Raw genomic sequence first — 275,568 nt, 5'->3', positions numbered from 1 at the left:
ATTCAATCAGCTCTGTGTATTTTTCTAACAGATCAAAAATATCCTCCCATAGAAGTTTGTAGAAGTTCAACTTGTTTGTCCTCCGATTTAAAATGTTCTCACCGAGTTCTCAAGACAACTGTGTAGTGATGGTAGGATACTGACTGCTCATATCTATTCCACAGAATCTCATTTTAAATCGTTTTCACCTGAATGAATCGGCGTCCAAACAGGCAACCGAATTTCTGAATTTCTTACTTTTAGAACAACAAACAGACTGAGAAACAGTTTCTTCCCCACAGCCGTCAGAGCCATTACTCCCTGCCGCCCCCTCCCACACATATCATAACCTCACATACCCCCCACCCCACACAGCCATTGCACTTGCACTGTCACATCATCTGCACTTTACCATAATTGGACCTGCTGCTTCTTCTTTGGTGTGTTGAGTGCCTTTAGTTAATTTTAGTTGTATATATTATTATTATTGTGTGTTTGTTTATTTAATATTGTATATTTTGACTTTTTGCACGGGAGTTGCAATAGAAATTTCGTTGAATCCTGTTCAATGACAATAAATGCTATTCTATTCAAATAATCTGAAATTGAATTAAAAAAAATCAGAGCACACACAACAGTCTGTTTTTATTTACATTTCTGGCAGCACACCTAATAATGCAATATTACACCCTCTAACCTCTACGTGTGTTTTTTTTTTTTTTTAGAAAGGAAAGTATTTGTCAGAGTGAGTGTGTATCAAGTGTAGCCTTTGAGCACGCCGAAGAATATACTAAAAGTAACATTATCCTGCGGCGATTTCCAACTCTGATGCTTTCATTTCACAACTGCTGCTGGAGGCTCTGAAAGCATGTTATGATCGCTTCCTCTCCGCTCCGGCTCGCCCAGGGAACAATTGAGCTCCTCTTGTTATTACCCGTTACATTATTGTTATTGCATTATTGTTAACATTGTTGCTCTATGCAATGGAGTCACATGGACACACGCCCACATTCCCCTGAGTGAAGACATCAAGAAACGAAGGCGGGCTTCCCCTTTAATGCAGCTCTGAAGTTTTCAGTGCAAAAACAAATAATGTGTGCAACTACCATCAGTGAAGGTAGTTTCAGAAAACTCCAATCCAAGGCTGTTACGTTTCTTTTCCCCGTGCTAGTCTCACAGTGGGAAGCTTTGCTTTGTTGCATTTCTATTTTTTTTTTTACTGTGTGTTCATTCTGCCTGGTTCAAATCGCCTATTTAAATTCAAATTCTGCTCCCACGAGAGCTCAGAGTAAGATTTAAATAGAGATCTGTTCTGCAGTGTTGTCAGGGAACAACGATGACTATCTCGGTCTCAAATAAAAGCACTTTTGGTTGTCTGCGCCTGATTGCTCCGTGTTATTGCACGGCAGCTGCTGCCGGTCATTCCAAGCTGGAGAGAAGAGACAGAAGAAAGAGAAGTAAGACCATAAAATGAACTGTTAGTCAAAGGATTTATAAAACCCCAACTTTTTTTTTTTTTTTACTTTTTGGTCATTTTACACATTTATATGAAATTCTAATAAAGGCTGGACGTGCTGAAGTTGTTTCATCCATCTTTACTGAAATGTATTTATTCAAACCAGGGAACTGTTGCCAGGGAATCTTTTTAAATGCAGTATAAGATTGATACTTTAAAGTTCTGAACAAATATTTGAACACGTGTATCCATGTATAGTATCTTGGTTGTTGGGCTTCACTTCTCTTGGTAATTTTTGATAAATCTTGGAGACAAGCAGTCATAAGGTTTATTAAATGCTCAAATCACACATATATTTTGAATTAATTGTGTTTTTTCTTATACAACACCATATTGTCATTGAATTATATCCTGATCCCAATTGGGCCGGGTGAGTAGTTTTGAACGTGACAAATTATGACCCTGATCAAACCCCCAAAAAGTCCTATTTACTGAATATTTTCTGGAGTCGCAACCTATTTCCCTAAAAAAAGAAAAGAAAAAAAAGCTATGCTTGGGGAAAAAAGAAGGAAAAAATAGTTATTTAAATCATTAGATGTTCTGATGTAAAAAAAAAAAACAAAAAAAAACGTTTGAAACCAATAGTAAGAGCACACACTTCACTTGTGTTATCGTTGTTCCCTGACAACACTTGTGTTGTGGAAATGTTTTAAATGCAATGCAATGGGTTTTTATCCTGGTGAAATAAAAGCTAAATAAAATCTAAAACACGTTTAAAGCCTGTGTCCGTGGATTGAGAAATGTTTTTACTGATCTGATGTAATATTCTAATCATAAATCATAAAATACAGAGTGTACAGGTCCAGATTCTGGGCTTCCATAGAAAAACATCTGAAATTAAAGCTTTATAGTCCATTAATAAAATAGCTTGTGTATTTATTTGCACTGGTCTGACATATGTTTTATTTGTCTGATGTTCACTCTGACGAGCTCATTAATCGTACATAAGAATCACTTCCAGTTTCTTCACACTTTTGCTACATATTTTGTCTGCTGTGATCAGGATACAAACTATAAGTGACTAAGTCCTGCTTTAGAAAATATAAAACCAAAAATAAACTTTGTTTTCATTTAAAATGTGATTCTTTTCTGTAATATTCATCTTTTAGCAAAACAAGAAAAAAAACAAAAATAGAAAGCAGAAAATCAAACCTGTACTAACTTGAATAAAGCAGAGATTGACCTCTGACTTCTTGATGAGCTCAATTAAACAGTCCGTTGCCTTTAAGGCAATCGATAAATCATCATGTTAATATATTAGTAAATTAAATCAAAGTTCTGACTACAAAGCCTGCGGATGTTTTGCTGGTGCTGAGTGCTGCTTCCAGGGTTTGTGTCTGTGTTTTTATGCGCTGACTTGTCTTGTTCTCTCTTACTTGTTCAAAGCTCGCTCTGGGTGAATATCTACAGCTGCTTGACGATATCACATTGTTTTGAGAAGAGACAGAGACTCGAGAAGGCGGAGGCATTATCAAATGAGACTCCTACAGCTCTGTAGCTCCCATTATGTCTGTCTCTGTGTGTCAGCACATCCTCACTCTTCTCTTAGAGTGAAGGACTCTTACTGAGAGAGCTCTTGGAAATCATGATAAAGGTCAGCGGATTGAATAGCTGCTTTTGTTCACCAAAAAATTATATGAACAATTATACAACGCAAAGAGGGTCACACTAAATGATATTGTCTAAAGGGGATGACGCACTGAGGAAGGAGGGATCTTTTTGTACTCTATAATAGACGGGATATTTTGTTTATCTTACAAGATGTTGCGTTTTGTTGTCTCTACATAGACCAAATCATTTTCCAATAATACTGGATTCAGCACTTTTTCACACTCAAATTAGTTTTTGTAATTTTTATTTATACTATCAATAAAGGCTTGTTATTAAGAATGGGACGAATACAGTGCTGTATTATCCCCTTACAGATTTCTTGTTTCAGATCATGAAATAAATTATAAGAGAGGATAATAATAACCTGAATAAATACAAAAGCGATTTTAAATGATGTTTCATTCACATAATAGAAAAAATAGCATCTAGACCAGCCTGAGCCTATGTGACAAAGTAATTGTCCCTCAACTTCACTACCTGTTTGTGTCGCCCTTGGAGGGAGAAGCTGCCATCAGTGATTGGTCTTCATCATCACTGAAGGATTTTTGGCCCTCTCTGTGTTGTGGAAATGTTTTAAATGCAATGCAATGGGTTTTTATCCTGGTGAAATAAAAGCTAAATAAAATCTAAAACACGTTTAAAGCCTGTGTCCGTGGATTGAGAAATGTTTTTACTGATCTGATGTAATATTCTAATCATAAATGTGTTTTCGAAAGGCGTAAACAGAACATCATAATTAACACCAACAAAAGACACCAGTGTACAGAATGTTTTTCACTTATTGAATTGAGCTGCTAAAATATAATGAATTTTATCAATAGTATTTGAATGAGCCTGTATGTCTTCAGATCTCTATTCACAATTGCAAATAAAATAAACAAATCTCAGTTTGCTTTGAGAATATGCAAAGATTTGTTTGACAAGCTGTGCATGTCACAATACAACGGTGAACAGAAAACTTTCAGAAACTGCTAGAAAACTTCCTACAAGTCAAACAATTTGGTTATATACTGACCACGCCTGCCATTTCAACGTGAAGACAACATTTCACACATTTAGAAACAGATTATGTCAAAAAACAAACATTTTATCAGTTCTTGGGTCTTTCTCTGTGGAGCATTTGTCCAGCTCTCATTTGTCCTGTCAGGTTCCCGATTCAAATGCTGTCTCTGACCACTTATCACAATGATAACACAACATAATGACACAAAGGTAAAACTGATTCGATCAGCTTTTTTTTTTTTTTTTTTTACTCTGGAGGCTCCAGAGGAGTAAAGATGCTTGGAAGCTCTTTAGTCGTTCATTCTTCCTGGCTTCTCCTCTGAGCGGTGGGATCAATGCCAATCATGGAGACGGAGTCCCTTCCGCTCAGTCCTGCTGCTGCTATCTTTCATGTCTTCTTGTCTGTCTGTGCAGACGAGTCAGATAAATGTCAAACATTCAATAGGAGCCAGTTCTTCTACCTGTTCGACTGAAGCAAAGTCTTTCAAAAACACACAAAGGAAGCAGGAGACTTAAGTCTTCCTGCAAGCTTGTGTTTACACTGACATTGCATTCCACCCTCCCTCCCTCCAAATCATATTGCTAAAATTTCACTGTCTTTATTATGTGAGGATTTAAGTCCCTGTGAGTAGGCAGCCAACTTCTCGTTGACGCGCCTGAAATGTCAAAACAAGACACATAGAAAAGAAGTAGAGAAAGTAACACCAAATGTACAGAGATAGACGTTCTCAAGGAAGAGGAGCTTTAGGGTAAGGTTAGGGTTGGTAAACTGATTTTATACAAAAACATGACATTATCCTGTATCTCTAAATAGTCACGCAGCTTCAAGGTTGAAGAAAGGAAGCGTTTCAAGGGAAGTGATCAGAGTGTTTGGAAAATCTCGTGTAATTACAAGGTACATGAATGCCTTGTGTGTGTTGTGGACGTATTCACCCAGGTGTTTAGAAGAAGGCGACATAAAACAGAACTTACACACATACAAAAGGCGCACTCTACTGAAGGTTAAATGAAACTTACACAAACTCTCCAGACGGCTATTACCAACATGCGAAGGCAGGCGGCTGAGTTCCAGCCACGCAGCTCAAGGCCAAACGCGTCATTATGAAGCTGAATGCGCCCGTGCTCCAGGATTTTTATGCCCGAGACTCGTTTCATTCAAGGGAATGAATTCCATCAGGTGAAAACTTAATTAATTTTTTGCACTGAAGTGCTGCCTTTATTTCAGGTGGATTATCCATTCACCGTGGCATCCAGCTCTGACAGGAAAGTGTCAAGGTTTCACTGTGTTTCTTTTTTCGTTTTTAATTGGTTTTTCTGTTTGTGTTAATGGCATACTTATGTTGTTAAAATACAACAATTTTCCACTTGCTTTTACCTGGATTTTGTCGCCATGAAAACCACAAAGGAAATGACGGCCAGTTTTTCTGTTACTGTCAAACAGAGTTGTGGAAACCTTTTCGTTTAGTAAAAAAAAAAAAAAAAAAAAAATTGATAAATAAAAAATCCGCTTTTGAAGTTGCAAAAGACACAAACAGAGAAAGGTTAGCACAAGACTTGTGCTGTTGAGGATGGTTTAAATTGTTTAATTAAGAAAAAAGTGGAGCTCAAAGGACAAAAGTGAGAAGAGCGGAATATTCTAGCAATCAAAATTAATGCTTAAACCGAGGAGGTGTGATTAGTAACCCGGAAACCAGGTGAGCAAAATTAAGGGAATGCCGAACAGTTGAGTGAGGGTGAAAATCAAGACAGGAAGCACAGAGGGAGCAGAACCAAAACACAAATATTTACAAACCAAAGAGGGAAAAAAACTGAAAGCCTGGTCATGTTCTGCACGAACATAGAATTGAGCTCTTTTACATGAGGCTGCAAAAAAAATAAGTTCTTGCTGGCAAAGGCTTCATACTTCACCACATCTTTCCTTCTGCAGCAACCAACTTCATATTTCTCAGATGCCTCACAAGAAAGAAGGTTTTCTCAGACTCGCACACTGATTTTGAGAACGAATTTTGCAGAGAATGTTATGGTCTAAACACAAAAATAAGAGTCAAGTTCAAAATACACAGAGAACAGAACATAAGAAATGATAAAGAACTGAATGAACATAAAGGAATGAATCCGTTCAACAAGCCAGACCCCGTTGTGATAAAAACTCAAGCACAAATGAACACCAAGAACCACAAACATTTATTGTGAAGGCAAGCCATCTGAATAGACTTGTCAGACTTAGACAATTTTTTAAAAAAAACACACATTTCCTGACTCAGAGACATATTTTTTTGTTGTTTTTGCTTAGTCCAAAACGTTTCAAAAGAGTTTAGAGTATGGTCATCCAAAAGCTGAATGTTGGCTTTACCCACTCTGTAGAAATGCTATGTTCAGGTTTTGACAACTTCTTTTGCTCCTCGTTGTTCTCCACCATGTCATCTTTATTCTGTAAGTGTGTTCTTCAAAACACATCCAGCTAAGCATGAACTTACCTGCATGCATTTGGGTCCAATGCACAACAAATCACACTATGTAATATGAGGAAGTCCTCCTCTATTCCGGCCCCTTTTGTGCAATTCAGAGATCTGAAGAAGTGGAGGCAAGCTCTGTGGAGCAACACAGAAACCAAGTGTGCATGAAAAGGGAATGGGTGGAACAATGCAGTGGCAACGGGGTGAAGACTAAAATGCTCACAGGATGGAGAGAACTGACCACCCCTGAAATAGTTTAATAGATAGTTTGGACACGTGCAGAGGAGGGATGATGGATACATTGACCAAAGGATGCTGAAAAGGAAGTTGCCAGGCAGGAAGGAAAGTAGAAGGTAGAGAAGGAGGATAAATACACAGGATTGGGGCAACAAAGTGAAGATGGAGGAGATTCTGGGAGATGGAGGCAGACAATCCATGAGTAGAAGACAACTTCATATATATGTCATACATATTATATATGTATTCGTTCTGAACTGATTTATGTGCATCACTGACAGGTTGAAAAACTCAGAGATGTCGTCATAATAATCTTTAAGGAAAAATGTGCTGCTTATCTAACCTAGATCTGTGTAAATCTGCTTTATTTTTATCCAGCAGGTCGGCGCTGGGTCTGCAAAGTCACACAGCTGTTGGCACTGTTGCTTTGCAACAAGAAGATCCTGGGTTCAAATCCTGACCTGGAGCCTTTCTGCATGGAGTTTGCATGTTCTGCCCATGTGTTGGATTTCTCTAGGTACTCTGGCTTCCTGCCACAGTCCAATAACATGACTGTTATGTCAATTTAAAAAAATATATATATCTTTGTTCTTGTGTACTTCATGCTTCTCTTTAGATCAATTCTTTTTTTGTTGTTGTTTTTAAGAGCTTATTTTTTGCTCTATTTGTTCTCTCGTTTCTAGTATTTTCATTGTTCCCCCCAGACTCCATGTGCTCTGTCTTTATTTATTATCCAACTGTCTGGAGTCTGCTTGGAAGCCAAACCTACTATTAATCCAAAAAATTTTAAAAAAAAAACTAAGACTGTTCAGAGTCACATATCTCTCAACAGTGAATTTATATCAAAGGGTTGTAAAAGTCTTCAAAGTGAGTGCAAAGTAATGCATATTCTGCATGAAGGCTTTCTTCTTTCTGAGAGCTCCTTTTCTGACCCAGAGAAGTCAGATATGTAATGACCAAAACTGTGGTCAAACTGTCATTAAATACAAAATCAGAACTTTTAAAAACATACTCTCATAGGGGGGAAAAAAAAAAGGTGAACACCGACTTTTTCCTTCTTGAGAATATTATCCTTAAATAAAGTTAGTCTCAGCGGTGCTTTTATAACAGAGGTAAAACAGCCGGAACATTTTAGTTGCACGTCATTCCAGATCCCACAAACAGAAACAAACACGACGGGCTTGCTGTTAGGAAATGACGAGGCTTGCTCAGGATTTGTCATCCTGGTAGTAAAATTCTTCTTCAACCACAGTGACGCTCTACTTACTGCACCAAGCAAAGCCAGTTGTTAAAATTGGGATTGTGACTCTCTGCTCACGCTAAAAGTTAAAACATTACAATAATATACATGTATACAGTGTCTATAATAATTATACTTAAGTCGTAAATATTTAATTTCCTGATTAAATACATACTCTGTATAGCTTTTGTTTGTTTGTTTTTTTTTAAATATAGTCTATATTGTTTGAAAAACACAAAGTGCTATCAATAAAGTTTCCAGGACATCTGCTGACAAATATTGACCAACCACTAGTGTTTTCAGTTTTGCTTTCATGAATAGAAAAATTGTTTTATATAGGTTTAGTGGCCCACAGGTATCTTCAACAGGTCAGTTGTGGACGGTTTTGTAAAAAGCTTGAACACCACTGAGTTATTGTGACCGGGCATCTCCCCCTTGTGTGCGCAACGTACACACAGGCCAAGCGTGACTAACAGTGAAGTTGGAAAGCTTTCTAAAGGACAAAGCAGACTTGTGGAGTGCAGCACCTATGGGAATTCTGACCGATTTCCTTGGCATTTTCCAGTAATGTCAAATGAAAAAGCAGACTGTTTGACGTTCTGCCTTGAAATACATCTAAAGCTGTGTCTCCATTTTTATCAAAGAAAAACACTGGAAGCTCAACTTCTGATGACTTTGTATCAGAAGCTCATCATCATCTGGGCCTTGTCAACTTGTTTAACGTGAGTAAATGTTTTGTTTTCGACTGCATCTAGATCCATTGATACCAAATTATTTTTTTTATCTTTCTTTATGTTTGGAATAAGTTACAGATTTTTTTTTCTTTTGTGGATCAGTGAACGTTGGGCAAAATAAATGCAAGAACCACCACTGTGCCCACCCAACCACAAGGTGGCTCCTGCATATATTTAGACTAAATCTTTATCCTAATCACCATCAGAAAAGAAAACAGCAGATAAAATCATAGGCTAAGGTTAAAAGGTTAACTTTCTAACTGGTTTCTTTCAACAAGTTCAGATCAGAGCACACAAACTAACCACTGATGGTTAAATCTCCAAAACTGAGAGTCAGATGGCTTTTCTTTTGCTTCGGTGTGCAAAGGATCTCCCAGGAAGAGAGTGTCAGATTCCTGGCATCCCTGGCGTTAATAAAACATCAGGAAACCAGGTGAGGTCAGAGCTGAGGTCAGACTGTTGACCTCAAGGTCACCGAGCTGAATGTTTCACTGGCAGGCGCCGTGTTTGCATTGCTCCAAGTCTGAGATTGAGAGCCGCTTCGCTCGGCCAACAATCACACAGTCCACTCGTGAATCAGCTGTTTGTATTCGTCTGGAAGAATTTCATCTTACTCATGCAAACACTGACACGCTGCCGCGTGGAATGCCTTTCCTGCCGTCAAGCCCGGCTCGGCGGCGGTGTCGGGTTGCAGTAGATGTTCCAGGGGATGCGACTCCGGCATATCTGTGTTTGTTTTAAGTCACAACCCCTCCCTCTAAGATGACAGTCCAGAACAGCCAGAGGGGGTGAAACCTGAGATAGGCAGAGCTTAGTAGTAAACAACAACTCCTTTATGAGGCAGAGGCGGCCGCCTGCTGCATTCAAAGATCTGAGGGAGAGGGACACAAAGCCGCCACCACCCACCCAAACACACACACACACACACACACACACACACACACACACACACACACACACACACACACACACACACACACACACACACACACACACACACACACACACCAGCCCTGGGGGGTGCATTCAGGGCAGTCTGTGGGTGTGGGGGAGCTGACGCTGTTAGTTTAATCTCACTGTTTGTTAAATTAAAGTCTGACTCCTCTGAGCAGACTTAAACCCTGGACTCGTTCTGTCTGAACTGAAAATAAACCAACTCGAAGGAATATCAACATTGTGTGAGGCTTTCATTTGTTAGTTTTGGGTTGGATCATAAATCTGACGCACCTCACTGAGTTTTGCCTAAAGTACAGCGCAAATGCAATCGGTCGTCCATCGTCTTTTTCCGTTTTACTTGCATCGAGTCAGATCAGCTGGTCTTAATCAGACGTTCTTCAGGCCTACTGTAGGTCTTTCGCTGTTTTAAAGGAAAGTTTTGTTTGTTAATTGACTCAATTTCTAATCTTTGAGAAATGCTGAAGGTAACACAGTTTCACAGCCAGAAACTATTAACTGGGAACTTGCTGTAAATGATCAACTGGTGGATGGTGAACGTCTCCGGTCCTGGGTTTGTTCTGTGTTGTTCTTCCTTTTCCTTCCTTAATTTCTTAAAGGCAAAGATTTCAGACACTTTACATTTTACACTTTAAAATGTGTGGTTTTGGTTAGACATGGGCAGAACTAAAAAAATGCTTAAAAATAAACAACTTATGAAATACTCTGCTTAGAGAAGTCATAGTTAGAAGGTTTTGTCCAAAGGATATAAATTCAAACTCTTTACCTCAAGTATAGCATGGCATAATGGTGACAGTATTGGGATGCCAATTTCTCTGTTGCATAGAAAATTGAAAAGAAATTTGTCAAAATTAGATTTTTTCCCCCCAGAATTAAACAAATGAAAGTGTTCAATATTTGCTTAAACGTAAGACAATTTTTAAGTCTAAGCGACATATAATTGTGAGTTAGCGAACAAATAGAATAATTTAATTTATTTCTGAAAACAAAACAAAAAATATATATAAATATATATATATATATATACATTTACAAAAAAGTTAATGTGTTTTAGAATTATTCCTAAATTTAGTCGTAAGGAGAACCTTTCAATGAAAATTGGTACGAGAACTAGTCAAAGTCCAAAGAATATTTTCGAAAGACACTAGGAAACTGAGAAACATTGATTGGTAATTTTATTGTGTTGCTCGTGTCTTTTTGCACTAATAAAACTTACTGAGTAGATGGCAGTGGCGGCGTCATGCTGAGGGATGTTTTTTTTTCTCTCTCTAGTAGTGTAAGAAACAAGAAACAAACACCTTCCTGCTGAAATTAACATTTTATTGGCCAAAATTAAAGGTCGATGTCCACAGAAACAGTTTTAACGTGACTTTCTGAAACCTTTAGGTCAAATGATCGAGACCATTCTATCAGATCACAGAAAACTTGTCAAGTTGAGGAACAAAGTAGTAATTCATTCAAGCACTGGCTATACTTTCTCCATACCTGAATCTAAACAGGCCTGACGCATGCAGTCTGTCTGCACAAATACACACAGTTTTGGACGTCGTGGTGTTATTGGTTAAAGTGCTTCTAAAAGTTTCCAAATTAACTCGTCCAAAGCTGCTGTCAGCAGCCTTCTTTGAGCTTCATCCTATCAGTTTGGTCGTCAGCCGAGCAGAACAGGCCCTGTTTTTATCTGCCTCCCTCCTCCTTTTCCTCCTCTTCCTCCTCCTCCTCCTCCAGCTCAGCTGAACAGAGTTTGGGCGCTGCACTCTTTTCTTTTGTTGTTGAACGCAGCCCTTACAGTCCGCTCCCTCCCTCCCTTCCTCTCTTTCCTTTATTTTTTTTCCACCCATCCTCCCTTCGCTCACTCACTCACTCACTCACTCCGTTTCATCCAGGGTGACGCCAGTCCCTCTCACCCCGCCCCGTTCAACTCAGTCCGCTGCGTTCATTTCATTCCTGCTCCCATTCCGCGCATATTTCGCATCCTTGGAGAGACGCTGCGCATTTTACGCACTCAGCGCGCCCCGATCCTCCGTCAAGGCGAAGCCGAGGGCGGACTCCGGAGTTGGCCGAGCGCTTCGCGGTTCCGCGGCGGCTCCGATCCGATGGGAAAGTGTGGGAATTAAAGGAGGAAAAAGCGGCGTTTGGATCGAGGTAAGTTCCCGAGGAGGAGTCCCCCCCTCCAACCCTTACCCCCCACTCCAGCTCCTCCACTTCATCCCCTCCGCCACCTCCTCCTCTTCAGCCTGCGCGTCTCAAATCCCCCGGACGTTTCGCGTGTTTCTTAAAAAAAAAAAAAAAATAAAATAAATAAATAAATAGTTTGAGCCAAATGGGAAGAAACATCTCAACATGTGGATGTTAAACAAGTCTATCCGGCTGATTATCCCTGAACCGCGTAGAGCTTCACAGCCGCTGTCGCTTCCACTCCAGTTTTATTTTCCTTTTCGATACCGAGACCCCCCCACCCCGAAAAAAACAAAAAACAAAAACCCAAAACACCTCGCTCTTTTAACACTTTCTTTTCCCCCTTTTCTCCCTCTTCTGGTGCGTTTCGCGCGGTAGAGCTGAGCCCACGGGTGTCCGTAAATGGAGCAGCGTGTTGGAGAAGAGAAGCTTTCCGCTCGCAGAGCTGGGAGGCAGCTTAACAAAGCTGGGAGTGAATGGGGGACTTGTTGCATCGGCGGGGTTTTCTCTCTCTCTCCACACAGCCAGGCAGCCAGGCAGGCAGGCAGGCAGGCAGGCAGGCCCCAGTCAGGGAACCAGGCCACAGGCTGATAACAGCTCGTGTTTACCCAGTGGACGCAGCACATCATCTGCTTCAGGAAAACACCAACATACAGGCTTTTGAAATCAGGGAGGGGAAGAAAGCCCCTCAGATTTTTTTGGACTGAAAACAGATTTCAGTTTTTTTTTTTTTTTTTTGTTCAAGCAGACACAGCTTCGCTCTGCTGTGTGACATCTGATCCGTGTTTGTGTCTTGTTTTCCTTTTCTGTCATTATCAGCGTTGGTGGAGACTTTTCTCAGGACATCCTTCTAACCCCCTTCACTCTTGTGTTTTAAATATTGATTAAAGGGCTGCTCTCAGCCCCTTTCATAGCCTGAGATCTGTGGCAGGGCAGGCCAAACCACAATGTAATTATTGGAGGAAAATTACAGCCCTTAAGGATGAAACAGGGCAGATGCACTTCTTCTGGAACAGTGAGCCGTTTGTCAGATATATATATATCTCTATATTTATATAGAAGATATATATATAGAGAAGAAGAGTTGGTGCCTGTTTGTTGATATTTTTGTTGTTGTTGTGGTGTTTAGATGAGCGTGAACTTAGTGGTAATGAGGAGGTGCAAGCTGAGAAAACAGACTGAATCCATGCATTTTGTCTGTTGGTTTTGAAATGCTGAAAAAAGTGCAGACTTATTGAACTGCAATATTTCAGTGGCAGAAATTAATCATGCAAGTTGTTTTTGTAAAAAAATAAAAAATAAAAAAATCATGATTTTCTGTCTGATACTGATTTAAAAAAATATTTGCAACGTGATCTGACAATTTTATGCTTGAAAAGTTCTGATATGCGATAGGAAAACATCAAATGGTGCACAGCACCAATCGACGCCGATTTCCAGACGTCTTTGAGGTCAGACCTGCCAATTTTGAACTGTTCCATTTTTTTCTCTTCTATGATTTAGAAAGGAGAAAAGAAAAAGTTTTCAAGCACCTCCGTAGAGATAGTAGTTTTCAACCCGACAATAATTAAGGGATCAGTGATACCAGGTCAAACACATGGAAAGTCACTTTATTTTATACTTTTGCCTTAAAATGCACAAAAGCGAAGAACTGCTGCCATTTTCTGGTCAGTAAAAGCATCATTCTGAAGCCCGGCCACTTCGTTTGAGTACAACAATAATCGGCTAAACTTCATTGACATTTGTTTTTGTTCGTGAATGAAGATAATCTTGATTCCTTCAGTTTCTGTGGGATTCAAAGCTTCTATCTTGATCAAAAAACTTGCAACATTTGATTTTTATTAAGTGAGCTGCTCCTGAAACTTTTAGAAGGAACTCTGGACCCTCAGAATGCGACCTATGTTGTAGCATGGTGGTGGTATGTCATGCTCCGTGATGCTTTCCCACCACAGCATGGAGGTTTAGAGGTAAATATTTTTGAGCTGAACTCAGAAATCCGATTGGTTTGTCAATAGAGTGTTTGTTTGCTTGATTTTAACTCTATTATGATGTGTGTATGGAAGAAAAGCCCAGGTGTAAGTTGAGAGAAGTGATTCATGTGGCAAGATATTTTTTTTATTTCAGTTAAAAATGTAGAATTGATCAGTTTTTAAACTGCAAATATTTTTGTTTTAGGAAGACAAAAATACAACTTGTTTGCAACAATAAATACTCAAATTATCCAGAGACGGACATATAACAATTTGTCTGTCAGATGCTAAATTGCAGTTTTCTGGAATCAGAGAGTTGCCTATTCTGAATCCAAATATAGTCCATTTAGGATTATTAACTAAGGATTATGAAGGAAAAAGCCTCCACTGGATTCTTTGACAGAAGTAGTATTTTTGAATCATACAGAATAGAAGTTAAAATATAATTCTGAATACAGATTTTTTTTTTTCTGTTTAAAATTAAAACTGAAATGCTTCGAGAGCGAGTATTGTGTGCATTTAGTTCAGAGACTTTTTTTCCACTTTTTTTTAATTTTATTTTTTTCAATTGAGATGCACCAATCCACCAGCCTGACATTGGAATTTGCCAGGTGATGGACAGGTCATATACAATACTTTAAAAAGAAAAAAAAAGTTTTTTTTTTGCTTGTAATTTACAAAATGCAACACCTGTAATCTCCCATAAATTCAGTTAACAAAAGCACCAACGAACAGCACGTGTCACATTTAAAAAACAAAACAAAAAAGCATCAGACAAGAGTCCAGAACATACGCTTTGATGAATAAGTAAATCATTATTATCTCCATCAAGAAACTTTTCACACATATTTCTAAATCTGTTCAAGTTCTTGACTCTTCACGGATGGTGGCATCTCTTGAAAGATCATACTCACAGGTTTAGTTTCTTTTCTTTATTTTTTTGTCAATAAATGAAAAGCTGTGACTATCCTGAAAGTGTAACAGAGAAAGCAGAGGGCGTTTGTGTGTCGGTCATTGTGTTTAAGCCTGCTTTGTCAGTCACTCTGGGCAAACAGTCTCCACTTTCCTCCCCCACAGTCCCTCTTCCCCCTCAGTGCCTCTCCTTCTCCTCTCCAGTTCGTTGACATCTGTTTTGAGAGCTCCATGCACCTGTAGAGATCGAGGAAGTGTGTGTGTGTGTGTGTGTGTTTGCGTGTGTGTGTGCGTGTGTGTGTGTGTGTGTGTGTTGAGAACAGAGACAGAGAGAGAGAGAGAGAGAGAGAGAGGGAGAGGGAGGGAGGAGCAAAATGCAAATCCGTGGATTTGTTCTGGGTCCGAGCAACGCAGACCGACTGACTAACGACCATTTGGTGTGTGTGGTGTGTGTGTGTGTGTGTGTGTGTGTGTGTGTTTGCCTCTTGCCATCCAGGCCCCTATTGTTGCAGCAACAGCAACAGGCGTCGCTGGCTGAGGACGCACCATATGTTCTCTGTGTGCTTTAGTCACCAACCGCTCACGTTTATGTGTGTGTTCATCTTTTCCACCAATGCTGCTGCAATATGGTGGAGTTTGGAGCCGACGGGCAGCTCGCAGCCTCCTTCCTCCTCCCTCCTCCTTGTTGTCTCATCTGTCGTCTCATTTCTCGGCACAAAATCCGGCACACAGATTTCATTTTTTTCTTTTGGGCCGGGATTAAGGAGGGAAATCTTCCCGGCACGAAATGAAGTCTTGTGACGTTGTGCTTTGTTTTAATTCTGATGATCTTTTAAATTTTTTAAGCAGAATGTTTTGAGGGCAGTGCGTCTAGTCAATGGGATGAATCAACAGGTGATACTCTAAATCCCGCCGGCAGCCAATTGGAGATTTTCCCTTCTTATCCTTGCTTTACCCTCTGCCCTTAAAGCGCTCCTCAGATTTTAACACCCGGCAGGACACACCAGGATAAATTTATTCGGGCGTAGCAAAAAAACTGAAAGCAGGGTGTTAAGGTGGGGCGAGAGACTGAGTTCCAGTGTAATGAAATTTAGGGAGCGGAGACGGTTTATTAGAGCAACAATGCTGAGTGTTTTTGTGTTTAGGGGTGAAGCAGTTAGGTGGGGTAAGGGAGGTTGAAGCAGGGGAGGGGGCAGGCTTTGTTCAGAGGACTGGGGGAACAATGGGCATCCTCCTGGGTGGGGTGTGGGAGTGTGTGGGGATGGGTGGAGACGGGGGTGCTGCTGGTTTCTGGCTGCAGGAAGCTAGTAGATCCAGTGCTGGCTTGTCTGACCAGCTGGATGCCCTCCTCACTTTCATTCTCATAGTAATCCTGAGCAGGTTCAGACACCGAGTTTTACAAAAGTTTTAAAGAGCTTGGGTTGAAAACTGTTCTCTCTGTTTGTTTAAGTCTTTTTAATAAACGAAGACAGAAAGTACCGGAGTGGTCACACTTTTCTGTGGTTGTATGTGTTGCCGTAGCATCTCCCCCACCTGTTGCTGCAGACTGCCAGCTGGCTGAAAGAAGGCTCCAACAAGTTTTTGAAGGGGCAATATTATGTACTGTTGTATATATCAAAAATGATTTTAAAAAAAAAGACTTTCTAGTTTGACGCCCTGAAATCTGGACTATGTGTCTTTAAGTGGCTTCTACTCTTTCAGACACCAACCTTTCAGCAAAACAATGCTTCTCTTTTTGCGTTCATTTCTGTAAACGGCAAAATTGGAGATTTTGACTGAGATGTAATTCGTAAGACAAGCTCAGCAGACTGGCAGTTCCACCAGATATCTGCTAAGTGCTGCTGACACTAGTCTGAAGGAGCTGAGTGTGTCTTCACTCGTACTGCTGATCAGTTTTCTGACATAGTTTCTCAGTCAGAAGAAGTAGTTGACTTTTTTCTAAAATTAGGTAGCTTTTGTCTTGTAACGGTTTTTAGTTGCATAGTTTTGAGAGATTAATCGTCTCTAGTGTGTTGTCCAGGGTGAGACAAAAAGGTTGCAGTGCATCAGAAAAGTGGGCTTCAATGTCTCACCTGTGGGTTGTAAATGTGGTCATTTGTCCTGGTCTGTGTGGGTCCTTAGGGTCCATGGAGAGGTCAGCTCTGTGCAAACATTTTAACAGGAGGAAAAAAAAAGGTGAACTACAGCTGTGATGAGAAGAAGGAAAACATACATAAAGCAGAATTGTGGGAGGAGATTTACTGTTAACCACAACTGACCTCTGAACCAACAAATTCCTCCAATTTTAAAGGATCCTTTTGATTAATTAACTTATTAGACATATTTACTGTCAGATTTTTATGTATCTTCAATGTTTTTATTTATTTATATGACTAATGTGATGGTAAAAATGATAAAAATCAAATGTTTTGCTAGTTTAACCCTTTTTTAAACATAACAATGACCAAAAAATAAATAAATAAATAAAGAGATGGAGGATGGGACAACATCCTATTCTTTCTGCCTTTCAGCTAAGCGAATGGATCCAACCCCCAACCTCACCACCACCGTACTCCATAGGAAGCCTGAATCAACCCTGGTGTTTCCTGAGCACAGCAGGAAGTGAACAGGAAGCCTTGATTCAGACTAATTCTTGTGTACTTTCCCGGTTGGAGGAATTGACATGATAAACACGGTGCCGAGAGGGACAACAGCCTCACTCCGCCCTCCGATGCTGTCACAGCAGACCAAGTCTGCCCTGCTGCCGCCCGCTCACCGCCTCGGCTTTTGTGCAGCCGGGCACCGATTGCTCTCTGTTGGTTAACTTGATGCACGATGGACATTTTTGGCATCTCTGTCTTTTCCTGGAATCGCTTCCTTGCAAACCGTCTTCTGTTGATGTCATTAGCGTTAGCAGCTGAGGATTGAGACAGGAAATGAAACAAAAAAGAAAAAAAAAGAAATGTGATCCTCCATTAGAGGCACCGGGACTGTTTAAGTTTTAAGAGGAAGTAACATGTTTAATCGGTCTTCATAAATAAAAAGGAGCTCTTAGCAATTGAATGTGCTTTTCCGGTCTTGCTGATGGAGTGAAAGCTTATCAGTTTCTAAACTGTAGCTCTGGTGATTTTTAAAATTTTTTTTATTTAAAAGCACAAACACACTACCGTTAAATGATTGTTTATGATTAAACATGGTCCTCGACGTCTTGGAACTAGTTTTAGAAATAAGTCCGGAATGGTAGCTTTCCTCCAGGATGGCAATAGAGCAGATGGATCTTGAGACATTTCTTTCTTTTTTAAATTGACATGGAACACAAGGAAGAATAAGAAAAGTTATTTTATGATTGGGCAATGAAATGTACGTAAAATGGAGAGGGGGAGCAACACAAAGAAATTAAACATAAATGATGAGGGAAGATGCAACAGATCAATTTTTAGCAGATTACGTGAGAATCAGACTATGATGCTGCTTTAAGTGAAACACAGTGAGTCAGGGGCTAAATCAGCTGTGGTGGGAAACTATTAAAGAATCCACTTCTCCTGCTAACAGATGCTATTCATCTTTTTCAGCAGAAAATATTTCAGTCCATCAAATTAGTGATGAGGATTCTGCCTGAGTTATGGAAGCTTATTATGAAATCCAGGATATTTGCTCTTGTATCTATAAGAAATCTTTTTTTTTTCCTTTTCTGTTTGGAGGGCTGAGATTAGTGAACTTAATGAGGTTCTGTTGCCCAGTCAGAAACATTTCAAGATCAAGTGGCCACTTTGACGGTCCATGTTTATTTTTAAAACTGACAATTAACACAACCAGATTAAATCAACTCATTTAGTTCGGCTTTCAGAAGGTATAAAACTCTTTCTTCTGCTTGTTGTTATTAAGCTTCATCAAGTTGCTTTTTGTTTGTTTCAGGTGTTCCCTTTTCACTGTGAAAGTCCTGGGCAGATAATTAATTCTAGTGATTGATTTTTGCTAGCATCAGCTAAATCAGATTCTTAAAAACGTATTTTATTTTATTAGATTTATTTCCGCTAAATTAAAGAAGCTATTGTGATATTTTTTGGCTCCATTATATTGTGTATCCTCGTATTTGTAGAAAGACAGTGCGCAGCAACAGGAGGAGCAGAGAAAACTTCAGTCACTCTGACACATTCTCAGATTTTTCATGGGTAAAATTAGTTTCCCGTTTTAACCCAAGTGCAAAGAGGAAACATCCCAGCTGTAGATGCACCAGTGGTGTCTCTGCTCGTCTCAGAATTATATCACTTAAATATATCTCATCTGAATGAAATGAAAAGACATCAGACATGTACCGCTGATTTCAAAAACATCATTTAACCATGACATCTGTCATTTGTATATAGACTGAAAGATCTTTTTGATATAGGCATGCTTTTTTGGCACAACAAAAATAATTTAGAATATAAAATAATCCGTGAACGTGTTTTCTTTTAATCTTTCAGATTTTTACTAAACTGTAATCAAAGTGGAGTGAAAAACATGATGTTTGTTCTTGTGTTTAAAAACATTTTGATGCATTTAATTTACAGAAAAAAAAACAAAACTTTTCAGTGTTTGATCCATCGATCCCCATTTAGAGCAGTTTGATGGATAACTGCTTAACTTGGATCGATTGGTTATGGAGGCATAATCTGCTTGGTTGTCTGTTCAGAGATGTGGTGGCGCGTGGAAAGGATGACGTTAATAAAAATTAGAACTAAAATTCGTTCAGTGCTGTTGTGCACTCCGGCGCTCTCCTGCATGTTTACAGGCTGAACAAGTCTCCGCACTCCCTGCCTCCTAACCTGCGTCCGTCTAAATAAAGCAACACCCAAGTTTTAATGGACCACAGATGGAAAATACAGTTCAGGGGGCTAATTCACTTTGCACTCGTGTTTGTGTGTTGTGAGGAGAGTAGGAGCGAGCGGAGCCCGCGCGAGCTGCAGAGGATGTAATTGTGATGAGAGATGGGGGAGATGGAGGTCACTGTACTCTTTTCAAGCTCGTGCAGCCGCACAATGCTTCTTTACAAGGTGTTGGATAAGACTCATCCATGGACGCACGCACATGCAGCACGTGTGTTCAGCCGTGGCACAATGCTCCCGTGTTCACACTTATTAAATGGTGTTGGTATTGCTGCAACCTCCCCAGACTTCTTTTTTTCTCTCTCTCTCTTACTCGTTTAGGATTTCATTTCGTGTGTGTGTGATGATGCACATGTGACAACAACCATCCCTTTCCACCAGGAAGAAACTGGATAATGGCTTAGCCTTACTCAGCAAAAAAAATAAAATCAAAAACTGTCTGCAGAAGAATGACAGACAGCGGATAGAGGAGCTGCAGACAAAAACCTTTTACCATCACTTTTCCACGAGAAAATAAGCACTTCACTGTATCAGTGTGCAATCTGCGACGAATTACTAAGTGTGTGCATAAATGGTAATGCCTCTGAGAAGAGATGGTAAAATAATGAGAGACACATGCTGTGAATTACAGCCTCTTCAGCACTCATAAAGCAACTCTCTCCATCTATCTCAAGTGTGTATTAGCGCCTAAAAAGAATAAAATGAAGCTTTACTGGTAACTTCGCTGCAAAGCTTTCACGGGAGCGCCATTGAATATCTTACCTTTATCTTCTTGTGTTTCTTTTTAATACACAGCGGTTCAAACTAATCACCTACAGACTCTAAAAGACTTCTTTTTCTCTCCGTATTGGCTGAGATGAATTGATTCGTGGTGAATTCAGTAAAACTAGGTCCATGTGACTATGGAATATGAATAGGGATGTGCGTCAATGCCGAAACAAAAAAAAAAAGTGCTGAGGTGAGTTGCGCCAATATTTAGACGCAGAGATCTAATACTTTTGCAGTGTTTCTGCCGGTAGTCAGAAAAAAGATATGAATTTTTAAAAGTAATTCATACCTTTCCTGTTTTAGGTCAGCTAGGGTTATCAAAAATGATTTCAATTTGCACATTACTCACAGAGAAATTAGGTAATCTCCAACCTGGACTAAAAGGCTAGTCAGTGAAGAAAAAGCCATTGCCCCAAAAGCAACATGAAAACACATTGCATTTAACAAATGCACACAAAAACAGTAGGAAGCTTGAAAGCCTGAGAATACCACCCCTACTGTTAAGTCTGAAGCAGCAGCATCATGTCATGTGTGTCTGGTGGAGGGACTGATGCACTGCCCAGAAAGTTAAAGTGGCAAACGGGTGTTCAAAACAGACAACGACCCTAAACATGCTGTCAGATTAGTTAAAAAGTGGCTCAGGGAAAGCAAAGCTCGTTACACCAGTTCTGGGACTGAAATCCACCAAGTTACTATGTAAAGATTTTGATGGCTTACCCAACAGTATTTGACTCAACCATGTTGTTTACAAGAAAATACATGTATACTTATGAACTATGAGACCTCACAAAAAGGCTTAAAAAACTCTACCGCTTCTTTTGACATTGAGCAAAGCAGAATCAACTTTGCTAATCCCTGTTGAACTAAAACAGGAAAAGTGAAGGAATAAAGGGATAGGAGTGTTTTAATGCAGTATATCTAAATATCTGATTTCAGTGGTTTATGTATTGAAAGGTAACTTTCCACCTTCAGAACCCAAAGGAAACACTATTGAATATTAGAGTGACGATAACTTGAAGATGTCCTTGAAACATTTCAGTCAGTTTGTACAGCGTTCTGAAAAGGAACATTTTTCTTTCCTGCTCCATGACCTCTGTTTGCATCAAATCCCTGCACGCATCTCCTACCCTGCGCTGTCATGGGCGAGTGGATCATAAGTGGATATCTAACAGAGGAGAGAATCTCGCTGAAAACTACTGACGGAGCTGCGCTCGAAGCACATGCAGGGGCAGGCATGGACACGTGTCCTCAGCAGAACTCGTGCAGTTGGCCCTTTGACCCCTGTGCAGAAAGGCATTGACTCTAATGGATGTGATGCACAGCAATACGAGGGAGGTTGCTGGCTGTTTTCCTCGGAGGCTCTAATGTCAGCTGATATTTGATGATAATCAGATCAAAGAAAATAAGTCATTTGAGATGCTGCGGGTCATCGGTGTTGGAAGCAAGGATTGCTCTACATGTTGGAAATGTAAAAGGACCTCTTAAAACTTAAAAGTTCCCCAGTTGTTCTTGAAAACGTAATCCATCATCTGCCATGCTTCTTTCCAATCTCTGGGATGTTATTCATTACTTACTTAAGCTTAAAATGTTATCGTGTTTGACAGTGTTTGTAGCTATGAAGATGAAAGTTACAATATATATTAATTAATCCCTCAGTAAAGTGTTTTTGGCAATGCAATTTATGACTGTGGACAATAAGAAGCAAATATGGCTCTTACACACTATCTCCAGGGACATGAAGTAGTGCCAGTAAACGGCTAAAGAGTGCACAGTAATTTCATCAATACATATTTTCAAATATTAGTGATTAATAATGCTTTTGTTGAACTAATACTTTAAAAACAGTTAAAATAGCAAATTTTACATTACTGTTACTGTTTACATTTGCAGTTTACTAACATGATTAGGAGTTTGTCCTAATCACTATAACATTACATTTTTTATTGCAGTAGTTAATCTTTGTTCTGACTATTGCAATAGATTATGCAACAATAACTTTTAAAGGAAGCTCCTCCAACACTTGAGGCACATGCATCTTCCAAATCCACCTGCTGGCCCACACATGCACTCAAACACAAACACTGCTGCAGTTATTTTATTAGGTTTTATTACTATTTTTTTTCTTTTTAAATTCTGTTCTTTCTTCCTTTGTTTTTGTTTTGTCACTGTTGGTAATTGTCATTTTCCTTTTTCCACCCACAACCTTTTTCTCCTTGTTACTGGGATGACATTTTCATTTTCATATTTGAGTGTGATTCAATTTGTCACACTAGTAAGTCAACAGAGTCAGTTGAGGAAAAGGAGGAATATCTCCCTTTTATAGTAAATTATAAGTGAGTTATTAGCATTTTTAGGATAATTAACTGCAAGAAAAAAAATAATTTTAAACTTTTAAATAGGAACAAAATGGTTTGTTTATGAGTTTCAAAGCAGAAGTAGGTTGGGATGAAATGATGTTTTAAATAGGGATTCAAAACTACCATTTTGAAAACATGGCGCGCTGTAAAGGTGTACGGATAATCATTTTCGAAAAGCTGCGCTCTGTATAGAAATCTACACAAGTCCTCCATAGGGTCCAGGTTGGTGTTCAAGGACACACAACATCAGTCGCAGCAGAAATCATAAGACTATAAATACATTCAGACGTTTTGAATAACATGAAGCGTTTTTGAAGGATCTCACCTTGTGGAAATCTGCAGTGGAGGCCGTTAGCATAGCAAGACAAATGAAGCACCCCCGAGTCTGTTCAGATATACTGAATGCTTTGGTCACATTTGCACCCATAATAAAAAGAAGTGAACATAGTGCCATACGGTCTGTCCTTGATGTAAAGTGAAAATTATTCCATGGAAAGTGGAAATGCAGTATGAACCGATTTTCTGAATAAATCCACACAGTCTTAAAATGTGGCATTCCACAGAAGATTGGATGATTGTTTGAAATGAGGATTATAAAGTAAACATGGGACATGAAGGAGCAATATTAGTTTAAACGTGAACACTTGTTGCTTCTGATGGAGGCTAAAGGGGAAAGTGGGGGGTGAGGGTGAGAGTCGAAGGCAGCTGTGGGATTGTGGCTGGATGCACTGACTCCCTGAAGCCTGCTGTCCTGACTGGAGAGGCCGAGGCTCGGGCTGCTGGGGACGCCGCCATGTCGTCTCATTCATTCCTTGTGTGGCAAACGTCTTTCTCCAGCTTCCGCCTGCTACCGATTCTCTCTTTCCACTGTATCTCTTCTTAGATTGTTGTTATTATTGTCTCAAGGGAAAGCTTTGAATTTTGCGAGTGGGAACCTGTGCAGCAATTACCAGAAATCAAGTTTCTCAGTGATCAGTGATCTCAGTTTGGAGAATGGTAGCTAGGCGCTCATCCAGGATATGTGTTTCAGAGGAAAGTGTGCGCTTGGTGCAATTTTCTACCATTTGTAACGACAATTAAAATGCTCCAAGCAGTTTATGTCGATGTTTAATGCTAAGCTAATGTTTTTACTTGGGGGGTAAAGACTTGTTTTAAATGTATGAAACAAAGCCAAAACAAATTATCAGGTTAAAACATGATTTTTATATGACAAGAAATCTTACCGATTTTATAAAAACCTTACTTATTTATTTAAAAATCTGTAGTAAAATTATTGAATTTTGAACTCTCCCATCATCAATGCAGGATTGTGGAATGAAAAAATATGCAGGGAATTGTATGTTTTTTTGGTAATGTAGTATAAATTAAAGCCAAGCGATGATAATCAGTTTATACCTGATATCCTGAAAGCAAGAGCAGTCAGTGTATAGTTAAATACATTTAAAAAGCTATAAAGAACCAATGTGAGTCATTTGTAAAAGAAAAATAGATGAACATTGCTTAGTTAATGTTGGTTAATGGGATAAAATGAATTCTAGGCTATGCTTATCCTTGCAGGGTTGCAAAGTGAGGTTTCGGGGGCTGCTGGTGTCTGTCTCCAGTGGTGACTAATGAAATCTAATCAAGTTAAGATATAAAGTGGTTAGTTTTTGCTTACATTGGACACAGACAGTGTGTGTGAAAGGGGAAGCTGTGAATTGTAGCTGCTATAACAACATTTTGCCCAGATGTTTTTTATTTGTTTATCTATTTGTTTCGAACATGACAGAAGTAAAAAAATCACACATGAACAACGAATGCAAAAGGCACATATTTTTTGTACCACAACAATCTTAACATGCTTGATAAGGAGTAGGAAGAAGTCAGAAACTTATGAACTCCGACCCCATAAACTCATGCAATATTTTCAGATAGACCCTTATTTCTTATTTATTTATTTTTTTAAATATATAAGTTAATTAGCATTAATGTTTATGGAGAAGAACCGACCAGATTAGGCTTTGGAGTTTTCACAGAATATAAAGGCTGTAGCTTTCTAGGCCTTTTACAGCAAGTTCAGGCTCATTGTTTATCTGTCTGGATCACAAGTTTTATGGTTTTGGTCCACTCCCACAGCTTTCAATGTGGTGTTTCTGGATGAAACATTTTTGTTTTTTTGGATTCCTCCACTCTCTAAACACGTTAACAGCTTGATTTTGGCTGTGGCGCACTGAGAATGTCTAAAATCCTGATTTTTTTTAAAAAAATGTTTGTTTTATTTGAATAAATTTCTAATTTTTCTCGAGTTTTAGTCTCAGCCATGTCTTGAAGTGAAATGTGCATTATTTTTTAAACATTTTTGACTGCTAGAGTGTAAATAGAAAGCGATTAAATATTTTAACTAAATACTCCAAAATGGTATGTAGGAGATTGTTTTTAAACAGTCTCGTCTATATTTTTGGATAATATTGTGGGTCTATTGAGGTCGAATCTGGGGTGTCGCCTTTTCGGTAAACGTGTAGAGGAACCCAAAACTTACTGGACAGCCCTGCTGCTCTGGGAATGAATGCCCTGTGGTTTCCCAGACTGAGCTGCAGAGCGTCCAGGGGACTGTGATGTCCGAGGGATTTCTGTGGCCCTGCAACCTGATTTTACATCAGCAGGGCTACAATATTGCTCAAGAATACAGACATGACAGTTTGAAAACTATCTCCTACTTACCATGAGGAGTAGAAGGAGATGTGTGGAGACGAAATGCTAGCTTGTGCACTGATAGCAAGTCTTAGTGTGCTGAAGTATTTTATTCCAGTGTTTACAGAACGATCTTGTCTTTCTCTCAAAGCATTTTCAAAATAAATATTTTGAAAGCGTTTGGTGGATTCCTCTGTGCTAATTTAGCCAAAATTATGTTGATACTAATCAAAAATACTTGCAAAAAACCCTCATAAAGGTCTTAGTTAGCATGTCTAATTGTAAAATAGCCGAAGCATCTCACCAGAGAGGCGTCCAGGAGGCATCCTGACCAGATGCCCGAGCCACCTCTACTGGCTCCTCTCTACTCTGATTCCCTCCTGGATATCTGAACTTCTCACCCTATCTCGGGAAAAGCTCATTTCGGCCGCTTGTTTCCATGACCTCGTTCTTTCGGTCGTGACCCAAAGCTCATGACCAGGAATGAGGGCAGGAACTTAGATTGACCGGTAATTCAAGAGCTTTTTTGACTCAGCTCTCTCACGAAACCAGTACATCGCTCACTTCACTGCAGACGCTGCGCCAATCTGCCTGTGGATCTCCTGCGATAGGCACAGGATATTCAGGGGTAACACTTTGGACTCAGTGTGTATGGTTCACATAAAAATGTGTTCCTGACAGTCACAGTTAGTTAAAAACAAAGATTCCCATTAAATTCCACAGGAAATAAATGCCGTGTCATTTTTGACCAACTTAGGAAGAATGGGGTAGTGGTATAAAACATAATATTTCTTAAAATTGGTAAAAGGTAAATAAAAATTTTGAATTGCATGATATCAATAACATGTTGTTTGAGGAATATCTGGAATATGATGAGATGAAAATGTTTCATTACAAAGATACTGCAAAAAGATGACCTCAACGGGTCCCAAAGGACCCACTTATGCATCAGGGGGTTAAGGATGAATCAAAACACTAATTCAACACATTTAAGACCGAATAACCCACTTTCAGCTTATTCAGTTTTCTTGCTTTTGATATTTTACACCCAGCTTTTGGTACACGTGTCCATTCAGTTTTATTCTTGTTTCTGAACCATCAGGAGTCGTTTGGTTTGTAGAATGACTTCCTCTCCTTCTTCACTCCACGAGGAAACGATTGTACCTAAACAAAATTATATTTTCACATTCCTTAACTTTCACCACCTGCTTCACTTTTGTGTCTCTTTTCCAGTGTTATTCAAGGTTTTGCTGAACATCTGCAACACATTATTTCTTTTAAAGAAGGCTTTTACCATCAAAACTTGTTTCCTTGTGTCCTGGAAAATGGATGTGAAAAATGGGCTTTCTCAGCTTTCTTTTACAATTTTCAACTGATCTAGGAAAAAAACTTCCCTTTAATCATGTCTTTCCTCAGCAAAGATGAAAATGCATTACTTTTATCTTCTAGGATGAACTTACCTTCAACTACCTTGTGATTTCAGTTTTGCTTGTATTCAAGAACATTACAGAGTATTGGTGCTAATAAATTTGTTTGGTCTTTCCCTTTATAAAATACACCGAATGCAAAGCACGTATGCATGTTAGCATGTAAAGATGTTATTTGCTCAGTATGTGATGTCCCAAGCAGGTCTGCATTTTCTGCAACAAATTGTCTTGAGGACTGGAGCATAGCATGATCTGGTTGACAGTTCATCCCATTTTCAACATTTCTTTGCTAATAAGCAGATTTTAAATGCCAGGTATAAAGACTTGAGTCGAGAGAAAGTTGAGTTGCAAAAACAAACACTTCGGCCTTGACTTCGACTTTTCCTCTCATGACTCTAGACTCGACTTAAATTCGCGATCTGGGACTTGATGCTCATGAAAAAAATTGCGTCGGAGAATAAGCTGCACGGCAAGAGTGGATCATTTCAGTCGATGATTAATATTGTCCCACCTAAGTTACTGTAGTGTAAACAAATGGCTGATTGTTATGGCAACACAAAACATAATGCCTGAGTTTACTTTTTGTTGTGCCAGGAGCAGGAGCTAACAGCCAACGATTTTAGTAATACACTCCAGCATTGTTCACGGTTCGGGAGCCACAGATGCACGTTTTCCTGTTCATGGATCCGTTGATTTGATTTATTTGCAAGAAATGCTCACAAATCTGGAGGTATTAATGATCCACAAAAATGTGTTCATGTCAGCTGTTCCCACATTGAAACGACCAGTTCAATTGGTTCAGTTCAGAAAAAAAAGTCTAATTTATGTCTGACATCAAAAAATGTTTTGGTTTATGAAAATGAAAGCACTTGTTGTTTGAATTATTTAAAAAACTATACTATTTATTTTTGTAAAAGTGAACAATTGAATGTTCTAAAAAAAGTTATAAGCTAAATTTGGTGTAAGGATAACATGACATGCTTGGAGTTTTCTGCAAGATACTGAGGTTAATTTCCTTCAGCACATATAATGAGCTTTTGTCATTATTAAATACAATTAATAATCCGGCACTAGTTAACAATTTATAACATAAGGCATCCGAGAAACACAAATGAAGTGAACTAAATCTAAACTTTGAATTGTCTGATTGTGAAACCCTTCAAAATATGTTTTAATTAGTTTTTACTGGAACATTTTTCAGATGTCAGACTCAGAATTGATCCCGTACAAAGAACACTTTTCGAAAGGGGAAAAAAAGAGAAACATTTTATCATTAGACCTGAATTGGATTGACTTTCAAAAGCGCTCAGGAAAAAAAAAAAAAAAGATACATATATAAAAAAAGGAATGTCTCTTGAGGACTGAGGCCGTGCCCTCTCACCAGCCTAAAAGCTTTAAAGACAATTTCACACTGGCAGATTTTTCAGCTTTTTGTGCTGCATTTTGATACAAATGCCAAAACTACTCAGAAAAAGTCGGGATCTCCTTCAAACGATGGACTATTGCAGCTCGTGAGGACAACTCATTTCAACGCACATACAAAAAAAACCTTGGTTTTCCCAAACACGTTTAAACTCTTTAGGAAGGAAACGTGGCTGTTGCACAGACATGTGTCCCGCTGGATGAATGAATCCTTGTGTGAATGGAAAACCGCTGCAGAGGCGCAGAGACTGTGTGAAGCTGGAGAGGAAACGGAAATGGGCTTGAACAGAATAAGCATGGAGAAAGGTCCGGAGGGCTGACTCTGGTAAACCGGCTGATCTCCTTCATTACTCATGCCTGTGAGTCTTCGCCAGCAGATGTTTTCTTCCCGATTTGTGGTGTTTTCCCTCTGGTGTTTGTGGGGAAAAAGAGAGAGAGAGAGTAAAAAAACAACCCCCCCAAAAAACCTGCATCTTACTGAGATCCAGTGTACACATGTAGATGAAGTGAGTCCAAACTGTTGCCTGCTGCTTCGCATGTTTCACTTGCAACCATGCGTTCTGTCAAGTGTAATTGTGTAAAAATTAGTCAGATCGAGGCGCACACGCATACACACGCTTCCTTCACACTCTCAGGCTCGTTCAGGCTGCGGCGAGGGACTGTGCATGGGAAGTGTGAACAGTAGAAGGCCAGACAAAGTGACATGTGTTCACCCGAGGGGCTGGCACTGTAATTGTGTGTGTTTCTACGTGCCCGCGCGCATATGTTTGTGTGAGAGCGCAGTGTTTAGCGCGTCAGCCCTGCTGTTTACTGTGGGGGATTTTAGAAGAATTGTGGGCAGCTGGCAAGTCCCTTCAGTTTCTCTTTCTCTGTTTTTTTTTTTTTGCCCCTTTCCTAAATCTGCCGGTAGCTGTGTGTAGTCGTTCTCTGCCCTTCAGGCGCTCGCTCCACTTATGTGGTTATGATGTTCCACAGCAATTTAACAAAATAGGCAATTTCCTTCATGAAAAGAAGCAGTAATTTGCATTTTAGAAGTTGGGATACGGGCTTATGACATGTCGCTCTAAAAGCTATAGAAATGAATTACAAGTCAACAAAAAAATAAACAAATTATTATAATTTTTTTTTAAATGAGTGGCTAAATATGGAAAGAGCAGTGAAGGAGTATTAGTTTTTTTTTTTTTTTGATGACTTGCACTCTTGCTGTAAAATCTTTTCTTCACACTCAAAAACAAACAACACAACAAGAGGATCTAAAATAGAAATCCAGCTGTTTCCTGAGCAGCTGGAAGAGGATGCTGGACGATGAGATATTCAGCACCTCAGGGATTCACACTGTTAAAAACTTCAGCTAAAAACAGGGTGAATGTGAAAAGGGGTAAAACAGAGAAATAAAAATGGCCATGGAACTTTTTCTTTTTTGTAGAATTTTATGTCTGCATGATTCACCTGCTAAACCAATGTTTTATCTTCCTTCTTTTGCAGGTTCTGATGCTGGGTTCTGCTTCTGCACCGACTGGCTGACTGTTTTTTCTCCCATTCCTGGCTGCCATTTAGAGATACAGAGACAATAAAAAGCCTTAAGCATAGCTTTTTTTTAAAATTTTCACCTTCACAAGTTAATTTCCACTATATATATAAACATATATATATTTTTAAATCAAAACACCACCGTCAGCTCAGCACCGTTAGCTGCCAGTATGGAGCGCAGCAGCTGGAGTGGCAGTGAGAGTCCTAGTGAGGACATGGACAGACTCAGTGATTCAGGAGGGGACAAGACAATGGACGGGGACCCTGAGGGGGTCTGGAGCCCAGACATTGAGCAGAGCTTCCAGGAGGCCCTTGCTATATATCCGCCCTGTGGGAGGAGGAAGATTATACTGTCAGATGAAGGGAAGATGTACGGTGAGTAGCTTAAGCTGGTCTGAGATGTCAGCACACCTTTTATAATTTCTTACAAAATGTCTCTATTTTACTAAACCTTAGATGCTTTAAATGTTGGAGTTTCAAATCTCTCAGGATGGCAACTTTATGCTTTTATTGTTTGGATATATTGTTTTCTTTATCTCAGTTTATAAGAGTCCTCTGTAATATATTACTACTGAAAAAAAAAATGTCATCCTAGGACAAGAAAAACAGACATCGATTGGCTGACTTGTTAAATTTTCTGGCGTGAGGCGGCGGTGACAATAACGACGTAGAAGGTGGAGATGGAAGATTGTCTCACGGCGCATCAAGTGTCAGAGAAACGGGAATGAAACATAAGCTGTAAAAGCGAGGAAATGGAGGCATGCTGTACTGCTTTGTGTGTGTGTGCGCGCGCCTGTGTGTGCATGTGTGTGTGTGTGTGTGTGCGCGCGCGCCTGTGTGTGCGTGTGTGTGTGTGTGTGCGCGCGCGCCTGTGTGTGTGTGTGTGTGTGTGTGTGTGTGTGTGTGTGTGTGTGTGTGTGTAAGTGTGTGTGAGTACGAGACCGTGACAGAAGTGGGAGAGTATTTGTGTGTTTGAACTAATAGACTGATGAACAGATGGTCCTCTGGCTACCACCAGCTGCGTCCCCCTTCGACTCCCTTTTACTGTTTTTTTTTCTTTTAACTCTCTCTATACGTAGAGCGCAGCCTCAAATCTCTTTATTACTCTTTTTTCCCCCTGTATTTTATGTAGATTTACAATTATTTAATTATTATCTTTATAACTGCAGCTATAAAGAGTTCGGACTCTGTTCATGTGTAGTTACAGTCCATCATTTATGTATTTGAGCTGGATAAAAAATTTCTTCCTTAAAGCATCACTGAATATATTATTTCTAGTGTGATATAAAAAAGCACCAGAATTTTCTAGCTTGACAGTGTCGGCACTGCAATATTTTCATCATGTTGGATGAAAATATTGATGAAACATATAAAGAATTCCTGCTGATCCGCCAACTTTTTTTCTTCTTCCAAAAATTGATCATTTTCTTCAAATTAGAATATTTTTTTTTGGCATAATGTTCTACCACATCCTGAACAACTGGACAGTACAACCACTTAACCGCTACCTAACCATGACATTTCTAACTGAGCACTCATAGCGCTTTGTACCGGAGCCGCATTCACTCAGTCTGACACACTCAAGCCCCTTCAAAGGGAATTGAACCAATTGCAAAATATTACTCCTCTCACTGACCCTCAGTCGTCTCAATGCATGTCATTTATAATTTAGACTGACTAGAATCTGCAGGAACTGTCTCTCACACCATTGCTCTGTTCCTGATCACACAACGTTTGTGTTTTCCCTCTCAATGGAAAGTGGCTAGAAGTAAGCCACTGTTGAAAGAAAGCCACAAGAACAGCCATTTGCATTTCACCACGAAACTCACAGAAGACACGGCAAACATATGGAAGTAGGTTCTCCGGTCAAATGATGCCACAATTCATTTTCTGGCCTACGTGCAAAATGCTTTAACATTGGACATTATCTTGAAGAGACTCTCCCCACAATAAAACATGGCGGCAGCAGAATTGCAACGTTTTTTTTTTTTCAGCTCGCGAAGGGAAACTATTCAGACAGTCCTGGAAACAAATGTGTTAATAGCTACAAAAGTTCACTTTCTCTCCGGTCAGAGACCCTAAACATAAACCCAGAGCTGCATTAGAATCAATTAGTCTAGACTTAAATCCAAACTTAACTTCAATTGAGAGATTGAGGCAAAATTGTCTTGCTGATACATAATATTATCTCCATGCGGCTGAATACAATTGTGTGACACCCATTTTATATATCTGTTAGAAAGAAAAATAAAAAACATATATATAGGTTTTTTATGTTAACAATGTGCACTATTTTGTGTTTATTTATTACATAAAATCCCAATGAAATACACTGTAGCTTTCAGCTGTTATTTGACAAAATGTGAAGAAGTTTGGATTATATGTGATTATATTTGGAAGCCACTCAGTGAACAAGAAAATAATCCTCAAGCATCATTTGTTTTATGTAAACATACAAGTTAATTCAGCATCATGGTACTTTATGGTTATTTCATGTGTGGACAAAAACAGCGTAGCGTACCTTTCATTTCTTTAAGCAGTGCAGGCAGCAACAGACCCGGCTCGGCTCGTCACAGACACTGAAATATAACCCTGTCAGGATTCATCATGGCTGACCTGCTCAGGTCCCACTGATACTGGAACTCCTTCTCCAGCCCCTTTGTGTTATTGATCAGTCATGGATCAATCAGTCCGTCTCTCTTTCCTGCACAGGTGGCATGTTCAACCCTGTTTGTTTACCTTGTTGACTCTGTGTCCAGGTTGTTGACACATCTTAGCCAGGTGACCTAATCAAATCAGACAGCATTTTTTAGAGGCAGGCCAGGAAAAGCATACAGGTAAAAAGGTGTGTGAAGTATTTGAGAGTGATGGGGCTTCAATCGTTACCAAGAAAATTTGTGCAAACTGCAGTCTGCTCACAGGTTCAATTCTGAGTGAATTCTCGTCTTTCTTACTTTTTTTTTTTTTTTTTTTTTGCATTGGTCTTTTACAATGACATATGGCAAAAAGGCACTGCCAGCATTTTTTTTGAAAGAAGCTTGTATTTTTTGGTTAAAACAAGAGTTTATCTTAGATGTTTAGTTGGACTGTCTTCTCTGGCAGGTTGCTTGCAGTCAGATGTTTAACCAATCAGGTTTCTTGTGACTTGCCTACTGTGGTTTCAAAGCAGCTTTACCTTCAAAATGGGTTTGTATGTCAGGAAATATGACGTTTAACAAAAAGGAAAAGAAAAAAAAACACTCCTTTGGCACTGCCTGAGTGACAGAGTATTTGCTATCCATGCTTGAAGTTGTAGAAATAATTACCAACCCTAAAACCAGAAGTCTGTATGGCTGCCTTCAAACTGTTCAGTAAAAATCGTTAAACTGGAGAATATGAATATTAAAATGTTTTCACACTATTTCTAAATAAACTTTAGATGACCAAAACAAATAAATAATAATAACAACTGAAATAAAAAATATCTGGATTATATTCTTGCAAAAGACGAAGGAAAAAATATTTAATTTTTAAAAAATATTCTTTAAAATTAAATCTTAATGTTGAAGGTGTCACTGCTACTTCGCTGCCTTGTTTTTATTTGTATTTAAATGCCAAGTTTTGCATTTTAAAACGTCGACGTCTTCAGAAAAGCCACAGTAAACACTGCTGATGTCACCTCGCCACCTGTTACACCGTGCCGGTTACATTACCTGGCAACAAATCACTCACAGGGATTTGTGAGTCTTTGTAGGAACTGTCAGATTGTTGGTAATAAATCAAAGATTAACTTCTAACCACAGCTGTTATGATTTTTGCAAACGCGTATGAAAAAAAAAAGAGGCTCAAACAAATGAGGTGAGATTGAAATGCTTAGTGCCTTCAACACTTTAAATGTTTCTGCTGATGTTGCAACAAGCACCAGCTCGGTGCAACTCGGTGGTATATTCAGGCTGTAAGCCAAAGTCTGGGCCCTGTGGCCCTCAGGGTCACCTCAGGGTACTCGGTACACTCAACTGCTGCCTTGTTGGCAAGTATACTGCGCCAGGAATTGACCTTATTCTGAAAGGGGTTTTCAAGCTATTCCATAAAGCAGCCGAAGCTCTTAATCACTCTGCAAACTGAGCGAGGAGATCAACAGTACACTACTACGGCTTTGCTTTAAAGACAGGAAGAGGGAAGATCCATTTCTAACTACATGAAACACAGGAAGCCGGGGATTTTCCTGAATTAATTACCCTTTCTCTCAGATTTCTGCTTGTTCTGAATGCAAATTAGCTGAACTTTTTCCAAAGTTTCTGCTGTTTTAGAGACTCTCATGCAGAACTTTAGCTGCAGGGCCGCTGCAAAGGTTTTGAGTTCATGTTTAAAAAAGGGGATGAAGATTGTGGAGTTTCATCCTTTTGTTTCACACTCAGGTTCCAACATCTCAAACAAAATGAGTCACAATCGCATGAAAACATTACTACAACTGCTTTTTCCCCCCCTATTTTTTGAGTGTGCGGCCTGCATGAATGTCAGCTTTCACGCCGAGTGGCCTCGGCCCAGAGGCAGAGGGGAGGGAGAGCAGGAGGTTGCTTCTGTTCGTCACGGTTAATGACCATCTGACTTTGGCCTTGAAGTCTTTCACTGTAGAGAGGGAGGAAGCGAGAGGCAGCAGAAGGGAAGCCCATTCACTACAAGGGGGAGCAGAGAAGTAGGGGGGAAAGGGAACAGCCACAAGAGAGAACGGACGGATGGATGGAAGAAAAGAGCGAGGGAGGGAGGGAGAAAAGAAGGGAGGGAAGTTTGTGCATGTGTGTGCTTGTGAGCTGGAGAGTTTTTCGAGAAAGAGGGAGGGCAAGAGTGAGGGATGTGTGCCGCAGGGTTAGTGAAGGATGATAATTCACCGTTAAGCCTCCTAGAAAGACCAGCTGGCCCCTCTGGAGTCAGATGTCAGCCTCCACAGCCAGGACTCTGTGTGGGTGCATGTGTGTGTGTGCTAGCACTCATGAATGTATATACATTGATGTTTGCGTGCATGCTGTCGTCAGTCACAGCTTTCGACTGCTAGAAGGAAAACACCTGCATGGGGAGCTGTAGATTTTATCAGTCTAAGCTCCCTATCTCAGTGACAGTAGAACTGGTCAGAAAACACACATACACACACGCACCCCCACACACACGCAGACACGCATGCATGCAAATGCACAAACACCATCTGCTTGCTAGTTAGGGCTATTGTTGTGAGCCATTTGGGTAGTGTGTAGAGGTTTGGCTTTGTGCAGATCTTGACCATCAGTTGGCCAGCTGGCCTGACTTTGCTTTTCCACTCGGTTGCAACAGAAAACAGGCCAAGAGAGGACCCAAATCAAACCAAACGGCTCCAAATCAGCTCGTTAGCACTCGCAGCATCTGCAAATCTGTCTCATTTCATAAATAAACTGCGACTTCAATTTTTAATCACTCTAAAGTTGTTGTGGGTCTGACTGCAGAGGCCCCTGTGAAAATTTTCTACCATGTTTCAGTGCACAAACACGCCTCTGTCTCTGGTTTCTTCTGGATTTGAAGCACTTTTTTTTTTTTTTCCTTTCTGTGCCCCCTTTTTCCTCACTAATCTATACTAGCCAGGTCATGCTGAGTTTGCTGTGCTCCCTTGTGAATGGGCTGAATTATTCAGTATTGTAAGTATGTGTGTATCTGCATCTGTGCGTGCACATATGTGCGCACACGTAAGCACAAGTACAGCCGGCCTGCTGGTTCCTTTAATCAGGGGACGGCCGGTCCGCATGAATGCCTGCACTGTTGGGTCATGTGTATTCAGGGCCATTGCGTGTGTGATTTGTGTGCGTGCGTGTGTGTGTGTTTGGTGAGTGTGTGGAGAACTCAACAGGGGTATCGGTGATTACAGCTTTTCCATGTGAAAGTGCACGTCACAGGATCAGTGGGTCAACAGCTCTTAATCAGCCACTAAGTTGTTTTTCAGGGTCATATGATTTCTGCTGGTTGTTTTTGAGAATAAGCAATGGATCAAATGTGTATATGTGAAGGTAAAAAAAAAGAAAAAAAAAAAGTGTTTTAGTAGTGCGTTTTCTGTCTCCTTCCTCCTCCAGGGCGAAACGAGCTGATAGCCAGATACATCAAACTCCGAACAGGCAAGACGCGGACAAGGAAACAGGTAACTATGGGAGTGTGTGTCCAGTCAAATCATTCTGTCTGCAGAGAGAGTGACAGGATATTGTAGAGTACGTGCACCATGTGATAATGATGCCAAACCAATTGAAACAAGGGCATAAAAAGCAGAATGGTCAAGGAAAGAGGAAAAATTGCAGAAAATTTAAAGCATCATTTTATATTTCTACAGTCTGACATGACCATGGCATGTCAGAATGTAGAAAATATATGAAAACACTTCCTAGATAAATAACTTTAATGGATACTTTATTGTGACCTCTTGTGAACTTAGATGTTGGTTTAATTCATGAAATTAATTTTCTGAGAACCCATAATTTCATAATTTAGCAGCTGCTGTCTTATAATTTTTTCAAATTTATGTTTTTTTTTTTTTTTTTTTTTTTTTTACCAAAGTATTAGTTTCATGTAGATCACAAGGTTGAATCTGGGCAGTGATAGTTGATTAAATCCACCAATCAACATGTTGATCAGGAGAGGATTTCACAAACAAATCAGGGCTAAAAACAATTCTTACTTTGTATGCTTAGATTTAAAATAAATGTTTCCAACCATATGATTTGTTTTGCATGTTATAACAAGATAAAATAATAAAATGATTTGTGTTCAATGAAAAAGAAAATGCACATCTCCAATGACTTTTCATTAAAAATGATGTCATATTAGCTACACCCTTGCCTGAGCTATCTGCGTTCAAGACAGAATAAACATGTTGCTAAGATTAAAAGATTACTTTACTTTGATAGCATGTAGGCTTATAAAGAATGACAAATGAGGAATTGTGCCCCATTCAATCTTCTCACCGATGCTGTTCAGCACAGCCTCCATAAGAAGAGTCTCTGCTCCAGAGCCTCTTTGTTTCTAAAAATGTGCCCGACTCAACACAAGTTATCAATTAACTTGTGTCTTCCTCTTTGCTTAGACACATTTTGCTTAACTGCTTGGCTAAAGTTAGCATGTTTCCTCTGTTTCACTTTCACTGTGAACGTTGTTGTTGGAAGAAATGCAAACATGGTTGCTGTTGTTTTTAACCCCAAATTCCTCCTATTAGAATGTCATCATGTAAAACCTCAGCAGCATATTATTTTTAATGTAGAACGTAGTTTGTTTGTTCATGCTCTACAGATAAATGAAGTTCACAGGTTTTGTGCTACTGAAGAAACAAGGCTAAAAATCAACAAAACATATTTTTTGTTAGTTATTCCTATACATCGGCCCCACTGCTTTTCACACAGAGCCCAGTTTGTTGGCAGATTTTTGGGCAGGACCTAACATGGCAGTACAGTCTAGATCTTGGCCCCTGTTCTCAGGTGTCTTTCTGTCCTCTCAAAAGATGTGCATAGATGGGTCTATTCACTCTTCTCAGGGGAGTGCATTGTGTGAAGTGTGTGTCTGTGTGTATACTTCTAGTATAGCAACAGTCCTTTCATAACCATGGCAACTCTCTGTTTGGTCTTTACTCCTCTTTTCCAACCCTCTACCCTCCCTTCCTCCTCTCCTCTCCTCTCATCTCCTCTCCTTCTCTCCTTGCCAGGTATCCAGTCACATCCAGGTCTTGGCCAGAAGAAAATCCAGGGAATTTCAGTCCAAACTAAAGGTATGAGGAGGCTGATGGAAATTTGAACCATTAACTTTGTTGACTGATCATTTATTACACGGTGAGTGTTGTTTTACCAGTCCTGCTTGTTTGGAAGAAAAACAGCTGATATGTAAAGATCAGTCCTGATGGTTGCATTGGAAGAACAGGATGGAAAGCCACCAAACCCACATAGCTTTCTTTTCCCTTCATAAGCAAGAACAATCTAAATTCAGTGTTTGTCCCTTACTGTGACTGGAAGGATGCCTGTCACAGTGACTCCAGTATCCTAGGTGTCTAATTACCCCCTGTTTGGGTTTTCTCCTCCTCCTCTTCCTGCCATTCTTCTCTTTCCTCACATTCATTCAGTTCTTCCTATTTTCTCTCCTCCCCTCTTCTTACCATCTCCACCTCTCAGTCTATTAATCTCTTACCCTGCTTGTCTTGTCTGTCTTTCCTTCTTGTCTTTGACTGTAATTAACTTTATTTAAAGCAACAAAGAAGAGCTTGTTTTCCGAGAAGTCTGGCCGGAAATTCTGAGCTGATGTTTGCTGTCATAAAATGAATGATGGTAGGCTTATTAAAAGCAGGAGTAAATGTTTCTTGACTTGACATTGGATTTTAAAAGTCTACACACTCACTCTACGCTCTAAAGCATTAGGTTCTGTAGTACAGCAAAGACCACCATCAATAAGCTCAGAAAGGGAGAATTATGCAACAATTGTGAAAAAAGAAAACATAAAGTGGTCGGGGAGGCAGCCAGTAGCTGTAGGGATTTGTGGTAGTTGCTTTATGTGACTTACAACAATCCATTATGTTCTCTGTACAGAAAACTGGCTTGTGAGGTTGAAGCTTTTAAAAAACAAAAAACAAACAAAAAAAAAAAAAACAAGACAAAACAATAACAAAAAAACCAAACATGCAGGCCAGACTGAAATCTTTAATGATTTTGTGGGAAAATGTTTTATGATCAAATTAAACCAAATAAACATTTGGGTCCAATTTGTACCTAATTTTAAAAGATGAGTTTGGAATGAAAAAAATGACCTGTAAAATTGCCAACCGTACACTACTATGCCCTCAGTGAAACATGGTAGTGGCAGCATCATGCCATAGGGTTACATTTTGCTTATGAAACTGTTTTTTGTTTTTTTTTTAGATGGATGAAGTTATGGCCCAGAACTATAAAAAAAGAACAAAAAAACACACATGCCAATTTAAAAGCTGATTTGTTTACCTTATTCCTTTTGCAAAAAACTGATTATTGTATCCATAGTGGAATCAGTTGTTATCTTTGTACACTAAAACTTGAAATAAAAAAAAAATATTTATTTTCACTTTTATATAAATTTGATCATCTTCTCTGTGACAAATTATTTGAGGGAAGTTTGGAATATTCACTGGTAAAGTTATTGAAAACCCATGTAAAATTGTTCATTATTGAGCTTCCTCGTCTCCAACAAAACAGGTAAAAACAAGTCCAACTTCAATTCAATTCATATTCCACTCATAAAAGAATTCATGAAGATTAAATAAATTGATAAAATATAGCAATTCATTTTTTTTTTCAGCTAAGGAAACGTATCTGTTGTGTTTGTCAAATTACTGTTTTATTTCCTTAAAATAATCTGCTTTTATCATCAAATGAGTGATGATTAGAAAACTCAGTCCTTACCACTTAACTGTAAGTTCTTTAAACTTTAATACTAAATGGGTTTTTTTTGTTTTTAACTATTTGGAACAAAAATAATAATTAAAAAATCAGCATCTGGATCTTGGTATTTAACATAAAAATCCAGCATGATTCCAATCTCAGTACCTTCTGTAATATTATTATCTCTCCCAGGAGAGAAGATTCCTCTCTGTGCCAATTAACTTGAGTGAAGCTGTCAATTAGTGATTCTCCAGCTATCACAGTGCCTCTAATTCTGTTTCATTCACCTGTTTTGTGTTCCTTAGCTAAAAACCTTGCCTTTAAGCTAAGGTTAAATATCCAAAATCCTTTTTGTTACTGTTTTGCTCCAACAGCTACTTTAAGGTGTCACATTAAGTGTCACTGCACAATTTATGTTCTTAATTTTTTGCTGAATATTTGTTTTCCCTCCCCACCCGTCGTCTTCTTGTGACACACTATGCAGCCATTCAGTCCAGAGCGCGACGCACGCCCACAATAATGTTTGTGTCAATGTCTGCGTTCGCGTGCAGGACCAGAATGCCAAGGAGAAAGCTCTGCAAAGCATCTCGTCCATGTCCTCGGCTCAGATCGTCTCAGCCACCGCCATACACAGCAAGCTGCTGCCTGGAATAGTGCGAGCCAGCTTCCCCGGCAACGCTCAGGTACAACACGCACACGCTTGCACAGGGACACGCTTGCATTTGTCCTCAACAAATAAATGCGGGGATAACAATGGAGCAGTTTATCTGAATAATCTATTAGCCACACATGCATAGATACAGGTGCTGGTACACAGAGGAACAAGCACATTGCTTTGCATTTGTAGTTTGCATTCACTGTGTGGTGTATTAATACGTGCATTTATTTTCAGCTGTGGCAAGGGATGATTCCAGGAGGGCAGTCCAGCTCCACCACAGAAGAGTGAGTCACATTTCTAATGCCTTCTTATCTGACTCGTTGCTGTAAATTCAGCTGCCCATTCGTCCTACCAGTGAAGCCTCATGTTTTCAGGTTCTTAAATTTCACTTGTTGCAAATTAATTGAAGAAAAATAAAATAAAATAAAATGAACATTTTGTTATCAAATTGTATATCTATTTTATTCCATCATGTAGTTTTATTTATTTATTTATTTTCTACAAAATCAGCTTGGCAGAATGTAACAAAGGCAAATAGAAACGAGGCACGTTCCCGAATGTTTTAGTTAAGTGGAAGGGACTAAAATCTGAACAAGAACTGTTCGCCTTCATTTTGTAAGACAGTGAAAGTGTCAGTGAATGCAACAGGTTTATCCACTGCATGTTGACCGAATTTTCCATAGACAAGAAATAAACAAACAACAACAAAAAAACAACAACTAAAAAACCAAGAGGTTTACTGTGACCTTTATGTATTTCAAGGTTAACTATACTTCAGGTTTGTAGGTAATTTTTCATTGTTGCATTGAGTTGTGCCATCGTACTCAAATGTGCTTAACCTTTAAAGAGATATTAACATTACTGTTTGGTGATGTCACTTTTTCAAAATCTAAACACCCAAATGTCAGCAGACTATATGTTCTCCCTCCAAGCTTCATATGTGTGGGAGATTTAAATTTTAACATTTTTATTCAATGAAGATGTTTTGGGGGTGTTTTCTGATTGGATGTCTGACAGGCATTTCTAAAAGTTCTAACCAAACAATGTATGTCAAGTTTGAAAAAAAAGAGAGATAATTTAGATTTTTTTCTCATAAACCGCTTTTTATTAGAGCCATTAAAGCCTAGTTTTAATCGCTGGCCAACTTTTTCATTTCGTACTGTAAGGATTCATCTTTGGTGATGAGCTCCACGTCTGCCTGGCTGGACTCTGAAATATTGATAGCATTTTCAGACAGAAAAGAAAAAATGGTGGCAGAATTTAAAAAGTTTCTTTAAATATAAAATCAACCAGAGGTAGAAATTATTTGGCCTTAGCTCCTCATCACTGACAACATATTTCAGCTTCTTTCTCTAATTTACTTTTTCTATTTCATCAATACAAAATAGCACTGTGAATTCTCTGAAGGCACAAATGTGATTTTGCTCTATGAAGATATGGAGAAGAGTGCCTCTTTTCTGCAGATGAAAAACATCAAAGACTTCAATTTAATTTATTATGCATCTGAATCTATAATCAGACTGTATCTGCATGATTGTCGCAGCTTATGTTCAGAAACAATTAACTTGATTAATTCACACGACTGATGCGTCGAATCTGTCTGCCTTCATATTGGCAAACACTGATTACCTAGTCAATGCCAACTTGAAGACCACCTGTTGAGTTTAAAATTAGGTGCAAATTTTAAACCCTGCCTCCTGCTGTTTCCTTCTCTTGCTTTAATGTCTGTTAATATAACTCATAGTATTTCCCTGCTTGTTGTACTATTGGATCTGATGATAATAGCAGCAATTGGGGCTGTACAGCCTTCATTGAACACAGAGCTGCTCTTGACCTCTTCACTCCTGCTTTGGTACATGCAAGACAGAGAACAGAAAACTTTTTTGTATCATGCAAGTACAAAAAGGCTGGTCCCACTGTGTCTCTTTTTCTTCCAGTCCTTTTTGTGTGTGTGCGTGTGTGTGTGTGTGTGTGTGTGTGTGTAATGTGTTCTTGTGTGTTTCTCTGAATCTCTCAGCATCAAGCCGTTCTCCCAGCAGGCCTACCCTGTGCAGACAGCAGGGACCACCACAATCGCAGGTGAGAGGGACCATGGGACAATTATCTTCTTTCTGTAAAGCAGACCGTCAGCTCTCTCTCCTGCCATTTATGATGTTTCCTCACCACAGGGTGGTCTTTGACTGCCAAGGCACATGGGTCCCTTGAACTACTGTCTTTGTCTCGCAAAGGAGGTCCAAAAAGAGGGAAAACGGTGTCAAACTGACTTTTCTCATAATTTATGAGCTCTACGCTCACTCATAGAAAATGTATTTAAAAGCAACACATTTGTTTTAAATTTATTTAAACATAATCTTGCCACCTAAACCAGAATTTCCAGATTCAAACATTTATTTGGACTATTACACATTTTTAAATGATTCATAAATCCTAACGTGCCGGTATTTTTAAATTAATTTCTCGTTTGTTTTCATGAACTGTTGACAAGAGAACACTCACATGAATTTATTTTAATAATTAAGTACTGTTTTTGATGTTTAAAACTTGTATTAGAAAGATTTCATTCACCATTATACATAAACCCAAATGTTTTCATGACATTAAATGCTAAGTGTGATTTGACAACTTCGGCAGTTCAGCCACTACATACAAACATTTAGACAGTCTCTTTTCTTTTTTGTAGTTAAGATCTACATATTAATAACATTAAAAGATCTTATCAACAACTCATGTAAATGAGAACATATTTTAAGAGAAGCAGCTTTCAAAGTTCCTATCTTAAATACAAGTCAATCATCGTGAGCTTCAGTTTCTATCTGGTGTGGAAAATAAAAAGCACAAAACTTCAATTGTGCGCTTTCTCATTAAATGCCTCCATCCAGTAAAAAAAAACAGTAGCTAAGCACAGCAGCGGAAAAAACAAAAAATTACTTTGAGAAATATTTTGTGACGGTGCGCCATGATAGTGTTGATTTGGGTTTGTAACTGTGTTTTTCGGTGTGTTTTGGTCAGCCTACGAGCCTGCTGCAGCAGCTCAAACACACAGAGAGCCAGCATGGCAGGGGCGATCCATCGGCACCACCAAACTACGACTGCTGGAGTTTTCATCTTTCTTAGAGACACAGAGGGATCAGGAAGCCGTGAGTGCACACACACACACACAAGCGCACACGCATGCACGCACACACACACAGACAGAGACAGCAGTCTACAATAAGCACTCCCTATTGTCCTATAAACAGAGATGACAGATAACCCTACAGCAGAGAACAGCATTAAAGCCCTTTGTGTGTCTCCTTGTATGAATAACCTTTGTAAAGCTCTATCTCTCCGTCTGCTCAGCCTATCTGTCATCTTGCCACATCGGGGACTCATTGTCATTTTTCTACCTTGGGCTCACGGACAGCTGGCATTCATCTTGTTGCTTTCTGTTTGGACAGTACATAAAAATGTTCTACAATGGCTTTGAAATGGATTCTATTGTGCAGCGGCGTCACCTTCCCTGCATGATTTATTCTACTGTAAATAGATGGAGCTAGAAGCGTCCTTAAAGGCAGACCACATCACAATGGAACTAAAATCCATGACTAACCTCTATTAGTTTGGCAAACATCTCGGATTTTCATTCAGAATTTAAACTCAAATCCGCTTGTCACGTCTTCAAATTTTACAAAACAGATCATTCTTGATCAGAATCAGAATGATCATTCTAATACAAAAACACAGCAGAGTACAATCATCAGAATACAGTTTTTTTTTTTTTTTTAACAGTATGCCTTTCATAAGAATGATAGGTGGCACTCCTTTTATTTTGCACATCATGGCTGTTGGTATTTTTTGCCACTGAAAATATTGCCAAACCAAATTTTCCTCTCTTTCTTAAAATAGAGGGAAATATAGATTAGTTTTCTTCTCAGTCAGCTGACTGACAGTGTGCAGCAACGTGCAGGGAAGGGGCAATTTATATATAATCCAAGGAACTTTTAATGGTCGATTTTTTTTTTCTGAAATTTCATGGGAAACAAATAAAAGAGTGAGAATAGTGAGATTTTGCTAACATTTGATTAGTCGGGAAACATTTGGAAAAAGGCTTGGAAGTGAAGCTTTAAATTTGGTTTGAGCAACTTCTATGCTGATGTGGCAAAAAAAAAATTGACTTGTCACTTGAGGTTGGATCAATTATATCAAGTTTTTTTCTAACAGGTCACCATCACCAGACTTTTTAATCTTTATCATCGAACATATGTGTAAAATTCACAACCTTGAAACATATTCATTGCTAAAATGTTAACATTCATACTGATGCGACTCACACCGATGTTACAGAGAAAGTTTAGAGAAAAAATGGATGTGAGGATGTTAAATTTACTTTTCCAACTCTTGATTTATCTATATCCTTTTTGCAGTACAACAAGCACCTGTTTGTGCACATCAGCCAGAGCAACCCGAGCTACAGCGACCCGCTGCTGGAGTGTGTGGACATCAGGCAAATCTACGACAAGTTCCCCGAGAAGAAGGGAGGTCTTAAGGAGCTTTTCAGCAAGGGCCCACAGAACGCATTCTACCTGATCAAGTTCTGGGTAAAGACATTCACTAACTTGCTTTTATGATCTGATTTTTCAAAATAAAATATTAATGTACTAAAAGTATTTTTTAAAAATTGCCCAAATGCAAATTACCTTTGTGAGTCCTCCGTACTTTTCCATGCATGTTTGTCTTTCTCTGCACTTCCAGGTGTGCGTGTGTGTGGTGGGGGGGGGGGGGGGGGTGGGTGTGTGTGTATGTGGGTGTGGGTGTGTATGTGTGTGTACTTGTGTGTGCTGTGTCTTTCCACCTGGGATACAGAGGTGGTGGGTTGATGAAAGCTCAGTCGCTTTGTTTGAACACCTGCTCACCTCCTGACTCAGAGGTTGCTCTGCCTCTACCCTACTGTGTGTGTGAGCGTGTGTGTTTAAAGTATGTTTCTCACTTCGCTGTTCTTTCTCCAGACGCTTCAGGCAAATTTATAAAACTTTCAAGAATTTTGCCCTCAAAATAACTCATCTATAACAGCTGTGACACGGCGGGTTGCCTTCTGCAAACCAGGTTTAACAAGTGAAAGAACTGACAGGCTTTATATTTCAGTTACGCCACCAGAAAAACTTATTGCCCCACATTAGCGTATACATAGCATTTCTTAACTTTGTAATAGTGATGGGGAGAACAGGTAGACGTTCAACGATGGGTAGAATATATTACTGCTCTTACTGTACAGAATATATTAGTGAAACAAATGAACTTCCAGAACCGTTTAGACAAGATAATGTCATTGTGTTTGATGCATAAAAAGTTATGCCTAGTTAAGAAAAGACTGAGCTACGTTTATTTCAGTTTATGTATTTAGTGCCAGTTTACAGCAAATGTCATCTAAAGGCACGTCACAAAAGTTAATCATAAAAAATCATGTAATCAATGAATCCAACAACATCTGAACATTTAGATAGTGAAATTCAGCTACATAGATTCCAGTTAGATAATGATTGCATCACAGTAATAATACATTCAGCCTATTTTCCCAATTAACAAAAATGTATCTAAGAAGGTCCAGTGGATTGCCAAGTCATTGACTTTGCTGCATTTATTGCTCCTGAGCAAGTATCTGGAGACAGTGGACAGGTGGCTGCATTAAGTTGTTGACTTAGCAAACAGTCTTCCTGAGCGAGCATGTATCTCAGCAAAACTGCTGTAATTTGATGGAATATTAACTTGCGTCTTCAGAACTTGATAAGCAAATGAGGTCATTTATCTCTATTGACATGATATATTGGAACATGCAGGACAGAGAACATTGAGGACCAGGGTCAGTGGCTTCATACTCACAAGTTATCATTCCAAGTTGGGTAAAATGGATGTGAATATGTACAATTTTATGGATAAGTGCAGCCACAAAGCTGAGGAAGGTTATGGTGATAGTTATATTAAACTATGCTGAACTTACACCAAGGGGCACAAAGTGTGCAAAGAAAATATCCTCATCTCTATCTCCAGCCCGAACCATTAATAAAAGGTAGATGGATCAATGTTGACATGGAAGCAAATGATTGTCGAGCTCATTAATGGCATTGTGATATCCAATGAGTGCAGTAAACAGATTAAGGTGTTAGATAGACTAAGCAGCCACCATGAGGTTGTCCCCTAGTGCTGCTTGCCACCAGAACACCAACTATAAGGAGTTCAGCTAATGAAACCATACTAGCTCATGGGAAAACATCTATTGATTCAGCATTTCATGAAAGAGAATGGGAGTCCATTGCAGCTAGCCCCTAGGGACCATCAGAGGTATTGCACTTTAAGTCACTGGACGACAACATAAATCTTTCACATACATTAGGATGGATTTACTGTATTCCACTTGTAATGTTATTTGTAGGGGCATCGATTTAACCATATGATGAATTTAGTGCTTTTGTTGTGTGATGTGAATAGCAGTGTCATTTTTTAGAAATGACATTAAATTGTTCTAGATCCTAACGAGTCGAATCGGGGTAGCGTGGGCTTTGTATTACTCTTAATTCACAAAATCAAACTTTAGACTTTATATTGGCTCGTGCTTCAAAGTCTCAATTCAACTCCAACACATTGTCTGAGACTGAAGTCTCAGGAACGATGTTTGTGTCATGTAATCGGGGGTGAGCTGGTGAGTGTAGGTCATTTGAATAAATCATTAGTTTTTGTCTGTTTTGCGTTACCACGGAGGTGCCCAAGTCCAGTTCTCCAGAGTTTCCATCATGCGTCCCTTCCTCAACACACCTGAGTCAAATGCCTGAATGTCTTCATCAGCACATCATTCAGCTCTACAGGCCTGGTAATGAGCCATTCATCTGATTCAGGTGTGTTTGTTGTTGTGTGTACAACTGAATAGCAGCGAGTCTGAGCCACAGTCTCCAGCTATGGCAGAAATTAGCTCCGCCTGTTGAAACGCATTTAATTTTTTACATTAAATAAAACCATTAAATTTTTTCGATGGTTTGTGAAAAAAACAAAAAACTAAAACCATTTATTTTGGCTTCATAATAATGGCCACACAGACAACTCTTAACCCGAACCGTTTGAACGAGTCGTTTCCTAACAAAAACTTTCCTTTAACTTTTCCCTTTCACACGTTCACTCTGACAGTGGTGAGCTACATTGTAGCCACAGCTGTCCAACCAGATTAGTTTTTTGACATTATGTTCTGTGTTTTGTTTTTTATTACAAAAAAATGTATCCCACTTCGGAACATTAAAATTCTACTAAAAAGATCACAATATGGCTGTTTAGATGTACAAGAAAACTGAAAAACATCACCATTCTGAATGTGGAAATTAGCCTGCTAACGTTCCCTACGTTGCCCTAAATCAATTAATTTTCCAAAAACTTCCTAAAGATAAATCAGAAAAGAAAGTCTAAAACTGCTCCTGTCCAGTTTGTGGCTGTAGATATAAAGAAAACATCCACCTGTTCCTATGGTAATCTATAGCGCTTGCTCTCCATGTTAAACAATTTCCACACGCCAATGAAATACCGCAGCAACATCATCAGTTCAAACCTCAGCAGACATCTGAGTTGCATGGAAAGCAAAACATTTAGAAAATTGACTTATCAACCGGGAGGACAATATTTAGAAATTATGACAGCCCTGTTTGCTTTTGGAAAATGTCATTTTGCTTTGACTTACAAAGGCAATAAATACCTTTCAATTAATTTATTTCAATATTCTCAGTTTTATTGCTTAGTTTTTTGGCAAAAAACTCAGCAACAGGCACAAAAACCGATTACCACTTCACTTATCGGAGACAAATTCAAAGCAAATAGCCTCCATCTTCCTCGCTGATGCTTGAAAACTTTGACAGGAGAATCCCCGCTGTGCACGGATGACAAAGCTGTTGGTCAGCAGAATTCATAGATAGGAGGGCAGAAACCTGCAGAGTAGTGAAGTGGGCTCGGAGCACAATGAGAGCAGAACTGATGAGATATACTCAAACAAAGAGCGAGTTTGTGCATTATGTCGAGAGCCTCCTCTCTGAATTTAATTAAAAAGCTCTCAGATCTACCACAATGGAACATGTTTCTGATAATCTGCTGCTTTAACAGAGCTCAGTTTGATCTTGGTGTGTGTGTGTGCATGTGCGTGGATGACTGCTGTACATGTTGGTGGTGCAGCATATGGTGTTTGTGCATTTGTGTGTGTTTGCTCACAGCTCGGAGACACTCAGTGCTCCTTAGAGAACTCATTACAAAAAGGGAGAAACCCTTCCCACGTCTCCTGACCTGTAATCCAGGTACAGCATGTTCTCGCTGCTCTGATTAAACATTTTTCTTCTTTAGTGACAGAACTATGAATACAGATATTGTGTTGATGCCAGCAACCACACCAGCACTTACATGACAGAACAAACAAATTAACTACGTTTCCGCGGGGTTTTAAAAAGTGTTGAGCTTCATCGTCTCAGTTGAAATATTTCCTCTTAAAGTTATAGTGCTTTAGTTTCTGTAAGGAACCTTTTGTTTTCCCTCTTGGAAGGTGTTGCTAAACATTTCAACATTTCTCAAAACCTGTAAAAAAAATAAATAAAAATAATTTAAAAAATTAACTCTTGAAACCTGAGCTATAAAATTTAAATTTTCTCCTCATTTCCATGACATAAAAAATGACTATATCGATTCATCCAAGTGTAACTTCTGTCAAATTTTATTAGTTATATGAATGACAGGACACAACACTGAATTACACCAGGGGGCACTGTTTTCTTACTCCTAGAAATGCAGCAGTGCTGATGTTGCATTTTTTCATCTTCTAGGAGTTTTTAGATGAACATCCTAATGTTTCACCTATTTTTTGGTGTGTGTGATGTCTTCAGGCGGATCTCAATTACAGCGTTCCGGAAGACTCCGTGGCTTTCTACGGTGTGACCAGCCAGTACGAGAGTTCAGAGAGCATATCCATCAGCTGCTCCACAAAGGTCTGCTCCTTCGGCAAGCAGGTGGTCGAGAAAGTGGAAGTGAGTAGGACTGCAACTTTTCTTTACATGCTGTTAATGTTTTCTTTTTTTTTTTTATTTATCAAACTTGATTAAAAATATAGAAAATAATTTAATTTAGGCAAGTTAGTTTATTGTACTATAGAGTTATTATTTGTAATTCTCCTTGTTCAAAGCATATTTTTTCTATTTTTACTGATAAGTGAACAAAACGGTCAAAGTGTTTTGGGATTTATACCAATTGTTTCATTTTAGCAGAGTGATAAGCTGTTGTATAATAAAAAAACAATAACATATTATTCACCCAGGTGATTTTGTTTTCAGATAAACTAAGAAACATTTCCTATATTTGCTGATGTAAGGTTTTTCCTATAATACGCACTCAGTCACGCATACCATCACCTGTGCTTTCATCCAGTTTTTATGTGAAAAATATCTAAACACAGCCTAGCACCTTCGATGAAAATGCTTTCTTTAATTAGCCAAACTCTATCGTTCACAATTGGAACTTTAGAAATGCAGCCGTTCAGATGATTTTCCCCAGATGATTTGGGACTGATGTGCACCATTCAAAAGAACATAGACGGAAGTGACAGGTGAAATTAACAAAGAGAAATCACCCTAACCCTGTCCCCTCCCCGCTGTCTGACAGACGGAGTATGCCACGTTTGAAAATGGACGGTTCGTCTACAGAATCAGTCGCTCTCCCATGTGTGAATACATGATCAACTTCATCCACAAGCTGAAGCACCTGCCAGAGAAATACATGATGAACAGCGTGCTAGAGAACTTCACAATTCTGCTGGTGAGAAGAACAATGGTTAAACATCTTTCTGTTTTAAAATAAAACCATTGGTTTCAGTTGTTTTATATACTTTAAATGTGGAATTTTTTATGTAATAATTTTTGGCATATGTCAGTGAGTGAATATCTAGCTTGCCCAATCACACTGTTCCCGTCAGAAGCCGGCGCACACTCGTCATTGGAATGAATTTCATATTAATTCCTTCCCGATGTAACATCTGCCATCAATTTATGGCAAATTTTTCTACTTTAAAATGAGCAAAACTGTATTTTAAGGCATTTTTAATCTGTTTTGACGTCCAGGTGGTGAGCAACAGAGAAACCCGGGAGACCTTGCTGTGCATGGCGTGTGTGTTTGAGGTGTCGAACAACGACCACGGAGCGCAGCACCATATCTATCGACTAGTCAAGGAATAACACCCTCCACCTCGTTAACACATGCACATCTATGGCCTTCGCTTGGTGATTATTCTCGGTGACACTCAAGGGAGAAATATAGATCCCTTAAAAAAAAAACTACCAAAATTTCAGTTCACCAAAAAAAGAGAGAAAAAAGTAATCAGTCAAGGATAAAAATGGCTACATTTTCACTGCCACTTTATAAACCACCAACGAAGGCAGTGACAGTGTAGCCATGACACCCTGTGAGAATCAACACGGTTGGTTTTTCCCAAGAACTCCCTGGGATGAGGAGCAGCCGTCATCTCTCCCACTAATTAAGTTTTCTGAGTACATCAGAACTTTACAGCTGTGAACATGAGAATATGAGTGGGATTCGTGTTAAGAGCCTTTGGGAAAAGCTAGAGAAAGAAAAAAAAAAAACAATTTTCGCCCCCTGGTGGAGAAAAATCCCTCCTCAGCCAAGACGTACCGAAGGTCAGACCCTGTGTATCATCAATAGCCTGTTGGAGAAAAGGACATATCTGCATTATGGTATAGTAGACTAGAGATCTGGATGTGTACAGATAGACTCTGTGGGTTGTTCCAGTGGAGCTCTTGCACAAATGAAGAGGTTTGTCCCAAAGAAAAAGAATGAAGTTTTTACCTTTTTGTATGTTTTCCTTAAAACACACACACACAAAATATTTTCAACTTTGGGATTTTGTTTATTGATTGTAGCATATAGATTATACTTCAATTCCCTGATTGTTATCTAAAATTTATAAAAGCATAACGGGGAGAAAACAAGAAGAAATTCAGGTACCTTTTTGTGCAGCAGGTGACTCTTTCTTCATCAAGCCCTTTAGATTTTAATCCAGGTCTAACTGAATCCAGCACAGAAAGTCCGAGACAAAGGATTATAAACGTGATCTAACTCACCAAGATCATAGTTTTAAACATATTGTTCAGATTTCTTGGAGAATCACTGTGATTGTTTTTTTGTCTTTTTACTACATACTTTGTCCAGCTGTTAGATAGGCTTTAGTTTAACTCTCATTTTAACATATGCTCCTTATTTTAGTATTTGTACCAGCAAAGTGGAGCCTTAATGTCCATACCGCCAAAACCTGAGATACTTCTCCACCCACATTACCAGTGAACTGACCGCCCTGACTCGAAGCCTTAGAACCTCCTACATCAGGATTATAGATCACACCCTTTCCTTCTTTTATGAATCCGAAACCAAAAAACGCTGATGATGGTGATGATGATGATGATGGAGTATACTGTAGCAGGTGTGGTCCGACGGCTCGTCTGCGTCATGCTCAGCAGCGTGAAGTGCCTTTGGCTGGAGACGGCAGTAGACTTTTCTGTTCTGATTCACTGATGGTTCCATGTTTTAGAGGAAGCTCTGTAGATGTAAATTAACTGTAAGTTTGGACCTTCGTTTTCCTGGCGGCCACACAGCCACCAGAAAAACGAATATCCAAAGTCCGATATTTAATGTATTTTTTTTTTCTTTTTTTTTAATGGCAGTCAGCACTGGATCCTGCTGGATGATCAGTGTAATTTCACAATACCAGTGGAATACGTTCTTATTCTTTTGGTATTTAATGGCAGTGTTTGCTTGTATTTGTTTTTGTGCTTCACATGTGACTGCTTCATGTGAGAAGAGTTTGCACACTCACTGTAGTCTGGTGCCTCATTCGAATGAAATTTCTTTTCAGGAGAAAAATAGTTAAACAGAGGCCAATTCGAACATGAATCTTTACTGTTGGATTTTTTTGTTCATTTATCTACAGTGGTCTATTCAAGCACTGGGCCAGTGTCATAACCTCTAGGAAAAATACCAGTTTCACTATATTAAATTTAAAATTATTTTTTTGTTTTATTCAAAACTAAAAGAGCAACAATTATTCCCTAAGCAGCTGGATTACAGTAACATCCAGTGGATCTCAAATGTGTACACATCCCTATTAAAAAAAAGAAACATATTTTTATAGCAATTTCTTAAGATAATTTGACAATTCAACTGAAAATATAACTGATCTGTTAGACAAAATATAAAAACACATTAACCCTGATGCATACGTTTGCACACCCTAAACTCCAACATTGTTAGGGTGAAATAAACTTCAGCATTTGGTTTTCTTTGAGTCCCACATAATAACTTCAGAATATCTGCCCACTCCTCTGTGCATAAGACTGATTTATCTTTTAACTCTAGCTGGCATTTTCAACACTTTTCTTATGGTGAAAAGTGACAGTCATTTTCATATAGCGAATGTTGAGCATAAACTGATGGGTTTGCAAAAATCCAAGTCCAATCTGAAGACAACCAATCCCTTAACATTTTATGGCCAATATCATGTTTCATTATAATTAATGTGTGATTTGGTAATTGTTATTTCTGTGATGCCTGTATTTGTTTGATCATTCTCCTTTTAACTGAACTTGGACTACTTTGGACTACAGATCTTCTGTCCAGTATCCTGCTTTGTAGTACAAACCTAATGTCCAATTCAGATGATCATTGATGTCTTGTAATGGTTTTGTTTTCCCATGTTATTGAATTGTATTGAAGGTATGAGTCATACCTTCATCCAATGACAGAAATGTGATCAATTGTAGCCTCTCCACAAACTATGGCTTTAGCTAAAAAATAGAGATGCCAGGAAATCCCAAAGTGAAGGGGGACTGAATACTGGAACTGAATCAAAAAGGTCACACAAGTCTGCAGAGCATAATTTTGTAACCATTTGTTTTTGCATTTTTTTCACATCTTTTTGGCGAGCTCTGTTTTTAATTTTATCTGCACAGAATAAATGCCAGATTAGATCAGGAAAAGGTTTTTGAAAGGATTTATCAATTCCTTTAACGTCTCAAAATGCCTTTAGTTGCATCTTTGAAAACCCTTTTGTTGTGCAGCAACAAGTTAATACTCACCGTTATGCTTCACTCAGCATCGGATCACCTTTGCTCTCTTTCTGGCATCTCATTAAAGATTTAAAATCTAAAAATTGTATGATGGAATATTTTTTGCGTTTTGTTTTAATGAACAATTTAAAATATTTGTTCGTTAAAACACAGCAAAACAACCCATACCTGCTCAGTTCAGGGCACTTTCAAAGATTTAACACGTCATAGTTGGGCACAAACACTAAGCTACAGCCATTCTGTGCATCATAAAAATGCCAGATCATGGCCAGATTATGGCCGGATTCTTTAAAATGTGCAAAAAATGTAGTTCAAATTAAAACACGAGGCTCTCAAAACTAAAGCTAAAAAGATAATGAAATAAATAAAACATCCAGTGGCAACAGAGTAAATTATGTCCCACCAAAAGGAACAACTGCTCAGAGAACCAAAACCTTTTTACACAGCAAAAAAGAAAACATTTTAAAAAATGCTAAATATAAAATAAAGATTTGATCAACCAAATTATTTTATAGGTTATGGTAAAATAAATAAATAAAAATGTTATAAAAATAAAAAAAGGGCATCAGGCAGAAACTTTGAGCCCAATCCCTTGATGAACCATTGCCAAATTTGTCCATAGCAATATAAGATGGAGTTTCTCTTTTCATGCTGCTTTGGGAAAAGAAAGTATGTTCAGAAGCGCAGGAAACGTAGGTTTTAATCTCCACCGTGCACTTATAACACACTTTAACTATAATTTAGCTAAATTTTCATTCACAAACATCCTGCAAGGGAATAATTCTATACACTTGATATATTATTTGCTTATTTTATAGGAACCAACTCCCATCATAGCTGCATATTAACTAATAGAGACATTCATCTGATACCATGAGTTATCTCACGACATGCAAGCGGTAACATTTTCCTGAGGTATCTGAATAGTTTCAGTGGAAGCTGCGTCAGTCACTCACGAGTATTAAAATTCCTCACAAACTTAGAATTTTATTTTTTTTTTACCAATTTGAAAACATTTCCACCAAGCAAATGCTGAACTACCAAAATTTGAAGACGACAATAGATGCAATGTAAAAATGGGTACCAGAAGAGTGTAAATGTTTTTTAAAAAAGAAAACCCTCCAGGAGTTATGTGGTTGTTTCCAGCTGTGGTGGTCAGAAGTGGCCAGGAGATGCAATGCTATGCAGCACAGACCTCAAAGCTGAAATAATTATTTGCAATGACATCTGAAAGACAGCCAGTCTGACCTTTCTTTCTTTATTGTTTTTAAATTTGTCTCTGTTAACCCTAAGACCTCTTTTTTTTCAACCCTCACTGAGTTTTGTCCCATGCTGCAGTAATTTGTTTGCAGACAGGCTAAAAGAGTCTTTCTATTCCGGAATCAACATGCAACACGTGAGTGTTAACCTAGCAGGCGGCCTCGAAGCCGCTGATGCTGTTTGGACATAGTCTACCACCTGCTTACCAAAGACGGTCGTGATGTGGGACAAAACACAGCAGACTAGTAAAGTCGCGGGAGCCGCATGAGGCTAGAAGCTGCTTATCTCAAAAGAAATGAACCTGGACTAGTCCTAACATCTCAGTTATGGAGGATGTGCAGGAAACAGGCCTCTCTAAACAGTGACTTCTTAAAAGAGGCCTGTTAGCAGTCACTCAGCTGTTCACTGTTGATTACCTACCAATCATAACGGCACCAGAGGCTGACTCGGTGTGTATACTCCATGCCAGAAGGTTTCAGTGGAGTTTCAAGTCATTGTTGTCCGTGTGCTTAATGTCGTCTCGTGTGTGTGTGTAAGTGGGGCATTTATCTCCTATCCTGAACCATGTGTGGCACAGAAATCCCTGTCTGTAAATCAGCTCCAAAATGGCCTTGAAACTTTTCTCTCTGGTGGCCGTGCAGCGCGGCTGTCCGTTCACCGAGGGTTTCCAGAAGGTGCTTTGTATGAAAGTGACAATAACCTTTATTACAGATGTTGTGTATATCTTTGATATTCCGATGTTTATCCTATTTTGTGAAGAAGAGAGAACATTTAGAAAAAAAAAATCCAGAAACTAGTTATATGTGTGTATGTATTGGTATTGCACAGGGTCTGATCTTTGCTTTGTAACTTTTATCCCCTTCATATGGCTAAAAGTATGTTAGATATTTTCTAGCTTTGTAGAGACTTTGTACGCATATGCTATTCAGTTTAAATAAATTGTCAGTTCTAAACTGTGACTTTGCTTTATTTATTCATTGCTTCTTCGCTTCAATACTTTCTGAAATGAAAAATGTTCTTCAAACTGAACTAGCTATTGTGTATCAGTTTGAAAAGATGGAGCAGAAAGAGCTCAGCAGTGACAATTAACAACATTGATATCTAGAAGGGAAACACTGTCGCTCAACTCTTGGGTTTCTACACTACATGACAAACACTGGTGTCTTACTGGATTTTAAGGTGAAAAGATTTAAATCTGATTCAGAACATTTCTTTAAGTTGAAGTCCACATATAGATTTCATAGAATAAGAAACAAGTGTTAATTCAACTGAGCTTTCTATGTTTCTTCACTCCATCGACAACTGAGACTTTGACTGAGGCTTTGCTAAAGATTTCTTTTCTAGCTAATGCGTTGTAGAGTAGCTGCTGTGCTTGACATTGCTGTTCTGTTAATGACCAGTTGGACCGGGCTCCGGCTCCTCTTTAGGTTACAGAGGAGTTAACAGTGAACTTAATGACTGCAAGGTGCCCAGGTCCTTTGGATGTCAACAAGCCCTGGTCATCAGCAACACTGATGACGTTGTGTTAGACTCGAATGAATTTAGATGCTCATCCTGCTGCAGAGTCTTGGATGCGTTGCATGGTCTGACATTGGGATGAATCTGAGGACACATCCACTCCTGGGAAGACTGGCAGCTGTCATAAATGTTTTCCACTTGTAGATCATCTCACAAGTGATTATCTACACTTGTGAGATAATGTGGTTCACTATTCCACGCAGAATGGTGGACCTGAAACAGCTTGAAATAGATATGACCTTATAACTCTTCCGAGATTAATGAGGATAATCAGATCTAATCCAGTGTGATTTATTTATTTATTTATTTTGTATACTTAAGGTCAGTTATACACAATTTAAAAATCTATTTTTAAACTTTATTTATTATTACTATTAGCATCAAATCCTATAATTTGGAGGTGATGTATTTATATGTGCTTTCTTCGTGGAAGGACAGCATATTTACAAAATTGTGTTTTAGGTTTACATTTGGAGGGGATTATGGAGGTCAATATTTTACTTCACCACATTTATTCACACCCGTTTATTTATTCACAATGTTTCTTTCGAGATACTCTGCATCTCTAACTGAACTGTACTGAGCTTTAACAAAACGGCTAATAAAAGTATAATCATCAGGAAAAATTAAATAGGCATTGGCTGCACTAAACTGACGTGCTTCAGGGTGTGTTCAAAAACACTGGATTTTGTGGGGTTCCATTTAGAGCAACAAAAGTTTAATTATACAATTAAAAACTAAGATTTAATGTTGACAAAAGCAGCCAATATGCAAAGTTTATACACGGAACCAGTGAAAAGTTTCAACACACCTTCTCATTCAATTCAATTGGAAATTGGGGCCAAAACTAGCACATGTTCATTATTTAGGGGGAAAAAAAAACATTTTAATGGTTCTCAAAAGCTTTAAATTAGCTTGTCCAAACCATAGTGACCAAATGACTCTCCAACATCTGGAGCCATGCAGCCTTAAATCTGCCAATCCTTCAAAAACCAGGCTGAGATAGAGAATAAATAGACATATTAGAAAAACACCAAAACAAACATTGGAGTTTGAGCCAGGCTGAAGACATATGCATTTGAAATAAAAGTGAAATGTTGGTTCATGAATAGTTCAGATGGGATAGATAGCATTTGTTAACAGACACTTGTTGCAAACTCTGATTTGGATTTGGGTTTTGGTGTCCAATTCTCACCTGTTAGCTCTGCAAACTAATATCAGAGTGGAAGGAAACGGCCGCGTGCAAAGAGTCGCTTTTCTGAAATGCAATGCCCTGTTTGGACAGCAGAGTGCGCTACAGTTTAAGAATTATAACTCCGTTTTTTTATGACATGAGAATCAAAACACCAGCTTCTAGCAGACTTTCACTGTAACAAGTCCAAGAAAATATCTGACAAAGATGTTACCCAACTAAGTGAATGTTTAGGTTTACATTTAAATTGGAACTTTTTTAATTAAGCATTTATAACAAAACAACAAATAACAACTTTAGAACATTTTCAACCCACTCAGCTTCAACAGCCTGATAGTACTCTTTATGAAGCCTGCTTCCTTGGTCTTGTTAATTCTGTTGACATTTCAGGATCCAAACCTGACAGCTAATAATAGATGCACAGGTCATACACGGTGTGACCTCACAGGAAATGAGATCAAACACAGGAAAAACGTTCTGCTCTCACTTACTCTCTCTCTCTCTCTCTCTCTCTCTCACATCCCAGACGCAGGAACGACAATCCTCTTAATCCAAATCTACTGTTTGTAATGCACGCCTGCTACACACACTGCTGCTCTGGGTAATACTGTCTGCCCGTGTCTGATACGTGAACGCCTCCTCCCGTCTCTGCATGTGTGTGTTCACATTCCCAGGTGGTTTTCTAAAGCACTTTATTTACCAACAAACCTAGCCTGAGTGGAGGCTGCAGAACGCAAACATTAATGCTGCGTGTCGGGGATAGATACACACACGCACACACATGCACACACCAGAGTCGGACCACTTAACGCAGAACATATTCTGCTCTTAAACAGGGGATTACTGCTTCAGATATTATGCGAGAACTCTGCAGGGAGTAAAAGATGGATTTCCTTTGGCTTCTCAGTCGACTCAGTTGAGCTGATCAACATTCAGAGATAAGATTATAAAGACGAAGCTGCGTAACAATGCGGACTGCAGAATTAAGGTTTTATCATCAATCCAATGTTTTTTTTTTTTTTTTTTTTTTTTTTTGCTTCTAACCCAGATTCATCAGGTTAGTCATTTAGGATAGGCTACTGCTAAAACCCTTAAAAATTATATATATATGTAGATATAAATATAAATATATAGGCTATATATTAAAAACCCCACTCCAAATCTTGTATTACTGACTAAATTAGGAACTAATTTCAATAAATCTACCAGTGAGAACATGAAGACATTAATGTAAATTTACATTTATGCTTAACTGTAAATTTGTCCAAAAAAGATTAAACAACCTCCGAAGTGTGCAAAAAAAAAAAAAAGTAGATATGGCTCCACAAATCGTCACTTGACTGTGACAACTTTACACTGGACACTTTGCGTCTTGATTTCTGCATCTCTGCTCTATTCCGTCAGACTCTGGGATCTTGATTTCCAAATAAAATGCAACATTTACTTTAAGCTGAAAATAAGGATTTGGAGCACTGAAGAACAGGCCAGAAGCCCTTATGCCAAATGACATCTCTCTGGCATTGCTTTGTGTTCATGAATGAATGAATGCAAGGAATGTGACAATTACAGCCCGTGCCCTTGATACATCTATATGCTGAGAATTAAGGCTTGAGAATCTCACCAAATTGTTCAATAGACCCTTCAAGACTGTGGTTCTCAACATTGGTTGCACGCCCTTTCTTTTCCAACCAAGTTTTTCTTTCCACCAAACTTTCTACTGACTGGTTAGCAGCTTTTACAATAGCCAAATTGTGAAGCTAAAACACATATCTCTGTGAAAATATTTTTTGCAGTCTTCTTGGATATTCAAGTTTGTTTTCGGTTTTTGTTAGTTGTGAGAAATAATCATCTGTGAAAAAGAAATGCCAGAAAACAGATCATTTTGTGAATAATAAACTTGTCTGAGATTAACATTTCATTTGCATCAAGGAAGTAAATATTTTTCTGTCAAGGTACAATTTATTCACTTAACTTTGACAGTTGTCACAGTTTATTTATTTATTTATTATCAGAGTGGCGGAGACGGGCTTCCGTATTTATTTACCGAGTTTGAACAAACTGAAACAAAAGGCACCTCTGATAATCAGAGTGCAGGTTTCTGAATGATGATCAGTGGGCAGAGAGAGAGAGAGAGAGGGGGGGGGGGGGGGGGGGGCGTGTCCCGGCAGCTCCCGCAGCCTCCTGCTTCTGCCCCGCACATCAGAGCCGCCTGTCCCGACGCAAGGACGCTGTTCTCCTCCTTTCCTCTCCTCTTCTCTCCTCTCCTCTCCGGAGCAACAGCAACCTGCCCCGGGGGAGAGGAACGAGGACCCGGTATGCAGCCTGCAGACACACCGGGACGGGATGTGAACTTTCTTTTGCTGAGAACTTTTAATGATTTCTTGAAGAAGATGCGGGTTTTCCCCTGCGTGATCGGTTAAAATCAGCAGAGGAAGCGCGTCAGCAGCACATCGATTGGAATCAGGAATATAAACATAGAAACTTCTGTAGCAGAGATTCACTGGGAAACTTTTTTTCTTTCTTCCTTTTTGGAGATGGAGCCCGAGGAGGGGAAAGTCTCGGTGTGGGTCTGCCGAGAGGAGAAGCTGGTCTCCGGACTGACTAAACGAACCACCTGTGCCGACGTTGTGAGGGTTCTGCTGGAGGACCAGAACCTGCAGCAGGGCGCCGCAGCCGCGATGCTGTCCGGCTCTCCGCAGTCCTACTGCGTGGTGGAGAAGTGGAGAGGCTTCGAGAGGATTTTGCCCAACAAGACCAAGATCCTGCGGCTGTGGAGCGCCTGGGGGGACGAGCAGGAGAACGTCCGGTTCGTCCTTGTGAAGAGCGAGGCGTCGCTGCCCAACAACGGGCCCCGCAGTGCCGAGGCGCGGGTCGTCCCGAGCCGGGACAGCGGCGGCCCGGGCGGGCTGCTCAAGGGCACCGCTAAGAGCTGCTGGGTCGCCGCCGCGGCTGCCGCCAACATGTCCCAAGAGAAGCAGAGGCGCATCGTCCGGAAGGCCTTCAGGAAGTTGGATAAAATGAACAGAAAGAAGGAGCAGACAGTGCCTAAGGATAAAAGCTCAGTGGAGAAGATGGAGACTTTGGTCCACCTGGTGATCTCGCAGGACCACACTATCCGGCAGCAGATCCAGAGAATCAAGGAGCTGGACCGGGAGATCGAGCGGTACGAGGCCAAAGTGCACTTCGACCGCATCAAGAGACACGGGGTGAACTACGTGCAGGACACGTACATGGTGGAGTCCTCCGCGGAGGGCCCGGCTCCATCTGCGGACGGGAAGCGCAAAGCGGAGCACCAGGACGTGCGCTGCACGGCGGAGGCGCTGGCGCAGTTCGAGGAGTACGCGCGCCGCTGCGAGGAGGTGGTGCGGCTGCAGGAGGAGGTGACGGAGCGGGAGGCGCTGGTGGAGAGCATCACCGGGGAGATCCAGGAGGAGCTGAACCGGCGCTGGATGAGTCGGCGGCGGGACGAGGGAGCATCGGAAGACGCACAGGACACCGACAGCACCGCGGAGGAGATGAGCCTCTGCGAGCCCTCGGATCCAGCTGTGGAGCCAGATGTGGAGAGCCTGTCAGAAAACGAGCTCCTGCTGGAGGAGGAGAGGATAAAAACCCAACTGGACACGAGTCTGTACATCGGCCTGAGACTCAAGACGGACCTGGACGCCATCAGAGGGGACTTGGACCTGGGTCTGGCACTCTGGGAAACCAAAGAGAGTGAACTGTTGGACCTGCTTGCCAAAGTTGAGACCATGGAGCTGGAGCAGGCAAACAAACAACTGACTGATGATGAAAAGGAAGGACTGCCTGTGAGCAGTGCAGAGGCTGACCGGGGGTCAGTGGAACAGAGCACGGGTTGGGTGGAGCAGGCTCGGGGTCTGTCAAAAGCCAGCAGCATCAATGACGAGGATTCAGACACGGGCTTGAGCTCGATGCACAGCCAGGACTCCGACAACCCTCCCGTGTGTGAATCACTGGTGTAATGCACCTTTGTGTCACGGCATCTTAGGTTTTTATGCAATTCAATGAGACAAACTCAGTGGCATTGAGAGAAATCAGTCTTGGCTTCCCAAAATATAAACACCACAACTCTGTGTGACACTGAAACTCTACAGCAATAATCTCTGCATAGTCACGGCACAATAAGCTTAGACAGGAAAGCATGTGTAGTAGAGGCTTGGTAAGATGTGCAGCTCCATAAGCTGATCTCTGACCTCTGTCATTGGTCAAACAACATAATTTATTAGAAGTAGCCTGGAGGAGTGTTATAACTATTAACTTATGATCCATTGTCCTGTAACAAATGCTGAGATAAACATGATCACAGTTCACAGTGTACTAAGTGCATCTACAATGGCGATAAACTACAGCTTCAATGTAAGAGTCAAAATAGGCTGTGATGTTTATTTCAAGATATATTGGCATGTCAGCAGCAGAGGTGATGAAAACAGAGAGAGCAGTCATTTCAAAATAAAAGTAAAAAAAATATATCACCACTTGCTGTTTCATATTCTGAATAGTCAAAACTTCGGAAAAACAAACTTGTAAGTTTCATAATTTGAATAAAAACATCAATGTTTACATATCCTGCTAAGCAAAACTGAAGGTTTACGTAAAGTTTGTTTTTGTCTATTTTCCTCTCAGTTACAGATTATTATGGGATAGATATGGGATTCTCTTACAATGCTCACCTGACTTAAATTATTTTACTTAAAGAAGAAAGTTTACCCTTCTGTTGTTCAAACAAGGCATTTAAGTACCTTAGTGCTACACATTTTGCCTCCAAAGCATAGATTTAGTAAAAACAGATAAATAAAACAACCTAATAACCACCTGTTGGACTTGAAGGTAGTTTTTGCAAGCAGAAATCCTATCAAACTACCAAAGTTTACATTCTTATTGGCATTGAGAAAGCTGAGAGCCTTTCTTTTAGCCAGCTCACTGGTTTTGGGCAGCAACAGGTGTTGGGGTTTTGATACCACTCCATGCTCCATACAGCCAGATAAAACTGCAGTGGTTCTGGCACTTTCTCTGGTCTCTCAATAAAAAGACTTTGAATCAGTTTTAATGCTCCAGAGGGTTTGAAACAACTTTTCACAACCTTGACAATGTCCCATGTCTAATCGTAAATTTTATTTATTTATTTTATTAATATGCCTCTTTTACTGGTCCACTGTCTAAAAATTAAACATTTATTTTTTGACACAGTATGCCAAAAAACCTTTCACTCTTAAAAATAAAAAGCAAGAATTGAATCCAGCATATTTTATAGCTAAATGTCTGTGTCTTAAATCATCTTAATCTGAAAACAAAGAAGGCGTCTCCTTGCTTTTATTTTCACCATTAAAGTTATACAGGAAACAAAAGGAACAGAATTTCATCAAAAGGTAAAAGAAAACTAGTGATGATCGATATTCAGAACAATTATTTCAATGATGTTATACAAAAGTGTTTAAAAACATTTATGTTCAGTTAGAGTTTGGAATTGGGACATTTTTCTTTATTTGGGACATTTTCAGCTCTGATTGGTGACTGGCGGGTCAATTAACAAGTCAGATTAATTTCCCTGGTCATTAAATGCATCCAAAACTATTTGGCTAATAAAAGCTAAACACTTATTAGATTAAGACATGAAACTAGACAGGTAAGGAGTACAAAAAGTGGGTTTGATTATATTCTAAAGCATAACTGAAGGATATGAGATAAAAGTAGAAAAACAGACAAAACAGCAAAAGCATGCAACAATCGTAACAATTGCTTACATTAGTTCATTATTACCATCACAGAATTAATATTTTTGTAATTCTTAACTTGTTTTCCCCACATTTCTCCCATCACTGCAGTCAATAATGGTCTCATAAATAGGTTCACCATGGTTAAGAGTTGATCTGGTCATTTTTATATTAATTGTAAAAGTTCAGTCCAGCTACATTGCAAATTGCCTCTAACCATTCATGACTAGCAAAAGAAAAGGTTTAAAATGAAACAGACTGCGAGTGATTGAAGCAGAGATCTCACATTTAGCCCCCGTTAAGATCCACAATCTGTGGATCCTACATTTCACTCTTCTGTTAGATAAGACCTTCGATCAGAAGCTCCTCTGCCTAACCTCTTAAATCCCACATGTCACAGTTTGTCGGATCGACTTTAGGTCCCTCCGATGACGTCATCAGGCCGCTCTAATGGAGTCAGGAAACATCGTACACCTATTTTTTGTTCCTGACTGGTATTAGCTCTCTGACGTTGAATCTGTTTTAAATCTCTGTTTGGATTATTGCTGTAACATCAGTTTGGTTGCTCTGAAGGGCTTTGTTTCCATGTAAAGCTTCTTACTCAACTATAATCAATGTGGGCCAAGAAGGAAAGGCTTGTTTTTATATCAAGGTTCAGGTCAAAGAATTGTTGCTCCTTTGTCATAGAAATGTTGTGCAATGCATAGTGAGACAGCATGTCTCCACGCTCGTTATCTAGTGTGTCGTAAACAGATCCATGTGAACATTTTGGGAAATCTTGCATTCATTTAGAGCAGACTGACACGACTAAAACTGTTACACTGACTTACAGGAGCAACGCTGTATCTGAATCTTTGCACCGCTGCACGTGCAAGACCTTCTGCGGGTACAAACACCTGTAACAGAATTGGACTTTGAGATGCTTTTTGGAACAGACCCATTTAGTCATCCTGCAGTCGCTGCATGTCTGAACGCTGTGACATTAAGGAGAACTATTTCCAGCCTCGGTTCCCTTTTTTCTTTTTCTTTCTTTTTACCCTGAAAATAGTTGCTGCAGAGAAGTGTTCGCTGTGCTTTCCAGCCGAGCTGGCTCCTCTGAGACCTGCACAGACAGCAAGCATCGCAGCAGAAGTGATTCATCACTTTAAGGTCTTCCTTCAGTAAAAAAAAAAAAAAAAAAAAAAATACATAATTTACTTTGTTTGTCGTCAGGATGTTGTGTTGTCAAGCTTACATGTCTGACTCTGTCCAAGTGTAAATGTGAGCAATATAATCTTTGTCACACTTAGATAAAAAAAAAGAAGATGATACTGTTCCTGTGGACTTACCAAAAATGAGCTAATTTATGTCTCTTGAGCAGGGACTCTGTAGGCCTCTCACTGACATTCAGACTTCTTTTTCTATATATTTGGCACCTAGTTTAGTAACTCTGGACTGAAAAAAACAAACAAATTCACTGTGGAGGAAAGATATCATCACTCAGCTGTTAGAGTTGAAATAAACGGCAACGTCTGAATCTTTGTCTTGTTTTATTCATTGTGACCTCAAGGCTCCGACGCGTTCATGTTAACACTCCCTTTTGCAAGAACCAACTCTCTGGAATTCCCAGGTTTTTGCGTTCACCTTAAAATGTAAAATGCTTCAGCTCACTGTAAGTTTATGGCAAATATTTATACAGCATGCAGGGTTTCCATATGTAATCTGCAAAAGGATAAATAAGTGAAAAGGAGGGAAAGCTGAAAGGAGGCAAGAAAGGAAGGAGAATGCTCAGAGGAAGGAAGGACATGAGAATAAATCAACGAAGGGCACCAGGGAAGAAGCAAAAAGAGACAAGGAAGGAACAAAGGTAAGTGAAGAAGGACGGACTCTACAAAGTAAGGGGTGATGATACAATGAGGGAAGGTTATGAGAAAGCAAGCAACCAAGGGCATAAGGAATAAAAGAAGGAAATGAAGCATAAGGTTAGAAAATTATATCAAGAAGAGAAGGAAGAACACAAGGAAATCAGCAATGACACAAAGAAGGAAGCATATAGTCTTTAGACAAATTCTGATAATGAACATTTTTTTCCATCCTCTTATTATTTAACTTTTTCTAAACTTTTCCAGAGCTGAAGAACAGCGAACTCAAATTCCATCCTCTTCCAGACTGCATCGGATCTCTGTGACTTAGTGCTTCACAGACGATCCCTTGAATATAGTGAATGGTGTGCTTGTGTGTGTTTTTAAATGGAAAAATGATTTGCATACCTCATGGCTGCAGGGGCTGGCGTTTAAAAGGTCTCTGGCTTGTGTATGGGACATATTGTGCCATTTCTTTCCCGCCATGTCGTCACGACTTCTTGTGTTGAATCGCTGCTTGGTGATCTTGCATTAATTATGAGAGGTTGAAACAGAGACGTAAATTTAAAGAGCTCAGCCGTACGGCTCATGTTACAACTTAGTAACACATCCCCTTCATCTGTTCCTCAGGGATCAGTGGTTCCACTTTAGGGGTATGCTCTCCAGTTGTCCAATTTGTTGCTATGGTGTCAGGTTTTCTTCATACATGCACTGGATCAATAGAGTTGAACTGAGCACATTTTTGCTAATTGCTGCACAATAGATGCTCGTCATTTTAATCATTCCCTACTTCATATTTGTGCAGTCGCTCCAAAATGAATCAATTATTCAATTTACTTAAATAAACCTACTGTTCACAAGATGCTTCTCAGTGACTATTGATCATTCATATACTCATCTGTGTCTCAGAGATGCTTTGGCAGTTTGTTAATAAATACTTTCAAATGGTTGTTTTGGTTAATCTTAAAATGTGACCATTTACTTCTTCACTTTCACCCACTTCCTAGAATAGATTTTAGGCAAAAATAACAAGAAATCGTCATTTTATTAGCAACTCTTTTGTGTGTTGTTCCTTTGCATCTAGTCTTAAAAAAGGCACACATTTCCATTCTTCTACAACTTTAAGAAATGTATATTCATTAGTCACACTTTTAAGTCCACCAGCAGCCTTAACTTTTAACAAATGCCAAGATATATTCATGTCATGCTGTTTAATCCAAACTCCAATTCTACCATCTAAATGTCACAGTTGAAGCCGAGACTCATCTTAAAGTTTCTTTGTTAATATCTCAATGTTCAGTCTTGGTGATTCAGTGTAAACTTATACCTCAGTTTTCCATTCTTTGCTGTGTGTTTTTCTGCTCATGTAGTCCATCTGGTCCAAGTTTCAGTGGTCAGTGTCCAGAGAGGTTGAATTTTTGTCTTCTCGACAATGTTAAGCCACAATATATTCATTTAAAACTCCTATCTGGTCAAGTCCTGGAAAACAAATGAAATTCCAGAAATTCTTGACTGAATAAAACCCTGTGCAGGCTTCACAGCTCTAATTTGAGACTGGAGGTGTTTTAGGTGGCTAAAACCCACTTTGGGTTTGACTAGCTGTTACTGGGTGGCCAGGTTTTGTTGGCAATTAACCAGAGGCTCATATTAAAAACCCTGAAATATCCCTTTAAGTGCTATTAAGAAGCTCAAAGATGTTAAAATGACAACTAAATTAAAAGCTCTGCAGGAGGATTTGGATTCCAGCATAAACTCTGAGCTGTTAGAGTCAGCGAAACCAGATGTTTAATTCCACCATAATGACTGAAAGGAGCTCGGATTTTTGAAGTATTTAAAGTGGATGAACTGCAAATACTGTAGCAATCTTGAAAGGGGCTGAAGTGTCATTCAGAAAAAGTGCTACTTAAACATCAACTTTTGATGAAAGGAAACCCGAACAAATGAATGATGAAAGAAGGTCAAACGTCAATTGTCAACTAAAAGACGCAAGCAGGTACATTTGTTTATCTAGTAGAAGCTGGGAATTACCTCAATGAGTGGAGATATTTCTGAAACTGTGTGGTTGAAGGGGGAACAGTTCAACATCTCACAAAAATGCACAAACTGAACATTTTAGATCTTCTAAATCCAAAAACAAAGACCTTCATAAACCCGCTGAAACGGAGTTTGACTCTTGTGATGAAGATGTCAAAATAAAACTCACCTTTGTCCCCCAAAAGGACAATATCTCAGAGTTCAGTCTACTGACATCCCACTGATCGCTCTTGTCTAATTGTCTAAATAATGCCAACCCGGTACACTTGCGGCTGTCCACTACTTATTATAACTCCATTATTAAACCCTTCCAGGTTCTCACTCTGGTATTAATCAGTTCTATTGATATGTTAGTCTCCCTGTTTCTGACTGAAAAGCATTCAGTACGATCCAAGCAGGGAACTGATAGCTACTTTCTCCTTCAACATCAGTGACAGATCCTGGTTCAGTTACACAGATGGGTTCATTTAATATGAGGTCATTCGTCTTCACTTTCTGATCTCACGACAGAACTTCTCTTCCCTTACAGTAACATTTTGCATACAAGCCAAAATGCTCAGTGTTGGTACGATCTGACCAGAGAACATTCTTTTACAGATTTGCTGTGTCAACTGCATGAGCTGTGCAACAAGAGGCAAACTGCAAATAGGATTTCTTAAGATGATGATCTTTTCAACTTTCAGATTAGCAGCTTTCATCCTGCCGATCTTCTAGAGAGGCTAGACAAAGGGAATGCACAACTCAAGTCGCTCTGTGGACAGAGACCTCTTCATTGCTTTTCTGATCAAAACTTTTCTTTGAATAGTTTCTCAGTTTCGGTGGACAGGTCTTGCTAGGTTTTTCACTTTGTGTTTGTTCCCTAATGTTCTCTAACATTAGCAAACTTCTGACAAAACTCCAATGAATTGACAGAACATCTGGTACTGAGATTGAGGTACACAGAGGTGCAATTGGCTAAGTTCTCTTTAAAAGCAAATGGTTGCTCTAGATTTTATTTAGGAGTATAAGGGTAAAGAAACTAAGTCCAAATTCACTCAACAGTTCTCAGATTTTTACGTGCAAGTTGTGGTTTTAAACTGTTCTGTTCCTTGTGTTGGTTATGTACAAATGCCTAAAGTTCATGAATCAATGGTGAGAGAAACTTTGTTTCTGCTCTACCACAGAATAAGTCACCCACCCCCGAAAGAGTTCAATGTTATTTTACACCGTGGCTAAAACACAAACAGTGTCCCTATCTGCAGCGACTCTTTCCAACCCATTCTCTAAACAAGCTATTGTGTTTCTAACCTCTTTGGTGCCATGCTTGGCACACACACTCTGCGAGACCATTCATTTCAGTCAAAACACTGGAAATGATGTAAGTTAACATTTAGACTGGAAGAAATCCTTTCTATGCATGTGTGAGCAAAATTAAAAGGAGCAAAGATAAAGAAAAAGCGATACAGATAGATTATGCAACCTTGTTTGATGATTTTATGTGTGTGTGAGAGTGTCAGACCCCCTGGTGTTTTGTTTGGCAGAAACAGTGATCGGTGGTGTGAGGCCAGTTAGCAGCAGCTGCTCATACCAAATAACACCACGGTTTATATAATCGGACTCGTAAACACAAGCTGCTGGGAAGTTAGGATCATTGTGTGTGTCTTGGTTCAGTCTCAGCCAACCGCTTATGATCTCATGGACCGTATACATGCACTGGATGGCCAAAAGGACTCCCTAAGCCAAATCATTGGATCCAGGTGTCCTAATTACTTCCAATGCCACAGGGCAGCTTGACATGCAGAGTGCTTCTACAAACATATTTGAAGCTATGGGCCGCCCTCAGGAGCTCAGTGAATTCCAGCGAGGTGCCATCATAGCAATAAGTTTGGTCAAAAAAATTCTCTCACTGGTTATTCCCAAATCAGCACTCAGAACTGCTAGAACCACAAAAGAAGCTACTGGGAATGAGTCAGCCACAAAGTGGTAGGCCATGTAAACTCACAGAGAAAGCCCAGAGTGCATGTACAGGTCATAAACTTTCTGCTGAGTCAAATGTTACAGATTTACAAACTTCATATGATCTTCAGAACTGGTTCATTAAAGGATTTTCATGATCGAGAAGCTATGTCTCTACATCCAGCGCAGTGCAAAGCGTCAAATGCTGAGTGCCATTGGACTCTCAAGGAGTGGAGACGTTTCCTCTGGAGTGACAAATCTCACCTTCTTCTCCGTCTGGGTTGGACAAGTCTGGGTTTGAAGGTTGACAGAAAAACAGTGCTTGCCGTATGCTTACACTGTGTCAACTGCGAAAGGTGATGAATACTTTTAGTGTAGTGGAGTTTTTCATGAGGGGGGCATAGGCTCCGAGTTGCAGTGAAAGAAACTGGAACTGAAAATATATTCAAATGTTTACCATAAAGCTGAATATATGAATAAATAAATGTGCACTAAGCAGACGGTACATTTATTTATTCACTGCATTGTTTCAGTGAAATCTAGTTAAGACTGCTTGGTCATCATTGCCCCATATCTGTTTAATTCATAGAGATTTTTTTTAACCTCACCCGGGTGTAGGCCGCTCCTGCCAGGCGTTATTCCTTGGTGACTTGTTTTGTTGAAGCATGTGGCGTTTGGAGGTGCGTTGTGAGTCAGGATTCTTGGCAACACTTTATTTGACGGGTTGTGAATTAGACTGTCATGACATCATCATAAACATTATATAACACCTATCATGAGCATGAAAGTCTTCATGAATATTTAGTGTCATTTGGTAAATCATGTCACTTTTAATACAAAGTTGACATTATTCAAAGTGTCTGTTATGACAACTTGTCATTAACCAAGAAATCATTCTCTGACATAAATTTGTTATAAAAGTATTACTGATTAAACTTTAAAAATGATGTAGCTTTATGTTATTAAAGCAAAAATTTACCAGAATACTATTTCATGCATATTTTAATCACGTATTTGTCGTCAGGCTTGTTCTTTTTTTTTTTTATTATAATATGCAGGAATGCTTATGAAAGCAAGAGAGCAGAGCTGTGATGCAACATTGTTATGTGGAGTGAACTGAAAATCTTGTCAGAAAAAAAAAAAAACTGTAACACAGAAAAACACGACACAACAAACAAAGGCTTTCAACTACACAGAAAACTAAATAAATGAGTTTCCCCTGGGCTGATGACATGAATACACAAACAGCTGTCCAGACTGGACAAAAGAGGATAGCGTTCTGAAGCGTGTGTGTGTGCGTGTGTGTGTGTGTGTGTGTGTGTGTGTGTGTGTGTGTGTGTGTGCACGTGAGATTTAGTTAATCCCCAATGACAGCTTGCAGACAGACAGGACTGCGTGTGTGTGTGCGTGTTTTGTGTTTGTTATCTAGCATTGGGCCACACCGAGCTTTGTCTGCCTTGTAAATCAAAGTCAAGTCATATTAAAACAGATCCAATGGGAGTTTTGAGAAAGAAGGAAACATAATCTAAATACTGACTGAACTTTCAGCCTCCAATTTGGAATCAAGAGCATAAATGTAGAAAAAGAAAATTGGGGAATTTCGCAACCAATCAGCATTTATTGACCCTCTGCGTGTGTGGGTGTGTGTGTGTGGGGGGGGGGGGGGTATGTGTGTGTGTGTTTGTGTGTGTCGGGGACACCATCGGTCACACAGCTGCTGACAGATGCAGCTTAATTTTTGTTGCTGGTTATTTAAAACACCTTGTCAGCAGCTTATCCCTGTTCAAATTAAATCCTGAATAAATCTCTAACAGAATTATTTTGGCAGTATCAGGCAGATGGGAAATTCTGATAGTCTGATATTATGTGTTTGACCTTACCAATATTTTGTGATGCTGTACTGTTATGCTAGTATGAGTCAGTTTCCACGATGAGTGATATGTCCACTATTCACTCCCCTGTTCTGGCATTGAGCAAACTTTAAGATGTTCAGTGAGGAAAAGCTGCTGCGGATCCAGAAAGATTTCACAGTGCTTCACTTTTTCCACATTTGATTATGTTACAGAATTATTCCAAACAACACTAAATCCACTGTTCCTCAATTTCTTGTTGTTTTACACAAATAAACCTATAAAGCAATGTGGAAAAAAGAAAAAGATACCTTGCAGCATCTTGTTCTCCAAGCAAATACAGGTCCTCTCTCAGCTTCAAACACAACTGTCAAGTTTATTGGCTTTTTAAAATAATTTAATAAGGGTATAAATCATTTGGTACACTATTTTTTAATTGAATCAATTCATAATAAATCATTTTAATTGGATACTCATTTTATGTAGCTTTATTACATTTTCTTTTGAGAAATCTCAAATCCAATCAGAAATAAACTTCTTGGTTGTATAAAAATATTTTTATAACCACGTCTGGGAAAAATATCAAAACATTAGAGCTTAACCAAGAAGTTCAACTTGTACGGTAACCTATATTTAATTCTGACCTAACGTAGATATTGATTAAAAATGGCCTGGGAATAGAGTCCTGTGCTTTTGCCATCTTTGTTCACTCAGATTTTTTGCCAAATGAAACAACTTAAAGAGTTCAGGAAAAAAAAAACATTACTGCAGTGCGTGCATGAGAAGCTGTGAAACCACTGATAAAAGCTGATTCTCTCTCCCTGAAGATCTGCACTGCAACACAAGTTGCAGACATCTGGGAGAAAATAAAGCTGCATGACTTGCTTAAAACCTTTCATCTTATAAACACCAAAAAGTAATTTGGTGAAATGTGTTTTTTATCCCCCATTTTGACAAACCAATCACGTGGATTTAAACTAAACATTTCATTTGAATCATTAATAGAAAACAAATCATTTTAGAAACATCAAAATATTTTCGTGAAAAACAGCAAAAACAAAATTTAGCTTTCACGGACGAGAACAGAGCAGCAACTCTCCCCCGACCCTCCTCCCTCATTAACCTTTCCTTGACGCTTATGCAGAGCTTTGACCCCTGAGTAACAAACCACTGAGCTCGTGATTTATTGTACTTGTCAGCAATATTATTTATTTAGACAGGTTCTAACACCAAAACTCAATGCATCTAAATCTACATCTACAATAAAGCCAACCTCTCACAAGCGAGTGTGCGACTATGATCATAAATAATGAGAGAGCAACAGCTTGTAGATGCCGGGCTGTTCAGCTGATGTCAGACTGCATTAACTCACAAACTGATGAGGCAAACATTAATTTGTTTTGAAGAGCAATATGCACTGGAAATATTGAGCAAGTCAACTTGTATTAGTGGAACTGGCAGGTTTTACAATTAAGAGTCCAGATACCTTTTGTTTTTTTGAACTAAAAAAAAAAAATGTATTAACGTATCTTACAGCTACTTATGTGTTTGCTTTCTGTTGTTTTCAACAACCTCTCTTTGTCGATTATAAGATATTGAGCATTATTGCTCAGAAACCTGTTTAACCTTTGCTACAGGGATAAGTGCAACAAGATTTGGATGATTTAATTTTTCTAAAAGTTTCCATGGTGCAGTGGGTGTTATTGCAGATGATGGATGCTCCGTCCTGTCTTGTAAAAACTTTGTGTTTACTTTAGGCACCTTTCCACTTGCAACGTAATGTTTGCTTTTACCCTAGTGGTGAGCGTCTGCACTACAGTTTGTTCCTCACTGTTGTGTGTTGGCCTTGAGTGTGCAGCAGCTGTGGTCAACGCTCAGCTTGTTTGCAGTGGCACTTCGCAATTCAGAACTTGGAGGTTGTGGTTCTGATTGATTCAAGCAAATCCAGATAAGTCATTTTATTTCAAAGAAATTAATTGGTGGCCCAAAGATGATAAAAACTCAGATCAGCTTTATTTGGATTTTAGTTCTTATCTTGTTTAAAAAAAACAACTGGTGCAGACTTGTTAAATTCAATCCATGCTGCCAACTTGTTTGATTTGTCTTATGATAGGAAAGGTACATTTAGAGCATTCTTGCACACTTTGCATTTTTAGCTTCATTTGTCATCACAGCACTTGTAAAAAGAGAAACACCTCAATTAGGAACCGGCTCTTTGGGTCATAAAAAGTGGGCGGATCACACAGAATTTTTCTTTCTGTGTGAGAAAGGAAAATTTCACAACTCATCAATATACTGTATGTTGTTTAGCAATTTTGTCTTTCTATTAGATATTTTGCAGCCATCTAAAAATAAATATTCTTTGTCAGGTATTCTATTTCTGGAGCATTTTAAAGAGAAATGAAGAAGAAGCCCCAAAACCCTTGAGTGCAACAACCACCATCATCAAGTCGATAATAGGCAGTGAGATTTTTCTGTCTCTGTGGCTAAATTTTAGTCTGGTTTACTTTAACGAATGCTGCCCTACTACATTAGCAAGGTCAAAAACTAACAATCAAAATTTCTCCTTCTACATTTTTGGTTTAGAGCAGAATTTATGAATTCCCATGATCGTCTTTCCAATGCTTGACCTAGTAACTCTGACTACAGCAAACGTTGGATGTGTGGTTGATGCCCTCTGAGTAATTTTGGTATGACTGCCACTCCTTGCGCCACTCCACAACTGTTTCATGTTTTATCCATTTTTATATAAATGCTCTCAAGAAAGTTGGCCAGAATCTCTAAGCCTTGGGGACTCTGGGTTACAGAACCCTCTTCAGACTGATTGACGTCAATGACTTGGTTTCTCACCAGCTTTTGCATGTCTTTTGATTGACATTCAATCTAAACAGAAATGTTGCTTTTTGATGTTTTAGTCTACTATATGCTGTAAGATCAGGCCTAAGTTTGGCTTGTGAAATTGCATAAAATCCTGTAGTTGGAGCTAAAACATCATCTGACAAAAATTGATATAGTAATTTCAAACAGACACGGGTTGGTTTGTATGACTTCTTTTCCCTTAATAAAATGATAATTTGTGTGTTGTATAATACATCTGTCAGTATAATGAGTCATATCTGAAATGTTCAAAGATAACAAAAATAAAAAAATGGAAGTAATGCTTTTGAGAAATGAACATTTCTCAAAAGCTGGTGAGAAATGTACATAACATTTGATGTACAAAACAGTGAACCCAAAATAAATGTGCATATTCAAGTTGATGCCCACAGGATCTCTTGTTTCACAAAAATACGTCAATAATGACAAGAAAATCCCAATTATCAGGATAAAGAAGCATGTACGAGTAATGGGACAAAAAGTTACGGCACACATTCTGTGTAATAAGCACCCAGCGCTAATAATCCTGTGAGGCATGACAAAGGAATCTGTAATTAATAAAGTGCAGTTGTGTTTTTTGTGCCCATTGAAGGTAGAATATAATAGAAGCAATATTTATTGTCCTACACATTCAGGAGATGCTAAAATGATGATGATGGAAAGTACACTTATTAATTTATCCGTCCCTTGTTGATCTTTTTTGATGCGGTATAATGACCATCTGTCGCTCAACTTAAAAGGGAGAATTAAGATTTTTGATGATAAAAAACCTACTCTGCTGTGACATGCCGTTAGCCAAACCCCTACAAAAACACTTCAGAAAATATTTCAGAAACCATCCAATTAATGCTCTCCAACCTAAGGGAACCGATGTCAAATTTATGTTTACTTTGGAAAACATTTTTATTTTTATTTTTGTGGCTTTCAGGATGCCGTGCGCCTGCCCGGCTTGCAGACATGGAGGTTCAGTGCAACAGTGACTTCATCGCGTCCTCTGGCTCTTAACATACAAGACAAAATGTGCATTTTCAAGTCTAACTTATTTTCAAAATTCAAGCAAATCAAAATTTTTTAAAGCACATTTTGCAGCAACAGCAATGCTGCATTTGTAACCCAGTTTTGAAGTGTAATACATCGACCTAAAAAGTGTTCTTAGTCACAAAAATGTCTCATTACTTACAAAGTAAAGAAAGTTTAAAAACAACAGAAGGAAAGGTAGAAGCACAGAGACTAGCGTGAGAGCAGATGACAAACACGCAGTATGAGGCACCGTGATTGATACAGGAATGGGGGAGGGAGCCAGGCCCTGACTTTTATGAACCTGACAAGCCGGTTCTGTTCTTTTCTGTTTTATTCTGTGACCTCAATCATCTCAGTGTCGGGGCCTCTGCACTCGCCTGCCTGTCAATTAAGGTAAACGCCAGCAGGGAGGGAGGAAGATGATCAATATTTCATGAAGGTGGCGGCTTCGTCACAGACAGACAGTCTGCAGCTGGTGACGTCAGGAAAACACCAACAGACGCCGAAATTCAACTCACAGCGCTTGTTACAAACAGGATTTCTTTTAATCTGTTCCAATGAAAACAAGAAACTTTGAGCTGAATAGTTGTAACTGGATAAGATGACATTTATTACTTCTTTCACATTATCTGGGGTTTTATTTTGCAAGCTGCCGACTTAGTTATGAGCCAACTGCTGTTACTGTGCAGCACCTGAAGAAGACTGAACTTGACTCTATTATCTCAATTAACATTTACCATTAAAACCATGAACAATCTAGTGAGAGTTCAGAACATCACAAACTGTATGACACACGGTTGCTTGTGCATCAGGTGTGAATGTGAGGCGAGGACTCGATGTTTCTGAACGACACGGTCTTTGGTGCGGGTCAGGTAGCAAAAACAGGCCAATGCAGTCTCAGTTCATCATCTGCTGAAAAAACAAAAGATAAAAGTACTTTGGAAAACTGGCATCAACTGGTTTTGTCCTCACATCATTCTAGGAGCACAGGAAGGACATCCGCCTATCTATTTTAGTAATTAGTTTTCCAGTTGGGCTGGGCAGCTCAAGCAGAGTGGAACAAAATGCATCACCTTCAAGCTGGTAAAAAATAAAAGTAAAAAAAAACTGTGTATACCTCTATATTTTTTCCAGAATCAGTATTAGTTATTCTATAATTATGTTTAATAATACGAGCGTTAACGTGGTAAATGTCTCTGTGTCGTAACGTATTGCAAGTAATTTTCTTCATGCAAATCTACAACAAAAAAAAAAAACACAATCCTAATTCATCCTTTGTTTTCTGATGTTCATCCATCTTCATGACAGTTGAAAACTGCAGTAATTTTCTGATAATATTGCTCCACTTATAAAGCCATCAATTACACCTTCAGGTGCCTGATCCCAATAAACTACCTTCTTGAAAATGTAATACTTTTTCTGCATGCATATCAAATTAATTCAAAATTCAATTTCAATATTAAAACTTTTTAGAATGAGTAACTAGAATCCCACATATTTTCCCCTGTCCATTGCAAGTTCTTCTGTCCACAGCCTTCTTCAAGTGAACACACAAATTTTCTTCAATTTATTTCTGGACTATTGCAATTTAGTTTTCAGTTATCATTATTTTGTTAAATTTGATCTTTTTTTTCTTCATATTCGAACAGACACTTGGACCTCAGGTAGGGAAGTCGCTGTCACAACAACAGCTACTGGGGATTATAATAAACAAAACTGATGTGTTGGGATCAAACCATGCGGTGCACCGACCCCATAAGAGTTGATGATTTCGTCTACTTTGAACAGTCTGGTTCCCTTTGAGTAATCCCAGATCCTGAAGATGCAACCACCATGTGGTAAACATATCTTTCACAATTGTGGCCATAAAAACATCAACTTTGGTTTCATCAAAGCAAAAAAAGACAAAAACAAAACAAAACAAAAAAACACAAAACAATATTGAGATGGTTTTAGTAAATTTTAACCAGGTCTGGATGTATTCTTTGACACGAAAGAATTTTCTCTCACACCACTTATCACATATAGAAATCCTTGCAGATTTCTTTTTTTTTTTTTTGTCAAATTTTTGTATAATTTGTCCCATATTTTCTACTGTCTATCTTCACTGTTTCAGTGCTGAACAGACTGTGGTACCTTGTCATGACATAGCTTAACATTTTCCTGCCTCAACGTCTCTGCAGATGAAGGTTTTAACTAAAGAAAGCAGAGTAAAAATGTCAGAAAAACATAAATTAGATTAATTTTATATACGGTTAAGTAGATTTTCAGCACTGAAACTGACCAAAAAGCCACAACAGCTTTTTAAATGTACATTTTAAATCTTTCACAGATTTGTGTTTCTGTTGAATTGTACAAGATTAAAAGTATGAAATTTTAACAAGGGTGTGCACACTTGTGTGATCCACAGTGTTAATATTAACACTTATATTATTTTTGACTTTTAAAGATTGTCCAAGGTTGATCGAGTCAAGAGAATCTGGACCGACTGCGCTCCACCCGAGACAACATGTAAACTCCGAGTTAAACAGCAACCAGGAGTCGGTACACAAATACACACACACTACCTAGTACTACCTTGACCTCACATTCCTCATTCCTGTCAAAGGCAAACAAACCTGCGTTTTCTGGAGTGGTACCAGATTAGATTGTTGGATCAATCCTTGTTTCTTTGCATGAAGGTCTTTGTCAGTGTGAGAATGATTGGAACGCTTTCTGGGAACATTTCACTGAATATTTCTCACCGGAACATTTAATGTTCCTAGAAGGAAGGAAGAAAATGGAAGAGTTGACAGGCTGCAGCATTGTGCAAATGTGTGTGAACTCTCAAATGTATTCCCAGAGGTGGGTGCTATTGGATACTTGTGCAGACAAGTTATCAATCATTCTCTACAAGAATTTGAAATGGGTGACAATATTCTAACATTTTCTCACACGGTGCAGCATTCGATCAGTCTTTCTGTTGGATGGTTATTTCATTGTTTCTCTGCAGTTACTATAGTTTTACTTTGTCATCTAAAAGTAAGACTCGCTTTAAACAATTGACTTGATATTAGCTCACTCTAGTCTATCCGCTCATAGGAAGACGTGCAAAAGAAAAACCTTGAAAAAGGAATAATGTTAGCTGTTGTTGGGTTATATTTGTTCTTAATGGACTCAAACAGCTTTGCTCTCTGTGTGTGAAGCTCACTGCACTGATTGCCTGGTTGAAGCTTTAAATATACATGATTTATATTTTTATTTTAAATAAAGTTGTTGAGCAGTCTTCTGCTTTCTGTTTTAAGTGATTGGCTGCTGTCACAATTTTATTTTCCTTTCTGGGATTAATGAAGTACACTAATACACAGCACCGTAAAGGTATTACTACAGCTTATGTGATTTTATTTTGTCCTAAAAGCAAGGTGAGTTTTTAGAATACGCCAGTAAACTTATAATACATTAATAATTTTGATAAAGAGGAGGTATTTAGGCTGATTGAGCAGCTTTAATAACTGTATGGGTGATGCCAATTAGAGCAACAGAAGGGCAGCACATCTGGCCAGAAATGCTGAGTGTATGAGAAAGAGTCACTGCACATGGCAGGATATCCAAACCTTATCGTTATCCTAACCAACAGATGAATAGAGGGAAACAGATGCAGACTTTCCTCCATCCTGTCTGCCACTTCCTACAATACACCTACAGTGTGTGCATATGCGAAAAGATAGCCGTTCTCTTTTTACTTTCACTATCACAGCCGAAAGTAGTGCTTTGTCCGTCTGTTAAACATGAACTAAAATGTCTTTCCTTTCGTAGAGTTTATCTTCTTCTATCTAGAATGAAAGAATGTGACTAGATTAGCTCGACAAGGCAGATGATGGGAACAGGTGGAAATCATTAACCTGCAGTTTCTGTCCGTCTGTTGATCTTAAACTTTCACTGAGTTTCTTGTCTATTGTGGTTCAAAACAATTGCATGCCTTGACAAGACATACATAAGCGTCTGTAATACTTACATTCTGTAACGTTTAGCAATTAGGAAACAGCTCAGGGGCATTTCAGTGAGTTAAATACAAAAATTTAACTCTTACTAAACTATTGTAGTTGTCCATGGGACATTTAAAAGATGTCAACTAGAGCAGCCCATTCAGCTGTCAAAGGTTTTTGCTACTTAAATTTTCTTAATGTGTGTCTGACTATTATTTGCAATTCCTGTAGTTTCTGAAATACTGCAGTTTAATCAGAGTTCAAAGACAAGTGAAAGTTAAAAAAAAATAAAGACTTCCTGTCCAAAGTGTTTGCTTCATTTCTGAAAACATTTTCAGAATTATTGAAACCACAAGCAAAACAAATCCAACAGCTTTTCCTCCCTTGTGGATGCAGTAATAACATGTTACCAGCCCTAAATCCTTCATCTCTCTGCTCATCCCAAACAGCAATTTTCAGGCAGTTCTTCATGTGAAACTTCACAGAGGCCTGACATTTCTCCCGACAACAAAGCTCCCTATAAAACAATGTGAAACAGTAGGAATGTGGCCATAGTAATTATGCCATGTTTTCAAATAAGCAAGTGTGCTGGATGTGTTTGTTTTGATTTTGGCATTTTAGAGGACTACCGGAAGATGTGAGCAAAGCCAAGCATTAATGTTCGCCTGAAGTCTTAACTGCTTTCCTATGTGTAAAAGTTGACATTAAAAATAGATTCTCTTTCCCGGAAACTCAGGTACAAAATCCCCAGTCATGAATTTGCATGTCTGAGTAGAAGTTTAACGTTTCTCCCAGACTGAAAACTGATTACACAATGGCACACTGAAACTTTACAGCCAAGGTGAGTGCAGGTATGCAGCCTCCGCGTCGTCCCCCGCCTTTCTGCAGATCGCCTATGATCCTGAACTACAGGGTCAAGCCATTACTGGGTCAGAGAACATTCCACAGCTTTTAATAGGTCACTGCTGAGATGTTTTACATTGCAAAATCCAGAATAGTATAACTATTTTGCTGAAAAAACAGGCAACATTATTAATTGGAGATTTTCTCAGATAACTGAAACCTGTCAAATACCCTCTGCTGTAAAAGCATCCGCACAAACAGTGCAATACTAACATATCTAGAAAGTATTTACAGTGGTTCAGTTTTTCCACTTTTTGTTATATCATAATTTTTTCGTTCTTCAAAATTCTACACACAAATACCACATGATGACACTGTGAATGGAAAGTTTGCAAATTTATGAGAAACAGAAAACCAATAAATCACATTTGCATAAGTATTCACAAGCTTTTGCAATGAAATTAAAAATAGAGGTGTTTCTACAACTTAAAGTCCAGCTGTAGCAAATTCTGTTGGTTGGACTTGATTTAAAAAGGCACAGATCTGTCTTTATAAAGTCTCTATTATTCTTGTTGAGGTTAAAACTTCAAACCTTGGATTTCAGCTCAACTGGAAAATGATTGATTGCTTCACTATCTTGTTACTTTTGAGCTTTGCTTGGGACAGGAGAGTCCGTTAGACATCCAAGACGCTCCAAGACAAGAAAAGCATTTGAAGACATCATAGCTCCCAGATATGATTTTACTAGCATTTTAAAAATCAAAGCGTGCATGACAGACTGTGACATCTGTCAACATACCATAGCAGCGATGGATTAAATTTAATTTCTATCCTGAGTGACGATAATTGCACTGTGCAGAAAAGCAGCACCATCACACGCTCACTTAAGACCAACCTATGAAAGAAAGGACCATTCAGACCATTGAAAATATGCTTTTTATTAATCCTTTTTGACACAATTAAAACCATTTAATTAAAGTGTGTGAAGTATCAGAAAAGACAAACATGAAACGATGAATGGTTATCAAAGTGACAAATTCCTGGAGAAGAAAGTTTTAAACAATCAACAGATTTACAGCTCAACAGTTCTATAAATCCTGGTTAGTACTTTCATGTTCTCCTGTTCTTGGTTTTAAATCAGCTTTGATTCTCTGGCGTTCAGGAAGGGCAAACCGGTCTGATGTCTGGACGACAATTCTCTGGAAAAAGAATCAGAACAGAGAATCATTTTAGCGTATTTCCCACACTGTGATTGGTATGTTAAGAAAAATGGTGTTTGCATTTGAGAAACGTGCAAAAATTGTATTCACAACATAAAGGCCCACTGCTACCTTCTCTGGACCAATGGTGAGAGAGAATTACTTTTGGGAATCAAACTCTTGACGCTCAACACTTTTAGTTTGACATAGAGCTAAATTTCTTTCTAAGGAAAGAAATTTAGTAAACTATCAGAAAAAATACTTACTGAAGCACTATGTTAATGAAATTGCACCAAGACCCATAGTCTCACTCAGCCTATGGCAATTTGCTCATCACTCAAACTACTCAAGTCCAAACAAACCACAAAGATTAATGTTTACCCCACAGCAGACATAATCCAGATTTGAATATTATTAAAAGTTATTTCAGTAACTCAGTCATTTTTTAAAATTCAAATGACTATATTCTTGAATGTAATCTTCCACACAGAGTAATATGATGACTTAGGAGTTTTGCAGTTTTCTGTACAGGAAGCGCTATTTGTTTTTATATACACCTAGATGTTTGATTTGACATAAAATCAGAAGTCGAATGGGGGCTGCACGGAGTGGTAACTTTCTTCTGTGCCATACACACTATGAGCTCAGAAATACTCGGATTAAAACATCAGTGTGTTTGAGAAGGAAGCTGTGGCGAAAGCATTTATTGTTTAAATGTGGGAAATGTTTTTTAGCCTGCATCTTTGAGCCAGTTCTTTCAGGCTCATTTGTCACAGAGCATAAAGAGTAATTAGTATGAGCAGGTTAGCCATGGTGGCTTTAGTCTACACGTGGTAACAGGCAGAACAAATCTGACACAAAACAGCCATTTAGTATGACCAGCAGTGTGGTTTTACTAAAGACCAACTCTATAGATTCATTCAGTCAAAGATAGCATCAGTGTAAAGGGGTCCCTGACACTGGCACCGCATTATAACTCATATAAGCAAGTCTTTGCAGACTTAAACGCCTCTTCTAAGCACCAATGAACTTGGCTTATTCATTTTACATGACAGGAGTACAAAATGAAAGAAAGAAAAGAGAGTACTGTCAGTGCATACAAATTCAACAGCAGCATAGAACGTGGTAGTCTCACAGCTCCATGCTTTTTAAACTCCATCCATCCATTTTCTAACTCCATTGACCCTATTGGGGTCGGGAGGCATTCGCTGGTCTGTCGCAGGGCAACACAGAGACAGGACAAACAACCATACACACGCTCGCATCAAGGGAGAATTAAGAAAAACCAATTAAAAACAGTCATTGGACTGTGGGAGGAAGCTGGAGTACCCGGAGAGAACTCACGCATGCGCAGGGAGAACATGCGAACTTCATGCTTTAGTCTGTTAAGATGTCTGTGACTTCTTCAAGTGACCAACTTCAGTCATCCGTTTTCGACAACACATCCTCTGCACTCAAGTTAAAAGTGTAAGAGTAAATAGTTCTTGTCTTGACTGACCAATAAAAGCACTCCTTACATTGAGGAACAGTCACGGTACGTACACGTTTAAGAAATAGAACTAAAATTTCAGGAAAACACAAATGTTTGACAAAAAGAAGCAGAATTCCTCAAAATGTAAAGCTTTAAGAAATATTTCTTGAAACAGCTGGTCCCAAATTTGGAAAATGAATAAGACGCTTTGATTTCAAAACTGATGGAAATCTTATATCACATCATTAGCTTATTTTGAAGTGCTTTTAAAGAGACAAAGCACCAGAGAAACTAGAGTTTTCTCTGTTTGGCAGGGTAAAGTCATGCATTCATGTTGCTTTCGTCAAAACTGTGAAAGACTTTGAAGTACTGTTTGCTCTCTTAACAGTTTGACCATTCTCTAGTGTCCTCTGACACCAACAGGAAATTTTCTTTTTTCAGACTATGAAAAAACCAGCTGATCAGTGATCAATCGGTCCATTAGACTGTCTAGCACCAACAGCTACAAACATTTGAAGACTCAAACGTTCTCCCGGTTTGAGCTGATGCTCATTTTGTGTAAATTCAAAATGAGCGTCAGCTCATTTTGAATTTACACAAATCCTCTAGACCCCTGCTAGAAGCTGAAAACACATGATTAATTGAGCCGCTATTTGTGCCAACAAGCAACTGCCTATGAGTTCTAAACACAAATCTGGATCACTAGATTAACTTTATGAATGATAGAGTAAGTTCACAACAGAGCATTCGTAAACACTGTTATCAAACATAAATGGTAATTGATTTTAAAATATAAGATGACAAAACTATTTCACAGCCAAACGAGTTCCAACAAACAGACCATTCTGTATAGGTTTGAAGACAATAACTTAAGGTAGGTGTGAAGCTCAAACAAGTGTGGTGGGAGGAAGATAAAGAAGAACACCCACCTTTAGCAATGGTTTGACTTAAAACTGCTGTTTGGTGATAAGACCAGCCGATAGCTTACTGTTGTATCTTTTGATGTCTGGTCAGTGCTGCCTTTCTTTGCATGGCTGATTTTTTTTTTTTTTTACCAACAAATGTCGTTTTGGCAATTTAGTGACGGGCTCCATCTTTCCAAAACAGGGACAATAGACTTCGTCATACATCGCCAACCTTTACAGCACCATCTCCCCCATCCTGTGCTCAGCAGGTGTTCGCAGAACAATATCAGATACAATCTAACATATGGGCAGAGGAAGTAGTGGGGAGTTGCTAAAGAACTCTAGCATGACTGTTCATTTAAAACACAAGGAGCAAAAGATCAGGGTAAGCATTCAGAGCTTCTCAAACACGTTTTCCTTTCTCACTGTTCAGAGAATGTGAAAATAGTACTAACCAGATGCAAGAAACCGCTTTCAGTCCACAGACATGACTGCAAATTTCTGCTGGAAGGTCACATACATCCCAGGAGTTTCAGACTTGTGCAGTTTTCAACATTCAATAAACTCATTTGAGAAAACTAATTTACATTTTATGATGGTTATTTTGGACCATCATAACAAATAATGCATTTGTTATTTGTCATATACAAAAGACAACCCTTCTTTTAAGATTATTGGGTTTTGCGATTTCAAATAAAAGTTAATATTTGTTTCTGTGTACTATGAATGCAATTATTTCCATTTCACCAATAAAATAAATAAAAAACAAAAACAATTTTGCAACAATATTATATATATATATATATCATATAATATATTTTGATACCTTAAGATGAACAATGGTCACACTGAAACATTCTAGAATGAGTTTATATTTTTGTAAATTGAATTAATGTACATTTATAAGCATCATATGTAGCAACACAAACTCTAAAAGACAACACATTAATACAGTTGTTGCTAGAAAAATACATTCTAGAGAAAAGACTAAATAAACGTAAATTAAAATTTGATATCTAAGCTAAATTACATTTAAAACTGAGCCAGTTTCAAATGGCTCAGCTACACATCCATGTTGGTGTAGAAAACTGTTTAAAAAAGGTCAAACATGTTGAGAAAAGAGAAAAAAAAAGATGACAAGAAATATGACCATGTAAAAATAAATACTGCTACACTCCCTGGGCACCAGAGGACTTACAGTTTCTATTGTTCTTTTTTTGCAAGGCTCCATTTCCTTTTATATTTCTAACCTCCAAGGTGCTAGCATTAGAGTCATTAACTGTGACCTTTTCCATTCACTGCACAGAGTTTCATTCAAACAAAACCTTTTCAGGATGATTGAAGATGGGCAATGTCTTATGACACGTTTCTAGGCAACATCTCACAAGCAATACTTTTTCTATTTTCCAATAAAGAATGACACATATCTTGTCACCTTGGGAGAACAAAATGATAACTGTTACTCAAAGTAATTTATGGCCAACAAATCCAATCTACCTTCGGTGTACAGCAAGCATGAGGGGGGACCCTTTTGACATCTTTTCCGTGCTTCATTCAGGGATTTATTACTTATCACTACTTTCAAGATGGACACAAAGGTGTGGATATAAAGTAATGCACTGCAATATTTTAAACTAGCTTTAATAGGCCTTTTTCAAAACTGGAAATAACGTATCTTGATGTTGGAGCACTTCCTGTTTTTGCCAATCTATACAAGTAATTGATAAAAAATGGTTGGGTGTGAATGCGTGCCAAAATGTGGAAATTATTTCAGATTTAATTTTCTTATTATTTTGAATAACATTTAATTTGAGCAAAACCTTCTAGCTAAACAGAATCTTAAGGAAATTTAGTAAACAAGTTTTGCATTTCTTCTTCATGTAGCTAGATCTATTGGTTCTGCCAGGCTCTGACTGTTTGTGTGCCTGAAATGCTAGAGGCAGAGTCTTTGATCAAACAAACACCGAGGTGTGGGATATCAGTGGGACTCTTTCTTTCTCCCCTTTTCACTCAAGTGTGACCTGCAGAGTCTTGGTATTCACATTGTTAAAAGTTAGTACTGCTGAAGCCAGCTGAAACGCACACCAAACAGCCGGGGATTGCTGGGAATCAGGAATGATGTCATAAATAAAAGACTAGAATGGTGTGGGGTTTCAAGGGAATAGTAATCTGCAGACAGGGCAGAGGGTGCCGGGGCATTTTGCTAAAAGGTTAAATCAGCAAAAAGTGGATCCATTATGACATCATAACAATATTAGCAATTAAAGTGATCATATTTCAAACCAGCTTAGTGTGCCATAATGGAGTTTAATTGTGTTTGTCAAAGGATCAACCAGAAAACTAAGATTGATACCTCAAGCTTTTAGACGGAATAATTGGAGATTGACATTAAATATGTTAAATCTCCCCTAGAAAAGAAAAAAAGGGCAATAATTTTGACCATATTTAAAAAAGAAAAAGCAGGACTACAGTAGTTTTTTTTTCTCCGCTCTTTTTACTGCTCTTCAAACGAGAACTCTCTCATGTGGATGGATTTTTTTTGTCAAGACTACAGTGGCAAAAGCAACAAATAGCTTTTCTTGTTGCCTCATGTTTGAGGCAACAGAAATTTGGCAATTTTTAATTTCTTGAGGAACATCCCTGGACAGGGATTCTAATATCACTCGTATTAAAAACCCCCACAACTACCAAACTTCAGCTGTGACTCTGAATCTGTAAAGTTAACTAAAACATTGTGTGATTCATCCTGACTCTACCTAAAATAACAGGACACAAAGATTAAAATTTGTCTTGGCACCAAACACTTCCACTATTTTCACTGCTGCTTTGCTTTTTGCATATAATTTGTTCTGTCTGTGTTTGATCACTCATCCATCCTATAACCTCTCAACACTGTTACATAACACCACAACACACAAACAAGGACATGAGTGTGGTGAATACATGTTTCTCAAGAACAACATAGTCAGTAATAGAAAGAAATTGTGTCTTTTTACGCCGCTCGAAGGACAAACAACACAACAGCAAATTAAAACGTGAACACAGCCAGATTGCCCAGGTGGGAGGAGAAGTCAATGAGACGGTGGCTCTCACACTGCTCAGCATACGACCCACAACACAGAAGGATCAGATGACAAGCCTCAGCCGACAAACACACGCCGAGCTTGATGCGCTTTTTTTTTCCCAGCTAGTCCCCTTCTGGCAGAGAGCAGAGTCACGTGTGCACTGCCGCTATTTTGTGGGGAACATTCTGCCTAATTAGGTTAAGCTTCTGCATTTTAATTGCTGTCCTCATAAACAGCAGTTGTAACGTTAACCCCCTCGCTGGATACAGCTTTTCATCCCAATGTTTAATCTTTGTTGGTATTAATAAAACACCCGAGTCTCTTAGTTAAATAATTACAACATCCTAAATAATGTTTTGTATTGTGTTTGTAAATTGAAAGAATAAAAAAAATCCAACATGTTTAGGAATGTCATCTGAGGTGTGTCTTAATTTTAATTTATATATACACACACAGCTTCCATAAAAAAATGCAAGAAAAACATTTAAAATTCATTCTGACAAACTACAACATAGAAAACATGAGCATTATGTATTCAACATAAAACTAACCTGATGCAATGGGAAAATGTTTAAACATGGAACAGCCTGTTCAAATATGACTGCCAAATAACTGGTTGAGCTAGTCACCTGGCACCTTTGTCAGTTTCATTAATTTACGAGTTGCTTACGATGAAAACATGCTATCCTGCTTGCTGTTCTACTAAATACTTTCCTGAAAGAGGACAGATGGATGAGCATTTAACGTTGTCAAAACTGACAGCGAAACACGAACAATAAAAATAGTGATTGTTGTGCAAGTTTAGGCACTTATCCCTCCATTTTCACTGTATTCCAACAGGATACAATCAGATTATTTGGATAGAAAAGTATGGCAGAAAATGGTGATGGGAGTGGTAGTATTATACTCTTCAGGGAAGACCTCTGTGGAAAAAGAACCTAGAACCTGGGATGGGTGGACATTTCTCAGCATTACTTTTCAGAAAACTTATGTTCACTTTAACTCACAGCTTTTACAGCTTCCAGCTTGTCTGCAGAGACACAGGCTGTCAAGTCTACTAATAATGTAGTGTTTTAAGAGCTTTAAGAGATGTTTGAAATTATTTACTCCTGTTATGTTCTAAAGCACAACTGAAACCAAGAGACATCCATAAAGGAACATTAATTATTTAGAGATTTTAAACAATTTACTGCTGTGTTTGTATGTCCTGATGGGACACATCTTTTAGGCTTAATTTAATAAACATCTGTTATCACGGACCATTGCTGCATGTTTCTCAGCTTAGTATCGTTATGGATGGTCAGTCAACCTAATGGTTATTAATTGAAATGGTGGCACCACAATGCATTTAAAGCAGTAAATAGATTTTAAATTGTTAATCCTGTGCAGCGACTTCCTGGAAAATTCTTGAACAGGACATTATGTTCAGAAGGTGTGTAGCTCACCAAACAGGAAATTACAAGTTTATTTTTGTGCTGCAGTGTTCCCGCCCTGCTTAGGTGTACGAGTGGAAAACTCAACAGGAGGTGTTTCACGTTCCATAATTTGAGAGTCTGTCAGTCACACAAATTCATTTCATATTTGAAAACTAGAAATGCAACTATTTGCTTCCAGCTGTGGCAGCACATATCATAAGAAAACCATGGTTACTAACAGATTTGCTGTATTTGCACCATTTATTTATGGTCTGATTCAGTAAATTAACATTTTTTGACATGCTTTCTGAAAAGTTAACTAAAAAGAAGCTCTGACACCTTTTCTAGACAAAACAAAATAAGATTTTACTATAATGCGTAAATTCAGAACTAATCTTATTTTTAAATAGCTTTAATTAGAAAAAACTCAAGCTGTGCTCTTACCTTTTTGTTGTTCTCAATTGATGACTTAATCTAGAGATGATTGATCTGATCAATTGACCAATGATTAATTGATTTGAGGCCATTTTCCTAAAAATCTGAGTTTTCTCTTGTATCTTGTATTTTTTGTAAAAATATGCTAAATAATAAAAAAATGAGAATGTCAATATATTTTGACAGGTTTTTTTTGCATCAGCCGACTTAATGTATAAAAACTTGTTTTCCCACAAATTATTAAACTTCAGACATATTTATGAAATACAACAAAGAGCAACCCCCTTAGGTTGTTGAATTTAAAAAAAAGGGTAAAAATAACAAAATATGTGACACACATATAATAACCCTTAACCTAGTTTACAAGAAGTTTATATTAGTGACAGCCCTCTAATTACCTCCCCTGGAGTCTAACAGTTTTAAAGGATGTTTAGAGGAGGAAAACAAATTTTTGATGTGGGGGATTACAGTCTGAAAAACAAGCCCACTTCCTATAACCAAAGCCTCAAACAGGAGTGATTGAGGATTACAAGCTACTCATTTGATTGTGTGAAACCTGATAAACTCTGATGTGGCTGCCTCTGCTTACCATACAGACTTTTACTCTGACCACAGCTTTATATTACGTTCGTCATCTCTCAATAACATAAAAAGTTTTACTCTGCAAGTTTGAGCTCTTTAATTGCCATTTGGGTCTTCCCAGCCTCTTATAAGCAGGGTTGGTTTGGAAAATCATGACTATTAGAATTAATCTAAGCAGTACTGGCATTTTCAACATGGCCTAAAAAGTTGCCGTTTTGGTATACATGTCTTTCTAGAGAAATTGTCGATGAGGGTAAAAGCGAGTTTCCATACTCATTCTTAAACCTTCTTCCTAACATCAAAGTATTGAGGTCAGGCTACAGATTGTGGTTTATGGTTTCATATAAATCCTTGTTAAAGTCAAGTCAGCATGTTGTAGTATACTGTGCATTCAATAAATGTCTTCACTGGATAAACAACTTACTCCCCAAAGGAATAAGAATTGACTTCAGGGTCATGTCCAACAGAGAAAAACTTTCTTGGAGTTCTTCATTTTCATTGTACGGAATAGAAGAAAACGCAGAGCTACGTTTAGGGTTAAGGAGATTTTTTTTGTTTGTTGTTGGGAATTTGCAACACAAGTGGCTGCAACTTTTCTTCAAACTCTTTGGCTTATCATTTTTATACTTGAACTAAAATAGAAAGAATTTAGAAATCCTGTAGCAGAAAGACATCATGCCTCCTTTGTTTTCCATGAGTGTAGAAGAGCTTTCAATACTTGAAGCTACTTGACAAGCAAAAGTAACTTGTTAATCTTACCTGATGAGAGCGTCATTGAATGTTTCATGGGGTTCTGCACTGTGAGAAGCACTGGTGGACTGTGGAATTGAGGGAGAGAGGGAGGAAGACGGAGGCAGGGTGGAGGAGAGAATCGCACTGGAGCTCGGATTCTGGTCCACTGAGCTCTTCTCATTTTGAGGAAGATGACAAGGTTTTGCTCTGGCATGATTACAGATGCTGTGATTGCTACGACGATGAGCCACTTTGCCAACAGACCCTGTACCAGATCTCTCAAAGGTTTGTTGACATCTTTAAACAGAAGCACAAAGAGTAGATTTACATGAGCTCCCAAATGTTTGTTCACCAATTGAAATTTAGATTAATACATACAATAATTATTTTTGCTTTAAAATTCCCCATGGAAAAAAAAACAAAAAAGATTTCTCTAAGAATGACAAATTTGAAGCTCACTGCAAGACACCCGGGAGGAAAAGTGGATGGCATATTCTTCAACTCCATGACGACAGAAACACGTAAAATTGTCAGACTTTCCTTTGTGCCATTGAAATGTTGCAGTCAAGCCTGGTGAGTTTTAACATTTTGGACTCAATCATGTGTGTCAGCTAACGGCAGAAAAGCAGCAGAAAGCTCAACAAACCATATAGATCACATGTGTCAAACTCAAGGCCCGGGGGCCAAATCCGGCCTGCCGTAGGTTTTTATGTGGCCCTCTACAGTCAAGACTAAACACTAAGTGTGATTAAATATTATATTATCAATCATATCAATGCAGTTTTTATCTGTTTACTGCCAATTCATATCAATCAATCCCTCCAGTTTCCTGAGAATTTAGTTGATGTAGGATTATAGTCCATGATTTATACAGCGAGTAAATAAACAGACACATTTATCATTATGAAAAGATGTTCAAAAATATTAAGTAATTTTAAGTATTCATTGACATATTAACAGTTTGTGAACAGGTTTTATCAACACATTCTGGCACAACCGGGCCTTTAAGAGCCTTCATGATCTTGATTTGGCCCAAAACGAAAATGAGTTTGACACACCTGATATAGATCATTGGAATGCAGGACATGGATGCATAGATCCTGAAATTCAAAGATTTTTGGCTTTAAAAACTTTTGGAAAAACTATTGTCTTAAGTTTTGGGTGTTGTATTGAGATGAACCTGGCAGGTAAAGTGTCCCAATACTGTTGGGCTTTTTCTTTTAATTATATATAGGAGCTGCTGTCAATTAACTGTGAAAATTACTTTTTTGTGGTTTGCTTGAATTAAACATAAGCATACTGTAGATTACTTGTATTTTCTAAATAATTTCTCAACTTGAGTTATTTTTATGTGCTGGAAAAAAAACTATCAGTCAAGTTCAAATATTACACCACCTCACACAATGGAAGCTATGGCAAAACGGTGGTGGACAAATTAATTAAATGCAGTTTTACTACATTCATAAGTACTTCTTTACAATTCAGAGCAGTCAAACATTTATCATATTTTCTGAACCCCATAAGGTGTTTTTAAGTTCATGAAGTTCTTTTAAAAGTTGAAGATTGTCCCTTTGCCTTCTCTTGTTTACAACTAATTTGCCACCCAATAACAATAATCCCTTTCGTGACCCCCGATGACCCACCGCATGCTTCAAATAACCTGATCCACTGAACACAAGGAGCAAAACTGTGAGGAATTACAAACATTCTTGAAACATGGGTGCAAATATGTGGATACATGCACATACGGGAGGATGCACAGATAAATGCAAACACACAAACCACCAAAAAGGTACCGAATGTTTCTGCTGTCTGCCCTGTGGTGGACAGGACAAAAGGAGCAGCATTACAATGAGAAGATTAGAGGACTATTGAGAAATTCTGAATGTGGCTGGGAACTGACCTGCTTTATCACGAAGAAACAAAAGCAGGAAGACTTTGTGGAATAGCACAAATTTTTTGCATTACTGAAATAGGTTCCATGCCCCAAGAAGATCATATAAATGAGCCCTTCAATAAGCGTGCATTTCCATATGTAGCGAGCCTGATTTGCAAGTAAACATCTGCAAAGTGTGTATCGTGTGTGTGAGAGAATCAAGGAACATTAAAAGAAAATAAATTAACTGGAAACCAAATCATTTGCAATGTTTCTATGAGCAAATGTGGGTCTGTGCTACCATTTTCCAGATAATTTGACAAAATATTAGAAAACACAAAAATGTTTATTGAATAATTCAAAGTGAATGTATAGAACTTGGTTTATATAGGCCTTTCTTGTTACGACGTTCTGATCGGAGGCCAGAAAGGCCAGAGCCCAATAAAACCTGGAAAAGATGAACTCTTAACTCAGATTTAATTTTAGGCTACATCACAGAGAAAAGGTAATTTACAGCCCTTATAGCTAAAGGGAAAAAGCAGATATTGTGGGAATCAAGATTGAGCTACTTCAGTGAGAAAAGAAAAACGTTGACGATGAAAAGTGAGACAGTCATATAAATTACAGCTTGGGCAATAAAAAGGATCATAAAAGGTTGAGAAAACGATTTATGGCATCATAAACATTAAATGAGCATGAACTTCAGAAAGCTTCACTATAAGTTTCATGTGCTTGATGATTTTTTCATATGCAACATCCACATATGTAGAAAACAGCAGAGTACTGCTGAAATATTCTGGTATTTAAGAGTACTATGTAACTTCTAAACCAAAAGTCAAACAAGAATAATGCTTTCATAAGTACACTGAAAATAAGTAGCAGCAAATTTGTTGTTTCAAGCTTGAAAAAATTTAATGTTCTAACCTTTCACTTTTCCCACAGCCAGCAAGTTTATTCCCAGTAACAGGGGCTACAGCCACCTCTCCACCACTCCCGTGTCCTTCAGGCTGGTGGATACTACTTTTCTGCTTGCTCTGTCTTTTCAATCTCACCTAAAAAAATAAAAAATAAAATAAAAAAAAAAGAGAGACAAACTCCCCCAGAAAACAGATTAAATCCCATATTAATAAAGACAGAAATATTCAATATTCATTAATTCTGGCAAAAATGAAATGTATAAATTTTTTCGTGTTTATTGTTGTTTTAAGCCTATAACTCAGAGGTTAACCGTCTCTGAATGGTTTGTGTAGCTCTAAATACTGACAGAAGCATAAATCCATTAGAAACAGTTATATTTGAAAAGAGTACTAAAACCACATAAATGTCATTATTTTAACAACTTATGCAGTTTCACTGGCAGCTAACACAAATTGGTCTCTTGTTCTGACTTTTGTTTTTCCAATTCCAGACCATGCAAACTAAATCTAAATCCTCCAACAAAGGAAGAAATCTATGATCAACTTCTAGACCACCATGTGATTCCAAAAGGCAATCACAGTTGTAACAAAATAATTATATAAAACCTTGGTTCCATACACCAATAATCCTATGAGTAGCAAGCTTAAGTATTAAAGTGAATTTTCTCAGGGCTAAACTTAGAAAGACCTTGTAGAGCAACCAATTTATGTGGTAATAGGTGGCATTTCATAATATTGCTGCACATGCAGTATCTTTGGCCCTGGGCTGATCTGAATGGCTGAGGAAAATAAAAAATATTACTCTGAGGCCATTAAACTACAATGAATTCAGGGATGGCTTTAAAAAAATATTTTAGACCCATAGCAACTAGCTTTAGCAAATCACAATCAAAATGTTAAATTACTTGTTTTTCAGGAGCAAGTATTCTCCAACACATCTAGTTTTATAATCATAAGCCCCTTGTTGTCAAATATTAGGAAAGATCAGCTCAATAATAGGATAAAACGTGTTGTGTCAAAATGTTATAAGTCACATGCTAACTTTGTGCGATTTTCTTACTCAAGCCTGTTTTGGCTTATGCTCAAGGCATTAGACCCTAAATTGAGCAAAGTTTAAAAAAAATAAATAATTTGGCTGATTCTTTGAGCTTTGTTGGAGGCATTTAAGCTAAGGTAGTTCTAAACACAGTTATATCAGCTTTGTTACATAAGCTTTTGATTAATTGAAAATAAAAATGAAGCCAAGAGGATACAGCAAACTGGTTTGGCACAAGCACTAGTAATGGTGTCAACACCTCTGATATTCCTATTAATACACCACGTTTTTTTTTTTTATGTAAGGAAAAATAAAATTAAAAATAACAAAAGCAATATACAGTTGAAACGTTTTGTGCTTTAATTGTTACTTTTTGTGATGACAAATGAGGCAAACAGTCTAGTTCTTGTTTTTATGCAGAGTTAAGCAAATTGTTTGCTTGCTGCACTGTTGTACTGACCAAGCAGATAAAAACTAAACAAAGAGATGCATGGATAATATTTTTACCTGAGCTTGTGTAAATGAAGCTGAGGCTCGACTCCGGAATACGCGCCCAGGACTCCGGTGTCTCGGCACAGCCAGTGTTTGTGAACATTTCTCCTCAACTCCATGTCGACCCAAAGGGCTGAGAAGGTACCGGTGCGCCACGCGCATCACACGGGTCAGTAAGCTCACACCCCGTGGAACAGTGTCTTCATGTGGAAACACCACAGATTGTTATTAAATGCGTTCGGTTTATTTAGGTTCTTCACCATTAAAAAAACTTCTGAGTTGCAGAGATCTAAACTGTAGGAAATCTAACTGAGGAATAATATTTGCTTCATTTCCCAAACATTTATTTTTGAACATCTATTAGCTCCAGTGAACGACAGCAACAGTCCAATGCAAAGTTAGTTACGCAAAACGAGTTATCATTCCACCACAGAATAACCCCCACCGACCCGCTTGGTGAGTGTACAGTAGACGTAGTTTGGTGTGTGAATATGTCCTTGTTGTACACAAATGAATGTTATCAGTTCCTCACCATATTTACTCAGGGGGGAAGAATCTGTCTGCTTTGGCAAGCTGTGAACACAAAGACTCACTTGTCCTGTCCCTCATGCACTCAGTCACAGTCATGGACTCTACTGCTTATATCTCCAGTTTATGCTGAGGGATATTTATGCCACAACTTTTAGTAAGGAAGCTAAGATCTGGTGCTCCCCCCCCATCTTAACTGATAACAGCAAAGTGGTACCGAGACTGGATTGTGATTTATTTTGTTTTTTTTTTTAAGGATCATCTTTCTTGAGATTGTATCCTACTGCACTGCAATCCCTGTCATATTCAAGCTCAAGAGGGTTTAAGAGTAGCTTTAGGTTTGTATTGCATAGATACAGAAAGCATGAAATAAATCCAAAAGTGTTTCTAACTATAAATTCACAAAATATGCTTTATTATTAATTTTGTATCAAATAAAAAAATATAAAAGCCAGAGTCCTAAGCTTTTATTAGATTACTAAACTCCAAAGAAAACACATCACCAATCATTCAGGTGTGGCTACAGACTGAAAATGTCGAGTTTTCAGTTTTGATATTTACACTGCACACACCGACACTTGCTACCACTGATGCCTTATAATACAACCTCCTTAGGAAATGATCTCTTAGGAGGTGAGTGATGTTCTTTTCTTAAAACCAAACCCCTTTTTAACACCTACACAAGCAAATACAGTAAGAGTTCTAGAGGGTATGAATAACCTTCTCACTGAAAGGGACCTGATGAAACCTGTGAGTGCCTGTAGCCTCTAAAACCAATGTTTACCAGCTGCCTCCGTCTTTATTCTCTCCATAATATGGTGACAAAGACTTTGGATAAAACATTACAAAGAACTGTCTGGTAGAAGAGGTCTGACTGAAAAGCACTGGTGAGCAAGCTTGTACTTGCTAACTTAAAAATAATTTGCTGACAAGCTCAAATGACTTTGTGCCACTGAAATCATCTCATCTTTCCAGAAAACATTTATTTAATTGGGTAGCTGAAGCATAGAGTACTGCATGAACAGACTCTAAAGATGTAACTGATATATACATTAAGTGTATATATATATATATATATATATATATATATATATATATATATATATATATATATATATATATATATATATATATATATATATAAAGACATTAGCTCACCTTTTTCAGAAGTCTTCTTGCCTCCAGATTTTAAAATATGTCGTGTCTCGTTTCCTGTTCCGACTTCGTTGGACATGTTATGTGGGTTTTCCAACTTTTCTGCAAGAAATAAAACCAGATGTCTTGGGTCAAAGCAGTATTTGGCAAAAATGAATTCACATGAACTTGTTCATGAGTAGAGTTTATATAGTTAAGAACTTTGCACTAAACAAAACAGTTTTCTATGTTTATGAACATTTTTCATTGTTGCTGTTGGATTTTAGCTATGCGATAAGTACGAGAAAAAAAATGCTTTGAAAAGTATCTCTGTGTTGACTAGGTGGCATTCATCCTTAGAGGGATGGGTGACAAGATCCTACACTTTTGTATAAGTTTGTCAAAATCGACCTGAATTAGAATCAATGTATTTTAGGGCTAATTGTCATTTTGTTAAGGATAATCATTTGTAATATAAAAGTTGGATGCATTTGTATATCATTATACCAGGATGTGGAGGAATCAATGTTGCTTGAGATCCAATGTGAAGTTGCCACATACCAGTGGCAGCCTGGTAAAACCAATATATTACTGTGATTGATTTATTAAAAACAAAACAAAAAAAACACAGAGGCTCTTGATATACATGGACATACTATTGATCAGACCTTCAATCTTTATTTTAATTTTCAGAGAACATCTTGGGCTTCACATTAGCTCTAAGCTAAAATTGTAAAATTAACAGATAAACACCGTTAATAACAGTGTGAGGAATGAATCTTTACAAGAAACAAGTTTTACTTTTTAAAATGAATCCTTGACATACATAAACTTTTTGATTATATGTAATTTACTGAATTACCTGCACATGTCATTAAATGTATTAGTCATATTGTATTAGATTAGTAGATCTCTAGCAACAGATTAAACAAACTAATAAGCATTTCATAAATCTGTAACTGTATTATGTTTTCAAGATGTAAAGCACTCTGAATTGTCTTGCTGCTGGAAATGTGCAAAAAAAACAAAAACAACTTAAAGTGAATTTGATTTTCTGTCAAAAATCACACTGAGCAGAGCGGAAGATTGAATTTCTCAAAGTGTAGCTGGCAATCATAACTTAGAGTTGGTACGCATGTCTGGTTCTCGGTGTGCATCACAGCAAAAATAGTAAATGGCCTGTACTTGTATAGCGCTTTATCAAGTCCAGAGGACTCCAAAGCACTTCATTCTTGTACACATTCACAAGCTTAAAGGATGACGCACTCCTCTAATTGTCATACGCCTGAACAAGGGTTTTAAGAATAAGGCCTTTGCCAAACAGGAAGAGACGATGATAAAGTGCAGACCTAATGCACGGTCTTTGCAGAATTTTGACTAGGGTCATCTTTGATGTTAAAGCAACTCAGTTTCCCAGACACACCCTCCCCTTTCCTATAGCCCATGGCTCTCACCCTCTGCCTCATGTTTCTGTCTCCTTCCTTCCCTCCCTGCGATCCATCTCAATCACCGTCAGACATCAGTTAACGAGAGGTTCCCTTCCACAGCACAAATCAAAACACTGACGTGTCATAGCATGTCTCTAGTCAACCACCCAAAAACCAACCAAGAAAAAACACATAAGGCTTAAGCATATTCATGGTCTGAAATAACCTGGAAAATAATTTGAAACTGTAAGACTGAAAATACATCCACTATGGTTGAATACGCATAAATATGCAGCGTCCCTTTATGAAAAGTCCTTGCAGTTGACAAAGTGCTTTCACAGCATACAATTTACAGTAAAATCAGTTACAAGGGAGTGACTGGGTTTATTTGGAAGTTCAGAAGAAGCATGCAGTTGCCTCTTCTGAACTTTGGTGTTAGTAGAACTGTCACAAACAAACAACAAACAAATCTGTATGTTTAATATCTGTTTTTCTTGAAGACATAAATCCAGACAGTGGAAGTATTGACACGGGTGAGCTCACCTGAGCAGTTTCTGTATGACTCAAGTGGGTAATGAGTAGGGATGAATGAACGTGTGACTATATAGGAGTGATTTATTGTTGAAGCTAAGCCTTCTGCCCTCACTAGACTTGCCACCCAGCAGCCAGACTCTCAGTCAGTCCTACTCAAACAACTTTAATTAAAGTAAAACTGAAAAGAACTTTGTTTCATTACACAAAACAAGCTGCACTCAGCACATCATAAAATGTCACAAAATAAAATGCAACACTACTTCTGGTCCATGGACAGTATTTGCTTAATATCATAAAGATCCCAGGTTCATGAAACTAAGCATAGCACAATGAGTTGAGTCTTGACAAGGTCTATTTTAATATCAGAGGAATACCAGGTCAAATTTACAACATGCCTGGTCCTGCCATGTAGTTAGTCACATTGAATAAAATATTATGGAAACATGAAATCAAAGGTTTTGGTCAGAACTTCAGTGGTGTTCAGAAGGATAATGGAAGGTTGCTACAGACATATTAATTTACTGGTTGTTCAAATATAATTCCAGTTAAGAACAACACGTTCATGAAGTGGGGACTAAAATTATGCCACTCATCAATTTTAAGGTGAAGTTGTTTTTACAACAATCCACAAACCGCAGAAGGAAAAATGAAAATTAGAAAGCAATTAGATTGTTCCACATTTTATTTCTAATTTCTGTGAGACCACAATGATAAATCTTGATTATCATACTTTGAGAACCTTGTAGCCCATATTACCTGCATATAAGACAGAAACAGTTAAAACACCAAATGGGAAAAACAACTTATTGGACATTTGTTGCCAATTTGGCATAGGATAAAATGTTTCTCTCTGACTGTTAATGCTGTAGCCCCATAATTAATTAAAATTCCCCACAAGTACTTTATGACAACTGTATACTATATTTGACGCAAGCTTTTTGTCCTATTACTTCAAACACTTTTAAGAGGCCCAATCATGTCATATAGGAAAACAAAGTTGACAACATAACTTATTGCAAGCTGTTCCTTTTTTCCCCGTCTTTTCTTTTCACAGTAGAAGATTATTGCATTGTTATTCGACAGTTTCTGGGTGCGACAAAGGCCTCTGCATTATCTCCACACATGATTTAAAAACGATAATTCATTGGGTATTGGCTAAGGATGAAAGGAAATCTTTCAGATGATTTAATCTTGGATCCTGCTCAGTCGCTGTAACTCAGCCAGTTTGGAATATGATAGGTGTTTCCAAACACAACGCAGTCTTGTTGCACAGGTTCTTCAGTTTCACTAAATCAAAACATAGATGCAACAGAGACTGGACAGCACTGGTTTAGTGCCATTAAAGCTACAGTATGTAACTGAACATGAATGAACTGAATAAAAACATAAACATTAGATGTTACATATTTGTTGAAACTGTCACTATGCGGTGACAGTATGGCATGAGATAGATAATCTGTGCAAATCTTTAGCATCTTATACATCACCATCTGTGCTTCAGTGATAGTCTGTCGAGCAGGATGGATATCTAATTGCAATGCAAATGATGCAATGAAGACATTTTGTCCAGCTTATTTAGTAGCCCATCTACTGTTACAGTAGGATGATAGCTTTTTAAAATGAGTTGAAACAAGGACACACATGGAGCCTCACTTTGTAACCAAAAAGACAAATAATTTTAGTCACCTTCAAATTAAAAGCTGGTCTTCAAAAAAGGCATCAAATATGCATTAGTGTTGTGAAATTTTAATGCATTTTCAATTGCTATTATCTGTTAAATAAATATATTTATATTGAAGCTGCATTTCCACAGATGTCAGTATGGCAGCTGAGACAGGCTGTCATACTGTGAGCACATTTACTCTTATGAGGACCAGAGTGTGGTTTCTATCAGTCAACTTAACCTATAATCACTGAAAAAGCTGCACTGTATCTATGACTTGTCACACAAACCACTTATGTTGACTGAAAACTAACAAATAAAAACATATGATAAAATCCTGAATGACGCAGGGTTGTAAATGCCAGAGTCAGTGAGCTCAGTCTGGAGCTTCCTCTATGACTCAGGGATTTAATGAGAAGGTATGAATGACAACGGGTGTTTCACTGCCCACACTCTCTTCCTCTCTGAAAGTCAGTTTCAAATAACAGTACTCTGCTGATTCTTCAATGTCCAGCCATTAATGCTGATGACACGCAGCCGTTTGAAGGTTGTGTTTTAGTGCGTTTGAAGCTCTGACGTCCTCTGGGACAGAACACCTGTAGCTTGGATTGAAAAGCTCTGATGCAAGGCCTGGGATCAGCAGATCCTGTAGCATGGGAATTCACTGACACAGCTCAATGGCCGTTTTGAGGTGCTGATCATTTAGAGAGAGAATGAGAAAGTAATGAAGACGGGAAATTTCCCCAAGGAATAAGAGAAAACATCAAGACAGTTTCTCCTACTCGACCCTGCCTCAGATTACCCAAGAAAACTCTCCTCATAATCACACCAACAGAAGGACAATCAATTGAAAACTTACCTTAGAATAGATGCAACACAGAAAAAAGCAAGAATGAGATTTTACCTCAACAAACATCTTGAAGGCAAATTTCCGTTTTAAGTGGGGTCAAATTCTGACTTCTCTCGAATTATTTATGTTTGAGAATCCATGGAGCCATTTGTATGGGACTGAAAGTACAGAAAAATGTTACACAAGTGGAAGACATTGAAACAACTGCCAGCATGACCAGGTCTGACCCTTAATGTTCTCCACAAGAGGCTAAAAAGAGTCTGCAAAAATGTCCTTGCAGGACATAATGGTATAGTGCATGCCAATACCACCTCCACAAGTTTAGCTTCTTCTGGGAGATGTTCAATGGGAAAATATTTGCTCTATGTATGGAAAGCAAAAAAGTTGATTAAAATTTTCTAGGAAGCATGCAGAAGATCAGACTTTCTACTGGGTAGAGATGTTTGTTTTCATTTGTGACACAACAGGGTTGAAAAGTCAAGATCTCAACATATCAAAATATTTTGACAAAAGTATTTTCTCTAGCAAGTCTGAAGCATAAGCCCAATTTTATTTGAATATTTTTAACAAAATTATAGAAAAATGGTAAAAATAAAACAAAACATGAGAAATATCTGACACAGCACAATGACTAAGGAGAAGACTTAAGTACAAGTCATTTGCTGAAGTTTTATGAAAAAACAAAAAACAAAAACAAGACCAGGTGAGTTTTTCCCTGATGTCCACGAGGTTAAAAGATGTTCATGTTTTAGACTCATGGACATGACTCGGCTTGCAGTCATCACATCCCTCCCTCAGCAGATTGTTCAAAGAGAAAATACAATCTGTTAAATATTTTACAATGAGAGAGAAAAAGAAGACAGAGACGTGAAAGGCTAGAGAAAGTGATGAGATGCACAAAGAAGGGAAAAAGTCCCAAAAGAAAACAAACAAGATGTTAGAAAAACAAAGCAGGATGCTCAGATGCTTTTGCGTTTGTAGAGAGTATGCTGATGTAGCCTACTTTCTAAATTAAACATACAGAAATCTCCTTCCAAAACAAAGAAATGAAGCGCTTCTGCCTTATTAACAAGAAAACATTTCATACAATACATATAAAATTGTATCTCTTTTTTCCCCATAAGGGAGGTTTCATAGCCCTGGACAAGTTTTATTTTGTAAAAGCGATGGCAAAAAAATATATTTGGATTGAAAAAGCTGCTGATCCTTGAGTTAGATAAGGTTAAATTATCATAAGGACACTTTACATCTTATATCAGGACTTGCCATTCAATATGATTGACGAAAAAAATAAAAAATCTGAAAGTACATGTGTCAAAAACCTAAAGTATAACTGTACATTGAATTACAGAACAAAGGCAGTTATTTGTTAGCTAGTCTATCTTAGTCTTTTCTTAAAAAAACAAAACAAAAAAAATGCATTTGGTCATTTTATCCTTCTGGCTCATCATGAACATCAAAGTTGGTTAAAGATTCTGGGCCTAAACAGGTCTCTTTAAATCTCCCTAATATTACACAGGTTAAATAATAAAAATAATAAGATTTGATGCCTTTTTCATTCTACTTGCTAAAAGACAACCTGATTAGCCTGCAATTATACAAAACTGAAAAAGACCAAAAATAAGCAAACAGCAGAAAGCAAAAAGATGTGTGAACTCAGGGAAAAATGCAGTCATAGATTATAAATGAAAGAATGGGGACTTCCAGAGACAAAACAGAAATGGTGTAGAGAGAGCAGGATGGAGGATAAGTGTGGAAAAACTAACAAAAAGAAAAAAAAAATGATATCTTTACATTATTCTCAGTTTTCTGGCCTCCAGAATAATGTCATAATAACTGTGATTAGCCAACTATATAAACAAAGTATCCAGATAAATTCTGAACATCACTGTTCCAAAATACTGTGGAATGAAATGTGTATCACAATGTGTTAAAGGTCTTAATTATTATTTTATGTCCACTGCTTTTTATGTCTGTTTCATGACATGTATGTGTACAAAGAGTAACAGTTCTTCAGCTTATGAAAGTCAAAGGACCAGTGGATGGAGGAAAAAAGATAAGGAGGTTAAGGAAATAAAGCATTCAGCAAGTACAGCCAAGATGGCTGTGTGTAAGATAAACATAGAAGCAGTACGGAAGCTACCACAATAAGCTACAAAAATGGATCTCCTAAGCAATTTATTAAATAGTTACACAATTTACAGCCACCCAATAAAAATAAAACATTTTTAGAAATTAGATTTTAAAGGCTATGTTTATATCAACCAATGCTTTCAACAATAGTGGACATTTTATAAATCAATCACTTTCTGTTTAGATGGGATGCAGGACAAAGCTATTTTAAATACTGTTAAATATTTAATGCTCTGCCTGTATGATTCCTCTCCAAAATAAAATAAGCATGTAATAAGATGCCAGAATAAGATCTAGTTATATTAAATCGCCATAATATTTCCTGTCAATGTCAAGTTTCTTTGTGTACTATACTGCTCTGCTGGGAGATGACCTTGCCTGGAAAGGTCAGTATAAGCTATTATAGCACACCTCAGATTCAAGAATCAATGTTTAAAACTTGACACCCTTTATATACTGAGGCTCTTATTTTGAAAGAGAGCACGTCTTGAGTGGTTGTTTTAGTGATAGAGATGACTGATGAAAAGCAGATAACCTAGAAACTATTTCAAGAAATAGTAGAAATACACAAATATACTGACCAAAATTAGGCAATCATTAAAATTAGACTGTAAAAGATTGCCTTTCTGTTGAAAATGTAAAAATTTGACCCTTTTTTCAGCCATATAAAGGCAACAACATTCAAAGAGATTACTTAGTGAATAATGGATCATGTTCCTTTGGAAGTATTAGTGAAAAATTTTAAATTGAATTTAAGGGTACACAGAAATGTAAGAAAATGTTTAAATCGACAACTTATCTTCTAAAATATAGTGAAATATCAATACAGTTTCTCCAAGTTGCAAGACAGAGCAAAATTCTCAGAAGTAAACAAGACAGCTGAGTGAGGTAAACTGAGTTTGCTTTTCATTATGCTATTGAGTTTTTCATCTGTCACTGGACATGCTGGCTGGCTTTTGGAAGTTGTTAGTAATAAAAGGTGCTAAATAAAACAATGAAGGGTGATGGGAATGAATGTATAGAAAACATCTTACCAATGTGAATGATCAACTGAGCTTGATTACATGGTTTCACAAGTAATGTCAAGTTAAGTAGTTAATCTCAAATTAATCTCTGTCAGTGGATTGAACTGCCTGTGTAGCTCTGTATATAAATTGGAAAGTTTTTTGTAAAGTGCCCAATATATTTTGTGAATCAATACTATATACTGAAGGAAGCAAATTAAAGTTGTTTAAATTTAAACTCTAATTATTTTTATCTTGTTTTAAGTTAGAAAGACCCTTACACAATCACGTTGAGGTTGTACATCTACTATAAATAATTCCTGCTGATGTGAGGAATTCCATAAAACATTATGAATGCAAATTTTAGATTTTGTAATAGTTTAGTCTTCAAAGAGAAATTGGAATCAGGCTGCACATAAAAGCCTGATTGGTCCATCTTTATTTTTCAACATTGTAAGAATTCATGCAACCATCCACCAACTGCTAAAGGAAAGTTCACAGCAATGCTAAAGGTTGTTAAGGCTTCTGTACTGCATTTGATTATTGCAATTTTAAACTATTGGACACTGTTCAAACCGGCATTGACCTACACAATGATTCCTAAAACCTTTACTCCATTTCTGAAGATATAAACAGAGAATTAGCTCTTCTTTGACATTAGAATTAACTTAGAATTAGATTAACATAAAATATTATATATAATATATATATATATATATATATATATATATATATATATATATATATATATATTAGTGTAAAATGACCTGGAAAATTTACACAGAGTAGAGATTTTTTTACTTTTTTTTTTTTTTTTACAGATCTAATTTATAAAATAAAAACATATGGAATCTTAAACTTGCCAAGAACATTTACAAAACCCCGTTGCGTGACTTCCTTTATAAGTAAGTTTCCTGTAAAATGATATCAAAGGACTGTAATATTATTTAATCTAGCTTCTTCATAATCAAACTATGTAAAAATACTTTATTTAAGACCACTTTGTTTGAAAAGTTTCATTAACATGTTCCTTTTTTTTCCTGAGCAAACACATAAGGATTACGGACAAATACTTCCACCCACACTCACTTGTCACAACAGTTTGTTATAATACTTCAGTTCTCAAAGGGATCAACATCTCATCTCACAAACCGTATGTTCTCATTAATCAGAAAGCAGCCAAATCATTTCTGTGCTTCCCACTTGCGTGAAAATGATAGACAGGTAAAGCTCCCTAAGGAGTGTGGTATTAAATGATGCTTGGGAATACTAAGTATTTAAAAGGTGCATAAGGAGAAGGGAAAAAACAAAACGCACAACAAAAAACCATTGACTGCAAAGAGTCAGTCAATAGAGTGCCAAAAGCTCAATTAAAAATGGAAGGAATGGAATAAAAATGCATCAGATCTTGATCTTGTAATTATTTCACATGGATGCGTTTCGACAACCACCAGAACAAAACAAGGAGGAGTGGAAAATACATACAACTGCAGCAATGTTCAGAATGTTGGCTAAAATATAAAAGCTTCCCTAATTAAAATCCAACACTCTGACCTTTGGTAGTGCATGATAAGATGAACCGTTAGACTGTGGCCAGATAATACGCAAACAAAATGCTCAGACAAAATATAGCCACTTGTTGAGAGCATGATGACAAAAAAAAAAAAAAAAAAAAAAAAACTTGTGATGAATGTGGCTGACCCAGAAAACAGACACTTGCATTCACTCAGGCAAAGTGAGCTTAAGTATGCATAATATTATCAGAATAAAATATATCAGATATTAGAAACAGCATTAAAGATTTATCCAAGGTGGTGTGATTCAACAGCATGATACAGTGCTAGTTTAGAGCAACAGATTAGTAATGTAAACTTAGTGTGATTGGAAACAAAGAGGTTGGGGGAATATCGAAAGAACTCCAGAAAGGTTTCCTCAAACAATCAGTTTATGGGTAACATTCCACTCTCAAACTTTGCCCATGAACTCTTTATATTCTTCCACATAAATAAATTTCCCTGCCAGAGGTCAGTTTTACTATCTGCACATATTTTTTTATGTAAGAGCAGAGTCTTCTTACATTATGTGGCAATTAAAACATGACCCACATCGCTGATTTGCATGCATGCAAATCATCAAAGCCTTTTTGAAATATCACGTCCTAGATTTTAGTAAAAGTTGACACAATTAAGCTAATCCAGTAATCTTTAACAAAGCACATCCCCCTTTTTATTCACGAGTCTTTCCCTTTATGGAATTTCATCCACTCCCAATGCACGCGCAGGCTTTAGTTGCTTCAATTTTCTGGCAAAATTCCAAGACAGCCACAGGGTGCAACAGCAGAAGATGGAAAATGGCAAAAAGAAATGTATTGTTGCACAGGAGAGCTGGCAATGTGAATATTCACTCAAAAATGACATCAGACTGGAAGGGAAACTTTTGGGCTCTAACCCAGGAAGATATGAGCCAAGATCAACATATTTTTCCTGTTTTCTTTCTTTTTTCCTCTCTCTCGTATTTCTAATACCATTAACAGGGATTAATGGCTTCTAATCCCATTAACAGACACATATCCTCAAAAAGAAGAACTAACCCAACTCTTAAATTGCTGACTAAATAAAGGGAGAAAGAAACTGTACAAGCTTCGTTTCATCAAAAAAAAAAAAAAAAAAAAAAAATCATCACTGTTTGGAAAAAAGGTATCGACTTTCAAATCCTTATGTCATCCACTCAGCTTTTAGAATAAAACCTGATAAAAGAAGAACACCTACTGGAGCTTGAATCTCAAAAGCTGAGAGTCATTTCTAAAATCATGATCTCCATATTGAGTCAGTTTCTTTTCCAAATAATAACCTCAGTATAATACTGAGTTTAGGTGTCTTAAGTAAAGAAAAGAATTCAGGGAAGTGTACCCTGAATGTCTGCCTGGTTCAACACATCTAATTCAAACTGACAACAGATTAACAGGTGAGCAGAGAAAGACTAAAAAGTTGAAAGTGTCACCAAAATTCAACTTTTTGATACAATTGGGGAGCTTCCACGAATGAAAACTCTTAATTGCTACTCAAAGATTATATCAAAGTCGAACTCATTAGAAGTACAATACAAAGAAATTGGAATTTTGAGAAAGTTTTAGAATTAAGTCCTTTATTTTCTACAAAGTAAAAAAAGAGAAAAAAAAGTGTGTGTTATAATTGACAAAAGCTATATAAGCCAAATGCAAGCTGCTATGCGCCTGTCAAAATTTATGAAATTAAATGGCAAAGGTCCTGCTCACAAGATTTTGCCTAATAATCGGGCTGGATCAGCCCTAGAGGCTGATTGAGCAGGAGGCATTCCACCTTAAATAGCAGAAACAAACACTTTGTGAAGGAGGAGGATTATAGCAGGCTTACTAGAAAGCAAGGCTAGTCTGAGGGGCATAAGTGGGCTAAACACCCTTAGAGGTTAAATAGGTCACATTCCTGCAGGACTAATAGATACAATTCATTTTCAACAATGGTATATTACCAAAAAATTGTCAAGATAGCACCGAAAACCGTGTACCATGTTTGTTTAAAACCTGAAAAATATCATCTTTACTCCTGAAAACTATTCCCATGTATAAAAAAAAACTGTGCAGTAAAGTTATTACTCTGAGCATGAATCATTTACCATGGTACCAGAGAGGAAAGTGACAATAAAAGCAGCTTGTTAAGTCATTCTAGATGAATTCTGATACACACTGTGCTTGTAGGTCCCTGGACTGTAACGCACACACACAAAACTATGCACAAGCATAGTTTCTTGTGCATAGTTTAATATACATAAAGCAGTGCATGTGTCTGAGGGAGGAAGATGGGCAGAGGTCAAAGTACTGTAATCAGTGAGATGGAATGAAATGGAGAGGGATGAAAAAGAGAGAATTGAAAACTTTACCAAAGTACTTTTCAAAACAGACGTTTGTTTACAAAACGTACTTATTTATAATTTAATCTCTAGTATAGGCATGAAAAATAAAACATGAACCAAAAAAAAAGTGAAATAAGTGAACAAAAATAATCTTTACCTTTTTTAATAACAAAGGGTTAGATGACTAAAGCAGACAGACTTAGAGCACCAGAAAATGTTTTTTTTTTTATGTGTGTGACATTATTAAACCTAACCATGGTAGAATATTTCTGTCCTGCTGCTATTTTCCATTTGCAAATTTGTGAAACACTTCCAAAGCAGTCGGCTTTCAAAACATGCAAATGCTTCTATTTCTAAAATAGAACAATTTGACTAAAAGTATTCCAACTCCATGAGCATGAGGGCTGAACCAATTTCTTTTAAAACCACTAAGTTACGTTACTCTATATGGGGAAATAAACTCCTTAATAATTTTACATTTTCTTGTGACCACCTATAACTTCTTGGATTGGTTTGTCTGACATCATCGGTCTTGATACCAAAGCATCTTCTCTAATTTCCCTAGTAACTAAGTTTTGAGGTTTAATTGGCTATTGGTTATGGACACTAAGAAGAAAAAACAACAACATTGAAACATATAATCCTGTCTGTAATGTATGTATATATAAAAAGCTTCAGTTTTAGAATTGATTTACTAAAACAAATATTCTAATTTCATCAGATTCACTTGTCTTGAATTTAATTTGATCATCAAAATGCCTATATAAGAACAATGCATTGATTTTAAAAAGATGTTGAGAATCCACATTGAATGCTACTGGGTGCTTTTACATTTGTGCTGTTCAAAATGTTCAATAATGTTCCTCAACAGCATAAAAAATAAATGAAACTTGATACATAATGATGCCAGCTACCTTTTCATGGATTAGGCATTTCATTCCTTAACATTTTATGAACAGAAGAAGTGCTTATTTAATATCAAAATTAAGTTTTCTTATCTACTGTGTGGCGTTTCTTTAGAGTTTGGGGTTGGTGATGTAACTATTCAAAATGTTAGGTAACTTCATGCAAATGCTGAAAATCAAGCACCAAACAGATTTTTTGATTTAATGACTTGATAATTAATTTCAAAACAGATGTCCTTGCCCCACAGCAACCTGAGCATTAATGAGTACCAGCCTTGCAGAAGAGTGTGGCGAGTGGAAGAAAGTCTAATTATGATAACAAAGAAACCTCTTTCATGTACTTTCCTTTCTCATCAAGACTAGTAGGCTCCTTTGTGAGTGATGATTCACTTACATTTTAGCAATGGTTTGGGTACCTGGTCTGGTCATCAAGTTGCTATGATTAACCCATCGATCACACTCTAGATGCATAATAGAAGCATATAAATATTGGGCGGTCTGCTAATGGTAAAATGCATCTTAATCATGCAGCAGTGGCTGTGGAAGGTTGTTTTGGGTTACTGGTTGAAAATAAAGCTGAGTCACTGCACTGAGGCCAAAGCAGAAGGCAGACAGGAAGACAACGGAGGAGGTGTCCTGGGAGCCCGCTGAGGAGAACGGGTCCCTGGCATCTGCTACAGTACAGGGAGAGAAATAAAAAAAAAGAGGTAGAAAAGCTCTGGGGTAGAAATGAAAGACACATTGGCAATGAAAAAGATGCAGTCAAAACAAAGAGAAAAGAGATTTTCTGAAAAATTAAAATGATGTAGAAAGATGGCAAGGGTCATGAAGTGGAAAGATAAGGAGGTGCAGATTAAAACAGGAGGAGAAAGAATGGAGACAAAAACAAGGCGAATAAAAGAGGTAAGCAGCCTCTAGAGGACAGAGGAACACGCCTTTGTGTTCTCAGCCCCTCTTAGCCTGAGTAAGCACAATTTTAAAATCACATCAACTTTCTTTAAATGCTGACTCAGCCTTCTGTTATGGACAGGCAACAAATGCCTGCTCTCACTCGGACGACGCTAAATGCACAGGCAGGCCAGGCTGGTTTCACCTTTATGAATGTTTTTCTTTTCTTATTTACTACAAGAGCAACGACAATGAGTTGGTACATTTAAAGATGTTTTGACTTTGTATCTGTGTTGCAAAAGTGACCTTGGTTACAGTAATATATGACACATTTGGCACATTTATTAAATTTGAATTAAACACCTGCTGAACTCACACTTAACAGTAATTTGATCATTTTCAAGTGAACTTACATATTGGCCCCAGTAACATCAATTTTTTTTTGCCAGTCTGCTCTTCATACAACAAAACTAAGAAGTAAATAAACTGATTTTAAACGGTTGATAAGTCAGCTGCTTTACTTTTCACGAGTACCCTGCAGAGTGTATATAAAGCAGGCCAACTTAAAGGACTAATTCAGTCTTTTAATGGTTGCATCAATTTGCCTCAAAAGCTATTGTTATCATTGGCTAGCAATTTTTTTAACAACTGGGAAACTTGAAAACTATTAAATTGGACTATATTGAATGTTGTTAGACAATCCAATTTAGTACAAAATGCAAAGATTTACTTTTCTTGGTAGAGTTAGAGGACTGATGTGTGGTTGTGGTAATTCAATAAAGAAGGATGTTGCACTTTCCCTAATCGGTGAGTCTGCTGCATCGATAACTGGAACAACTTTTCAGTCCAATGCTACTGAGAACGGTTGTAAATGGCATAATGGAAAGGCATTTTGATTACGCACGATCACAAGACACTTGCATTCCATCACGTCATTTTGTGATGACGTACTGAAGGTGCATAACAAATGAAGGCAACAATTAAATGATGGTGACATAAAATGGAAGTATGCACCAGAAAATAATCCCACCCCTTTAGGATAAAGTTTCTCCTTCAGTCAAAAACTTAGTAATGAAGTTGTAAAAAAAAAATATGTAGTCTAAATCTAGTCAACAATTACCATCGAGCTAAAAAGCAACATTTATTTAACATTTTTAACTAAATTCAAACTAGCTACATTTTTATCTCATTGACATGCAAACTTTGAATGAACTTTTAAAATGTTGCAAAAAACATGCTGGTTGGGATCAAATCAACCAGGCTGTGCAAAACTTATTTTTAATCAGAAAACAATAAAATGTTTGCTACATCAAAACTCATTATAAATATGTTTCTATCTCCCCTTCAGTGCATTAAGCATTAACTATTCTTCAGAAAAGCCCAAAACCACCTCAAACAAACATAGGAACCTGTTTTGACATTTAGAGTTATTCAAATTTTACCGTTTCAGTCAACCTTTTGTAATTCCATATTTCTAAGTACCCATAAAAAATGTTGATCGAAACACTAATAAAAGCCTTTGGATAGACAGATCATTTTGGATGCTGCAGTTTCCTGTCTGTTTGATGAGGGGAAAAAAAGTGTTAAATTTATGGAAGAAGCTAATCTTGTCTATTTCTTCATTTCAGGGAGAGAATAATTAACTACACTATAAAACATGTTATTCAGAAAAACAAAAAATATTTTAGCAAAAGGACTGTCCATGTTAAGTGCAATAAAAGAAAACTTAATAAACTCTGTCAAATCATTGTGACTGTGTTTTTATTTGATGATTCAGCAGCCTTATAGTTATGAGAAACATCAAAAATGTTCAAAAGGTTCAGCACAAGCTACTCATGTTCAAAAGAAAGGAGAGGAAATTCTTTCCCACCATTTGATGCCGTTTCAGACCCAGCGTAGCATGACAAGATTAAACAATGTGACGTAATGAGAGGACCTCACATACAGGTCCTGACAGAAGACATTTTTTCTCTCTCAGATCATTTAAGCAACCTTACAGTAATGTTAAAAAAAGCTCTATAAAATCTTCACACTCATCTCTCATTATGGACAATGTTGCTTTTTGATGCCAAAAACAGGATTTAGAACAGAGGTAGTGTTTGCTTCTCTGCATTTCAGACATTTCCCTGAGGAAAGTTCCAAAATTTCTGTGCAATCTCATTAACGATGCTCCAATGTGGAGATTAAAGAAAAAGGAACATCCAAGAGCTGAGTACCTGAACTGATGAGACAGTAAAAAGCACTCATAGATAGAATTATTTTGAAATGACAAAATATGGAGGGAGTGAGTGAAAATCTCAGAGAGAGAGAAAGCAGTAAAACAGCATCAGCAGGCACCAAATGAATCAGCTCAATTTTCTCGGCTGTCTTGAGGGCTGGAGCGTCTGACAGGCCAGAAAATAAGGATGACTCATCTCGATTCACTGAGACACACACATGCGTGTGTGAGAGTGAGTGCATATAAATATGTATATATATATATATAAAAAATTCCCTTCTCACCCACCGCGGGTGGTTCTTATCCTCTGAGCTCGGGTCCTCTACCAGAGGCCTGGGAGCTTGAGGGTTCTGCGCAGTATCTTGGCTGTGCCAAGGACTGCACATTTCTGGACTGAGATGTCTGATGTTGTTCCTGGGATCTGTTGTAGCCACTGCTCCAGTTTGGGGGTTACTGCCCCGAGGGCCCCGATGACCACAGGCACCACTGTGGTCTTCACCTTCCAGGCCCTCTCCAGTTCTTCCCTGAGGCCCTGGTATTTCTCCAGTTTCTCGTGCTCCTTTTTCCTGATGTTGCAATCACTTGGTATTGCTACATCTACCACAACGGCTTTCCTCTGATGTTTATCCACTACGACAATGTCTGGTTGGTTCGCCATTACCATTTTGTCTGTCTGGATCTGGAAGTCCCACAGGATCTTAGCTCTGGCGTTCTCCACCACCTTTGGGGGTGTTTCCCACTTTGATCTCGGGGTTTCCAGTCCATATTCTGCACAGATGTTTCTGTACACTATGCCTGCCACTTGGTTATGTCGCTCCATGTACGCTTTCCCTGCCAGTATCTTGCACCCTGCTGTGATGTGCTGGACTGTCTCAGGGGCCTCCTTGCACAACCTACACCTTGGGTCTTGTCTGGTGTGGTAGATCTGGGCCTCTATTGCTCTGGTGTTTAGGGCCTGTTCCTGGGCGGCCAGGATGAGGGCCTCTGTGCTGTCCTTGAGTCCAGCTTTTTCCAGCCATTGGTAGGATTTACTGATATCAGCCACTTGGGTTATTTGCTGGTGGTACATCCCATGTAGGGGCTTGTCCTCCCATGATGGTATCTCTGGCACCTCAACCTCCGTTCCCTGTTGTCTGAGACATTCACTGAGCACATTGTCTGTTGAGGCTTTGTCCTGATGTATTTATGGATCTTAGTTGTTTCGTCCTGGACAGTGGTTCTCACACTCACTAGTCCTCTGCCTCCGTCCTTGCGGCTCGTGTACAGTCTCAGGGTGCTGGATTTGGGATGGAACCCTCCATGCATGGTTAGTAGCTTTCTAGTCTTAATATCTGTGGCTTTCATCTCCTCCTTTGGCCAGCTGATTATTCCAGCAGGGTATCTGATTACTGGCAGGGCATAGCTGTTTATCGCACGGATTTTGTTCTTGCCATTGAGCTGGCTTCTCAGGACTTGCCTTATTCGTTGGAGGTATTTAGCTGTGGCTCCTTTCCTTGTGGCCTCATCGAGGTTGCCATTTGCTTGTGGTATACCTAGGTACTTGTAACTGTCCTCTATGTCTGCTATTGTTCCTTGTGGGAGTGAGACCCCTTCTGTGTGGATGACCTTCCCCCTCTTTGTGACCAGCCGACCACATTTCTCTAGTCCGAATGACATCCCAATGTCAGTGCTGTAGATCCTGGTGGTGTGGATCAGTGAGTCGATGTCTCGCTCACTCTTGGCATACAGCTTGATGTCATCCATGTAGAGGAGGTGACTGATGTTGGCCCCATTTTTGAGTCGGTATCCGTAGCCAGTCTTGTTGATAATTTGGCTGAGGGGGTTCAGGCCTATGCAGAACAGTAGCGGGGACAGAGCATCTCCTTGGTATATGCCACATTTGATGGACACTTGTGCAAGTGGTTTGCAGTTGGCTTCAAGGGTGGTTTTCCACAGCCTCATCGAGTTTGCAATGAAGGCTCTCAGAATCCTGTTGATGTTATACATCTCTAGGCATTCAATGATCCAAGTATGCGGCATTGAGTCATAGGCTTTCTTGTAATCGATCCAAGCCATGCACAGGTTGGTGTGTCGGGTTTTGCAGTCTCGGGCAACTGTGCGGTCTACGAGGAGTTGGTGTTTGGCTCCTCTGGTATTTACACCGATACCCTTCTGTGCCGTGCTCATGTGTTTATCCATGTGTTTGCTTATCTTGGCCGCTATGATGCCTGACATGAGCTTCCAGGTTGTGGAGAGGCAGGTTATTGGTCGGTAGTTGGGTGGGACTGGACCCTTTGATGGATCCTTCTGGATTAGGATTGTCCGCCCTTCAGTTAACCATTCAGGGTGAGTCCCACTTTGTAGCAGCTGGTTCATTTGGGCTGCCAGTCGCTCATGGAGAGCAGTGAGTTTCTTTAGCCAGTAGGCATGGATCATGTCAGGCCCTGGTGCTGTCCAGTTTTTCATACCTGAGACTCTTTCTTGAACATCTGTCACAGTGATGGTTACCGGGGCTTGCTCAGGAGGTTTGCTGTGGTCCTTTCGTAGAGAGATCAGCCACTGTGCATTGCTGTTGTGGGACGCCTCCCTTTCCCATATGCCTTTCCAGTATTGTTCAGTCTCCAGCCTTGGTGGGTCTGCTCTGTTGTTATTACCCTGCCATTGAGAGTACACCTTAGCTGGTTGAGTGGAGAAGAGCCGGTTAATCCTTCTGGATTCATTCTCCCTTGTGTATCTCTTTAGGCGGCTGGCCAAGGCTTGGAGCCTCTGTTTGGCAGTCTCGAGTGCTTCAGGTATGGGCATCTGGCTGTACTTTCTGGGTACTGGTCTTTTCATTGTACCCTTGTGGAGCTCTGACAGTTGGCTCACTTCCCTCCTTGTTACCTTGATTTTAGCCTCTAACCGTCTTTTCCATGGTGGGTATTGGGTCTCATGGTTGCTCTTATAGCCAAGTATCTCAAGGATCACTGATGCTGAGTTGTAGATCAGCTCATTGGTTTCTGTTATGGTGTTGGTAGGGATCGTTCTCAATGCTGCATTCACATTCTCAATGAGACTTTCTGATGGTACTTCACTCAGCCGTTGTAATTGGCGCCGAGGAGGCCTGGTTGTCATTCGGGTCATGATTCTCTCTCTCAGGTCAGCAGCTGTCTCGTTCAGCTCTGTTTCGCTCATTGGGGCCGTGTATCCCCTCACTGGGGACTTGTAGTTAAGTCCCCACAGTCCTGACATCCGGGTTCCTCCCTTTTGCCGTAGCATTTGTGTTGTATCTCGTCAATCTCAAGTTGTGATAGCAGTTGCCGTTTGTGGATGTTGGAACACTGAGCTACTAGTTGTTTAGCGCTTAGTGTTGAATGGGGATGTCGAAGTAACCATTCCTTCCCCAGTCTTTGCATGTAACCTCTCTCACTAGGGTTACTTGAGTAGTAGCATTCCAACAGATCCACATTTTCATCTCTCGCCCATTTCCGTCTTGTTCCAGTAGCCCATTTGTCATCAAGGTGCTCTGGTTCCCCAACACCTGACGCAGACCTTGTTTGGCCGGGCGACGTCTGAGCCGGCATGTTATGCAACTTAGTATCTCTCATGGTATGAGGTAGGCAGTAGCTTGAAGGGTCTTGCCTAAGGACCCAGACTGGATTCGAACCCTGCCCTCTCGGGTGATATACTGATGCCTTATGTATTGAGCTATCCAGTCAGCTATGAGCTATCCAGTCAGACACATATATATATATATATATATATATTATATATATATATATATATATATATATATATATATATATATATATATTGGTGATGGATTATCTCCAGTATAACGATCACATTGGCACTCACAGTTATTGTCTCAAACATGCAAACCCACATATCCTCATGCTAACCTTCATCACTTAAACGTGCAGCAATTAAGTGCTTTTTTTTTTGCATGATGTTTTTATTTGGCCATTTCTGTTTTTGAATTCGCTGCTGTTGCTCTCAGCACCTTTTTCATTGCCTCGTTGGGACGAATAAAGTTTTATTGAATTGAGTTTACAATCCAAGAGCATAAAAAATGGTTTGGAGCCATTAAAATGTATTAAAATATGTAGATTTCAGCATTTTTGGTCTGATTTAGGAAACAGTCTGGTTTTCCTAAAGAGAAGCAAGACACTAAACCGTTTGTGGGGTCTTAGTTTTAAGGCTCAGCAAATAAAAGAAAACACACAAGCAAGACTAATACCCTGCAGTCACCAACATGTGACTCATCTATTAGCCTTTTCTCAGCCTGTCAGGATTCACCAACACACACACAGAAGCATTTGTGCACAGCGTGCTCTCACACGCACGTTCATAAGACACTTGCATTCCAACGTGTCTTTAGAGAGGATCAGACTCCTGTGGTGAGGGGTTTCCAGATTGTGTGTGGGTGATATCTGAACAAGCTTCAAAAGACATCAGCGCCTTTGATCTTTCCAGTTACACTCTCAGATTCTCTTGTACAAATGCATGTGCACATTAATTTTTATTATTTTTGTCTGGTTTTCTGAAAAATTCACTTTTACAAAAAGTCTGCTTCTTTGAGCGGCTTTTTTTATTTTTAATAACATATTCAAAACCAGAAAAGTTTGTTTCTAGAGTGTCATTCACTTTTATGTGCTTGCTAGTCATTTCATATTTATCAATTAAGTTGTTGGAAATATTTCTTTGAGAACAAATAATTGATATTTTTAAAGCTGGAAGGATTTTTAAATCAACTTTAACATGTTTTTGATTAGAAAAAAGGTGAATTATTAAGGCAGCGTTCTCAGAAATATGCAGAACCATTATTCAACCACTTACAAAGTGAGAAAAATGGCAGTGAAACAACAAAGCTAAAGTGAATTATCCTCAATAAGATACCAGCCTTTGATAAACAGCACAGGGTTCAAATGGTCCTTTTTGTTCTGCGAACAAACACGCAGTGTTAGCATGTCTTTTTTTTCCCCCACTTTACCTGTTTTGGGTTCATGGTGGCTCTCATCCAGCACCAGGCTATTCATGCATTTAAGCTCCCAGTCTTGGACCTCAGTTTTCCACAATGCAGAAGCCAATACAGTATAATGGGCCCTGCAGAAGGAAATGTGTTTGGAGGAGAGAGAAATAGGGGTTAAGAAATATGACTGGAAATTGCTAATTTTTTGTTTGCATGCATTTAAGAAAATTAAGTTAAAATACCACAGATTTATACTGGATCCAGTAACATGTGTTTTGTTACTGGATGGGTTTAATTGAGCTCACAAGATAGTCTAAAACAAGTAGGGAAAACAGATAGAGTAGGAATGCAGAGCCGCATATACAAAATGTTAGATTCACCTATTTCTGGATTTTCTGGAAAATAACTTCATTCTAAGTTATGGTAGCCACCGGTAATTTCTACATGATATTGATTCATTTGGCATAAATTACTTTTTCTAGTGTGTTTCTGTATCTTGACTTTTCTTGTTATATTTCAAGTTAATGTAAGAAGAATCATGACCATAACAGACAGATGTAGAAAATAATAATAATAAAAAAATAATCACAAAATAGCTTCACTGTTGTGGTTTGAATTACAAAAATCATCATTAGATATGTGCAAAGTGAGCTTCTATATTATTACTTTTGCTAACCTGGAGATGAGTAAAACCATCTTTTAATCTATTTGGTGGATTGCAAATGGAGCAGAAAATCTGTTTCAGAAAACACCTTTAATTAAATAATGAATAAGGATGTATCCGTTTTCCTGACAATTTATGTGGCTTTGAATCCTTTTCCATTCTGTTTCAATAGAACTGTAGCAATGTTTAACTTATTTTGTTCCATACATGTATGGAGATTAATCTTTAAACATCCTAGGACTGTTTTCTTCAAAAATTGATCTGTTAAAGCCCAAATTTGTAGGTTACTGTTATCAGGTGTTAATGAAGATATGGATCCCATTTATGAAAAGTTTCTACCTTTCAATGTGAAAAAACAGGACAATTTTTAATTTTCTTATAAAAAACGCACATCACACCGACAAACTACAGTACGCATAGTTTAAAGATTCAAATAAGTGGCAAAAATCTGAGCTTTCAATGAAGCCAGCTTTCCCAGTGAGAAGTAAACAAATGATGTGTCAAATCCTTTAACTGAATGAAGGCGTCAGAACAACAAAACGGACCAATGAATGAGAAGAGGCACAGAGGAAGACATGGGGAACAGAAAAAAAAAGAGACTGTGGGAGGACGGATGGCACGAGAAGGTTATGGGAATTATAAAGAAAGAAGTTTAGAATAGAAAAAACAAATAGGCTGATAAGAACAGAGTGTATAGGAAAAGAAAAGGAAGGAGACGCAGAGCTTGTGTGGGTCAGAAACCGATAGAGATGGGACTGTTTGCACGAGACAACACATAAAAAAAAAAATCAGAATAGATGTGTTTCAGAGAAATAAAGGTTAAATACTCTGCGATAACACTCTGGATGTCCACATAACATGTTCAATTGATTAAACAAAATCTGAAAAAAAAAAAACATAAAATTATACACTACTGGTTCATGTTAGGGTAAAAATGTAAGTGATTTGATTCTAATTCATAATATATTGTGAAATTTTCTAAAATTGTCATAAACACAGAATTCCCTAAAGCACTTCAGGACTTTGTGCAATAATATAGAAATGACACTTGTTTAAAACTGCAAACATGTTCAAATACAGGAAATTACTGCAAATCAAGTTCACACTAATGTTTGTTGAGCTTCCTTCATCTTATGCGAATGCTTATAATCTGCTGACCTTACATAGTGCCTTTCAGGCCACATGTCTGACTTATTAAATTTTAAAGGCCAACCCTTATTGGTATGAAATTGTTAAACATATGTTTGTAAAAGCAGGCACCACACAAAGAGATATCCTAATGCTGCAAGAACACAAACCACAGCCTGAGATGGGTAAAAAAATAAATAAAGCTGAGACTGACCATAGCCTCCCTCCCAATTTCTTATCTCCATGCTGCTTTTTGGCCCGCCAGCACTTAACCTTTTTTTCTCCCCTCATCATTTTGTACTATTCCCAGGATCTTCCCAGTGTAAGGAGATCCCCGTCCAGAGAGCAAGTCATACCACTTAGTGTTGACTTCTGACTAACCTTTCGTAACAATGCCAAGACGGCAACAATGACTTCTCAATGTGATGTGGTGGCAGTCTGCCCACTGAAAACCAGAGCAAGAACAAAACCGGTTTGTGAATGGTTGCCTTAATTTATGCATGAACAAACTGCAAGAGGTTCACACATGGATCAAAACGTGATAAAGTAAATATCTGCATAATTCAGCTATATAAGGTGGTAAAACATGAATGGCATTTTAGGATGAGCAGCTGTAAAGATATTTTCCAAAATAAATGTCCTTAGTTACTAAACCAGAGGCTTTAGACTGTACATGATCCAAAATGCTAGAATTATGAATACCTCACATGGGTTAAACTGCAGCATCTAAAGGGAGCATATATTTATGCAAAGATGATTAACTAGATCTTAATTATTAACTTGCATCAGCTCTTCCAGAGACACATGCTTCATAAATCAGGATCAGTGGCCCTACCAAGTTGCCATAACTACAGCTCCATGTCAGCAAACATGTCAGTCGCCATGTGACACTTGTATTCAAGATCACAAGAGATAGCAGACAGAGACAGAAAGCTGCTCTGACTGCCGTTGAAGGAACAAATTCAGTAAAAAGGATGTCATCCAAGTTTAAAAAAAAAAAAAAAAAAAAAAAGACATTTCCCATGGACCACCTTGTTTTTCCAAAACACTCGGCATCTAAACATCTCCAGTTCTGACACCCTGATTGAGATTCATGAATAGATCTATTTGGAGTTGAGCCTAAAGGCTGCACATTTCTAAAGGCGACACATTCTTTTAGATAATTCATGAGGTGACATTTCTGAATGGGTTTCTCAGGCAACATATTTCAGAAAGCAAAATTCTAATTACGTCTCCATATTTGTGTTTCGACCCAGTAAAGAAACAATTTGTGCCTAGAATATTTATGCTATAAAATAATAAATGCCACTTACATATCCACTGGTACTCTTAATAGCAGGGGTAACATTGTTCCTTCATCATTCAGCTCCATCAATCGAGGCTCCAGAAGTTCGATGATGGTCAGAGCAGTTCGGAACACAGCTTGCAGGCCTATCCAAAGAAAACCTTTTTGAAAATAATCTCTAGCTTGTAAAAACCACAGAATAATGTCAGTTAAACACATATAAATACTCACCAGCATAGCTGCATTAATAAAGAATTTTTAAAGATTTTTTTACATTAGTTTGTGTGTGTGCCTGCCTTGTAAAATGATGAGGTCCCAGACAGCGAGAACAGAGTCCCAGCAGGGTAGGGAAGTGAAGAGGGTGAGAAACCATGGCATCACAAAATGGACTAACAAGACTCCCGCCGAGTCCTGCAGGGAGGACAACACAACAGGAAAGCTTGATTTGGCATAACCAACAATGCATTCGAGATGCGTTTTACAGACACAGGGATGACAAATCTGTTCTTTAAATTAATCTCAAGTCAAGCATCTAAAACCACTTATGCATCGTAAAAATTCTGGATGACTAACTTTTTTTGGAGGTATGTTTGCACAAACATTTTCTGTTATTTAATCTGTGAAAAATATCAAATAGATTGATTGAATCTATTACCTTTGTATAATTTCTATTTTTATTATACATAAAAAAAAATAAAAACTCCATAACAAAGACTAAAGAGTCAGTGCAGGAGAAAGTTTTCACCTGTGCTTCCTTCAAATAAAACATTGGCTAAAAGTTGTCATTTTAAGACAAGTCTGGATGAGATGGCTTCAGCCAAACCCACCTTCCCACACATCTAATTTCTAAAGCAGTGAAAAACAAATTTTAACTGATAACAGTACAGAAAAAAAACTGTATTTAGACAAGCCACAACATGCAATTCTATTCCTGCTTGCACATGCTTTAAATGACGCTCCATGAATAAGAAGAAAGAAGACTCAAAGAGGATTATGTGATGGTCACGACTGAGAAATGTACACCAGTGAGATCAAGTGGGATTGCTTCATCTCATGTGAGCCTGCTCGTGTGCCTATATGGTGAAACTGGTGAACAAATAGCCACTAAATAAGCTTCCCACACCCCCAAAAAACTAAATAAATTTGTTTTTACACAGATTTTAAAGTTTGTTTTACAGGTCTGCTGCAAAAGTTTTTCTTTTTGCATCCTTTTACTTAAAATTACTAGAAAGTAACTTATTTTACCATTTAACTGAGTTGTAAAAGTTGCATCAAATCGATTTCAAATCGATGTGAAAAAATATGCAGGGATACAAATTATCTGTGGTGGTACGTTTCCCACTGTTAGAGTCAACTGTCCAGTCTTTACGCACCTGCATGAAACCAGAAGACTAAATGCACCAAATGAATGGTTCGATCATGTTTTGTACGTCAGGAACAAAACGTTCCTGGAATTTACTGAATGTAGAACTGCATCAACAATGTAGAACTGCATCAACAATGTAGAACTGCATCAACAACAATGACAAGCCTAAAGTCAGTAGTGGACGGCAGAGGAGGCCAAGCTGGTGATGGATTCATTACACAGGTCCCTAGCAGATGACTTACTTCTTTCCTGGCTATGACATGCACTCAACTGTGTGCTGAATATTTCTCTCTTTTAAGAGCCTCCAAAGTCCACAGTAAACAGAAGAACCTGAGTTTACTCCCATTTATTTGCTTTCCCCAAAAGAGTGGCCGGGCATTGGGCAGGACAAGGTTCTCATGGTTTGATAGTTGCAGCAAAAATATCATGGAATTGCAATACTTACACATATATTTTAAGCCAAAAATGTATATTTTTCAACCGAAAAACAAACACTCATAATGTTTCACAGAAAATAATACAAATTATAATGGAATATTTATTTACTGGTATTTTGAGACGTAGACTTCTGTAAGAATATAGTAAAAACCAAATCTCTAAAGTAGGAGCTAATAAGCCAGGGTTTCTTAGTTAAATGTGCCGTTTTTTCCAGTGGCAAGCCTGCGGACAAGCATATTTTTGTAATTTTAGTGAATTGTTTAAAACTATTTTGACTCAGTGCTCTGATTATAGAATACATGCCATTTTAACTGACATTATTCTTATTGCACTACCTCAGAAATGTACACCATCCATTACAATTGCAAAGCAATATTGAGATGATCAAAACTTCTGAATGATCGCTCAAGTAATAATCTGTTCATTTTTTTATTAACAGCACTAGCATGTTTACAATGATCTGGATAAAAGTACAAGAGTGAAGAAAAAAAAATCAAACACATGATAGAGAAATTTCTTTGACTTTATGAAAAGTGAGAAGTTTGTTAGAATGAGATGAGCGCTGTAAAGTTTTTTAATCCCTGTTATTTAGATCAACACTGAGGATTTTCTTAAGCATGAAGAAAACATCTAAGCCTATAAACACCATGTTGCTGGCAAGTAAACCAAAGGTCCTTTGTTTCTCACCAAGTGCTTGGAGAGACGAGCCTTCCGGTGTTTGAGGAACTGATCAAAGACCTTCACCTGATGTTGGACTCTGATTAGAAGAAGAAGAAAAATGTCAGCTTAGTTTTATTGTAGCAGAATAGAGAGAATCAGAGGCGGATACAACAAAAAAAGGATTTTGAACGCAATTTCGGGAGATGAATTTAAAATGCACTGAGAATGCAGAAATGAAATGCTTTCATCAGCTGTCTCTGGTACATAAACTTACACAAAAAGCATCACTACCCTGATGGTTTTTGCTGCATATTGTAGTTTATTTTACAATAAAATAAACAGATTCAGAACCAAAAAATTGTGGATAATAACATTCTTAAGCTCATTTAGATCAAAGATTTAAAGAGCGCTTAAGACTGAGTGGATTCAGAAATCAGAAATAAATCTTAACTACTTGAAGAGTAAATACTTTTTCATATAACATAATTTTTCTAAAGACATGTTGTGCACCTTCAAACTCAGTTCTTACTTTGTGAGACTGAGGTCAAACAGTTCAGCCAGATATTTGGATTTATCCAACAAGGCTGTCAGTGCCCAGAAAGCCTCCTCCTCTTCCAAATGCATCAGCAGCACAGCAGCTATGTAAGACATTCCTGTGAAACAAACAAGAACACACATTTGCTTTTTTTCTGGACAACAAAGTACAAATTAGATTTAATGTAAATATTTTAAACATTGGAAGATGTAGTTAATAGGCTGTATATTGCTTGAAATGCTTTTACAGTGTTTGTTTCTAAGAGAGAAACTATAACAAATAAATGCTTTCTTTTCTGATCCTACAGAGGTAACAAAAACATTTTTCCTTTTCTCATCTCGTAAACTAGAGCAGAAATGTCAGAATAGAATCTTATTCAGTAATTTTAAGCTCTCATCTTTTTTCTAATGTAAAGCATATTGAATACATTGCCCTATACATTTATTGGAACTCCTTCAGGATGGGAAAAAAAAATAAATAAATAACAGAAAATTTAACTTTGTAATTATTGTCCTCTACTACCATCTTCTGGTAGTAGAGTCACCTCTTCTGAAAACTCCTGAGATTTGTAAGCACTGTTGGAAAAAGTGGGATATTTTGATGGTTTAAAATTGGGTTCACTTTGAAGTTTTGAATGTTTCTGTCATTAATAAAATACAAGTATAAGTCATAACATAAATGACTTGCTTTCATTCAAATACATCACTGTATATTGTTATTGCTTACAAGACGTAAAAGAAAGGAAAATATAGACACAGCTGTGACACCTTAGGAAAACACAAATAAATATGTAAACATATATAACGAGATAGTTGTAAATATATGAACTCTCCTTTAAAGTCAGTGTTGTGTACCTGCGGACAATGACTTTGTATAGTGACAAAGTTTGCATAGTAAGGTTTTTGAGCTGAGAGGACAAGTCAGTTATGAGAAAACGTTACCTTGGCTGTAACCAACTTGTGGATTGTATTTTGCATAAGCAACGAGGACCCTGAAGAGTTTAGCCTGACCCTCAATGGCCTCTGAGCTCTGTCCCATCAGGGACCGGTGGGTTGGAAAGGATCGCTCTGTGGTCAGATGAGATCACACGTAATAAACAACATTAATTTCTTCTACTCAGCCAAAATCATTATAATAGGTAATGTCTTACCTTAACACTTTCTATTAATGCATATAAAATAGAAGTTGTTTTATTAATGCATATAAAACAACTTCTCTGCAATTACAGAGAAGTTGTGTGGCATGAATGATAGCAAAATTATGGATTAAAATTATATGACTGGAAGTATATGAGCCTAAAGGCAAAGTTTGCTTACATGTTTTACCCCTTCACATATAATCTTGAAAAAACTGGTAAAATGGAAAAATAAAATCAGTAGTGCTGTGATTAAGTTTTTGCAGCCTTAGTGATATCTGTTGTTGCATTTTTTTTTTGTCATCTTTGAATGAGACACAATTCAATATCAAAGATGGTTTGAGTAAATATAAAAGATGTCTGAAACAGCCAATCACTATGTAAAATGTTTAAAAGTCAATGTTTTTAACCAGAAATTAACTGAAAAAGAGAAAAACAAAATTGGAAATGTGGGTTCAGTTTCACAACCCACACCCAGACTGTAGAATCATAAAATTCAAAAGGCCAAAAAATATCCAAGCTACCCATCATCCATTAGAAATCCTACTGGGATTGGGTGGCATGACCTTAAACAAGCTACTCATGATTGAAAACGCTCAAATATGTCTGGCTTAACAACTCGGAAAAGAAGAGTGGACCACACACAATGTCTCCACATGGATCGAGACTCTGTTATCACAAGCATCTGATGAACAGCTGTTACTGGAAAGCGGAGCACAGAAAGCTGCTTATGTGGCATATCCATTTTCTCTTTGAGAAAACTTGGTTTGGTCGACTTTTTCTACACCAAAACAAAATCTGCTTTTTTTTATTTACTCAGGCAATCTTTGTCTCATGTTGGAGCTGGTTTAATCATATAAAACTAATTTATCTAACAAAAACAGAAGAGGTCTCGAAGGGGTTAAATGCTTTAAATGTGTCTTTCCGTATGAACTCACGTAGGTCAAGGGCGATCTGTCTGAACAGAGTTATTTCATCGATAGAATAGCAATTCTCATTCGAGCCCGAGAGCTGTCGTTGGTTCAAACCCAGATCATTCTGAGTGTCGCTCAGGGTGGCGATCGCAGACAAAATGCCATATTCACTGACACCCAAATCCACAAGGGGCCCTCGCACTTCTGACAAACATGTCTGTTTAGAGGAAAAGGAAAAAAAAAAGTATAAACTTTTCTTATCAGAAAATATATAATGTTTCATCTATTGAAGAATAAAATAACTGTTTTGAGATTAATAAGTTAATGATGTGTTGTATAGGCAAACTGTAAAAAAGGGACAAAACACACACATTAAACATAAATATTATGAAAAAAATAAAGAATCTGTCATTTACCTGATAGTTGAAGTCACTACATTCTCTCACACCGTCAACGTTCAGAAGGCACTTCCATACTCTGCCCCGCAAACTTGGAGGAATGCCCATCCGGATAAAGCGTTCGATCTGAAAACAATAAGTCGAAGAACAAACGAGCTTAGATAGCAAGGAACATGTTTTCACTCTTTGTTTCTTCCATAGGTCTAACCTGACTCTTGCAGATGAAGCTGGCTCCATTCCAGTAGCTGAGCAGTTCACACAGCTCCTTCACCTTCACCACGCTCAGCTGGGGGTAGCTGACAGAAAACATTTGTGGAATAACCTTCAATGTCGTTCACCCATAGCAATATAGCCAGTCATGTTTTCACTGTTCTCCTGTTATTGGAAATTAGGTCTTGCAGTTAGAAGGTCCACAAGGAGAACCCCAACATCGCTCCCCAAAGGGAAACCCAGCTCTACTGACGACTTTATGTAGTCAGTTGACTTTTAGTGGTTAGTTCTGGGGCAATAACTGGATCCTGAATGTTTTGCATTTTTGTGTTAGTATTATGATACAGCAGAACAATAGTATTGTTTGCCATCTTGCCTGTAACCAACTTGTGGATTGTATTTTGCATAAGCAACGAGGACTCTGAAGAGTTCAGCCTGACCTTCAATGGCCTCTGAGCTCTGTCCCATCAGAGACCGGGTGGGTGGGTATTTAATTCAGACTTAAGGGACGTTTTACATCACAAGATGAAAATAAAACATATCTTTAGCCTTATGATGTCACGACAAGCTTAAATAGTATTAATTTCACGGAACTAAACGAGCATTAATTAGGCCAAACATGTGTCGCACCTGTAATCGTGACATCTGTGGTGAAGCTTTTGCTCCCTTCTGTTGGTGCAAGCAAAGCCGAATTCATCAAAACGCGCAATCTCACTGCGCCTTTTATCTGTCGAGTTTCTCCAGCTGGCGCTGCTGCTGCCGCTGCTTCTTCTTCTCATGTTACTTTCCTTTTTCTATTCACTAACTTCTAAGCGACCCGCTTTGTTCAACTACTGTCAAGCTCAACGAAATTCAAATTTGACCACGCCCCTAATTCTACGTCATGGAGCGTCACTGGACTGTTTTCTTATACTTATAATTCTGATTGTGGATTATAATTTATTTTAAATAGTGAATATAGTTTAGAACAATTTAAAATGTCTTTAACAAATCTGGTTCTTTGAAAAGTGAAAATACCCGGGAAAAAGACTTTCGTTCTTCTACTTGTTTAACTCTTTACCCGCCGGTCAGATGTGAAATTACCGGGCTGAAAGTGACGACGAGATGACAAGGGAAGAGCTGTCATCTCTTCCTTTGATGGCAACTCAAGGGAAAACTCTTCTTGAAACTTCCCACAAATACTCAAATTGTATCCGGTTATGACAATGTTTACAATGTGTTTACAGCTTAGATTATTTTTTAAAATTTTTATTTCAAATTGTATTAAAAGAATTGTTTTAAAACAGCCGACTGTCGTATGGCTGATTTGAAATTAAACTTACAATCGGGTTAGATCTGCTGTGCGAGCCCGGCAGACCGTAATGCGTCTCTTTCTCTGCCGCCCGCCAAGCCGGCTGGAAAATGATGCGGACCCGGACCAAGTCACGAGATACTAAAAAGGTCATTGACGAACTTTATGACAAATTACTTATGCAGTATTGTTGTTTATTTTTGATGAGGTGGAGGAAAACTAAATTAAAGAGGTTTTAAAAGTCGAACATTTAAATTGAAATGGGGGGAAAAAAAGCCACGGTGTGCTTTAATATTTATTTGCGTTGATATCTGGAAATTCGAATGAATGAAATAGTATTAACTTTTCAGAAAGAAACTTATGTATAGATATCAGAAACCAAAGCAGAACACATTCAGCTGGTCTGATTCCCTACCTACCCACCCCATCTTTAGAAGATGGAAGCTCACATTAATTTTTAATACATGTAGAGCAAACTTTGTTGTTGTATAGATAGATAGATAGATAGATAGATAGATAGATAGATAGATAGATAGATAGATAGATAGATAGATAGATAGATAGATAGATAGATAGATAGATAGATAGATAGATAGATAGATAGATAGATAGATAGATAGATAGATAGATAGCATCCTATCTAACACAAATTAAACATTATCATTCCAAAGTGATCTAAAATTATGTTCACCTTGCCAAGACATGAAGTTTGATCAAAATGCACACAACTTATGTTGTCTTTATTGCTCTGACACAAACACTAAGCTTTGTATGAAGCTTGTTTGCACAGCCAATGATAAACATGACCACAAAAGAACACATCCATTGCCAGCAAAGGACGAATGAAGTAACTTTTCATGAGATCCATAAAATTCCTTGATGCTTTTACTGTAATTTTTTTTTTTTTTCAGAGGAGGAGGGTCATGTTAGATGTGTTAATGCAGGTTTTGATGCTGAGTAAAGGGTGAAAAGAAAACATGTTTCACTCGGATGTAACTTGGGCATTGCTGCGCGTTTCCACTTTGTATATTGTCTGGTAGCCATCATCCCAGGCATACAGCTGTTTATCCCCAGGGTGATAGTGGATGCTGCTGTGGCTGGAGTAGCGCTTTGGGAAGAACATCACTGGACTCTCATTGCTGCATGGGCACAACATAGAAAACATAAATCATTTAGCCACATCCATTTAAAATGTGTCAAACTGCAGCTTATTATTTTAGTATGCATCGTTGACATTTATGACTGCACACTCAGACTGCGTTGTGCACTAACCTGTGAATGGTGTCATGGATATCGTACAGACACTGGATGGTGGAGCGACCTCCATAGCGTGTGTTGTAGACCACGTAAAGCGTTCCACATATCAGGAAAGCACCCTCTGCATCATTGCTTCTGCACTGTGTGTCCCAGGTGTACTCCACTGCTAAACTTACTGGTGAAAACAACATTTGTTGTTATGGGCAGTTCTTGCCTGAATGTCAACCTGGACAAACCCATGCTTTTCCCACCCCCGAACAATTACAATTGTTAAATGGTTGGGATAGATTATAAGGTGGTCTTACACAAAGCATGCAAGCTACCCTTCCTATTTTTGTTAGCAGAAAGTACATATATAAAAGCAATAATAAACTTGTTCAGGTTACAACTGAAAAATAAGTTATATTTTTTGAAATGTAATAAACTGAATATTAATGAAAATTTTGAGCTGTATTGATAAAAGGTTTCATTATGCTTTTAGCAGTTCTGTGTAACAATACCCTATCATTAATTAATTAAGTAAAAAAAAAAAAAAGTCCATAGCTGAAGGTCATCACACCTTTGTCTAGCTTGGTGATGACCAGGTTTCCTCCGTACTCAAGATCCGCGTAAATAACCCAGAGGCCAAGCTCGTCTACAGCCATGTCCAGATAAGTGTTGGGATTGAGGCTGTAGACAGGAAGACGGCCGGCTCCGGGAAGAAGGGTGCTATCCACCACGGTGCCATTCAGCAGATCCACCTTTAAAAGTGATGAGAAATAATTTAAAGAATACAAACTGTGGTCATCAACAAAGAAAATGAAGCCTGAGGTTTTCTTGCTCGGAACAGTTAATCTATCCATTCACTATCTTATGCAAGGTCACAGAGGTAACAGGTCCGAAAGCAGAATCCAGACGGTCCTGTCTTGCTTTTCAGCATGTTCTTAAGGATTTTTTGGTGTCCCCAAGCCAAAAGGAATGTATAGTTCATCTGGTACTTTTTGCCCTCGTCCTCGTCAAAATGGAGTCAATCAAAATTCAGCTTAATTAAAGAAAAATCTTTTAGCTGTTCCTCTCTGGAATGTGATTCTCAGTCATAATGCAGATTCCTTGATTCCAAATGAGAAGTGGAATGTAAATGGGAAATACAAATTAGAAGCTGTTTTTTAAAGTTTACTTGTTTTCTTTATTATCAAACAGTCCTTGCATTAATACAGAGAAAGGCTCAATTAATCTACCCATTGCATGTTTCATGCATTATAACCTCAATTTAGAGCAAGAAACAAAGACAATTGAACCTCAAATCTGAAAAAAAAGGAGTTTATGCATTTTTGGTATGAACTGGTTGTACTAATGCAATTTTCTCATAAGCACTCAGAGTTTCCTGGGAAAATTAGCATCGTTGGAACAAACTTGTTTCTTTTGGCACCGAGTTCTCTGTGACCTCAGCTAACACACTGGGACAAAGAAAAGAGCACAGAACTCTGTTCCTGATGTTGACAAGTCCTTGAAATGACCAGACTTAAGGCCAACAGCTGCTATGAGTTCAGCAAATTAACAATGTGAAATTATGTTCATGGTGATAAACTATGCAGTCCGAGGCTGTTCTTTATAACACCAACAACAGAACATGAACTTGCAGTTCCTCTCTATGCTGTTTTTGCTTTTTTTGCTTGATGCAGCTCAATAGAAAAATGCATGAATGAACTGTTATGTTGCACTTTGACAAAAAACTTTCAGTGACAAACCTTCAGTATTTCATTGGGTGTGTCTGCCTTGTGACAATACAGGAATCCATTGTAGATCACGTGACCCGTGCCCTGCCAGTAAAAAGGCAGCTGCACCTCATTTACTGGAGGTGTGGAAGTCTTTGTGAAGCTTTTCAGAGATTTGTACTCCAGAATGGTGTTGTTACGAAATCCACTGAATAGGTACACCTGGAAGAGAAAAGGCAAAAAACAGAACATGCAAGGATAAGGAAACATTTTTTTCATTGATGCGAAACCCAATCTGCCTAAGACAATGCTACTTCATACCTAATTAGTTGGGGATATTTTTAGATAGGTTAATTTGACTTTCAGGGAACCACATCCCCAAAGATTCCCCACCAGGTCCTTAATGTGAGCCATAAACAGATAATCTGATAAAGCTGTCTTTTAACATGCCCACAGAATATGTAGAGCACATTTAAAAAATACAGGTTAGAAGGATTATTACACATTTTCCAGCATATTTTAATTGTAACTGAATTGGAAAACTCATTAAGAAAACTCAATGCATTAGTCCCATAGTAAGCTTAAGTTAGAAGGACAGTCACTGTATGTTTCAGATATTATACCTTATTTGAACCTTCAGAGGGGTCTTTGAACCAGCATCCATTTGGATCTCCAGATTTCTTCACAATCTTAAGAGACTTGACTTGACTCAGTGCTGTGCTGCAGTCTAGATATATTGCATCAAACCAAGAAAAAAAATAGTCTTAGAAAACAAAACCATATATATATTTTTTTATTAATCTCTTTTCCTCTTGCATTATTTTCCAGCGTTCCTCTATGCAAAAGCTACCTACCATTCACCACATTTATCTTGGCCTTCTTTTTCAGCTGCTCCAGTTCTATGGCTTTTATCTGCTGCTCCAGCAGCGCTTCCTCCATCTCAATGTTAGACTGAGTGGGAATTTTGTTCTCCAAATATTCCAGCTCCCTCTCCACCCGGTCAACACGCACAGAGACACCGTCCACCTGGCTCTTTACTTCTGATCTAAGAAGGAAAGTAAAAAAGTATTTATGAGTCAGCAGAACCAATTTTGTCATTTGAATCATGTCTTGTTCTCAGATAATTCAGGGGAGGCCTACCTCAAACTGCTCAGAGTGGACAGATAGCCTCTGACTTCAGAGGAGAGGTCATAAGTTTTCTGGGTGGCACTCACTGTGTTTTGCTCACACAGACTGAGACGCTCCTGATTTTATTCATAGTGGGAAGGAGTAGAATGAATACAAATGAAGTTATATGTACAGAGCAACGTTTTAAATGAACATCAGAGATAATTGCATGAAATACTGTCTTTTTTGTTAGAAGAGAGAACACATTTTAACCACCAAGAAATACTTAAGTCATTTAATTATTTAACCTTGCTTAACCAATAGCTGATCCAAACATCCAGAAAAAAACTGAATATAGTTTCAAAATAATTTCTTAGCTTCATTTTATTGTCACCCTATTTTATTCTGTATTATATGAAAAAGATTAACATTTATTGATATTTTGGTACTCCACCTTGATTTAAAATTACCGCTCATATTTTAATATGTATCCACAGCTAAACTTTGGATGCTTGTATGGTGTTATATTGTGACCTCTCTGGTGTTTTTAGTATTAGAAAAACTCCACTTTTAGTCCATTCTCTCAAAAACAAAACAAAATGTCATTTAAGAAGCAAGAGGACTGAGCATGTATTTTAGCACATCTAATAGGGTATAATGGGTTTTTCCCTATAAAAAACAGGCAGATAATCTGTGTTGACTCAGATTCCTAGAACAGAAGGTCCTAATAAAAAACAGTTAGATAGTTGAAAGGGTGCCAAAATTTTGCAACCAGATGATCTGACAGTGACAAAATCCAAAGAAAACATGATTTCTTTGAAAACAAGGTGATAAAGAAGAAAAATGTCCAGTGTGAAATAAATATTGAAGGTGGCAGATTTTTGAGGAAAAGTAATGCAGAAATGAACTCACCTCCATTTGAACAAGCCTTCTCTCTAGATACTGGATTATGAAGGCATCTTGGGAGGAACCCTGGCTCTGGACTGATCCCAAAGTCAGGCACAGAGATAAAAACAACTGCAGAACCATCCTCGTTGATGCTTTTTCTCCGTGTCTTGATTCCCAAAACGTTCCTGAAAAACCCTGAAACGGCTGTGATGTCTTCAGAGCTATTGCCCTGAAATGAGCTGTAATTACAATAAAATCCTCCCTTAAACTTCTATCGGGCTCCAACAACTAGCTCAACAAGAATGAGCTGCTGAAATCCTAAAAGAAAGGCAGCTGCAGACACACTTTATAACATTCCTTCTGCATTAAGAGCAGTTCTTGATTCCTTGCTAAACAAATTTTCCTTTCGTTTTGCTGCTGCCAGACTTTCAGCTCATGAACTTTCTGCCTGTGTTTAGTTGCTGCCCACAGTCCCTCCCAATCTCCCACTCTCCCAGTCTTTCTGCAGGCCCCCCTTTCATTCTCCTCCTCTCTGGATTTTGTACATTTGTGGTATGAAAGAGGATGCCAGTAAAGGAGGGGGAAAAGCCAGAGAATGAACTAGAAATAAGCAAAACTTTCTGATCCATTTTGGAGGTGGAATGCTCCCCGGTTGGTTTATGGACACATCCTCAGTTCCATGCAGATATGAAAATACAAAACATATCAGCTAGGCAGTAATTTATATTTGCATTTACAAATAATTACAATAGATTTTCATTCAATTTAAAACATGTGCCAATATATGTCGACTTTTTTTCTCCTACTGGTGTTAAAACATGCTAACATGAATTTTATTTCATGTCCCATCTATTTTTCTGCACATCTGACAAGAACAATTATAAAAGAATAGTTGTTGTTCCAAAACTTTGAAAGCGTGTGAACTGATTCGTAAAATCAAAATCAGATTGTGAACATTTAAAGGAGTGGACACTGTTGGCAGGGTTGGTTTCAGCCTTATAGTTGCTGCTTCTGTTCCTGACAATATTCTCTCTGAATCACATCCAAAAGTTGTCACTGCCTTTGTAGATAATCGTTATCTTGCTGCTGCTTTAAAAAAAAGAAAAAAAAAAAGAAAAGAAAACCTTTTATCTCCATCTGGAGAGTTTCAGAGTTGGCTGAGATGATTTCCTGCTTTGTCTTGATGGCAGGCAACATCTGGATGCCTTCTCTGATACATAGTAGGGTGCACAATATGAAACAGGGCTCTCAGATTAGAGTAAATGCATGAAAGAACAGAAGAAATGCCAGTAAATTCACAAAGTAAAATATATTTTCCTTTTTTCATCTTCATTGTGCAACCACAAGGTGGGGCTACATCCTAATTTGTCCTGGAACGGCTAACAAAACCAGCCTGACAAGGTGGCTGCTTCCCCCCACAAAAGCCATAACAACCACCTTCTTGCCCAGCTTTTTACCTGTGGTCTGGCGTAATAAAAAACTGACAAATACAAACACCAGGGCCCAATGAAAAGTACAGAGTACATCTTCATATGAAAACCTAGTGGTTTAATGCCTCCAGTCTTCTCTAAATGTATTGAGATTATTGGAAACAGTCAAGAAAGTTCAATACAAACTTCAGTTTTGGAGTGCTGGTCTAAATGTTTACATATTTGGGTGTCAGATCTTCAAATGTTTCTAAGGCTAACTCTCAATACTAAATGAGAATGAATAGAGATGCTGAACATTTTCCCTGATTTAAATATGTGTTTCTTCATATCAGCAGGGAGGATGTAAAAAAGTAAAATCTACAAAAAACTAATACATCTAAGGTGAGTACTTGTCTTGCGATAATCTCATTTAGAATTACTGAAAATGAATCCAATCTGTTTTCTTCACATCTGTTTAAATATCAAAGCTAAAGTTTTATTCTTTCTTTTTCAGGTAATCGGATTAATCTCATTGATACATTTACATGTATGAAGAAAAGACCCTTCATACATAAACACAGAATGAGATGTAACCTCGTGAAATATTCAAGATGGTTGACCAAGGAGTGCCATAAAATATCCATAGAGTCACAGCAGGAGATGTAACTGAGCTCACATCTGTAAATGACAGCAGGAATCCCATGAGCAGCAAATGTGCACGGGTTGCATAAATGACAGTATGTTGGATACACATTATTGAATTTTTTAAAAAGCATAATACATTTTTGTGTTTTCTTTATTATGCATATGTGCAAGAATCTGTGGGATTTTGTGTATTTTATTTCTCCATGTAACTTTTTGAAGTTTTGCTTCAGCCTATTTCTTTTTTGGTAAATTGTGGGTTATTTATTGTTTATTGTTATTTCTTTGTTGTTTCTGGTGATGTGGACAGTTTACCAAAATAAAATAAATGAATGAATGAATATGCTAACCTTCACAGATGGAGTGCAGACTGAGACTGTCTCATGGTAAGGGTTAATATAGGCGCAATGTTGTGATGACTTTCTGTAGGTGGAGTTTTAGAAAGCGCAAGAGTTTCTTAATGAGACAAAGACCCAATTTCACACCATTAAATTCCAAAGTCAAATTTCTTTTAAGTCATAATTGATATTTACAACATTTTTATTCCATATGTTTAATGTGCAATAAAATCACATTATTTGGCTTTAGAGCACATATTACTGCCCCTTTAAGAAGTTACTGTACTACATTTTGTGCCACAAAGCATTAGGGGAACAGTAGTTCTGCTATAGTGACAACAGCCAGTAAATTGCTGGGACCACTAAGGAGAAAAAATGTACATGGGCAGAGTTATGACAGAGTTAAGAAGGCAAACAAGGTTATAGCAGAAAATTCACTCTCCCTAAATGTCATTGTTTATTGTTAGTGTATATTTATATGTATTGTTGTCTTTTCATGCATTGTCAGCAGCCCAAACCTGCTGACAATGATGAATACCAATTTCCTTACAGGAAAAAATAAAAAGCAGACATCTGTCATTTCTAATGCATGCATGTCAGAAGAATGTAAATAATTGTGTGCAAGTTTCCTACCAAGTATGTGTAAGAGCATGTGTGCTTGAATCACTGTGTCTTGGTGATTGAGTGAGAGATGCCAGCCTTCCACCACCCTCTGTCTCTTGACCTTTTGCAGTCTTTGTGTTTGGCAGATGATGAGTTTTTAATGCCAGCCCCAGCAAACAGCCACTATGTCAATTCGACTGAGTCTGGAGAGTGTGGACATCAAACATGGGAATAAAAGCAACTTTTTAAAATCAAATCAAAGTAAATATTTTCTTTTTTCAATGAGAGAATAGTAGTAATATGGGTAAAATGCAGAGACACAATGAAGAGAGCTATTTTTAAAGGGCAGTGTCCGCACTAAATGATGACTATTACATCTGAGATCCACAACAACTCAGTGCTTTATACTTATGAGGTATTTTGAGGCATTTTTACCAAATAAGTCTGGGAATTTTCTCCCAGTCAAGGAGAACAAAGCAGTAAGGCCTAATTTTGTTTTTGCTTGCAATATGGCCAAATCAGTCTGCACAAATCAATTTAGGAAGGAGTCCTTTGAAAGCTACCAACAGTACATGAAAGGGTTTGCCAAAATACTTTGACTGAAAAAAGGTTCTGTCCCTACTGTTCATCACAAATCTCCAGATGATGGCAAAGTAAGTACATGAAGATGTCTTGCTGGGATGAATGAGGCGGCTGCTAGTATTATTTTTGAGATGATTTTTTTCTGTTTTATTTTTACTATAGTTGTTTCTTTTTGAGTGATTAATCTGCTTAGAACTGAAAGCACTTGTATTGTCAGATTGTAATTTAGTCTTGATCACAACCTGTGAATTTACTGCAAAACTGTTACATTCTCTGTTTACCACTTCACAGTTCCTATTACATACAGAAACATCTTCCACCCACCAAAGCTTCTTTAGTTTTGAACAATATTTCACAATTACTACTTGACCTTTCCTTTCTGTTCTCCTTCACTTTGTCACTTGGTCTGTTTCTCTCAGACTCAGTGGGTTGCCAGGCTTCCTGTGGCTCCACTCTTAAAAATTTCATTAGCAGGATGCTCCCTGGTGCAACAGGCCATGATGAATGCCATGCCAACCCCAGGTATTTAAATTAATTAGGGTTTAACACAAGTGCAAGCTATTGTTCATTCCCAGCAGTATTTCTATTGTCATAAGCACGTCTTACTCTTCCATCCTGATAATTCACCTACTAAACGTAGCATTTACTGCAGATCTGAGTGCTAAGATGAATGGAAGGCATGAAAATGAAAAACTTTGAAAGAATGTAATTAGACCAAAACATATAAAGACACAACAGAGCTACATCTTCAAAAATATATCTTCATGCTAAGAAACTAGTGATTTTACCACATTGTGTTTAACAAGCAAGTCTTTTAACCTGCAGTTTATTCCTCATTCTTAAATTTTAAAAAAGTTTTTACTCTCAATGTGATGGGTAGAGCTGCAATTTTGTAAAATTTTAAACAACAAAATAAAAAAGCTGGGAGATTCTTTTTCACAGCTGAATTTCCCTGTGAAAAAAGTGAAATCCATGAATGACTCCTTTTTAAAAAAAAAAGGATCCTTCCATGTACATCAACATTTTTCACATTCAGAATACACCTGGGTCACTTGTGTCACATTTTGCAGGATTTGCACTAAACAGCAAGGATAAAAGTAAACAGTGGTCAAAAATTTGTCTATATTCCACTAAAATAAAAATAAAAAATACAATCTTGCAATTGCAGTGTTTCCATTAAGCAATTAAAGTCAAATATAAATTAATTTTTCCACACAAAAAGTCATTCAAAATCATACCATGCAATTTCTTGTCATCTTTCCATTAAACAAATTTATTTTTGTAATTTTAATTTGTGCAATTATTTGATAAATTATATGATCAACTATTGAAGTTCAAGGTAACAGATTTTCAAATATTTTTTTATCAAGTTTGTAGGTCTTTTACTCAGAGGTATGAAACTTAATACATGAAGGATCAGCCAGAACTGATGAAGCACTGAAAGGACAAAGGTGCTTATTTTGCCATGTCATGCCCTGTCATAATCTTGGCATTGTTGTCTTTCTTCTTTGATTACTTCCTTATAGTTCTCCCCATCCGCCTTTTGACTGTTGATTCTTGTTGAGTGCTGCTGCCCTGTGCTTTCTACACACCTAAAGGCCAATCATCTAATCAAGCTCTCAGCTTTAAAGGATCTGAGGGACGGCCACTTGGTGCCTGATTGTCAGCTGTGTAGTGGTAATTAAGGTCACTGTCTCTGCTCTCAGTGCTTTCCACGTATCTCTATGTATTTAAAATATTACATGGATCCTACCTGATGGTTCTTTAGAAACTACATCACGCCCAAATAACATCTTCCAGGTTTACTTACCTCCAAATGTGATCATCCACTGCACATCTTTCCTTCTGATCAATATCACAAAGATCACCAGCCTGTCTTTTATCTTTATCCCTCGTCCTTAGGCCTAAATAACCAATGAACATTTATATGTATTTATATTTGTCTGCAACAGGCAGCTGTTTTCAATAATACAAGCTTATAAATTATCTGTACACCAGTTGCTCAGCGCCACATGGCAACCAAGGTTAGCAACTCGGAAACGTAAAGGTGCAAAAGCAGAATATAATTCTGACTTAATTTCACTGGGTTGTAAGATGAATCGTCAGTTACCTTGTGTCTAATGAATGTGCTAATTAGTGAATGTTTGCTGTATGTCCTTTCAAATATACACTGTCCTCTGTATTGTTGCAATGTCTGAAAGTGGTCAATAAAGTCAATTAGTGCATGCTCAAAGAAGACCTTCACAATAAAGTAAATCATAGAAGCCTTATGTTGATAATTGGTACCAAAGGCATTGAAGAAATTGACAAAATATGAGACTAAAGAACTGTCTTTGGCAGAAAATTTAGCATGATTTATTTGGTGCATGTCTAAAAGAAGACACTAAAGTGATTTTGAAAAGATCTCATGTAGACAGAAAGCAAGCACAAGGCTGAGCATGTGGACTGAAGCCAAATGTAGAGACTAAAAAGTCTCCAGGAAGAATGTGGATTCATATACAGGAGGTCCAGCAGTGGGAAGAGAGGGTTTTAAGAAATGCTATATGTTACCAGTTCCTCAATGCGTTCCTCAATTTATCATGACTCTTACACGTATTTACAGAGTTATTGCATAAACCAAGGTGTGGCTAGTCGGGATAAATCTGCAACTGTCTTCTTATAGTCATCTCTACTCAATTTTACATAGTAAAACAAAAACACATCACTTATGACAGAAGTCATAACATGTTTTAGAACAAACGTTGGGAGACCCAACAGACTGGCATCCTATTAATTTGTCCATGCCTTTGTTTTATATACTGACTTATCCATCCAAGGTTGTGAGGGGCTGGTACCTATGCTAGATGGGTGAGATACACCATGGTTAGGATGCCAGTCCATTACAAGGGGAAAAAGAGACACACAGGAGAAAAAAAAAAAAAAAAAAAAAATATATATATATAATATATATATATATATATATAAATATATATATATATATATATATTTATATATATAATATATATATATATATATATATATATATATATATATATATATATATATATATATAATATATATATATATATATATATTTATATTATATATATATATATATATATATAAAGAGTAATAACTTATATATATATATATATATATATATATATATATATATATATATATATATATATATATATATATATATATATATATATATATATATACACCAAAAGGTAATTTAGACAGACCAATTAACCTACATGTCTTTAATTTATGAGAGAAAGCCTTAGTACCCACAAAGGGAGAACATGCAAATGCCATTCAGAAAGAGTCCAGGGAAGGATTTTAACCTAAGATGTTGAATTTGGAGGGCAAAAAGCTGAAAAAAAATTAAATTCTGTCTACATTGTCCCACACTCATTTTCAGTCTGTCCAACACCGTTACACTGTTCTCCACAGGGGTTCATAAGCACTTCCATTCTTCCAAGCATCTGCTTAAACAGTCTACTTGATACAGAAGATGCCTTAAACAGACCCACAGTGAATGGAAGCATCAAAAAGTCTTCATTTTTCTCTACCTAATTAGTCTGTTTTTTATTTGTGACAATATAAATTCACTAAAACAACCCATCTCCCAAACTGTTATTTCAATAACAACATTGGTTATGGTATTAAAACTCCTTGCGCCAGTGGACAGTTTTCTCACAAATGCTGTTTGACCTTTGATGTACGTGTTGTGGAAGGATGGACGGAAAGATGGATCTTAGTTTGGGTCTAAAATGCCTCCTTGTGCTAATCCTGGATGGATTAGGAAGAAGCTAATGTCCTCATAAACAGTCAGGTAGTAGTTGTAGTGAAATGTTCTCTGCTTCATTTGGGTCACAGACTGAAGCTGAGTTACCACAGATCCTAGTAACTGTGGGGAAACAGACTGGATTAACATTCGATGAGAGTGATAATTGTTGTTGCCATCACAGTTAGATATCTGTTAAGCATATTTCTCACAATGCCTTTTGTAAAAGCAGAGAAAAATATTGTCTTTTGTAACTCCCGGCTGTATGGCAGTGGCTCTTTGCTTTGACACAGACTCTTATTCTGTCAGAAAAGAGCAAACTTGCCAGTCTGCTTTCTAAAATGATCAGAAGGACAAATGTCAATTACTTATGTTTTACATTTTGTATGTGTTGTAGAGAATTGTAGGTTTTGTGGGACTGTGATTAAGTATGTTCTTTAATAATACTCATGAAAAAATTTTCTGAGGGTATCATTATCAGACTGTAGTAGTCATAGAAAAGAAAAATCCTCTTTCATAGCCCTGTCATTCTCTGAGTCAGTGTTCAGAGAAAATGACCTATAACAAACATTAAAAAGTCATTCATCATGTCACTATTGCCCTAAGCTGTTATTTGCATAACACATATCCTGTGCAACAGCCCTACCTTGTTGACAGCCCTAAAAACTGAATATTGTCTGCGAGCGTGTTCTGTTCACTGCATCTTTTTCATAAATTTGTGACACTGTGGAGCTAAAATTTTCAGATAATTTTCTGACATGACTAACGGAACACCTGGCAGAAGTGCTCACATCTTTGAATATTTTCATTCTAAAGAGTAATAACTTAGAAATCTGTCTTCAGAAATATTAAGAATTTGAAGTAAGCAACAAAACGGTTTTATTCCTGTCTCTTATTGTCCCACCCATTTTATTCTTTATTCACTCCAACTTCTAATGTACCTTCCAAGATTTTCTTTACCTCACATTTCTTAAAATATGAGAATGTTTGGAACAACACCTTCAGTAATCACATCTCTGCAGCAGAGGTGATGAAAGCACAGATAGTGCAGATGTGTGTGAAGTAAAAGGATTGTGTCATGCTGCTGTTAAAGCTGGATACTTTCCTATTGTCAAACAAAGGGGAAGCCTCTTTAGAAAGTGAAACACTGTGATTGTATTCAGATGATAAATATGGAGAATACGATAGCAACAATGCACAACGGTGCAATGTTTTGCAAAATGAGTGGCATTTGAATGAAAGGTTTAAAAAAAAGAAAAAAAAAGGATGTATCTCATCACTTAGTAGAATCTTGTAGGTTTCCATAGAGACTGTGAAAGAGATTTAACACCATATACCTGCAGTAAGGTAGGAATGGTAAGGTCACAGCTCAACTTTAAAAATGCACAAGAGCCTCATGTACCATATGAACATCAACACGCAACCATGAGCTTTATTGCGTGACCTTTCTAGCTTTTTGCTGAGTTGCAAATCACAGTGTGAACAATGGATTGCTTTCTATCACAAAAAAAAGGTTTTTTCCAAGTCGAATTTAAATGGGAAGTGGAACTGTATCTTTTTCATGCGACTATGTAAGGTAAATATACATCTTACACTTTAGTCCGATGGGAAATATATGGACTTCACAGTGGTGTCGTTGGTAGCACCGTTGCCTTGCAGCTAGCTCGGTCTGGATAGAGTTTTCATGTTTCATGTTCTCCTTGTGCACGCATGGGTTCTCTCTGGGTACTCTGGCCTTTTCCCACAATCCAGAAACATGACTGTAAATGTGTAAATGCATGGTTGTTTGTCTTGTGGATCTACAGTAGGTGTCAAGTGTTGTCAATTATTTTTCATGTATGTTTATTGGATTTTAAAGCTGAACTTACAGAGGGCAATTTAGATGTTGATACTTATTGTTTGGTGTATATAGTGTCATTGCCTGAGTTTTATTTGTACCTTATTTTGCCAGAAAACTCAAACTGAAATTCATCTAATTAACAAATACAGGAGGTGTGTTTAAAGTTGAAGACATGCTTTGTCTTCCTTATTTTTTTCTGTACATCTCTGTCCCCCCTACTGTATTTTATGCTTTCAGAAACATGCAGCGCACTCTGAAACAGTCACTTCATCTTGATTAAGGAGAAGTACATTACATTTATAAAAAGATAATCAAATCATGTAACAACTTTTAGTGGTATATAATGTTCAGTCCTTTGTTCTAAGGATGCTTATCTGTTGATTTATGTTCATGATCAGATGGAGGTATAAATAGCAACAGAAAGCAAACAGAAGCTTACGATACAAAGAGAAGCACACAAGTCATATGATGATACTGTGTCTTGGTCATCATAGCACTCTCAGTGATGAGCAGGAAGTACAAGTTCATTCCGCTGTGGATATACAGGAAACCACACCCTGGAAATGAGCAAATGCTCCGATTCCTTCAAGCATGAAGTGAACACAGACAGCAGGCAATGCAACTTAAGTAAATGTGCTGTGTCCAAGTCTCAAATCTTTGAGGGGGTATGCTCAAATAAATTCTCTGCTGAGTAAAATAAGTATTTTTTTTTCTATTTATAGCACTTTTAACTCTTCATCACTGTAGTTAAAGATCCCAAAACTTGTTGACGCTCAAGCCTAAATTATGACCATTTAATAATTATTTTTTCATTTTTGACATTTATAAACAATTATCTTTTGCAACTATTTTCCAAATAAAACTTTTGTCCTTAATTATAGATGGTAAAAATGTTCAAAATTAACAGCGTGAAAGGACATCCTTTCAAAATAAAACATGCACAGCAGCTGCAAGTGAGTAGTTCAAACACTGGCTTCTATTCTCTCTTCATTATGAGATCAGAACTGTTAACTAGACCCACGTCTGACATCAAAAGTCAAAATAAAGTAGGTTGCCACTGTTTGTCAAATCAGATGTCTTTTATTTTTGGAACTTGAATCAGAGTATCAAATTTGAGTCACTGTCTTCTCAGTAGGGTAAAAAATGGTTCAACTGTGACTGCAAACCTTTTTCATCTTTATTTAATCTTACTCTGCAGTCTTTGTGCTTCCTTCAATCTGGTGTACTGCTACTTCCCTTTTCCGACTTCAGTTTAATTGGTGAAACATTCTGAAACTTCTCTTTAAACAATTAGTTTCACCAGTGCAGACAGGGAAATGTAGTGATTGTGTTTTTAAGGAAAGGCATCATTAACATCTTCTCAAAACCGCCAGCTTACAGGTGTGTTTGCAAATTCATGATGTTAATGCTTGAACAGCCTGCTACACTGGTTCGTGCAGAAGCAGTCTGTGCAAAACATCCACTTTAATAGAGTGTGGCTGTAGAAGCTAGCTCAGTCTGGCAGCAACATTTTGTTAAAAATGAAAGAAATCTATTCACAACACACAGTTGAAATTCAGTTAACATTCAGAATGTGCTTTCCAGATTAGAAAACATTTTGTTTCTGCTTAATGTGTTTCTGCAAAACAGTTTCCTCACACTTAAAAACATTAAAGTATCCAAGTAATTTTACTCTGACTTTTGCTTACTTTAAAAGAAATGCAATCCAATGAAGGTACTGTCATTCACGGGAGAAAATAAACCAAATTGTTTACAATTTTCTGCCAAATTAACCAAAAGACACTTTGATAATTTGTAGATAAAGAGGCCTCAGAGGACTGTTTATACTATTTCTTTAAATTATTAGCAGTCAGGCAGAGAATCATATTTTATATGACACAAAAGAAAATTCTTTGCTCTTTAGGAAGAGAGAGGTGCTCGATTTGTGATCAATAACTAGAAAAAACGTACAGTAAATATTGTCCTCAGTAATATGTTAAAACTTGTGCCTAATATCAACACAGTGAAGAACTAAGACCTGAAATTGAGAAATACATCCAGGAGAAAAAGATAATCCCAAAGGAGAGCCGCTCTAAAAGGGAGTTGGAAAAGGAAGACAACCGACTGAAAAGATTCAGAGATAATTTTATTGTATTAAGGGCGATTCAAAGCAGATGTCTTGGTCGAGTCAGGGAATGGCTAATAGGAAAATCTAATTCAATTCCTGTCTGGATTGCATTAGAAAATTTCTCTCAGGCATAAAAAAGAACCTTTCAATTCTCAGTGTGTGCCAGACACTGGTGAAAATGTCCAGACGGGCTTGAGCTTTTCCGGGAATTTCAGAAGCTGTTTTTTGTATTTTTAACACACAAGTGTTCAAGGACACACAATTAAATGTAAGTTTTATTGTCTTATTGGAAACATCAAAGAATAACATTCATACATTCTATTCTATTCTATTCTATTCTATTCTATTCTATTCTATTCCTTTTGGATGAGTTCAGCTGATGACAAACGTTACATGACGTGACAAACTGAAACAAAAATAATCCTAAATTGTATAATTCAATTCAAACTCGAGTTTTTGTACTTTTCACTGCTGACTCAGACCACACACAATCATTCTCATCTCTACCAGGCAACATGTCCTAATGGGTAAAAGCAACATGATTTGAAGGTCTTTACTGAGCTCAACAGTCTTTGCTTGTTTTTATTTGGTGTTGTTTTACTCATCAATAATTTAATGCTGCATGGCAGACCAACAGCATTAATGTGGTACACAGCACTCTACTCTATTACATGCCGAAGAACTGAAGGGGGAAGATGGCACATAACAGCAGTGAGTATGCACCACACAGTCAGTGCTCTGATTGTGTATCTCCATGAGGGATCATGTTCCTAATGATTTCTGATCTGGGAAGTGTGTTTGGCAGCCGCAATGAGGAAGAGCTGAAGGATCAATCTGCTTTTTTATCATCGGCAGGAAATCCTCTCCACTGTCAAAATGAGGCCGCTATTGTACGCGAAGCAGACACAATGTTGATTTGTCACGTGTTTGTGATTGAAATGGCTTCTGAAACTGTGTGATTTCTTCTGAGAAACTTTTCATATCCAAAGTTTTAGAAAATAACCATGTTCAAAACTGAAATGACTGTTTCGGCAAAACATATCCACAACTCCACACGTGGTTAACAGCTGAATAGCTGAAATTTGCAAATCTTTCAGACCCCTCTAAAAATGCATACAACTGCCTATTTTAATAATTCAAACACCAAACATACTTTAATACGCGCAGTGGAAAATGTCTTAGCGCTACTAAAGAAGCTAACATCCAGAATGTAATAAAAGTCTTGGTTAAAATGGCAAAAATATGCGAAAAATGTATGAAGTATCACTCTATATTTCATCAGCTGCCCTACATGGAGTTTAAGATGCTATGCTCTCCCCCACTTATAGTTATTTATAGTTGCTAATTTTATCCCCAGAAGTTCAGACAGCTATGACTGTAAAACGTAATTGGGTTTGTGAAAATTACTATAAAGTCATTTTGTGATGGCTCTGTGGAAGGGGGTTGTATGATTGCACAGTTAGCATTGTTGTCTCGCAGTCTGTAGCCCCGGGATGCTAATTCTACTCATCTTCCCTACATGGAGTTTACATTTTCTCCTTTCTCCTTTTCTCCGCGTAAGCTGGCCTCCAACCTCAGTCCAGGACTAATTACTCTACATTGCCCTTGTATGTAATTGCAATGTCAGTAATGTAGGTGCCAAACCCAGGCCTGCCTCGAGGCAACACTGCTAACAACCTCCTCACTGTGTAGCCCAGTTTCATCAAAACAAGACAGACAAAATCAAAACGCCAGAGGAGACATGTTGTAAATTCTTACCTTTCCAATATTTTAAACAGCTCTTCTGTGAATATTTCAATGCTTTGATTAAATACATTTTTCATTTGGTTCTTGATGTTAGTTCGATAAAAAAATTGCTATTTTACAGTTTTGTTTATAAGACCTGTTTGAATTTCAGCTTGTGTCTTTGCTCACTTTACCATCTCCTTTCATTCTGGCTTGTGTCTCGTCAGCCTTTGGGTGTATATATAGTCCCTAGTTTTTGTCTTTTTTGGGAGTCAGTCTGTTCTCACTGTTTATTGCTTGATCCATTCTTGTTTGCCACACAGTTGCATTTGCTTCCATCCTCTCTGGTGCAACTTGTTTTTGTTTTTTCCTTCCTACAACATTTGCATCTCGACTTCCAAATATACAAGTTCATTTTTGCTCTGTAACTCTATGATATATTTACTAACATGCACAGAGCACGTAAAACTAAAGAAGTTGGAAAGTGTTTTTATTATTATTTTTATTTTTTTTACCAGTGGACAGAATTGCCAGTTTTGAGACTACTAATCATTTGATTATAGGTGTTTAGCCAAATTACAAAAAGTGATGTCTTTAAGTTCTTCATCTGTCAATCAGACTGTTGATTAATGTATTATTTGTTGGCTAATCGGTACAAGCATGTTACTGGGTATTCTGGTATTGTTGTGTGCTTAACACTGAACACACAAAATGACAGGAAGGAAAAAAAAGGAATGATTGAGAAGATCAGAAAGACTATCCATGCCATAGCTAAAGATGAAAAGACCGTCTCCATGCAGTGTCAGGCTCCTTTGACCAAAGCTGTTATTATTATCAAAGAATAAGCTTCATGAAACTGCATCCAACGTCAACAGGTTATGGACAGAGAAAACAACCTCAGACTGAGGTCCTTTGTGTTCTTTCTGTTCTGCATAGTCCAGCTACTGACTTACCAAACTGACTACATTTGGGCAGGAAGCTTCACATAGCTTAGCATTTATTATTAATGTAAATATCATAAACAGTTATCATAACAATTATTATGATTATTGATATCATTCGATTCTGCACTTATAACGCTACACTAAAAGAAGTTACAGTATGACAACAGCAGACCAAAAGCAAAACAGGTTTGTTTTCAAACATTCCTTCATCACAGGTGAAAAAATAAATGCTCAGAGGAACGGAGACAACTGGTTTCCCATCACTGTTTTTTTTAAAAGTCCAAGAAAGCCACACGCCACAATATGTCGTTGTTTTGTTCCTCCAGATAAAACATCAACATTCTAAAGACCAGTTGCTGGGGATTTTAGATCAAGGAAAACCTCCCCCACCATTAAAATATGAATCTATTCTCTTTCCTATGAATATTTTTGTTTAGTTTTGTTATTAAAAAAACACTGTTTCATTGTCCATGTTAAGCTGAACATTCATATCCATGTTGGTGACTATTCTGGCTGGGAGTGAAATGAGTTTAGAAAGGAATCGGTTTTGAACAGGCGCTTAGGACAGTCTTGGGTCCTAAATTTATGTGTTGAAGAACGTAAGATCAGTAGAACATAGCAGCCGTAGTGTGACGCTCGTCTGATTTATGAATGTTTTTTTTTTTTTTGGACAACACATTTGTTTGAGTGTGCGACACAATGATATCAAAAAAGACAAAAAGATAGAAAATCAAGTTAAGGATACCATCCAAAACCATTAAACCAGAACTACAACCTCTCTTTCTGACTGCAACATTCATCACATTTTGAACAGTAATGAGCTCAATCATTACTGACGACTCAGGAGGGGTTCACTACTCACAGAAAACCCATGAGAGCAAGACAAAATGCATATTGACAACCCAATAGTTTCACAGCAGTTTTATGCTTATGGACAAATTTTTCAAAGAGAAGAGCCCCATTGCTAATGTCAAACATGGAGACTGCTCAGTTTTGTTTTGAAGGAACAGCAGGGAGACATTGAATCTGTGGAGCATTGAGTGAAGACCAAAGCATCTTGGAGTGAAGCATTCCACCTGATATCAAAAATCACTGCATCATAGTTCAACAGCATGTCTTGTTTGTTCCCCACTGTGAAAATTTCCTTGTGTCAGCAGCAAAGAGACATGCAAATTAAAATACCCAGACAAGCACAATAAAATAAGCAATAATAATAAAGAATGGGAAAAGAAAAATGGTATATGTGTGACAAAAGCAGATTCTTAAACAAATGTATTCAATGAAACTAATGAAATTGAGATTTTTACATTTTTTCTGAAATCTTTCATACAAGAGTATGAAAATCTGTGTAAAGAATGGCAATAATCATAATAATAAAAAAAACTTCCTTGATTTGTTGGAATCTGTGATATAATCTAATAGCTGCCAGGAGGAATGATCTGGGATATCGCCCCTTTCTGCATTTAGGATGCAACAGCTTGTCACTCAATGAGTTCTTCACTGATGCAATAATATCATAAAACATTGTCCAAGAGTAATGCTATTTTCACCAGAGTTTTCCTGCCTCCCACCACCTGCACAGAATCAAATCAGAATGTCCTACAGAAGACTTGCCGTTCATAATTAACTTGTAACAATTATCTCCTCAGATAACTAAAAACACTCAAGAATGGTAAAATGTAAAAATGTATATGTACTGATTTAAAAATGTATAAACACTCTGATTTATTCACATCCCTCCATAGGACCAAGTCTTAATCCTATAAAGTTTCAAAGGAAAGACTAGGAAACTGCAGTGAGGAGAAGTGACACTTCAATACCAAGGCAGCTTGAGAAGTTTGCTGAGGAAGTGAGTTTCAAAATTATGTGCTGGAAAATGTACATCTCTACCCAACAAGTGATCTCTGCCAACAAGTGCAGAGATCACTTGTTGGCAAAAATTGCTACAAAACCTCCAGAAGAGTACCATCTTTTATGTCAGTGCCATTTTTGTTTCTTTAGTTAAATTGCATAAATTCAGGTTAAACTGTTTCAGTTTCAGGTTCTTTTCAGGGAAAGTTGTGCTTTGTTTATTGAACGGTACCAACACAGTTGTCTATCTTTGTATGTTTAGCGAGAACAGTTTCGAGCTCGGGGATATCTAAACCCACTTTAACCTCAGCTAGAAGTTGATGTGCAGCTTCTGCTCTGTGAAGAGCGTTAAAGAACAGAGCGACTGGTGTGGAGGCTGAACAGAAGCCTTCAGTTCCCCTGAGCCAGCTGGGCTGCTGGCTACGAGTCCTGGCAGTATCCTCCCAAATGAAGCTAAGTCAAACATATTCACAGGAAGCACACACACTCACACAGCTGGAGAGAACCGCTCCATGCAGGTGCACTGATTTGTACATCTGCATGCTGTGAGAAAACACAATCAGGAAGAGTTTTGGAAATGAACACTTAATGTGCACCGAGATTCAAACAAACAGAGTCCGAGAGGCACCCACACACACTCCCACACAATCTAAACTGCTGAATAGGTTTGAACAAAGCGTCAGAAGGCTCAACTTTTTAAACATGTTGTGGTTAAATTATTTGTCATAGTATGGTTAGTTAAACACCACCATAAAGCTTCTCAAAGCCCATTAGTTGCATCGGTAGGTGGGGGTACATGCAGGAATGGCGCACAAATATGAATTGTAAAAAAGAATAAAATGAAATACTTCAGTGTGGACTTGCATGCTTTAAAAGGAACCAAAGCCCAGTGTTGATTGTGGCATTATCATTTACAAATTAAAAAATAACTCATCCTTGCATGCAACATGTAGTCTATCAATGGAGCTTGAAAAATAATTATTTTCAGTCACTGTTTGAAAAGTAGTGCTACTAATTCATCAGCTTTACGCCTGTGCAGCTTTGATAGTTTCATACCTGCTGTCTACTGGGGGATGTACCGGATGATTCAAACATTGTTGGGGACATATTGCACTTGCTTTGGCTTCCGACAATTTAAAGTAATTTCTCAACATGATGGTCATACATTTACAACAAGGTAATATGATTTTGATTCAAGTAAATAATATCGAACAACAGGAGGGGTCATAATACACTAGATTTCTTAAATCTTAATGTACACCTAAACCAAAAGAAATAGGAAAGTGCTGAAACACAAAGTTTTATGCACTTAAGCTACTCTTTAGACTGTAGTGTTTTGATAACTACTATCTCAATAATTCTTGACAATAATAAACTATAAAGACACTAAGTTGACACTGCATGGTTTGATTGCGTCAGTATGAAATGGTTTGAATGTACGAAACATCAGTTTGAAGAGTCTTTAATTGAAGAGCTATGTGCCCAGATGTTATTTTATCCATCAAATCAAAGCAGTTTTTGAAAATATATGAACATTTCTTAAAACAAACCAACTTTGACCCCAAACCTTCAGCATCACAGTAAGTCCAACTCCAAATCAACAAATAAATGACTCCATAAGCATTAGAGGAAAATGTTTTTTCTGTTTGTTTTTTGAATGACTTTGCCAGAGTCTGGAACTAAACCTGCAAGAAAATATGTGGGATCACTGAGAAAAGTGGATGAAACATATCCTTACAATCAAGGAGATTTGGAGACCTTTTGCAAGTTTAGACTAATGCACACAGTCCACTCTGTGTTTTTATTCTTTTTTTTTTATCTGCTTGTTTTCGCAGCTGAGTTGTACAGGAAAAGCCACGTGATGTTTGGACTTTTTTGAGCCACTAAAGGATTTTTTCTGAAGCCTCTAATTTCAGAATTTTTCATTTAATTCTATGTGGGAAATTAATTAGTTTAAATGCAGCGGAAATGTCGTTTGGTCCAATATGGAATTAGAAAAACTTGTGTTGTGCAGTTTCACTTCATCACTCTCTGTTACTCAATTTTTTTTCTGATTGCAGACAACAAACAGTGCATGAGTTAAAGTGGCCTAATTATTTGCCCATGCTTTATGTATTAAATAGAATACTTTTTAGAATTACCAACACCAAAAAAGAAAAAAAATTCCTAAAAGCTGGAACAGCATTTTTAAAAACTTGTTTTTTTTTGTACTATCTTTTTCAAGATATTTTTAAAGTGAGCTCATGTTATTTGAAATGTCAATTATGCAAATCCAAGCTGTCATTTTTCTCCCTTCAGTAGAAGGCACATTTATTTTTAAAAGCAGGGCTTTTTAATGTATGGTGCAGAAAGAAAGAAGTACACAGCCATTTTTAAAAAAAAAAAAAGCATACACCTTCAATGCTAGAGCTTCCAGATATGAATAATTTTGTCTTTAGAAAATAATTTAAATCTGGCCTTAAATTTACAAAACGCAAAAGAGGAAATCAAAATGAAAAATGTTTGCAAAAACTATGTGTACAAAAAATAGCTATGTACAAAATGTTTACCTATCTGATGTATTTCATTGCAAGACATGAGACAGGTGAATCTATTTGTGTGGATGCACACACAAAAAAAAATTCAATTACTATTTGTCTGCATGCATTTGAACTGACAGAGGAAACAGGACTTCCTTAGGAAAAAAAACAATGAAGCAAATGGAGAACAACCAGTCCTGAAAGAGAATGGCCTCCTCTCAGATCTGAACCCAAAACCTTAATGCTGTACAGGTTAAAATACATGAAATACAATAACTCTGAGTTTCCGCCAGAAGGAATTGTCAGGAATTTATTTGACTTTGTTCCACAACATGAGGCATTTGGTACGAGTTCAAATAATTTTTGCAATCATCTTTCATCATTTAAGCGATAAAGAGCTAATTTAAAACCCCTCATCATGCAGCGGAAAGCCTGCGTTCTGTTTTTTCATTGTATTTTCCGGGGGTGAGGGTTACAGGGTTAAGTAGATCTACCTGCTCTAACTTCAACCTAATGAAACAACAGCCTACATGACTGTAAAACTATCCATGAACTATTTATCTTGATACAAACAAACTTACATTTATTTTTACTTGGGCTTTGTGTGATAGATCAACATAACTGGGAAGTGGACCTAAAATTATGTTGTTTTTTTCATACAATAATAAATCCCTGCCACTTATTAGGCATCCAAGCTTAATTGGCTGCACTGAAATTTATTTCGCTGCGTCAGAGGAATGGGGTTTTACACAAAACAGTGGAAATCATGAAGCATTTCTGTGTCATTTTTAGATTATTTGTGAAGGTTTATCTCAAAAATCCTTCTAAAGTAAAGAGATATTTGTGGAGTTATGTTTGTTTTTGAAGCTTTTAGAAGAAGCTCTGAACTCTAATTCACAATGCAATGCCAGCAGCAAACTTGTTGCCTTTTTTTCATCTGACACAAAAAAGCAAATGCTCACTTTCTTTTGTAATATGTAAAGTTGCTAAATGTGAAAAAGTTCCAACAGTATGAAAACTAATGCAAGACACAGATGTACACCACAGTAACAACTCATTGTGTTTATTTGTCAGTTTTGTTGGTTTAAAGACCCTCTATTAATCTAATGAGAGCCAAAATTCCACAGCAAGAAACAAAGATGGAGGAGGGAGACCTTTCTTAGCTTCCTTTGCTGCGGCTTTAATGTGACATTTATCTGTCGTTCTTGCCCTTCATTACTTGGCTCAGTAAAGGTCAGGCTCATGCATGCGGTCCTTCTCAGGTGTTTAGGCTCCCTACTACATTTTAAGATGTGCTTCCCAGGAGTGCATACCGAAATAACTTCATTACCTCGTGTTTACATGCTGACTAGAGATTTTTGACTTAAAACAGGTGCTTGGATTCCCATGACTCTCTGCTCTTCCTCTCGACTCTGCGACCTTGGCTTGCAGATGAAACACAAAACTTGCTCAGCATCACCGAGCAACAGTCCAGACCTTTTTCTTTTCTTTCTTTTTTTTTTTTTTTTTTTACTTAGCCCTGTTGTTAAGAGTTTTGTCTCTGGTTCTGGCCTGGCTTGACGCATGAAATGTGACAGTTTTAAACAATGTCCTGGATTCATCGGAGTGGGGTAGCACTCTTGAAGCACTGAGTCTAACTGCATTAAATGCATTGAAAATCTCAATCTCTTGAATAGGCTTCGCTTTGGTTTCAGGTTCCAGTTTCTCTAATTGTCTGTGTACTTTATCATTCTACTCAACTTGAACACAGCGCTTTGTGAACTCCACCATCTTCAGCCTAGAACTTTAGATGATCCATCTTGTGGAAGGAGAATGACTGTCTGCTGGACACTTTATAAAAAATAACATCATCATTATTAACTAATATTTATTATTATATTTTCAGAGAAACCAATTTTGGGCTTTTGTATTCAGCGGATTCACCTATGACAAGGTCCTAATGACCACTAATAGCCTTGAATTAAAATTATATTTTAGAATACCTGTAAATCCTATATCTTATAATATAAAATAAAATGTGTTCATATAAATTGCCAATACAGGTTTTATCAATTTGAGCAACATAAAGTACTTGTAATATTCTTTTAGCTCTGTGTTGGTATTAGGTTAAAAACTATGTTATATTTTTAAAACTACAAATAGTAATAAAAAATAGTGGTTCAACAAATGATGAAACAATATTTCCAACAATATTTTTTGTTTCTAAGGCACTGACCTTAATCAACAGAAATAATCTGACTGAATAAATATTATCAAGTTTTTTTTTTTGTTTTTTTTTTTTATTTAATTAGTGAAATTAATTAACCTAAGATATAATGATTCACTGAGATGCACCTTTGAAAGAGGAAGGACTGGGGCTTTTCAACGCTAGTTATCAGGATGGCTTTGCGGTGGTGGTGAAGGAGGAGGGAATGTTGATGGAGGCTGAACTTCCTGTCTGTCTTTTTTTTTGGTGTGTGTCAGTGCATTGAGAAATAAGTGAGCGCGGTGGTGAAAGGAGCGCATTCATTCAGGAGGGACCTTGACTGGCGCAGCCAAAGACTGGAGAAGGAGTGATTCAGAAGCATCAACGAGCGACGAGCACAAAAAAGCAATCACAGGAAAACGAAGGTGCATAACAACAATACCTAGTGAACATAACAAACCAGGATTTTTTTTAAAATAGATTAAAAACTTCTTAAAAATCCCACCCTAAACCTTGCGCGTCTCCCCTCCCTTCTAACTCACTTCAACTTCGGATAGATCGACTTCCAAGCAGATTTTGCAGATGCGCCGAGCGCGCAGGAACTATTTGGTGATCTTTCTCTTTTTCTGTCGTGCGTATTTACGCCGGTGGCTGCTTGGGTGAGACGGGGCGAGCGCTTTGGCCGAGTGGATGCGTGTTCGTGTGCGGGGTGGGTAAAGAGGATCAGCCGGAGCAGTCAGAAGGATGCTGGAAGGCAATGCCTGCAGAAAGAGAGGATGAGATTTGTCGAAAGGCGCTGGAACTGCTCTCCGACCTGTGTTCAAAGGGAGAGGTGCAGGACGACAACTGTCTGGATTTCATCTACTACTTCAGGGACCTAGCCAGACCACGCTACACGGACTCAGGTCAGGCTCTGTGATGCAAAGCCGTTCACTGTAGTTACTGCTTGGTCAGAATCAAGGCTGCATGATGTCATTAAATAGTGAGTTTGTGGAGCTATTTGAGAAGATGCTTTAACAAGAGTGAAGCTTAGAAAAATGATAATAATAAAATAAAAATAAAATAAATGAAATTTGAAAACATTTTAAATTAAATTGCAGAACGACACCTTTATTGAATTTTTCTTTCTTTTAATTGATGGTGAGTTTAAGGACGGAGGGCAACCCCTAATTTTCTGATGTAAATCAAATAAATAATAAATAAATAAATAACAGTTTTTGCATGTTCCAAATTCACCAGCAATTCAGAAGTTTAAGCTGTAAACTTGTTGCTTGGATCCTTTAGATCCACTGGATTTAAAGCTCTTTAGATCTGAGTGTGCGATCAACCCTTTCCTTTACATCACCTGGACAGAACTGCTGGTTTTATTTGCTGTTCACTCAACCAGAGTGGAAAAGGGAGAAAGAGAGAGAAGCAGCCCCACCCATTATCAATCACAACTCCCAGCACTAAGATCAGCGATGTGAAACTCTAGGATTCAGTTTAAATCTGTTGTACAAACCAGTGCTGCTGCTTGACATAAAATCATAATGGGGCTCTCAATATAAATAAAATCCTAGTTTTTCTTTTAAAGAGGGAGTATTATGTCGATCTTTACATCTTCATATAATGTTATTTCCTTGTCAAAAGCATATCTGGAGGTTTGGTAAAGTCTTTAGTCTCCTTTGGCAACCATTAAGCTGTGCAAAACAACTGGATGGACTGAATGCTGACTTTGAGTCACAGCTCTTCTTCAGAGCTGCAGTTTGCAAGATACTGAACTTCCACATCACAGAGCTCCCCTCCCCCACAGCCCCCCTGCTCAGCTCCTTCAGACAACCCAGCAGCAATTAGCAAACATCTCATTAAATGAGCTACGTTTTTGCAAAGCTAGCAAAAACGATTTTAAAGGGTGAATAGAGGAGCGATGTTGCAATGATTGTCTGAAGGCAGAGTTTCAGAATAAGTGGGAATTTTTATAGAGACAGACACCCAATTAAAATTTCTTGTGAGTCATATTTGATGGATAGTATTTTTCATAACAACTGAAATCAAAAGTTACTTTGTAGTATAAAGTGGCATTATGTGTCTGGAAAGCCTTTCATTAAACCAACATTTCTGCATTAAATTCTGTTTGTGTTTATGTGCCTTAGCAGGAGTTCAGATTACCCACCCTTTTTAGGACTGCTCCTGGGGACTCCCTTGTTCTGCTGGGGAACTTCAATGTTTATGTGGACAATGATAGTGAAAACTGGAGGCGTGTGGTTGGGAGGAATGGCCCCTTCAAAATGAGCCCAAGTATTGTTTTGCAATTGGACTTCTGTGATCATTATGGAGTCTTCATTGCAAACACAGTGTTCAAGCAAAAATGCTTGAACACTGTGCTCAGGACATCTTCAGTTTCAATTTGATTGTCAACATTTTTGTTGTCTGAACTGCAGAAGCATGTCTTAAACCCCTGGGTGACGAGAGGGAAGTGGTGCGCCACCAGCACCATTTATGGTTGGAATGGTGGGCTGCCGATCTTAACTTGGCGTCTGTGGGCAGAATCCTTCAAAGATGAGATTAGATCTTCTAATTTTGAAGACATTAATAGATCCCGACATATCCTCTCTGTCATTATTTAGTAAAAACATATAATTCTAACTTAACTAACATAAGAGAAGTTTGGTCTTCACAAAATTTAAGCTAATTGTAAAAATATTCTGCAGCTAAAACCACCATGAAATATATTTAAATTAATCTATTAAAAATGAATGGAGATACTTGTACTGATGGACTTGAAAGACGATATGCAGTGCATGTCCACATGTTTTGTTCATTTTACCATTTCCCCCTTATTAAATTGTAACAAGCACACCCTTTAAAATTTTTACAATCCATTATTAAACGTGTTTGTTGGAGAGAAGGTTCAAGCTAACGGATTGCTTCCCCAGAGACAGTGTGACCCACTTCCTCTTGTAGACTACGATTAATGTACGCACATACACGGTTTGATTTCCAACAACCAATTTTACCTCTGATCATTGTGGGAGAGGCTGGAGATTAGCAGTAATACTCAATATTTCTTTTTTTTTCTCACTTTGGCAGCTGTAAGAGTCTCAATGTGGACCTTGTGCAGCTGAGGCCCAAATAAGTGGCTCACAGAAAAAAACAGACACAACAAAGGATAGATTTTCTGCTTGTGTCTTGGGGTGTATACTATGGAACACAATCATTTTAATTGTTCATTGAACAGTTTAATTAAACTGATATTATATAAATATTAGGAAATTACAATTGATTGAAAATGTTCCTGACTTATAATCAGTGAATCCCCCAAAAAAGCTGATGAGGAAATTAAAACAGTTTATGTTTGATTAGCTTTATGTTAATCTGGGTATATAATTGAAATTTAACAATTACCTCTTTCTACTTTTTAAATTTCTGAACTGCAAGCTCCTGAGGAGATTATTAAACATAACGGTCAATCAATTTTTTATAGCTCAGGCCCAGGTTAGTTTGGATGGCTTTAAATCCCTCATAATGTAATGTAATCATTTGAAAACAGCATTTTTGTTTTCACTCAGTTTCACTTACTGGGTCAATGAAGCCTAGCAGGAGACCTTATTGCAGTTTCTTCAGCAATGACCTTCTTTGGCTTATTCTCCTTGCGAAAGGTGTCATGACTCCTGAATTCCTGCCAATAGTGCAATAGTGTGATGCAGCTTCATATCTCTTGCCCAACAGCATGCCTAAACATTCTTCTTTGAGACACAACATAGATGAGTTGGTTAATGGATGGATGAATGAATGGATGAAAGCTTTTCCCCATTTGCTAGGAAAGAAAAAAAAAACACTTGGAATTTGTAAAAAAAAAATTGTTTGATATTTGTTGATTTTGAAATTTGCTCTCAGTGAACAAGAAGAACTATCAGCATTTCTAACAGTAGCTTATTTTATTGTAAAGAAAAGATATTGAACAACAATCAATAGATTGATTAGCTGCAATGTGTGCAAAGTAACATTTGCATTTCACTGTGCAGAATAACTGATGCATACACAAAGCAAGAATTCTGGCTCTTACTGATTGGTTAAGTAATCTTTGTACTTGTGCCACACAGATTATAATCAGTCGACACTGAAACTTTCATTACAAACCAAACAATACATTCTAACCGCTCCACCTAACGTGTGGTGAAAATTGCAGAACGTTTGTATGCAGCCCAACTCCATTTATTAAACATTTAAAATCTGTGGTCAAATGTAATCAATTATCCTGTGTACTGCAAAAAGTGACAGTGTCTTTACTGCTGTGAAATTTGTAAAACTGTATTACTACTGTGCCACTATTTCTATGTGGGGCTTGCTACTTGATGGAACTTCACAATGCCACCTGCTGTGGGTGCTAAGATTGGTGGCACAATCACAAAGTCTGCTTTCTTCTCCATATTTTCTAGGTTCACAATTACTGCACATTTTTAGTAAGCCTGTAGGAAACGTTTGTATTATTTCCAGGTTAAAATAGATTTGTTTACTGTACTCTATAAATATGTTCTTACACATCTAAACTTAAATAGATATGGGCAGTGGCTGCAAAAATGATTAAACTCAGTGGCTAGGTCTCTTTTTGCTTTTCCCTAAAATGTGTGATTATTTCTGACTTCTGGTGCAGCTTCTTTCAGGAGGATAATGTGCAAAGCAAATTCCATGACGTTTTTCACAAACATTTGCTTAGTTTCTCTGTTTGGAGAGGAGATAAGACATTATAAGAACTATTTTTATGATCCGAACTTGTTCTGTTGAAGTTGATTTGTTCAATGGCTTTTTGAACATAAAACTATTCTGCAGTTACACAGTTTGAGTTACAATTTAAGCTACAATCACCTCACAAAACACATAATTTGCTGCGTCCAATCAGCATCGTTTTCAAAGTCTAGGTTTGTTCTTTTTTCACTTGATTGGAACCTTTTCAAACAGCAAAGTAGGTCAGTGTTACTTTGATGGCAGCGTACAGAAAAGTATATTGACTAAGACGGTGTCTGGACACTATGTGCAATGCTAGATCACTATACTACTCAGAGCCATCTGCCAGAATTGCATATGTCCTCAATGATTAATTATATCAAACCTTGTCCTAGACTCAATGACTGATACGGTTACATTAATGGCATGTCAAAGTACTTGTTAGTTTGGTACATCTGCTGAAATCCCCATAATATCACGTGGCTTTAAAAATGCTCCACCATCACCAGTATATGTATCTGATATTCTAACTTATCTCGTTACAAGATAAGCCAAAGCTGCCACAGTTAATCTGTTTAAGAAAACATATCAACTGTTTTCCAGTATATCTTACTGGATATACAGGTATCCAACAAGATACCAGTATATCTTATTAGTATATTGGTATCTACTACACTTATCAGTGTTCCACTTATTATTTGCTGTTACAGATTTTTTTTTGAGTCAAAAACTCATTCTAAAAATAAATAAATAAGGCTTTGAAAAAATAAACTGAGACCAAAAACCATCAAACTTTGACATGGGGAAGGTTGTTGCTGGGGAAGTAGCTAATGTGACGACATTAAAACTGTGTGTGTTACAGTTTTAATCTGTAAAAATGAGAATTAAACAGATTAAAACTGTTGGCAGTATTTCTACTGCCAACAGTGAAAATTTTCTCCTGTGTAAAAAGTTGAAATAACATAAATACTTGTGAGCTCAAACTTGTAGCTTGCTGCATCTCTAATTATACTGCATGATGATTTTAAGTGTTAAACAAGTTTGTTTCATATTCTATCTAGCAGAACCGATTGAACCGAATCACACACTTGAGAGCAATGTTGAAACTTAAATGTTGAAAGGCAAAATCACGTTCATTTCTTGGTCTCCGAGTTGGGAGATTGATTAAATGCTGAGAGAAACAGGTTTGGTTTCATTACACCCTTGATTGCATTTTGGAGGTATCGTTGCTCGGCAACATGACATTATTGGATATTTGGTTTAGAAATCTTCAAGCCTCTGGTGATGTTCTTGAGTGAACCCAATAAAGTTAATGACTCCTCTCTTTTCTCCTCTCCGCTCTTAAAAATGTCTATGAACGTATGTACAGCTCTTATCGTTCAGCTGTTTGTAAATGTACTTCTAAAACATGACTGCCCATCAAAGACCCTTACATCGCTGTGTCCTTTTCCCTCAGTCTTCGTGTGCCTGTTATTGACCCACAACTGGACTGGGCTGCAACTATTTCTTGAACTGAAACATGTTTTGAGCATAGAAGATTGTTCCAATTGGACATAGAAGCGTTTAATAAGGTAGCCACAGGCTCCAACTTGACCTGGGTCTGTACATGATGCTAGACCTTGCAGAAAACAACAATTCTATCATAATCATGGACTTGGAATAACTGTATCACTAAAAGGTTAAATCATTTACTGATATCAGAAAGTTTATGGAATGCATTCCAGAGTAGTTGTCAGTATTGTTGCCTTAAAGGTCTAATGGCTATACAGGTAATACAGTTACAAATTAAGATCTTTTCCACAGTACAGTGTGTTTTCGGAAAACTAAACACATTGCTAATGCAGAAGTACTTTATACCAACTGTAGAGAAAACGGACGAACAGCTGATAATTTGGGCTTGGTTTCCTACCATAAAACCAGGACATAGAACCTAAACATCTTGCTTAGTTTCTACCAACATGCCATACTCATCTGCATTTTAAAGTATTCTACAGGCAACTGTGATGCAATCTTTATGGCAGCTGAAGCTTTTCTCAAACTGAGTCATTGCCTCAAACAATGCAGCAAATCTTGTTATTCCTGGTAAAGGTGGCTGTGCAATCTATTGGATAATAGATGATTGGAACTCATTGGAAGTCAATTTAATGGATGGATAATGAATCTCACTGAGAAACAGAGGGATGGTATTCAGTCAGGATGGGTTATGTGTGTTCCACAGAGACAAAAATGAAAAAAAAAAAATCCTCTACAACAGCGGTGTAAAACTCAAATACACAGTGGGCCAAAACTTTAAATTGAACAAAGTCGTGGGCCAAGGTTGAACAAATGAATCTTTTAATATGGACCCAAACAAGTTCTAATATAACAATAAATATTGAACAAGCAAAGCTTATCTAACTTAAAAGTGCAGGTGTGCAAAATTTAGTTGCTAATAATAAAAAAAACATATTATTATATTAAATAAAATATATTTAATATATGAAATAAAATATTAAATATATTCAATAAAATTTAAATAAAAATTTAATGCCTCCTTTCTGACGTAAATGTCTAATATTAATTTGAAATTGCCTCGCGGGCCAAATATAATTACACTACGGGCCAAATTTGGCCCGCGGGCCAAATTTACAAATTTACCTATGCTCTACAAAGATTAAGGAAAAACAACAAAATCTAATACTAACTTGCCCTTTTAGATGATATATTGTTAATCGACCTTTTACATTATAATGAGGTGTAGTGTTGACAATCAAAAATGTAAGCAAATTCTGTTAGGTAGCAGTTTAGGGAATAATTTGACTTTATGGAAGAGAAGTAAAGTTTTGCTAGGGGTTAAACACTCATGTAAAAAAATATACATGACGTGAAACCACACACAGTAGATAAGCTAATAATGGGGATGGAGTTTTGTCTTGGAGTCCTGTACAAATCAATTTAAAACGTCTTAAATAATGTTCTTGCCTAAATGTAAAGATGTTGGCTATGGCTTTTTGTATGGAATAAGAAATAATATAAGAAACTAAATTGTAAAAATATGACTTACCGTATTTGTCTGAATTTTGGAAAACTCTAAGTCTAACTTTTTTTGTCGTACACAAAAAAGGCAGATTGAGTAATTATGGGAAATGACAGTGAGCTGAATACAATTTTATTTGACCTAATCTCCAGCTGAAGTACTGCTGGAGATTAGCAACCAATTGATTATTTATGAAAAAACAGAAGAAGCAAATCTTGCTTAACATTGTAAAGTGCTAGCTGTGTTTGTGCTTTTATTTTAAGAGTTAAGCATGTGGAGCTGGGTGCATATTGAACCCCCAAAGCTAGTGGGGGTGGGATTTTTTTTTTACTTTCTGTTTTTTGGCTGTGCATCACAATTCTCAGTTCAAATAAGCCTTAGACAATCATGAGCCACACTAAAGCCTGCTGTTTGTGTGCACAGTGCCTCATCAAAGGGAGATTTGTTGAAATCAATGAAAGCAGCCGTTCCTGTGTCAATTCACTTTGAGGTTCTAAAGTTTTATGAGCTTCAGGGGCAGGAGAGCACCTTTAGTGCAGCAATCCACTTGACACAATGTAGAGTAAAACACTACAGCTGGTCTTCTTTAGTGAAATTTTGTTTCATCCTAATGCATCACAATTTTACTGGACTAGCCAAAAGTAAAAAGATGCTCTTCGGCAGTCTTTAAATGACAACCAAGCAAGTAATTGAAATTTTCCATTATAGATTGCACTGTTTATATTGATCATCTTTGACTATTATTGGTTCTCAGAAACCTTGATTCTGTTACCATTATTTCACGTAAAAAGAAGCAGCCCCACTGCAGACAATCACTTGGAAAACCTCTGACCCTTTTGTAGTTATAATTGTTGACTTCCTTCAGTGACGAATGAGCTTACTGATTAACAGAATCCAATTAACTCAATAGAGAGGAGACCTGACTGTCTTGATTGCACCCTGCAAAAGGACTTCAAAGGAAGAGACACCCAACGGGTTTCAAAAAGGCTTTAAAAAGTTAATTGGCTCAGACTAATGGATTTTTTGTGGGGTTTTTACCCAAAATATTGGACAAAAATATCAACTAAGCAGCAGCAGGGGTGTTCACTGCGATGCAGGTAGGATTGTGAAACCAAAACATGTCTGCTGAAAATAAAAGCAGGTAGTCATTTTTTATTGTCTCTGGAACAATAAGAGAAAAATTTAATACACCTGCGTTCTAATCTATTCTGTGGCCACAGGTGCACAAAGTTATGGAAAGACCTTCCTGGCCACATGCACATCAACATTTCATGTTATTTTGATGCATAAACAATGCATAAACAAAACAAAGCTCAAATATGCATCTCTACTTTTCGAATACTTCTCAAAAGTTACAACTAATGCATAAACTGTATGTTACAACATATAATATACATATTACACATTTTGAAAAGATGCAAACAGCATCTATTTATGTGACTTTCTGGCAGTCTAATTTGGGTCTCTTCTCATTGGCTGTTTCTGATCCTTGGCTAAACCAGTTTATCAAAGAAGGTGATTGTCCGACTCTTCGCTGCTGGAATAACTTGCTGTCCATGTGCTTCATTGGTAAATCAGATAGTTGGTAAATCAGGTCTAGTTTAAAAGTCTGCTCCATTTTTTGATCAATCATAAATTGTTTAGCTGCTGAGATGCTGAGATTTTTTAGTTCAGCTGCCTCTTTTAGGTTTATGAAACTCATACCAAGAACATATTTTTGTTCACAACTGTCAGCATACTATACTGACAAAAATATAAATTAAATGAGCATAAGACTGTTCCTGGCACACCGGTTCCACGTTCACAGCCACCTGCTTTGCTGACAAAGCCAGTGGTGGTTGCTATGGAAACCATTTGACTATCCTAATTTCGACATCTTCGCATTTTAATAACATGGTTTGAATTTAGAGGCATTATCATGGACAAGAAAATCATTACGAAATTCAAGTAATGAACTATGAGAACGTTATAGTGTTAGACAGTCTGGCATTTTGCACACAGCTACTTAATTTAAAGTTATGTTCATTGGAGTTTCAAGTTGTTAAACACTTTATAGAGATCTGGTAAAGTATTTTAATTTCTCAATCCTAAAAATGTAGAAGTGACTATTGTTGGTTTGGTGTTCGAATAAATTCTGTAATTGTGGATGGATGGATGAATGAATGGATGGATGGATGGAAGATGTGATGTAAATACACATCAGTATAAATAGCCTTTATTCATATTTTTGCATTAAAATGTCTTGGAAGAATGCACAATTTCTTGTATACTCAAACTTTTTTTATTTCAAAAATTACATTTTTTTCTTTCCAGAATTTTTGATTCACCTGGGAAATGATCCTCCTTGAAACATTGTGGGTGCTCAATGGATCACACATTTTGGTGCTGCTCAACAGTTCAGATGTTCCTTCAGTTTGTTGAATATAATTTGGAATGACTGCCAGCAAAGAAAACCATCCAGTGAGACATTTGAAGGGGGACGTTCTCAGCTCTGAAACCCTTCCCCTGAAAAGCATTTGACCTCAGCAGACTGTCTCAACCATGGTTTTTAGATGACTTACTGAAAGCCTGCTTCCCAAGAAAGATGTACTGGGGAGCATCATCTGTCTGATTCTACACTGTTACCCAGCTGATAAAGAGAAAAAACCTCTTGTCTGCTAATGGATAACATAACTCATGTTTGATGAGCTCAAATATCCATCAATTATTATGCATCCACTTCTGAATGTGTTGTGAACCCCCCTTTGAAAAAAGATGTGCAGTAAGGCTAAAGTTTTTTTTTTTGTCTTTTTTTTTATCTTGTATTGCCAGAGTATTATTTTTTCAAATACAAACCTAACTGGATTTACATTCATCCACAGTTTTCTACTCAGGTTCAGAATGCTTCTGTCTCTTTTGACTTTATCTCCAGTCGTCTTTCAGATAAAACTAGGTTTATACTAATAAGCTCCAGCTTGAATGACATGGTGGAAGTTTCACTAATAGATTGCACTTAATTGATAAGTGCAATCAAGGTTTACACTCCAAATGAAGTATGGCTTATGGAAAAAAATACTAATCTGTGGGTGACCATGTGCAGAAACATAAATATAAAACTGAATGGTTTCGCTTTAAATCAGATTTTTTTTTCCAGGGAGTAAATTTGAATCTATTTGATTAAACTTGATTAACCAGTGCAGAGAGAATCCTAGTTATTGTCTGTTAGCTGTCATAGATCTGGATATATTTTTCCTCCTCAAACAGCATTAGATACATTATATGAATAAGTAAACTGATCTGTTTAAGATTTATGAAAAGAAAACACCATGAATGATGTGAAATTCTTACATCCTAGAACAAGATAAATCTCTAACATTTTTGGCTTTAAAATAAATGTGCCTCAGTTCTGCACCCTGGTGTCTGTCAGTGAAACTTCGAGTTCTTGAGGTGGACAAGGACTCGAGAAAACAATTAAGGAAATTTCAGGGCAAGTTCAAAGAGTTAATGTAAGCAATTCTTAATCAGTTACAAAGTAAAATGTCACTTGTCATGATGCAGAGAATCTGTCCCTGCGGTGGAACTTCAGCTTAGTCCACTTGTGAGTAAAGAGAAGGCGCAAACCAGGAACCAAACTGCAGTTCTTATTCTCTATGCGACACCCCCTCTAGGGGGTATTACTCCAAAACGTTTGGCCTCTGTGATGTTCAGCATTTAGGTGTGTGTATGTGTAAGCTTACAGCTGTGAGTGTGTATGCAGGCTAAAAAGCATTTCCTCTACGATTATGAAATTACCTTTGTATTCAGATGAAAGGTTAAACTTACTATCCCAATCTCTCTCATTATCCCAAAATACACATAAGCAAAGCATTTTAGTGGGTTAGTATTTACTGTTTTAGATTGATTGTTTTATTACATAGTAGTAATGCATAACCTTCTGTTTGAAACAACTAAACATTTTACAAACAAAGTTGGACAGGCACCAAGTATTTTCTGTCTCCATGCAACCATACACAGAGTTAACTCTACTCAACCTCCTTTGCATGTCTTTCAATGTATTTCCAGTCTAGCACCTGCCCTTCTCATTTCACTGCAGTGTGTTCACTGCTGCTTACTGATTGACTGTGGAGCAAGGAGAATTGAGAAGGTTTTTAATGAGTTGTGTGTAGAAAAGTGAATAAGAATCAACTGCGTCAGTAAAGAGAATCACAACCGTAGGAGTGTGCATAAAACCAAAACATAATTTTACTATGTTAACTCACACTATTGTCAAAAAATAATCTGTTCAGATGAACATGCATCCGAACAGCTGATATACATACATTTTATGGTGTGCTTGGGCCACTACAAAATGACTCATGTGCAGAGTTACAGTTAACAGAGGAAGACTCTGGTGGATGGATGTGGGGGTTCAAGCCAGAACTTGAGCCATCCACTTCACAATGAAAACACAACAGGTTCTGTGTGGAATAGAGTGAGGTCAAACTGAGTAAAGCCATTCTGAGCCACGAGAGTCAGTGAACATTTTACACATTTTACAACTGAGGATCAGTTCCTCAGAGTACGAGACCATGGTCTTGAGTCGGAAAAGGGTTCTCCGGGTCGAGGGAGATGTCCTGCCCCAAGTGGAGGAGTTCAAGTATCTCAGGATCTTGTTCACGAATGAGGGAAGAAGGGAGCGGGAGATCGACAGGCGGATTGGTGCAGCGTCCGCCGTGAAGCAGGCACTGTACCGGTCCATCGTGGTGAAGAGAGAGCTGAGTCAAAAAGCGAAGCTCTCGATTTACCGGTCGATCTACGTTCCTACCCTCATCTATGGTCATGAGCTTTGGGTAATGACCGAAAGAACGAGATCGCGGATACAAGCAGCCGAAATGGGTTTCCTCCGTAGAGTGGTTGGGCTTTCCCTTAGAGATAGGGTGAGAAGCTTGGTCATCCGGGAGGGACTCAGAGTAGAGCCGCTGCTACTCCACATCGAGAGGAGCCAGTTGAGTCTCGGGCATCTGTTTAGGATGCCTCCTGGACGCCTCCCTGGTGAGGTGTTTCGGGCATGTCCCACCGGGAGGAGGCCCCGGGGAAGACCCAAGACACGCTGGAGGGACTACGTCTCTCAGCTGGCCTGGGAACGCCTCGGGATTCCCCCTGAGGAGCTGGAGTGGGAGGGAGGGAGGGAGGGAGGGAGGGAGGGAGGGGGGGGGGGGGAGGGAGGGAGGGAGGGAGGGAGATGGATGGATGGATGGATGGATGGATGGATGGATGGAGGGATGGATGGATGGATGGATGGATGGATGGATGGATGGATGGATGGATGGAGAGTCAGTGAAAATGGAACATTACACCAACATCATGTACATAGCAACCTGTTGTATAAGAAGGTTTTTTTTGTCCGGTCATCGCAGACGAGTGACGTTTTTAAAACTCTGCTGGGTCGTTAGCCGTGACAATCAATGTGAATTGAGACTAAAATTCAGCTTTTAAAAAGTACTCCAGGTAGGTCTTGTATAAAAGTAAATTTGAAAAAAAAGCATCTTATGTCAGTTGTAAAGTATAGTGGAGCATCTGTGATGCTGTAGATCTGTTCTTCAAAAAAGGCTTGAGAACCTAACATTGAAAATGGATTGTTATGGTACATCAGAATCATTATCCAAAACATATAACTAAATGAGCACAGAAATGATTCACGAAGATCCTCTTCATGTTCAAACTTTGTAAATGGAAGACTAAATTTATCTTGAGGGTAAAACATCATTAACAAGTCTTGAGCGATGGTGGAAAGAAAATAAAGCATTGCAGACATGGAGAACGGTCACAAGTTCTGATGTCCCAGATTGATTATGCCAACATTTATACACTTAATACTTTAGTGAAAAAGGTTATCATCTGTATTTTTATCCAATAATAACCTTATTGGATCAAAATCTGATAAGGTTTTTACTTGGTTAGGATCAGTATTTTATTATTGGTATTTTGATCGGATAATCTAGTTGGATCAAAATATCAATAAGGTACACCACAAATTTAAAGTGTCTATGGTCTGTTCTTGCATGACTGCATCATCTTTTGTAAAAGTTGCATGACAAAAAAAAAAAGGCACATTGTGTTCTCATTTAGCAATCTGAATAAATGCAGCTTTCCATCCCTGGAACTCTGCTGTAGGTTTGTCTGTGCCAGAGTTTCTCTCTGCCAGAGCTGTTGATGCCTGTTCACTGAACACCTGCTCTTTCTCTGCAGATGTATCGGTGAGTCTGCTGTCCCTACTGGTGACCACCTGTGGTCTGGCGCTCTTTAGCGTCTCTCTCTTTGTCTCATGGAAACTGTGCTGGGTGCCACTAAGTGGCCGTTTCCTCCCAGATGTCCTCAAGGGGGCACACTTCCTGGGAGGAGATCAACAACCTGTCCTCACAGAGGTAAAGAGGGTGTTTCATGAGATGATGTTTCATTTTAGTAATGCGACTCATAATGGATACAGACTCAAAATTGACCAATAACCTACAGTAAACAGCTCACTTGTGTGTTATTGAATACAAATACTTTATTCTAGCACAAATTTAGACATAATTTTGAGTCCAGATGCACATGATGATTCTGGTTAAATGTTTGTGTGAGTTAGGATGTATGTATATTAGGTGTATGTTTCATCTGACTCAGGTGGCATTCTTAAATATATGACAATTCTCTAGATCTGTACTTGTAACAAGATCAAATCAAGTTTATTTGTGAAGTACATTTCAGCAATAAGGCAGTTCAAAGTGATTTACATGATAAAAACATAATACAGTAGTCAATTATGAATCAATCAGTAACAATAAAAAATTTTTCAAATGCCATATTAATAAGAAGATAAGAAAAACTGTGCAACATGTTTCTTATTCTATAGTTATATTCATAGGTAATATTTCTGCCATGCGACAGATTGTGACCCGTTCAGGGTGTACCCCCGCCTCTCGCCCGAAATGTTAGCTGGAGATAGGCACCTGAACCTCCCAACCCCACTAGGGACAAGGGAGTTAGAAAATGGATAAATGGACGGATGGATAATTCTGCCATCCTGTTTGTAGTAACATAAATTTTGCTGGATGCTGTCTAGGTGGATGGAGAAGAAAGGGAGTACAGCGAGGATGGTTGCGTGAAGGAACCATCGGGCCCCCCTTCGGCTGTGACTGTGCCTGAGTCAGCACTGAAGATAAGCCACACATCGCCTGACATCCCGCTAGAGACCCAGACTAAAGTGGAGAAGAACCAAGTTCACACTCTGGCCAGAGACAGGGTTCAGAGGCAAATTACTGAGCCTACCTCATCTGTACGGTTAGTAGAAATTAGTCCCTGAAGGTTTTGCTTCAGTATTTGGTGTTCAATTAAATTCAATGCTGATGAGAGATTGACTACAAATAATTGTTTTAGTTGTCTTGAAATAATGAAAAGTGCACAGCGCTCTGAATTGTGTGCTTGCAGATGGCATTCTGAACATTCCGGTGGAAATTTGTAATTGGGGCAGTCGTGTGGTATTTGTCTTTAACATTTACTCACATTACATTGTACAGATTAATTGCCATATAAAAGGGAGAAAGGGCTCTAAAATTATTTCTCTTTGTTTTGTTATGTATGTCACAGCATTTCAAGAAGGACATAAGTTTTATAAGCACCAGTTGTTTTGAGATTCCAAAATATTAAACGTGTCAGACCTGACAGGTCCTATGACTAACATACGTTTTCACAGGCACAACTCCATTCGTCGTCAGATGAATCTGTCTAATCCTGACTTCAACCCAGCTCAGTTTCACCGCCAGGACTCCCTGTCCGGTTTGGGCCGGATAAAACCAGAGCTCTACAAGCAGCGATCTGTAGATGCTGAAGACGGTCGTCGGACTGACAGCTGCGGTCGTCTTCACTTCATCCTAAAGTTTGACTTTGACCTGGAGCAACTTATTGTGAAGATTCACAAGGCCCAGGACTTGCCTGCCAAGGACTTCTCAGGGACCTCAGACCCTTATGTTAAGATCTACCTTCTGCCTGACCGCAAAACCAAGCACCAAACCAAGGTGCACCGCAAGACTCTCAACCCAGTGTTTGATGAGGTGTTTCTGTTTCCTGTGGCGTATGCCGAGCTGTCAAGCCGCAAGCTGCACTTCAGCGTCTATGACTTTGACAGGTTCTCACGACACGATTTGATTGGCCAAGTGGTGGTGGACAACTTCCTGGAATTGACCGACTTTCCCCGGGAAACAAAACTATGCCGGGATATACAATACGTGACCTCGGTGAGAACGCCATCTTTTTCTCTAAATTCTGTTGTTGTCACAGTTCTTGTCTTCCATTTAAAAAAATAGCCATCTTGATAGTCTCATACAAACACAGTTCAGTTTATTAGATTTTATATATCTAATGAGATTAAATTACTGTAAAAATAAACAAACAAACAAACTCCATCTGAGTTCATTTTTAGATGGGAAACAGCTGCTCAAACAATAAGAAATAGCAAAAACTTCCATACATTCCTTTCATTGGAGCAGATGGAGAAATACATCAGCTGCCTTGCATCGTATTTTCTCTCCAAGTGGAGCTCATCTGGGTTGTCAGAGGCGAGGACATAGAAATATACTTAGACATAGTTAATGTTTAATGAAAGCAGTGGGAAACACTTGGGGGTAGTGACCCAGATCTTTGCTGACATAAGACCGGGGTTGGCTTGACAGAGATACAGCAACGCCGACTATTTTACATTATTCACTTAGATAAATCTATAGGAGTGAAAATCAGATTCTCCTGCCAGGAAGTCTCTCACAGTCTAGCTTCCGCATTTTGAAAAACTTCAGTCTAGCATGGAGTTTTTTTCCTTAGCAGATTCTGACGATGATACCAGAGGATTGTGAATATTTCACACAACATAAATTTATAGGAATATTTGGAAAAAATGAAGGCAAATTCTTCAGCATATTTAGCTAGCTTCACACAAAATGATTCAGAAGCTTTCTGGGTAATTTAGAAGGCAATGATTATATACTATACACCAAAACAAAGGCAGAGGAACCAGTTGTAACAAAGATTTTGTGCTTGTAAGCAATATAAGAAAAGACTGGAAGCCAGCGATTTACACTGTTAAATGTTACTCAGGTTTGCTGTTTGTGCACAATGATCAACACTGAATGCTATTCACAGTTCTTTGATTGCTATTAAAACTGTCTCTATTTTTATACAAAACAGCAAAATTAAGCATATTAATTGTTTATGAGTGTCAGGGGTTCACTGCGGTCAGTCAGTCAGTCAGAAATACAGTAGTGATGTTTTTAATACTTTAGCCTTTAACCACATTTAGCTTAGGTGTTGCTACGGCTAAAAGAGCAGGGCATTTTGGGATGGTTTTAGGGCTATTTTATGTAACTTGGTGGCATTAAACAGAAAGAAAAAAAACAGGTGCACTTCCACTTACCAAGGAAATCAGTCCTTTGTCGTCAACATTACTGAGTTAGTCTCCATCTTAAAGACCTGGTGCTCTACCCCGATGGTTGTGGCAGTCATCATCACTTCTGTTACTACTCTGAGTTTTTGCTCAGACATAATTTTATATATCCGATAAAAGGAAATCCTAATGTCCTTAATGTAGCGCACAGAGAGAAACCAGAAATCTACCTCAAGATAATTCATCAGACCTTAGAGTTTAAAAGATTTGTCAGGAAGCACAAAACTAGTGTTTTGTTTTCATATAGCTGTTCTGCAACCACGAGGAAAAAAAAATCAGGTCAGAAGTTTTTCTATCTGAATGTTCAAACAGGGAAAATATGTGATTGTTCTTTATTTCCATCCAGTTTTAAATAAATAAAAAAAAAAGATGGGCCGCAGCAAAAACTGGCATGCGCTTGCTTGCATACAACCAGCGGAGGATGTTCAGAGGCCAAAGAGAAGAGGCAGAGGAACATTAGAAGTGGAATAAAAAAATTTAGAGGGAAACTAAAACAGTAATAAAAGAAAGAGAATATTCAGAGCGTGCCCCTCAAATACCAGCTAAAATTTCCGGTTTTATTATTTTCACTGTTGTTTGCACCACTCACAACACATAGGTGAAAAAGAGAAGAACTTAAAAAAAAAAAAAAAATCTAAGCAAAATGAAAATGCAGTTGTAGTAATGTATATTTTCACATATTCAATATGTTCAACACTTCATATCAGTGATACAGATAGAGCTGTTGTAATCATCAAATTATACTTTTAAAAATTCAGCAATCTAATTTATTGTTGTATAGAAAGAGATCCAATAAGAATAGATGGTTATCGGTATAACCAGCATCATTGATCTCCAAATTAAATACCATGTCATTTTTTTTAATCAAACTTTGCCAAATTTTTAGGCCCAATTCAATTCAACGCAGGCCACAGTTTGCACAAAAACTATGTTGCTAGGAAACAGCGACTGCAAAGAGCCGCTGCTTTCCAAAGGTGAGCAAATAACAGACAAATAAACATACGTTCCTAATGTTAAGGCGTGAATTACCAGTGGCGAGAGTTCACAAACCAAACTGCACCTGGACGACATGAAATGATGTCTTTGGTCCACAACAACATCCGGCACTCATGTTTTCCACCAGCACTCTAATTTAATGTGCATTGAACATATAAAGACATATACTTTTAATAACTGAGCATACAGAGCATGAAAAATCTTGCGAAGAGGGTTAAGATTCTTGTGGGTTTGTAAACATTCAAGCCTTAGACCAGTTGCTTGTGTGAAGCTGCTTTTCCATTAAGTTGCTATGGGAAAAGGAAGTATATTCATATCGCACCATTCATACACAGTGCAGTTAGAAGCATTTCTAGTTTATTATCTACAGATATTATGACTACTCTGATTACTACTATTTGATTATCCTCATTGTGAGAGGATCTTTTGTAACTGCTTTTTTTTTCATCTTTTAGCCCTTGCAAGCCAGCGTCACTTCATACATTAGAGCTTGTTCTCTTTTTTTCTAAACTTTTTTTTTTTTCTCTTTAGCAGAAGCATGATCAGAAACAATAGCTGATAAATGATATTCAGTTCAGGCTCTTTGAAGAGCCCATAATTAAAAAAAGCAGAGTCAAATACATCTTCAGCTAACCTATTCATATTTCAGCTTCATATTATGGATTTATTTTACCTGTAGATGAACACTGTTTGTCATTCACTTTTAGTAATTCTTGTTTTCAGGTCTTGTTTGAAATAATTGTTTTTTACAATAATTGTTTTTTAGTGTGTTGTTCACACTAATGTGATTCTTCCCCCCCCCCCTGTATTTTCCACAAGATAAAAACAGCATTAAAGTAGCTTCAGGGAAAGTTTAAAGAGCAATACAGTGTAACTTTTACTCACAAACGATACTTTAGGGGCTAGTCAGACTTTAGCAGAGCCTTGTGTCTCATAATCAGCCTTTAGATCAGTGGACTCAAACTCCAATCCTTCAGTTCTGTACTTCAGGACACCTGACTCCAATTTGACCTCATTTGCAAAGCTCTTTAGAGTTTGACTGGGTGCTAGTGAGACTCTTTCACCATTTAAATCAATTGTGTACAAGGGACACATCTGAAAGTTGCAGGACTCTGGCCGTTGAGGAATGCAGTCTGAGTTCAGTGCTCAGGATCCCCGCACATGATCAAAAACAGATGAAAATTATTATAGAAACTTTTTTGTAAATTAAAAGTTTATGAAAATTATCCCTTTCAGCACTTTATTACATTAAGCAGACACAGTACACATAGTGTGTGGGTGTTCTTGATTTGTGTCGCTCGACTTGCTTGATGTGTGTTACATTGAATCCCTAATAATTATGGATGCAGGGGAAACTGATTAGCCCATAAAAACTGGGACACAAATGAACTATCATTACAGTGAGTGGGAGTAACAAGCACTCAGCAAATTGCCATTATTCTGGCTTGATTGTTGAGGTTTTCATTTGTTCTCTTTGTGATGGCAGAACTGACACTATCCAACAAAACGTTTAATTTCCTCCCCTTATGTTGATATTCTGCGTTCTTGTTAAATAAAACTACATCTTTTATTTGCTGGTGTTTCCTTTTCCACAACTGATATTTTTTATGGATTGACCATACATATGTGCTCCTTTACAAATTGAACAAAATTGATTACATATTTTCTGCAAGAATCTATGAAAATAAAAATACATGTGACTCCTTTTTCTCGAGGCCACTTGTTACCCAGAATTTTGTTGACGAGGATTTCTAAAGACAGCTGCTTCTTCATCAACTAATTAAGTTCAAAGCAACACAATGATCATTAGCCAGGCCAGCACAAAATGAGCTCCAACTTGTTTGTAGCCTGGTAACTAATGCAAGGACCCGGGGAAAGCACTCCCACCTCGGAGCATGCAGACGCATCTTGTTTGTTCGCAAATTTTGTTTTCTTCCCCTCCAGACTCAAACAGCATCCCTAGCTAAATGAGGTCAGTATAAATTGGGTTAGGTCCTCTTTTGAGGCATCTAACATGTGAAATGTGGCAGTTCTTGTCTCCTGTGTCAAAGTCAGAGGCTTCAGAACTCCTAAATATAATCTCCTATTAATCATGCATGCATCCATCACATGTTTCGACATCAGTCCGATGTGAAAGACGTGTTTTCTTCTTTCTGAAAATAACTACTATAATAATTATTCAGATTATTTAAGATCACAAGGTAATATTTCTGTAACCTCAAACTGAGCAGATAGTGCTGTGAGAATGATTTCATATCATTATCGATAAACAGTTTCATTTAAATTGTTATCTCTTCTTTTTTTATTGAGATGTTTTGAAACGTGGAAGTTTGTCAAATGATCATATCAATATTCTTATAAAATATTGTATGCTCTACTCATAGTGCTCCAGCAAAGATTATACTGTTGCCTTGCAATATACTTTATATGTATACTTTATATACATAAATGCGCATTCATAGGCACATACTTAAAAATCTGCAAAGTCAACACAGTTTCTGTTGTCGATACCAGTTTAAAACACTTTCAGACTTCTGACCTCTGGCTTAGTATTGTTTTTATTTAATTATTTTATAGAAACCAGTTTTCAGTTTGACTTTAAAAATTATTTTTATTTAAAAATGTATTTTAAAAAGCCAGATATTGTTGATCATTATTGATTTGTATAAACAAGGGTAAAATATTGCTTCAACTTTGCTTTAACTTATCATTCATTGATAGCCAACTTCAAATATTTGCCTCAACAGCCTCACTGGGCTGAACAAAATTTAGAAATTTATTCTGAGGATTGCTTCTTACTCCTGTTGCTGTTTTTTGACACAGAGGTGAAAGTTTCAACAGGTTTTCATCTGGAAGGAAGGTCTGAAGACATGATAAATATTAAGTTTCTTCTGCCACTCTCTCCCAGTCCCCAAGCAGAACTAGGTTACATCCCTTGGGATATCGCTGGTTAGTCCACTCTTCGATATGTGTGCATACATGCATGTTCATTTGTGACTCCTGACAGAAACAACTTCTAACCATTCAGGATCATTTTCTGTGGGCAGATTTTGAGATTAGACGCATGTAGGAAAATGACAGGCATTATCTTTAAGAAGTAAACGGTGCTTTTAAGGGTTCTGTCACAGAGCACGCTCAGTACAACATGCCCCGCTGCGCCTGAACCTGCTGATTCGTGTTGTGGGTGAAAATTGGTGAGCATCATGCGTCAGTTTTAATAAACTGCAACCTCAAGCTTGTAATAGCAAGTCGTTGTGAATTCATGTTAAGGATGTAGCACCTCACTTTTAATCCACATGCTGTTAATTAGTGAATCATTAATTAAATCCTCTTCAGGAAGCCACACATGTCAAGAAAAGAATCTTCTTCCCTTTTCCCTTCACAACACTTTGACTTGATTCCTGCAGTGATAACGACACGTCTTGTGTTTATTATTACATTTTGTTTAAAAAAAAACATTTCACACAGCGAGACATATGTAACCTAAACAATTTTCTTCCTTAAATTACGTAATTTTCTCATTTAATCTTGAAATTTGTGCTTTTTGAGGATTAGGAAGGCACTGCTTTTCTGGAACGTGCAGCAGGACAGGCAGCTGGATTTAGCGGTGTGATCTGTGTGCACCTGTGTGGTTTGATCATCAGAAAAGACAGGAAGATGACCAGACTTGCCTAACTTGGGTTACTCTTCAAGTAGATCCTAATTAGCCTAAAAATTTTGGCATTGCGTTTGCAATGCACATTTTTTTCATACCTCTCTGACAGCTCCAAAAACAACTCACCAAGCAGTTGAGATGAACAATACACATATTTAAAAAAAAAAAAAATAGACAGGCTCAGACGCCTTGCATTTAAAAATCAGTATACATTGCTCACTGTTGAGGAAAAGCAGGGAAAAGCAGCACCCTGCTTATGTTGTCAGGCAACTTAAGCAGGGTGCTTACGACTGATTTATAAGGCCTTGGGCCGAAGTCCAGTTGCATATGATAATATGAACAAATGAACTCGACACCTTCAGGTACCTATAAATTATGCCAAAGGATGAACCAGACATTTGGAACTCCACAATTCCATTCCAGATATCATGTCTGATTTATTTTTAAAATTTTCTATGATATCACTAAAGGAAATAGTGTGTTTAGGGTGATAAATCAGAACGTTACACAGCCATGAAAATGTCACTTTGGCTTTCCTAAAATGTAAACTTGTGAATTTGAAGAAAATTTTCAAAATTCTCCCTCACTATTCTGGAATTTGGCAAATAAATCATTCTGGTAATTCTAACTAACATGAGTATTTATGGTTTTTGATGGCATTTGTTTTTTGATAATAGGGTGAGTAAATCCTGTGCCTCTTTTGCTCTTGCCTGAATTTTGGCCCTGCAATAATATTGCAAACTTACCTTAAACAGGAAAAAATTTACTTGTGTCAGAATGTGAGGAAACAACGTTTCCTATGTAAATAGTGTGCCAATATCTAGTTTCACCTTTATATAAGGTATACTGCTTTTACATAAGATTTAACAAGATCACGTCTCTTCTCTTTAAAGGAGTATTCCACTTTACTGTGAGACGTTTTAACCCCTACTTGAACGAGGTGCTTGACACCCTTTTGGGAAGCATTGCTGTAGTTGTTGGCATTATAGTGAGACGAGGAAATAATATTCAGCCTTTGAATTAACCTTATGTGTTACTGAAAAAATATGACATCAGATTTTACATCTCATGACAGCTGTTCATTTCATTCACATACCTCAGCCTTTTTAAGATGCATCATTTATACACCCACATTTAGCCAAAGCTTGAAGTTCTTCTTTCTCCTTACTGTCAGGCAGTGAAATGACAATGATTCACTGCTTAATTACAAGTAAATCAGCTATGCTTTGTCCGCCATGCAAAGTGTTTTTGATAATAAGCTTAGATCTATTATGTGGCTACTATGATTTTTTTTTGAAGTATTTTGAGTATTTATACATGGAATTAAAGCAAATATGCAAACTGAACTACAAAAGCCAAAAAAAGAAAAAAAAAAGTTTCACATTGTAACCCTTTGAAGAGAACCTTACTATTACCTACTTTGAAGCTTGTGTACACTTCTAAATAATTAAGAAGTTTGCATGAAAGAGAAGCTTTCTGCATAATACATAGAGCTGTGGCCAGTAAACATTTTAAGAAAAAATAACTATTCAGTGTTTTTAAACTGCAAAAAAACTGACAGTTTGGACAAAATGACAATCTCACTATTCTTCACAGGCAGTTATGAAGGATCTTTTCACTTAGCCTGATTCTGCCATGGTGTATTTATTACTGCTAAAGTGCAGTCAAGGCAGTGATTTATTTACTTCCAGTGTGCTCACTCAGGCAGATAGAGCTACTGTACTGTTGACAAGCGCAGAGGACCTTTAGTTTAAACCCATTTAACAACTGAATTTAGTCACTGTTGTACTCAACATCTTTCACCATTTACCTTTGATTTTAGCATGTGCCCTACTGAAAAAATGACACAAATCTCTGGCTGCATCATGTTTAGGAGGAAAGAAGTTCAACTGGACAAATATATGTGTAATTCATAACTGAAAATAGGCTACAGTGTGTGAATGAATGAATGAATGAATAGGTGAATGAATGTAGTGTGAAGTGCTTTAGCGTCCTCTGGACTTGATAAATGCAGGTTAAGGCCATTTGGTGGGAAAGCAACAACTGTTGGTGCAATTAGACAATGGAAGAAACTAAAGATGACTGTCAATCTCCCTCAAAGTGGGGCATCAAAAAAGATCTCGTCTTGTTGAGTTTCAGTGATCATGAGAGCGGCGAAGAACCCACCGTTACACGCTAGAACCTGGTCAATGACCTGAGGAGAGCAGGGACCAGAGTCTCAAAGTTTACCATTAGTAAAATCTTACACCATGGCTTAAAATCCTCTTGAACATGTACAGGTTCTCTCGTGGTTCCTATTAAATGTTGATTGGGATGTAGAAATCAAATATTCCAAATATTGTTGGAACCATGTATGCACACATTTTTTTACAGCTATGTTTGTTTGAGCATAGACTATTTTCTTTTTTTAATTGCTGAAATGCATGTTTCAGTTGAAAATCTTCTAAAGGTTTTGTACTTGAGACCTCTGGTCTCTAACTATTCATTTATGTGTCTAAAAATAAAAAATCTCACACGACTTATTATTGCAGTGTATGCCTTTGCATTTGTACAAAATCAATAAGCAAATTATCTAAGTTAATATCAGGCCCAACTAAGAAACAGGAGATAGAGTGGCTTCTGCATCTTTAAGTTTCTGCGGTCTCCTCCCTCCTCTCCCATTAAGTTGCCTTGGAACGTTTTGACAACATTTTGCTGGTTGTTCCAGTAAACAAGCAATTCCCTTGTTGTGCAACAGCAAGTTTATTTTGCCCCTTTTCTCTCCAGACATCTAGTGCTGTACAACAAGAGCGGAAATTGTTCCACGTTACATGACTGGCAAAAACAAGAATCCTGTCTGAATCTTTCTAACACAGGGTTTGGACGGCAAAACTGGAATCAATCTCGTGTGCTGAAGAAATAAAGACGTATTATAACAGAAGTTACCTTAAAAATTATGAGCATTTTAATTGGACCTGGTTAAACATAAAAATACATTTGTGAATAATGACTTGATGGTATTAATGAGTCCACACACAGACCAAAAGTGGAGATGGTCTAAGTCTGCAAGATGCTTGTATATAAAACCTGGCAGCTCCTGAGGGAAGTGAGGTGTTTGTCTTATATTGGAGAAGATGGACTGCTCACATTCTCGCTTCTTTATTGGGGTGCTATAGAGATACAGGCTAATTTCATTGCAAGAGCACAAGTGACCATAATCCTAACCGCAGGCTTGATTTGAGTGCTCATAATAGTAGTGACCGACACTCTATATCCTGTAAGCCTAACTCTATATTCTCTGTGTGTAAGAGAATGATGGAAGAAGGAGATCACATTATCACTGGAGAGCTTAAGGGCTTATTTATCCTGCATCTCTTTCCTTGCCTGCATGTATCAGGTTGCAGATTCTTGTGCCTCTGCCAGGATTTATGTGTGCTACAGTGTAAAAAAAAAAAAAAGTCACTATAGAGTTTACATTACTGGTAGCAGGGTTGCCAGCCAGTTGCTGTAATTTTTACGTTAAATAAATTACAGTAACTTTACAGTAACCTTACTGTAATTTTTTTTACAGTAGCCTTATTGTAATTCTATTACAGTTTTACTGTGATTTTGTTGCAGGGTTACTGTAATTTTATTAGAATTTTACTGTAATTTTAATGCAGGTTTATTGTAGTTTTATTACAGTTTCACTGTGACTTTATTGCAGTTTTACTGTAATTTTTATTACTATCTTAATGTAATTTGATTAATGTTACTGTAATTTAAAAAAAAATTGTACTGTTATTTCATCACATTTTTATCATAATAAAATTACAGTAGTCCTGTAGTAGAATTACAAAAAGTTGTCATTTTGCAGTAGTTCGTGAAACTGCCCAACACAAGACAGTTAAAATTGTTCAACTCTTGTTGCTGTCGCGTAAAAAGTATTTTGCTGTTCGTTGCTCCCAGAATATGTCGTGCCGCTGTGAACTAGGTAACCCTCCACGGAAGAGAGGCTCTGATGTCTAAATCGATTTTTCAATTGATCTGCATTATATACTAACGGCTTAAAATGTTCAGGTTAATAGCGTGCGCTGGTGCATTAACGTTGACACTCCTATGTGCGAGAGAAAAAATAATAATAATAATAATAATAATAATAATAATAATAATGAAAACAGCTGAGGCATCCTACCCCCAAACAACTTCCACATATAGACCAGAAATAGCAATTTGCATATTCAAAGCGAACTGAACAATTTTCATTGTGAACAGCAATTGTGTTGAATAATGCTAGCTTAGAAATAACTGAAGTTAGCTTTAGCAAACAGGCAAAAGTATTTCAATGTAACCACATGAAATATACTGCCGTAGACAAACATGAAACTGCAATACAATGTTTTTAAAAAAGTGCTTACCCAATGAAAGTCATTGTTGCCCCGCCCTCCAGCCCCTGAAAGTTTGCCTCTAGTCGGTAAATATCCCATAATGCAACTGTACATGAAAAATTTACAGTACAGTAGTAAATTAGCGGACGTGATCCAGCAGTTCAATCACATCCGATATACTTTCCATACGCATTTCAGATCACGGTAAAAAGCTGTATTTTCAAAACACAGTCCCCTTACTCTATTTTCATGCTGCAGTTTTTCAGCCATTTGTTACAGTGTACCCCTCTGAGACATCATAAGCCAGCCATATTTGATTACCAGCCAATGCTCAAAGCAACAGCAATGACAAGGTGTCAGATGTAGATTCTTCCTCAGCAACACTTGTAATGAATTGACTCATCAGTCAGTGTCAGAGATCCCGGCTGATGATTGTTTGTGTGAAAACAAGAAAGTGTGAACATATTCTATGTGTTCCCAGGCGGGCAGATGCTGTCAACCATGACGAATTAACTCATTTTTATCAATTTGATTTTCAAGAGTATTGAGAAGAAGGCCCACAGCAGCAGGGTGCTAATGTGCATATATGAGAGTGTTTGTGTCTCTTAAATAAGGCCAATTAATCTTAATAAGCATATGTAGGAGAACCATATTTCTACACTTATTCACTACAAGTGTCAATCCTCTTCAAACCTGTTTAAGGCTCAGGCAAAACATTGCTCCTAATAATTTTAAGAATTTTTTTTTTTCTCTGTTGAAAAAATCTCCTGCCTGTGGGTTTCCAAAGAAACGTACAGTGAGACTCACATTGCTCCGTCATGGGGAAACAATGTTAATGCGACCTACAGTAAAATTCAATAGATACTAGACATGGCTAAAGCAGAGCTGAGCGAGAGCTTTTCTTGAAGCAGTTGTAGCTTACATTTTAAGCAATATTATTTCTATTTATTTTCAGTGGACGTCTTCAGCTTGTCTTTGAAATTTTAAAAAAGGCGGGATGATGTTGGAAGGACACATGAAAACAACTTCATTGTTGGGCTATGTAGCACAGAAGGTGTGAAAGGAGGATGGCCTTCTAGATCAATGATTTTGTTTTAAAATATGTAACAAAATTCCATCTTCACACAAGTCTATTGTAACTATTTTAATATTATTATGAACTGCATTGTTATGAGCATGTGCAGTCTTACTATGACACCAACTCTGATCACAATAATGAGGATCAACAATGAACACAGCAATTTCATTTCAGAAATGTTGGGCATGACAAAACAGGTGCAGAACAATTTCCATCACACAGAATAGACTGATCTCGGTGCATTCAGGGAACTTTCAAAGATCCAACAGAGATTATCCTGGCTGATTTTCAACACCTTATTTCAATGCGCAGGAGGTTTTGAGGTAACATAAATACAATCACCAAAATTAATCCCACTATGCTACATTTACTGGACACAGTAAAATACACTTTTAACCTGTCAAGCTGAATGACAATTGTCACTGTGAGAAAGATAGTTCATGTTACAATATGAACTATTACAGAAGTTGTCTGTGCTAATATTCTTACTATTAGTAGATTCATTCAGCTGGGACTTGTATGGCATTGCATAAATATGATGAAAGCATTTTTTCAATGTAAATATTAAAGGGAGTAACAAAACCTTGTTGTTTTCTTTCAGAAAACGTCTTCATGAGCAGCTCTTGTGGAGCCCAATCTATCTATGAAAGTGTAAAACTAGAGCTCGTCAGTACTTGTGCCTCATGAATGCACAGCTCACCTTCACACCATCACACGTTATTTTCAGAAGTGCTAATTGGGAAAAGGGAGCCTGGCATGTGTGCGAATGTAAATTCGTTGTGAATGTATGAAAACAGGAGAAGGTAAAATGTGAGATAGGAGTCAACAAGTTTGAGCACAGGCTCAATTAGAGTTACAACAGCTGTAGTGGGGTCTGAAATGATGAAAGGATGATTTAACTTTAGAAAAATAAGAGGAGACATGTGACATGAGGCAGATGTCATATGAAAGGTCTCCAATATTTTCAGTTCGAGGTGTGTCAGGTGTGATCCATGCCTGAGGTGAAGACACGTGTCATCGCTTCATCATGTTTGGAATTTGCTGTACCTAGACTCCTACTTTGAACGTCAAATTCATTTAATCACCAAACATTCATTCGCACACTCCCACCCCGATCTATCCATCTATCATAAGATATAGGTCTGGGCTATTTTTCATGTTACATGTTCTATCCACCTTATTGTCAGAGTTTGTACCTTATAGCATCAAGGTTTCAAGTACTATATGTGTCTGCAGTAACTTTCTAAAGTGATGTCAGTGTTTATATAGGAATGTGGTTTCTGTAAGAGAGGAGGCAAACGCTAGTAAAAGATTCTCATATGTTTTGTTGTAGGATAACGTGGACCTTGGAGAGCTGATGTTCTCGTTGTGCTATCTTCCCACGGCTGGCAGACTTACCATCACCATAATCAAAGCCAGAAATCTAAAAGCCATGGACATCACTGGAGCCTCAGGTGAGAGCTGATCAACAGTCCAGTGTTTCCTGTTGAGAAATGATTTAAAGTATTTAAAAATATATAATGAAGAAACAAAGAGTGAAACTAATTCTCTCATTTCCTTTGGCTCTGATTGGCTGTATCCTCATGAGCTGAGATAAGGAAGACCATGAATGTTACGTTCTGTGATTTTGCCAAGACATTTTCCACTATGTGTATAAATGCATAAATTTTCTTTTGTGGGTGAATATCAGGGGTCTATATCAGCAGTAGCCCAATAGTCAGTATGCTTTTTAATATAAAAGATGTCAATTCTTGCCCTGTATTTGTTATGTAATTTCTTTCTAGACCCATATGTGAAAGTGTCCTTGATGTGTGAGGGAAGGAGGCTAAAGAAAAGAAAGACTTCAACCAAGCGCAACACACTGAACCCAGTGTACAATGAAGCCATTGTGTTTGATGTTCCTCCGGAAAATATCGACCAAATCAGCCTGCTCATTGCAGTCATGGATTATGATAGGTCTGTACATTTAGAGGTCCCTTTAAGGCGCATTCACTAAAAAGAGAAAACCCAGAAAAGCTCATTGTGTGTGTGTGTGTGTTTTATTCAATACTATCCCACAGGGTTGGACACAATGAAGTAATTGGAGTATGCAGGGTTGGTAGTGAAGCCGAAAGCCTGGGTCGAGACCACTGGAATGAGATGCTAACGTACCCCAGAAAACCCATCGCACACTGGCACCCTCTCATTGAGGTACGGCCTTCTGAGACCTTGTGGCCAAGCATTTCTTTGATGTTAATGTAACAAAATTATCATAAACTTTAGACTCCTACTTTATTGCACTTTGAAGGCAATAATAAAATGGCAGAATTTTTTAATAAAAAATAACTTGAATGTTTTGCAATATCATGCTAATCAGTAGCAAACACAAGGATACCGGTAGTTGTAATTTTCTCATTATTAAAGTAAGAGATTATGTTTTTACTGTAGAAAGAAAGTTAAAAAAAAAAAAAAAAATTTTTCTTCTACAAACGCCGATATAGAGCTACCTTTTCCCTGTCTGTACAATGTTATCAAATATGAAATACATGCTCAATCGCTTGCTTAATGCTATTTGCCAGTAACACAACTGGAAAATACTGTAGCTGCTAACAATGGGTAGCACGTTTAGACATACAAAATTTTGTGAACTTGGAGGGGTTTGAAAATCCCAAACAAGCTGTAGAAGATGGAAAAGTTTTGAATTGCTTTTGTCTGAGTAGTGTTAATTATCTACATTTTCAGTATTTTTCAGCTGCTTTCTCTTTCTCAGAAAAAAAAAGAATGCTGAATTGATGGTGCCCCACCTATCATCTGGAATGTCATGCAGAGAACAAAATTTTGCTCTTGTTCCCTTTCATCTGCCTCTTGCTTTTCAAGCCATTTTCTTATCCACTACATGTTGCTTGACGTCACAAAGTCCTCAGTGAGTAATTAAAACTTTACGGTGTCAGATCTAGCTGTGCACACGGTAGATATTCTCCCTCATACATTCCCACTATGGAATACTTATAATACTCCACACTTATTTTGAACCTTTTTTTTCATTATTTTGTTTTAGTCATGACTTTAGCTAGTGAGAATACATTTTGTAACCTCACTGTTGTTCGCAGAGCCAGTGGGCATCAAATCTCTAGTTTTTCTTTGGCAATCATGTAAAAGGACATTTAGTTTAATTACTAAACTAATCGTTAGTTTAGTAAGGAACACTAATTTTAGGCTTTAATCAAAGAATGTAAGTGGAGCATTTCAATTGAAATTTTTAATTGAGGCAATTGTAGTGTCTAATTAATTAATCACAATTATTCACATTTTAGTAGAAAATTATATATAGTCAAGGTAGACAGCAACTTAATTCAAAAGCACTTATCAAACCTCTATCAGATTGTTGTTTTTTTAATGCACATATGAACCAAGAGAAGTAGCTTTGTCATCCAATGCTTTTGTGAGCAAATGTCGCTTGTATCAGATATATAGGTATCCCACAACCTCAGCTAGAACCTTTGTATTCAAGTGCGTACATATGATTAATTGCACTGAAATGTCTAACGTGTTAAAATCTATGCAATTTATTAATCATAATCAACACAATTAATCCTGGCCCTGCCAGACTTACTTTATAAGCGTTAGCAGTTAAAATGTTATGCTAAACATGACTTTTTCTTGATTCAGTCTCTTAAGAAAAATCTTTTTTTTTTTACCACAAATCGATACAACAGGAAGTCATTGCAAGTGACAATTGCATTTCCATGAGTGACCAATTTACCTATAGAAGTATAAATTGTAAAATGCTGTCTCTGCTGAGTGACAATTCTGAATTAGCACTCAAATGTTATGAAACCAAGACTTAAATAAAATTAGCATATTATTATTGAAATCAGCCTATGTTAATGACTACATTAACATAGGCTATTCATTAACATAGAGCCTATAGACTAAATAACAGATGCACTTCACGACAGAAGTTACTTTGATGGATAACTTCCAAACTAATGCGTCTATAATCCCATGTTTACTGCATGTGTTTCCCGACAGAACAAACACAATTATGTAACAGGAATACTGCATAACCCTCACATATACTTGGCTTTTTTTTTGCTGTGATTTCCACAACTGATGCTCTGTTTTCAGAGACAGTGGGAGAGAGGTGGCTGCATTCACAGAGCTGTTTCTATTCCTGACTTCCCAGCCCACACTCATTAAAAAAACAGGCCATGCTAAAACAGATCCTGCACTGATTCATGTAAATTCATGTTGCGTTGTCAAAGCTTGATATGTTGGTATTCCGTCAGAACTTCCCAAAATGTATATCTGTCCCAGTGAATGAGATCATCTCTATCAACCAGCATTATTTTTTTTTAATTTCTTCTCACTAAAGAAATTAAAATATAAGCTCATATTGATTCAAGCTCCCCTGTTATGTTCCACTTACTGTGCTTGCTGTAATGCAAAGTGCTTTGTTATTTCATCAACGTATGGGATATTTGGTCTTGTCTTCACAAAGTCTGTTGATACAAACCCTCTCCAGACATCATTAGTTTTTTTATTCATGCACAGCAGGTCTGGTAAGTCTCATTATGAGAAAGGTGAGGCACTCCTGGAATGTTATTCTGCCCCTAACGAACATTGTGATTTTATTTGCAACAGTCACGGTATTTCCCTCAGAAACAAGACCAAATGTAATGAACATAATCTGTTTCCATCATTCCACCATCTGCATGCAAAATGATTTGCTGCAAAATGACGCTAAGCCTCGATTGTGCTTTAGGAAAAAAAAGCAGCTTCATCCAGTTGGAGCATTCATAATTACTGTGTGCACTTACAATATTTGAAATTTTTACATTAAGAATTGTTTTAACATTACTATTTTAAATCCTATTTGTGCAAGAATAAAAGTTGAAAGTTACATAACTTTTTGATCTATTATTATGTCAAGCTGTTGGACCAATGACCAACAGTTGCATTTTTTTCTTGATAATTTGGTAAATTCATTGTTGAATTTTGACAGTCTTGGGGAAGTAGAGCCTAGGCTGCTCTCGGACACCCTTGCATTAAGGGCCTTGCATAGCAGAAAGTGATGAGATCAACTTTTATATACAATCTGTGACTGTCACAATACGGCTCAATCCGCCTCTGGTTAAATCTTTTTACAAAAAGAGTTGATTTGTCTGCTTTGCATAACATCAGGTAGGCTGTGCAATTGCTTTTTACGCCCCACTGTTAAACAACATTATTGTAATTCTTCTTCCACCAAATTTCCACCCATTTTCCCTAATTAACACATCAGTGTTTTTTGAGAGTTGCATCATCATACAAGATGAGGCTTTAGCCTTCACTCAGATTCCCACAGATTTTCCGTGGTAGTGAAGGGATAGTGACCCTAATATTTTCACAAGCTTTGAGTGCAGAAAAGCTCTCTTTCTCTCTGACACATAGATATAACTACTCACAAAAGTATTCACATTATAAACGTGTTCAAATTTTGTCACAATACTGCCATAAGCTTCAATGCATTTTAGTGCATAATGGTGTGAGAAAACAGGAGGTAAGAGGGATTAATAGTTTATTTTTTTTTCAAAACAGTATGAAAAATGTAGCAAGCAACTGAAATCAGTTCTCCAAATATTTAATGCTACTGCATTTCACTCTACTTACAGCTGCAGTACCTTTACCAGCTTTGTACAATTAGACAATGAACTTTTTTTCTCAACCTTTTATGCTAAATTATCCGATCTCAGTGAGACTTAATGGACATCAGTTATTAAAATTCTCGGTTGTATGGAGGTGAATCTCTTCCCCATGTTTAAGTCACTGAAGGTTCTCAGAGGTTCTCTTTTAAGATTGTCCTGTGTCAACCTCTGAGTCATCTTTGACAACTTTCCCTATTCCTGTTGAAAATGGCCTCTTCCAAAGGTGGGGGTAGTGTGTTCAGGATGATATATATATACACACACACATAAAATCACACACACCTACAAAGTCACACTCGCATACACCGATGTTAGACATTAACAGAAACATTGAACTTCTCACTGGGGGCATTAATAATTCATCAGCTTGATCTTTTCAGCCACTGCTGTAAACACATGCACTCATCTACCAAGAAACAGCAGCGTTCCCCTGAGTAATTCCAACCAGTTCTGATGCCACTGGGTGAAAAGTAAAGACGATATGGGAAGCTGAGAAGCTGTTTCCTTCTCTTTGTCACATGAATGAGTGACTGAATTCCAAAAGACATTTACTGCAGAGAGTGCCTGCTCAAAGACAGGTGGGTGTGTTCACAAACCAACTTTGAGCTTCAATCTCTTCCTTTTGGTCTCAAAGGGGCTGGCTCAAGTTGGAATCCATCACTGGGACATTCTGCCTTTTCTTGGGCAGGTTAAATTCAGATAAAATTTGACCAGATCAACCTCCACATGTTTTTGTGAAATGTGTTAGGGTCAATAGACAATGATGTTAAAGTAGTCAAGTAATGCTGAAGAAACTCTTCTTCTAACGATAGACCATAAATTTAAGACACTAAAATAAAACCAGAGCAAACCTTTATATTACCTATGCTTGAAGTAAAATAATCTCTGAATCCTACTTGTTCTGTCTCTGCCAGTTGAAACCAGAAGATTAATTTAAATGAGTTAAAAGAGTTTCAGAGTTGGATGATAATTCCCTTTACATGAATAAAATAATTATATTAGCATTTTTAAGGGAAACACAATTTATTTAATATGTAAATTGTAATAATCATTCAGATAGTTGCACAAATCATAAAAATAATGGTATGTGCAGGCTTCATTAGGCACTGCTTTTCTTGGAAATGGGACTTCTACTCTCTGTGTCCCATTTGTACACGAGTATGGAAATATTTTATTGCCACGCATGCATATCTGTTGTGCCAAAATTGTATTACAGTGTTTAGGAGCACCACTGAGAGTCAAGAGTCTTCAAAACTCTGATGCACCAACAATTAGTACCTCGTTCAGTCAGCTGTACATGTCAATGATGTACAAAGATATTGATAGATGTTTTCCCACCATTGAGCCTTTGTTTTAAATCCCAAAAGTTAGTTTTTATATCCAAAATGTATAATAGAATAAAATCTTGATTTTTACAAGTACGCTACACAACCTGTAAGTGTTAGCAGGGAGCCTCTCCATATTTATTATTCTCCAATTAATGTATTTAAAAAATTTACCAGGCTCATGCATACAATTATGTTAAATGAACTTAAAGTTCACAAATCAGACTAAACCTAACTTTATAAATCATAAACTCACACCAACAGTTGAGCCTGGACATCTAATTTTTAAAATCTGGATCTTCAAAGTTGAAACCAGACAACCAGAACAAAATAAAATGTGATTGTAAATCTGTTTCTTGGCTGCATCGTGGCGCAGTTGGTAGCATTGCTGCTGTGCAGCAAGAAAATCTTGAGTTCCTGATCTTTCTGCATGGATTTTGTATGTTCTCCCTGTGCATGTGTGTGTTCTCTTCATACGCTGCCTTTCTCCCACCGTCCAAAAGCGTAGCTGTTAGGTTAATTGTTTTATCTAAATTGTCTTTTGGAGTGATTGTGTTTGTGCATCATTGTTTGTCTTTTGTGCCTCTATACTGCCCTGTGATGGAAGGATAATTGGTTATGGTCAATAGATGGATATGAAATCCTATATCAAGTCTTGGATTCTCAACAACAGACAAAGGAGAACTGTAATATAAATCCCATTTATAAGAGCCAACCAAGTAAACAACCAAGACTTAAAACATATTTTCACCCTTTGAGCCATTTTACGATTTCTCACATTACAAACTTATATGACAGTGTATAAAGCAGGTAAACTCCTAGGATTTTACCGTCTTTATCCTCTGACTGTGAGCGATATTACCATTTAGCAGTGGGCCTAGACAGAGTCCAGCTGAACTAGATAGAGAATCTGGGAAAGGAGCTAAAGATTAGAATAATGAGAAAAAGATCTTCCATCCCTAAATATATGGAGTGGACCTCCAAAGATAAATGATCAAAATGCCAGCAAAAAACATAGAAAAAGCAGAAAATTACTTAAATGAAGCACCTGTTGAATTCTTATTTTTTTATTTATTTGATTGAGAGTCACCTTAGAAGTCAAGCTCTCTTTGGGGCCCCCTGCTGGTCTGTTCTGTACCAAGCAGACATTTGATTTGCTAATATGATGGGCCAACTCTTCATTCATGCAAATGTGTAATTTATCATCATTTATTAAATTAAATGAATAAGGAATCTTATTTTTATTTTTTTTTATACACAAGCAAGTGGTCTGACTGTATATCAGTACTGTCTCTTCAAAACTTTCTGATGTTTCTGTTTCACAAAATTTCTTTTTTCTTTCTTGCGCTCCAGTGGGTCGGACAGGGAGCGACAGTGAGTGGAAGCCAAGGAGGATCTACCAACTCTCTGAAGACGCCACCACCACCGTCACCATGATCACATCCACCAGTACAAAAAGATCCAATGTCTCAGGATGGGAAGAGATGCAAGAGGTGTCAACTGATAATCCTGTTTGGAAGTTAGGACATATAAGGTGTTGACTAACAGTAGCATCATCAGCGGTAGGCCAGTACCAAAGCTGATTTGTCAATAGGTTGAAGTAAGTTTCAATGTGCAGAGACCACAGAAAAGGCTTATTTCACTTTTCTACATCCTTTTGTGTCCTCACAAACTAAAAAAAATAAAATAAAATAAACACTTAACATTCCAACTGAACCACCAGAATGCTCTTATTTGTCATACCAATCTGTTACTGATAGTACTAACAAGATGAAATTATTTAATTACTCCAGTGTTTTGTTTTTTTGGTTTTTGCTTTTTCCTAAGCTTGTTGATGTTTGTGGACTAAAATGATTTACTTTTAGGCAAATGTGTTTCGGCTTTAACTGTTGATTTGTGTGAGTGGCCTGTTACAGACAAAGTGTTTGCTTTATGACAAAAGATAAGTTAGAATTTAATAAGAACTTTCTTGTTTAGATAACTTAACTTTTATATTTCTTTATCTGTTGTGAGGAGTTGTCAAAGTTTGACATGCACTGTATGTTGTTAGTACTGGCGGAAATGAACAAAGAGGGTTGTACTGCAAGCTTTGGTTTTACCCCAGTGGAAGACCTTCCTGCAAAGCAATTCTTGTCATGATATTTTGCTAAAAGATTGTAAATGGCAGAGAAAAATATTGTTTTTGTTTTTGTGCATGTTAAATTGTCATTATTTGTTAGCAGGATGTTGTCAAAATAAAGCAAAGAAAATTTTGAGAGTTGTCCTCAGTTGTTCCTGTGGAGCAAATGCCACACATTGTCTTAGGCAAACAGATGTTCTCTGATTTTCTTTTTTTTTTGTCTGTGTGTGTCATAAATAAGTCTCCCCTAACCCTGGATGAAGATCACCCCACAGTCTGCAGGACTGATGATTCTGAATTGCAGCAAATTTGGAAAATCTCGGTTCAAGCTAACGACATTTCACTACAGCTTGGTTATTTAGACTCGCCTCATAATTTTTTTTTTTTTTCTGTAGTTTTCCAAGCCATTCAAGTCCAGGGCCAATTTATTCATAAGACATTGAGCTATCAGAATGGAATAATAAAATAAGAATAAAAAGACATAAAACATATATTAAAACAAAGCAGAACAGAAATATCTGTCTTTAAAAGAGAATCAAAAACAGGAAGTGAAAATGCATGTGTGGTATTTCGAAGTTTTAGAGTTAAATATGAAAAGCCCCAGTCTCCTCCAAGTTTCTACCTAATTTCTGGGACAAGTAAAAATAACTGGCTGTTGCCATAAAGCGCTACATCAATTCACTTTTAAATGAACTGTGGATGCAATGGGTAACAATGTTGTCTAAATGTTGATTTCGCATACAGAAATGTGAACACAAGCTTGCTGCGTGTAGTGTTAGGTGAGCATTCAACTTTTGGTTGCTGTCTCTTGCTTTATCAAGGAATTTTCACCTTGAATATCCATCCACTAATGCCGACTGAAGCAGTGAAGTTGTGGATTGTGAAAATCCTAAAATTAGTTTTAAGGCAGTCCACAGAGTTGAGGTGAACAGCAGAGCAGAATGAAAATTATCTCTGAATTTGACGCTTTAATAGACTCCTCTCAGATTGCACTAAGTCATTATATCCAATTTTCATATAGAAAGTAGTAGCAAAATATCTCTTAAGCTTTCTAATGAATACAACACATGAAATGGGAAAAGTCTTTTTATGCTGCTTCCTTTACTGTGTTCATGGGACTTTGCTGATGCCTCATTAATATTATGATTTGTTTAGTTTGGTAAAACCTATGTAGAGTCATATAGAGACATATATATATATATTTGTAACATCTGCAAATTACAAAAGAGAGTGAACACAGCATTTAACAGACTATGTCAGCAAACTTGTTGAAAATAAAAGGTATGCTTACAGGTTTTAGAAAGATGAGAGCACTCCACTGACTTTAAAATGAGAGACCACCTGTGACAGTTGGAACGCATAACAAACCTTTACAGGACAATGCAGAGTAGGAAGATTTAGTACAAAAACCATCAGACATGCATTTCTTGTCTGATTTTTATTCATGTGGATCCTCTTTTCAGTCCACAGAAATGATTTGTGCCAGGTCTGGGTTTTTCTCTTCAGTTAGTAAGAGATGTGCTGAGGTGACACTCTTCAATTTGACCTGTAATAACTTTTATTGTTTGTTATGTGGTGCTTTTGAATGCCCTTGACAAAAAACAAACCAACAAAAACTACAGCAAGACGAAATTGCAGTCCTTTGAGAAACTTTCCTCAGGTCCTTGTCTGAAGTCTTCCTTCCTTTGGTTTGGAGCAATCCCCTACAACGGTCCCGCCTCTGCGGCTGGTCCCAGCTCCACCGTTCTTCCTCTTATTCCCAAGTTGCCCCTCCCCAGCACTGAGCTACGTGCCAGCCTCCCGGTGTGGGTTTTGTTTCAGTCCTGGGCACCTGCATGGACCCGCTGTTGCAAATGATTGTAAATAAAGCGAAAGTACTGTTCTGATCTCCAGATGATGTTTCTGCATGTAGGTCAAACAGATTTCCAAAAGCATGACAGAATTTGAAGTCTTCAGTTGTTGATTGCTTTTCAGCTTTAAAGCACCAAAGCGATTGTAATTCCATCACAGAATGCCAATGTATGGCCTCCCATTTTTTGATATCCCACAAATCAGACTCTGACTATTTTATCTCTATTCTCTCGTGTGGGTTTAAACTGGTGTGCACATTAGTGTAGACTTTCAGGGTTGTGTGTCATGTTCTCATATCACATATTTATATGTTTTAAAGGTCAATACTGATCTCAGAATCACCTAGTAAAAAAAAACAAACACCTCCCATGAACAAGTCAAACTCTATAGTGGAAAAATGTTTTTCCATAAACTCGTCCCGCCACGTTTGTTTAAGACAGACCACGTTCTAATACAGTATCATGCTGTATAAGACATGGGGCTGCATATAGGAAATTTGAGACAGTAAATGTTCCAGTTGTGGTTTGGTTTGATGTTCATTCTGCTTATGCAGACATGCAGGTGTTCCACTAGGGTCCAATTTGATTTTTCTCCCACACACGGATGCTTTGAGCTGTTTATCTCTCCCTGTTCCCATTTTGACATATAATATTTTCATTTCCTTAGAGGCCTGTTTATTTAGCTCTATGCGACCATTTACTGACACGAGACAGGAGATTCTACTCAGCTGTGAAGACCCCTGCATTCAAACTTTTGGGTTTACATAAAATACAGGATTTCAAGGGACCTTTTTGAGACAAAGGCCTGTTTGTTTGTCCATGGATGTACTGTATCAACTAATCACATGAACAGTTTGGTTTAAGACCTTGCACTGATCAAAAACATCAATCAAAACCAAGTATTAATTTGCATTGTGGATACAAATTAAAACAGTCCTGGATGGAGTTTGCACATTCTTCTTCTGCATGTGCATTCTCTCTGGGCTCCCCAGCTTCCTTCCACAGTCCAAAAATACAAGTGTTAGGTAAATAAACAGTCTCTGGTCCTTAGATCTGTACGTGTGTCTCTGTGTTGCTATCTGTGCGCAAATAATTCATGTATTTCTATTTTTGTTAAATGTAACATCTGCAAATTACACGTTTTACAAATTACAAATTTTGCCACGAGTACAAGTCAGTGAGCGCAGCTTCACAAATCTGTTGCTCAATATGTGTGACTTCAGATCCACTTTTTCCAAGTTGTTTGTATAACAACCCAGCTGTTAGCAGGAGGGGACAAAGTGTGGGAGCGTTGTCAAGGCAACATATTCAGCCAATCATAGTGAGTGCTCTAGTTTGTCCTGGTTTTTCATTCAGCCTTTTTATACAGTATTAAATGACAAACAAAATTGAGGAAAGCTATTTTGACAAAACCCTTTCTTAATTTTTGCTACTTCTGGTTTTGATTTAAAAAAAAATACAAAGAAAAACAAGTAACACATCAACAGCACTTCATCCAGCTCATTACAAGTAATGTAGTTTTATTTTTTATTTTTCTATCTCGGGTTATTTAAAGTTGTTTTGGGGTTTTATTTATTGATTCTAGTCTCATTATTATTCTGTATTCCTAGGTCTCCTTCTTCAATTAGATTAGCTTTGTTGCTGTTGTCTCTAGTTTAGTTTAGTCCTTTCTTAGTGATTCTAATTTACAATCTTGTGTCTAGTTATTTAAAGTTAGTCTAGTTTTAGTATAACTAGACAGTACAAAGTCTCTCTTTTATAAAGTGTTCACAACTATTTTAGGGCCCCTGCGTAAAACAGTGTTTCGGATGAAACTACGTTAAAAATGCACTGTCCACACTACTTCATTTTTTTTTACTTTTTGAGAGATTTTATTGGTCAGAAGTTCTTATGAGCAGAAGTTATTTTGACTCCTGTATGAAATTTTCTTCCTGTTTCCCAAATGTATATGTCTGCTATGTAGAATGGGTAAGACACTCATTTATACTTTAAAAATAAACTGAAATATCCATTTAAAAAGAGGGTACAAGCCACTAATTATGAGTGAACAATAGTCTGCTCCGAAGGGAAGCTAATTATAGAAGGTTGGGTAAATGATGCCCCATTTTAACATTCTCATCAACATGGAAACTGTCAACGGGCAGAATTGTGTGTTTTTGATCTCTAAAAAAAACAGCATAAAAGGGGCTTGGAGGTGGTACTGGGATCATCCCACCAGTAAGTCGAAGCAAAGTAAGAGCAAGTTGAAAGAGCTGCAAACAAGGTCACTTAGTGTGCAACTACATCATCCCCCAGCGGGACTATGAGCATCAGCTGCGATGCACACAAACATGTGTATGCGCACACTGATTCACATAGTGTAATTGCTCAGGCATGCTAATGGTACCACTATCGAGATCCCTATTTTCCCGTCAGTGAGCAGTGAGTTACTGACTTATTTGTGATCTTTGTGGGACAAAAAATGCCAAGTACTGTGCCATGTTCAAAATGCTGTGCGACTAAACAAACATTTAAACTTGAAAAGAGATAATGGACGTTGTCCATCCTTCGATATTTTGCAGAAAATAAAAATGTTATTTTCAAATGAATGTTTTGGTGTTTTTGTATTATTTTATCATATTTAGTTTTATCATTATGTTAATACAAAATAAAAATTTATTCTACCTGTTTGGTTGTATGATTTTATGTCTCTTATGCTTAAACTGTCTTGCACAGCCAATTTTTATTAATTACAACATAATCTCTTGCTCACTATTTGAAAAACTCTACCACAGCCCATGTTTGCTTTCATAGTTGGACAAAATAAATAACACACTATTGTGATTTCTGAAAAGCCTGGCATTTCATTATAAGATTATTACCAAAAGTAGGAACTCATAGGTATTTGGTGGTTTCTTGCTTTCATTTTTATCTGTCAAATTATCTTCAAATTACTATTTTATTGTTGGTTTTAGATTTTTTTTTCTTTCACCCACAGCATGCCTGTACCTGCCTTATCTTTCTCTGTTGTGACAGCCTGTCAATCTGCTTCGATTCACAACTGTTGCCTATTATCTGATTGTCATGACCTGCAACCACTGACAGTCTCCATTCTTCCTCTGTGTATTTATAACTCTCCAGTTTTATTGTTCTTCGTTGGATCCTCTGTTATTCTGCTCCTTTTATTTTGGTTCCCATATGGCTTCCTCTGGTCTTTGTAAATATTTTCAGTTCTTTGTTAAGCTCTTCATTATTGCACATTTGTCTCTGTCCTACTGCTTTTGGGTTCTCCACTCAACGTCAACATGACAAATTACATCAAATCCATCCAGATTAAGTAATTCTTAATAGTTTCATGGAGAACAAAATGTTGATAGCAAACTAATATTTGTCTAAATTTCTCCAGTTCATGTAAGTTAAACATAAAAAGCAAGAAGATAAGTGGTTTTGACAAAACTAAAAATACAACAAATTACCAACATAAATCAAAGACTTTTTTTTTAAATTTGTGTAATTGCAGTCATGCTCTCAAACAGATTAAATTTGGATTACAGATTTTCCACATTGTGCTAACACTTGAACATTTTGGACTTAACTTGAAGGAGGTCCACCATAAAATGTCATGAAATATGGAAAACCTTTTTTCTTCTTGTTTACCCAAGAAGGTGGGAAAGCTTTCCACTTTCACTGAGTGAGCCTTGATGTCTGCCCTGGAGCTCCACAGCTTATGGCTTCATTTACCTTAATTGAAGGTAAATGAAGACAAACAGACATTTGTCTGATTAAAATGTGTTTTCATCCACATTTCAGTGGATAAAAATCCACTAAGATGTGGATTTTTATTCAGAAGCCTTCACTTAAATGAGCAAACATTTTGATTAGATCCATACACACAAATCTGTGAACAAGTATGCTTCCAACGCTGATGCTTGGTGGGATAAACTGGAAAAAAAAGTGTTACAACTTAGCTGTGATACATCTGCAGCCACCTTAAGCTTTAAATACCTCGGCTGTCTTTAACTTCGCAGGCCTTTTCAGGCTGGGTCAATCTTCTATCCATCATGATGTTGAGTTGGTAGTTTATGCTTTCGCAAATGGAATCTGCAAACAGGACTACAGACCATTTAACATATAAATGCATCATGGAAATTGCAACACATTTTTTTAAAAAGCTTCAAAAGCTAAGAAATGTTAACACGTTAAAAAGCAGCTGTGCCATTCAAAACCAAAAGCTGCATTATTGAACATCTTTTCATAAATCTCTACAGCTGCACCAGCATCAGGATAATAAAAGGGAAGAGTAAGAACCACAGACAGATAAACTTGAGAAAATCTTAGAATATGATCATTGGAAAGTTCATGCTGACAATGTAAAAGCTAAAATGTCAAATAGGAAGAGTATGTAAACAAAACTTACATTTTTCTGGTTTTGTCCAACAGGACCAAACATCCAGCTAAGGATGTACAGGGCTGTTCAGGACTGCCACCATGTGGGAAGAACATGCTATAACATGTGGAAAATATTTTTGTAGTAACTTTCTAAAAAGCATTATGTGACTGCGCAGTATTTTTATCTAGTACATTGCCTTTAAGTATTCACCCTCTTGTCTGTCTTACCCATTTTATTGCTTTTACAATTCATGGACAAATACACCCCAAAACCTTTAATGTCAAAGTGAAAACTGATTTTCAGAAAATAGTGATGGTAAATAACAATATTGAATACAAAATAGTGATTGTACAATTAATTAAGGTAAATGACCTAATTCAACAGACGTAAAGCTGTACACGACAGATGAGCTAGTAGTTCAACAGTGAGTGGACTGGAGACCAGCTAAGTATGTCTGGCTGCCATTAAAGCGGTAAGACAAAATAACGCTCACAGAAATTCAGAAAAATGGTTTTTGAAAAATCAGAGGATGAAAACAAAAAATATCTTAGGCACTAAGCATCCCTTGAAATTCAGTTAAATCCATCACTGAGAAATTGAAAAATATGACACGTGTAAATTTGCCTGGATCAAACAGTCCTCACAAATTGAGTAACTATTGTGAAAGAAGGAGTTTAGTGAAAGAAGGAGTTTAGTGAACGAGGCCACCAAGACGCGTGACTACACTAAGAGTTACAGGCTTCAGCAGCCAAGCTGTAAGAAACATACAACACATTGCACAAGCAGAAATCCCCATTGTGAATCACAGTGGTAGTAGCATTGTGGTGGTAGCATCATGCTGGAGTGCTCCAGTCAAAGGCCAGACCTAAATCTCACAGAGAAACGGTGGCAGGACTTGAAAAGGCCTGTGCAAATCCACAATACTCAGTACGTTTTATAGGCACTGTATGGTTTTCAGAATTTCAAAAAGATTCCTGTAACATGTGCATTCGGGGGGCTGAAGGGTTTAAATATTGAATATGTTGGCAATGTTGTCAGGAAGTCTTCCATGAATTCACAACATCCACAGATGAACATTTCCATGAGGCCTGACTTGCCTGCTAGGGAGTTGCTACAAAGTGCCTCTGTTCTCTTTTAACATGAAAGCATGTCTAATGGTTTCCCTCATTGTTTGAGCTGAAATAACATCCCCACAACACAAACTGAAGCACAACATCATTCACTATTGATCATTGGTGGATAAAATGCTGTCATACTTTGCTCAGTTTTCATTATTCATGTATCTTAATGTCTCTTTGTGTTGAACAGCTGAGTTCATTTGGCAGTTTAAGTAAAGAGTCGCTACATTTAAGACTTTTAAAGGTTTACTGGGTTTGCAAGTCAGGAGAGGTTTTATCACGATACATTAATCTGTCAAAACAATATGACCACCTGCTTCTTACTGAGTAGATGCTCACTTTGCTGCAAACTGAACTGTCACCATTAAGAGTAGGAAGTCTGTCAGAAGTTTAAATCCTCTGAACCCAGACGATTTAAACTTCTGGGTTTAAAAATTGGAACTGTTCTTTCTCTGTCCAGAACAAACATACAGCTTGGAGAATGTCAACAACAAGAATTGGCTGTTCACATGTGAAGTTGTTAGTCTAAATTATACATTTACAGTAGTCTCATGAATACACCATACTCACTAATGTGTTGTTAAATAGTAGGGTACAAACCAATTTTATGTTTTGTGTATGAGATTTGTTATTTAGTTTTTTCTGGTGTCAATAAGGTTCTGTTACAGGTCCGGCTGGACATTTTACTACTCTTCATGTCAGAATTGGTATAATAATAATAATAATAATAATAATAATAATATAATAATAATAATAATAATAATAATAATAATAATAATAATAATAATAACAACAGACCAAGATAATTTTTTTGTTTATTTTCACAAATTTTGACTTGTAAAAGTCTAACTTTTTTACAAGTACTGAACTTGTGGGAATTTACATTCTTGTGTCTCCATCTAGTGGACAAAAACTGAAATTTCATATTTTCTTTGAAACTTGGAACACGTACAGGCGCTCAAGTCTAGTCCTCTAATCATGAATTAGACACATGAAAGAGGACTTATGTGCTTTCTGTATCATAAAAATAAAATAGAGTGAGAATGTTCTCAGGTTTCTCGCCATCAGAGAATAATGTTGCTTATTTGTTTTGTTCAGTTATGTTGTTATATTTGATAAATAAAAAGCAGCAAACTCTGCTTAAAACTGAAATGCCCTCTACACGCATTTCTTGTGTTGCAAGGCAAAGTTTTGTCCATATTAATTTCAGTATAATAAGAAATATTGCAGTAACATCCACCTTTATACACAGTTTAATGTAGTACTGCTGTGACACATTACAACACAATCTGTAGTTACATCTCTTCTCCAAAGATCAGGGGGGGAAAATTAGCTTATTATTCCTCTTTTAATCAAATTTACATTTATAAAATAAAAAAAAAACAGTTGCTGCACAATATTCTGTCTTGCTTGTGTATTTCACATAAGGTGAGTGAGAAATATCAGAATAACATGATCTTCAGAAAAAAGTCCAGAGGATTTTTTTCAAGACCACCAAAAGACACTCCTGAAGAATAAAAAGAAAATGCCATCCTGGCTCTGAAACTTTTTGCTGTTTTTTTAAAAAGATGCTGAACAAACAAAAATAATTTCAAAAATCCAAACTGACCTTAAACAGAAAAGGTTTGTAGTTTGATGTAAAACAGAAATGGGGGGTAAAAATAGGTTATGTGTCATTTCAAACAGTGGGTACAAAATACCTGGTTTCAAACGGATTACAAAGCAAACTTTCATTTAAATTTGGTTTTACCAGCAAAAATAGTTCTTGTTCGATTTTAAATATAAGAGTAAAATCTAGTTTTTATGTTCGCTAAACTCAAATAAGATGAAAGACCAATTATCATTCTGGAAACTAAAAAGTGAATTACTGATTTTCAGAAATAAATGCCCCTTTTTTAATACAATTCTACATTTGTATTTATGTATAGGATGAAATTGCGCTCGTTTTTTTTCTAATTTTGATAATACACCTTACTGAACTAAATTAATTCTAAAAGTAATCTTAGATAAAAAATAAATTCAATAATTGAAAAAATCTTCACATTTACACTTTTATTGTAAAGGCGGTTTCTTACAAAACACTCATGTGACACATAAATGAATCAAAAAAAAAAAGAGCAAAAGTAACAAAATAATCACAATTTAAAGAAAGTAGCTACAGAAATCTAACTTTGGTGATGAAAACTAACCTGCTGACAAATACAAAAAAAGGTACAAAAACAAAAACGAAAGTAGGCAAAATAAAAACTATATATGACAAAATCTTCTAGCAGAAGCTCAGATAATGACTGGCTGCATGGTAAACTGTCCCATATGTTTGAAAAGTGGAACAACTTCCAGATCAAAGCAGCAGATCAGCTCAGTGCGACTCTCCTGGGATCCCATCTAATTCTTCCGTTCAGAACTAACTAAAGCAGATGCAGCCTTTAAATGATCTGTTCTGTGGCAATAAGTACACCTGGAGAAGCATACTACCGAAAACCAAAACAATTGCACATGCTAAATCAAAGTTCTGTGATGCTAACGCAGCTTTTAATGCTACATGAGCTGAAACAACAGATAAACAGCAGTACAGTATATAAAGAACTAATCTGAACAGTATAAAACATTTCCACATAAAGTATTTGTTTATTAGAGAAAGCAGTTTAGTAATTACCTAGCAGTGCCTTTTATAAGTGTGGTTAGATAGATTTACAGTACATTTTGAAGCCCTAAAAGATTTCATGTTTCAACATCTGTGTCCTGCAAGAAGCCCTGGATATTTTCGTTAAAAAAAAATCATCACAGCCTCAAACTTTTGGAGATGAAAAGTAAAAGTTGTTGATAATAAATTATAAAAATATGTGATTGTAAAGAAGAGTAACAATCCTTCTTTCACAACTAAATTACTTTTATACTTTAAAGCATAAAAGTAATTTATTCCGTTTATAACTGAAACCACTGAAATCTCTGGTTTTTCACTGAAACATTTGAAATGAAATGTATGATAGCTTGGGAATCAGTTCTGTCTCCTGTCCTTCTTCATTGTAAATTAGATAGAAGAGTTTGAATCACACTCAGTTTTAGAGTAACATGAAACTTCTACCAGCAGCCATTTTGTTTTTTCGTTGCAACTAAGCAGAATGGCTGCTTTCAGATGTTTAGTTTATGTGAAGGGGGGAGAAAAAGGCAGAGCAAGTTGATGCTGCACATTTCACACATAAAATCACTGCAATAGTGTTACATATGCTGTGTATTAATTAGTATTAAATAACGATTACAAAAATCTAAAAAGGATTTTTGTTGGCCAATAATTTATCTTTCATTGATTTAAAGTACAAATCCATGTTTTTGTTTAAATCTCAAAAGAAAAGTTCTATGAAAAATGTTATGCATAATGTTTGCATGTTGGTATTTCTGAGATTTATAAGTGATGTCTTTGTTTATTATGTGATAAACTGTGGCTGTTAGTATTTTGGACAAGGAAACAAGTGAATATCATTCATCAAAATGTCAAATTTCTGGAGTTACATTTTAAACTTGAACTACAAGAATGGTGAAAACAAAAGTATTTCCATCTTTCAGTTCTAGGACAAAACATAACAGAACTGATATGGCCATTCTACAATTATGCAAATATAACTTCAAGTGTACAAACACCCAATTCATTCTGGACTATCAATTACTGCACAAATGTGAAGCCAAAAAGAAAATGTGTGATAAAATAAACATCAAATTTACTTGATAAATGAATCATCAGTGTGATCACTTACTATAAATTCAGGAGTTTTGGCAGCTTGCTCATCTGGGGTATAACAACATACATTTTCTGAGAAGCAATTGTTGATGCCTGCCAAGATAGAAGGTTACAATACTATTTTAAATTAGTCGAGTCCATCATTCTATAATTAGAACAACTATTTACAGTTGGAAAACATTTAAGAGAGATAATAGAGACAGTGCCCCAACAACATACTGTGCAGTGCTTTGAGAAGTGACAGAAACTTGAAGATCATCTCAGTTACAAGTTAAATTTAAAGAATAATTAGAAAAATTCTCAACATTGGAAAGAGTTACTGAGTATATCCTCCTTTACCTAAAAATAAAATGGCATCATGCTATAGGTTTCTGAACTTGACTGAATGAACTGCAGAACTTGTGGAATAATGTCCTTTGGTCATCAACAGAAGAGAGATACCAAACAGCAGCAAATCTGCAACATTATGGCTTTAAAAGGAAACAAATTGATTTGTATGAATGGCGTAGTCCAAGTCTAGACATTAGCATGGTTCAGATGCTTTCATTGGATCTTAAAAAAGATGTTACAGAACAAAATGCCTTCAAGTTTGATAGAATGCTGAAAGACGAGACGCACAAAAATCCTTCCAATGAAGTGATAAAGATAGACAAATGACTATTGAGTCACGGCAGATCAACATGCTTCTACAACCTATTGAATTATGTGAGTGCTTAGTTTTTCAAATGAAGCTTCTTCCATTTGACTTCATCTTTGTTGAACGCACGGACCAACATTGTGTTTTTACACTCAAAGTTAGACTTCAAAAGCTTCCGAATCCTTTAATGACCAAATCATGTATGTTATACTTTGCTAAACACATTGAAAAAGGATGTCCTTTTTTTTTTTCTTTTTAACCATTATTGCATAATTTAAAACCAATACTGCAGATGGTGGGAGGGTTGTATGAGTTGGTAATGCTGAGGTTAACAAAGCTGTTAGTTCTCTGAAAGCATTTTTGCAGGACACAGATGTTAGTGTCTAATACTTTCTTTGTGTTCTAAAATCAAAACCCTTCTTTACTAATTTCTACAGCTTCACTAAACATCAAACCTTCTCTTTCTGTACTCTGTTTTCCATCTTCTGAGTTTATCACTTGCCTCCTCTTTTGCCCGTTTCTCTTTTTTATAAAGTTTGAAACTAATCCATTATCATCGCCCTCTCTTTCCTTCTGCCAAGTTTCTCATTAAATTTTGACATTTCTGATGTTTGCAACACTCCTTTCCTCCCTGCTCAGTAGTAGCAGGAATCATTGTTACAGGCCCGGATCTCCCTCCGGTCCTTGCAATTGCCCTTTCCCCTTCTCTTTGCCGTCCTGAAGCGCTCCTGTAAGCCTCCTCCGCAGGGTTTAGTGCAGTCAGTCCAGCTGGTCCATGGCTGCATACGGCAACCCGCTGCACCTGAACAAATGAGAAGCAGCAGGAGAGGCAGAAACAAAGTAAGAAACCGTCATTCAGAAGTAATCAGTAAAACACATGGAGGATTCTCTGTTGTACAACACAGTGCATGCATGTCGCACAAAAAAAAACTAAACACTTATGTCTACATAGTTGTGAATTAATGTGATTTTAAATAGATGAGATGCAATTAAATTATCCAAATACTTTTGTTTCTCTTAGTCAGTTGTTGAAGTTCTGACTTCAACTACTGAAGCATATCTAATCGGGTGTCTTGGCTCAGTGTTGACATTTTAACAGGGCAAAAACAGCATAAAACGGAGCTCCTTGTTCAATTTAACGCTTCACATTTTTGGATATTTGCAGCTTTGTTCAAACTTGAGGTTTGTTAATGACATCCTGTCAATTGTTTTGTTAGATTGTATGGAAAGATTCCAATGAAGATTGTTGTTAGATTGTTGTATAAACACTGTATATCAGCTTTCATCCCGTTTCCTTCGTGGTACATCTACTTACCCGATCCCTTGGCCTTACTTTCACCTCCCCCTTTTGTGCGGCACTTCCTGATCTTGCATTTCTTCCGCTGGATGGTCTCAGGACAAGAGTTGCCCCCGAACTGCGGCTCCAGTTTGATCATTCGAGTGCGAATTGTGTGTCCTTTACCGCAGGACTTGTTGCACTCTGACCACTCCGACCACTCTGAGACCATGCAGTCCACCGCTGGATGATAGGACGACAGGAACAATGAAAGGTAAAGACAAAGAGAAAGAAAAATCAAAAGAAAATGAATAAATAAGCTTTTTTTATGCTACAACCCAAACAATTTATATTCTGAAAACATGCACCATTTTCAATTATTTATTTGGTGATCATGTGAAAGTGTCATGCTTTTGTTTTCAACATTCTCAGCTTCTTCTGAGGAAGCTTCAACCAGCTTTGTACATTTACAAACTAAAATTCTAGTTTAAGCAAATCTAGACAGAGGGTCTGTAAACCTTAACTTTTACAAGGTTGTTGTCTTTCGTAAAAGATTAACCTCGACCCCAATCTTTAGTCTTTTATAACAACTAGCAGGCTATCTCCAAGATTGCAGCAGTTAGCCAGATCCATTTTCCCATCAATTCAAATCAGCTTTCCAGCCATTGCTGAAGAAAAACATCCTCACAGCATCACCAATTTTCACAGTGGGGACGATATGTTACGGGTAATCTTCTGTGATAGTATTTGATCACATATAGCGCAAATATTGAATATGTCCAATTTTGGTCTCGTCTGACCAGAGAACCTTCCTCCACATGTTTGCTGTGTCAGCCACATGGCTTGTGCAGCAAACAGAATTTCTATGCCTTTCTTCTTGCAACACCTCTCTAAAAGAAATAAAATACAGAGTACAACTACTAGGATTATCTTGTTGGCATATTGAGATCCACAACACAGTGCAACTGAGCTGTGGATCTCTGAAACTCCTTCAGAGTTTCCATGAGCTTCTTTGGTTCTTCTCTGATGATGCTGTCCTGGTCCAACCTGTCAGTTTAGATGGGCAACCATGTCTTATTAAGTTCGCAGTTGTGCTAAACTCTTTCCACTTTCAGATAATAGCTTGAGCAGTTCTTCCAGAGACATGCAGAGGTATAGTGTTTTATGACCCAATTCTGATTTAAACTTTTACTCATCATCTTATACACATCTTTTATCCTCCTTGGTTTTCACAATGCACGATGGTCTCTCAACTAAGCTTCCTCAAACCACCTAATTACACCCGGGTCAATAATACAAGTAATCTACTCTAACTTATTTTGTAAGAGTAAACCATGAGCAAACCATAGATTTTTTTTGGTCTGTCACACAAAATCCTAATAAAAAACGACTGAAGTCTGTGTTTGTTATGTTCCAAAATGAGAACAAGTTCAAGCTTATGATAACTTTATCAAGGCACTGAGCATGTGACACATTTTGCTTGGGCACATACTGTGCAGAGCTCCTGGGAGACTGACTCCTTAAACAGGGATGAATATTTAGGAGGAGCTTAAGCAGAATGCTTTCTACCATTTATGAGACTGAGTTTCATACCGCAAACCCAAGAGATAATTTTGTTTTATGAAAATTGCACATTCACAGCTAACTTTTCAAACAGCCTTTCTGCAAAGCCAGGGCCTGTGAAGATTTATCATCATATCGGACAGATCAGTACCCAGCAGAATAACTGCTCCCACTGACGCTGCACCTTCCTGTCCAGAAACAACAGAACATGAAAACAAGCACTTCATGCTACACTAGCCATTTTTAAGACAAGAGAGATGACCAGGATATGCTTATGATAGATGGCTTTTGTTCTGTTGCAATGTGCAAATGAGCCAAAGTTACAAAACACATACCAATATTACCAAAAAACATAATATGCAATAACACATGTATTGCATATGTTACTGTTTTAACCTATTTTGACTATATTTTTGGTCTTTTCAATCATCAAGAGAGAAACATGCAGGGACCCATCGGCACCCTTTGCGTCTCCAGGACTCGACACCGCCCTCCATCAGTACAGCAGAGTACTTTTTCCTCAATCTGTGCATTTTTACTGTGCATTTATGACCAATCAGAAAGACTAAATATCCAACATACTTTCATTAAATGTTAGATATACTGTGAAACTTTGTGTCGCACATGTGTAAACAGAGATGTACATTGGCAATATAAAGAGCGACAGAAATGGCAGGATCATTTAATGTCTGCAGAGAAGAGGCACAGTTCCTCATTGCCTTTCTCCCATGTATTTGAAAGGCAATGCATAAATTCAGCAATTCTGACCATGAAATGTTGAAATTGTAGAGAAAGCAAATTTATAGACGAGTCATCTGGACAAATTGATTTTCTCTTATCACTGTTAATATACTTGTCATAATGAAAAGTGAGGCCGCCTCACATGCCTTATTGTTCACATGCCTCTGCTCACTGCATGTCACTGTCCTGAACTGAAGGGAAGAGTTTAAAATTCAAGAACTCACGGCATTCAGGCAACATGCATTTTTCGGTTTGCTCCAGCTCCTCGGTGCACTCGGCAGGATCCGACTTCAGCATCCTCTGACGGTTTCGAACTCCCAGGCCACACGTCACACTGCACTCACTCCAATCCGACCAGGGCGACAGCATGCAGGGGATAGTGTCTGTACACACACAAACTCACAGTTACAATCTGAAATGTATGTTTTTTTCCATAAAAATAAACAGAACCAAAGTAGCACAAAGATGTAGCATTGAACAATCTGAAGGTGACCGGACAAAAGCATTTACGCCCTCTGGTCTTAAGGTTCACTTAAGGAACTATTAACAGTCTTTGGCTAGAACTAATAAAAGCAAGAAAAATTGTAAGCTCACGGCATTCTGGCATCATGCACTTCTCCACTTCGGCCACCTCGGTTTTACACATGGATCCATCTATAGGGGGCATCTTCACCATGCGCTCACGTCTTCTCATGCCAACACCGCAGGTGATGCTGCAGGGGTCCCACTCTCCCCACTCTGTCACCACACAGCTGCTGGGAGCTGTAGGGAGCAAAAAGCAAAAAAAAAAAAAAAAAAAAGCTAAACTAGAACTTCCAAATTGAACACTTTTTCTTAATCTTAAAATAATGAAATGCTCACTCTTTTAGTTTACTTTTGAAATTTTTAGCTTACATATATTCTAAATGGACTGGAAACTATCAGGAAACAGAGAGGAGCTGTTCAGCAGTACATCATTGTCACATTAATGTAACCTTTGATCAATTTTTTACTTATTTTGATCTAATTTGCTTTATATACATCTTTGAACACAGTGATACAAGCACTGCATCACTCAGGGCAGACTCACAGCATTCGTCGTTGACAACACATTTCTCAGTCTCCTCGGTTTGAAGCTGACAGAGCGAACCGTCCTCAGGATACTGTTTGACGTATCGCTCTCTGGACCTCATCCCCATCCCACAGGAAACACTGCAAGCAGACCAGCTGATCCACTCCGACATCATGCATGTTGAAGGTTCTGTACACCAGGATAAGAAACAGATATTTTTTGAAGTACATGATATTTTTTCTCTTTGCATTTGACAAAGAGAAATGTGCTGTTCTGAGCTCAGAGACTCCAACAAATCTGAACAGAAATGTGTAACAAACGCAAATACATATTTCTCAAAATTCTTACATCAACAGCAGACAAGTCATGAAAAAACATCTTCTTGACAAGTTTTTTTTTCTTCTGATTCTACAACTTGAGATTAAAATGTACTGATCATTAATGCCAACAGTATGAAACTAATGGATGGCTTTCCTTGGTGTCATAAAAATGTGGTTCCCCAAAAAAATTACATTTGCTAAGTGTTCTTTTTAGTTCAAAGTAAGTTAATTGTCATCTAAATTTTATTATGGATATTAATTTTTAACATCCACAAAACAACTTTAAAATTTATTGTACAAAATTTGCAAATGGAAGCTGAAATAAAAAACAAACAAGAAAAAAAAATATATATATTTTGTACAAAAACGCCCAATTAAGAAAATCGGATTTAAACAAAAAATCAGAAATGCTTTTCTATATTGTATATGTTTCTTATAATTAATTGCCACACCTTCAGTGAAAAAGGTGTTCTCCTCAACTAGCACTATAGATGAGTGCCATTTTATGTTTATACAGTTTAAATAGAGCACTTTGAATCACAGAAGCTGTTTTGAGTTCTCATATTGCATGGATGTGAAAATCTAGTTAGCTGCAGGTATGTTAGGTTTGTATGTTTGACCTAATGCAAACTTTACTTAATAAACAACATTGGCTTTTTTCTGCTTGTTTAGCTGTGATTTACTTAAGCCTTTACTGTCATGGATCAACAATATTTACTACAACATAATCAATCTGATATATAGAAGTTCAATGTTTCTTAATAGATGTTTCTGGTATGGATTTATATTACAGGTGTGGAAGGTTGCTTTGACATTTCCCTTAAATGTCAAGCAAAACATTAAGTGAAATAAGAAATAACTTTCTCTAAGCCATCACTACTCAATAAAAAGGCAACCAATCTTGAAAGAAAAAGTTTGAAATACATTCAGAAGGGCTGTAGACCTATTGATGAAGAGCGCCTTTAACATTTTGTAAGGTCTGGCTGGTTGGAAGAAAAATATAAAGACATAAGGTGTATTATCATAGGGACCAGAAATCTGCCATTTTCACAAAGACCAAGACTTCTGAAAAAGCCTCCACCATGATTTAAGAGTAGGATAAAATAACATTTTATCTCAAAAAAAATATTCCTAAGATCTTAAAATTATGGAAAATTTAGAACCAGGCAATGTTATCACCAAACTGTTTAAATTACTGAATACATGTGAAATGCTTCTTATATCTGTGGACGTGTACTTGCACTACAGACTTAACAAGTTTGTGTCATTTATGGCCTTTATTGATTAACAGCTTCACAGGGAGAAGGTCAGGGAGTGAAACATGCAGTAAATGACCCAAAGTCCAGAATGAAAACCACAACAGTTTTGTGGAGGATTGTACCCACTATATACATTTGTCTGCTGCAGCAATGAACCACGCGTCACCCCGACGAAAGTGAACTTTGGCTGTGATTGTTTAGAACTTTAAACAGATATCACTGTGCCTCAGTCTTTTCATCCCTCGAATTCTATAGGACAATCTGTAGTTTATAGAAGGAAATACAGATCAATATTTTTTTCTCTCTCTCAGGTTAAAAGAAAGGTTTGAAAAACAGTTGAAGGTATTTTGGTCTTGAATGGGGACTGTGCTAAATGCCTCACATTTATCCCATACGAGAGATTTATCTCACATGAGATAAATGGTTATTACACCCCGAAGCTCAAAGCTCTGAATCTGACATCTCCATTTTGATCATCATGTGAAATGCAGTTGTGATGTTTTTGGTTCATTATTTGCCTTTGCTATTCAGTCAAACCCATTTGTCATCATCAATTGCTAACATATCCCATGCTTTCAATGCAGGTTCAAAGAGCACAAACATCATGCTGCTGGAATCCAGGATCACACCAGGGACCTTTAGATTTTCAGTCAATCGCTCTTCGAACTGAACGATTTCAAAGGCTGCATGACAGGAATGACTGCCTCGTCCCCTGGTCGCAGGACACCTGTCCCTACACATTGAATATTCCACACAGTTGCTTGGATAGCAGTCTCTTCACTAAGCTCAAAGATTAAAGAAGCATTTTCAAAGAACTCTCTTTTCAGAAATGACTTCAACCCTGTTTTTCCTTAGGGACTGTCCTATTCACAGCAAGGGCGTGAGGGAGCCTAAGTCAATATGTATGACCTCAGCTTGGATCAGTTGAAGAGTGAACTGCAGCCTCCGAAGCTTAATGAGGCTCAGCTCTGCCATTTTTTCATCACTAGAAGTCGACCCCACTTTCATTTGCTTGTGGAAAGGCACTGTACAACCCCAACTGCTTTCGACTGAAACAACCCCTCTGAGATAGGAATAGATAACATATCACAAGTGTAAATAGGGAGGCTGTCAAAAGCAGGTGATTATGTGGGAATAGACCTTGTAAATTGGAGATTTTCTTCGGGAATGATCAATGAACTCTGACAAACCTAAATGAGCCTTTCTTTGACTAACAACACTTGACTGTCGTATACTTCCAGCAAACTGATGTTGCTTACCAGCTGCAGCCTAATAAAGCAGAACTAAGTGAATCATTAATAAAAGATACAGGTATCTCAAGCTCAGTAGGGCCTCCAGAGAGTCGGAGTGTTTCCCTGGAATATTAATCATCCTGAGTGTTGTTTCCCATTCTGCCCCAGCATGGACCCCACAATTATCAATCTCCCACCACACACTAATGGAGCACTAAATGAAAACAAAGGAGAGGTGCTTGGGAATAAAAAGCTATCTGTGTTGCGGTCTAATCATCGATAAAGTGTGTAGTGGAGGATAGAAGTGTGGGTGTTTGTGAGAAGCTCCTTTAGCCTTGAACCGTTTCACTTGTCTGATCACTAAAAGACTTCCTGGGAGTGAAAACTGAGGACTTGAGGAGACAGCGAAGACAGACACTGCCTTTCAGCACTTGTTCCAGATGCTTTCAATAAAAATTGGACAAAGGCAGACTTCAGGCATTTTGTGATAATGTGTGCGTTTCTTCAGCATCATCATCTCTACCTTGCAGGATAAGAAAACCAACTTGACAAATTGGGAATTAACTATTGACATTTCAGAAGAGAAACACAATAAAAGGCTGACGTTAATTTGTGAATATCTTGAAATTTAACAGAGATCTGAGTAATTATTAAATATGTGTTTTTAACATTCCTGCTGTGTGTATTAGTCCTAACTTTATTTTTTTGCTCTGGTTAGGTTTGATGAAACAATGAACACATGGAGTGTTGATTTCTTTGATCCTCAGAAAACAATAAAATCCCTGTTTAGAGATCCTGGAAGCACTGATGAGATTTAATGGCTAATCAGCACAACTTTACTATGTGATTATTAGTCTCCATGCATCATTACGTGTACATTCCTTATTTGCCTATCCACCTCAAAGATCTGTGGACTGTGGACATTTTTTTTTTTTGTCAAATTGCTGCTGATTCTCGTTTTCATGTCTTAGTGAGAATAGTGGTTGTCTTTCAAACCTCCTGATCTGATAAAAAAGCATTTTGAGTCATTGGGATGGATAAAAAGGCTTTATGCAAGTTCAGACAATTTGCGCTCAAGAATCACATTTGTTTGACAACTATAACTTGGGATCAAGTTTTTATTCTTCTCTAAATAACTTTAATCTAGGTAATTGGAAAAAAGTTGCATATTCACAAGGAAGATTGTTGATGTCATCCAAGGCATGGGACAGCAGATCAGCTTTTTATCCTTGAAAAGCTGCTTATAGCGTACTGAAAATTTGGTCTGATTTCCCACTTGTTTAGAGGATATGGAGAAGGGTTAGAAAGACTTCAAGTATTATGGTGTCTTGTTCACAAAAGATGGTGAGATTGAGCAGGAGATGGATGCCCAAATTGGAGGCTCATGACTCCATTGTAATGCAGGTGTTGATCCCGTGTGTTGTGGTAAAGAAACAGCTATTGCAAAAAACAAAATTCTCAATTTACCAGTTCATCTATGACCAAAAGCCATGATGAGTGAAAGAATGAGATCCCAGATTCAAGTGGCTGAAACACTTTGCTTACATCGTAGGGTGGTTGAGGTTAGCTTTCAGAGATTGGGTAGGGAGACAGAGGAGCTCTCAGTGGAGTATCTGCTCCTCTGCATCAAAAAGACAAAGTTGCGTTGACAATTCGTAGAATGGATTTAAAGTACTGACCGAAAAGAAACCATTTTTTGAAGACATCTTCAAAAAGGCCTGACATTAAAATAGTTTTAACTAGTTTGAACATTAATCTGAATGAGCATCCCAAAGTCTGAGATAATTACAACACAAGAAAGTGCTGCTGTAAGCTGCTTAAGCAAAACATAAATCTAATCCTCTTTTGATGATTTGTGGAAACTACACTGACATTGCTAGGTATTCAAGTGCTTCAAAACATATAGTTGGTCTTCTGCTAAAACCAAATGAGATAAATTGTAAAAATAATATTTTTAGCTAGGTATTTTTGGATTCCACAAAGCTCCTTTTTTTTTTTTTTTACCAAAGACAGAAGTATTTTATGCTGTAATTTAAACCAGGACAGAATATCGAAATGTGTTCTATATAAATTTACAGGACAAGGAAAACAGTCATTTTAAACTTACATAAGTATTCTCTTTAGTTTATGCTTTTTTTTGTCAAACTTAAATGTAAAATTTTATTTCAGATAAATATAACAGGAATTTTTTTAAAAATGTGGACTTTAAATAAATAAATAATTTTGAACCTTGTACAACAGATTATGAAGCTCAGGTTGTTTCCCAAATGGGGAAGTCTACGTCAAAATATAGACCTATTATGCAATTATTAGCCTACAAGTAACTAGGCATGGTAAGGAAACTTCAAATCCAGACTAAACTCAGAACACAGGTGAAATAGCAATTTGATAAAAACTGTGGGTTAACCTTGACTGACTTTGTCTGGCCTTGTTTGTTTACAAACATAGGAAACAAAAAAAACAAACAAAAAAAACTTTTAAACTGCATACATTCTAAATAAATCTAAGCTTACTACAATATCTAAATACTCCTCAGCTAAAGCTAGTATTTGTTATTGCCAAGTGTAAGCAGGGCCTATCTCATAAATTTCCAAGTGGCTCAGTAAGATAAAGCAGACCCCATTAAAAGGGAATTAAAAAATGCTTTCCTTCAGTTTAATGAGAGAAAATAAAGAAATATCCTGATCTGTATTTCAGCAGTGTAAGCCCAAGCTGTTCCATATGCAAATACATTTTACTTATGGACAGCAAGTTGCCTCAGAATGGTCATTCTTTTAAAATCTTAATATGCATTTCTTGTGTGTCCCTTCTTACCCTCCATACTGCATCCTGGCGCCATGCAGGGCTGGAAGTCTTGGGTGTGAGGGCAAGGTACGCTGAGATCCAGCTGAGCCTTTAGCATCCTTTGCCTCATTCGGCGACCTTTGTCACAGGTGGCGCTGCTACAGGCTGACCAGGGAGACCAGGCAGAATAGATACACGTCTCCGGTGTGTCATCTAATAGAGGCAGATGGACAGATCATGAAAGGGTAAGGACTAAGTTCATTTAGTTCCTGTTATTCGAGGAAAGCCTCGGGTGAAACGGTCGATGTGGGAAGTTTAATTTGCATCTCAACAGATTAATAATCTATCTCACTGTGAATGAGCCAGATTTCTCTTTCAGGTGCCGTGAGAATGAAGAAAATTACTTAACACTGAGTGTAAATGTGAGTACGGCGCATAGCAGACCACCAGAGTCCCCCAAATCATATCCTGGCAAGAAAGGAAGCAGCAAGGGACTCAGGCTAAGCACAAGACGAATGTGATTTGTGAATGTCTCATCCAATTATCAGCTCAAGCAGAGGTATGAGAAGCAGCAGGGCTATGAGCTTCAATTAAAATTTCTCTCCTGGGACTTTGGAAACACAGGGAAAATGAGAGGAGGAGGTGAGAGTGAATATACTTTAGGACTGGAGGGACGAACCGAAATGGACCCCGTTCCCTGGGATAACACATAATGACAAAGGGAAATGAGGGAAGAAAAGAGCTGAAAAGCTAAAAAGAGAGATGGGTGGCTCTGTGAGGGAAAGCATTAAAGGTCTGGGCTGACCAGAGGGAGCAGCCTGAATGAAACCTCTCCTCTTTAGAGTCATCCCACATAGAAGCAAGAAAGAAATCCTGGACATGTAGAGGGACAGAGAAAGTCAGGAAAAAGGGAAATGGGTCATGACTCAAAGGGGAAGAAATTTATTAGACAGCTGGAGATGCTCGCTAAGATTTTTGCCCTGTGAGCAAAATCTTGCACTCAACCAAAAATCGTTTCATGTAAAAACAGGTATTAGGCCCAAGATATGAGAGGAAATATATTATAATATATTACATATCACTTTCTTAATAACGAGATGCTCAGTGGGTTGCAAAAAATATTAATACTTTGACTAAAAAGAAGTAGAAAATTGAATCTAATCAGCTCTAATGAGCTTGTTTGTTCACACAAAGACAGTAATTTTACATCAGTTTCACACACTCTCTTCATACAGATTTTTAAAATCTAAATACTAATAAATAAATAGTATATATATATATATATATATATATATATATATATATATATATATATATATATATATATATATATATATATGAATAAAAAAGAATACAATAGGAGTTGTTTGGACTGAATGCATTATACCTGTCAAATATTGCTCAATAACTAGAATTGGTCAGTTTCATGTAGAATCTCATCTCTGCAAGGACTGGGGCAGAAGAATCCAAATGCATGACCACAGTCCAGATCCCAAATCCAAATTCAATCTTACCTAATAACATTTTTTCCCCATGTCCACAGCTGAATCAATTTTTTTTATGTAATACAGCACTTATAATGAGTACAGAATTACAATGGGTCTATCAGCTGCTTTAATGATCAATACTTTCTTGCCCACTCTGTCAATTAAGGTTTCAAGTTTAGATGATGGACTAAACTATGCTTAGTGAGATGCCTTGGGATCTTGTTTTATTATCCATCTCTTTTGTTACTTGCTATTGATTTTTCATTTTCATCAATTTATGTTGTTTAAGAAAGCTAAGTTTCTTAGAACAGGTGTATTTATGCTGAGAATAAATAAAACAGGTGGGTAAATTAGGAGACTTCTGAAGGCAGTTACTTGCTTGTCAAATTACTATATCCTTTTCTTTCTGCTTCATAAAAATGCACTACTTTGTTTCCTTGTATTTATAGTAAAATACAAGTTTTATTTTCTTGTTTTATTGTAAAAGAAAAACAAACAAAAAAACGTAGAAACATTTAAAGTGATATGACTTTCCAAAGGCCAGCTATGCAGTGCTACTAGGATATAAATATTCAAATCAAAAGACATTATTAGGTGTATTTGAAAGGATCTTGCACTAGGGATGGTGCTCTGCAACAACACAAACTCCGCTTCACCCAGCAGGTTGAAGCCAAAGGCCAACAAAATCTATAAAGTTACTATTTGACCTCTAATCTTAGCTCCATCTGAAACCAGCTGTGTCTACAACAAGCATGGTTTGCTTTCTCAAGCTTAAAAACACTCATTTTCAACACAGCCTCCAGGGTTCAAATAAACAGGTTCAAATGTTAAATTTACAAGGACATATAAATGCAGACATTTGAAGGAAGATGAAGGAAATATAAAATCACATAATAATAAGGCTTGAATTATTTAATTAACACTTCATAAACATCTTAAAGTCACTGTGTTGTGTTATGGTTCACTTTCTGGTCAGCTGTAAAACAGCATGTCTGCTTGTCCAATTTACTTTACCTTCGTCCTTCTCCTCCTGTCCAATATCTGCCACTATGTCATCGATGGTGTCTGGCACCACATTACACTGTTCTCCCTGTAAACAGGAGGAAATATTTGATTAGGATCACAGAAAATGTAGCACCTACATGATGCTTTTAAGTCAAGTTATTCCCACTGTCTAATCTATGGCTCCTTCAAAGTTGGACCAGATCTATGCCAACAAAAGACCATCTATATTTGTGCACTTTTAACCATTTGTTATGAATGCTGAGTTTCTATGTCTTCGACAAAGTAGCATAATATAGGTATATGGTGAGTATTTTACCTTTCTTGCAATACGTTCCACCATTACTCGAGCCACCGGAGTAATTGCGCCCCCTTCTGGGTCATAGAAGGGGCTTTGAGGGTGGTCCAGACTGGTCAGAGGTCGGATTTTCTCCTGAGGAACAGTGGGCTTGTTTGGTGACTGAAAAACCAAAAGGAAAAAGTGTCAGTGATCTGTAAAATGTTGTGAAGTAATAGGAAATCAAGAAGCAAAGATCAGTAACTGCATACAAAATAAGATTTCATATTCAAGAGATATGCCCAAGAGAGGAGAGTATAGATTTGAAACAAAGAATGGTTAGTAATTAAAAAGAAGAAGCTGAAATTTAGAACTAAGAAATTATTTATGGAACAAGAACACTATTCCAATTGCAGCATAAAAGGAATGAATGACTGTAAAACAAGCTTTTCAAAAAAGGACAATGACATTGTTTCTCAAGATGACGAGAACAACTTAGTCACGATTCTTCAAACAGAGTCAATAAAAAAGTTTCAATGCAACAATACCCTATAGATTTTATTACCAGCCAGGATGGCAGGTGTTTTATTATTTGATCTCTGCATGCTTTAATAAGAGAGACAACTGCGACAAATATCAATGACAGCAAACTGCATGGTGTATTAAAGTCAATATACAGCATCACTGGGTATGTTTCATCATTTTAATCAATACTATGGATGAATAAACACTTTAGCAACTTTATATTTTTCATCAATTGAATTTTTTTTTAAACCATAACAATATTGCTATGAGGTTGATTAACAATGCATGACATTAATTCATGCAGGATTGCTCCAGTGTAGCTCCACAAAGATGATGTCAAAATCAAACAAGAATGTGTCCGGAATATCAGCAGGTACTTGGGTTATTAATTTATGTTGCCATAGCTTTGCATTGTGACTCCCACTTCATTTTTGTTTAGTAATATGAACAATATCTTCAGTTATTTTTACAGGAAAATTAATTGAAAGCATACAATGTTCAACAGAGGAACCAAAATGAATTAAAACATAAATCCTGGTAGAGGTTATTACAATCAATTTGATCCTAGATAATTTTTAAAAGGTTTTTGTCAAAGAAAAAGGGCCGAGTATAATCTAGAGTGCAATATATAGTAATAAATCTACAAATTTGCGACTCAGGCGTATTACTATCACTCTGTCTAAAAAGTACCAAGACTTGGTTAGGCCTAGGAGTAACTTGGTGGTTTTAACAAAACACACAAAAAGAGAAAACATAATTTAACAGACAAGTGTTTCCTGAAAAATTCTTCAAACTCACATTAGTCTTAAGGAAGAATGAAAATAAAATCCCATGGTTTTGTCTTTGTTCTACTATTAAACTGAATTTCGTAAAGAATAACTTTTCCCTGCTTTGAGTGCTAATGTTTGCAGATGTGACACTATCAAGAAGCTCACAAGGCTAAAATTAAGCCCTGAATACTGAAGAAACACTTTTCTTTTCAAAAACAACACACCTGGCTTCATGTGAGTGAGATTTTTGGAAAGTATTTACCATCTCTCCTCTGCAGGATGAGATCCATGCGTATTCATGAGAACACAAGCTATAAATAAATTGCTCTTGTCTCAAAACACTTGGTGAATATGGATAAGCCTCTTTTATTCCATGACTGTAGAATCTAAAGACGCCTTTCACAGAACCAGAAAGCAAAAGTGAAAAGCACTCGGATGCTGTGTTTTATAAACAGACTGATTTAGACATACTGCCTGTGGTCCTTCCATCGTTGTACAGAGTAACATGTAGAAAGTCTTTAAGTTTGGTAGACTGTCCTTGAAAAGATCTTCAGTATAAGTTAATATAGAATCATGGGAAAATAAAGCACACACATTCCAACCTTGTTGCCGCTTATGGAAGTTGTAAACTTCCATTTAATATCACATACAAATAACTTAAGTAAACATAAAATGTTAATTCTGTTAACATCACATCAGGTCAAACAGACAACTGCAATGAATTTAGAGGAGGGATTGTTGTATCACATAAAGTAAGAAAGGTTATTCACAAGTGGAAAACATTTAGAACAGCTGCCATTCCCAGGAAAAAGGATCAGAGAAAATGTACCCCTATGTTCTGAGAAATAACTAAAAAATGCAATAACAATCTCAGACACTCCAAAAGCCTCAGTTAGAGATTGAAGTCAGTAAATTGTTTTAATTTTCTTGTGTGAAGAAGACTTCTTTTCAAGAAGAATGTGGTTTGAATGAACCAAAACACATCCAGAACAATGAAATCTGAACCGATAACACCAAAGTTGGGATTCCTGACTATAACTTACAACACTACATTTAAATATAATCTCAAAATATCTGCATAGACAGGTTTTAGTCATTTTCAAGCATGGTGATGCAGATGCAGTGGTTATGATATGGGCTTGTCAGGACTTTTCCACTCTGCATTCCTCAAGTTTACTATAAATTCATCTGTAAGCCAACATTTTCAACTGTCTGACAGCCGATAATTGCTTCAAACTGGGTTCAAAACAGGACAATAATCTCAAGCACAACAGCAAATGAACAACAGGATACACAGGATAAATGAACAACAGGATTAATGAAATGGAAAGGACTTAAAGTCTAGCAATGTTCCCCTTAACCGGACAGAAATGCTAAGGCTGCATTTTGAGATACCATTAACAAGATAAATCCTAATTGTGTGACAGCATTTGTCTATTTCCTCATGTTTCACTGTGATGGCAACGCTGAACAGCAAAGATTTCAGTAATGTGTCTCTAATGTGACCAGGTTTCATTTTTCGACCCTTTTTCCTCACTGATGTTGTGATTCCTAATTGACCGTCATAATGACAGATTTTATAAATTGCCAACATTGTCAACAAGATGCTTCTTTGTGGCACCTGCAGGTTTCTTAATGTGGTAGTTCTCAGTCACTGACATAAAAAGATGTAATGAAACACAAAATGGTACCTCATATGTGACACCACTGTCTGTGCCTGCATCCCACGGTATGAGGTCCGCGACAAGTCTCTGGACCCAGCCACAGTCCTTGGTACAAAGGTCCTCTCCGGACAGGCCCACGTTCCAGTCTGGGCTGGGCCCGAGCATAGTCAGGAAGGACATAAGGTGCCGGGTCTGATCCACAGAAAACTCTGCCGAGGGAGCAGCTCTCCTGATGTAGGTGGTGAGAAAATGAAACGCGTCAATGTTTTACATCAAAGACATTTTAACATCACACAGAAATTACTGAAGTAAAAACACAATGCAGTTTTGAAATGATGATTTTACTTATTAAGGAATAAAAGTTATCCAAATCATTAACACTCTCTGTCAAAAGTAATTGCCTTCTAAATCTATTAACTGGTTTTGTCAGCACTGGTGGCAGCAGGTACCATCAAGCTTTTCTCATGACTGGCAATCATTTTTTTCACCACATTCAGGGGTAATGAAACACAACTGGTTGCTTCTGGTCAAACCACAGAGATCAGATTCAAATTCAGACTTTGGGTTGGCCATTGCAAAACCTTCAATTTTTTGGAGCTGTTTAGAGATGAACTGACATGCTTTTTTATATCATTTACACTTCTTAAATGAGTTGTTAATTAATTTATACTTGTCAGACTTGCTACTCCTGGGAACATTTACCAATGTTCTCCTGCATGTTTTCTTTTTCTGTAAATAGATAAAGGAAATTTACTTGGATTTGCTGGCGTTGAAACCATTTCCACATCAATAAATGTCAGTGGGAATGTTTCCTCCTGTGTTCTAAAATTTTAGCCAATGTGTTGTAGTCAGAAATGTTTTATCTTAGCACTAGTCATGGCTGGATTAAATTTAACTCAAATAAAATTGGAAATTTCACATAAATTACGATTTACATGGGGAAAGGCAACTCGTTTTTCCAAATATAACAGACTTGGTTTAAGATGCCTTTTTACTTTGAGAAATAAAATAACTTAAAAACTGCTCTTTGTACATGTTGCACTTTGTCAAAGCACTTTTCATACCACAGTTGTAAGTGCAATGTAAACACATTGTAAAGTTGTGCCAAAAAATCTTGTTAAAAATCTTGTTTTTAAAATAGCTGACTATTTCGATTTTTGTGGCTTGAAATCAGTCTTCTTCTGATTTCTGATTTAACAACCTGAGAGGGAAATCATCATCAGTTCACAGCAAAAGATTTTCACAGGCAATAATTGTGCCTCCCGTGCAACTTAGCATAAATTAGTCATTTCCTAGAATCATCAACAACTCCAACAAAGAAACGTCGAGCCACCCAAGGAAGGCCACTAAGTAAAATATTCTAAAGATGACTCAACTGAGGGAACGAATTGCTGTCAGTGCAGAGACTGCTCAGGAATCGCACTTGTACCACTGAGAGTTTTGGATTCTGGCCTTATGCCAAAAGGAACAGCAAAAAAGCCACTTCTCTTCAAGAAAATCATCATGGCCAGGCTGACACTTTGCAAGAAGGTCCAGGAAATGTCAGCGAGGAACTGGGATAAAGTTCTTTTTCTGGTGATGGCTCCTTCAGGCTCTTAGGAGAAGAAAATGTGAATAGAAAAGGTTAATATTACCATAAGTCCTGAATCATGCTGACCGTAAGTAAGCCGTTCATGTCTGGGTTTGTCTCTCATCAAAAGTGGTGGGTTCACTTACTAGTGAAAGTACTTACAACTTAGATTTTGCCAAAAAACACTTTCATGAACAAAATAAGGGATCCTAATATTGTCCGAGACCAAGTTCTGCAATCTTTGCACAAAAATAAGGAACAATTCTGAAATTGAAACTTTTTTTTTCCAGCATAAAGTGTCTCAAAGATCAAAACAACACACCTAAAACAGAAGAGTTAATGAAAAATTTAATTTCTATTAGTCTCAAAACCTTAGTCCAGGCCTGTAACTTATTCATATATAAGCATTTTCAAGTTCAGGAAATCTTTGGAATCTCAATTAATTACATGCAAATTTGAAAGTTTGCATGTTTTCACCTCTGACCCCAGTTAGACTGCTAATTGCTTGATAATTGCATCCACAAAATAGCTGACCGAAAGCTTATAATGTCTGATTATGCTGCAATCATCTTGCACAGCCATAAAGTCAAGATTGCATTGAGACATGTGGGCAGGAATTAGGTTGCAAGAGTTTTTGTTAGTGACTTAAACTTTTTATTCTAACCCAAAAACATTACATCTCAGCAAACGCAGTTGCAGAATAGAAACAATGTTTCAGATTCACTTGAGAGTGTGACTCTGCAGGTGCATACAAATATGTGACTGCTGGTACTCATAAAAATGAGAGTTGCACAAGCTATCGCAAATTGCTGACAATTCGAGGAAGGGCAATTAAACAGATGTTTAGTGAAAGATACACAAGTGTCAGCGTGTAAGTGAGTGTGCACATAAAGCCTCCGGGGTTGCAGTCGTGATAAGATTCTAATTGCTCTTGAACTAATTCTAGAGGATGCCAGTGTGTTAATATTCAAACAATTCAGCATGCCACTTACCAAGCATATAAACGATGGCATCAGAAAACAATAAGGCTTATTGATATTCATGCACAACAATAGCTCGCTGATTGTGCTTGAGCTGAAACTTTATTCAAACAACTTCTATGTTCTGCTTATTAATTGTGCTAATTGCTACTTATGATGCAGATTAATTCTGTCATTCATGTATAAACCACATTATCTGGTTTATACATAACAAAAGAAATAAAGTGTCTCATACTTTTCTTTTGATCATCTGTTACAGATGATGAACTTTCTTTGTTATTTTTAGTCATGTTTGTGTGCTTGTTATTTCTTGGAATATGCTTTGAATAATTTTGTAGTCGTGTCCATGTAATTTCTCAAAATATAATGATTTGTTTCTTTGTTTGTCTCAAAAGTAAAGTCGAGGTTGTCCAGACTTCTGAATGTTCAGTGAACAACTATTTTTTTCAGCAGAAATTACAAAAAAAAATGACATTAACACATTTCTTCAAGACGCAACCTTCAGTTGTGCTAAACAAGATGAAAACATGTTTGCTCACACCTACCTACCAAATGCCACACATATACAGACACAAATACATGCACAATTGCTGCAGCACAAGTCCCATCTTTCCACTAGTATTTGTTTTTCAGTCACTAACACATTCTAAGCAGTCCAACAAAGACTAGCAAATAATTGTTTAGCTTCTGTGGATTAAACTAATCTTTATTATGAAGTCGAAGGATACCACTCAACACCAGCAATTTCTTAGGTATAGAAAAAAGTTAAAATATTAGTATTTGGACAAAATAATTAAAAACATGTACATCTATGTATTTTTTTTGTTAATCCCAAACCTTTGCTGGGGAAAGCCATATTTATTGCTCAATTTTTGTTTCAGTCCATACATTCAGAACCTTGTGTCAACAATTGAGGAGGTCTGCTACAGCCTCTTGTAGATCATTTCAATCTGAATGTTAATAAGTTTTTAGTTTTGGCAGAAACACAAAGTGACAATTTGTTATTGCTGTGCTCATATGCAATTAAGAGAATTGTCCTCAGACAATTAGAGTTACATTAAAAAACAGCTTCCTGACAAATCTGCAGGAATAAGGGTAACACCAAGGTGACAATAATGTGATGCTCATATCAATTAATAACACCAAGGACTGAAAGTGTTACAATTTAATTAATGAATAAGCCATTAAATGAACCTTTTGATATAACATCAACAAATATTTTGATATTGCAATAATTTAAAAAGAATACAAATAACTAGGGGCTTTCTTGCCTTATAAATAGTCATGAAAATAAAGGAAACCCATTGAATGAGAAGGTTGTGTCCAAATTTTTGGTCTGTACTGTATATATGTTAACGTAAAAAATATTTACCAGTTTTCACTCCTCAATGACTGTCCAAAATAAGTCTAAACACTGCACATGGTGACAAACTTAGAAGAACTTTGCCTTCCTTGTTGCATCTATCAATTTATTGTGTGTACGCGTGTGGGGGTGTACATGTCCTATCTCCAGCTGTTACTGACAGAGTACACCTTGGACATGTCACCAGTCCACCACCACCGAGAGACACTACAGACAAACAACATGAGCAGACACACTCTTACCGAAGGACAAATTTACTTTATTGTGACATTTGGCCACAAATAATCAAGGAATAATCTGCTCTCATTAAATCGGAAGAGAAACGGCTAACCATCAATTACTGAATTCAAAACTGTCTGCAAAATGCTCTCACAAGAAAAACTGTGGCGCTGCAGTCAGTAGATGTTTAGCTGTTGTTGTCTTAGCTTAAAGCATATTTTAGAGGTCAAAATATATCTTAATTTTATCATTTAATGTCAAAGTCTTGTTTGGGCAAGACCAGAAGAACTTTAAATACCCATATTGCTTAACACTGCAGTAAATTCAGAGGCAGAAATATGAATTATCCAGTAGCTCTCTATGTATATCATGATCCTATTTCCTTCACTGCATATTGGAGTTGGAGAAGTTACTCTCAATCAGCAAAACAAGAAATAAATACTCCTATTTCACACATGTGTCACTTATATTTCTGTTTAATCTCATCTCAGAAGTACAGAAGCACCCACTGTTTTGAAAATTGTGTGATACTTACAGGTTAAGTGGCTGCCATGCTGGCCACTGAGCTTTGGTTTTAATGACGGTCAGCACTTCATCACCCTGCAAAGAGACAGATGGAGTGAAGAGTGGGTGTTACGTAGTGCAATGTGCTTCTAAATGTACAATCGCAAAGTGAGAGAAATGAAACATTCACAGGGAAAAGATGAAAACTGACATGACTGGTGGGGAGAAATCTCATTCAAGGACAGCATAGTATAACCCAATTTTCTTAGGTTTAAGAGCGTGGGTAAAGTGGGTGTCATCATGACAAAAATGATCCTCAGGTGTTTTACTTTAGATGTCTGATTCTACATGGTGACATCACTGTGCCCCCACCAGTCTGGTTGTTCTCTTTGGAGCATTACAGCCACTTTATGTACTGCAGCACGCTCTTTCTATTACTACAAATCCCAACAAATTATCCAGTCAAAAACAAAGGAAAAAAATTATAGATTTTGCCTAATCTTGAAGTTAATTATAGAGGAAGAGAATTTAAAGTTTTTCAGTTCAATAAATATCTTTAATGCAATCTCTATTTCTCCATCTTTTACACTTTTTCAGACATGCAGAAAGAAAAACTTTTTATCTGGTTGACTGAAGGTTACAATCTTCTCTTTGAGGCTGAGTGAAGAAAAACAAGTTCAGGCTGGATGTGTGTGTTCTGTCCTCTGTTTGAGTTTGTGTGGTCAAAAACAATTTTAACAAGTGAGTGTTCATTTTCTCTTTCGAGCATCCTGGGGCTTTGAGGCTTCAGTGGCTTCAGACTTCACCCCACTCTTCCACACACACGCAAGCAACAAATAGTCACATACAGGCAGGCAGAAAGACACACACAGAGACAGATATGGAGACAAATACAAAAACATTGCTCTTCAGAGGGCAAGAATAAAAAAACAGTTCCAACAAAGTGACAAGAAGTCAAGAGGAACAGAGTCAAAAATGCATTAATCAATGTGCAATGGACACAAATCCAGACAGGAGCAGTTTCAGGCAAAGCAATAACAGAGATTCTAATGATACTTTTCCTTCTGCAGCAAAACCTTTTTATGAGGAGAAAAACTATTTATTCAGCTTTTCTGGATTTGGCCTATTTTCAAATACAACAGGTCTTTGCATGAGAACATCATGATTGTATTCAATATAACGAGCAAAAATAAAGGTACTTGTTTTGACTTATGCAATTTATATAGATGTAACAGCAGTAAAGTTGCTACAGGAGTATAATTCTGAACTGAGATGAATAAAGTATTGGTGATGAAAAGCATTGGTGGCATCCAAAACATTTCAAATTGTTTCCAGAGACGTGTTTTAAGATGCGAAAGAAACAATGAGCTATTTGGCCACAGTGATAAAAAATAATGTGTGAAAGACTTAAGATGAGGCTTTCAGACCTAAGAACACTGTAAAGCTGTCGGTCATGGATGGGAAGTATGGATTTAAATGTTATTCAAAACACTTTGTGATATTTATTGTGTCAAACATAAAGCGATGACAAAAAAAAAGTCCCATGAAGTTGTTCTTAGCAAAACATTATATTTTATTTTGCATCTCCATTGTTATGACACTGTGCTGCCACCTAGTCTGGTGAATTGCACAAAGATAATAGAATCAAAATAATGGAATCGAAGCTCAAGTCGCTTGTTTTGCATTGCATTTTGTCCAGTACACATCAGCAGTTCAAAAGTAAATTGCAAATTCAGCCACATATCTACTATTTTGTCTATTTTGTGCAATTTAAGTGGATGCCATAATGAAATCTCAATCAGATTAACCACCGTCAGAGAGTCAGTCGGTCATGTTTACATTTCTCCCCTCGTCTCAGCAATTTGGTTCTTGGAATAAACAGGTTTAAGGTAATTTGATATAATTTTTCTTACCAGCATTCATTACCAGACACCCAAAGATTTTCCTCAATAGAGGATAAAAGAAAATCGTTCTGACAGTCACACTGTCCTGCACATTTTAGCTGAAAACACGTGGCACAAAAAGCTTTGTGGAGGCTGTTTGGGAATGCAAATTTCTCTGTAATGGTCCTGTTTGTTTATGGTAATTATAGCAATGGTACAAAATAACTGTGATTTTCCAATTTTTCAAAGCACCTGATTTTTTTTTTCAGAATGTTTTCAAGAAGAGAAGAAAGAAAAGAGCTCAGGAAAGTAGACTGAGAAATTGGTTGTGAAGAGAAAAAAATATGTATTGAAAAAAACAAAACTGAAGAATTTCTGCTCAGCATGGTAGAAAGAGCCCCAGATGTGATGGAGGACTCACAAAATTATATAGCTGAACATAACAAGGATAGCAAGAAAGATGAGAGGAATATAAGGACTCAAATGGAACAGGAATGGGAGATAAGTGGGTTGGGGTACTAACAAAAGCACAATAAAACAAGAGCAGATAAAAAAAATATAGATTTCTTTGAGTTTTGTATTCTTTTCATTGAGTCAATCTTTGGAATGACATCTTTAAATGCCTAAATTATATGCCAGCTTCTTTCTGCCATTTTTACGCAATGTGCTGATTATAAATCACTTAGTGAGCTTTTCCATGTGCATAGATGATAACTGAACAAACAGCTAAATAAGTTGGTGAAACAAAGGGAGATATTAAAGCATGCACTCTGTGGTTACGATGCAACAACTTTGAAACACTGATTGTACTTTAAAAAATACTATGTTACACAGAAATAACTTATGGATTTAATTTTAAATATCTAGTCACATAATAGACAGTGAACAAAAGTAAAAATGCCTCTATGGCCTCTATGTCATGTTAGGTTGTAGTTGTTTGCATCATGTCACCAGTTATTAAAGATTTTACAATATCTTGTTACTTTAAATGTTTTTATCATCTGCTGCATTGTTTGCTGGTCACCGAGGGAGTACCAGAGTACTAAATAAAGATGCACTGCTGTAGTGATTGATGTTACTGTATTAGTAGTGAAGCAATAATAATAATAATAAAAATATACCAAAATATATTGAATGGCTAGTGATTGTGGAAAATTTACAGTGGTGCTCTTATGAGATTTCTCATCTATTTTCAGCACTGCTGACTTTGAGATTTTGTTTCACAGGTTCTGAGAAAAAATTTAGGCTTTCAGTGGGATTTTACTTAGGTTTATTTCATATCTTTCTCCGCAATCACATTGTAAGCTGCACAGGCAGGAACAGTACGGAGGGCGTTCTGGTTGGCTACTATGTAAGGATTAAACATCATATAGACTTCAAAGTCCAGCAGACGGCACAAAAGGCTGGGTCCGGAGTTAATTTCATCCCATTAGCTGGCCATGTCCCATTGTGATGTGTATGTAGATATATGAGGGCAGTATCATCGAATCGTCAGACCTCCTCACCAGTTTAGATTCTCTATTGAAGCCTTATAGGTGAGACAGCCACATATTGACTTTAAACCTTCAGCCAGACCATTCCTTATCTCATGTCACATTGAGATGCCAAAAAAGCCTGACTTCAAAAATGTTATAAAAGAGTTTACAATGACTGTGGTGCAAATGAAGCACCAGCAGCTTCTGTTGAATTCTCTATCTGTCAGAGATTTGCTGTCATCTGTTCTTTTCCATCCTCCACAGCACCAGGTGTGACAGCAATAAAAATAAAGAGGAAACAGCTGAGGCCCCGGACACATCTTTCAAAGAAATTACAAAGATTAGTGAGTGACACTGCTGGCAAACACGAGGGCATGCAGAGCTCAGGTGAAAGCTTCAGTAAAGCGATTACTGTGACTCAGTGCTGCCTCTGCACTGTGACAGCAAACATCTATATCTGGTCTGTCAAACAGATGGATGGAGAAAATGTGAAAAATATATTTTTTTTAAAAAAAAAGCACAGAAAAGGAGAGGGACAAGAAAATTTGAAGGCACGCTGGATGTAATGGGTCCAATCATTCAGCTCTTGTGCGACAATTTTCAAATGAAAAGCTGAATGGCATAAACATAAAAACTTAGACTATGAGAAGATAAATGTGTAGTTGCAGACACCTCACAACACCCTCCACCTTTCGCACAAAAAAAGTGTCCTTGTGACAGTTACAGGGTTAAATTTAAAGTCCATGCCATTAACCAAATATTATAATAACTGAAGACATTTTGATTGCAGTAATCAACAGACTTATGAAAATAATTCCAATTACAGGCTAAAAATATTTCCATAAGGATGTTGATTAATATTGATTCATGCCAATATTAGCTGGAACAGTGAACTTTAGACTGTTGTGTAAAGTATACCAATGGATTATTGTAAGATGAAGTTGGTGGCTTCAGTGGCCCAGGGCATAGGGTTGTCTAGTGTTGAGAACATTGTAGTGTCTGATTGAACAGGACGACTTCTTTGGAAATACTTGAGAGAAACAGTCACGCCAAAAGACACTGAGCGTGAAAAACAAGTTTAATCTATGAACTCTAGAAGCAGTAGCCAAGACCTGAACATGCTTATATCTGGAACATCAGTATGTGATAATGTTTCCTTTTTGTTGATCAGAACCCTATAAAAGAGATGCTGTCCAGCGATTTGTGGGATTTCACTTTGACGAAGCCAAGATTTCCTCGGGTTTCGGTGGTGCTGTCTTAGGCTGCAGTTTGTAATAAAACTTTGCTGTACAAAGTCATGCATGCAGAGTCCTATTCCTGAAGCATCACTGCACCAACATCTTGAGGACACTGACAGAAGACACCGCAACATCTTCAAGCTTCCAGTTACATGCAAGACTGACTCATTTGTCACTAGCTAATAGACTAGCTCAGTTGGTTTTACACTTGCTTGTTTGACACCCTTTTCATAAAAGCAAATGTTTGAACAGCAGGATTGACAGAATAAGTGAGTTGACAGTCTCTGTTGAGTCTAGAAGGACAATTCCATCTGCAAGATTTAGATCTGATAAAACTTATATATGTTATGACTGTCTAGTATAATATAAATTCACATTTAGTTTTTTATTATTTGTAATTTTTTACTGAATGGATAATAAAAATATATATTTATGTCTGAGTCAAAGGTCCTTCATGAAACATATTAATAATTTGGCAATTTTCAGCTGTTTTTCAAGGGAGCTGGTGCTCCTATTAAAATATTTCTTAGCACAAACAAAAGGCAACCTGCAGCATTTCCATGGCAAATATTCTCAATTGGCTCAGTTCCGCCCAGTTATCTCTCTGCTCACTTTGGAATGAATTTTGTCTGGAGAGACTCAGTGACAAGTGGTTCTGTATTGTCTTTTTAGACTTGTCTAATAAAGGAAAATGAGCCTGGAGACTTTGGGAAAAGGTGTCTAATAAAAAAATCAACACTGCACTAATGCAATTACAATTGCATAGAGGCTGTGGAACAGATTGGTTACGAGGCCACTATGTTGTAACTCAGTCAGATAAAATTCACAGCTCAAGTCAAAACGTAAGACCTAACACACACACACACACACACACACACACACCACACACACACACACTGGCTGAAAAATGGCAAACAATTTTAATAGTCTTATATAAAGTCGAGTAAATGATGAAACAGTGTAACCTGGGGGAAATAGACTGCAGTCCCACTCATCTCGCAAGGTGTCTTCAATCATTTGCTCAGTCTTATTTTGCAAACACAGCTCTATTAGCTCAGGAGCTTCCTTATCAACCATCTGTGACATGAAGCTGTATCATCTGTCCACTTGATATGACACCGGCTCCGCCCCCATGCTGAGGTGGACCAATCATTCCAGGGCACTGGTCAGCAACTGACCAATCAGCTTCTAAGTACAGTTCTCTGATACGGTGTATTTGTTTTGTGTGTTTGTGTATCTGTCTCCACATTGCTGATAACCCAGGATCCTTTTAGTACATTACACACCAATGTTATCACCGATACATAAATATTTCACCTGAGGGGCAAATCAGCATAGATTTTTGTCAACCTCTCATATCTGCAAAAGTCTCTATTACATGCAACCTTCAATTAATATTATGATTACTTGAAGAAAATATGCTTAGACAAAAGTATACACATAAACCATCCCATTTTAAGCTATTAATGTACCCTTTGTGCTTACCAACCCCTTTAACATTGAGGCTATACAGGAAAGTAAATAACTCCACATAGTAAGCAGTGTAGCACTTTTCAATAGAAATATAATATACGGAAACAAAGCAAACAATAAAAGCACATTACAGATCACAAAACACAGCAGGCATAAAATGAACAGTCTCAAGGTAAAACAAGAAATTAGACACCGACATTACCATAAAAACACATCGGCAGCTTGAAAGTGCTTTTGTAATAAGGCCCTGGTTATAAAACAGGGAAAATGAGGAAACTGCTGCAGAAAACGATATGAATTTGCATTTGAAGTGGATCTGGAAATGGAGATGACGTACTAAAGACTGTTATCCAGTGAAACTCAGCTGCTCAACTGAAAAAACCTCAGAGGCTTTTAAATCTTAAACGTTGTTTTTTTTTTATGATCATCTACTGAAAGACGAGGGAAAGAGAGGGAGAACAAAAAGGTGGAAGATAAAAAAATATAATCTTATTAACCTGTGTAATTTAATACATTCTCGAAAGTAATAAGGATTTTTATGCTTTGTGATGCCTCTTGCTCCTTGTATTTTTTGTGTTTCTCCTTGATCTAATATGATGACTCCTAACTCGTACAGTATCAACAGTCACTGAGGTCTAGTAGGTGCTAATTGCTTGTATTTTAGAAAAGTAAGAGACATGATTAACAGTTGTTGATTGTTATAGACACCTGATTGGTGTATATATATATATATATACACCAATTTAGTGTATATTTAGTTTGACCAAAAAATTTAGTTTGAACAAATTCTTGTATTTCATCAAATTCTCCTCTGTTGTCATTTTTTTTCTCTTCTTATTTTACATCCGCTTTAATTACTAAATTCTGAGACTTTTTTCATATTTTATCATCAGACACCGTTCTCAAACATCTGGAAGCAAAAAAGTTACCACACTTAACTTTTTAAGACCTGAATTACGAACAAGTCAGAAATTTTACTTCTTGCTGGCGTGGCCTTTGCATCCACAATTTTACTGGAAGTTAATTTACAGAAAGAACTACAATTCCGAGGTACATAGTACAAGGAAAAAGGAGCAGCACAGAAACACCAAAAGCACAAAAAACCAGGGATGTCACACAGAAGCACTGTGCAGACTGGTGAGGCAAAAGAAAGCCAGGATCACAAGGGAGCAAAAAATGTAGTTTATTGGAGTGCAGATTGAGGCAAAAGGAGAAGAAGGGGGTCAGAGAGTGAAAGTCCAGTAATTGCTTTGACCTTGCGTTTGTAACTCAGTCAAAGCGAGTGATGAATTTCATGCCCTCAGCTCTGTTGTGGGAATAAAGCAACCACTCTCAGGGTTTTTGTTTATGACCACTTCGAGCAAAACATGTAGGGAAGACAGAAGACTGGCAACGGGAGATTCTGGGCAGGTAGTGAGCTCTCACTGCAGCCCAGGGGAAACTGTTAAATGGGAGCGATAGACTGAAGGGGATACTTCAGGTCCAGAGAAACAAGACAGATTGCAGTCTTGTAACACATATAGGGGAGATGGGCCGTGATCGTGTGACCTGTCAAATGGACGTTTATGAGTTTTGATAGACTGGACTCTGAGTGACCTGCAGAAATCTGCCCTTTTTTCCCCTCTCAGGTAAGTTAAAGCAGCTCCAGAGTTTCCAAGCACAGAAAAACTATTTTTTTCTGATTATTAAAGTTTTATAAGCCCCACAGCAGCAGTAAAATTTGTCATCTTGTACACTGCATCCACCGGGTGACCCAGCTGTATGAATGATTCTTCATAGACCATTATGCGCTTTTTATGCTGTTTTAGATTAGAATAAAATTTTCTAAGAGATTTCTGTTGAATTTCTGGGTTTTTTATTTAAAACATTTTGCCATTAGCCTGTCAAACATGACTTTTGACATAAACTCTAAATATGTTTTGAGGCCAAATAGAATAGTTTGCAAGAAGATAAAGATTTGTTAAGGCTTATATAGGAAATGCTGTTTGAGTTTAAACATCTGAACCAATTTGTTTCCTATTTTTTCAACACAAAGGGGCTCAAAAGTTTTTAGATGCTTCTTGGTATTCAATATTTAATGTGATGCTCTGCTGCGACTACAAGGCACTCAAGCTTCAAATTCATATGTAATTCCTGTTCTTCTGCAATGTATTGTTTATCACTTTAAACAAAAAGAGCACACTCTCAGTTTAGTTACCAACATTCAATCCGTTTACTAAGTTCACTTATTTGATTTCTTCTTAAACACATAGTCAAACAGTCATTTTGGCAAACAAATGCACTCAGCTTTATTACTGCAGTCAATATGATTCAGAAAGAGCATGAAACATAGGAAGAAAGGGCATGGGTGTTGATTCCAGATACACTTTTCTGAGCATCTCAGTAATTTATTATTTACTTTGATTTAAATAGACAACTATATCTCTGGTCTACAGAGAATAATAGGAGGGTGCAACCCTGTGCGAGTAAATTGTCCCTAATACATTGGGTGGTCACTGTATGTGCTGTGTAGCAATGGATCACCAGAGTCTGGATATTCATCACATTTTAAAACTAATGGTTTTGATCAGATGGGTATCTATCCAGAGTGCATTGAGGCTAAAAATATAAATCAGGGAAACAACTAATTTCATGTCTGATCTGAGGCCAGTAGTCACATCAGAAAATATACTCCACTAATGACGGCCAACATTTTATCCAGCTTTGGCAGTGCTGTATGCAGACAGGGGGGCACACTTTGAAACTACTCCATCAGTTTCAAAGAACAACCAAAATACCTCCAACACACACAGTGACATAGTATATAAAACATATCAGTCATTCTGTGATGTTTTTTATCTTGATTTTAATTTTAATTTTGTTCAAATTCACACTTAAGAAGAATTTCTATTCATTTTCATTTTAGTATAGAGGGAGACTCTCGGGGCCGAGTTAAGTTTATTTTGTTCTGAAATGATCTTAAGCCATTCAATACATTGCTTAGTTAGATAAATTTATGCGGTTGTTGTTGTGACACTAACGTCGACAGACTGTTATGAGCTATTAGCCGACCATAACATAGGAATGTCACTGCCTGATGATAAAGTTTGTCCCTTCACAGTAATTTGTTAGTTTGTTGCATTTCAAATGCAACAAACTATGAAAGGAGAAATAAAACATTATTGCACTTAATGAAAAATAAACCTTTGTGTAATTATCTGACACTTCAAAGGGTTTCATGAACACTCATAGGTAATTAATCACTGCTTGGCCTTTGCAACAGTTCCTAACGAAAGCATTTCTAACTTTCAATTTCTAAAAACAGCTACAGAGAAACCGTCATTAAACTGATGCAATCAGAAGTACACAGAACTTTTAAAAGGTGCAACTGTCTCTCCGACTTCTATTTGAGTTCTCTGGTCCTCCACAGTGCACGTCTCCCTCGAGATACCATGATAATTATCTTGTCATGGGCGAGATTGGTTTGTTGAACACAAGTGATTACACTGAGGCTGATTGGCGCAAAATATAACTGGCTCCAGCGTCTCTAATGAAGAGGGATGTGAACTGGTGTCGAGCTGCTGTCACACATTAAATGCCAACCCACATGTCAGCGCTGACACGGGCGCTGAGGTGGAGATGAGGGCCCTGATTATGCCTTATCCTCCAATATCCGGTTGATAAGTGTTAAACAACGATGGACTTACAAGAATAACACGTTGCAGTGGAGGGGAGGAAAGGTGGCAGGAACAAATATCTGGGTTATTTTATCGAAAAAATGTAGATTTGTTCCTACATATTACATATTTTTAACATAAAAAATGAAATGACTTGTGGAAGCAATGTGCCTGTTTTTTATTCCTGATCAGGGAGGTGAGGTGTGAGTGTTGCAAGCACATTGGAGATGCGGTTGTCCTCCGACAGAGAACAAAGAATCTACCTGACTGGCATGTTAAAATGCTCCCAACGTTGAAATGTGTCACTTAAAGGAGAAAGCAGTTATGTGGTTGCTTCACAGGAATGGCCTACAAGTCTAAACCTAATTGGCTTTGTTGGTTCAAATTACACTAAAAAAAATGAATGAAAAACAGAGATTCTTCAGTTTATACCAGTTCAGACTAACACATGATGTATGTCTTTACATTGCTGCAAGGATTTATTTTACAACACAAACGCAGGGATAGAAGGTGGTTTCTTTGAAATGAGTCTTGCATTCAGGTTATTTTTTTCAATAAAAAAATACAATCACATTTAGAACATTAATTAATAATTACAATGGTATAATGGTAAACATATTTTAGACCCCAATAAAATCCCATTGCTGGAAGCAGCACAGGATAAACAATGATAGAAGTTTGTTCTTTTTTTTTTTTAATTGTTCAAAATCTGGTAACACTTTTTTCACTAGTTTTGATTCAAAAGTCAAAACTACGCATTTCTATGGTTACCAATTCAGAAAATCAAAACAACTGCAACCTGCCAAATTTACTAAATTTCTTCAGGAAATGTAGTTGTGCAGTGCTGCACAAAATGGATGGAAAAACAAAGAAGGAGGATGACCTCAGATTCATCTATTTCACCTCAACTCATTAGTTGAGATATTGAAAAAATAACTGGTTTGAACAAGACAATAACTGCAAACACACATGGAAACTAGCCTTGCAATGGATAAAGCAAGTTGAGATGTAGCTGTAGGAATGAGGCCCTGACCTCAGCGCTGTTGACAATAATAGATTCTAGCTTAACAAACATGCTTAACTGACCTCAACCAATTGTAGTAGGACACATGGTCAAATACCCAGACAAAACTAAGCATGAATCTCATCAAACCCGCCCTCGTTGTTTGTGCTCCTTGCTATCAGGGTGTAAATGTACCCATTTAATTATAATTATGATTATGATTAGTTGGTTTGGAGACGAACAAGCTGATATTAGCTGAAATATCAGTCAAACTACCTGCTCGTCTGCTGCCTTGTTGCTTGTAGATTTCCAAGTGATGTTGTAAATCTTTGTCCCTTAAATAGCAGAAATTGGGATGTTTTTATCTAGTTTCCAAACTGCAACGACCCATGTAGTAACCAGAAATATGTTAAATAGCCAATTTTTCTCTTTCTTGTAAGCATGAAAAAAAGTCCGGCAGCCTTAGTTCATCCAGCTGACTGGAGTTCAGTCCTGGCTGCTCTTTGATAAAACAGCCAACAAAACAGCTCCCTGCAGCTCTTCGTCCCATGTCTCATTAAAATCACTTTCTTTCAAACTTAAGAAGAGAACGAGGTAGAAGCAGTTTGAAACTATATTCTAAAAACCTGTTCATGTTGAGGGCATGTACTAAAGGCTTGAAACTTTTGTTTCAATGACACTTACAGTTAGGCTGGCTTAGTTTATTCTGCACTTTCTTTGTAATTGTGCTGCTATAGGCTTAGGGTGCTGGAGGACAACCAGAACAGTTTTCAATTGGCATTTATTATTACTTACGTGAAGTGGTAATGAAAAAGATGCATGAGATATAGAAGTTATGTTGTGGAGGAACAAACTGTTGCCATTCTGCCCACATTGCAAATGCCAAGTGGAATTGAAATTATTTCGCTTGATTTTACATCTGAAATAAAAATTAAAAAAAAGCGGGTAAAGTCAGTTTGAATACCAACAAAATGACAAAGTCAGAGGAAAAAATGTGAGAAAGTAGAAGAAACCTAAGCAGAAAGGGACATAGAAAGTGACAGCGCAAACTGTGGAAAGAAGAGGAGCAAAAAGTGGAGTTAATTATTTTAGTAGTGAGGAGTCAGAATAGTTGTGTTTTGATAGGTGAGTGAACCTCGTTAGCAAGTCCGCATCTTTTATTTCTACTCAGCGCATTGCTGCTACCATCCGTGAGTAAGACACCTGATCACGCCATCTCTGTTTTATCATGCTTACCAAATCCCACATGCCCAAGAGCACCTCTTCTCATCAGAACTTAATCTTTCCTTTTCAACACTAATGAGGTAAAATGAAAAAGAATAACTACGATAGAAACGGTGATGTGTAGCATGTCAATAGCTTAAAAGTATTCATCATTTCAAAATAGCAAGACGGACTCGGATTTCGCCCGGGGCCAGCAGCTTGGGAGATAATTGGAGATTCATGAAGTGATTGTGATTATTGATGGGAGAAGTGGAGAGGATGGCTGAATGCTATTTATCCAGACTTGCCTCAAACGGCGCTGCTGGTGACATAAACAACAGGTGTGAGCGGGCATCTCTCTGCTCAATTATAGGTTTTAATGAATACAAATTCCAAATTAGCAGAAGGTGAATGCGCAAACACATACATGCACACAAACACAGCGGTTTCATAAGCAAACATACAGAATGACAGGCTTTAAACCTCATCCCCTGAGGAGCAAAAACAAGATAGTAACAAAGAGAGGCTAGAAGCTTGCAGTAATTTATTTTCTTTCTCTCACTGGAACAATATTGACTGAAAACAACTTAAGGGAGGATACTGAAGATGGTTTCAAAATGTTGGAGCCAAATTAAACAATGTTAATGTAAACATCATGCCATGATATTCCATTATTGTTATCACATAATTTTATGTCACTGGTTATAATAAACTAATGCAAACCACTTCACATCTGCTTAACAGCAAGGGGAACCAGTCAGCATGTGAGTCAGTCGGGCATAGTGTCCTTGATCGGCTAAAATCTCACAGAAACTTCTCAATCCACACCTAAAGAATTGGTGTGGATTGATGTTAGATGTATTAATAATTTCAATATAATTAATACATCTGGAGATGTATTAATATAAGTAAATGATTGGCCAAGCATTGCTAAATTTACAGCTTTGTAAATGTTATGGATACATTACATTTCCTCAACTGTCACCGTAACTTTACGAGGTCAAATCTAATTTGGGCTTTAAAAAGACAATCTAAGAAATCATCTCAATCTTTTACTACAGCCTGACATGTAATACTGGGTGTCACATCATTGCACAAAAGGCTGCAGTGCCACAATAAGAATTGATAAGTTAAACTGTAGGCAAATTGTGGTATAAAAGTACTTTTGAACTGTGGTAATCTCCACAATAAAGTGGATATGATACAAAGGTGTCTTGTGAAAGCAGAAATTCCCTCAGTGCTTTTGAGCGTTGAGTTGGAATGAAGTCCCACTACAAAGTGAAGCGTTAAAGCCTTTCAACATGAGATGAAAGTCAGACATAAACACGAGAAAAGCTATGAAGGATGTCATCATCCTGTCTGACGCCGAGGTGTAATTGAGCTATAAACCCTCTTAGTCCATTGCTACTAATATAACCAAGAGGGAAACCTTATTTGGATTAAATCATTTGTTTAAAGTTCATTTGTTTGAAGAGTCTCTGCAGAATGCATTAAACCTTGTGAAAACTTTGCTTTTATGTTGGAATCACCATACGGCAGCAAGAGGAAGGAGAATTTCTGAGGTGTTGCTATCTTTAAGTTGCACATTAATGGTCACCCACCAAGGCGGTATATGCTTCTTTATATCAAAAGGGGATGAAGGAGAGAGATATCCTATGTCTGAGTCCTGCTGCCTCTCGATGCAGAGTCTGCATTTCACATTTGAGCTTGGATGTGTCTCCACAGCTAAGAGTAGAAGCAACATCCTCTAAGCCCATAATTTAGTCCAAGGAGCCAGAGAACAGCTCAATGAAATTCCAACAAACAGGAATAAAATCTGCATCATAACAAGGAGAGAAAAACAGTCATGACTGGTAAGATTTACTGTGGATGATTGAAACACAACTGAAGCAGGAAAATGAGGATCTGCTGTTATGCAAATGGACTTTTCTGGGGTTTCTTGGTGTGCATTCCATCCCAAAATATGTTATCCTAAGCAAAAAAGATGTTTACTAGAGTCGAGCTTTATGTATTTTTATCCTCCACACCTATTGAGCCTTTGAAAAAGTGAGCTCCACTCCTAATCATGACTGACAGTAAGTATTTTAGACCACAAATTTTCTAATGCAGTACACACACAAAACAACTGTAAAATAGGGTAGGGTTAATGTTAGGGTCACTTGGCCTATAAACACAATTTAAAAACTGGTGTGTAGTTTGTAATGTGCACTTTAAGCACAAGTTAAAAGTGAGATTGGGGATGAGGAGTCTTGCTGCTACATCATCACAAACCACACATGTTAAAAAGACGGTAAGCCTATGGACCCCTATGGTTCAACATATCGATACTCGTGGATGAAAAATCAATATCTTCCGAGTAGGGAAAAAATCAATAGATATCGTAGAATCGTATAATTATACAGCCCTAATCTTAGCAGAGATAAACAGAATGCTTTTATTCCAGGTGAAACTTGAAATTAGATTTTGGAAAAAGTAATACTGCAAACTGACATCTGTTCTCAGTGACTCACAATTGCTTATTGATTTCATTTTTATTTTATTTTTTTTAATTTAAGTACATCAAGCTCCTAGAAATCCTAAGATTGTAGCTGGTCTCCGATTTCCTGGTTTTGCAGAAAAAAAATAAATAAATTGTCCTGACATGCAATGAAAAGAAATTTAGAACTAAAATACACGAAGCACAGAATTTAATTGGTGCTTTGCACTGATAGGTTACAGGAAAATGGAGTCAAATCCTTGGGATGATGTTGCTTGGCTGTCACCATCTTCTGCTTCATTTGTCCAGACGTCTCCCTCCTACAACTCTCAGCCAATTAGAGATGGCTATAAGCTGCCATCCGTCTATTAGCCAGCAAAAGCTTTCCAAGAATCCCACAGAAATGGGTCTCTATTGTGAGATGTGTATGTTCTCACTGGCTGTTCTGATTTAACTGTATCTCTGTCTTTTGCATCAAGAAATCAGGACAGCCTTAAATTGCATAATCAAATCAAAATCAAATCAAATTTTATTTGTATAGCACATTTCAGCAGCAAGGCATTTCAAAGTGCTTTACATCATAAACACAAAAACACAAAGTCATGCAACATAGAATAAACAATACATTGTTACATATTACATTTTGAATACAATTCTAAACAGGTGTGTTTTTAATTGCGATTTAAAGGAAGTCAGGGTTTCTGCTGTTTTACAGTCTTCTGGAAGTTTGTTCCAAATTTTTGGTGCATAGATGCTGAAAGCTGCTTCTCCTCTCTTGGTTCTCTCTCTTGGATGCAAAGCAGACCAGAACCAGAAGACCTGAGAGGTCTGGAAGGTTGATACAACAACAGCAGATCTTTGATGTATTGTGGTGCTAAACCATTCAGTGATTTGTAAACTAATCACTGAATGCTCAAAGTCTATTCTTTGAGCTACAGGGAGCCAGTGGAGGGACTTTAAAACTGCTGTTATGTGCTCTATCTTCCTGGTTCTAGTGAGAACGCGAGCAGCAGCATTCTGGATCAGTTGCAGCTGTTTGATTGATTTGTTGGACAGTCCTGTGAAGATGCTGTTACAATAATCAATGCGACTAAAGATAAATGCATGGATGAGTTTTTCTAGATCTCACTTGAGACACTGGTCCTCTAATCCTGGAGATGTTCTTCAGGTGATGGAAGGCCGACTTTGTGACTGTCTTTATGTGCTCTAGCAAGGTTCAAGTCCGAGTCCATCACTACCCCCAGGTTTCGGGCCTTATCGCTAGTTTTTAGTTGGAATAACTGAAGCTTTGCATTGACTTTAGATCGTTCCTCTTTAGGTCCAAAAATAATGACTTCAGTTTTGTTTTTGTTCAGCTGAGAAAGTTTTGGCACATCCACACATTTATCTGTTCTAAACATTTATTCAGTGATTGGATGGGTTCAGAGTCACCTGGTGACATCGTAATGTAGAGCTGTGTGTCATCCGCATAGTTATGGTAGCTAAATTATTTCCTGTTATGACCTGAGCTAGTGGGCGAATATAAATATTCGCCCACTAAGATTGAACCTTGGGGTACCCCACATGTGACCTTTGACCTCTTTGATGAGAAGTTTCCAATTGAAACAAAGAAATCCCTGTTCTTTATGTAGGATTCAAACCAGTCGAGCACCGAACCGGAGAGTCCAACCCAACTCTCCAGTTGATTCAGTAATATGTCGTGGTCGACAGTGTCAAAAGCTGCACTGAGGTCCAACAGAACCAGCACCGTGGTTCTCCCACAGTCCGTATTTATATGGATATCATTGAATACTTTTACAAGGGCAGTCTCCGTGCTGTGGTGAGCACGAAACCAGATTGTAAAGAGTCAAAGCAGTTGGTCATCATGAGGAAACTATTTAATTGTTTACACACAGTTTTTTCAATAACTTTGCTGATGAATGGGAGGTTTGAGATCGGCCTGTAATTCTGCAATAGTGATTTGTCGAGGTTGTTCTTTTTTAGCATTGGTTTCATGACTGCTGTTTTCAAAGCCTGGGGGAAAACACCTGATGTGAGTGATGAGTTACTATTTGGATCAGATCAGTAGCAATAACAGGCAGGACTTTCTTAAAGAAATATGTGGGAAGGACATCCAGACAGCAGGAGCTTGAACTGAATTGACTTATAATTTCTTCTAGGGTTTTATAATGAAGTAGTTTAAAATGAACATAAGACAGAAAACAAAATAGGGAAGACTCAGGCGCACACGCACAGAGCCTCTCACACTCCGAGACAACCGAGGTGGAGTCCAGATGCAGTGTGGATGACAACACACCCTTCATAGCAACCTGCTACATGACCAGCTTGACAAACAGTGGAATCACCCTTGAGACCAGTGATGCATAGGGAAGACACAGCAATAGAAAGAGGGGAAAAAAGTGATTATTTTTGAGATTTGAAGTTTATATATTATGCATTTTTAAATTTAAAAAATGTATAAGTATCTGATTTAAAAAATATGACGACGCAAGGAGTTCGTGTTGGAGCATCAAAACGCTATTGACATTTGTATGACAATTCATCAGCATACAATGAAACTGAATGAATGGCAATTTTAAAATAAAAATAAAACAGTTAGCTTCAGTTTGTAAATGTATCTGGAGCTCTGACAGGTTATTACTTTCTGTCAGTCAGGAGAGAGAACATGTCCCAGTGCCCTGATCTCAGAAGTAATTACAGTGTTGTCAAGATCCAATTTTCTTTATTATTTTTAAAAATAGCTTTAAAAATAATGTCAAATGAAACAAACTCTAAAACAAAACAAAAAACGTGATTTGATATAAATTTAGGATAAATTGCATGACATTTAAGCTGCTTATTGAACAACTACTGCCTATTAAAACTGCTAAATGAAACTGGGTATTTACTCAAATCATCTCGTTCTAAAAGTATGTGGTTTCTTATTTGGGTCTGGTTTGTACAGCACAGTTTGAATAAGTCTACAATACATACAGCACAGAGAAAACTATCAGAGAATCCATGAGGTTTTAATAGTTGTATGATAATGGAGAAGAAGTTTTCCATGAAATCCTCCCAGGTTGAAATTTGTTTTATAACCTTGTTCAGCTGTAAAAGATTCTGCAATGTTTGTTTGTGTTCTTTTTTTCCCCATAGCATGTTGTTACCACCACTATATTTTACCATAATATATGTTCAGGGTGATGTGAACAGTCAGCTTTCCTCCACAAAATGTGTTGAGTGTGGGCCAAAAGGTTTTGTCACCTCTTTCATATTTGTTACCCCCTCTACATGATCTATGGCAAATTTCAAGCCTTCCTTTTTTGTAGCAGATCATAGTCATTGCATTTCATAAATAAGCAGTACTTTGTGCTTTTCCACATTTTCAAATCTAAATAAAACACATTCAAGTTTTTTGGTCACAATGTGACAAAGTGTGAAAAAGTTCAAAGTTTATGAATATATTTGCAAGGTAGTGTCTGAACAATTGTTTTCCCAAATTAACAGAGTTTTTCTGCCGTGGCATTTTGAAAAGAACCACAAAGACAGTTCCCTCCACTGTGTCTGGACACCGTGACAGCTTGACGAAGCTCCCCAGAAAGCAGTGACTGTTTGTGAGCATTCACACTGACAATGATACAGTGCACTCCACGTCATTGCTTCCTTACCTCTCAGCCTGACAGATGTCAGCCACTGGATAAGAACGGGCAGAAGACTTTTCAGCAACGTGCATTGCCTCACTTTCTACAGTAGGGAAATCCAGATGTTTGTGGGAATCAGTGAAGATGTGGAGAATGGTCTGTACTTGCATAAAGCTGTATGTTTTTGTTTATATGCCTATCCACATCTCTCCTGGAGTGTTCATGTAACATGTTTGGAGTAGAAAAAAGACAGAAGAGCTGTTCTTTCAGTTCTAAACTTCCACTCTGACTTTTCTCAGTCTTCTCCTATCTCATATGTCGAACAGCCGTTCAGCAATGAAGTGTTTCAGAAAACGTTACGAAGGTTCTAAAACACAAAGAGAAGTGAAACAACATGATGGACTGCAAGCATTGCTGTGTTCAAAGAGAATTAAATGATCGCAAAGGAAAAGAAATTATGAAGCAAGGGAGAGAATAAAATGTGAGGTCTAAACGGCACAAATACAGAGTGATAGCTGGCGGTTTTAGTCAGAAGAAAATCTAAATTATAAAAGAACCCATAAAATCTGTAGCTCCATCAGAACCAATATGTGATTCTTGGATACATCCAGAAATTGCTTGATATATCCAACCTCTATGATACAGTACATCTATGATCTAGAGGCTTGTGTTACTGCTCACCATGATGTGGCTCAGTCTAATAGTTCATGCTTAAGAGTCAAATAAACTCCTAGATGAAAAATTGTGTATCACAAAATGCGTGGAAAATATTTGACAGATTTACTGGTTTATTAAAATATTTTAACAGAACACCCCAGTTTGTGGACGGTCTCTGCTCCGCATGGCTTTTTTGGGGGGAAATATTCAAATGTGAATATTGTTATTGTTAACAATTGTTAAAAAATTTCATAGATTCTCTAAACATTGCTAGGAAAAGAAGTATCCAACAGAAAATGCTTCACTTCATTTATTTGGGCTTTAAAATTCTGCTTTAAATCTCTGTATAACATTTACTGTATGCTGTTAAGTAAGGGAGAAAGTGAAGAAAATAAAAGTGAAGGCAATTTTAAATCAACAGATTATTTCATTATATCAAGATATAATGCAAAAACAGGGACGATTATAGTAAAGATTCCAAACACATCACGTTAAAGATGATGTGTTTGGTTCATTCATAAAACAAATGTTAACATGTCATAAAAATAGCAAAAGTAACTTGAAATAGGCAGCACACAGCTCACCCTCTTGCCTTGGCTATACTTCTCCAGGCTTTGAGAAGGTCACTGTGACATGCATCACATTTCTAACAGTTAAGCTCTTTGTCCAGCTTTGAGAATTTGAAATGGTAAAGGTTTCTTTCTGTGCAAAGAAAATATCACCTGTGGCTTCCCCAGAGGAACCTCACAGATGCCTGCCCAGGATAAAAAGAAATGATCAGCTCTGTGTCTTAGGGCAAAGTTTGCAGAGAAACTGTGTCCACCTATCTTTACACTCCTGCCTCCTTTGTCTCATTTCAAAAGACCTCTTCCTTCACTGCTAAAAGCTCAGCTAGTTTTTTAAAAAACATGTTGAACCTCAGCACAAAGGAACTGCACATCAAATGTCACCTCCTAACAGCTGTAGCCGTGGCAGGCGGCGCCCTGAAGGACCTTCTGAATGAAGCTTCCAGAAAAGTAGAAGAATGCAGTTGGAAAATCCTTTCAGAGGTGAGCAAAAGTGCATTAAGGCAAATCTTATCAGATAGGCCTTAAGATTTGGGTGGTCAAAATCACCACAGAGAGAGAAAATTGTAAATTACGATAAAGTGACCAGGACCGTAATCACAGTTCTACGTTTTTAACAGTGACACACATAGTTGTTGCAAGGAGCTCTTGACATTTTGCTGTCCAATCTTCATGTGATCACACTGTGGCTGCAGAGCGTGTGGCATTTCTCTGAGAGCAATAATAAGGTGGTAACAGATTGTCCTTTTGGTTCCGCTGGTGTGCTGTGGCATTAAAAAGGTTGCAGATTTATTCCTAGGCCAGCAGCACTTCACATTTTGCAATCAATAATTAGAGGCGATCAGTAAATCTGTTCCTTGAGAAGTGATATTAAAAGCGTAGTTCAAAATCTAATTTACTACTCTGCTCTTAATCTGTGGACATCAGTACCTTGGTTTCAATTTCAATCTTTTGTAGCATAGAGCAGTTTGTCTTACATACTACAAACATAGCATTATGATCACAGACATGTAATGTGACAAACACTTGTAAAGTGTTCACCTCCTTATTGTTTAATGTCGTCCTGTATGTTTCTATTTTCTGTGCACTTTGGTTTAGGCTCTTATTTTAATGTTAGTCAATTCTCTCTTTGATTATAGCTTCCCTTGATTTTCTCATTGGTCATTTCTAGTTTCTTTTGTTAAGCTTACTGATTCTATGTCCTGTTCTCCAAGTGTCATTTTTGTAATTGTCTTTGCTTAATTATTAAACCGTCTCAATATATTTTTCCACCTCCAGTCTGCCTGCATCCGGGTTCTCCAACACCGAATTATGACAAAGTTTCACTTTTTGAACTGAATTACTGAATAAGGATACTAATTCAGCAATATTTTTTTGTTGAGATGCTTTGAATGAGACTTAATATGACCTAGATGCAGAATTTCCACCTTAAAACATTAGTAAACTTACTAAAGGATTTGAAGGATACTTGCACATTTGATTTGTTACTGCACGCCTCTAAGTCTGATTTGATTGAAGAACCGCATGCACTGCAGCACAACTGCAGTGCATTCCTGGCTCCAATCATAAGACTGGAGCCAGGAAAATGGACTTAATCACACAAGTTTTACACGTCTCTGCATGATGAATTGTTTTTATTGAGCCTTGATGCTCAGATGCTTAGCAAAGAGTGTTTGATGAGGAGGCGTATTAGCCAAGCTCAACTTAAGGCAACAATCCAAAGGAGAATCATTTAAATCATGGCTGCTGAGTAATGATGCAAATACAAATTTTCCATTCGATTCTCTCAAGGTTTACATTTGTGAAATGGGGCAAGCTGTTATGTCAACATCATATTCAGCTGCTAAATATTTGCTTCCAGACAACACCTGTGTGCAATTTCTCACAGGTAATTCATTTGCGCGAACAGACTTTCTAATATAACGTCCTCCTGCTGCGTGCAGTGCTGCCTGAGGAAGCGCTTTTCTGGAAGAGAACTTCTGGCTTTGTGTTCACATCATTACAGTGAAAGCGCTCAGGTCTTGTCATTCTTTAGCACCTGTGTGTCTGCTCATGTCTGTCTGCGAGCCTCCTGGTGTTGTTGCAGGCTTAGCCCTCTTAGTTACAGGAGTGCCGGTCAGCACTCGGCTGGAGATGTGGGTCTTAAGGCTTTGTCCACAATTCACCACAGCTGATTGCTCTTCTGGATGGTTGGGATTCTCTGCTAAGACTGGAATTACTGACCCATGTCGGCTTTCCACCTTCACAGCAGACTTTTCAATGTGTACCCAGCTGGAACGCCAAAAACTCAGAGAATTGAAAAAGTGTATTTCTGTATGTGAACAGCTTTTGACTATTGTCTTGTTTTCAATGTTTACTAAAAATCCCCTCAACTCTCTTACTTCTAAAAGCATTGTGAGAGTCTTCCTTCTAAGTAGTGTAATTATTAGTTTTCATTGTTAGATCCTCATTTTTAAATTGCTTTCCTTTCGATTTGAATACAGATCAACAGAGGCAAGTACGGTTTCAGTTTTAAGCTATTATACATTTTAAAAGTTTTCTGTCCAAGAGTTGCTTTTCATGACAAAAAAAAATAATCAACTACTTCACCAATTATGACATAATCGAGGTAACTGAGAGTTAAATAATCTATATGATTATTTACATATTAGCTGGATGTTTATTTACACTCAAACTTTGAGGGGTGACATCCTGTAACTTTTAGATATTTTGCTTTTAAATACACTTGACTCAGTTACTATGGTCATTAGAAGCCCAAAGTTATGCATTAATCAATTGAACAAAAATTATTTATACTCCTTTCAATGATTCATGGCAATATCTTTTTTAAGTATTACCACAATAATACCCTTTATATAATCACTGACTGAGTTTTTGCACCTCTCTGCTGGTATTTGGTGATTATATCTTTGGTAATGAGCTTCAAATCTCTGTGGATGGATGGCCTCATTCCCATCATCTTGATATTTAGCTTCCTTTTTTATGAATTTTCAAAATTACTTTAAAACTGGATCTTGCAGATGATATGAATAAATCTGGACTCATGCTAAGTTTCATCTCCATAGAGAAAGGCCCTGTTTCTAATTTGAAATCACTTTGTTTTATAGTCTTAGTTTTTTGTTTTTGTTTGTTTACAGGAACTGGAATTTATTGCACAAACCAAAATAGATGTGTCCCTTTGTAAAGATCATTCTGCTGCTGTAACTTCACATGCACAATCACTGAAGCTGAACTGCTCCTTCCAACTCGACAGCCAGCATCCCACTCTATAGAGCACAATGAAGCCATCAAATGTTTTCAGTGAAACAGGCTGAAGTTTTCATTGTCTTCTGGTAGTTTTTAGCTCATGAGAAAGACCAAACCAGCCAAGAGAGGGGTTAGGGCTTTCTGTCAGCATAAAATGTCTCCACACAGCAGTCCAAACCTGAACTGACAGGCACACACCTCACCGACACTCCTGTAACAACTCACTATTGTTCCCATCTGAAATGTCCAGCCCACACCTTTCAGAGCCAGGAGAAAAAGGAGCATGTGTGGCAATCCATCGACGTCCACATCAAACTGAGATATATCTGCAGTGCATATTAATTGGAACTAATTTATTATCTTACTTTTTGTATTTATTAGCATCATTTTACTTAATCCTAAAGTTTTAATTCATGGATTAAAAACAGTTTAAATGGCAAAAATGGTGAGGCTTGTCTGTAAAATGTGAACACGACAACTACATTGATTGACTGCAGGTCTGTTCGGTGCTGTTCTGTGTGTGAGTGAAAAGAACCTCATACAATGTCCTTTTGTATTCAGTAAAAGGTTTCTAAATGCAGTCCATTACTGTCATCATTTGCCATCAACAATCATTTCCACCATTTTGCTCTGTTCCTATTTTGAAAACCATCATAACAGCTTTGTGAAAGCAATTCTTTTTTCTAAAGGTAGTAGGTAAACGTGCTGATCTGAAATCCAATCAAACATAATATTTTGAAAGAAAGCACAAATATAGAATTTAGGAGAACCAAGATGAACTTTAGCTAACAGTTTAATTCAAAGGCACCCTAAAAGCGCCGCTAACATAAAACTCAGATTCAAAACAGGAAGAAACAAGCAAGGAAACACAGTGTTTGAATAACAAGAAAAATTAACAGAAATCAAAGAAACCATGCAACATTTATACCCAGGAATAAAAAATATAGTTGATCTTTTGTGGTTTGATCATCTAAGTGAATGTCTTCCCAATGATTCTGTAGGCCATAGCAACATTATGAAAAATATTTTCTTTCCTGGTGAGGAATATTGTAAGCTTTATGTTTTTACTATCGCTGGCAGCCACAATTATCAAAATGAATTTATAACACAATCTGATACATGATAACAACAATTACAAATAAAACCTACCTCCATGCAACCAAAGCCATTAAAAATTGGATCATTACTTATATTCTAAATGTAATTTAATGATACCACATTACATTGCCAAGCAGGTTTTCAGTATTCTTACATCAAAAAAATAAAGATTGCTGCTCTTTTCAACAGAACTGATGGCTATGTGTTGGCAATGTACCAAAATTGTTAATTAAAAGACTAACATTTCACACCCCATCTTCAATACCAATATGAAGGTTTTATAGTAATGCCAAAATATAATGTTTTATTTTTTTTTACCAATTTTCTGTCTGCCTGTGTGTGGAGCATTCAAAAATGTTAGACTATTACTGTGTTGACCCATAAAAAAAAACTCTTTCCGATACATTGTTTCACTTCTGAAGACAAAATAGTTTTTCTCTAACCTTTTAGTTGTAAACCAAAAGCACGACTGTCTTTTTTAACATTAAAAAACATTATTAAAAAAAATACACAGAAAACTTAAAAGTAAAAAGTGAGAATGATAATGATTGGCCCTACATTTTTAAAAAGAAAAGTCCTTATCTTATGGAAAAAGATCTTAGTCAAATTTTGTTCTCAGGGGAAAAAAAACTGAAGATATTATTCAGTCATAAGTTCAGTAAAAGTATAAAAACCTAAGAAGTGGAAGGTTGCCGTTTTAAATGAATGCCATTCTTACCTTCTGTCGAATCTCTTCTTCCATCTTGATGGGGGAGCCGAGTTCAGCCACCTGTCGAACTCCCTCGCTAGCATAGCCGCCGTACTCCCACAGCACATAACTCCTGGTGTGGGACGCACCAATCAGGGCAGACCAGTGGTTGGCACGTCCTAAAGGAGATGGGAACTTTAGCACTGAAATAACTAATTTGTGAAAGATGTTAGATAATAATTCTTCTCTGTCAGCAGCTTAGAAACCAAAGGGGAAAAAAAACACTCTATGACTAAAAGACTAATTATGATAAGTCATAGTTTTACCTAAAAGTACAGGCATACTTAAATGATACAAATTTAACATCCAACCTAAGCAAATCTTAAACATTGAGCTGTTTTCCCAAAGAACTTTCCTATGTTCAAGTCTGTCCGATTTTTACTCTTTGAATCTTTGTCTGATACATTGTTTCACTTGTTTCAATCAGTTGAAGACACTTGAGTGAAATAAAGTTCTTATGTGAGACTAACTAATAGTGAATGTCATTAGAATATTGCATAATGGTTAATGTCAAAGGAAATTCTGATTCTTCAGGCCATTTGAATTGCCTTTTAATTCCAGGATAACAAAAACCCAAAACGTATGAAATCTTCACTGTGAGGAACAAACTAATAGCTGAAAACTAATCAGACACCGAATGTATGTCAGTGTTGGGCCAGTAATGCTATAATTACTCACTTGGATAATCTCTTGGATGTACTTTTTCTGACCAGTTGCCATAGAAGGTAAGTCTATATTTAGCAGTTCCACAAGCACAGCATTCGATTGCAGGTACTTCAGTGACTTCACCGGGAACACGCTCTGCAGGGAGACAGGATGTGAAAGATACAAAACACAAAAACTCAAACAATACAATAATTCCTCAGACTAGTCACCTAAATAATATCATGATGAAAATGATAATATTTTCCAAATGATTAAGGTAACATGTCTGTAGGTTTTGAATCATTTGTGACCTCATTCTTTTCAGCTTCAGTGCAAGCCAAAGGAACAATGTCAACACAAAATTTAAGCTCTACAAATTCTCAATGGGGGAACATAGGCTGTTCTTTAAATAACAGTGCAGTTTTTTTAATATGATGGGTTCAGTCAGCACCACACTGCAGAGAAAATTAAGCAATCCTCCTGAGTTAGCTTTTATTCTAGTATTATAATCTCATATTTTTAACCAGGAAACATAAGATAATGGATGGATAGATGTGCTGAAACCTAAAAGTCGGAAAATCACTGCAATTAGAAAAAAGTGCATTGTTTAATCTAGTCCACATGAATAGTCAGACCAAATGTCCCTGTAAAATGCATAATATTGTCCCTTCATACAAACTTTCAATGGAAAACTCACTGACTTTTGTCTGATTTACATGATTTCTGTCTGCTAAATAGATATAGTGCACTTAAGTACAACCCCCTACTCAAACAAAACTTTTTCAAAGTTATTAGGGTGTACAATCCTCATAAACCATTACTTGGGTTAATTTAAAGGATGATTGATAGCAATAAGAGGCAGTAAGAATCTAGCAAGCAGGAAAAGAAAAGAAATGACACATAGACTCATAAATATTCTAAATTTGCCCTGGACCAGTGTTGCTGAAAGATAGGTCAAGATGATAGTTTGAATATTTATGAATCACCCAATTATTTAGTGGAAATTTCCTCTTGACATCTAAGTCGCAGAAAGGCGAGTCAAACTTTAAGCACCTAACTTATGTCAGAAAATGGAAACAGGGTGGCTTGATTGACTTGCATAATAGCATGGAAAATTAGATTTTAGTGTGTAGTGAAAAGCTTTATGAAGACAGGAGTCCTCTGAGATTTAGCATGATAAAATCATTCAACCAGATACGGCTTTCATAGAACAATGAATGTTTGCGTTTGAGCGGACAGACCCCTGTGAGTGTACCATTTTACCAGACTGTGGTGATGATTTTAAGAGATTTTAAAAATGGTGACGCATTCTTTTTGGCAGAAGTACAATCAACATAAAACCTCAGACATTGCCCTGGGGATCTTACAGTTTGACCACGACATCCGCCTCATACTTCCTGAGAGTTTTTTCATACGACTGTGGGAGGGTTAAACAATTTGTGTCCAGGAGGTGTATGGTCTGCAAAGATGCTGGCTGCCTTTTTTCTTTCACTAGACCTGTACATGTCCTTTATGTAGAGGGACTTGTTTTCATGCCGTATGTGGGCTACAAGCATTGAACCATGACTGAAAGGAGAAATCTGGAGATCTCAGAGTGAGCACCAGATTCACTGTCAATCTGGTGATCACTGTGAAGAATGTCTCATTATTATCATTCTTGATAATAATCTGAAGATGCAAGGCAGTTATTGCGAGTCCACAGCTGCAAATGGAAAGCAAGTAAAGCTTATGGAATCCATCCATCCATATACTAAACACCATCTGTTGTATCTCTCTCCCTATATATATATATCTATATATCTATCTATCTATATATATATAGATAGATATATAGATATATATATATATATAAATTACAGCCAATAATTAATTGGTCTTGATGTTTTAGAATGTGAGGATTACTAGTGTTCTTACAAATATCTGATGCGAATATTATGTAAATAGAGATTTCTTTTTTGTATATTTATAGAGAAAATTTATAAATTTTCTCCCATGTAGTTTTTGAAACATGATTAGGTAGGTGTGAGGTTATCTGAACCAGAGTACAGGGAAGATACTACATTCAAAGAAGTCTACAATAGCTGCATGATGACAAGTCTAGGTTGTAAAATAAGCTGCAAAAGACCTAGTGAAAGAGAAGATGGGCAGCTGTCATTACCTTTCTCACACAGTCGAATGGTGAGAGAGCCTTGATCCTGGAAAAAGATGACTCTTTTCTGCACAATACTGGCCCTGCAGACACATATAGAGAACAAGTTTGGAAGAAATGTAGAGTTAGGATAAAGATGAAAAAGAAAATGGAGAAAAGTTGGATCATCATAGGAGTGCAAAAGCTGGATGAAATTGAGATTTTTTAGAGTTTCTTTTCTACGTCTGATCCATGAAATCCTCCTCAAGACGGGAAGGTAATGGCTTGTCTGAGGTTTCATAATGGACACTGAGTACACATTTTTTCACAGGAAAAACACATTCTCCAATTCTCACATCGCAATCATCCTGCCGCAACAGCAGCTATCATACACACAGATACGAAGAAGAGGGAGAAAAGACAGGGAGTTACATTAAGAAGAGAATATAGATCTGTGCAATTGTAGACAAAACCAGGCTGTAATTGATGAGTTAATCTTGACTGAAAATTAAACTGCCCCATCTAAAATTGATTGTTTTTTACCAATGCTTTTACATTGTTTTCTGAAATGCTATAATGGAAGACAAAGACAGTTCATCTGCTTTGTTTTCTACCTCTTCTACTGATATTCTGAAAACAAAGGCAGTAACAAATAATGAGAGGAGCACAAAGGTGGGGTGCCTTACAAAACTTTCCAGACAAACCAGCCAAATGTTCTTGCAGTAAATAATACAGTCTGTTGCAATTTCTTCAATCCCAATACTACCCCCAAATAACCCAGTAAATGGTTCTAAAAGTCATCATGCTTTTCTGGCAAGGTAACAAACAGACAGACAACTAAAATTCAGGAAAGACTGAAAAAATAAGCCAAAAAAATATTATCCTTGTAACAAACCTCAACTGTTTAAGAGCATTATTCCATCAAAACGTGAAATTATTTGAAAAACCCAAACTGACACTGTAAGCAAGTAGAACTATATTTCTTTATTTCAGAAAAGAAATAAATAGCTGTAGTATTCTTTTTATAAAAGTAGTGTTCCCCACATACAATAGAGAGAAATAAAACTGCCTCAAAGTGAGCTGAACAACCCTGGCAATGAAGACAGAGCAAGGCGTGCCAACTTTAGGTAGGAGTTATCGGTTATATTGCTTCTATAAATCTTACGTGGGCTGAATGGTGCAGCATACTCTGCAACATGGGGTGACTGCTTGGGCATGAAATTGGAGAACAAAAGTGAAATATAATGACTATTACTGAGCCTGATCATTTTTGATAAAATTTTCTAGTCGGTATAGAAAAAAATTGCTGGAAGTTTGCATTATTCACTAAGTCAGCGGAAGTAAGCATCTTTGCGTACACTAGCACCTGCTCTCCTTTCTACTAGACATCTATGTTAAAATTTGGTTGTTTTTAAATAATTTGATTAGATTTGTTTGTCAGTAAGCAGCCACTGCTAGTAAATCAAGGCAAATTGTTTTAGAGGTGTGCAGAAAACTCGGTTGCTGCATCTTGTAGGCACAAATAGGTAAAACTTCATGTAAAATTATATTCATGGTGTTTTAGCCCATTTCTTTAAATAATAGTTAAACTATGAATCTTTTTTGTTCATCTGCAATGTTTTGATACAGGTTTTGTCAGTTGTGTGTTTGTAAATCTACTCTATGCATCACAGTTTAAATTTATTTTTGTTAGGCATTACTTTTCAGATTTTGTGACTTGAGTATTGTTCTACAACAAATTTAAATCTTCTATTTGTTTTTAAAAGCCATGCCACATTATCATTCCTAGTCTCCTTGCTTCAACTCCTCATATTTCCTTCAGGAAAAGTCAGTCAGTGTTGGAATACATAGCTTTTAATGAATACACTTTGCTATTTCAGTCAAACGAAATGCTAATGTCACCAACCGCTAAGCAGGCTACATGTTGCAAATGGGATATTCATACTTTTTTTATCTGTTGAAGCCTTTACCGCATCAGATCAAACTGTTATCTGACCAAATTTCTCTTCCTAGTGTAAGGAGATGAATTTTGTCACTGACAGGCGAAGGGTCTCCACCCGCCTCCCACTGGCTTCCTCCCGGTAACAGCATCCGAATACTGATGGGAAAAATGAACCAGAGGTCGATGTGAGGTGAAAATGTGATGAACAGACAGCTGTAGGGCAGAGATGGAGAATTCTAAGTATAAACCTGATAACGATCACCAGGACAGCAGAACCTAGATTGGAAAAACAGTCTTCCTCACCATCTTTTCACTCACACGCACGTGTTTTTCTCTCACCGCCCCTCTCTATTTTAGCTCTAGGTGGGAAACACTAGACACCAAAAGACTTTTCAGGACTTTCTTGAGATTAAAGCACTGATTTGAGGTAAACTCATCAGAGCTACAAGAAAGCCTTTTATGACCTGAGGTGGGAAACACACAAATACCCACACAGTCTAATGTTCGTACACACTCTGCACTTTGTCACAGCCTGGGGGGCCTTGCTTAAACAAGAACTTCATGCTTGAAAAAGATTAAAGTCAAAACAAGGCAGGAATATAAAAGAGCTTAGGGCTGAAAATACTCATCATAGCATGTGTCAGATGAAATGGGATGAAGACTTCAAGACAGGAAAGGGAAGGAAATTGGGTGAGTGAGTCATCATTATTGCAAGAATCTGAGAATATTTAATCAAGTTGTTTATGTTTTCTGTTCTAATACAAGCAGAACTTTCAAGTATAAACCAGTTGTTTGTTTTTCTTTTTGCTCTACACCAAACTCTATGTGCTTTAGGATTTAAAATGCTATAATCTATATTAGGTATGGTCATTTAGGCCAAGGACGGTATATCTATTATCTCAAGTTACTTGCCTGAGATCCTAACAAATATTTTTCTTCAAGTAAGATTTTTACTGCACAGACTATTCTGAATTGATAACTTTTGTAAACGTGTAACTATAGATTATTTTGAGTTTATTTCAACAACTGTAACATTTTCTAAAAATGTTGGATTGTTACTGATGTTCAAAGTGTTTCTTCCTTGATACTTTTTAAATTCAATCTTATTTGTCCTCAATCCCTGCTAGATTAAAAAGTAAATAAATAAACATCTGTATACCAAACATCACTGAACAGACTGGAGCAAAGCTTCATATTTTATCAGTATTTAAATCTCCATCTCTTGGAAATTATGTCTCAACAGAAAAAAATATGAAGGATAAGTAAGTTAAAAAGATAAATATGTTATGAAAAGGGGGTGGAGAATCAGCACTTTGTGGAGGTTTTACAGCTGCAGTTTCCCGCTGCCTGAGGCAACATTTCTAGGCAGCTCAACAAGATGAATGACAAGAATTTGACCAGCAGAGGAGGAGAAGGGCAGTCCTGACAGTACACAACCAGCCTCAAGAAGACAAGTTGCTCACTGCATCTTCAAGTTGCTGTTAGTTCAAGTGCCAGGAACAAGAGAGACGAACAAAAATAGCGCATTATGGAGTGTGCTATTTAAAAGATGCTGACATGGCTTGTTTGCCAAGAAACCGATAGCAGTGTTTGTAACAGGTGACTTCTCTCCAGGGTTCAGCTCACAATGTGTAAATTAGAAGGAAAAATGTATCTAAAGAAGCAGCACTAACAAGCCTGTCAAACCACAGAACACAGCAGTACAGCCTGATGTCCAGAACAACAACAAAAATGTTTTATTTCACTTTAACTGTGCCTTAAAAGTAACTTTCTTGTGAAATCTTGAAAGTTTCTTGATTAACAGTTTGCCAAGTTTCACATGTTCTTTTGGACTGTGGCTATTTTTACCATCAGTTTACAGCTTACACAGACTGCGATTAAAAAGTTATAGGACCTATGAAAGGTATTCACTCCACTGAACGCTTTACCCATTTCTTGCATAACAAATCAACCATGAGCAACAAAATCTGGCTTTTTGTCAAAAAGAATGACCTTATATTGTCAAATTGAAAATAGATTTGTATAAAATAATGTCAAATAAAAATATGTAACATAAAATGCATGTATAAATACGTATTCACCCCGTTTAAAGTGACTGACCGAATTCAAAAAACGGTCTAGTCAATTGTAATTTCTCAATGAGTGGATCGGAGATCATCTTAAATGCATCTCAAGCGACTGTAATGTAAAGACATCTGAGTCTGGGAGGTCAGCTCACTGATTAATCAGTATTCCTAGCTTATAGCATGAAGACTAGGAGAGCACTACAAACAAAACATAGAATAGGTTACTGAAAAGTATAAGCGAACGGATGGAAACAGAAAATCTCTGAGGCAATGAAATGGTCAGGCATTCTCACAAACTGAGTGACAAAGAGACAAATGACAGAGGACTCCAGGACACCTGTGACTACGCTGGAGGAGTTACAAGATTCAGCAGCTGTGACCTGGCAAACAACAATTCAAAAATGTTATCCTAGAAGTGATTTAAAGTTCATTTAAACAAATCTGTGAGTATAACGCTACTATAATACTTCTATGTAGTGTAAAGCTCTTTGGGGTCTTCTGGACGTGATGGAGTGCTGTACAAATACATTTACTATTACCATTTACTTCTACGAAAACTATAGCAATTTACAACAAACTCCTTTTATTTTTTATGTTCCACTGTTTTTCATCACTTTACGTCAGCTGTAATTATTCCCAGCACAGTAAAGCTGGGTGAGCTTCCCTGTTTCTCGTCTTTATGTGAGAATAAACAAACTAAACTAAACTGCAAACTTTGAAAGTGAAAAAAAAAAAACAACAACAACAAAAAATGCATCTTATGTAATTCTTGGCAAATCCACATATAGTAAATTTTACAGAAGAAATTACTTCTCCTCCACTATATTTGTTGAAATCTTGGTACAGCCGATCTAATAAAAAAAAAATAAAAAAAACTCCAGTCTTTATGGTATTATAGCGTCTTCTGGTGGTTTGAGACAGCACATTTTTTTCTAGTTATTAGATCTAAACCACAGGAGGGAGAAGAAAAAAACTGATACGAGTCCAAAAGGGCACAAAGACATATGAGAGACCAATTAAAGGAAAATGGAGTCAGAACCAGTTCCAGATAAGTATTTGACATCCTCAAGACTGAACATATTACAAACTGAACATGAACACAACAATGAAATGTTTGGCTCTAAGGATTATTGAATTAAGTGACGTTGACATGAGTTTGCATAAAGAAGTCAGGATTAGTCTTGTGTAGTAAAGTTGATTTTTGATTGTTTTTATCTAACAGACTCATTATCAGTAATGCCTTTCTTCACAAGCACTGCAGTGTTTAAAAGAGTATTTGACTTTTTCTATGTATTCTGGCTTTCCCCCCTCATACTTGCATGTTTAAGATTATCAGACATGTACCAAAAGAACAAAAATGTAGTTTTCCAAATTCCCATTTATCCAAATCAACAAGACCTCATGAAAATTCTTCTTAATCTATTCAGAGGTGAAAATGGTGTGCTTTGGATACAACCCAAGTGTTCTTGACCTTTTGCTCAATACTGATGGTCTGACATTCTCCTGACATTCGAAACTTCTGCTTCGCTTCGTCAGTCCACAGATTATCTTCCCTAAAGTCTTTGGTAAAGATGTTCTTGGCCATTCAGTTTTTACCCTGAAACTCTCCTATGGATGCAATTTTTGGCCATTTTCGTTCTTATTGTTGAATCATGAAGGCTGAGCATAAGAGAGGCAAATGAAGCCTGCTCTGCTTTGTATGTTGTCTGCGATCTTTTTTGATTTCCTGGATCAGTCAGCGCATTGTTTCAGTAATTTTGGTGAGCTGGTCATTCTTGGCAAAGTTCGACACTGTTCCATCTGTTTTCTGTTTTTTTCCATCTGTAGATAATGCCTCTCATTCTGAATCATGGAATCCCTAAAGCCTTAAAAATGACTTTACAGATTTTAGAATTTGGAGTGATGTGTTGTTTTTTTTTTATCTTTTTTTTTTTTTTACCTACTTTATGTTTTTTATTACTTCATTTAAGTATTTTTGTTTTGGATTACATATGTCAGCTTGAATTTGATAGCTTGTTTTCCTTTTTAAAAAAATCATGCATTTACATTTGCAGTTTGTATTTATTCAATTATCTTTATTTGTCATGACAATTTGTTTGATGGTCTGAAATATTTAAGTGCAACTATAGAGGAGGAATTTCAGAAATCTAAACAAGGGCTGATCATTTTCACTCCAGAGTGGCTTGTGAACATAGAGTTGTAGACAGAAACAAAATTAGGCTAACAAGGTAAAATTAAGACTTATAATACAGAGTTTAGATGAGGTAATCCTAAATCTCTATCTTGGACGATTGTGACAGTAATATGAGGTGAATTTGAAATAGCAGATGTTCCACAACACAGGGTCAGATTTATTGAACCAGCAATTACTGGAGATGGCTACATGCCATCTGTCATACAACGGCAGTAGATAAATTAAAAGCAACAGCTGTGCTTGTGCTGTGGAGGGCAAGTTAAAGCTTATCGCTCAATGGAGGAAGAGATGCATGTCAGGGAGTTTATTCCCTTCAGGTAGTCAGACAAGGAGACAGAAATGAACAAGAGAGAAACGTTTTCTTTGCAAGGTTTACCCGTTTATCATTTATATTTCTTATTTGTCAAAAAATGTCTTGAAGGTATGCGCAGTGCTATCATTCCATGTAGTGCACATTTGTTTTATGTTTGTTGGCACATTGCTTGAATGACATCTCATCATGTATTAATAGTAAGTGCTTTCTGTTATCAGACAATGTTACATTTACAGAAGCACAAATTGTAGCTGATGTGCATGAAAATCAGTCCCTCCGGGCTGTTACGTTTCGCTCTTCTGGTTCTGTTCTGTTTTTCTAACGAACCAATTTTTACTCAATGGTAAAACGGCCTGCTGCTGCTGCTTTTAGAAACAAAACATGTTGGAAATAAATGTGTTTATCATAACAGTCCAGAGGCTGTCATGAAGTCTGCTGTACTCAATCAAAATTGACCATAAATCACTTCATCACTCAACCCACTTGGTTTTTGTGTGGCAACACAAATAACTTTTACCACAAACTGTCTTTATTTGTAAACTGGTTTATGTTAAGTATTGTTTTTTTCATTAAACTGAGTAAAATCCTCTAAATGTTCAGAAGTGAGTGCTCCGGTTTCTGAGGTGAAACCGAAACCCTCCTTTCCATCATTTGTTGAACAACGACTCAGATAAAGGGCTAAATATACTAAGGTAAGCCAAAGGGAATACTGGTGACGGGGCATCAGGCAAATGATATGTGGGGATCATTTTGTTCACATTCATCTTTTGGTAGACTCATGTCTGATTTATCCTGACGTGTTGGCAGGTGAAAAATTTCAGTAGACGAAGTGATATTATGAATCATCTTTCAGTTAAGTGCAAAACAGCAAAAATGTTAAAACTTCACTTTAAGTGCGTGACTACTGAGGTTTAAGTTTGTCTAATCTGAAGAGACTATCCCTTCTGAGTATCGGTAGAAATATTTGGGTTTGTCTCACCTGCTGATACTACAATTTGACCCAATGAAGGAAGGAAGGAATAAAATTCAGCGGGAAGGAACCAAAGAATATGTCTCCCACAAAGCAAAGCTCCCTGTAAGTCATCCAACTCTCATTAAAGCAAAATGTCACTTACTAATAGCTGACAGGCAATATGCACACTTCCAGTTAGGCTGAGCAATTTAATTGTCAGGATAAACCTTTAAATAGCTGCATAATGTCATTTATCTGATTAATATTCCCAGACCATCACCAGCAGTAAAAAAAAAAACTAACATTGTTTTCAATGGCGCTCTAAAATGACACGGTACTGAACAGCCATTTAAATCCTCAAGCATGAACACCACTATATTCTGAGAAAAGATTTATTTGGCATTTTAAAGTGTTGATCCGAATGTTTGAGCACCCATTTTAACGATGAGACAGATAATGCATACATACTCTGAAAGTAACGCTGATGCTCAAAGTCACACCTGTTGTAAACAAGAACTTGTACCCAGTAATCATCATCTCCAGGTGTGTTGTGAAGGTCATCCCATTACAAGAGCTAAGGTGCTGTGCTTCTAGACAAAAAACAAAAAACAAAAAAAAAAATAAACACCTGGCGTCATGACTTGACTTTAGCCAGGAGCACCTGCTTGTAAGGTCAAAAGTAACTGGGCCTGGGAAATGGGAACTTCATTTATTAAGATGTTGAAATAATAGTCCCAACACATTTTTTATCTTTTTTAAAAAGCAAACTTAACTTAAAATTTGAAGGAGAAGCAAAAACCACAAACTACATAAAAAATTCAAAACTAAATCCAGTAGTTTTATGATATTGCAACCCTGATATTTAACGGAAAATAGTCAATTCAACATCCATTGTAGCTCTGACAAGAATAATTAGACAAGAATAAAACTTACTTGAGAATGACACATCCAGTACCACTGGGTGGTGCAGTCCACAAGACCTGTATCCTGGTTCTTCTGCGAGGTGTGCTCTCTGTCACCGCAGGAGGACAGTTGGTCATGAACTGGGTGTCGTCATTATCAATGATCTGGCAAAAAATAAATGGTATTATGCAAATATCATATCAGATTTACAGAAGTCACTCTACAAAGATCCAAAACATACACAGTACAGACCAAAAGTTCGGACACACCTTTTCATTCAATGAGTTTCCTTTATTTTCATGACTATTGACATTGTAGATTCATACTGAAGGCATCAGACTATGAATTAACACATGTGAAAATATGTACCAAAAAAAGTGTAAAACAACTGAAAATGACTTATATTGAAGTTTCTTCAAAGTAGCAATCTTTTGCTGTGATTACTGCTTTGCACACACCCTGCATTCTCTTGATGAGCTTCAAGAGGAAGTCACCTGAAATGGTTTTCACTTCACAGGTGTGCCTTGTCAGGTTAATAGGTGGGCTTTCTTGCCTTATACATAGTCATGAAAATAAAGGAAACACACTGAATGAGAAGGCTGTGTCCAAACTTTTGCTCTGTACTTTATTGTCTCCTAAACAGATCAATATATGTTGCTTTGTGCAGAAAAAGCGGATAAAGTTGAAGATTCAACAGCAAAAGTTTAGCTTAACACAGAGTGGGAACTTGGAGCTACAGCAGTGACAAATAGAGGAATTTAGTCACAGCTTGATGAATTATAATGACTCTCACTTTGCTCTTTGACTTTAGTAGAGTAAAAGCAGCTGAAATCATAGCTCGTATTTTGTCTTTAAAGCGAATAATGATTTTCGGCTGATGTGCTTATGCAGCATCTAAATTTTATTAAATATGAGACCCATCTTCATAGTGCTTTAAGAGTGCTTCGTTGGCTTTCTGTAAAATATGAAAATTTGTGAACGAGAACAGCCATTTTGAGAGCTTGAACACATTGAACACAGTGTTTATGAGCAAAGACAACACAAGAGGCCAAGTTGCAAATGTAAAATTATTCCTACATCATGATCCATATATCAATTAAGACTTTATTTCATGAAAATATTTTGTTTATATTAAGACTGGGAACTTTGTTCAAAAGGTTTATCTTCTCAATTACAAATGTGACTCAATTACAAACTAGTTCTTGATAGAACTAGTTCTTGATAGGGGAACTAGATTTGCGCAACATAGTAAACCTTAAAATGTACTTTAAGAAAAAGGTTACAAAGTAATTTTTATTGAATCACTGTTAAATTATGACATTTCTTTCTTTTAACTCATGTAAACAATAGTTGTTGGTTTTTTACTTTATTTTCAAAGTGATGATGAAAGACAGCAGAAATATTAGATGGCTGTCAAACACCATGTCATCTCTGTAATTATTTTTCACATCAGGGAACCACAACATCTTGTATCCTTTGAAGGACAGGAAGTAATAGAGTGTTTGTCAGGGCTTAATAAATATTTATTCTCTGCTGCCAACAATGTTTTTTTGATCGTTACAGCCGGAATAATATCATTTCACAGCATGATAATTAATCTTCACACAATGTTTCTTATCTTTATTTGTTTAAAGGAGGTGGGTTGGTGATCTGACAATTTTTTTTATCTGATAGATGCCATCTTTAATAAAACATAAAACAGGTTGCTATGGGCTGTCATCTACACTTTATTTGCAAGGTTTCAGTTGTCACTGGAAACAAGAGGTAGATGGGAAAATAAAAGAGAGTTCAACAAAGACATGTTTTTCATATATTATCAAGATAAATATATGCGAATGCTTAAGGAGGGTGATGTTGTGGGGGAAATGACAAAAGGTTGATTTCCTTCACCACTTCCTGTGAATGTGGGGATGTTCAGTCATGCAATTTGACCTTAACTTATCAAGTAGTACTCTCTGTGACCAATCTTTGGGAGTGAGAGGAGCCAAGAGCAAAGCTGTGGGAAAGGGAAACCTTGTCAAAGTCCTAAGTTCATGCTTTGGATAATAACAGACTTGTACATTCAAGACATGTACTGTCCAGTTGTCTCAATACTTAAACCTTTCACGAACCTGACAGACTAAACACATAGCGAAACAGAACCTCATGTGGTCCTATGACCTTGTAGCATGTGTTCCCCAGCTGTCTCACTATAATAATAACAAAGACTCCGCACTCTTTCCCAGAAAGCCTGCTTGAAGTAAACTCACTAACAGTTTCCCTTTTGGAGCTTTCTTAGCTGATGAATAATTTCCATATTTCTATGGTAACTGATCCGCCTTTGATTTACTTTTTTTGGTTTTTTTTTTTTTCTCTAAGTCTGAAGCTCTGTCAGTCAAACTCTGAAACAAACAACACACTAAAAGGCTAATGAAGAGACAGATTTCAGAAAGACCCAAAGGAGAATGAAAGCCAAAAGAGACGGCATTTTGACAGCAATATAAAAGTAAATTTGCATCGTGCAAATTTCAATTGAAGTTGAATCTACTGAGATGTAAACAGCTCTGAAGAGATGCCAAACAACCATCAGCATGTTCATGGAATAAAGCAAACCAGTAATACTAACCGCACTGGTTTTGTTTATGAAGCAAGTCAGTTCCTATCGCTGATCCCAAAATATGGTTCAAGACAGGTCTGATTAAATATTCTTACAGTCCACTTAATACACTGGAATCTGAAGTCAAACGGACACAGTGAAATCCCAAACATAAACTTACAAACATTAGTTATTTAGAAAAAAAGACTGAACAATGTTACAAAATTCTATAATTAATGATTTTATAGTCCAATTCTGTATCAGATATAAAACACACTCTTTTTTCTCATCTATCAACACATTGCTGCCGGCTCTCTGTGATCAGGAGGGAGCATCTACACCAGCTGCACATCGTCCAGATGGCTGAACGTGTCATATGATTGGAATGCGATCCCTTAATTTATTACACTTGGAATAAACTATTAAAGTCAAAACAATCATGTGTAATGTTATTGAAACTGATAATATGACGACAATGTGTGGATATATCCATTTAAAAATGTTCTCAGAAGATGAGCTTTAAATTCTAAAATGTGTTTTCCAAATGCTAGAAACAATTTAATGCTAGAAAAAAGCTTATTTTGGCTTAGGGTATATTTCTAGACCACTGTTACTTTTGAGAAGCAGAGTTGTCCCAAACACAACCATATGGAGAATGTGTGGCATATTTTTGATGTCATGCAAAAAAATTTAAAAAACTCAGTTCTGTCATAAATTATTCTTTTTGCATCACCAACTGCAAACACAATATTATCTGAAAGCAGATGCTCTGCTCTTTACATTGATGTTTTTCCAAGTGTGACAAAGACTTGGCAAGTTAGCACGCAAAAACAATGTTACATCTTTGCTGTTGTGTGATCAAAAGTTCTGATTCAGCCATAAACACCACTACAGATGTCTCATGTTTAATTAATACAACTCAAACCAGGGAATGTCACTTCACCAGTTGAGCAGTATTTCAGATATTTAAAACAAAAACTAATCAATACTTTTCTATGTTAAATGATATGAAATTACTGTATTGTGCTACTTTTTCAGCCATGTTATCCAGCCCTACTCTGTAATCAAATTACAGCTAAGATCTATACAATCAGGTTGGACTTTTTAGGCCCAATCTAAACTCCCTTTCAAATTGATCACTTGGTTGTTTACATAAAGACACATAAAGGTTTAGAGGAATGAAACAACTTCTGTGTGATGGAATTACATATGCACTACTGAAATTGCTCATGATTCAATTAAACTTTCAGCAAATCCAATCCAGCACAATTTAAAATTGATCAATGACACCAGTGCATGTATAAAATATTGAGCTAGTGAAGAATAGAGTAGCACGACAAGTTAGTGTGGGAATATTGTCAAAAGAGGTGTGTGTTTTCTTTGCAGAGTCTGGCATGTCAGTGAAAGTCCACGGTTTGTCTATCTCAATCTCGCTCAATCTCTTGCTCCCACTTCAGTCGGTAAACACAGATGCTTTAGAGTGCCTGCACAGGCAAACGCAGAGCTCTGTTCAAACACACTCACACAAAGCCTGGGTGACAGGCACGGCAAACCTACGATCCTCTGGAGAAATTTGACAGAAACGGCTGAAATTAGCGAGTACATGTGTGTGTTTGTTGGTCGCTGTGCGCACACACGCATTCCAGGATAGGAATTAAATGTCATGCAGTTGCAAAGCAGTGTATACAGTTAAAACCATCGGGACTTTAGTTCAAATTTGAGAAAGAAGGAAAGAATTACAAGGAGACAGCATGATAAATTGAAATGTCACATCTCCACTTGAGGATGAGCTCATTTCAAAGAATCACAAAGTTTTCTTGTCTTGATGAAGACCTCGGAGGCACCGACATTTTGCCTGAAGTTTTTCATCAATCAAAGCAGTTCTATTACTGCAGAACACCTCTGAGATCTTGGGGCTATCGTCAATATTGCGTCATATTACATTCTATGTCTCACCCACCCAACCACAGCAGCAGAGTCACATATGAAAACATCCACCCTTTAAAAGTCCCTTTACTTTCCAACATATGATTCTCTGACTTGAACTGCACAATTGCACAAAGCAACACTTGTAAGCTGTTCACTGAGTGTCACAACTCACACTCTTCCACATATAAATCCATACTTTCAGTTGGAATATCATCCATACCAATCAGCTAGTCTGCAAGAATCCTAAAGTTGTTCATCACACTTCTTGCATAAAATATTTGAGTTGTTGTTTGTTCATAAATACCAAAGAATGAACAAGTGTCTGTTCTGCTTTGAAAAGAAGGCTTCATTTTCTGCCTTTTCACTTTGCCAAGACCTTTTCTTGTCATTTGTCTTTTTGTGAATGCCATTAAGGTGTGTTGTAAAAAGCTTTGACAATATAGACAGGCAAGTTTATCACCTGCACAACAAATCAGGGGAACAAAGTAAGTAACATGCTGAGGCAAAATATCACTAAAAAAAGTGAAAGTACTGGACTGTCTGACTCTAATCATTTACACATTAAAACACATTGCATTGCTAATCAAATCAATCAACCAATTAACCAATTATACATTTCAGCAACAAGGAAGTTTGAGCATTTTTGAGCCTGCCTTTTATTGTTAAATTAAATATAATTTCAGGTTTTTGTATAACTTTTTTTAGGGTAACTTAGAAAGTGAGCTTTTATTGTTACAGGTTAACTTTCTAGTTATTGTTATTGGACTGATGTTGACATGTGATAGTAGAACTGCTGTTATGTTAGATTTGCCAATGTTTTATTTGATCTTTTTTTTCTTTGATTATTCAATTACTCGTAAGAATAATCGATAGATTACTCGATTACTAAAATCGAGTACAACAGACCTATTATCAATGTTTCATTTATATTGTTTCAAAAAAACTCTAAACAGGTGTATTTGGTTTTCATATCTGGAAAAAAAGTCCCTGTAAACCTGAAACATGCAGAAACTTTTGGCACCTTTTAGACAGGACAAAATGTGATAGTTTGCTTCAGATTTTAATCTCACAAATGAACTGTTGGTTGATTACAAATGAGAGATTGAAACAAAAGATGGAACAAAGTCAACACTGCTGTAACAGAGAATAATGATGCCTGGACAAATATTTTTGCCACTTTTGCTACCTATATACCTGGTTTAAAACTGTAGTTTAATGTTTGTCTTGTTTATGTCAGGCTATTAGGTGTTTGACATACTTGGCTGAGTTCCTGTAAAGGACTTTTGATTGTCTTGTATATAATATGAGCAATATAAATAATCATTATTATTAGGACATTTTACTGTTTGATGTCTAATATCTGTAGCAAGTTAACATTTGAATGATTTCACTAAAGGATTTTCACAAATAGTAGTAGAAGTAGTGGTTGCTAAAGGCAATGTTTTATTTGTTGTTTACTATTGTTTGTTTGTTGCCACTGCTTCGTCACTTGTCTTGTTGTTGTCACTCTTACAGGAGTAATGACCAGCAGTGGTAAGCATTCTCTATTTTCCTGCTTAACATACACCAACAATACAGAGAATTCAAGCTGAAGATATCCCGTCTGGGAGCATCCATCAACAAATTACTGTTCTAAATCTTCCCCCAAGTATCCCGAAGGGGATATAACCAATGATTTTTGCACCATCATCATCTTGTTATGTCAGTGACATTGTGATATGTGTCATTATTGGCACTGTGCTGTCCTCAGGATACAGATGCTTCCTTCAATCCTAATTAGGGTTTGCTATGATCTCCAAGGTACCATTTGCACTTTATTTAAATGTTGTGATAACCCTTTTCACACAGATTCAAAGCATTTTGGGAATCAACATTTGCATTGCAACAGCTATTCTCTCTAACATCTGTGCAACAGATGTGCGCTGATGTATGTAGGAGTGTCTAATATTTTAAAATGTCAAGGTAATGCATAATTACATACAGGCGAGTGTTGATAATTTTTTATCATTTCTGCTGATATTTATTAGCACATAATGGTGGTCCAAACAACTTGCATAATAATTGCCCCTAGAGGATTTAATGAAAAGTTTTGACAAGTATTCTGTCACATTGTACAGGAACATCAGCTGCAGAGAGCTGGACTTTATTGCTAAAGAAAAATTAGGTCTTAACAAAATTACTCCCAAGTTGTATGCACAAACAAGAACAGTTGGTCCACCTCAAACTTTAACAGACACAGTGGCAACATGTTTTCCTACTGCAACCACTGGAATGGATCAAAACCACTCTCGTGTAATGCTTTCCTTTCCACCAGATGTCTTTGAAACTGAGCTCTGTGTAAAAACACACATCTGTTTTAGTTCTGATAAAACTGACATCTACAGGCTAGATTAGTCAGACAGGATGTCAAACATAGGAACACCACAGGGAATCCAATCAATTTTCAAAACCAAACAACCTCAGCAAAGTCCCAATGCTACATCATGCCACAATTAGTATGCACAGTGTAATAAGTTACAGGAAGACTTTGTTCATAGTGAAAACATGTTTTATAATCAGTATTTCGAACTGGACAAAATTATACACCCATTGCAAAACTTAAAATTTCTCTCATTTAAGAAAAAAATAATTTTATATATATAAAAACAAACTAGATAGTTACTCCCACTATAAAAAAAGTCCTAAACATAAACAATATCACTTAACTAAATGTAAATCTTTTCCTAGTACAATCATAATTTAACGGAATCATATCATATGCAAAAGTCACAAGCAAGATGTTGGATACTAACAAGATGTGCTTCATTTGTGCTTCTGATCCAAAATACCTGCATAACAACCAGAGTGAATGCAGTTCAAGCTACAGTCTTGCTTTAAGCTGCTCCACAGTCATGTATTACATATATAATACAATTTACCTTTTTTTTAGTCCATATGTCTCTTATACTGCCTATTTTGACAAGCTCCATCTTGTCCTTGTGTTCTTTCTGTTTATAGTCTTTGTTAAAAAAATTGATTTACCTCAAGGCCTTTTCTGACTGGACTTTCTGAACCTGTCACTGAATTGCAGCATTATTAGTTTTCCATTATCAAGCCTTTTTTTATTTCCTTTCCCTTTCCTAGTTTCCTTTGTCCTTATTTTGGCCGAGCCTTACCACATTTTAGTGCAGCTACTTGCAAAAAATGAATCTGTTTGTATGAGCCTTCTTGTGTTTGCATGTGCTGTCTTTCCAGCAACACATGCTTGTTGCTGTTATCAACAAGAAGCAGCATGAATAAACAATAATAGGCTCCCGCACAGAGTCACAAGGTTGTAATGACTACAGCAGTATAATGATTTTCGGCTTCCAACCACTAAAGATTTAAATGGAGACATTTCTAATGACATTATGGAGTGGTAATTAATTTTCTTTCATAAGTAATTTCCCTTGACCCATTATTTCTGTAGTGCAGATTATAGCATTATTCTGAACAATACAGCTTAATCAAGCTTTAATGAGGCAAGATGAGAAACCTTCAAATCCTCCTGTAGCCCTTTTTTTCTGAAACCATTTTTTTTATGCTGCAGTGTCAATGTTCACAACCTCCCATGTCCGTCACAAAGTTCATAGCAGGCAAGAGCAAGCTATGTCAAGTGAATTTACTTCCATCTTAGGTTTTTTTCAAGCTTTTTCTTCCTTCATTAGCCTAAAGAAACAGGTGCATTATATAATTATATCAGTATAATAATGTGGAATAAAAAGCAGATGTAGAAATATACTTATTTTTATTTCTCTCTTGGAACTATCTCTGCAAAAGTCAGATCTTCCAAAAGCATGCAACTGAGGCACTGACGGCTGTGAAAATATTTTTTTTTATGACTGATTGGTCAGAATCTTCTGTATCCCTTTAGCTTGTTTAAAAGTGGTCAAATTTAAAATACCTGAGCTCATCAAAAGATGATTGAACTCTATATATAAACCGAGACTAAATGAATCTTCATTACAATGTTACCTTTTGTTAAAACGAAAACATAAACATATTATTTCTATTTTATCTTTACATTTTTATTTGTGTTTCATATTTCTACTGAATTGGCAGGAGCAGCTGGATGGAGAAAGAAGTCAAAGTCACATGCAAAAAGTGTGGAAAAAAGGGGTCAGTAGACCAATTACTCAAATGCGATAGTTTGCAGATGAGCAGTGTTTTAAACATGGTTTCTAAAATGCTTTAGGATCACTTCACATGAGATTATGTCTGTGTGACAGCATTAAAAATCTGTCTGAACACGAACAGTCTCTGCAGCAACTAGGAGAGGCATGCTGTGGTTCACCAGGAATGCAACTGGCTTTTTGTTACATATTATTGAGCATCCACAAAAATTCCTTTGTGGTTTGTCATCACGGCGGTGTTGTGACGTGTTGGACTTAGAGTTTCAGTTTTTTGCTTTTTGTTTAGTCAGCACTTTAAAGTGCATTAGTTGGTTATATGTTGAGTTATTCACCCCATGATTTCATTGGTAACCTCCTATTGCCACATTTTTATGCTAGTCCACATCTGCTTTTTTCTATGAATCTGAAGCCAGTCCTCTTCCTCTTTCTACTCTATCTTCTTCTTTTTTCAACAGTATTATTTCTCTAGGATAATGCTAATCAAATCCCTTTGTGTGTTTAGACTCTTTGATGCCTCTCGATCCTCCGCCTCCTACCACCACCTTCTGCCTGGATTTGGGTCCTACACTAATATACACGATCGTAGGTGGGAATGTATCTGGCTCCTTGGTGCTGTGTGAAAAAGCATAGTAGCAGCACTGATAGTCTAAACTCGGGGTGTCAAACTCCAGTCCTCAAGGGCCAGTGCCCTTTAACTGATCTGCACAAGGAGGAGGTGATTTAAGCCATTTCATTCCAGTGCCACAAGTTTTTAGATGTACCTGTGGCACACCTAAAAACTGCAGGACACTGGCTCTTGAGGACTGGAGTTTGACACCTGTGGTCTGACCCATGCAGTGTGGCTTAGACACATTCATTAAAGAAGTTGAAGAAAAAGTGGACATGCTGGACTCAAGCAATGTCTTCAAGCTAATCATACTCACACCAAGATGCCAGTGGTGAGGAAGCGCACACACCTCCAAACTGCAGGTAGACGGGTTACTTGCAAACGTTTTATTCTTTCAGACTTTCAGTTCTGGTTCCTTGGAAAAATAATGTGCCGTTTCTAAAAATGAAATTCTTTCCTGGGTAGAAGAGGAAACTATCAGATAATAAAGCTGATTTTGAGTTGGTTGTTGCATTTCTCTTCTCATTCTTCCTGTACTTCTGATTCCGCTCTGTGAGGACATGGCAGCTCATGCAGCCAATTCACATCGTCCCCATTAAGCTAATCAGCCTGGCTGCACAAGAGGTGCTAAAAGACAGTCCTCAGTGCCTGATTGTCCATCAAAGTAGTAGTAATCAACCCTTCCTCTTGCAATCTGATTTGATGTTGCCTATATAAATATGTCATGGTCTCTCTTGTGTTTTTCAGTGGACTCACTTGGGCCTTACATTCCACTGTTGGAAGGACAAACAATGGCACACAAGAACTCGCCAACTCAAAAACCTAAACCCAAAACTTAATTGTAGATTTATTGTAACTAAATCCGTTTTGTCATTATTTGCCATAACCATCTTTTTTTTGTTTGCATTTTGGGCTTCAAAAAGCTACAAAACATAACACAAGTGTCTAAAACAACCAGACATGAAAAAATATGTATCAGCAGTACAAAGTAATTTCAATAAAATCAACAAGCCTGTGGGTTTCCTCATAGGATAATGTTAAATGGAAAACAGGAACAAAGATATTCAGTTAGAGCTTTTCAAACTACAGAAACAATTATTTAAGGATTATCTTAGAGTTTGTTTTATATATCAGGTCACTGTCAAGCCTCGTTCCTGCTTTATTTCAGCTGTTGCATTTTACTTGACTTTGAGATTGTCTGTATTCCCTCTACATCAATGGCTTGGGTTAAAATGATTAAGTATTTGTACCCCGAAAAAACTCCAGACCGTTTATAAAAGATAATCTAACCTCCTCTTATTGCTTCCCCTATTCAAACAACCTCCATTTGTTTTCCAGAGCAATAACACACTGCTGACCTAGATAAATATGACCCATGTCCCAAAGTAACACACAGAAGGCTGGGAAAAACATACACAAGCAGAACCAGACATGTATGTCCTGTCAAAGCACATTTAAGCACAAAGACACACATCTCAAAGCAGAGAATGGGCCAATTCAATGAGACATTCAGACAGACTTTCAGACTTTTTTCAAATGTTTGACAAATTCAAATGAAAGTCTTTCAGTGGCAGTAATGCGTTAAAAGTGAATATTACTGTTTGAAGAGCTGTCAATGAACAACAGCTCCCAGTTGTGGTGTTTTAGAGAAGCAGCATGCAGGCACATTCCAGGACAGCTGCCAAAAACAACCACAGCATGAGGAGACAGAAAAACCATACAGGGAACCTCAACTTCCTTCAACTGTCTTCTCTTCCAGTCAATAAGATCAGTCATGACACTGCAGATGTAGAGTCATAGCTAACCTTTGAAAGATATACTTTGAATAAACTATAAGAACTTTCATAATCACCATCATGCTTTGATTTTTTATTCTCTGTGCATAAATGCAATAAGGACATCATATTTGATAAAGTGATTATAAAGCTAATTTCTGCTTCTACATAATTTCAGAGTAATGCTTCTATAATGGAACCAGACACATTTCTTTTTTCATAGCTGTTTCAAAAATTTGAAAAGGAAAACAATTTTTTAGTATTTGACAGTATTTGCCAAAAGTATTTTGTTTCCTTAGTGTAAACGGGTAAATTACGTCTGTCATTTAAAGACCACAAAAGTCTGAATATGTATCAGACAGATTGCAAAGCCAGATTGTCAACATCAATTCTGCTCATGCTTTGCCCACAGGGTTCCAGTCGCAGCTCACTGCCTTCTCCCTGGTCTCACTGCAAACTCTGCAGGGACTTTGGCTCAGACTGCAAGCTGTTTGTTGTTTCACTGAGAGGTTGAGTTTTGAACTATCTGAACCCCAAAAAGCTAGATATTTGCTCTAACCTTCTTCGTCCTTTTGACCTTCCCATGGCCTGGATTTTTCAACAACTTCACAGAGGTCCTCGAGCAATCTCGTTCTCGAGCTGAAGCTCAACATGTTTCTCTATTGTCTCAATTTTCACACAACAAACTAGTTTGTGAAAATTGAAGGGTAGACAAGTTCAAGCAAAAAAAAAAAATAAAATCTGATATTGAAACTTTCCTCTCCCAGAGGGCACAAACAGAAAACAAATAGCTTGTATTTCCAAACTTTTGAAATTATTTTAAATAAAAACATTCAGGTGGCAGCCCCGGTGAAGATGTGTCTAAATCTTGAGATTTTAACCTTTTACTAATGCTTTCTTTAATTGTCACAGGACTTTTCTGCTCTTTCACTACTGATATTACTTTTATCGTTTTTGCTGTGCAGCACTTTGGTGCAAAGTGCTATAAAATAAAGTCAACATTGACACTGTCAGAAGATTTTAAATAAGTTGATCTTTAATTGAATCTGTAATCATTTAATGTTTTATGTTGCATCCTATGAGCAACTGATTAGGATACCTCCTATGCACCTCACTTTGAGGCGCATAGGAGGTTTGCATTGTCATCTCAATCCACAAACCAAATTCTCCAAAAAATCTGTGGGGCAAGAAGCTGAAGAGAGGGGAAGAGACAATAAAAGAGGATGCAGACATCTGGATTGATAAGAAATATTCCTCTCTCTGTATGGTTCAACCTCATGAAATATTGTGGCAGAAGACTATGCATTGTCCTGTTGCCACAAAGACAGCAGAACCCGGGTCCCAACAGTTACCACAATGATGATTATGCGAAAAACAATAATATATATTAGCATAATATTTCCTCATTAAATATATCCATTAGGTTGGTTAGAAAAGAAAACACAAAGCTTCACGGAGTTTAATTGAGAAGGATATATTCTAGATTGAATGTCTGTGTAAGTCCATAGTGCTTTAATTGAATGTAAAATATAATTGTAATACCAATATGGACAAGGAGAGCCATCCAGAGTTTGGATAGTGCAACAACATTTTTTTGTTTGATCTGGGCTGACTCAAAGAGAGCAGGTCAGGGAAAAATAACCCGAGGCTTGAGGGAGGAATGCATGTTCACATGTTCACCCAAAGGTCATAAGGAAAACTGTGCAACAAGACAGTGGACAGATTTCCAGATGAAACTTTTTTTAGCTAAACTCAAGTGTTTTCATCGTTTGGTGCAACTGAGAATATGTATAAAAATGTATTGCACAGATTGGAGCAAAACAATTATTGAAGAGGAGAAGGAAAATATGACAGAGAGTTCATGACCATAGACAGAATGACAGGAGTCTTGAAAAAAAATTGTGATAAAAGATGTGGTGATCGATTTTATCTCAAACTGCTCCCTCCAGGTCAGAGGTCAGTCTGTGCCTCAAGCAAAGAAGTCCCAATATGTTGGTGTCTTCATTCAGCAGTGGTGGTAAGACAGAGTGGGAGATGGATAGACATATTGGGGTCTTGTCTGCAGTAAAGCAGTTTCTACTCCAAACTGTCAAGGTTAAAAAAAGCTCAACCATAAGGTGAAGCTCTTGATTTACAGGTCCTTCCAGGTCCAAACCTCAGCTGCAATCGTGATTAATGGATCGTGACCAAAGGCAGAAGATCTCAGATGCCAGCAGCTGAAATTTGATGCTTTGTATATTATTGTAGCTCTGTCACAAAGATGATTTGATGGGCTCTGTTCTCCTTGAAAGCCGAAAGGAGAGTCGCTGCTCCTCCACACTGAAAGAAGTCACTTGAGGTGATTTGGGCATCTGATCAGGTTTTCACAAGGAGTGCCTCAATTTGGAGTTTTTCCAGGCACATCTTATTGAGAAGAGAACTTGAGATGCGCCCACGGCTCACCGGAGGCTCTATATGTATCCCAGAAAGACCCTAGATTTCCCAAACAACAAACTGAAAAGTGTTAGTGAGGAGAGAGATATCCAAGTTTCCATCCTGGACATGCAAATGTACAAGTCTGCTAATGAAAAAGTGAAAAGCTAAGGGAATGTAGTTCTGCTGTAAGAGATTAATGTGTTTGTTTTTGCTGAAACTGTCCTACAGAGGTGATGACTCACCTGTACACAGATATTAGAAGATGCTGTTGGTGCCAGTGTGCAGGTGCAGGGATTTATGCAAAGATCCATTATGCAAAGAAAAACTAGGCACTACTCATTTTACCCACAGCTCTTTGTACACAAATGTTTCAGTCTTGTTGCACTGTCTAAGCTACCCAGACAGCATGTTAGACAGCTACAGCCTAAGTTACTGTTGCAATACTATTGCGAGTATATAGGGTCGAGTATCAACAAATTTTGGGGTGGTGAGGTCTTTTGCAGAAATTAATCTTGCTAATGTTTTGGTAGCAGTAAAACATGTTTATGTTATAAATATTTTGAAAGATTACAAAAGCAACATATTGTCTGTTAATGTGTTCCCATTATGCTGCTTTAATTGACTACGTATGCAACCAATAATCAGAACCAAAAGTCTTCCACTCTCATTTTGTGAGTCAGAAGCTAAAAAAGTTTGGAAACGGCAATTTTTGAACTGCTACTAACAGAAAAGCCATTTCTTGCTGTTTGCTGTAACTCTGGTAGGAATCAGTGTGGAAACACAGATGTTTGTTCCTGTTTACACTGAGAGGAAGGTAATTGAGAAAGTATGGCTCACTCCTTGGGAGCTCTCTGCGGCTCAGTGGGAGCTATGTTACTACTGAAACAAACATTTCACATCTCTTTCTCATTGTTTATATCTCCTCTCTGTTCCCACATGCATTTTTTCCCCTTAATCCTTTTGTCACCGTATTCTTCCTTTGGAGAAAATATCTGGTACTTAGCAGGAACTGGGTGCCATGTTTCCTGCACCTTGGAAGGGTGGCACCAAAGACAGGAAGACATTCTCTATTCTTCTCCATCTCGACACCAACCCAGTATCTGTCAGAAACACCTCCTTTAACCTCCACATCAGAGGACAGCAGGGTGCCGCCTTGTCGACTGCAAGGTGCACTAAAGCTTGCAAATGAGCTCCTTTGCTGCGAATGTTCCCATAGAACACAGAACACATTCTATATGCGGAGATTCTTCTCCCCACCTCGTCAGGCTTACCTGGAATTGGCCGGCGAAGTCTTCGTCTGTGGTGCCCTCTCTGCCCTCCTTCAGCGCGATGAGAGTAAAGCCTCTGAAATAAGCAGGGCTGCTAGCTAGAAGCACCACTGTGAGGAAAACAAGGATGTGAGTAAGTATATATCAGCTCCACAGAGAATCAGGGTATTAAACTGGCTTTGGATTTTCATGGTTTGTCTGCGACACCCAGGGTCACTGTAGATAATTGTGACAGAAGGTTTATCTTTAACAGTGTGCATGATGTGGAAGAGTGAATGTTGTAAATAGCAGCTTATCATCTTACAAAGGAGTTAATAAAGGAGGATACAGCTGAATCACACTTCCTCGCCTTCCCTTCAGCCGTAGCCCTCGGTTCCCAGTTAATTAATCAGATATTTCTTAAGACGGTCAATTGAGAAACGGGAGACTCCTCAAAGAACCTGGAGCAGCATCAGTTCTTGTTGATTTCTACTACATAAAGATACAGATACATACGTAATCTGTGACAAAGTTAACAGCCTTCAAGCATGACAATGAAATAAAATAGACTTTGATATGTTTAAAATGCATTTAGATTTTCAACAAAGCAAAACCACAAAGAAAAAATATTGTTTATAATGCATAGTTAATCCAAACGTGACAGATGCTAAGAGTTCTTATCCGCAATGTAACTCCAAGAATGTTTAAGTACAGTCATATCTACTAAATCAGGTTATATGTTCTGACAAAGCTTGTTTGACAGAAAAGTATCTTATGAAAATAACCTTTATGAAGGTTTTATTTACCCCACCTTTGAGTATTAATTGTTTTTAGTCTATTGTAATGTTTAAATTATAATTGTGTTTGCATTAACTGTGAGCAAAAAAGCATCAACGTTAACAGAAATAAAGGCTTGAAAAGATCAGTCTGTGTGTAATTAGTCTATATGTGTTTCACTTAGTGAACTGAGTTACTAAAACTGATTAATTTTGCAATAATTCTCTAGTTTATTAAATATGGCTACATGTTAAAATAAAAAGATTTTAATGTTCAGAGTTGTCATGGGGTCTTTAAAAAAAAGTCTAAAATTTCAAAATCACATTAGGCCTTAGAATATCTTAAATTCATGCAATTACTTTAGTAAAGTCTTAAATTATTACAAGTATTTTATTAAAATTTATAATAAAATACTATATTTTCCACCACAAAAGTTCCAAAAACACAATGAGCCAATCATTCAGCTGTTTTATTACTGGCAAAACCACAAGATAGTCCAACAAAGCGCTGCTGCTAGAATGAAGAAATGCAAATTCAACAACACTTAGCCTCAGAGACACAAGTGTAAAGCTTGGTTGAACCTCGATCCAAACAGCAACTTTGAAGCCTGCAGCTTATGTGAAAAAAACACACACACACAAAAAAAAACAAGGCCAGTGGAGTTGCATTCAAATAAAGACAAACTTGTAACTGCTGTGAATGGACTGAGACAAACGAAAGCTGTCAGTCAGCTCTGTTGCGCTCTCCTCGGACATTGTTTGCACTGCGGTTTGAACATTATTTCTTTCTCTGTTTAAGGCATTTTTCTTAGGGCTAATCTGTGTCTAGCCTCTGAAAACAGCTCCACTCTCTCTCCCCTACTGTTCACCTCCACTCCAACCCGGAGCTGCTTTGTGCACTGTGCTGCAGAGTACAGGAACAAACCTGAAATTGTTTTAGGCAAATTATCTTTTATATGCATTTAGTCATTACTGAAGCAGCATTAAACTTCTATGAAAAGAAAGAAAAATCATAAACACAAAAGCATCAGACATGAGAAAGGATTCCATGTTCAACCTGGTAAATCTGTCCTGCTTGAAAATAATTGACTTTGAACAGCATTGTTAAGATCTGCTTAACTTTTAATAACTTAAAGGTTATTAAAGGTTGCATTCAACCTTTGTTGCCTTACACCACAAGCTTCAGCATATTTTATTGTGACTTTATGTCATCAGATCTCACCCAATTAGAGTCCATCTATGTGAAATCTCTTTGTAAGACCAGCTGTCTGAGAGTACTGGTGAACAAACCACATCTTTAAGACCAAGAAACACCACAATGGTCAGAGGTATCTAAGCTATGAACATCTCACACAGCACTGTTCAATCCATCAGCCAAGTATGCAAAAACACTTTTATTTTAGTAAAGTCTTAAATTATTACAAGTAATTTGAGACTTGTAAGAAGTGACAGGCCAAGCATATAGAGTTAATCGAGGAAATGGTCTATGTCTGTACTCCCTCTGGAGGAGTGGCATTTGTGAGAGTAAGTGGAGTTGCAGAACAGTGGGGAAATGTTAACCCTTTTATTTAAAACAAAACCATTATGAGTCCTATTTCCAGTCAGCCATGCACAAATTAGCCTGCGCATAATAATCTTGGTAAAAAATTAAAACATGGTGGTGGCAGCATAATGTTGTGAAGGCAAAAGACTCCAGACTAGGGCAGCACAACCGTCTTAAATATGCAGCTGCAACTGAATGGCTGGTTTTAAGGCATATCTATTTGAGTCCAAATGTATATACAGTTAAGATAAATATTTGAAAATCAGAGATGCTCTCCATCCATTCTAAATTGGCTCTCGCCATTTTCAAAGAAAAATTTTTTTTAATTAGAGATATTAAAGCATAAACACGCTGAGTCAGACGACTCCTACATTTGGAGCTGCAGCAAACGGCAATTCAATTGTACTGACCCAAGAGGGATAAATAGAACATTTTAAATTTGATTTTATTTTTTTTTTTTTTACTTTCATTTTCATTCTGCTCAACATGCTTTGTGTTGTTCTGTCACAACAAATATTGCAAATTAAGGTTTTGTTTGTTTCTATACTTGGTCATATTTGTGGCCACGTATGGAAATATTTAGGAGTAAAAATACAAAATTTACTTCCTCAATCACCTGCAGGATTTTGTGTAGCAACAAGCATAATTATGCAACAAATAAAAAGGGCAAGCAATTCTGGTTCAGCTTCAAGAACTATTTTACAATTTCCTACAACTCTTTACATTTATTATATTATTTTTTCAGTTTGCTGAATTTTTTTTTTTTTATCTAATCCCAGTTTACATGTTTTGAGGGAACCTGCATACTCTATCTTTTGTGAGTTTTTGTTTAAATGGTTGATTCTGAGTTTAAAACTTTTCAGGCGTTCTCAGCTCATTTGAAATCACTGTAAGAAACTCGCTCTTTTTTTTTTTTTTACTGTGGCCAAACACATCTGGCCGGCCGGATGGGAACTTAAAATTTGTTTTGTCAACTTAATTGGATCCAGATCTGTCTGTGTGTGTCTCTCAGCCTGTATCTGCATGTTGTTATACGAGATAGTCCACTTTCTGGCAGGAAGAGAAGAGGAAGTGAATAGGCTACACATTTTAACATTAAGTAGTCTTATCAAACGGCATCTCCCAGCAGGAGGCTGAGAGAGACTTGCTTCGGAAATTGGATCTTCCGCGGCTGCAGTTTCCACTTAACATTGCAAAAGACAACATAAATAATAATAATAATAATAATAATAATAATAATAATAATAATAATAATAATAATAATAATAATAATAATAATAATTTTAAGAAACATGTTGAAGAAGTCTTCTGTTTTCAATTTGGTAAAACATCCACTTGTTTAATTGGACGCAGATTCGCGCACTGACTTTGGGGGGTTGGGGGGAGTGAAGTACCTCTGTATGTGTTCCCCGGCAAGTAGGTCTCCGGGTCCCCCTCCACCCTGATCCTGAACTCGTGGTGCCCTTCCCGCCGGGTCCCCTGCGTCTGCGCCCGGAGGATCCGCCCGCAGTACCCGTCCGACCTCCCTCCGGCGGGCTCCTCCACGAAGGCAACGGCATTGCACAAAAAATTCGAGACAAAATAACCCTGCAAGAGCAGCAGATGCAAGTACATTCCCATCTCTGAACTGCCGCTCGGAAATGACTGTGCAGTGGCTGTTCAGTCAAAAATTAAAAACTGAGCAGAGCAAAGACCAGCGCTTGGCTCCCTCCTGCCGGGAACTCCCCACTGAACTACAGACGGAGACGGTGGTGCGCAGAAGGAGACCGAGACAAGTCCGCCCTGAAGTGGAGAGAGCGCGGTTGGAGCTCTGCACGGTGCAGCGCTGCTCAGAAGAAGAGTGGGGAGCGGAGAGCAGCAGCAGCTGATTCTGGATCAGTCCGTGCGATGTGCTGGAGTGGAAGAGAGAGGATAGGAGGGTGTTCTGACTATCAGTGCGACCTCGTCAGATTTTCCTACCGTAGCACCAATAGATGGCTAAGTCTATCTGTCGGTGCTACGCGTCCAAAACTACCGTCATGTTTACAAACAGAAAACTATCGCGGGTTGTTAATGTTAAATATCTTGGATAACATTATTTGAGTGACGGGACTGAAGTGGAAGATTAGGAGTTATGCTTAGCAAAGCATTGGAGCAATTCATATACATGAAGAAACCACAAGAAGATCAGTTCCTTCATCTCAATATCCTACCCATTTAAAATGCACCAATCCTATATGCACTAATCCTTTTACTATAATATCCTACAGATAAACATTTTTCCTGTCATAATATGCTGTTTCTCCACCATTAGCACATCAAGCAGTGAGTGAATGAGTTGATTGACAGCGCTAAGACCCTCCTACTGGTTATGATTGGTTGTTTTGGTTGGAACATTGCATTACTGTAGCCAGTAATAGCAACTGAGGGAGGAGGTGGACGGACGGACGGACGGACGGTTGGCATATTTGGTTTGTTTCTGGACACCCTGATCCAGACCATCACAAGGCAACACATAACAATAACCCATGCAAACACACACACTCATACTTCAGGGTATTTTCTGTGTAACTTATATATTTTTTCCTCTAAAAAGAGGATTCGCCATACGTAAATATTGCTAAAAAAGTCTACAGATTTTGTTTAAACTGTTGTATAAATCAAAATTCCTTACTGAGACATGAAAGTCAGTAGTACATGGTGTGCATGAGTAGATGTGCATTAACATTTAAGTGCAATGTGCAAAGGAAGGGATTCATAGTCAGGTTGAAAACCCCTGAAGGCCTCATTGGGTCTTCAGGTAAAGTAGTGACAGTAATCAATGTTACAGCACAAGTGAAAATTTCCCAAGCTCAACCATAATGAGATCTCCAGGTGCCCTAACGTTAGGTAAACAAATTAACCAAACATTTCTGTGGTCTGGACTGCAGGAGAAAGCGAGAGTACGTGAAGAGAACAAACAAAAAAAATCAAATAAAATAAAAGTAAATTTTATGCAGTGAAAAAGGGGCTTGGATTTGAACTTTTTATGCATTCTCTGCTAAATGTCTCTTATGTCAGCTGATGCCAAATTCACCTGGCAATTTTCAAAGTACAATTTCATTTGAGAGTATAATGTTAGGTTATTGTAAAAAAAAAAAAAAGATGCAGATAATGCAACAATTTCTGATTTGAAAAAGTTTAAATTAGATTACAATTTTAGTCCATTATGTTTTTATTTTTTTTACTCCTTGAGATTTTTGTTTTTTTTTTACAACGCATATTTTTTCATTGTAAAAAGTACAACAGTGAAATGAGTATGAACTAAACTTGACTTCCATTTGCATCTCTGGCTTTATGTTCACATGTGAAACAAGTGTGGATTCTCCTCTATATTAAGAGTTCCCAAAAGGAAAGCAGTTTTTCAACTTGGAAACGTTTAAACTAAACAACATCAGCCTCAACGCCCCCAGAGACACTGCAGATGGATCCCATCCCGTCCTCTGGGTGGCTAATGTCCGATGTCCACAATATGCTCTGACCTTTTGCAATAAAAACAAATGTGTTTCAAGGCCTGCAAGCAACTTTCCCACGCAAATACACAACTTTGTAGGAGGAAAATCAAAAGCGAATCCTCTAATCTGATCAAATGAAATATATATAGTAAAAGATACGTGACATGTATCGTTTCAGCAATCCCTGTTAGAAATAGAGAATTTACTCTCAGGGAT

At 37.4% G+C, this 275,568-nt stretch overlaps 6 protein-coding genes across 7 annotated transcripts; 3 read left to right on the top strand and 3 right to left on the bottom strand.

Annotated features, from left to right (window-relative positions):
• The first annotated feature begins 11,700 nt into the window (after nt 1-11,700).
• tead1a (TEA domain family member 1a) lies at nt 11,701-55,182 on the top strand. 2 transcript variants are annotated; one of them, XM_055058085.1, is made up of 12 exons: nt 11,701-11,871; nt 29,763-30,182; nt 35,879-35,943; nt 37,492-37,554; nt 39,739-39,870; nt 40,080-40,129; nt 41,863-41,924; nt 42,855-42,982; nt 44,249-44,422; nt 48,722-48,862; nt 49,494-49,646; nt 49,949-55,182. In XM_055058085.1, exons 2-12 carry the CDS (start codon nt 29,978-29,980, stop codon nt 50,060-50,062), a joined length of 1,287 nt encoding a protein of 428 aa, XP_054914060.1. In that variant the 5' UTR covers nt 11,701-11,871; nt 29,763-29,977; the 3' UTR covers nt 50,063-55,182. The 2 variants fall into 2 exon arrangements, with proteins under 2 accessions (XP_054914060.1, XP_054914127.1); XM_055058152.1 differs by lacking the exon at nt 11,701-11,871 and adding an exon at nt 27,440-27,585.
• Nucleotides 55,183-59,147: 3,965 nt separating this feature from the next.
• rassf10a (Ras association domain family member 10a) lies at nt 59,148-64,178 on the top strand. The gene has a single exon (XM_055057960.1). It carries the CDS (start codon nt 59,468-59,470, stop codon nt 60,911-60,913), a length of 1,446 nt encoding a protein of 481 aa, XP_054913935.1. The 5' UTR covers nt 59,148-59,467; the 3' UTR covers nt 60,914-64,178.
• A 15,844-nt stretch (nt 64,179-80,022) lies between these two features.
• On the bottom strand, nt 80,023-124,776 carry si:ch211-266k8.4 (uncharacterized). Its single transcript, XM_055057846.1, has 15 exons — nt 124,618-124,776; nt 123,986-124,073; nt 123,796-123,903; nt 123,404-123,596; nt 122,272-122,397; nt 121,325-121,448; nt 120,823-120,892; nt 118,628-118,742; nt 118,360-118,477; nt 115,276-115,388; nt 94,839-94,937; nt 93,168-93,352; nt 91,632-91,759; nt 88,859-89,128; nt 80,023-80,226 (listed from the first exon to the last, which is right to left on the bottom strand). The coding sequence occupies exons 1-15, from the start codon at nt 124,764-124,766 to the stop codon at nt 80,160-80,162; spliced, it is 1,953 nt and encodes a 650-aa protein (XP_054913821.1). The 5' UTR covers nt 124,767-124,776; the 3' UTR covers nt 80,023-80,159.
• Nucleotides 124,777-125,560: 784 nt separating this feature from the next.
• On the bottom strand, nt 125,561-130,682 carry olfml1 (olfactomedin-like 1). Its single transcript, XM_055033485.1, has 8 exons — nt 130,249-130,682; nt 129,370-129,473; nt 129,084-129,274; nt 128,853-128,956; nt 128,263-128,451; nt 127,095-127,275; nt 126,551-126,710; nt 125,561-126,417 (listed from the first exon to the last, which is right to left on the bottom strand). The coding sequence occupies exons 1-8, from the start codon at nt 130,363-130,365 to the stop codon at nt 126,261-126,263; spliced, it is 1,203 nt and encodes a 400-aa protein (XP_054889460.1). The 5' UTR covers nt 130,366-130,682; the 3' UTR covers nt 125,561-126,260.
• A 20,370-nt stretch (nt 130,683-151,052) lies between these two features.
• On the top strand, nt 151,053-187,215 carry syt9b (synaptotagmin IXb). Its single transcript, XM_055038066.1, has 8 exons — nt 151,053-151,646; nt 164,669-164,844; nt 165,525-165,742; nt 166,155-166,695; nt 179,303-179,423; nt 179,754-179,925; nt 180,030-180,159; nt 186,314-187,215. Exons 1-8 carry the CDS (start codon nt 151,499-151,501, stop codon nt 186,395-186,397), a joined length of 1,590 nt encoding a protein of 529 aa, XP_054894041.1. The 5' UTR covers nt 151,053-151,498; the 3' UTR covers nt 186,398-187,215.
• Nucleotides 187,216-195,653: 8,438 nt separating this feature from the next.
• spon1b (spondin 1b) lies at nt 195,654-273,797 on the bottom strand. The gene is made up of 16 exons (XM_055034303.1): nt 273,274-273,797; nt 269,585-269,691; nt 254,892-255,025; nt 246,522-246,595; nt 244,397-244,519; nt 243,689-243,837; nt 219,408-219,472; nt 214,768-214,969; nt 211,824-211,964; nt 211,517-211,592; nt 209,046-209,228; nt 203,439-203,609; nt 202,964-203,131; nt 202,594-202,752; nt 200,105-200,308; nt 195,654-199,591 (listed from the first exon to the last, which is right to left on the bottom strand). The coding sequence occupies exons 1-16, from the start codon at nt 273,497-273,499 to the stop codon at nt 199,425-199,427; spliced, it is 2,349 nt and encodes a 782-aa protein (XP_054890278.1). The 5' UTR covers nt 273,500-273,797; the 3' UTR covers nt 195,654-199,424.
• Nucleotides 273,798-275,568: the final 1,771 nt, after the last annotated feature.

Source organism: Poeciliopsis prolifica, unplaced genomic scaffold (assembly GCF_027474105.1).
Source record: "Poeciliopsis prolifica strain line A6 unplaced genomic scaffold, Auburn_PproV2 SCAFFOLD001, whole genome shotgun sequence".
Lineage (NCBI taxonomy): Eukaryota > Metazoa > Chordata > Actinopteri > Cyprinodontiformes > Poeciliidae > Poeciliopsis > Poeciliopsis prolifica.
Note: the sequence above shows the minus strand (reverse complement) of the source record. Positions and strands in the feature narration are given on the sequence as shown.

Excerpts from the sequence above, each read along its gene's own strand:
- tead1a (XM_055058085.1), top strand. The coding sequence starts at position 29,978 with ATGGAGCGCAGCAGCTGGAGTGGCAGTGAGAGTCCTAGTGAGGACATG. Across the intron at positions 39,871-40,079 it reads GCTTCCCCGGCAACGCTCAG|CTGTGGCAAGGGATGATTCC; the intron begins GTACAACACGCA and ends ATTTATTTTCAG. Across the intron at positions 41,925-42,854 it reads AGGGACCACCACAATCGCAG|CCTACGAGCCTGCTGCAGCA; the intron begins GTGAGAGGGACC and ends TGTTTTGGTCAG.
- olfml1 (XM_055033485.1), bottom strand. The coding sequence starts at position 130,365 with ATGGTTCTGCAGTTGTTTTTATCTCTGTGCCTGACTTTGGGATCAGTC. Across the intron at positions 129,474-130,248 it reads GAAGGCTTGTTCAAATGGAG|GAGCGTCTCAGTCTGTGTGA; the intron begins GTGAGTTCATTT and ends GAATAAAATCAG. Across the intron at positions 127,276-128,262 it reads CACCCAATGAAATACTGAAG|GTGGATCTGCTGAATGGCAC; the intron begins GTTTGTCACTGA and ends TCACTTTTAAAG.
- spon1b (XM_055034303.1), bottom strand. The coding sequence starts at position 273,499 with ATGGGAATGTACTTGCATCTGCTGCTCTTGCAGGGTTATTTTGTCTCG. Across the intron at positions 244,520-246,521 it reads CATTCGACTGTGTGAGAAAG|AGCGTGTTCCCGGTGAAGTC; the intron begins GTAATGACAGCT and ends GTCTCCCTGCAG. Across the intron at positions 214,970-219,407 it reads GCATGGCAGCCACTTAACCT|GAGAGCTGCTCCCTCGGCAG; the intron begins GTAAGTATCACA and ends CACCTACATCAG.
- si:ch211-266k8.4 (XM_055057846.1), bottom strand. The coding sequence starts at position 124,766 with ATGAGAAGAAGAAGCAGCGGCAGCAGCAGCGCCAGCTGGAGAAACTCG. Across the intron at positions 122,398-123,403 it reads ACAGATCGCCCTTGACCTAC|AGCGATCCTTTCCAACCCAC; the intron begins GTGAGTTCATAC and ends ATCTGACCACAG. Across the intron at positions 118,478-118,627 it reads GGACCTCATCATTTTACAAG|GCCTGCAAGCTGTGTTCCGA; the intron begins GCAGGCACACAC and ends TTCTTTGGATAG.
- syt9b (XM_055038066.1), top strand. The coding sequence starts at position 151,499 with ATGCCTGCAGAAAGAGAGGATGAGATTTGTCGAAAGGCGCTGGAACTG. Across the intron at positions 151,647-164,668 it reads ACCACGCTACACGGACTCAG|ATGTATCGGTGAGTCTGCTG; the intron begins GTCAGGCTCTGT and ends CTTTCTCTGCAG. Across the intron at positions 164,845-165,524 it reads AACAACCTGTCCTCACAGAG|GTGGATGGAGAAGAAAGGGA; the intron begins GTAAAGAGGGTG and ends GATGCTGTCTAG.
- rassf10a (XM_055057960.1), top strand. The coding sequence starts at position 59,468 with ATGGAGCCCGAGGAGGGGAAAGTCTCGGTGTGGGTCTGCCGAGAGGAG.